General features: G+C 39.4%; 1 protein-coding gene across 5 annotated transcripts; it reads left to right on the forward strand.

Annotated features, from left to right (window-relative positions):
• Window positions 1-34,336: 34,336 nt before the first annotated feature.
• On the forward strand, window positions 34,337-167,077 carry slc20a2 (solute carrier family 20 member 2). 5 transcript variants are annotated; one of them, XM_051928032.1, is made up of 12 exons: window positions 34,342-34,970; window positions 58,784-58,919; window positions 127,678-128,239; window positions 145,877-146,017; window positions 146,463-146,548; window positions 147,335-147,431; window positions 147,793-147,912; window positions 148,714-148,926; window positions 150,414-151,014; window positions 154,811-154,996; window positions 161,960-162,044; window positions 164,991-167,077. In XM_051928032.1, the coding sequence occupies exons 3-12, from the start codon at window positions 127,951-127,953 to the stop codon at window positions 165,153-165,155; spliced, it is 1,983 nt and encodes a 660-aa protein (XP_051783992.1). In that variant the 5' UTR covers window positions 34,342-34,970; window positions 58,784-58,919; window positions 127,678-127,950; the 3' UTR covers window positions 165,156-167,077. The 5 variants fall into 5 exon arrangements, with proteins under 5 accessions (XP_051783990.1, XP_051783992.1, XP_051783989.1 ...); XM_051928030.1 differs by lacking the exons at window positions 58,784-58,919; window positions 161,960-162,044 and adding an exon at window positions 162,960-163,044 and having other exon boundaries at window positions 34,337-34,970; XM_051928029.1 differs by lacking the exon at window positions 58,784-58,919.
• Window positions 167,078-288,358: the final 121,281 nt, after the last annotated feature.

Below are 288,358 nucleotides of genomic sequence, written 5' to 3' on the forward strand. Positions count from 1 at the left end.
ACTGAACACTTTTGGGATAAATTAGAACTTGATTTGAGAGTCAGGTCTTCTCAGTACAGGTTCAGGTTCAGGTTGGGGAGCATGCACTGGTACAGCGTGTTGCTGCACCCACCACATGATGAAACAGCTCAGCATCCTGGTTAGCAACCCCACAGGCAGACACGTGGTCCAGTCCCACCATCCAGAGATGACCTTCTATCTGCCGCAGCCAGGTGTTACGTGGTTGTCCCTTTTGCCTGGTCCAGCCACCTGGGTCCTCAACAATGAGGGTGCTGGGAGTCGGATCGCCCTCAGGAAATCACGTCAAATGGCCATAGTGCCGTAACTGACGCTCCCTCACAAAGCAGGTAATGTGCCTCATTCGGGACTCGGTGAGCAACTGCTCATTCAACACAAAGTCAAACCAGCGGTACCCAAGGATTCTCTGAAGAGACACAATACTGAAAGAGTCCAATCTTCATCTCAGGTCACTGAATAGTGTCCATGTCTCACAACCATATATAGCAGGACAGGAACCCCCAGGACTCTAAAGACTTGGACCTTCGTCCTTTTGCAGAGATATCAGGAGCTTCTCAGTACCTGACCTCACAAATGCTGTTTTTAGCTGAATAGACACAAATCTTCACAGACACACTTCAAAATCTTGTGGAAAGTCTTCCCAGAAGAGTGGAGGCTGTTATATCTGCAAGGGGGTGACAACTCTACATTAATGCCCATGGTTTTGGAATGGGCTGCACAACAAGGTCATATAGGTGTCATGGTCTGGTGTCCACATACTTTTGGAAACATAGTGGATGTATGTAGGTGTGAATGACATAGATGGCTGCATGGAAGGAGATGGACATGGGGTTTGGGACAAGGAGAAGTGTAATACTGTAGGTGTGAAAAGGATCAGAATCGACACACTTGAAAAGGTTTGGGGAAGCCACCCTTATATTATCCCTGGCTGCAATGAGTTGATTTTTGAACAAGAGATGTTTCTGTGTTGGAATACAGAATTGAACTGCCAAAGGTTTGCAAAGATAGTGGCTTTAAAGGATCAAATTGGAAGTGATGTGTAGGAACCGGAAGTGACGTAGGGGAATCAGAAGTGACATTCTTCTGCCGTCAGTCTGTGCGTCAGATCCAGAAGTGACACTCTTCTGGGCGCCGGAACCGGAAGTGACATCATGCTGGGTGCCGGAAGTAATGGCGTCAACGATGAGTCGGACAGGTTTTCTAGCGGCTGGTCTGCAGAGATAACAAGAGAAGGTTTAGTGCACCCCGCCACCCCCTGGCCTGGCATGGAATTACCTTTACTTGGTCCATACAACGTCCTCCTACTCACACGTGCGTGACATAGGGTAACAAACACACGCCAAAATTATATGGAAGAGTGTAACTGCAAAGGGGGGCTAATATGCAGGTTTTATTTATATTATGTTACCAATACTCACATTTGTATTCTGCTTAAGTTTTGAACACATTATATATAATACATCAAAAGATGTGTAACTTTTTCTCCTTTCTGCTCTAGTGCTCTCTTTAATTGGATGGGGTTGCAGATGTATTTTAGTTTTTAGTTTAGTTCAATGTTTCCAACTTTTGTAGTGTCACAACCCAGTTTTTCAGATGCCATTGTGTTTGCCACCCACCTTAATGGTCCCCCTCCCTAGATTTTAATCAAAAGGAGATTAAGAAGAGACTTGATTGAAGTATTTAAAAGTATGATGGGAATTAGTAGATTGAGGCTGTGGCATTAAAATGAGTTCATCAAGAACACGGGGACACAGTTGGAAACTTGTTAAGGGTAAATTTTGCACAAACATTAGGAAGTTTTTCTTTACATAGAGAACCACAGACACATGGAATAAGCTACCAAGTAGTGTCATGGACAATAGGACTTTAGGGACTTTGAAAGTCGACTTATGTTATTTTAAAAGAGTTAAGTGGATAGGACTGGTGAGCTTTGCTGGGCTGAATGGTCTGTTCTCATCTAGATTGTTCTAATATTCTAATGTTCTAATTTAGCATTATCGTCTGAGTGGGGGGAGTGGGGTGGTTCCCCTCAGTGACTCGAGTGTGAACATCAGAATGGGGTTTGGGAAGGTCGTCCAGGATCAGCCGCGAACCACCTTCGATGCTTTAGCTGTGACTCAAGCGCAATCGTTGGAGCATGTGATGGGGGCGAGACAAGATAAAAAGTATAAACAATGGAAGAAAGATGAAAGGGCCAATTCTAACTGTGGTTTTATTCCTTTTATCTATTTAATAGAACTATTCATTTACTCCTTGCGTGGAGTTTGCATGTTCTCCCCGTGTCTGCGTTGGTTTCCTCCCACAGTCCAAAGACATGCAGATTACGTACATTGGCGATCCTCAATTGTCCCTAGTGTGTGCTTGGTGTGTGTGTGTGTGTGCCCTGCGGTGGGTTGGCGCCCTGCCCAGGGTTTGTTTTGTGCCTTGTGCCATGTATTGGCTGGGATTGGCTCCAGCAGACCCCCGTAACCCTGTAGTTAGGATATAGCAGGTTGGATAATGGATGGATGGATGGACTTTTCTCTGCTTTGTTTTGGACATTGTTTGCTTTTCATAAACACACTTTGCACATATTCACCCATACTTCTTGTTGTGTGCACTCATTCACCGTAGCTTATCTCAGTTATGGCTATCAATGCCCTGGGAGACAGAAGGAGACCAGGGATGCAAACACGCAGGGCATTACAGGGCAAAATACATGAAATGTTTTGCTAAAATACTATTAAACAAATACGTCTGGAAAATTCAGTGTGGTGCATGCATACTGGAGCAAGGTTTTGAAGTGAAGACAGAACGTGTGCAGTTAATGAGGAGGAGAGGCAGGTATTTAATTCAAAAGCTTGAATCCTGGGAGCACAGGGCACAAGACAGGAAATGTTCCTCTACAAGGCACCAGTTCATTGCAGAGTTCAGTTACATAACAAATGGACATAATCACAACGCATCAATTTTTGAGATATGGGAAGAAAATCCATTCAAACTTGGGGAGAAGCTGTAAACGCCATACAGATCATAAGATGTGTGCCCAGGATGCTGGATCTGAGAAGCAGTATCCACTGACCATTGAGCCACCCTGCACATTTACAGTTAAAGTTCACTTTCTAGTGTTACACACCAGTAGGATGTAAAACAACACATGTGGGTGTGCTGAGCAGGTTATGGTAGTTTGGGACTCGGTGAGTGTCTCATAATTAGCTTGGGCACACTCCCTGCCTTCATCCATTGTACTGCTTTGTTTTGAAGGCAAATGGTGATCTCATAGTCATCTGCCTAATGACCCTAATACCACAATGCAGCTCAGTCACACCCAGGTTAAACTATTATAAGGCCTAATGTTTTGCTAATAACATGATTGAGTCCCTTTTACTTGTTTTGTTTCTCATTTGGGTTTCACTTGCTCCTCGCAGCAGCAGCAAAACAAATACATGTTGGCAAAATAAATGAATTCCGAGCAGAGCAGATGAAAACAGAAACTCGCAGACTCAAAGGTAACAATTGGTTTTATGTAATAAACAGCCACTTGCTGAATTTTGCAGTTTGCTGTTTTTACTGTTGTGCTTTTATTTTGTTGAAATTCAGTTGGCATGAAATATAAGTGGGTTTGCGGCTATTGTGCAGACCGGTATGAAAATGCAGCCAACTGAAAACAATTAAAGATTAAGGGTACTGTAGTGGTCTGTGCTGCTGCCTCATGGACCCACTGCCCAGGGTTCAAATCCAAAACTGGTTACAGTCTGTGTGAAGATTTTCATCTCTCCCTGGGTCTGTATGGGAACTCCATTTTTCCTGCCCAATAACATGACTGTTTACAGTTAATTAATGATTCTGTACGGTGTGTTAGCTTGAGTGGTCCTGCCATGGGATAGGACCCAGTCCAGCCACAGCTGGTTATTGCATTGTGCCCTGCTCTACCAGGATTAACTCCAGTCTCCACAAACCTGAACTGGATGAAGCTGGTTAGAAAATGTTGTGCTGCTTTTTATAGAAAGTGTAAGAAAATTATCAGGGTGTGGAGTCATTACAGTACAACCAAACTTGTAATTGCCTGCAGCTCTTAATTTCGCCTCATGTTTCTGTATTATACAGTAGAGTTAGATTTAATTTTAAGTCAGCAAGATGTTAAGGAAAGCAGGGTTTTCTCAAATAAACAATATGAGGAAAATATAAATATATACTATTAGAAAAATTTTGACCACAATAGGTAATTTGACCAAACAAAGCTAGTCCATCCAAAATGATATCAAGTCAAGATTTAAAGGTCTCTTTGAAGAACTATTAAGATACCTCTACGCCAATGTTACATTATGTGACATTTTGTCATGGGTATGTCAGATTTGTTGATCGCAGTCCCTGATCTTGTCGATGCACCATGTCGACTAAAAATCTCAGACTGTGTCACATTTACCAACCAAGCACCGATCATCTAGCTAAGAGCCTGACTGAGTCGGTGCCGTTTGAAGTGAGTTCAACAGCAATCTCAGCCCTTTCATTCTTTCTTCCATTCTGTTATGGTATATAAAACACAAGACATTAGACAGACGAGCTTTACTTCTGTTTGTGAGGTACGAAATACGTGAATTCTTACACCTCATTGCTATGCATTGTAAAGAGCCTGCACCTCTGACTAATGAGAGCTTCAAACTTGTTTGATGTTATCCTAGCTAGTCACAGTCTAGATGGTCTCAGTTGTTAGGTATGTCACATTACACAATCGGCTTCTTTGGAACATAATGCCAACTGCCTCTGACTGGCTAAGATCATGTAAATGAAGACTACAACTGAAAATCGTTGGAAAAGTTGTCTAATGTAATGTGGGATTAAAGTCCACATCCAATGTATTCCATATTTTATAGTTATCTGTGTGAAAAAAGATAAACTTTGTGGAGGATTGCCGGCTTCCCAGTCCGGCCCTCACCCCCAGACCGCTAGGAGGAGCCCTCCGGACAGCATATTCGTGCCCCAAGTTCCAGCAGGGCATCATGGACTTTGTAGTGTTGTTACACAGCCTTGCTGGATACCTTGGGGGCCGCCAGGAGTCGCTGTAGGGGGGCTAGTGGGCCCTTACTTGCCCTATAACCCAGGAGTACGTCATCACCACGTGACAGGAAGAAACGACGTGCTCCCGGGCTGAAGAAAGACTGTTTACCCTGATCCGGAAGGGATAAGGACTTGGGGGTTTGGCCAGGAACTACTTCCGGGTCGGGGGCTATAAAAGGACTCTGGGTGAGCCCAGACATTTGAGCTGAGCTGGGAGGTAGGAGGGCGAAGTGTCTGGGAGTGGAGGATTGGTTTATTCAGAGAATTGTGATTTATATGAGTGTGGTGTGGAGAGTGCTTTGTGCACAGTACAGTAAAGAAATAAATAATTATTGTACTTTCACCTGGTCATCAGAGTGGTACCTGAGGGTTCAAGAGGTGGACAAAGGGCTTATTTGCTACAACTTATTAAAATCTCTGAGAAATTTACCCTTCAGTTTCCAAATAACTCATTTTAAAATAACATCTTTGATCATTTGTAGTCACCATTTTCTGAACTGTAATGTAGAAGCGCTACTTAAAAATTGACTACATCTCCCAGTGACCCTGGCGGTATAGCACTATTAGACAGCTTTGGAGGGCGCAGGGGCTGTTGGGAAGAAGACTGAGCAGGAGAACACTTTAAAAAGGAACCGGCAAAATGCCGAAAGAATTTCCATCATCCATCTGCCTGTTCATACATTGTTCACACCCATTTGGATTACCTATTGATTATCTTGGATTACCTTTCCAAACTGGATGTTTGGTCTGTCTTGTGCCTGACTGTTCATGTGAGTTTGTACAGATTGGATACGTCTTCATCAGAGGGTGCGCTCTCAATTACCTCATCCCACATTGTAGCAGGAAACTGGTAAGAAAAACCTTACATTGCTTACAGAGAACCCTTCACAGGATTTTTCACTCGCCCATCCATTACCAACTGCTGCTAAATTGGAGTGTGTTTTGGACATTGTAATTGGTGTTTATTGTTTGAGTTTATTGTTAGGAACTGGGGAGGGCCTGTTGCATATGTGTTTTTTGTTATATTGCATGTTCTTTTTTCTTTCATTTGATTAATATATTTCATTATTATCAATCGATTCATTGGGCCACTAACTGTGTCTCTGTGAGTGATTGTGTGTGTGCCAATTTGGGTATACCTCAGATCTGATTTATTTAGATCATAGACTTATGCCCTCAAGGCCACCAATGGAAATTAAGGGGGATTACAATTAGGCCTGAAGGGAAGAGTTGTGGGACTAACTATCAAGACATGGAGTTGAAGCAGAAACCTTGACAATCTTTAAGAGGAAGGTGGATTAGATATTGGGACAGGTTAGCTATTAGCTAAATAACTGGGCCTGTTCTAAATTGTCTCCTCTCGTTTGTCAAATTTCTTATGTTTTTTAGTCTTTAAGGTTAATTAATGTAATGTTTAAATCAACTATTGTGGCATTTTGGGTCTAATGGAGAAGTGGGCTAAACTTCTTAATGCTCCATGGAATTCATCTGAGGGACTTGAGCTAAATGATTGCTGGGATTTGCTTCAGCTGGCCCACGACCCTGCTCTGGAATTTAAAAAAATGTATCAATAAGTGATCAGATGGAGTGGAAAAAAGTCATGAGGGAGGCTGGAGTGATAAGATACATCATTCTGAATAATGCTTATATTCACCCTCTGGGCACTAAGACTCAGGAACAGAAATGATCCACTCTGTTACCACCTCTCTAATGATGAATCATTCTGAACTTGTGGTGACTTCGACCATGGAACTTTGGAAGAAGCAATGATAAACTTTCATTGGTATGTGTCATGTTCCACATCAGGAAACAGCAAGCTGGACCTGCTATTTAAACTTTAAAAGCCTTTAAATGTAATCTGTGCATCAACTGGGAAGATATGCTTATCATTACACAAGCCACAAGATCTAGATAGATAGATAGATAGATAGATAGATAGATAGATAGATAGATAGATAGATAGATAGATAGATAGATAGATAGATAGATAGATAGATAGATAGATAGATAGATACTTTATTAATCTATTATTTTATCTATTTATTAATCTTGTGTGAGTCTGTAGTAGGCTGTTGTTTGTTGTGATATATCTGTCTGTCTGCCACAGCTCTTTCTTGGCTCAGTTAGACATGGTGCAGGTTTGGTGAAAGCTGATGTGGCAGCAGTGGTATTTGGAGATAAAAAGAAGATGTCCAAAGGCACATGACATAATGACAAAATAAGAGATGACAACAAAGAAGTTAGCAAAACATCATTGGCATTTGGGACTAGTGACAAGTTTGAGCTAGCAGGAAGAAGAACAAAATTTTGTGATTAGTCTGGTGAGGTCAGGTGTAATCAAACTTTATGATAACGCAACCTGAATTTACAGAAAGAATATCCTTAAGAACAGCAGTGATCTGTGGACTGTTTTAATTGATTTTGCTGATAAAGTTGAGGGGATGTATATTGTAGGAAAAAGATAACAATACTAGTTGCAAAAAAGTTCATAATCGAGAGGATGAATGGAGAGTGAGTCGTATTTAGAGCATCTTTGCACTGCACTTGCTAAAATCATCTATGGAAGTTCAGAAGTCATTTAGGGAGAAGACTGAAAGTGTTGTGATTTAAAGGGTGAAAAGTCTTTAAAGCTGAAGACATTACAATAGTGTAAATATTTCTTGTTAACACAGGAGTGTGTATTTGTGACCACAGAAGTGACAGTGTAATACAGATCCGGAAATCAAGACAGAGTCAACTAGTTGAGATAACAAGATAGAATGGCATTCGAAAAGGAGATGCTTCAGTTAATCTCAGTGTAGACTGAACAGATTGAGCAACTCTGATCAAGACACAGGAAACACAGATGCACACAGTGCTGATTGATGGCAGTGATGTGTCTTGTCCTGTACTTCTTGCTTTTTTATTAATTTATTTATTACATTTTTTTTGCTTTCTATCTTCTGTCTAGTAAAAATAACAAAACCTCGGCAGTCCACAATACCTAGTTATGAAAGTGAGTCTTGTTGGACATTGTTTTTTAGACGTCTCATGTTATATCATCCTTTGAAATAACAGCCACTTGTAGGAATCAGGCAACGCTCTGGAGAAGATAACTTGGGTAGAAAGCTCAATGAAAGCTAAGCGCTGATGGTAGGACCTCTTTGAATTCTGCTTGCTGGCTCATTGCAATAGCCTGGCATACGGGGATGTCATCACACTGACTTCTGTCAAAGGAGACAGCAATGCAGCTTTGCATTCCTGAAAACCAAACAGGTTTCTTTAGGTTACAGATTTCCAAAGACCTTGAATCACACCACTTAGTCAACTATAATTTAATTCAGTTTAATTTAATTAATTCAATTAATTTTCCAGTTTTAATCTCCTCTGTTGTCAACTGGCTATAGTTAATCAATTAATTAATGGACATATATTGTTGGTTTCCATTTATGTTTAACACTAGAATTACTAGAGCCAACGAAAAAACTCATAAATCTGGCCCACCTTAAATCCCTTTGCACCTCTCCATCAGTGTCTTTTGTCTTCTAAATGTATTGATAAGCCCAAGCAGCAAGCAGCCAGCTGTACCAAACCCCCCCACTGCCTCAGAACGGGTAAGAAGTTCTCCCTGTTCCTGCCTTGATTGATTATCTGGGAGTGAGCTACCCAGAGTTGTAAGGGGAAACAATTTGATGTATGTTTTGTGTCTACAACAATCTATGTAAACACATTGTTAAAACAAAAACATTTTTCATGTTTTAGTAATAAATGACAAAATGTAGACATGAACTGTATAATGTGTGAAGGCTGATGGCCAAATATCAAATAAACACTTTCACAAAAGGTGCAAGTACAACATGACTGGTACTGTGGTTAGAACTGCCGACTTATAATCCGAAGGTCGAGAGTTCGAAACCAGCTCCCTGGCAAATTTACCGTTTTGATTAGTGAGCTGCTGTTATTGCTAATATTACACAATAAAAACATACATTTGATTTGTGTCTGTAACAGCCGGTGTAATTTATAGTACTTGTAAAAATTAGCGTTTTTTTTTTTTTACTTTTACACTCTCAGTCACGATCACGATACAACACCCACCCCCCACTCCAGATCTGACATGGTTACTTTTTATCTGAAACTGGGAATGACTGTAGATGTGAGTGGTGTTTTGAGACAATGGAACTGGAATTTCTCTGATCTGGTGGGATAAAAGCTCATACACAAACGCTGGTGAATCTGCCTTCTTCGTATCTCACCGTCACTTGAATTTTTTTTTTTATTCAGTTTTATTGAGTGTTCCTGCTCACGCTGAATTAGTATGCACCTTATGGTCCATGATGTCAAAGCCACACTGACAAAAAAAACAGAGACATCGGTATATATGATATTTGGAATAACTAATTTTATGACCTGTATAATACATTTCGGAAAACATTGTGGCACTGATGCAACATTATTCATATTAATTCACACGCCTTCTTGCAGTTGTAATCAGTGTACTTTTTTTTTTTTCGTTTTTGCTCATGCAATCTCATTATTTTGGTGCATGGTGCTGTTTCTTTTTGTACTCCAGGACATGCAGAGGAAAGAATACTATAGAGAGGTCAGTTCCGCGCTATATGCAATCATTAGATTCAAATGTTAACAGTTCCCACACACCCAAGGGCCGTCCTTTCTACGTTTACAACATGTGTACCTGTTGCAATGTATACACTTCTCTCTGTGCTGTGGTTATCTATTACACTAAAGGGGCTGGAGGGAGCGGCAGTCTTGGAACAGAAGCTTGTTGATGTTGCATCCTGTTTTGCTTTATCCATCGCCTTTTCTTGTAAGAAGTGACGATAAAGTTCCTCTGCAAGGTGAGCCATGAACACTCTTCTTTTCTACGAGTATGCCTGTGATGGAGTGGTTCTTCTTAGTTCCAGCCTTATGCTCAGTGAGTTCTGTCCCCTACAGACCTGAAGTGGATCAAATGTGTTTGAGAATGGATGGATGGATGCATGGATGGAAAAATAAAATGGACATATCAACATAATAAGATCAGAGGTCAGCAAGGTACTTACTGTACATAAAGCAAAACCAGTATCAATCCAGTAAAACCCCAGGGCTGATAAAAAGTCTGTCAATCAGACACCAGGTGGCAAGGAAGGGGAGACCCTTCTCTTGTGAAAGAAAATACAAACTTTGTATGTTATACATGCCGGCAATCACTTGGGATTAAATGACAAACTCCAGGCTTCCTGAAGGAGGCAGACTGCGAAAGATAAGCGAGAAAGATTGCTTAGCTAACAAGCTGCACGTACATGGGAGGATGAGTATCAGTTGAGGAAGAGGAGGAGTGAGGAATTTGGGAGCATGCGCTGATAGCAAGTTGCTGCACCCACCACACGACGAACTACCCAGATTGGGACCCGAGTGTAGCTGAGCAACAGGTGACACCACAGCACCACACTGGAACAGGTTATGGTGGCTAGAGAGCCAATCCTGCTACTAACCCCCAAGTTTTCCCTGTAAGTTGGAGGACCTGCCTGCAGGTCTGGAGGCAGGTTATCGTCATGCCCAGGATGAAGCAATTGCAGGTTGAGGGCCTTGCTCAAGGGCCCAATGGAGTAGAGTCACTTCTAGACTTTTACAGGATTCAAACATGAGGCTTTAACTAAATAGATTATTGAATGTGAGGCATGCAGCACACGGCCAGCGCATGAGTTTTGCGGTTTAACAAATCAGTGAAGCATTATACTGTGTGATCAAGGAGCCTTATTTAAGATGTATTCTTTTGAATTATAACTGGTGTAATGAGCGGCTGGGGGCAGTACCCAGTCGGGACGCCTGGAAGAACCAGAAGAGGGATTACGCCTCCTCCGGACCACAAGGGGGCAGCCACCCTGGTTGGTATGGGAACCACGGACCACATGGAAGCTCAACCCTATAGGGGCCCGTGGTCATTGCCAGGGGGCGCCTGGATGTCAGCACTTCTGCCACACCCGGAGGTGCTGACAGAAGGAATACCAGGGACACCCGGAGTGCTTCCAGGTGCTCAGCCGGCACTTCTGCCACCCCAGGAAGTGCCGGCGGAAGTTCATCAGGAGGCACCTGGAGCACATCCAGGTGAACATTAAAGGGGCCTCCTCCCTCCCTTCGATAGCTGGAGTTGGGTGGAAGTGGACGTAGCTCGGAGGAGAGGAGTTGAGGCGGTCAGAGAGAGAGGCATTATTGTGAAAGGCCTGGACTGAGGGTGATTGGTGCAGAGGCACTGGGTTGTGTGCAATTGTAAATAGGAGTATGTACAATAAACGTGTGTTTGGGTTTGAACCATCGGTGTCTGCCTGTCTGTGTCTGGGCTACTTACCACACTGGGATAGGCAAATCTGTTATCTGAGCTAAGTGGGCATAAATAAGACTCTACTTCTGCTCAGGGACGATCCCTCCTGCTTTTCCATTCGCTGCAGAGATGTCCGTTTTCGCAAAAAGAAATAGAGACAGATGACAAGCTTCCTCCTGCCTGGTTCTTCGGGGTGATTATGTACATCGATTCAATTTCTACAACACTCTTCAAACAAGCACTTGATTATAAATAACCAAACATCGGCTTGAAGGCTCCCAGTCCAATGCAGAGCACACAGATTGGATCAGTCAGCAAAACAGAAATCCATGGGTTCAGTAATCAAAAAATCTAGAGAATGTGCAGAAAAAGAGAATTTTTTTTTGATTTTTTTATTTAATTTATTGTATGAAATTGACAAATTTTTTATGACCTTTTAGGGGTCAGTCATTGTACAAAGTCAGTAACAGAACACATCAATCCACTGAAGCAAAGTATGTTGCGCTTTAGAGGTAAAAGCAAACCAGTTGGGAAGTACTGGAATATTCTAGAAAGAAAAAAAACACAGTTAAAAACATAAAGTTGAAAGGCTATTACAAACAGCCAAAAACACACGCTGGAGATAAATGGCAGCCAGGTGCACACTGCATTCTCCCAGCTGGAAGTCACAGTCATAATGGCAAGAATGCAAAGTGTCTTGCTGTTCTATTATACTCAATTCTGTTAGAATGCAAAAGGAAACAAAAATGTCATATCTTATTTAAAAATCAACAGGCTTATTTCTTAACTTAAAATGTCTGCTTCTTTAGTCTGACTGAAAGGTATAACTGGCACAGCTGTTTTATAATACACTTAAATTAAACAATGCTATCAAATGTGATGATAACACATTTAATAATTTATCTGGAAACAGATTGCTTTATCAGGCCACCTTATATTAGATGAAAAAGGTTATGGAAATGGATAGATAACTGACTTTATTTTAAATTACAACTAAAGATATTAATTAGGATAAACAATTCTAGAAGATTCCAGCCTTTTCTAATGGAATAAGAAGTGTATTTGGGACTGGGATAGATAGATAGATAGATAGATAGATAGATAGATAGATAGATAGATAGATAGATAGATAGATAGATAGATAGATAGATAGATAGATAGATAGATACTTTATTAATCTATTATTTTATCTATTTATTAATCTTGTGTGAGTCTGTAGTAGGCTGTTGTTTGTGGTGATATATCTGTCTGTCTGTCTGTCTGCCACAGCTCTTTCTTGGCTCAGTTAGACATGGTGCAGGTTTGGTGAAAGCTGATGTGGCAGCAGTGGTATTTGGAGATAAAAAGAAGATGTCCAAAGGCACATGACATAATGACAAAATAAGAGATGACAACAAAGAAGTTAGCAAAACATCATTGGCATTTGGGACTAGAGACAAGTTTGAGCTAGCAGGAAGAAGAACAAAATTTTGTGATTAGTTTGGTGAGGTCAGGTGTAATCAAACTTTATGATAACGCAACCTAAATTTACAGAAAGAATATCCTTAAGAACAGCAGTGATCTGTGGACTGTTTTAATTGATTTTGCTGATAAAGTTGAGGGGATGTATATTGTAGGAAAAAGATAAAAAAAACTAGTTGCAAAAAAGTTCATAATCGAGAGGATGAATGGAGAGTGAGTCGTATTTAGAGCATCTTTGCACTGCACTTGCTAAAATCATCTATGGAAGTTCAGAAGTCATTTAGAGAGAAGACTGAAAGTGTTGTGATTTAAAGGGTGGAAAGTCTTTAAAGCTGAAGACATTACAGTAGTGTAAATACTTTATTAATCCCAAGGGGAAATTCACATAATCCAGCAGCAGCATACTGATACAAAAAAAAAGCAATTTTAATTTAAAGAGTAATAAAAATGCAGATAAAAACAGACAATAACTTTGTATGATGTTAACGTTTACGCCCCTGGGTGGAATTGAAGAGTTGCATAGTGTGGGGGAGGAACGATCTCCTCAGTCTGTCAGTGGAGCAGGACATTGACAGCAGTCTGTCGCTGAAGCTGCTCTTCTGTCTGGAGATGATCCTGTTCAGTAGATGCAGTGGATTCTCCATGATTGACAGGAGCCTACTGAGCGCCTGTCGCTCTGCCACAGATGTCAAACTGTCCAGCTCCATGCCTACAATAGAGCCTGCCTTCCTTACCAGTTTATCCAGGCATGAGGCGTCCTTCTTCTTTATGCTGCATCCCCAGCACACCACCGCGTAGAAGAGGGCACTTGCCACAACCGTCTGATAGAACATCTGAAGCATCTTATTGCAGATGTTGAAGGACGCCAGTCTTCTAAGGAAGTATAGCTGGCTCTGTCCTCTCTTGCACAGAGCATCAGTATTGGCAGTCCAGTCCAATTTATCATCCAGCTGCACTCCCAGGTATTTATAGGTCTGCACCCTCTGCACACAGTCACCTCTGATGATCACGGGGTCCATGAGGGTTCTGGGCCTCCTAATATCCACCACCAGCTCCTTGGTTTTGCTGATGTTCAGGTGTAGGTGGTTTGAGTCACACCATTTAACAAAGTCCTTGATGAGGTTCCTATACTCCTCCTCCTGCCCACTCCTGATGCAGCCCACGATAGCAGTGTCGTCAGCGAACTTTTGCACATGGCAGGAATCCAAGTTATATAGGCAAGGGAGTGTAGTTCTGTCAGGTCTCATCCCCAGGCTGGGGGTCAAATTCATGTTTTGTGTCTCTTTTTTCATTTTTTATTCTTTCATTTGTATTTGTTATGTACATCATTCTTTAGCTTTGGTTTCATCTACTGTGTGTATATTAGCTGCCTTTGTTATGTTCTGTGTGTTTTGCGGGTGGTCTTGCTCAGAGATGGGGCCGTCGACCAGTCATCACTACTGCCCTCTGCCCTATAAATTCACAGGGTCTCCCACAGTTCCTGGTGGTTCATTTAGTTACTTATGTTTTGTTCTGCTTATTGTTATTACTGCATTTTTCATCTCTTGCTCTATTTCTTTTTTTTTACCTTGTTTCTGGATACTGAATTGGGACCTTGTTCACCTGGATTGGCTTTTGTAGTTGGCAACTCCATTTTGCTTTGTGTTATATGGAGCTTGCTTTCATTTCAGTCCATTTTTGTGAAAATAAACTGTTTATTTTTTTTTGAAGACCCTAATTACAAGCCAAGGTTTGATGGTAACCCATAGCAGTGGGCATTTTTGGAAGTGCTTTAGGATCTTATTGGGAGTTATGTGCTTTGGGACTCCTAGATCATGATAAGAACAGCACAGGGGGAGATCCACATATGGTCCTGACGAGATGAAAGGGACATGTCTCATAGCTATGCAACAATCCAGATACTGCCAGGGAGCAGACTGTGTGGGGTGCATGAGGCTGGGTGTTGAAAGCTCAGTTATTTACACCTGTAAGACAAGAGGCACAAAAAAACATCCATGACCCCGTATAATGAAAATACATCAAAAGAGAAATGATCTATTTACAAAGCGTCTTTTCAGACAGGAGTCTAATGCAGAACTGACTAAAACATGGCTGACCTTCTTGCTCATTTGGGATCCAAGCAGGAAGGGACTGGTCCAGGAGTGTGGACAATGGAAGTGACATCAATAGTGAAATGGCTATCAACCTTCCATTCTGCAGAGGGAGGAAGAAAAAAGGCTTTAATACACAGTTTGAAACCTTGGTTCATCAGGTAACTATCATCACCAGAGCACGTGTGTAACACAGAGTACCTGGGACCTGCTTAGACCTTCTGTCTGCTGTCCTCTGGGATATCTGTAGCCATACCTGCCTCATCAAACAAAGTATTATCTATTATTATTATTATTCTACTCCTTTGGGACCTTGAGCAAGGCCCCTTAACCTTCCCCTTACAGTATTCCAAATTGTTCTTCTTATTATTATTCTTCTTCAAAGCATCCTCTGGGATTGGGCCATTGCTGCTGCCCATTTCTGGCTTAGACCAAAACATAGAGCAGCTTTATGTTATGTATATATGTTTTAGGGAATTGTGTTTGTGATAAGAAATTTCCTCACTTTATGACATGTATTTAAAATAGTTGCTTTTTGTAGTTTTCTGAGGTTTCTCTAATAACCAATTAGCATTTAAATGTGACTAAATAAGCATAAGCAAAGGGAGTTGACCATTAGGACACTGAATGGCTGCTGAAAATGGGGCTTTGCAGTAATCTAGTATGTGAATAATAAACGTTAAAATTAGCAAGTTCAAGCAGTAATAACCATTAATAACACTAGTAACGTCTTGGCTTTATTTTTAAATCATTTTAATGGTATATGCATTAGAAAAACACATCACTTTCTGTTAAAAACATGAACATTTCTGGGTGAACCTTTGAACACTAGTATAATAGTGTATATGCCACTTTACCTATTCAGAGGATGGTGACATATCAACTTTTACAATCATAAAAAGCATAATTATGAAATGAATAAAGCAAATCTCAGAATGGTCCAACACTGAATAGAGAGGTAACACAGTGTAATAACATTTTATTGTTAATAAAAGTGGCTCACCAAAAATGATATATTTCATGAAACCTGAGATTAAAGAGGCTTAGGTCAGATTTCTAAGAAGCACATGTCCTAGTCTATCTATCTATCCATCCATCCATCCATTTTCCAACCCGCTGAATCCTAACTACAGGGTCACGGGGGTCTGCTGGAGCCAATCCCAGCCAACACAGGGCACAAGGCAGGGAACCAATCCCGGGCAGGGTGCCAACCCACCACATCTATCTATCTATCTATCTATCTATCTATCTATCTATCTATCTATCTATCTATCTATCTATCTATCTATCTATCTATCTATCTATCAAACATGTTACAGCTTTGATTTCATTTGAGTTCTGTTTTTTCTTCCATTTTTCATCCATCCTTGAGAATAACTACAATACTGCACTTCTTATACCCTACTTTAAATTTTATTCTCTGTTGTTTGTGAGATGTAAACTTTTCAGTCACTCATATAGTATTTTATGAGATATGGTTTGCTTTGTAAGTTAAGAATGGAATGGGTTTCTTAAAGACACTAATCTTTTTAAAAAGTCTAATACATACTGTCATGCGTGTGTGCATAGGGGACAGCTTAAGGGCTCTGGTGATGGTAATACTCCGCTGCTCCAGGGGTTGGCACTCCTTCTCGTTCTCTCCCTTTGCAGACTGGATGATTGATGGCTTTTCCATCACTGACCTCACTTCTGGTGTCTATCCACCTGGACCGGCCTCTTTCCACTGGAAGTGATCTTAACCAGAAAAACTGCTACCTGCGGTAATCGTATCCAGACTCCCATCTGAAAAGACACAACTTAACATTTTACCTGTGTTTTATTTCTTTTTTTTTTGAGACTTGAATTACATTGATTTTGCCTACAGGTGCCCCAAAACTTCTCATTGTCTTTTCTTTGTTATTACAACACACACACTTGAAAAATGAGAAAATTCTGAAGCAAAAAGATTTGTAACACAGAAAAAAGGAATATTGCACACTCTAAAAAAATAAAAATAATAATTACGTTACACAACTGCAAATCAAAAAACTGACATATGTCTAAACATATAGATGTATTTCAATAAACAAGAAAGTACGAAACAAGCATAAAGAAGAAATATACAAATCCTCAGTATATATACAAATTTCTCCTACGCATTTGACAATAAAAAATCATTATTTCAAGTCCATGGACCTTGTAACAATATGATTGTGGTATCAATTTCATAATCATCAAGGGGTTCAAATAACCCAGTCAGAAGTGCACTCCTTTAGTTAAACAGTTATAAACACAAGAAACCACTGAAAATATATTCTTATGGACACTAACATTGCACACAGTACAAGTAGATATTACCACAAGGACAAGAAACATCACACAACATCAGGGTGTTATCTACTGACACAGACAGACGATACAGTCAGACATCAGGAACAGTCGCTACAACACAAACCAGTAGACACGCACCATATTATAAGTACACACACAGTGTTAGAATTGTGGAACTGTTGTCTCAGTTGGGATGGAAGCTGAATCCTTGCCCATTCCAGAGATCATAATGGAAGGACAATGTAAGAGGGGCCACAGCCAAGATGGTAACTGATTCCAATCCAAGTCTGGAAAAAAGAATAATGGAAGGACTTGGGGGATTTTGAACAGTTCATTCCCTGGTATGAGAGGAGGCAGTGCTCCTCTAGTTTGGCCCCACTCTGGACACCCACAGGGTCACCTGGGACTTATAGTTTCAAAGGTCAACCTTGTCAGGGTCTTCGGGTGCTGTTGGGAATATGCCACCTTGGTGTGGGAGGCTTCAATATTACCCGGAAGTTGTTCTGTTATGCGAGGCCATGCCTCCGGAAGTATTCACAGGTCTATCGTAAAAGGAGGACATCTCGCTTCAAGGGTTTGAGTCACAGTCAAGAGTCAAAGGGCAACACTCAACTGGAGGAGTGGAAGGAGACTTGTATTCGTTGGTGATTGTGGTGTGGACGTTGAATGCTGGAAAAAGAAGATACTGTGAATAAAAAAAAATTATTTGCACCCGGGACTGTCTTGGTGTAATTGTGTTTGGGGTTTAAAGCTTTGTGGCACCCCCTCAAGGTCACACAGAGAAGACATAACACTGGTAGAAAAACAAAATGATTATTATTATTGAAATTATTGTACCAAACAAACACAACTTACAAAACACACACACACAAGTAAAATGCACAAATACACAGAACTGACAGAAGAAATACACCTCTTGTGGAAAATGGACAAATCTACCATTGGCGTCACCCCACATACACTACACAAGAACCTACAGAGATTACATATAAACCAATACACATACAGAAAACTACAAAAAGCAACTATTTTAAATACATGTCATAAAGTGAGGAAATTTCTTATCACAAACACAATTCCCTAAAACATATATACATCACATAAAGCTGCTCTATGTTTTGGTCTAGGCCAGAAATAGGCAGCAGCAATGGCCCAATCCCAGAGGATGCTTAGAAGAAGAAAAATAATAAGAAGAAGAATTTGGAATACTGTAATAATCCCTGAAGGAGAAGGTTAAGGGCCTTGCTCAAGGCCCCAAAGGAGTAGAAGAATAATAATAATAACAGGTATTCAGAAATAGCATTGTGTAGTTGCATTGTTTTTTGAAATAAAGCAATATTCACTTAATGCCTTTAATTTGATAGATAGATAGATAGATAGATAGATAGATAGATAGATAGATAGATAGATAGATAGATAGATAGATAGATAGATAGATAGATAGATAGATAGATAGATAGATAGATAGAACTTTATTTAGAGGAAAATTGTCTTTTTACAGAAGAGCTTTAAAGAAATAAATACATAAGTAGACACTTCTGCTGAATAATTAATTGTTATGTTATTATTGTGCTATTGAAAAAAATAAATAGAGTTAATCTTAAATTTGGAAAGGGGGACATCACAGACATGTAGGCCTCTGCTGGGTCAATGTCTGAAAGCTTTATTTGCAGTAGAAACAAGTTTGTCAATGTCAAGAGAAATACCTGCTCATGTATTACTTGCAAAGGCTACTGACTGTTAAATATTAAACACATTTAATTTGGAAAAAAATCCCTGCAGAATACAAATATAGTGTACCTGCTATTTTGAGCTTCATATCACCAAACCATAATCATCTGCTGGAGGTAGAGCTTAAACAGTGACAACAGAGAGGAGGTATGGGGCTTTCAGTTTTTTGTTTGACATTGATGTTTGGCAAATTGGCAAACTAGGACATGTGCTTCTTAGAAATCTGACCTAAGCCTCTTTAATCTCATGCTTCATGAAATATATCATTTTTGGTGAGCCACTTTTATTAACAATAAAACGTTATTACACTGTGTTACCTCTCTATTCAGTGTTGGACCATTCTGAGATTTGCTTTATTCATTTCATAATTATGCTTTTTATGATTGTAAAAGTTGATATGTCACCATCCTCTGAATAGGTAAAGTGGCATATACACTATTACACTAGTGTTCAAAGGTTCACCCAGAAATGTTCATGTTTTTAACAGAAAGTGATGTGTTTTTCTAATGCATATACCATTAAAATTATTTAAAAATAAGGCTAAGACGTTACTAGTGTTATTAATGGTTATCACTGCTTGAACTTGCTAATTTTAACGTTTATTATTCACATACTAGATTACTGCAAAGCCCCATTTTCAGCAGCCATTCAGTGTCCTAATGGTCAACTCCCTTTGCTTATGCTTCTTTAGTCATGTTTAAATGCTAATTGGTTATTAGAGAAACCTTTGTGATTGCATTAGCACTACTGAGATCTGTTATTTTGTTCACTTGGGTTACAACCTATTGGCATTTCTAAAGTTCAGTGCTCTGTTCGAAAACATCCAAAATGAATCAGCTTTCTCAAAAAAAAAAAAAAGAAAAACATGCCAGTCTGTTGTTTTTGTGCAGTATGAAGATTATTTCATATCACAGACTGCCAGGAAACTGAAGATTTCATACAAAGATTTCTATTACTGCCCTAAAAGAAGAAAGCCAACTGGATCTGACTAGGATAGAAGAAAAAGAAGGGGAAGGCCGTGATGCACAACTGCATAAGAGAATAAGAACATCAGAGTCTGTAGTTTAACAAAGAAATACCTTACAGGTCCCGAGTTGGTTTTTTTCTTAAATACAAGCCAAACACTAGTGACATCTGCACCAGAGAAAAGACAACTCTGTGATGCTGGCCTTAAAGACAGAGGTTCAATGAAAAAGCCATATGTGAAACAGTGGAATAAAAACAAGAGGTTAAATTGGACAAAACACAGACATTGTAGAAGATGACTGGAAATGCATCTTGGAGTCATCTTCTTTCCTTCTATTCTGATTACATCCGGTTTGTCCTCTATTCTGAAGATAGTGATAGATACCTTGTAGGAATTCCATCACTTGGAATAATCATTGTTCTGCAAAAAAAAATAGACTGACACAGAAATCTGGTTCATTTTAGCCATTTGTGAACACAGAACCGAACTTTACGCATGCCAGAACTTTATAACCCAAATGAACAGAATAACAGCTATGCTAATGCCACCATAAAGGTTTCTCTAATAACCAATTAGCATTTAAACTTAACTAATTAAGAATAAACTAAGTGAGTTGACCATTAGGAATGGCTTCTGAAAATGGAGTTTTGCAGTCATATGTGACTCAGCTGGTCACTGCTGGGATCCACTGAGCCCAGCTCCTTTTGTCCTACCACCATTCTTTGGCATCTGTAGTCCCTGTGCTCAACAGAAGCAACCTGCCCCTGAAGTGCAGTTCCCTTTGCTTCACCAGGAGGCATCCTGACCTCCTCTTCTCCTCTCCTCCACACTCCTGTCAATTTTTTCCTCCATTTCATTGCTCCCCTTTCCTTCCTACTTAAACCCTTTTATCCTTAGAGTGTAGGTGCTTTCCTTAATGACTGGTGGAGCATCAATGATGTACTTATCTCTCACACATGAATGATCAGCCAATTTCTCCAGTGTAACACTCCACCAGCACACATCTACACCCACAAGGCCTGAGCCACACTGATTTTTAAACAGACCCCTGATGTGCTGTATCACACTCTGTGCCCTCATGTGTTTGTCTTTGGGTTCTGGGAGGAAACCTGAATCTCCACAAGAAATCCTCACAAAGAGAGTTTTGGTACAAATACACCAGTAAGGTACTGACCAATTTTAGCTTCTGCACCTTTGTCACCAAAAATGAATTGCATGCAGAGAACAGTTTTAGTGAAACATGATATATATAGCTGTATAGCTGTAGTAATTATGAATAATTACATCTTTTCAAATTCTAACTGGATAACCTCTGCTGGAAAGTCAAAAACAAACCGAAATTGCGGTCATGTCACATGAGTGCTCCCTCGGGGTGACACCTGATAGAGGAGTTCTTTTCTGTCTCAGGCAGAAGTGAAAATGAGCTCTGTATTATTTTCAAATAGAAATTCCACTTCTATTTATTTCAGTATAATAAGGCAAAAACTATTGAGCCTGATGAGATTTTAAGTGTAATGTAAAAAAAAATGTAATGAAATCAAATATTTTTAAACATTTAGTAAAGTTATGTCTGCAGTCACCTTGGAGAAAAGCCTAATGCCTGAGAAAGTTAGAAATGCGACTCCACTCCAAAATGTCTCCAGTTTCTAAAAACCAATATGACTTCCCACTAATTTGTGTAAGATAATGAAACCTCTAATTATACGTAAAGGACTATAAAGTGCCTGTCAAATCTGGTGACCCAGTTTAGGTCAGATTATACGTAGTTCATAGAGGAAGTTTCTGCAGGGAGAAGCCTGCTGTTAATAAAGATGAGCACTGCTTAGATTTAAAGTAGAGTAAAGACACCAAGCGATTTTAGATCTGAGATGAACGAGGGAGAGAGTCAAGGTCCAGTGAAACACCAGGTGCTGCCACTGTGGTGCAGTGTGTTTTGAAGTTTGGATGTCTTCCATTGCAATTGCAGTGTTTGCCCTAAGAAGCAAAACAATTATTTCCTTGTCCCAGCCTCTTGTTTCAAACTTCTTCAGGGAGACGCACATTTAACATCCTACATGTTTAGCACTCACATTGTCAAACATCTTTTTTGCAAAATTTGTGGTGGGTAGAGTTTCTGCCAGCCTCGCTCCATCCTGTATGGATATGGGGTATGTCTTTACTGCTAGGATGAAGGAATGCAGAGAATTTTAATGGGAAAGAGTGGGACGTCAGCATGGACCAGCACAACGCCATTAGAAACATGTCAGTAGACTGACATGGCAGTCTTTGTTATGTGCAGATTAGAGACTTGCAGAGCTGGGGGTTGATGCCTAAATAAAAAGAAAAGTCAATCATATAAAGAATATAGCTGGGAATTAAATAAATCAATAAATGACTGGTGGGCGGCACAGTGGCGCAGTGGGTAGCACTGCTGCCTTGCAGTTGGGAGACCTGGGGACCTGGGTTCGTTTCCTGGGTCCTCCCTGCGTGGAGTTTGCATGTTCTCCCTGTGTCTGCGTGGGTTTCCTCCGGGCGCTCCGGTTTCCTCCCACAGTCCAAAGACATGCAGGTTAGGTGGATTGGCGATCCTAAATTGGCCCTAGTGTGTGTTTTTGTGTGTGTTTGTGTGTGTCCTGCGGTGGGTTGGCACCCTACCCGGGATTGGTTCCTGCCTTGTGCCCTGTGTTGGCTGGGATTGGCTCCAGCAGACACCCGTGACCCTGTGTTCAGATTCAGCGGGTTGGAAAATGGATGGATAAATGACTGGTGAATTTTGTTGGGCTGAATGGCCTATTCTTGTCTAGATTGTTCTAATGTTCAAATATACAAGATAACTTACATTAAAGCAATATGTGTAATTACAGTCAGTATGGCCTTAGAATTGGAAGTTCTTGTCATGAATGTGTCACACCTTTTTGATCAGACAAGAAGACTTTCAAAATGACTGGTGCAGTTCTACAGAGGTAAGGATAACAAAAGATTGTGCCACCTTTGTGCCACATGTCACTTTTCAAGTACAGAGCTACAGGACAAGTGTTTATAAATAAGAAACGAGGAGTACAAGAACCTTTTCCATATTTTTAGATTAAAATCTCAAATGTGTTATGTTGATTAATATATAATATTTTATATTTGTTTGTAAATTGTCATTTAAGAATTTATAGTCAGCAACGTTCTTAAAATAATCCATTTGTAATTTCAAACCCTTGAAACTTCTAGAAATGCCATTACTTTTGGTTAAGTGGGTTTGAGATTGTAATTTCGGTCGGGGGGGGTTGGGGGCATGCTTTGAAACAGTTTGGCAAGGGTGACCCTGTTCAGACATTACATGAGCCTTTAAGCCACTCCTGACAGGAAGGCCATAAACTGCCTAGCTGATCTGAAGCAGAGTCTGCAGGACTGAAATGTGGCTCTTTACGATCTGCCATTCTGTACCCCATTGGGACACTCATACCAAAACAAAATTGGGTAAACCAAGGGAGTTGCCCACACCCATTAATAAAGGATTTATGACAGGAATGGTAAAAATTGGTCACTCCACCTTCCTCTCTCACTCTCACTCTCTCTCTTGCCATGAAGAGAAGACCACCTATCCGTCCTGCCATTCCTCCACACTACAAAAAATGAAATCTAAGCAAGTGAGAAGTATTTATATCATGAAATTAAATCTTCTTTTCCTTATTGTAAGAATTACTGACTTATCAAAAGATGTGCATTTACGATTATTTAGCTTACTTTAAGAAACTGTCAATTAATTTTGCTTACCCTATTGATAAGATTTTTTTGCTAAAACTCCCATTTAAATTTTTTTCTGTTTTTTTTGCATGTACATTTTTTGCAGTAAAGAAGACAACGCCGTCTCAGTAACCAAGTTGAAAGAGGCAGTCTGCCTGGGCCTGTGCAGATGATAAGCTGACCAGGAAGAATTGAGTGTAACTGTAAGTTATTATGCCACCTGAAACTACACATCTAGCATTATCAGGTCGCACGGTTTGCTTTGTAAGCAATGCTCACATTGTATTCTACTTCCTTAATGTCTGGGCATATTATCAATGATACAGAATTCAATTTGTAACTTGACTCCCGCCTGTTCTTTTACTCTATCTAATTGCCGGAGGTTGTAGATGTAAAAGAGAAGTGGGGAGGAAGTGCTGAACTGCAGTACCTCGCAGTGTGGTAAGAGTATGGGATTTAAGACATTGTGGTAATGTCTACATATTAAAGTGTATAAAAGGGGAACAGACGGTCAACTAGGACTATTGTTTGTGTGATTAAAACAAATAATGAAGGATGTTTAAGGAAAACTTAATTACAGGAGTTATGAGATGATAACTGTGCACTTGTAGAGGTTATAGCAGAGTCTAAAAAGTCAGCAGTCCATCAAATTATAAAGCTAGTTAAGGAACTTCTCAGATCTGCCTAATGCATTTCAGTAGTGTGAAAAATATCCAATTGTGAATTTGTCTGGTGCATGTTTTAAGTCTTACACACCATAAAAAACAACTGGTGCAAAGGTGTCATGATTTGCTGTGATAGTGGGTCCTTAGACACTGCCATTGGTTAATTCCATTGTTAAGTCCGCTTCTAGCCTTGCTAGGGTGTGGACTATGAGGTTGTTACCCATGCATAATCAATGTGACGAGATCAAAAGATGGTTATGAGTTCCACGGATACCAAATCTCTGAAGTATTCAGAGTTTATCTTTGTGCGATTTCCTCGAGTGTACTTTTGGTTTTGACCCTCTTGGACTCTCAACCACGATTATTGTCTCTCGTATTGGGCTTCAGTTTCATTTCACTTTCTGCCTTTTTTGTGTTTTGTTTTGGTTTTCACTGGCTTCTCCTAGTTTTTGCTCAAAAGGTTTATCTGCCAGTTTTGCTAACAGAACAATAGGTATGAGGGAGATGATTGAATTATGACAGCAATGAAATGCTGTCCAATTTGACTGCCCTTAATGTTTGAAGTTTTGTTTCCCTGTTGTTAGATGTGCTGCATAGCATGTGGGTTCCGATCGCCCATTTAGAGAGTTAGAGATAAGCTCTGGATTTTCATGGGAATAAAAAGCACGCTAAACACATGAGTTCATAGTTCACCACAAAAATACCATTTCTGCCTGAAAAGGTTGTACTGCATTTTTATATTATTAAAGACGTGAGGGTCCAATGTTATGTTGTACCTTGGATATTTCAGATAGTATTGTTATCTATAAATTATTTCAGTGGGAGCTACCACTTTAAAAGGCGTCCAGGGGAATCTTGTATTTCCTGTCTGCCCCACAGCACGTGAACACAGCATAACACAACGGCCACTGGAGAGAGACCGAGAAGGAGAAGGAGTGAGGTACCTGAGCACGACCCACTGCAGCTAGGTGATTTTCCTTTATCTGTAAAAAGTAACGCCAACTGAATCCCATTAGAATATACCAACAGGGGTTTTCTAAAACGAGCTGTTTGCAAAGCGACCAAACCTTACTTCATTTGTGTTTTAAGGCATAGTGTTAAAATGATAAAGCAACCATTGACACATCCATCACTGTGATGCAGACATATTCATAATTGCTTTTGTAAAATGATGAGATAGTGTGAACTCCCGATGGCTTTTTTTCTATAAACAATCATTTTTAATAGAAACTAGATTCCAGTGAATAAACAAAAAAATGTAATCTTACATTTACCTCATGCTGGAAGAGAAATATGCTATAATCGTGAATATGTTATTACTGTAGCCTACCTTTAAGGTTTTTGCCCATCTTGTTTCCGGATGTTTTCAGATTAATGTAGTCCACTTCATGCCAACTGAATTTTGAACTATTTTTAAGTTCATTTCAGTGGAATCTGTTTCTAAGAAACTGCTCAAAATTTCTGAAAAAGAGAAGCAAAGTAATCTGACCTGAGTAAGGTTAGGTACATTTAGCTGTGGACAATGGCTGTCCATTGGGACTCAGTCTTTAGGTACCCCCCTTGTCCCACTCGCACTCATATGAGTGATCGCACTCTCCACTCTGAGCAGGGTTAGGGTTAAAAACCCTAAATTGTTAATCTTTACTTTTTTGTTAGAAATCTTAGTAACTTTTCTCAGCAAAGTTAGGAGCTGGACAGACCAGACTAAATTCCTGAAGAATTTTCAACATATTCCAAACCATCTGAAAGATACAGTAGATACAGAAGGCATTCAAACCCCCTCACTTTTTGCACAATTTGTTGTGTTTTACATTTAATTTTAAATAGTCACCTTTAAACTTTTTAATTCTTCAATCTCCTCTCAATATTGCCTAATGACAAAGTGAAAAGGTGTTTTCAGAAAGGATTACAAATTAATTAAAAATCAAAAATTGAAACCTCTCATTTACAGGTGCTGGTCATAAAATTAGAATATCATGACAAAGTTGATTTATTTCAGTAATTCCATTCAAAAAGTGAAACTTGTATATTAGATTCATTCATTACACACAGACTAATGTATTTCAAATGTTTATTTCTTTTAATGTTGATGATTATAACTGACAAGTAATGAAAGTCCCAAATTCAGTATCTCAATTTAAAATAATATGGCAGAAATCATAAAAACAGGAATGTTTTTGCAAGTTGCTGTCATTAAATTTGTACGTTTGTAAGCTGTACTGACACGATCATCAGTTTCTTGTGTTTGGCCAAGTTGCATGATGCCGATCAAAGGTTCTTACAGCATTCTAGCTGGTCATTTTCCAGTGTCATATAGTTAGATCCGTTTTACTTGGCTAAAAGCCCTCCCTCTCCCTCAAAAACTCCAAGCATTCAGACAGAAAACTCATGTAAGAGTCACCAAAAGCTGTGACATCACTTTTTTTTCCGATCGTGAAAAAGATCCTTCTGTTTTTACTGCAATCCTTTGAAAAACACCTTTAGCAATGGACAAGTTGTCTTCTGCATAGCTGCACAATTATTTGCCTGGTAAAGTTCAAGCACAACTGAAATGATGGAAATCCCCTCCATTTGCCAGGCCCACACATCCCATTCATTTGTCCTGCAAATATTTTTTTCCATCAGTTTATGAGGACCTCCGGTGTCGAACAGCAGCCTTTGCTCATAAATAAGCCAACAGGGCAATGAATAAATGGATTGTCTCAGCACTTCCCTATTTTTTTTTTTTATCCAACCCACAAGATTTAACCTCTGAAATTAAACAACTGAAGGCTTCATGAAATAAAAAATGACTTATTTCATGCCATTTTTACATAGTTTTGGGCAAAAATCAAAACCATTTTTCTCTATCACGTATCATTTTTTTCACAAAACACAGTTTTTGCTGTCAGTTATAGTTTTTTTACTGTTTTCACACTACAAATAATTAAATATCAATATTTTATATTAGGTTAGATTAGATAAACTTTACTAATCCCAAGGTTCAGATGCATACAGTATCAGAAACTTAAAAAAAAGGATACAGACTCACAGGCAAAAGAGTACAGCCAATCCATCAATCTGTCAATCGATTAATAAATAAATAAATAAACAAACTGTACTAGTAAGTTGGGTGGAAGCATTGAATTGTCTAATAGCAAGGGACACAAAAGACCCCCAAAGGTGCTTCTTACCACTCCATGGCGGAAAAAGCCTGCAGCTAAAAGTGCTCCAAGAGAGCGCCTCCTGGAAGAGATGGAGGGAATTTTTCATGATGGCATCCAATTTTGCCACCATCCTCTCTTCCACAGCTTCTAGTGTGTCCAGGGTTCGCCCTGTGATGGAGCAGGCTTTCCTGAGAAGTTTTTCAGACTTTGTGCTTCTTTGTGCTCAGGTTACTTCCTCAGAAGATCACAGCGTGAACACTACACTGGCTACTATGGACATCTTAGAACATCTCAGGCAGCTTACTGCACACATCAAAAGACCCAGGTTTCCTCAGGGAGTCCAGTCTGCTCTGGTCCTCCTTGTACAGAGATACTGTATTGTCAGACTAGTCCAAATACTTGTAGCTCTGCATCACTTCCATGTCCTCCCCCCTGAATAGTGGCTGGTCTCAGAGGCTCCTTGGCACACCTGAAGTCCACCACCTGCTCTCATCTTGTTGATGATGAGTTGCAAGTTGTTGTCCCTGCACCTCACAATGAAGTCCTCCACAATCTCCTTGCATTCTAACTTATCTCAATTTTTAATGCAGCTTATGATGCTGGAGTCCTCTGAACATATCTGTAGATAGCAAGCGCTGGTATTGTGCTGGAAGTCTGCTGTGTCGAGAGTCAACAAGAAAGAAGACAGAACAGTCCCTTGAGGTTCTCGAGTATTACACACCACCATTTCTGACATACAGTCCCTCAGCCTCACAAACTCCTTTCTGTTGGTCAGGTACTTCATGAGCCTGGAGATTGGTAATTTACTTGAATTTAATAAAAAAATTTATGTTAAAAGCAAAACAGTTATTCTATTCCATAATAAGCTCAGAACCTAGCTGAAAGTTCTGTGTATCTTTGGTATGCATTCAGACCATAGTGTGTGTGTATTGTGTATTGTGACGAATGGCCTGGGAAGCTGCCATGGGAGGCTCATTGCGTTCCCCGGAACACTTGGTGGCAGCCCCCCGATTGGTATCGGGGCCACAATCGTGGAACACCGGAGCTCATGCATTTTGGGCTCCGTGGCCACCACCAGGGGGAGCTGAACGACTTACCAAGCCCGTCTGGGCTGTGGTGCAGCCACACCCGAAATTGCAGCCTAATTAGGCTAATTACCACCTGAAGCACTTCCGGGTGGGTTATAAAAGACGCCTGCAGCCACTAATCAAGGAGCCAGAGTCGAAGGAAGGGAGACGAAGCTGCCGAGAGGAGTGGAGGAAAGGAAGAGTGTTTTTCTGGTGGTGTTTTGTTTGTTGTGTCTTTTGGGACTGTGTTGTGCCTGTGGGACACGGGGAAGACGTGCCCCACAGGTGAAGAAAATAAAAAGTTTATTTATTTTACGTGTGCCTCACAGTGTCAGTCTGTGTCGGGTTGGTGCCCATATAGCGCCTTTTCACAGTATATACATTTATTCATCTATCTATTTATGTATTTATTTATTTATTTATTTAAGGAGCTTCTGTAAAAAGCCAAATATCCCCCTGGGGACAAATACAATTCTATCTACCTAAATATCTTACTGGGTTACCAGTTGAGACATACAAAATTACCATGTGTGAGCTGGACAGCACTGGGTTCAGAAGGAATGGCCAGCTAGAAAAGATGCTGCATCTTGGAATTTGGAAGTCAAAATTTCTGAGTTCTCAGTAGGAAGTTTCAACTGGAACCCAAAAGTTGGATATCCTACTCAGAAAGTCAGGAGAGCCTCACCAACCCCAACCTCAAAATCCAAGATGGCTGCACCATGTATCAACAGTAGTTGGAAGCTGTAGTAATGTACTGTTTAGTAACACTTTTGCCTATTTATGTCTCATCAAATCAGTCACACACACACACACCATACTGTCCAACCTCTATCACTGTTTTTTGGATGTGCAAAATACAGTGAAATGCATTGTTCAGTAGTTGTCTGTATTCTGAAAGAGCAAGCCAAACAAGGTTTATCCTGGAGGTGTTCATATTGGTTTTCCACAATGTTTTATTGTAATGCAATCAGCTTGGGGGTGATGTTGTATCTGGGCTCCAACTTTCAACTTCTCGGGTAAATGGAATGCAGCAAAAACTACAGCTTAGTGCCAAAAACATCACCAGACCAAGTGTGGTACTTCCATATGAGGTGTTGCTACCACCACCTCATATTAAGCTTGATTTAATTAGACTGTTTGTCAAAGTCCTTTCAAAAGATAGAGCCCATCTGATGTACCTGTGCCGAAGGTTTCCGGTTTTCTCTAAGGCTTAATTGAAGGAGGGCATTTTGACTGACCTGTGTGGCGGATGGCCAGAACCTATGCCCGGCCAGGACGCCCCTTTGGCACTGAATCTAGGGGAGCAGCCATGGGAGGCTTATTACTTCCCCCAGAACACTTGGCGCCAGCCCCCCTGGGTTGCATCAGGGTCACAGTCAGGTAGCATCAGAGCTCAGCCCTGTTGGGCTCCGTGGCCACCACCAGGGGGAGCTGCATGACTTCCTGAACCCATGTGGGCAGTGATGCAGTTACACCCAGAAGTGCAGCCTGAATTAGGTCAATCATCACCTGGAGCACTTCCAGGTGGGCTATAAGAGGAGCCTGCAGCCACTACTTGAGGTGCCAGAGTCAGGAGGAGGAGGACAAAGCTGTCTGGGAAGAGTGGAGGAAGAAGAGTGTGTTTTGGGGACTGTGTAGGGCCTGTGGGACACGGGAAAGATGTGCCCCACGGCTGAAGAGAATACATTTTTGTTTAATTTTCACATGCCTCTGGTGTCAATCTGTGTCGTTATTCCACACTAGCGGAGTCAGCAGGATTCCTGACCGTCCAAAGGCAGGGACCTGCACCCAATATCTTTTAGTGTGTAATAAGTTGCTATATCAACCTCGTGTGTTGGGGAGCAAGACAGGGACTCACACATCACAACATGTAATGGTCTACTGGGACAAAAGTAAGTCCACACTTGTCCTCAGAAGCTGCTTTTGTCCCTTGTAACAGAAATGATTTCTTCTTGAGGCATGTTGCATAATTCATCACCAGTCTTTGACTCTGTGGAAGTTTTAACGAACTCCTTAATGCAAAGTTCCTTTAGTTGCAAGATGTTTGCGGGTTTTCTTGCATGTCCTGCCTGTTTCAAATCCCCCACAGCATTTCAATGGGATTCAAATCAGGGATTTGATTAGCCAAGTCTATAATTCTCCTTTTCTTCTTCTTGAGCCATACCTTGGTAGATCTGCAAGTGTGCATTCCTGGTTCAACTTCAACTTTTGGACAGATGGACACACATTCTCGTTAAACATACTTTGATATGATGCAGAAGTCACACTTGACTCAATGACTGCAAGCTGGACTATGTCAAGACTGGGTCTTTTCACCACTCCTGTTTGAGGTTTTCATGGACATAATATCAAGGCATAGCCAAGGATGTGAGGATGTCCAGTTGCAGAGGCTAGGGATAATAATGCATTTTATTTAAAGGGGCACTTTACATTAGCAGTAAACAAGGGGGCTCCGCCCCCTGCTCGCTTCGCTTGCCTACCCCCGGGGTTGGGTAACCCGAAATACATTGATGAATGTATGAAATATATTGGAGTGCAAAGGTGTAGATGACGAACAAAGGAAGTAAAGAACCCATAGCATGGCACATTAGAAGGATCTATTGGAATACTTCTTAATACACAACATTTGTAGTAAAATCGTTGATAGATTGCGTCATCTGGATCTAACACGCAGATCTGTGCATATTTGCATTCGTGATTTGGCTCAGGGTGCACTGTTCCAATCCGATGTAATATTTGTCCACATACACAAAAGCAGTATGGGCCATTGCCAGCTGGTGGCCTGATATTTACCCCGGTAGATGCAAAAGCAAATGAACTATTGTAGGATCTAATGCAGTCCATAATGTTTTTACTTTCGGGTACATTGTTAGTTAGAAACATCCGTAGATATTCAGGATATTCATCTAAAGGAGGCTGTCTAACCTGACCCCTTTGATAACAACGTGTAAACTCATTAGTTGTATTGCCAGTTGTTTCTTCAGGGAAGTTAAGTGAATGACAATGACAGCAAATGATATTCATTAATCCTAATAAATGTTCATTAATAGTGGATGCATTACAGAATGCGTTGTCAGCTAATTGGCGGAATTGTTTAGCGGCTGTTTGTCGTTCCTTTCTTTGCCGTTTATCTATTGCCTCTGCTGTTTGAGAGGCGCATTGTAGGCGCCTGTGTTCATTAATTGTATTCAGGCGGGCTTGTTTCTGTATGTCCGTTAGTTGAAAAGTTTCGTTTTGGAGCCGGAGCCGTGACCGTGACTCCATTAGTTATCCGTTGTCTACCGTTAGTAATATGGATAATTGCACTTACAGTTAATACGGAGCATTTTCTGTGGTTGCACTGTTAATAATGCATCAATGTAATGTGATTCACATATGCTATATGGTTTGGACGTGTGAGGATGCCGTACGTTTAATACGGAGAGTTCGTTTATTCTCATTACCCGGACCATGCTGTGTAGTGTGGACGTTTAGTTCAGAAGCGCGTTGTAGGCGCATGCACCTTTCGTACTTTCACGCGCCTTCCGTACTATCTTTGTGGACCTGTGGGGCCTCCATAGCCTCTTCCGTTTGACTCTGGGGTGCAGCGCAGAATCGTCTTTTTTGTGTGGCTGTGTCGTTAGTCGTTAGCTATGGGCGCGTTGTTGCTTCATTTCTCATTCACGTTAGTTGAGCTCTTTCGTTTTTGGGCAGTGACTCCTTCGTTCGCAGTGGATCAGACTTCGCTTGCGGTTTATGAGACACACGCTGTAGGCGCCTGCGCACTATGTCTCATGGTCCCATCGCCGTGTACCTGCATCCATGCCTTCCGGTTTACCATTCTCGGTTAGTAATATGGATAGCATGCTTTGTGCAGATGATGTCGTCCTTTTTGCCTCATCTGTCTATGACCTTTGGCACACACTTGACCAATTCACTAAAGTGTCTGAAACGATTGGATCAGCGCCTCCAAGTCTGGGATTATGCTTCTCTCTCAGAAAAGGGAAGATTACTCTTACCAGGTGAGGATGTAAGAATTGCCCTTAGAGGAGTACAAGTATCTCAAGACCTTGTTTGACAAGTGACAGAAAAAGGAAGAATTAGATCAACAAGTGGATAAGTGTAGCAGCAGCTCTTCTGTGTTCTGTTGTTGTTCATGGTGGTAAAGCCTACGTTTTTCGGTTTACAGGTCAATCTACAACCCTGTCCTCATCTATGATCATGAGCTGTGGACTGCTGCCACTATGACCCTCACCAGGAAGCACAGTTAAGAAGATGAGAAGTATGAGGGGGTCTGATGAGAAGTGATCCTACCTATGAAGGAGTAACTTCAGGTATGTTATTTTTTTTCTTAAGTAGACCAGACCTTGTTTGTAATTTCCAGCAACCATTTCTCCTGCCTGCTATTGCTGAAAAGTTCCTGAAAACGTGTTCCTTGGATTTCTCTTTCATCACAACAGTGCTCCAACACACAGAGCATGCGTGACGGTGGACACATTTCAAGAACACAACTTGGAACTGTTGCTTCACCCTACTTATTCACCAGATTTGGTACCTTCTGATTTCTTTTTCTTTCCTGACATGAAGAAACACCTGCATGGTTGAGATTTTCACACAGATGATGCTGTCATTGATGAGGTGGTGCAGTGGTCTGACTTGCAAGAAGTTTTTCTTTTTTACTTTCCTAAGGGCATCCAGAGGATGGAGAAGTGGATTCACCTTCAGGTGGTCAACATTGAAAAATCCAAAACCCTTCCCAGGAAGTCTCACTTCCCATCAGGCACTCCTCATATGTAAGTCAACGAATGTCTTTGTTTCTCATTGCATATATGTTTAAAATATGAAAGTAACACCAGGCTGCCCTCTGGGATCTTCCATACGACCTCAACCACCTCTAAAAACAGAACTTTTATACATGCGAGCCACTTTCCTGCAGATTAGTGTGCATGTAGAAAAGAAATGAAAATCTCATACTGGCCTTTAAGTATTTTGACACTCTTGTTATCCTTCTGCTGTGAAACATTCTGACCTGTCATTGTTTACATGTCTTAGACAACTTTTATCATACACTGATAATTTCTGTATTATCTACTGTATATCTATTATTTATTACATATCTTACAAATCAATATTGCTGCTGCTTCTTTGTCCTGTCTTTGCACAATGTGGTGTCTTGTTTGTGTTTTAATTTTTAAATTTAAATTTGAATTCTATTTTTAATTTATTATTTGCACATCATGTTGTTACACTGTGGACCCTGAGCTTCGCAATTTCGTCTATCTGTATATATGGTTGACATGACAATAAAGTTCACTTTGACAGACACTTGATGTTAAATTGATTTAAAACAATATTGTAAACATAAGCAAATTGTATAATTTGCTCAATTCTAATTAAATGTCTTTATAATTTTGCATTTAAATGTGACGGAAACATTCCACTTATACTTTTATTTTGTTCATGAATGCAAATAAAATGAATTACTCAATCAAAGCAGTTTTTTAGGACTCTAATTTTACAGACCAGGGATAATGCCCATTTTGAACAATGTAAAATGGCTGATAAGATCAACTCCAGTTCCTCCATTTTTAATCCCCTAACTCTTTCCTAGTTGGAGTCAGTGTCGTTAGGAGACGGATTTAAATAACCATTTGTGATTACACATGAAATATTAGCGCCCCGCGTGTCCAATCCTCGGGACCACCGGGTATTTCCCACCTATAATCGCCCCCTCCTCACTACGCCGCGCTCGTCCATATGCTCAGCGATGACTGTCTGACACCTGAGTGGTGCGCGCGCAGCCAGCCGCGCCTCGCACCGCCCTCTTTCCTCCCTCCCGGTCCCTGCCAGCCTACACGTGCGCGCTTGTTGGAATGCTGGACTCCACGTTTTGGGTGCAACACACCGACTGTGTTTCCCCAGATCCCCACTATCCCGGCTGTTCTAAACATACACTAAACACCATTAACGGAAAGGAGACGCAATGTTTTTAACAGTGAACGGAAATGGCGGAGCAGTTCACAATAAAGAATAGACGATTACAGCTTGGGAATCCTGCTGTCACACCCCCTGCCCGCCCCTCCGCGCCGCTTTTTGCACCTAAATACGAGACGCAGTCATTGGCTGTTTCGCGGGCGGTCAACTGGACTTCTTCACACTTGTCTCGAGCAGTTCGTCGATATTTGACTTTTTTTAAAACAATGTCAGCTCATATTTATTCTTAGGCTAGATTGTACTTGCAAAGAAAAGGGGAAGACAGAACAGCAAAGAGGAAAAGAGGCAGCCAGTCCCTACGCTTTCTGGGAAGCTGGCGTTTGGGGCGGCGCGTGGTGGGCACGCTCTCCTTTCCACACGCTACGGCAGGTTTTCAGAACGTAGTTGGGGTACACCAACAGGAGGATTGAAGTGAAACACGGGTGGACAGTTCAGACATCAAAATCCGCAAAGTCCCGGGACAGGGAGAGCTTCATCACATCGCTACTCGGTGAGTACTCCGACGGTGTCCGGCCGAGTTTTGCCTTCCGTTAGGAATTCCAGGCCTGCTCATGTCGACATAATCATTTTCTTCTCCCAGTGGTAGACAGTTCTTCTTTTACGGCGCTTTAATCTGTAGGGGTAAAGCGACGTCTGACGATCAGTGGTCTCTAAGCAGCAGTGCATTTCACATAGCGCCTTAACAAAGCGATTGATATTGTTTAAGTCACCTGTGGACACCTGGTTTGTGCTACTACACGCAGAAGGTTTGGAGCAGACAGTTAACAGAGGGGAGAAGGGGATGCATCGTGAGGACCCCCTGTTTATCGGTGTGACTGCAGTGCCAATGTATGAACCGGAGTTGCCAGATTTGTAAAGGGCCAACCAGCGCAAATTCTTTAAAACCCCCTACGGAAACAGTCCTAATGTTGCGGTGTTTGGATTATGATTAATCATTTAAACTGTCGTCTGTGATCGTTTACGCATGGAAAGGGCGTGGCTTTATGCAAATATATATGTTTTTTTTAGGGGGAGGTTCTATTGGGGACCTTGCTAAGAAGGGGTGTTCCTTTATGCAAATTAGCGGCAAAGAAGCGCAAATGCAGGTTAATTGATCGTTTTGTTTCTGTTAAAAATAAGCTTGAATGGTGCTGAAATGTTTTCCAAATTAGACCAATAAAACCTCCCAGAGAAACCAATTAAACTGTCAAATCGGCGTCGAGTTAATGTTGGTGCTGCATAGCAATTTATACAGAGCATAAAGGGATGCTGAAGGGCAGGTGAATTCTTGAGGAAGACTTGTAAGGATTTGGCTGCAACCCCCTTAAAAATGCCCTCCACCAAATCCGATTTCTTAATTATTTCACACAGTGAGCAATGTAACAGCCTAAAGAGGTTATTATTATCTAGTATTTAGTTATATCTAATCAGGTACCGTTTATGTTTTAGAAGAAGTGACAAATTAAGGCTGGCTTGATGATACAGTGGCAATATCAGTGTCTGGGTAGGGTTTTCTCTGCAGTCTGAAGTGTCAGTCTATGCAGTAAGACAGGTAGATTATACTTTTCCCAGGTTGTGAGCGAATGGAGAAATATTTCAGACATAGTAAAATAAAAATAAATCTATCAACTGTGTAATAAAATGCTGAGGTAGGTGTGTGTGTGTCTGGACCCTCAGAACAATGTCATTGATCAGTTTTTTCCCTTGTTTGCACAGTAGTAAGAGCGAAGACTTTAGAAGTGCCAAGTTCAATTCCTGATTTTGACTTCATTTATTATGCAGAAAGTGAGCTAAAGTGGAGCATTTTAGTGATAACAAAGCTAATAACTTACCATGCAATGTTGAGTCGTTAAATACTAACAAGGTGCAACCCGAGTTGCCTTCAAAGATGGGAAGTATTTGGAAGAATATGAATAATGTTTTCACAGCAGGTAGTGGGGGACTGTTCACTATTGGTGGTAGTCAAAAAGCAGCCAGGAGACAAGCAAGGCACCTTAAATAGCAGAGCCTTTATGGGACTGCGATGAAGAGTGGAAGTGCTGGGCAAGAGAGGCTGAAACACATGAAGACACTGAGGAGAGGCTCAGGAGGAATGCTTTTTTTAAATTTATTTTATTACTTACCTTTGTCAGGTAACCGATGCTGGTAAATAAATAGCCAAACAAATATATGTATTGTGAAATGTAACAATTAATACATAACTGCATGAAATATCTGTATATATAATTAAATGTCTTGAAATTCATTTTATGTATATTTTTTTTATTTATTTATTTGTGACACCACATGCAACATGAAATAAGTCCTGAAGTTAAAACTGTCACTTTCACTCGACAAACCTTAGAGGGTGGGTCCCAGCAAATACAGTTTTTCTACTTGGTGAGACTACAGTAGAGAGGACATAAACCTTCAACCAGCAAGTGTCACATTTACAGCAGACACTTCAGATATAGACTCCTAATGATGTATTTGGAGTTTCTTGAATTAGAGTAGCCACTTTGTACTGTCATTCTGGGTAACGTTTTATTTCATGCCTGTCCAGTATGCATAGTCACAAATCTGAGCATGCACATGAGTCGCAGGATTCCCAAGTCAAGCAAATTTCATAATGCTACTCCGCGTGACGAATTAAAGTGACAGTTTTCAATGCAGGGTTTATTTCATTTTGTGTGTGGTGTCATAGAAAAAGTTAAATTCATTAAGCAATAAGCAAGGAAGAACTTTTTGTGACACATGTAATCATTCATACATTTCATGTTAGCCATTGTCATATTTCACAGTACTTTTATTAATTTTCATATTTATTTAACTTTCTCCTAGCAGTCAGATGTTGACCTGGTTAGGGTTTGTTCTTGCCATGAACCTAATGAATGGGTGGATGAACTTGTAGTTAATGAGGATAGTGTGCTGCAGAGCAGCAACATGCTACTCATTGGTCAATGCATACTTGTTTGTATATATTTTTATGTATGCATTCTTATGCAGTCTGTTTATGACTGCCAAACCCTCAGCAAGTGCTCATTCTGACAACGGCATATATTGGCAAATAGGTATTTCATATGCATATTGTCTAATGTTCTGTTCACTGTCTGATGTTTTGTATTATGCTACTGTCAGTGGTTTATGGGAGATATGCAAGTAAGAGTCTCATTTTACTGTGTACACATTGCGTTAAAGCTGAACTTGAAATTAGACCAAGACCAAGGGGTATCAGACTAGATTGTATTGCCATTTACAGAATTTGATGCCTGTAAATTGTCTTTCTAACCATTTTTTTTATAAGCATTGGCTCTGTTGCTTTTAAGAAGCTCCTTTTCCTCTGTGTGATTTGTTTCAGTAAGGTGATTATAAAGACACATTGTGTGTGTGTGTGTTTTGTAATAGATTTAATTCATAGATCAGTTTTTCTTTAATAAACATTTTTATTAATTACCTTATGCTAAACACACTGTTAAATTTCAGTGAAAATAAGTAGTTGTTTTGATGTTTTTGAATTTAAACAAAATAACTAGAAATGGAGAAGTAAAAGCACCAAGAGGTCCTTTTGAAAGCATTTAGATTGGAGCAGTAACCTGTAGCCACAGGATTCACCAGGATCAAGTTGCAGAACCATTGCTTGAGGCTTGAGGGACCTTCTTGTCTGCAGTCTTTTATTCCATTCAGTTCCATGATCATTGTCATTCTTGCATTTAATTGTTTTAATTTGTAAATAACTAAATCTAAAAGCCAAGTTGGCATCTAGTTTTCAACTTCTGTGATCCTTTAAAAAAATTGCTCAGAGCTGCCTGGATTTGGAAGATGATATAGCATAAATGCATTGATCAGTTGATTGGATATTTTGCCATTGCAGTATTTAAAACTAATATGACATGACTATCCCATAAAATAGTGCTTTAGACATCCTGTAACTTCCATCCATCCATCCATTTTCCAACCCGCTGAATCCGAACACAGGGTCACGGGGGTCTGCTGGAGCCAATCCCAGCCAACACAGGGCACAAGGCAGGAACCAATCCTGGGCAGGGTGCCAACCCACCGCAGGACACACACACAAACACACCCACACACCAAGCACACACTAGGGCCAATTTAGAATCGCCAATTCACCTAACCTGCAGGTCTTTGGACTGTGGGAGGAAACCGGAGTGCCCGGAGGAAACCCACGCAGACACGGGGAGAACATGTAAACTCCACGCAGGGAGGACCCGGGAAGCGAACCCAGGTCTCCCAACTGCGAGGCAGCAGCGCTACCCACTGCGCCACCGTGCCGCCCCATCCTGTAACTTGTTTCCTATTTTAGTTTGGCAAACTTTGTTCCAGAGATGGAATTGTAGGTTTACCTGACCAGACGGTATACTTGTCTTTTGTGTATTATTTATGAGTGTCCTCATTTTCTGCTTTTTATTTGAAATTTTATCACATTTTCATTCCAGCATTTATCTGTTTCAAAGTTGTGGGGGCCTGGAGCCTAAATATTTGAATAGTCTCGTAAAACAATACACCTGTGCAGGTGCATGCAGTTACCACCAGAGCATAGAGTCTTTTCCATTGCCATAGGCGCACACATAATGTAGGAGAAGTGAACATTTTTATACCCTGCTAAAGCTTCTCATTAATGTGCCTTGACATGTTTACTTGAGCAGTATTTCTCCTCTGTGTTACAGTAATGACCTAATCTAATTTTGCACCAAAGATCTCATTTATTTTTTGCTTTATAGAAGGAGAGAGAGAGGTTAGGAGCATGCGCTGATGCAGTGTATTGCCACACGACAAAACACCTCAGCATCCCAATTTAGGACCGGAGTGCAGTCATGCAATAGGTGACACCTTAGCATCACACTAGTTTGAATGGAATTGAACAGAGTGAATTTTTTTTACGGTGGCTGGAGTGCCAATCCTGCCACCAATCCTCAAGGTTTCCCAGAAGGTTGGATGACCTGCTTGTAGGCCTGCATGCAGATAATGTCATACACAGGACGGAACATCTGCAGGTTAAGGGCCTTGCTCAAGGGACCAATGCAGTGGAATTACTTTATAGAAAAGTGTTAAATTATGTTAAGGAAATGTATGCAGTGGGCAAACGCATTTCGGGTACAAATAATACTGAAGGAGCTTAATGTTTAGCAAATGTTGTCTTGTAACATCTGTCCTTTCATTCAAAGTTGTTGTTTGGCACACTAAAAGAAGACGTGGTTAATCATATAAACTCCATAAAAATTATTTTATTTCACTTGCTGTAGTTAACAGACTCGTGAATTGGTATGTGGCTAAAGGCTGTTTCAGTTCAGTATATCTGCTGTTATCTGTATATAAACAAACAGATAAGGAAATGGAAGGATAAAAATTGTTTCCACCATTGGAAATGTATTTGTTTAACCATATGGAGTGTAAATGTATTTGAGATCTTTTAATCATTGATAAATTCTAAAAACTGTTCATAGGTAGAAAATTTTGCAGAACTGTCCAAGTAAAACGACGAACTGTCCAAGTAAAACGACAAAGACAACAATACAAATATTCCTTATAATGCAGGCATCTTCACCCAAAAACCCAGTCTTTGAAATGCATACACCAGTCCCCTGCTTCTAACTACAAGTTACCCCAATCTTTGCTACTTTAAAATTTGGGCAGGAAGTGCACACCATGATTTAGTCTCATGTAAACTCAAAAAATCGTATATTCCATCAATATATTAGACAATGAGAAATTCCTTTTCAGTTTTAGAAAAACAACAAAGCAGACTAGAACAAGAAAATAAAACATGCACACCAAGTTGTGATGATTTAAACATAGAATTAAACATAGTGTTTAACATAGATGTTACAAATGGCATACACTTAAAAAGTAAACATTTTAGTATTAAGTACTATTTAAAGTTGCCTATTTAGTAATGTTCTAAAAAGGGAAGAAGCTAGAAATTGCCCTGTTACTGAACAGAAAATGTGCAGTGACTATTTTTTATTTAAGCAAAGTCAAAGAATGATTTTGTTTGTTTATTATTTGTTTTATCCAGTATATCTGGCATACAGAAAAGTATCTGTAAGGTGCAGCTCTAAAAGGCTGTCCATTATAGGCTGTAACCCACAGACAGCCATATGTAATTCAGTTATCATAGAATTAAGTGCTGCATTTCATTCAGTTGGGTTAATGTTGATGGGCTTCAGCACAGGCAAATCAAGTAAACGTTGCATTTTCCGCTATTCAGATTGTTAAATGGTTGTTTGCTTTATCTTATCTATGTGCAGTTTTTCTGCATAGTAGTTTTTTTGACCACTCTAAAGTATTTTTTGCTTGCTGCAAAGTAAAGAAATAAATCATAGTGATAATGTGGTGCTGTAAACATTATATGCCATATGTAATTATAGTTATATGGACTGTCACCATTGTTTACCAGAATCAACACTGTGAATTACAGTGTGAATGTAATTGTAGACTATTTTTATTGTCAAGTTTTGTCCAAAAATGAGTAAGAATATTTTGTGAAAGAAAAGCAGGAACTGTCCTGCCATCACTGTATTATGAAATACTACATACATTCATAGTACTGCCCTATATTACATCAGTCAGAAATGGCAAGTGGTTATTCAGATGGAGTTCTAAGCAGCTGTCTTATAAACGTGCACATTCAAAATGTGAAATTCACTTAAAATTGGTGTCCTTTTGTGTACTCATTTGGCCTTTGTTTTATTGTAAGACACAAATTCAAAAGCACATCATTTCATAGGCAGTTGCAATCAGTAGTTATTGATTTAAAAAGTGAGATACATTAGGCTCTTGATGGCATGCTGTTTTTGTAGCAACTGAAGTGAAAAATATGGGTGTACAAAATTAGAGGAGTGACAGATTTCTGAACATGGACAGTGGTGTGTGCATTCTGTGATTGGTCTCTGATTTAGCAATAGTTTGACATGAAGTCCAAAGGTCCCATTGTTTTCATAGGCTCTCTCAGACTAGGTCCTGTAGTGCCAGTGTGCCTTCTGGGTTGTGTTCTAACTAGTGTATTAACTGAAGACAATTTCCTACCCATGATTGGTTTTCCAGATTTTTTTTTTTTTTTATGTCTAGGTCTAATATTTCAAAACAGAAATTTCTGGTTCAATTCCACAGTAAAATAACAAAACTCAAGGATTATTATTTATGTATTTTCCCAGGACCTGTTAAGTTTTTTTCCAGTTTTTTTTTTTTTTTTTGATACAAATTTTCACAGTGTCAGCTATTAAAGCAGCCTCTTGATAATAAATACACAGATGTGAGTGAGTATTAATTAACAGTTATCCTTCTTTGCAAATTCTCAATTGTAAAGCAAAGTATTTAAAAGCATTTTAGGGAATAATCTGTTAACAAGAAAATTATTCCTTCTGCGTTTCCTGAACTTAGTCTAGTTATTGCTTTAAAGCATTTCCCAATAGCAATTTCTCTTAGTTTTAATTTAAAATGTATTTCTTAAATTGGGCTCACACACTGTTTTATAAATTGGTTGCAATGTATAGGATTTAACATCAAATAAGTTGATAATTATTGTGTTGGGTTAACAAAATCTCTTCCTTCAATTTATCAAAATCATTATGAAAAGTTTTGTTTTTCAGGTTAGATGATTTGGTCTAATGCTAGCTAGCCTTGCCCAGTTAAAGTCTGTTTTGTCATATTGTCAATCAGTCATTTTCCAACCTGCAATTATATCCTAACACAGGGTAACAAGGGGGGCTGGTGGAGCCAATCCCAGCCAGCAAAGGGCGCAAGGTAGGAACAAATCCCCGAGCAGGGCGCCAGCCCACCGCAGTTTGTCAGATTGTACCACTGCAAATATGGTGTCAAAGTGTAAGGTTATGCTGCACATCAAAGACCTCTCTCCTGTCAAAAACATTAGAACAATTTCAAAGGGAACTGGACATTCAGCCCAATAAAGCTTGCAACTAGGACTGTCATATATTGATTACAAAATAATAGTTTATCAACTATTGTATTAGTCTAGCATGCAGTTTTTTTCAAATAATTCAAAAAGGCATTTGAATGTATGTTGTATTTGAATGTTTATTGAACAATTTTATATGTAGAATTTGAAAACATCAGGATATAAACAACAACTCAAACTGGTTTGTTACTTTTGTTTAATAATGGACTTATTAACATAACTTGATTTCAGCAGTTCAACTTGAAACAAAACCAAACAGTTAGGCTTTTGGGCTTTTAGACCTTAGTATTTCAATGGATCCACTGTAAGACTCATTTCATGTATTTTTGAAAAATCCATATGCCAAGGTCCAAGGGCATGCAGCCTGGTCACTCTGATGATAGATTCGCACATGAGCAACACAGAGATAATTATGCTTCAGATATCCATCCATCCATCCATCCATCCATCCATCCATTTTCTAACCCGCTGAATCTGAACACAGGGTCACGGGGGTCTGCTGGAGCCAATCCCAGCCAACACAGGGTGCAAGGCAGGGAACCAATCCCAGGCAGGGCGCCAACCCACCGCAGGACACACACACACACACACCAAGCACACACTAGGGCCAATTTAGAATTGCCAATCCACCTAACCTGCATGTCTTTGGACCGTGGGAGGAAACCGGAGCGCCCGGAGGAAACCCACGCAGACACGGGGAGAACATGCAAACTCCACGCAGGGCGGACCCGGGAAGCGAACCCGGGTCTCCTAACTGCGAGGCAGCAGCGCTACAACTGCGCCACCGTGCCACCTGCTTCAGATATGTTTCTATAAATATTTACTTTTCATCATTGTTACCCTATATATGGGGATTTCAGGCCCTTTTCATATGCTTCAAGTGAATAACATTTATAATAATGACAGAGACCATCACTTTGATCTAATGTAGCTTAACAATTCCAATTATTTTTCAACATATTTAATGAATGCATACTTCTTCAGTATTCTGTCCATTTAAATTGAGAAGAATGTGTACTGGCATGTCATAAATTGAGAGAGCTGGACATTAATTGCCTTCATGCCACTATTGAACAGCCTGCTGTGAGTTAGTTAAACTTGGTATTGATTTTGTTATGCTGTTCACTGCAACAGCATTTAGACCTTAGGATCGTCTCCTATTATTACAGTACTACGTAGTCTGGTCTTAATCTGCAACTAGTAGGGTACTATCTTGGGTATACTGCATCTGACCCTCTTTGTTTTGGTTGTGATAAGTTCCTCCTGCGTGAGTGCCAGGAGCACCTCATGAATCCCCATCTGTTTCTGTGAATGACAGAAGTAGAGATTTAAACAATTGGTATAACCAGTAACAACCAGTTAGCTGGTGGTCTCCTTGACTTCTTAATTTTACTTTCGTTGCCTTCTTCAAAAAGACCTCAGTCATCACTGTGTCAAGAAATAATCTTAATGTCTACAGTCCTTTTAGTACTCTCCCAGATTATGATTAATGTTTAGACCCCCTCCTTTTTGCATATTGTCTCAGCTGACAGACCTTAAGATACCATTTACTGTTTATTTCGTACCACCCTGGCAAATCTCTTTAATATAAACTGCTGTGCCAGATTGCTGCGTATAATCTTAAAATGAGCTTTTAAAACTGTTGTACCATCAAAGTTGATCACCATTCTGCTAGATCTTTCATTTCCTGCCACCTTCACTGATAGTCCTGATGTTCTGTGCTAGCTGGGCACCTAAAGAAGCTGAGGCAGCACAGGCACTAGCTACTTTCCAAAGGCGGCTTCAGTATAAAATCCCAAGAAACGTACATTTTGTTTTAATCTGTCATTTTTGGTGGGTGTTTGTAAATGGTGTGTTCCACCAGAAAAAGTTGTTTCTAATTTAGAAATTGGTTAGAACAAAAGTATACAGCACTCCAAGAATATGATTGCCCAACCCTGCCATTTTCACATTCGTTTTTCACAATGTAATTTTGAGGTGCCAGAATTACTCCTTTCCAAAGCCATCTATTGTTTTTGGAGCTGTTGCAAATTTTCTGCAAAAGTTTTGTAATTCTTGAATAGAGGTGAATACTTTGCAAAATTTGAAACTTGAAATTGTACCGTTTGTAACATCTATGGGGTTGTGTCCTTTGAGACTACAACCTGAATCGTGAATAAATGATAAAAAAAACAAATCAACAAATGATGGCTGTCTGTTCATTTCTTAGTAAAGCATACCTGCCTTCTGATTTCCTCATATGCCTGATAGATTGCTGTGTGTTTATTTACGTCTGTCACTTTATAGTATATCCATCAGTATACCTTTGCAGGGTGTTTGTCCATGTTCCTGGGTGTACTTGTTGTGTTATAGGAAGTTACTTTGCAAAGTTTGGTTCAAACAGCTCCAATGGTGTATAAATGCATAAGGAACAAATTGCATATACTGTAGATGACGGTCTTTCTCCCCCTGCTGTACTTTTATTTCTCTGAGTTTTAATTGTAAGTACTTTCTAGAGTGTCTCATCAATTTGACCTTCAAGCAATAGCAGTAGATCTTCAGAATAGGGCTAAAGTCTTTTGCTGAGCTTTTCTTTAGAATATTCTTTATTGAAATCTGGTGATGAAAGAGGTGTGTATTTAGGCGACTATAGCAGTGACGCAAGGACTACATACTGGACTCTCTTTGTAGCTTGGGTTAGTGTTGTGTGTCACAAGTATTGTGAGGAGAGTGCTCATGATTGTGTCCCTGGCCTTCTTGAGGCTAGCATCTGTACCAATGGTTTAAATGCTGGTCTTGAGGATCGGTGGTAAATTTGTTTGGCTAGGAAAGCCCAGGATAAGCCATTCACATATCTGGTTTTTGTTTGAAAATATTAATGAAATGAAGATAATTTCAGTGTGAATAAGATCAATTTAATTATCTTCACTGTTTTCATGTTGCATGTTTTTTTTGTACATTTTATCGATGCTCTTGCAAAGTAGCATATTAATATGTTTTTCTTGTAATTTTAACTATCTTGCAACTAGTTTTACAATGAGCAGTGACAACTTGATTAAAATAAAATTGCTAACATGGCTTGTAACTGTTGCTTAGTTACCTTTTTAAAAGGAAAAAATACAGAGGTGTGTTAATTGACGATTAGGCAGTGATTGTGAATAAATTGAAGACTTGCAAGTATAAAAAGGAGGTATACTGTAATTTTTGGATTGATTTGTGCTTGTATTGTTGCCAGTTTTTTATTGTCTTTAAAATTTCATTATAATGTACATATCAATAAATAATCTGTTAAATAATGGCTCCATCTTATATAATGTAAAAAAAAAAAAAACCCTTAAGAATCATAAAATAACAAAAATGAAAAAGAGGTATTGACATAGCCATAGGTTTGGCGATAATTCAGTGAATTCAGGTGATTGAATATACACTTGGGTGAGGACATGACAAATTTCTTAAGAAAATAAAAACAGCACTGTGGGGAAAATGTGTTCACCAGGCTAGGATTCTTCCAGTTGAGCAAAATGAGATTACTTGTTAGCAGGAAGTTATCATAATAGATTTATTAAGCAGTAGTGGTCCATTGGGTGTTTAAACAAAAGCTGTTAAAGGATTATGGATTAATGCAATCCCTAGATTTTGTTCCAATTAGTTTTAAGTATAGGGCTAACACCCTAAAACCTCTTTCACAAAATGGAAGTTTTTCCAAGTACATTTTAAGTTTTGTGCACAGTTTTGAGTGTAGTTAGACCGTCTTTCACACATATTGAGTTAAAGTACGTTTTACTTAATGGTGACTTTTAATTATAGTCTGAAAATATAAACTAGATCATATTCTCAACTGTGTTTCAGATGTGTAAAGATGCAATGTTTTGCAAGCACTGGAATACTTTTTCAAATACTTCATATGACTGTATTGCCAGTATGTAGAGAATAAATGTTATTTAAAAGATACAATTTATTTTCAGTATGCAGGTCACTGAAGGTGTCAGAGTGTAGTGTTACCTGGCTTCACCCTGGAAATTTCATTAGACAGTAGGCCTCGGTTATTGTGCATTCAGTTAATCCAGTGTATCAGAAGTGCTATGTAATTAGGATCTTTTCTGTATACAATATTTGTATTTTTTTTTTTTAAAACCTAGAGCTAATGTTTTTGGCAGGAAGAATGGTGTAATTTTTAAGGCGTTGGACCTAGGACTTTAAACCTTGAAATTGTGTGTTCAGTTCCTGCTACTGACACTGCATGACCATGAGCAAGGCACTCCACCTACCTGTGGTGCAATTGGAAAAATAAGAGAAATGTAACCAATTGAATCTCAGATGTTTTAAGTTCCCTTGGATAAAGGCATCAGCCAAATAAGAAATAATGAAAGTATTGTCACTGGATCTGCTTATTCTAGAACATGCTATACATAATTGTCCATGAGTTCAATATTCCTACATTAGATTAATTCCTGCTTTTGTGGTGACTGCTTTTTTTGATGGTCATTGCAAAACACGATTTTACAGTGAAGTGTATTCTTTTCAGTTGAAGCAAGTAATCAGTAAGATTTAATGTGAAATTTGCATATACATATCAGATGTTTATGATTGTCATTCACTCAAGTATATCTTTGTGTTTTTCATCAGTTGTATTCTGCCACGCAAACCCACCCTCGCACCAGTCTGCAGTTGTGTGTATGTGTGTGTGTGTGTATATATAATCTATATATATATAATTCACAAAGTCGCCGCCAAAGGGGGAAGACACCCATGAAAGCACGCACACCAAAACAAGACACCCATGAAAGCACGCAGGAAGAGGCGTGGATTCACTAAGCCGCCGACAAGTAGGAAAGAGCCTCGCCCACCAACTCTATGACCATTGGATACAACGACAACTCGCAGAGCCACGCCCACTAACTGGGACGCGACGCCTCGGAAAAAACAGCGTCATTTATGTTCATCTGTTGTACGCTACACATGGACCTCTGAGCCACCTTGAGTTGGGGGCAGCAAGTCTTTGATAGGCTGCAACAAAATGATGAAAGTACGGGCGCATTTTTTCACACAAGCTGTGTGTGTGTGGGTGGGTGTTAGTTAATTTGTTACTCGAAGGATTTCAAGATTTAATATGCACAGGCGGTAACACTGCAAATGCAGCCCAAACGAACCAAAAATCTTCCACAGTCTCCTTACTGTAAAGCAGCAACATTACCACTGCGCTACAAGACAGAGAATGCAGTTAAAGAATGCACCAGGCTCGATTTTACTTTCACTTCTGTTTGGACAACTGTGTCGTTCAGAAAGTGTTCACCCATCAATACATAATTATGCGACATATGATACGCCGTGAGTTGGCAAAGAGCCATGAGTGTTCAGCGGTGTTTCCCAAACTCGGTCCTGCTGAACCCCTGTGGCTGCAGTGTTTTGTTCCAACCAAATTCCTAATCATTAATGCCGGTGAAACTCATCAGGGATAAGTCGGTTTTTCAAACGCAGTCGTGTAGCAGATTAGCTGGATGTAATAATCCGAGATGAATGCGCACCTCCGCGCTGAATGAAAACACAATGTATGCTGTATTGCTGCAACAAAATGATGAAAGAATGGGCGCATTTTTTTCACACAAGCTGAGTGGGTGGGTGGGTGTTAGTTAGTTAATTAGTTACTCAAAAGAATTCAAGATTTAATATGCACAAGCGGTAACACTGCAAAAACAGCCCAAACCAGGAAAGACAGCTGGCAAAAAGTCACCAACAAACTAAACGCGTGTGCATTGTACTTACTGAAAGCAGCGTTACGGATTTTGCAAATGTTCATTTTTTCCCCTCTGCTTAAAAAACATTGAAAAAGCGGCGTATACTATGCCTCGGGTTGGTTTGCAGCGTGTAGAACAGTTTGTTTGTCGCGGATAATTTGCTATCCACACAAGTAGGAACCAGGAAGCGAACCCACAATCTTCCACTGTCTCCTTACTGCAAAGCAGCCGTACTACTACAGCGCCACAAGGCAGTTAAAGAAGTTATATTTATATTTTTTACACATCACACACTAGAAGCTGCTGACGAACCCTTCTCTTCGTTGTCAGTCTGTAGCTGCGAAAAAATAAAAGCAATACGAGTTTTAACAGACATCATTGAAGTGTATCATAAGTTTCTGTAACGTTAATAAAAATGGCCAGGAAGTGTCACTACAGAGGTGAGTGTTAAATGCTTCGATACGATTTCCGACACAATTGCTTCAAACGTGTTGATGCTTCGTGAGGCTTCACTCCGCCTATCACTACTCACAGGTTACTGAACGAGAAATCAGCAGACTAGCATGATGGATGGGGCGTAATGGGCGTCCTTCCCCTCTCCTCCGGATTTTTCAAATGTTAATTTTTTCCCTGTGCTTAAAAATCATTAAAAACCCAGCCTGATTATGCGGCGTATGGTACGCCGCGGGTTGGCTAGTTATATATATTTGCAAAGAATTTAGAAGAGCGGTGTGGGGTTGGTTTGGGGTTTTGGCCTCCCTGTTTAAAGTAAGCAGACATGCATGTAAATGTAAACTGTTTTTGAGGTTGGAGGTAGGGGCCCCCTTTCTATACAAGTCCATATATGTGAATATATATTTAAATGCTGTAGCTTTTAAGGACCCTGTTAAATTTAAACTGACACTGTTTGTCCAGGGGCATTTCCAGGACTGGTATCAGCATCTTAGTCCCTCTGTAATTGTTGCGCGTGATCTTGTATCTATATTAAATTGAATAGTGGGAGATAGGTGGTTCCCTTTTGGCTTTCACACAAATTTATATAATGGTGAAACATTGATCATGTCCTATAATGTATATGATGGGGAAGATTAAGGCTCAAAGCTGAAAATGTAATCAATATCTAGTACACAAAATAAATAGCTCCCATTAATAAGGGATTTGTCATATTGGCAATTAAAGAAACAACATTTACTGCTTTTTTTTCATCCTAGTTAATTGCATAAACATTATACATAGTTAATTCTCTACCACAATAAAATAGTGCTGTTTGGAATAAAATATCCCTTAGAGGCAGTGAAAGGGATTGTTTTATGAATCAGTATTTCTGAGTAGTATTAAAGTCTAAACTAAATAAAAGTAGAGTGTATTCTGTGAAGATACGTGATTTGATATTGTTTTTGGATGGAGTTGAATAACTAGACCACAGTTAAATTCAACAAATCAGTCCTTCTTCAGATTCTTATGTAATCTAAGAAACTGAGTACATAGTCTTGGAGCTCCCTTTTAAATATTCAAAGATCTTGCATTTAATGTTACATGTAAAAAAACATCCTCCCTCAAATACGAAAGACAGATGCTAAAGCTATCCACTAGTCAAGGTTGATGTCATTAAATCAGTTCATTGTATGGAGGCAGTTCTTAATTAAAATGTACAAGGTCAAATTAAGTTCATAGTATAGTAAGTGATCAATCCCAGCATTCAATGCATCATAGCTAATGGGCATAAAAATATGACAGGCAAAAGTTATGTTCAGTAAGACAGAATTATTCAGATTTTCATAATGAGATTCAGCAAGGCCAGTGGTGATCCTGTATTAGTCAGCCATCTTATCGGGGCAGCTGTAGGCATTGTGCCCCAGCATAGACTCTCTGTCTCCAGTAATGTTGTGCAATACCTAAAGTTTCATTTTAGGCTATTCGCCAATAGAGAATTGTGAGCAATACATTACCTGATGGATTCTCTTAAAGGGTTTTTTTTTTTTTTTTTTTAAATAAATAAAAATAATTAACCATTTGTTTTCAGATTGGTTTCTTATGCTTGGAAGAAGTATCCTTCCTATATCCTGTAACTAGATTATTCTTAAGGTTGTGGGGATTTTGAGCTTATCCTGGCTCAAAATGATACAAGCCAGTAATGTTTAAAAAGAACCAATGTTGTATACTCAGAATTATCTTGCTTGTATAAAGTCCATATGTAAGCCGATTAGGGTGGAGGGAGTCCAGATACACATCCTTTAGAGATATATATAATATCGTTATAGGTGTCATAAATTTTAATGTACATTTTGAATATAGTTTAACTGTCAAATTAATATTCTCCAAGACAATGCTTATCTAGTTAAAATTACCTTTTGCCTTTCTTTGAATGAAGAAAAGATTGTGTGTAAATAAACTGCTGCTTTTTTCTGACATCCTCCCTTATGGAGACTGTCGTATGACTTGTTTGTTTTGTAGTTCAGGATGATTTTTTTTTTTTCTCACAAGAATTTACACAGAGGTGTACTTCAGTGCACACACAGACGTGTGTATTAAAGCTAATGGCTTTGGGTGATGAGTTGGTAGATTAGTGCATACTAGTGCAACTAGTATTTGGTGAACAAATTATCATGTTGTGTGAATTTAGTAAAATAAACCTAAAAAGAACATAATAAACAGTTTAGCACAAATAAACTTGTGTTAATTTAAAAATGAAGCGCAAAGCGTGCACATATTCAATTTATTAATTTTTGTGTATCACTTATTACTGAGTAGAAGGTATTAGTTTTACAAATTACATAATGTATACACTGTAAAAAAAATAAAATAAATAATGTTAAATTTATGGTAAAGTACTGGCAGTTGGGTTGCCAGAATTTTTACCTTTTTAAAAAAAAAAAAAAAAAAAAAAAAAAAAAAGTGACAGTATTTTTAGGACTATAAAAAAATTTTATTTTTATGGTAAAAAAACTGGCAGCTGGGTTGCCAAATTTTACCATAATAAGGTGACAATATTTTTAGGTTTACGGTATAACTTTGTAGTAAATAACTGTTTTTTTTCTTTACAACACATTCCAACAGAAGGGAGTGTTTAGCCATAACCAGAAATTCATACAGTGTAATAATTATGCTAATAAATAATCCATTAGAAAGTATTGTCAGAGTCAAATCCCAGTACACAGTTTGCATCAGTAAAGTAACAACCAATAGCAAACATGCACCATTTAATGATACACATTGAAAACAATTCAATATTTAAGGAAGTTATGGCACATTGTGTGGTGGAAAAGTAAAGTTTGCTTTTGTGGTGTATGGTGTCCTACAGGTGTGCCAGCGTATCGAATACAACCCACTATAAATCGGCTTCCATAACCTCAAAAAACCTTCAGCATGGAGGGAAAAATAAGTTTGTTAACTTAGTTTAAGTTTTTTTCCCTACTATTCAAAGGTATGCGGTTGACCAGGCGTGTCCTTATGCAAATATCGTAACTTAGGTGTTACTGAAACAGCGCTTTGCCGTTTTACATTTTACAGTTGTTTACCTTCGCTATTTAACAGTATTAATGTAAAATTAAAAGATTTTTTCAGTGTAATTGTAATGGATCAGCAAACGGTATGTAGCATATTTTAAAGGTAGAAAAATATCAATTTTACAGAACTTGGCTGTAAAAAATAATGAAATGTATTGTTTAAGATATACAGGTAATTTTCAGTAGAACATAAGGCAACTTTCCTTTTTTTCAGAAAAGGTCTTTTACTTGCACCATTTAAAGTATTTTACCGTTAAATGTACTGACTTTTTTTTACAGTGTACATTAAAAAGCTACAGATTAGGTTAATATACAATCTTGAAAAGGACTTGCGTACTAATCAGTTTTAAACAAGGAAATGAATTGAGAAACGAGATGGATAGAATTTGAGTTAAGAGTAGCCAGTAAATCTTGAGATCCAAGTTATGTAAACAACAAACAAACTAAATAACTTTTGTCACTGTTGCTTGCTTCTCCATCCTAATGCAAAATGCTTTTAGTTTAGAAAGGAAATATTTAATACCATAAATTTAGTCTAGTCAGTTTAAAATAGCAATATCCTTTTTCCTCTGCTTCCTCTCCAGAATAGCACATACTATGGTGGTTATGCTTAGAGAGTTAGATTGCACTTGACTCCAGATTTTCAATGGGGAATGTGGTGTGCACTAAATAAAATGCAAATATACATTTGGCTTTCAGATACAATGGTGGTGTGTGTTTTTTGTGCTACTTGGCAAAACTGAAATTGAGTCTTGTAATAATCAGGTAAAAGTATTTTATCTGCTTGTTTTTATAATATTTTTTCAAAGATTTTTGGCTCTAAAGGCATATCTTTTGGCACAGTGTTCCAAATGTGTATTTTGCCAAAATCACTGGAGATTCATCAGTCAGGATTTTTATTGCCAATTCCATTTACAGGCTTTTTTTTTCCCCTTTTGGCCAGATCTGCTTGCCGATTTCAGCCGCGCATTTTCATTTTAAATGTCCTGTGTGTGATTCAAACTGAGCCTTTCAGTCTTTAACATTCTGAAATGTGTTTCATTGCCAAAGACCACATTAAAAAGGTAATTTAGAAATAATGAAACAATATTTGGTAAGTAACAAATTAATTTTTTCCTGAAACATCTAATACAGTATTTAAATTATTGGCCACTTTATTTAAACAGTCTATATTATTTTTAAATTGGATTCCGTCTCTTTCTATTGCTTATGATAAACAGGAATAGTGTATGCGTTCTTTTCAGGACGATTTACTGCTTTGTGCCAAGTAAAGATGTCACAATACCAGTGAAATTTCACAAAACACTCTACCTATTCGATACCATGGGGGGAAAAACACATAAATGATTGTGATTTAATTGCATCTAACATTAAAACATTTAATTATAAAATCCTTAAATCATGAAGTAAATACACGCTGAATCACAAAATTTAATTTTATCATTGTAGGGAAATTTTAACATAGAATTTGTAAAGAACCATGTCATCACAGTCAACCGGATTTATCTTGCATGCACATTCCAGTTTTATTCTCTGAAATTTTCTTATTAACCGAAAAATACTGCTTAAAACCAATATTAAACATAAACATTCAAACATTATTTTATCTGTACTATTGAATTTGTGAATTCTAAAATAATTCTGGATATTTTCATTTAAACAAACTCTTCAAAAGCATGCTGTTACAAACAGTTTAAAGTCTGGTTTATCAGAGAATGCTTCTGTTAGGTTTGTAACATTTGCCATCTTAAGATATATTTTACCAGGTAATGATGCAAATATAAATTTACTAAAAAGTAATATTTAACAGATGAGTCAAATTGATTCAAATTTCAAATGTTTCAAACTCTTCCTGCCCTAATGATCTAAATCTGTCCCTTTTTTTTTTTTTTTTAACGTTTATACCAACTTTAAGGCTTCCTGTATGAAATCAGACTTTTACGTTAATTCGTTATTTAATAACCATATAGGTTGAGAAACACTGGTGTAAGGAAGGTGGTTTAGGATGAATACATAAGAATTGCCCATGTGGAGCATCACCAATCAAAAAAAAAAAATTAAAAGGCCCTCCTAGAGTTGGAAAACAAACAAGACCCTGTAAATAATAATAACAACAAAACATTTATTACCGTGTCTGCTTTTGGCAATGTTTGGAACAGTATTATGCTATTCATTTCTTATGGCCCTCAACTACAAGTCCAAGTTGCCTGAACTCGGTAGACTGTAAATCGCCGCTTGACTGTGTATGTGTGGAAGAACTTTAACGGGCACCCCCCATTGGGTGTCCCAAAAAGGCAGGAAAAATGATTCTTTATTATCTAAGTCTTGCAAGAGGCAACATGGCAAATCTTATTAGGAAGTATTTCAAAGGAAAGGAGTGTCCTCTGTGCTATATTTATACAATTCACTGATTAGATCACAATTCCAAGGAATTCATTACATAATTGGAAAACTTTTAACATGATTGGTTACTCCCAGTTGCTAATGGGACATGGCAAACATTGATACCTTAAATATTCACAATTAATCCCGTCCACTAGGTTGATTGATAGTCCTGTCAGCTTAGGAGTACATAACTTTGAAATGTGTTAAAAGTTCACTCGGCGCAGAGGGTGTACATTCATTTTCCTTCTGAATCATATGCTTCCCAAGTTTGCCATCGACAAGAAACTTAGACCGAGCATAACAATAGAACAATGATTATGTCTTAATAGATGACATTTTCTCTTAAGCTTTGTATATTTTGCTATTATGTCACTAAAAATGCCTTTATCATAGTGAATATAAATAACACCTTAAGCATAAGCTCAGAAGATAAAAATATGAAACTCAAGCACAAACTCGGCAGATAATAAAGTTGGTCTTCTTTTAACAGTTACCTGGTCACCTACTAGGTGCAATTCGACTTCCACTCTTACATATGACATACTGTGTGTGCTTTGACTGCGATAATTGCATTTTAGAGATTGTACTAATGAATGTGTGTTTACCTTTAAAAGCCAAGTGTCTGATACAAATCTAGCACTTGCAGATTTGTCTTCAATATGCTGTTTTGTCTGTATTGCTGTAACTGCATGTCTGTGTGGTGCTTTTCTGTTAACACGATACATGTTGAATTAACTAGAGAGCTGTGCTTTGGGCTTCAAAGCATTGAAACACTCCATTTTATCTTGTTATTCACAAGTTGAGTAAGCTCCTTTTTATTGCTGGTTTAGATACACCAAATGGCAGCTTCACTTGTAACATGTCTAGTGTTTTATTTGCTATAACTGTTGTTAGCACTGCGGCTGTGCAGTTTTCTCCCACATCATACAATGTGTGACCCTGAAGCCATTTAGGAAAAGGGTGGGTGCTCAGATGAATGTCTATAGACAAATCATTAAAGAATCAATTGAAAGCCTCCGTTTCTTTATCAGGATAGTGTGGGATATGGTATTTAAGAAACCTTAATCTTTCCATCTGCAAGTTAAGCAATTATAGTTAGAATCTAATTAGTAATGTCATGCACTCTCAAAGCATCCATAGATGTTTCTGAGCCAATTCTAGTCATGCACTAAAATGTTTATTTCCACACGACTTCTGTCGCTTTTCTGTTTGATATATGTTCATGTGGTCCTGTAGCACTGTGAGGCATTTTACATGTGTTTACTCACACTTGTAATATTGTGCCTTCCAAAGTAATACATCTACTTGCAGTCACTCATCAGTGTGGTACTGACTTTCACTTTGGCATAGATACTGCATAAAGCTAGTACTCTTACATTTTTGGCATTTTGATATTGACATGGTACCAAAAAATTGGTTCTTGCGACATCCCTATGGCCAAGCAATACTGGGACAGTCTCCAGCCCTATGGTCCTGAAATGGAATGAGCAGTATAGTATGTTCTCTGTTTTGACATAAGGTGATTATTACAACAATACAACAATTTTGATGGGTACAAGCCATTCAGCACAACAAAGGATGTAAATCGCTATTCTTCTAATTTTTCCAAAATAAACTGACTCGCATACCCAAGCCTTTAATATTGTATCCAGGATCCAGTTTCCTGTGAAATGATTCTGATAATTTCTAGGTTATGTCCCATTCCACCTAGTTTGTTATCATCTACATGCTCGGCACAGTTCTGCTGAATAAGTGAGTGTTTACAGTGACATTCCCCATTTCTCAAGAGGTGTTTTCCAAAAGATCTCATCATCTCAAACCACTTTTTTTCTGGTGGGGACTGTGGTGGTTTCCAAAAAGGTGTTTTATTGCATGTACACAGTGTTTTAAAGAAAAAAGCTTTTGTTCAGTTAAAGTGTATGTGTGCTGTATGTGTATTCAAGCTCTGCTTGGTTATGGTAATGCATCTGATTTACTGAGCATCAAGGTTTTCCTCTGCCTTTCTTGTTTATCTCAGTAAGTTTGAAAATGTGTGTGTGTTCTGGGGACACAACATCACTGTATGTTTATGTGTGTGTGTGTGTGTGTATTTATTGTATAACAGGTGCATGAACCTAGCAGTTATGCTTTCAAAGCATTATTTTTACAGGATTTGCAGTTACGAATGTGTAAATTGTTTCGAATGAGGTTGAGGAGGACAAGCAATAAAAGAACAACAAAGCCTCCCTAAGATGTTGAAACGGCCAGTGTCCTCATGTTATTGTATAAATGATGTGCTCAAGGGAAACGGAAGATGTGCTGTATTTTTCTTTTTTGTTTGGGATGCAGAACATTAACATTAATTAGCTGACATTTTCCATGTTTTTGTAAGAATTAAGTGGATAGGACTGGTGAGATTTGTTGGGCTGAAAGGCTGGATTGCTGTAAAGTTCTAATGTCTTTTTGCAATATGTGGTCCAAGACATAATCCAATTGTCAAGTTTCTTCTGCCTAATTTGAAAGAGTAATAGTTCAGTTTTAAGTTCTAATTGGTGTTTACCCTAGCAGTGGCTAAACTAATTAGTATTTTATTTGAAATACATGAGGCATGGTACAATTTTTGTAAAACCAAAAAGAATATATAAAACTATACTTTAGGGTGGTAAGTGAAAGGTGACAAGGAAAATTGCAGACTATTTGCATAAGACTTTTGAATATGGGTGGGCATGGTGCCACAATGGTAGAGCTGCTGCCTTGCTGTAAGGAGACCAGGGTTTGTGTCCTGGGTCCTCCATATGCCAAGTTTGTTATGCCTTTGTCGGCATGGGTTTCCTTCCACTGTCCAAAGACATGCAGTTTAGGTGAATTGGCAACACTAAATTGTGTTTTTAGTGTGTGGGTATCCGCCCTGTGATGAACTGGCTCCCTGTCCTGGGTTTGTTCCTGCCCTATTCTAGCTAGGATAGGCTCAAGCACCTCTCTTGACCTTGGTCTGGGTTAAGTGGGCCAGAAAATTACATCACTTTTGAGTATTGAAGGAGTCAAAGTGATTTAAGATTGATTTGAAGCTGCAACCATTTGACTTGTTATACTTTTAGTACAACTTGTAGAAAAACTTGTTAAGGAATCTTGCATAGTTTATTTGAATTCTGCTACTAAGGTTTGTATGTAACCTGCCTAACTCTGACCAACTAGCATTTAAAATGATTAATTAAAGATAAACTAAGGTAGCAGACTATTTGGGCAAAATGGAGCTTTGTACTTACATGTGAGTAATAAATTAAAAAATCAGTCATTTCAAGCAGTAATAACCTTTAGAAGCACTTGCAGTATTATCCAGTAGTATAGAAACAGTATTCACACATTTGAACATAATGGTCCACATCCGACCTTTTAAAACCAAACTATTTCCTGACAACAGACACGGCTCCTTTTTTCGGCAAAAGTTCTTCTGTGTCATCATCTTCAACTTTATCATCTGCTACAGCTTCAGTTTTGGAATGTTCTCTGTCCATTTTCACAGTTCAATACCTCCACTAACGCATGTACTCCGTTGTATGCGTGTTTAGCGGTGCAGCAGTGAAAAGGTCCCTCCTTAAACAGTTTCCCGCTGCGCCACATTCCGAACATTGTTTAGGCTATTTAAACCGGTGTTGCGGTATAAGAAAAATCCATATCATAACAAAAATCAAAAACAGTTTTTGGTATGAACCGGTATACCTCCCAGCACTATTATCAAATATTTGTAATTCTTTTAATGGTTTTTGTTATTAAAAAGTCATATATCATTGTACTTTTATATTCTTAAAAATACCATCATTGGAGTTGACCAACTAAGCATTATACTTTATGTATAATTTGTAGGTGACAAAATGTAATTTGATTTCTAAAAAACATGAAAATATCTGGGTGTGTCCAGACTTTTGACTGGTACTGTACTTGATTGTTTCATAACCTCCAAATTAAGTACAATTGCAAGAGTCTAGTATTCATAATCCAGCTCTTCAGTATTATAAATTTTCACATATGAATAATTAAATAGTCTTATTAGTGCTGTTTAAAAAGTCTAGCATATCTTGCACATTACAGTGCACATGTGCACTGTATTCAAAAATATCTTTAAACAAAAGGCTGAAATAATAGTGTGTTCATATATATTAAATAACTGAATTAATAAAACTGTTTTACTAATAGCTGTCCACTAAATGTATTTATTGTTAAGATATTCTTCTGAGTAATTTGGAAGTTCACTTCTTGTTTTATTGTGAGTTCTCCTTGCCTTCATTGCGGTCTGACGGTGCTTTTCATGTTCTAATAGTTTTGCACTGGGATTTTGTAAAGTCACCTCCCATTACCTGTAGGAGTCTGGAAATTGCAGAGGGTAATTTTATGTTGAACTAGCTAGTGATGGAATGGCTTCTGGAAAATTGCTGGTTCTTGCCAATTTCTAATGGGATATTCTCCTCATCTTGTAATTTTGATCAGGGAAAATGCATATGAAAAATGGCAATGACTGGAATGTATTATGCACAATTAGAAGTCCAGTATATCTAGAATGTTAATCTACAGAATCAGTATTAAAGGCACAAAATTCAGGATTTCCGAAAATCAGTTTTATTAAGGTTTATTTTGCTGAACACTATTGTATTGACCAATTAAGCTCTTAAGTTTTTTCCGTCGTTGTTGTCTAATTTTTACCCAACTTATTCTCCTTTGCTGACAATTGTTTATCTTGAAAAATGTTGACAAAGATAAATGTTCCAGGCAAGCATTGCACTATACCACTTGTAGATGCTGACTGATGTATCATTATGGCTCATTTGGACAGGTGGAAGAGAGCAGCCTATGCATTACTGTCATACCAACACAACAGACCAACTGCTTCTGGGCTTTGGAGCAGCGCTGGGAACCAACAGGATCAAAATACAGGAATACAAATGATGTTTGTGGCGAAGAAATATTTGGTAGGAATGATAAGAAAAATGTGTGACTTTTTTATGAATAAATTAATGCCCTCCTTCATTTAAAATCTAAGTAAGGCTCTTATGCTGTGGTTTTTTTTTTTTGTTTGTTTTTTTTTTATTATTATTTAGAAAGAAGATATAAAATCCTATTTATATAAGATTTAATGTTGTGTTGGATAGAGTTTAGTATAAAATGGTGTGTGTGTGTGTTTTTTTTTTTTTTCTTTTTTCTTTTCTATATTGGCCCATAGACTGGCCCACAGAGACTATTGATATATCAGGCATTTCAATAGTTTGGTTTTGTTTCATTGAATTTTACAAAGTTAATTATTTATTTGGTCTTGCTCTAGTACAAAGAAATTAGTATTTGCTGGTATTTCTCATAAATATTAATTGAACATTGACTTAAGCTTTTATACCATTCATACAAGATTTTTAGGGTTAGGGTCTGAAAGAGTAGCCAGACCCTAGCTCCTCTGTACTAACACATAAAGATTACATGTTTGCAGCATTTATAATTTGTAGTGTATACTTCTTAATTCAGAACTAAATTGACCTGCCAAAATCAGCCAAATTAAATATTGTAATGTCATTACATTTGTATTAAAGTCAAGCAAAATGACCTCTTATTTAATAACTGAGCAGATTACAATATAAAAGGTGTCATTTTGCTTGAATTCTCACTGGCTAACACGGTACAACACCCTACTACCGTACTATGTTTGTTTTGTAGGAGAATCCAATGGCTTTAAAGATTTATTCTCACCAAGTCAGTGTTTTACCACCACCAAATAGCCAATAAGCCACCAATTTCCAATAGCTGCAGGTTTTATTTGTAAATTCTTATGAATGTAAATCTCAAGCTATTTTCTAACTACAGAATAAGAAAATAAAGATCAACTTATTAAACAATGAGATCAGTAAAATAATTGCAAGTAAAATAATTAACTATTTTTAAAAACTAGTTTAAACAAAATCCTGTACCCACAAGGATCCTGAGTGGAAACAACTTCTGTAGAGATTGGATTAAATTTAGCTTTAACTACTCCTCATTAACAATTACACATGAGAATGGCCTATGCAGGGTGGCACGGTGGCGCAGTGGGTAGCGCTGCTGCCTCGCAGTTGGGGGACCTGGGTTCGCTTCCCAGGTCCTCCCTGCATGGAGTTTGCATGTTCTCCCCGTGTCTGCGTGGGTTTCCTCCGGGCACTCCGGTTTCCTCCCACAGTCCAAAGACATGCAGGTTAGGTGGATTGGCGATTCTAAATTGGCCCTAGTGTGTGCTTGGTGTGTGGGTGTGTTTGTGTGTGTCCTGCAGTGGGTTGGCACCCTGCCCAGGATTGGTTCCTGCCTTGCGCCCTGTGTTGGCTGGGATTGGCTCCAGCAGACCCCCGTGACCCTGTGTTCGGATTCAGCGGGTTGGAAAATGGATGGATGGATGGTCTATGCACTTTGGGGAAACAGAATGTTGACATCTGAAATGTATGATATCAATATTCTCAACTTTTGTTCCAAAGAGATTCCTGAGATACTGAATTCAGACATGGTAAATTTTTAAGAAGCATTTCCTATCCGGAAAGAAAATCTGGATACAAAACTCTAATCCAGAATCCAAACAACAGTTGAAATGATAAAAGCATAGTGACACTCCAACGTATGAGCCAGTGCCAGCAAGGCCATGTGCACAATTCTTGATTGATGCTGAGGTTGTAGTCCATATTGAGTACATGTCTTGAAAGGCTGCCATAATTAATCAATACAACATTGTTTTGCTTTGGCATTTGCATCAAGGGAAACTGGCAAGGACAGTCATGACTCAGGACAGGATGTTCAACAGTTCTGCTGAATTTGGTTAAATTCAGCCTATTTTTGTATTGCACTTTTCCTTGAGTGCAAGTTAAAATTCAAATCTAAACAAATTACTAATAGTGAGTTCACATAAAAGCAAAGATTTGTTTAAACAGAGAGGAAAACAAAGTAGTTTGGATATGAGCACATGAATTGTTTATCTGTTGTCAACTGGCTATATAGTTAAAGAGGAAAACAAAAACTCCATTCTGCACATCCCTGGAAAAATTATTGTCTGGAGTGTCTACAGTCAATGATAATACTACTCAGGTTGTAAAGACTGTTGTTCTGTAAAACTGGATTTAAAGAGATGCCATCCATTCTATGCTTCAGACCAGGCCATTCAAGATGAACAACCTGTTCCCCACTCTGAAGGTTCATCTCTTTGAAATGTGCTATGGTAGTGATGGTGGCATCAGGTCAGGTATTGAAAACTGATTGCAAAAGCAAGATGAAACATTTTCTATGAGTGTCACAGAAAAATTCTTACAAAAAAATAAGACTTGTGATAAAGAAATTCAAAACAAAACATTTTTATACACAAGACTAGCTAAAAGTGCTTTCCAAGAAGTACATTAAGTACAATAAAAAAAAGTTACTTGTTAAATACTATATTAAACAGTAGGAATGAGCAACGTAATGGCCAGTATAAAAACAAATGCACTGGTCAGATAGCTAGGAAATAGATAAAAACAAAACCTCCATTAGGAGGCTGTTGGATAAAATAAAACTTCAGAGGTTCCAAGACCAAAAGACTTCCACCTTCTACAGTCCATGAGTGTGTCACCATTAGCCAGATACTCTTGTGGAACTGCAGTCATCTTTCACTATTACAGATGGCTGTGGTGTACTTGGTGCACACAGCACCACCACCAAGTAATGAAACCAAAGAAAACACACACACACACACACAAGTACTGATTAGTGACCACTCTTTAAATCTAGCAAATAACAAATAGTTTACAGTATATCTGTCCTCCTATGAGGGAATGCTAGTTATGCCCATAAATTCTCAAGAGATCTATAAGAAGAAGGGTCTGAGACAGAATATAACATTGGACGAGGTACCAATCAATTTTATGGCACACACCAACTCCCCAGACCAATTTGGATTTGCCAATTAGCCTAACCTGGTCAGTTTTGGGAATGTGGGGGGGGGAAATTGGAATACCTGTAGAAAAGCCCATGTTGACACTGAAATTCCACACTAACAGAGACCAGGTATGGGGTTCAAATCTAGTGCATTGAATCTGTGGGGCAGCAGTGCCAAACATTGTGCCAGTTTTTGGATATACTAGTAACTTTCATTGTTGACCAGCCAAGTAGCTATCTAGATCTTTATATATATATAACGCTACTGTGGCTGTTCGTTTGTCTGTCCAGGATTTTAAATCACCTGTAGCTCACAAACCGTTTGACCTATTGATGTGAAATTTGGTACACATGTACTACGTGACCTCTACTATCAGCTTTCGGGGTAATGATTGACCTCCAAGTTTATTCCTCTTTTTTTATTTTTATTTTATTGTAGAATCAACTCTCGGCACCAGCTGTGCAGCATATGTGTACGAGGGGCCATTCTCATCCCTACCCCTTTCCACGTCACTTCCCTTACCTCTTCATATCTTAAGTCATTTTTCAGGAAGATTGAAGACTTAAGTGTCAGTACATTTTCTTTAATCTTTCACTTAAACTAAATAATTGTAACACAAACACTGACTTAATCAGTTTTAACGCGAAAAGATGCCGATGAAGGAAGAGACGAAGCAGGCTGCTAGGGTGGAGAAAAAAAGATCTTCTCAGGAATCAGCAAGTGCATCAACCTCTGAGCAAATGAATGCTAAACGAACACAGAGATTATGAAAACTGTAAATGCTCAAGTCAAGTGTATCCACTGCATGTTATTGTGCATTGTACCGTTAGTGGTTTCACTATATACAAGTCAAAATTACTCTTTACATATCTAAAATGTAATTTTGACATATTCTGGTTATTCAAATGAAGACATTAAATGTAAACATGGTTTACTATGGAGCTTGCCTTCCATACTCTGATAGAAGGAAAAATATCTAAAGTGCAAACATACACAGAAAATAAAACCGTCATGAGTTGTAGTCTAGAAGTGAACATGTACAGTAGGTTCTAAAAGGAAGAGGTGTTGTAGTTCATCTGAAAAAATAAATCGCAATATATATTTTGACCTGCATTCCTGAAAAACAACCCATTCAATCATTCTTCACCTACTTGTTTAATTGCTATATTTTTCCTTGTCCTATGGCTAGAAAATGAAACATCAGTCACTTATACTCAAAACTAGATTTCAGTGTTGTCACAGCAGAGGATGCTTCTTTCAAGAGCAACCTGGAGTCTACTTAAAAGATGAATATCAGTGGGAAATAAATAGCCGGGAGCTTTCAAGCCAGCTTAATAGATTTTTCAGGGCAATGTTGTCTGATTTAAGCTTTGTCCATCTTGCTTCTGCTGCATTGTTCTTGTGCTGTTCCATCTATCCAATTAATCTACCCTTCAAAGGATCATTCAATAAAGTGCACATGATAATAAAAATGTTTATATACTGTATGTGTGTGTGTGTGTGTGTGTGTGTGTGTGTGTGTAATATATATATATATAATATAAACTTTTTACAGAACTTTTGATGGAAGTTGCTGCAATGAAAAAATGTAGTTCAATTGCATTACTAGCCCAAAAGAAGCTCTTGTAGCCTAAGACTAACTTTCTTTCTAACTTGTTATGATTTGGTCAATATCCTATGCTCAACAGTATGTTGTAAAGCCTTAAAACTGCTATACCGAACACCACTTTTGACAGGAAATGAATTCATGCAAAACTTTATGGAGGGGAAGAATGTGCTGATTGTTCATTATACTGTTTAATGTGTGATATTAGATATCAGATTTTATTAGATTTAAAAAAAAAATAGATTTTTTTGTAAAAATTTGCATTCTCTTTCTTAACTTAATTTCTAGTTTTATCAAGGCTCATTATAGTTGTTTGGATGGATGTTTTATTTCAGTCTCTGATACATTGAGCCCATTTTCTTTACTAAAACAATTTCATGCTCTTATGTACTCCATCTGATACTGATAAACTAAAAGTATGATTCGTAGGGCAGTCTGTTAAAATAGTTTACATTGTTTAGGAAAATAAATATAACTTTGGAAACTGGCATTGTGTTTTATGGTTTATAGTATGAACTCAAGAAAGCAAAAATAAAATATACAATTATAGATTTATAGAGTAATTATTGTCGCATGTACATTGAAATTTTTACCTGCATGTGCTAATTAGCATGCAACCTGTTGCCACTCTCTGGTGCCATGATTAATGAGTATAAATAATGATATAGACCAGAATGTGAAGTACAACAAAACTGATTATTGTTTAACTTCCTTCCATTTTTCCAAACCTGCTATATCCTGAGCAGAGTCACCTTATACGTAATTTGGTACCATTCCTTATTATGTTACATGCTTGTTTAAAAATATTATGTTGGGTTTTCAGAGGTAAAATTTTAGAAACAACATTTGCTAAAGAAACAGCCTTCAGCCATATTTGTGTATATTAGCAAAGGAGACATGTATGTTGCACATGTTGTTGTAAAGGAAGAAGTCTGTTTACAGGCACAATATTTGTTTAAAAACTTTTCAGATTTTACAAATAGTTACATTCTTGTTAGTTTATTTTGTGTTGAGTGCATATCAGTAAACTGAACAGGATTATCTAGTCAAACATGTATAGTTGTATACTAATGCCTGAGTAGTTTAAATTTGTAAACTGTTTGCAAGTTCTGGTTAGGTGTAATTTACTTTAGTTTTTGTTTGATTTGAATATTCAGAAGCTCAACAAACGAGGAATTTAGAGATCCATTTCTTTTTAGTAAGCAGAGCCAAAAAGCAACCAGTATGACAACCATACCTGTCTTGTTTTGTTGAAAAATCCAGAAAACTAAGAAAATGTATACCTGACTATGTTCATCTGAGAAAAAGATCATTCAGCCTTCTAATAACAAAAATGTTGCCAATTCCCATTTCAAAATGATAAAAAATGATATGCATACCAAAGTTATTAGAAGTTGTTCTAGTTCAAAAATCAGCATTATCTATTGAAGTATTCTTTTCGACAGTGTTCTACAAATTAAACTAAAATGCAGGAACTAAACTCTTAACAGCTGTCATCCATTTGTACTGTGTAATATTAGTGTTAGTGCTGCCTTATTACAAAGGCATATTGTAAAGTTTACCAGTGAAACATCAACTGATGTAAATGAAAGACTTAAATGGGATATTTTAAAGGATATGCTAAGATAGGAGGCAGCTTTATTATTTATCTCGGTAGAAGTTACAGTCGCATGCAAATTCTGGCTCCTTGAAAGTCATCATAATTTTCTGTATGACAAAAGATTTGTACACATTTATCCATTCAGTATTTTTAATGTGAACTCTTCTGCTGTATCAATACATTTCCAAAATCAAAATAAACCATTTTCTGTAGCTATTTAACTGAAGAAGAAAAACACAAAAGTTAGTGTTTGCATAAGTATTTAAATCTCTGTGCTTCAGTAGCTCCAGGTTTACACATATGATAATGTAATCACAAAAGACACGATGGGGACAGTCATTTGACCATAAGTAAGTACTTCTTGTGAGTCCTTTATATCTGTCTGGGTGTAAGAAGCCCCCTTTTGTAAGGGCCATAGTCTTTGTTGGACAATCTCTGCAAAAATGAAGACAAAGGAACATTCTGCTGATGTGAGAATCAAAGTCATTGAAATGCATAAGACAGAAAATGACAATAAAAAAAATATTGAAGAGTTTGAATGTCTCATTAAGCATTGTTGGATCTATATAAGAAAGTGGAACGTTCATCTCGGAACCCAGATCCTTACTAGAACAGGCCATCCCTCAAAAGCTAAACATCAGAGCAAGACTTTGACTGAAGAGAGAGGTGACTGAAAATCCAACTGTCACACTTGGACGTCTGCAATGCTGTTTGGCTGAAATTAGAGTGAGAGTGCTTGGGCCAACAATGCCAAGAGCTGTCCATAAAACAGGCCTCGACCGGAGGGTAGCAAGAAGGAAGTAATTTGTTCAGAAGGTCCACATAAAGCCACATTTGTCATTTGCTACAGAGAATGATAGATAGATAGATAGATACTTTATTAATCCCAATGGGAAATTCACAAAAAAGGCCCAGTTAAGATGTGGGAGAAGGTTTAATGGTCAGATAAGATCGAAATAGAACTTTTTGGCCAGACTTCAAATAGGTATATATGGCATAAAACTAATACTGCCCATGCCTCAAACACCATACCTACAGTGAAATATGGTGGTGGTAGTCATGCTATGGGGATTCTTTTCATGTGCTAGGACTGGGAACACTGAGCTGAAGGAATGATGGATGGACACAAATACTGCACAATATTGCAGAAGAACTTTTTCCAGTCTGCTGTGAACCTACAGCTCTGGAGATGATTTATCTTTCAGCATGACAATGGCCCTAAACATAAGAGCAAAGCGACACTGGAATGTCTGAAAAACAGGAAGGTGAATGTTTTGGAATGGCCAAGTCAAAGCCCTGATCATAACTCAACTAAGAATCTGTGGCAGTATTTCAAAACTGCTGTCCAGAAGCCCCATCTCATCAACCTAGATGAGGATCCGTATAAATTCTGCCAAGAAGAATGAGGAAGAGTCGCTCCTGAACAATGTGCAAAACAGGGACAAACTTTCATACCCAAAAGGGTTCTTGACAAAGTATGAATGTGTAGGGGTTGGATACTTGGGCAAACAAGAACCTTGGAGTTTTTCTTCTTCAGTTAAATATTTATAGAGCGTTTAGTTTGAATTTGGAAATATATTGTCACAGCCTAAGAGTTCACATTGACAATTTAATGAATAAATATGTGAACAAATCTTTAGTCATGCTGGAAATTTATGATGACTTTCAAGGGGAGTGAATACTTTTGCATGCAAATGTAGTAATATAAGATAAAAAGAAAATACAGTTGCAGGATTTTCTAAAGCTTAAGACTGCAGGTGAACATTTTTGCCTCCTGTCCTGTCTTAAGCTTTTTTCTTTTTTTTTATGCTACCAGTAATATATAAACAAATAAAATAAGTTTTTATTAATTTCCTGGATTTATAAAGGTGTCTGTTTGCTATAGAGCACTGTGTAATAGTGTACTTGCTAACAATAGATGAGATTATTCATAACAATTGCATATCTATGGTGTCATGTTGAAATGTATTTTTAAGTGACATTTGAAACAAAAAGCTTCTTTAACTGTCCAATAAAGAAATGAAAGCTGTTTTTGTTAGCAGTTTGTGAGACTAGTAAGCAGAAACTCTGTAAAGAATGTTTATATGCGGTGTGGGAAAATCTGAATGTTTAGAAATCCAAATGATGCCCTGAAAGCAGTGATTTTAAGTTGCTCGTACAAAGTGCTTTCTCACCAACTCAGTCTTTATAAAGCCCAATGTGGGCATTGAGTGTCTGTTTTTTGTTTACATCCGGCAGTGAAGGATTAAGTGGAACAAAGCATATTGAAATGGTGCACAGAAGCACTTTAACATTTGAAACGCTTAAGTAATGGTAACATACTGCTCCTTATTCTTAGTGTATTACTAACTTTATTGCCAATGTAAAAATATATGTGAAGTGTTGTCAAACAGGAATAGCACAGAAACACAAAAAGGATACATACAGTAGATGTGTTGCTCCTTTGGAACTTTTGGTAGTTTTCCAAGTACTCATTTATGCATTTCCCCTAATTTTTTTTGGGAAACTGGATTTAAGTGTGGTGTTTTATTCTAGGAAATAAGAGATCTTTCTGGAAAGTGACAGCTGATGTCCTTACCCAGGTGTCCAGTATCTAAGCAGTTGCTTGAATGACCTTAATCAGAGTTACTTCTCCCTCAGCCTGACTCTTTATAAGACAGGTACTTTATCAGGAGGACCTTTTTTATGTTGTGACCTGCGAGTCCCTGTCTTGCATCCCAAAACACGATGCTGAGTCTCAGTACTTTATCCGCTTTATTCCTCTTGAAACAGGAACAGCATGGTTATTGTAGCGGGATCTACTACTCTCCTATACACAGACACAGCAATCAGGCAGGGTTGTGGCCAGGTTTGTGGCAAGTAAAATTGTTCCTTGCATCACCCATCAATGACGGCACTTATAGCACAACTGCGGTTGGCTCGGATTTGCTTTCGTGGCAAGCCACTGCGGTGCTGGGAGCCTGCCAAGGCAAAGGATAAGCTGTCTTCCACAGGCGCGACAATTGTGCTTCGGGACGCTCTTGAGCATGTTGTCCCGTTGGGGAGAGGAGGTCCCTAAAGAGTTTAGAAACCTTACAATGTATCTAGCTAAATCTCTTTTCATAGTTGCCTAATTGGATTTGCTATTACTGTTTGATGCTGTGTTACTTCTTTGCTAAATGTTTTCAAGACCTAGTTTAAAATATACTTTAGCTAGCTAGCTTCCTTTATAATGCAGGAGTTTCTAAAGTGCCTCCCAATACCAATGTCTTCAGTGCTGCCATTATTGCTAATTTAACTGGATTCATAATTATATGCAAGCATGTTTGTTTTGCTCCTTGTGACGTTAAACTTGATAAAGTGAGTTTGAAAATGGATTTAAGAATTAGTTTGTTACCTTTAGGTTAGCTATAATGAAAAGCGAAGTGTGTAAAAAAAAAAAAAAAAAAAAGCTTCAAATTTTTTTTTTTTTTTTTTATTGTTAGTATCAGTCATTTGTGTTTTTTATACTACTACAGATGTATCTTATAGTTTTTTTTGTTACTTTATTTTCATTTGTCTTGTTGATATCTCTTATAAATGTAACTGATAATTATCATGGACTGTTAACAGTTTTGTCCTTTTTACGGCTGCAACAACTAATGTTCATAATCAATAATAATCGATTTTTGTTAACGTTGGAATGATCACTTTCATCAATTAGTTGATTACATCATTAGGCTGACTATGTTGTGCCACACAATTCCACTACTTCATTCAATTCTGGACGCATTTGAAAAAAGGCAGACGATAAGCAAGTGCCAGAAAAGACATTGTGACGTAAGAGTTTAGGAGCACTTTACTCTGAATGCAATATAAATATATTCAGTTCATTTTATGTATAGCTCATTTCAAATTACAAAGCCCATTGCACTGTACACAAAAATATACAAAAATAAAAAAAAAAAATGCCATGAAGACAAAAGCTCAATTTCTGATCAAAAACACCATGGATTATGAACCTTAGATATAAGCAGCAGAAATATATACGTATATAGACTTTTTACAGCTTACACTCAGAATGTGTATAAGTTATGACCATCTAGTAATGGAGAATAGAAAAACGAGTCCTTTCCATGCAGCACTTATCTGTTCTTGATTATTACACAAAGGCACAGGCACATGTTGCTGACTCTGGTGCAAGTACTGTATTTTCTGTTTAGTACCGGGTATGTTTCAAGATATAGGACGCATGAGTTGATTAATAAATTTGTTAACATTTTCAACCTTGTAACAATATTTCTCTGTATATCATTTGTGTCAATTGCTTCTTTTCTCTTCAGCATGAATCATTGAATCCAAGCTTGGCAATAGCTTAGTGCTGTCACATCAAGTTGGCTTTTCAGTTTTAGAGTCTTAACAAAATCAACATATCTGACTGATTGTGTATTACTGTTTTTCTTTTTTTGTTTATTTGTTTTTTTCTTGCTGTTGTCTTTTATGATTCCCTGCCGGAAGTGGAGGAGTTAGGGTATTGTTGGAACTGATGTACTTGCTTTTTAAGTAAGGTATTTCTCCTCTCTGGCAAAGGATGGAAAAATCAAGTTAAGGACTGCCACACCTTGACAAGTTCACTGATGTTCCTTGAAATAGGTTCCTGTCAGACACTATGCTCATGTATTTTCCAATCAGTTTCTAAATTAACAATCATAGTGTTGGTTTTTATTCAATCAATTACAACTGGAGAAAAGTATTTAAATTTTTTTAGTTTATTTTATAGGTTTTTATCAATATCACTTTATTTCATTGGTGTTTCCTTTTTGTTTGTGTAGGGATTGTAAAACATTTAGTACTGCTGTGAAATTTGTTTCAAACTGTTTTTAGGGTACTGTTTTGTAAAAATCAAAATTATAAACACAATGCGATTGAAGCATTATCTAGAAAATTCAGAGGGAATATATGTCTTTCTGATTTAAATATTCCAATAAAATTTAATATTTTTGAGAAATGGCCTCTCCATACTTTTGACCAAACATCTGTTATGGTTTAATGCTTTCCATATGATAACAAATTAAAAAATACTTGTATAAATTATCTGCAAGCAAAATTAATTGTTTTTTCCAGATGGTGAGGCGAGGGACTTCTGGTAATGGACATTTTCAGAATGTCGAGGAAGGTGTACTTTTGTCAATAGGTACTTGACGTGTTTCATCTACTGTTTAAAAAAAAAAAAAAGTATGAATTCTTAGATTCTACTACTGGCTGCAGTCTTTACAGAAGATCTTTCTCTTTTTTATTTAGAATTAATTGATGGTTTTAATGCAATTAATTTTATTAGTTATAAGATTTGGTCTCTGGCTTGTTACCATACATTTTTAATTCATTTTTAAATTAAGCTGAAGAGATGCCGCAGTCAATGCAGACCTGTGGTTCCGCCCATTTCAACTGCCTCTCACATAAGCTCTGAACTTGAGAAATATCACATGGTCAGTGCAGAAGATCTGATGGCTGCCTACATCTATAACATCAGAGACTATAATAGACTCTGAGGAATGTAAACTCGGATGTATTAAACTATCTTATTCATCTGTTGGCACTGTGATCTCCACTGCCTAAAGAGCCCTGTTACATCCTATTGGAAGAGCTGCTCATCCAAAAATGAAAAAGGGCAAAAGGGCAAATGTTTGGAGCAAGGATAAAAGATACAAGATAATCTAGAGGTGTAAGAGGCAACAATCCGGAGCATGGATAAAAGTAAAATGGGAAGGATTCAGACCTGGCCTGACATTGAATAATGAAAAATGTTCGATTTCTTTCAAATAAGTTGTTTGAACTGTTGTATCCCATAGCGAGTTATGAGGAGTTCAGGTACTGTGATGTTTTGGGTACTGAGAAGAACTGACTTATTTCTCTTATTTCAGATGCTATATTATTGCTAGACAGACAGGTTTCCTCTGATTGGAAAAAGCAGGAAAAGTACTAGAGATTTTTATGAATGTGCAATGATGAAAAAGAGCACAGTTCAATTCAAACTAAACTTTGTGATCAAAACGTTGAAATGCAGACTAAATTCATTACATCATCCTGGCTAACTCAGCAACAGAAATGATTTTCTCTGTACCAATATCTTAATGTTGAATCATTCTGAATGCTTGTGACTTCAAGAAATCAAGTGACTATTTGACATGTTCTGTTTGTGTACACTACAAGCTAGACCTGCTCTTTCCAAATACTAAAAACTTTAAATATAAATCTTTGGCACAATCTGAGCAGGTCTGACCTCATCTTACTGTCGTTTACAAGCCTGATATTGACAGCAGCAGCTCTCAGGTTTGGGTTTGGGGGGTGGTGTTTTTATTATATCTGTTTTGTTTTTTTTTGGTGGGGGTGGCAGCTTCTGTAAAATTTTAATTTCTCTTTTGGGGACAAATAAAGTATAATAATTTTCATTCAAGTGTTCAGGCATAGCTCAAAGCAAGCCACTTCTGTCTGTGTTGGATTTAGTACTGCATTCAAAAATGGTCTAAATTTTATGTGAAAAGTTGTAATTATATGTAATTTTTGTGCTGTTCATACTTCTCAATAAAGATCAGATTTGGGTTACTTATTAGTTTTGAAAAGAGGGGAAAAAATTCATTCTTACCTGCAGTGTGATTGTAGCCAAAGTGGCTTTTAAACTGATTGAATACTGGTAGGTAGCCCGTTTTTGATTTTATTTTTATTTTTTTTGTTAAACATATAAATACCTGTTTAGATCAAGGAAACATGTTTTATTTAAAGAGGCACAGCAAAGCCACCCTGGCAACTGATGCCTCTGTGTCTTGACTGGTGCCTGTTCTCCTTTTATGGAATTGTATTAACAGGCTCAGAGTAGTAAGCTGTCTGGTTTTGAAGGCATCATGTATGTTTTGGAAAATGAATGCACCAAATATTTAAAGTGTCATTGTAAGGTCTTTTGCTTCTCTTTGCAGGTTTACATCCATTCTGGACAATATATTTTGAGCTATTTTTGGTGTTAGCAATGCTTGCTTTCTTCATTAATGATTTTTAATTCCTTTAGTAGCATCCTCCTCAATGACAATATAAAAGTGCACTTTTTCTATATTATATAGCATAGCATTATTTTTCAGTTTTCCTAAAATTTTAACTAAAAGATATGGCGAGGATTATGAAATATCTTCAAAAACCATATAGTGTGCTGTTTATATAAGCAATTCTATTGAATCAGTTCCTGCTGAAGTTGAAATGTTTTTATAAAACACGTCACCTTCACTTAGCTGACATTTACAACTAGCTGACATTTATGGCAGTCTGCTATAGCAGTAATAAAGAATATCACTTGAAAAATTACACTGAGTTTTTTGTAACATTTTAAATTATTATTATTTAAGTGGTATTTTTATTGTATTCTGCTATTCAGGTTTAACCTCCTGCAGAATTAAGGAAAGGTTTCCAAGTACATAAGTAGGGACGTACTGCATGTTCAGTTTTGATGTGGTGCAGTAGATCAATATTTCAAATCGCAATGATCCCCAAGGGTTAAAGAGTCATGAAGGACTAATCATAGCCAAACTACTCCTCCTTCCTCCTTAAACATTTCAAAGAGCTTATATGCTTGTGGTAGAACTCTGCAGCTGTTCAGATTCTTTTCTGGTGAAACTTTGGAATTGAGTTAAATAGAAATATTTACCCATTTCGCCCTGTCCAGGGTTTGTTCCTGCCTTGTGCCCTATGCTAGCTGGGATAGGCTCCAGCCCCTCCCGTGACTCTGGACTGGGTAAAGCGGGTTAGAAAATGACATGAGATATTTAGTTATTTCAGTAGTTGATTAGTGAATCAAAACGACTAGTCCTTTTACATATAAATAGCAAAAGCAAGGATTAGAATTTGTTTCCTTATTCAATTTAAGTTTTAAGTCATTAGTTCACATTCATTCCCAGTATGCATCATGTTTCCATGATTAAAACATCTTAGAAATAATATGGTAGTTTGTTACTTTGACTGGACATTGTTTCTGAAATTAAGGTAGTTGGGAAATTTAAACGTTGTTAGAAACAAATTATTAATTAATAACTAATTTAACCAGTCATTTAAATCATTAGTTTGTACAGAATTATGGTTGAATTTTGCATATAGAGAGAGTGCAGAAAAATTATTGGAAATATCAATATTATTATGGTATTGGAATCGACAGTTATCACATGAAAGATAATTAGTTATTAATCCCTATTTTTTTCTTTCTTTCTTAATTGTTAGTATGTGTATGGGCCCTAGCCCCAGTGAGAGTGGGTTTCTGTGTACTTCTGAAGCCATATATACTGTATTAAATGCTGTCTCTGTCTAATTAGTTGATACTGTTGTAGTTTTGCTGCATTTCCACATGGAATTCAGGGTGATGAGGTAAATGCTTACAATATTTAAAAGGGGGTTCACAGTCTGTTATTTACCAAGGAGTCCAGCACAAAAAAGCAAAATAAAATAGAATAAATTGTGGACATTTCTGTTTTCTGTTCTGTTTGTTTTGAATTATGGTCCTTCCTTTCTAGTGGCTACTTTGTCTGCAAGCTCCTTTCTGCAACCCACCATACTTGTTAGGGTGCAGAATTAATTTTCAGTCATGGAATTTGGAAGCACTGCTTGTGTTTGAATTGTTGATACTTTTGACTAAGTTTTGCTCATTTTAGATTTTTGCTTATTTCTTGACAATGCCACTGATTAGTAATTTTGCTGCCTTGTTATTTTTGCTGTTAATAATTACTGTTGCTGTTAGAGATGTGACTGTCACCTTTTTCCAGGGTGATGTCCAAGAATGATATTCAGTATAGTTTACATTCATAAATTATTTTTTTGTTCAGGTTGAAACCGTGATCTTGAGATAGGGACAGAACTGGCACATTTAGCATCTACACCAAACTTCTAGTTTATCTGTCATTCTTGTGACTTTTTTTTTTTTTTTTTTTGGGACTGTAGTTTCTGACTGTACAGAGTGGGACATCAGAATCCGTACATTAATTCTGTTGTGTGATGTACTTCCCCAACCATTGTGACCCTGGTATTGGTACTTTATTATAAAAGAAATGTCAAAAGTCACCTGGAAAGCTATTTTGCTTTAAACAACAATATAGAAATTTTAAATTGTGCTTGTATTGACATTATCTATAGCTCCTTGTATTGCTCCTGCATTACTTCTGGCTTTCTAACAGGAAGTTAATAGAATCTGCCACAGGTGTGTAATAAGTTGATATCTTGAAACTGTAGATGCGCAAAGTATAGTAGATGTTCAAAGATGAAAGAATCATAGACACCGTCTGAAAGCAATTTGATTTTGTTTTGGTTAAATTAGAGTTAGAAATCAAGGTTATTGACGTTGAAGGCCAAAACATTGAAGTTTAATTCTTGTAGGTACTTTTTGGTGGGTTCTGAACTATGTTTTGAATCAATGTTACTGAAGTATCCAGATTCTCTTTAGGATCTGCTTTTCTCAGACTCTCAGGCGTTATCTTCATGGTCTTTGGATATTTAGTTGCATGAATTCTTCCTTCCACCTTCACATCATTACTTGTACCACACAACTCTAAAACATAACAAGGTCTTCTTGTGTTGATTCCATCCATCCATCCATTTTCCAACCCGCCATATTCCTAACTACAGGGTCACGGGGGTCTGCTGGAGCCAATCCCAGCCAACACAGGGCACAAGGCAGGAACCAATCCCGGGCAGGGTGCCAACCCACCGCAGGACAAACACAAACACACCCACACACCAAGCACACACTAGGGCCAATTTAGAATCGCCAATCCACCTAATCTGCATGTCTTTGGACTGTGGGAGGAAACCGGAGCGCCCGGAGGAAACCCATGCAGACACGGGGAGAACATGCAAACTCCACGCAGGGAGGACCCGGGAAGCGAACCTGTGTTGATTCCAAACTGTTAATATCTTCAGTTTTTTTTTTAACCAGCTTTCTTCCATATACAGTCTTCTGTGGTTGTGACCAAAAAGTAAAATTTTTCTTTCATTGGTTATCAATATTTTGTTCCAAAGGTTTTTCAGCTTAACTATTGTTTTACACCTTTAAGAAGAGATTGTGGGAAAATTTTATTTTGATTGAACTTCCATTTAGATATTATATACATTATTATATATAGACATATTTAAATCCTAAATCCATTGCTTAAATGAACCCATGGTGTTTGATTGTTAGAAGAGAATGCAGAATTAGCATCACCAAGCTTAGTTTAAGTCCTAAAACTTCAATAAATGGTTTGAGGTCTTAAAAATAGCATTAACAAATTGAAAGGTTAATGAAAATTTTGCACATGCCGTATTCAGTTTTCTCAGCCCAATAAATAAATATTAATATTATTTGTACATTAAAATGAGCATGAGTATTCTTAAATTATAGTCTTCTTATGTACACTTCTTTTAAGAGAATCAGTGAAACATGCAATTAAGCCTCGAATGCTCAAACATTTCTATGTATCTGTATGGAATGTAATTTAGTAAGGGCATCATAAATTTTATTTAGGAGTAATTGTTCAAAGCCAGATGAATGTGTATTTGGGTTTGCTGTGCAAACATTTGAAACAGAAACACCATTTCTTGGCCCTTTTAAAAGTATAGAGGAACTTGAACTGCAGCACTGGCTTAAATATTGTTGTGCTGCAGACATCACCCCCTAACAACAGATTGTTGCATCATTGCAATGGTTCTATAAAATGGAAATGCCTACGAAATGCAAAATGGAATCACAGTAAATTTCAAAACCATAATAATTAAAATAAGCAAGCCTCGGATAATTCAGAAAAAATGCACAATGGCATCTAATAGACATGAAGTGTAGTTGTATATAGTTTCAAATTAAATATTGTTTAACTTGTTCAGTTTCCTGTTCATTTTATTCTATATTTGTGTATGTAATAAATATGAGTTAATGTGCTTATTGTACTTTACAATAGACTAATCTTCTGTTAAGCGATTTCCTACAATATCATTAAAGTGAAATTTACATGTAATTACTGTATGGACCATTCCATACTGATATTTATTTCCAGTTTCCTCTATTATATTTATCCAAGAAATTAAATTTGCACTGGGACATGGAAAATTAAACCCATACAGTTTTACAATTGATGTTTATTGTTTGTGCACATCTGTGTTACAGACAGTTGTAAATTCTGTCTTATTTAATACTTTCCTGTGCAACAAGAAATACTGCCAGTATTCCTTTAAACCTTAAGCAGAGTTTACTATTATGCTCAGGTTTTGTTTCCATAATCAAGACTATAAAAAATTCCATATCTGATCTAACATCAATGTGTTAATTTTATTTTTAGCAGATGATGATGGTTAGAGGATGTACCCTCGATAAAACAACAGATAGGATGGGTATATAGACTTCTGGATAAGGCAGTGTCTGTGTGGGTTTTGGGAAGAATAATCTGTAATAATTGCACACTATTTATCTAGCCATTTATGTACAGTAAGTTAATTCTTTGGATTTTTATTTCAGCTGAAAACCAGCAGTTAACCAGTACTGTCAAAGTTGGAATCCAAACATCATTCTATCAATTCCAAAGAAACCTATAAATATTCATAATAATTTACAAAATTTCTTTTACAGCAACTGTTTAAACTGCTTTTGTAACTAGACCTGTCAAATCAAGTTTGTCTTCTGGTCATTTTGTCAGTTGTTTTGTCTAAAATGTGCTGTTTGTAGTATTTATGTTTTCACTTGTACATTCAGGATACTTGAACTATGAATAAGACATGATGGAAAATCATGTGACCAAACTTAAGACTACTCCTGAAGACTGAAAAAGAGGATTCCTGGAGTAGAGGCTAATAGAACAGGCTTCATATGTCAGTCTCTCTCAGACTTTTCAGATTGATGCAGTATGCAATATCATGGCATTTTATTGTCTTCAAAAGCTCAAAGAGCAGCGTAAATCTAGCACTTGCTAATTTGTTTTTAGAAGTGAAGTAGACTGTTTTTATAGCAGTCCTCTCAACTACATGTCTATGAGGCTAATCTGCTTCCAGTTTATTTGAGACTATCATTAAGTCAGTCTGCTTCATGCTTCCTTTTAAAGCAGCATTACAATGCAAGATATGCATGTGTCTGGGCAGGGTGTGAGTTTTGAAACACTGACTCAAATTTTATTTTGAAATAAACACCAAGTATGCTGTAGATCATCTCCACTGTAGGTTGGCTAGGGGTACAGATAGCAACTTTATGTGAAATTTGTCTTTGTTTTTACTTCACACAGCTATAGCTTCATTACACTCGGACAGTGAATGTGAACATTGTTTCCCTATTGCAGATATGCACAATGATGCTTATATTAGAGTTTAATCCACTTGTTTGTCATTGCTAATTTCTTTATTCAATCTGACACATCAGCATTGGTAATCTGGGTAGTAAATAGTCCTCCCTCATCTGATTCATATACTTTTTATTTCACAGCTCACCTTGTAATTGGTAAAAACAATAGCTTTTTAAAAATATGAAATATGCAGTATTTAAAATAAAATGTGTAATTCTCACAGTCCTAGACTGAATTTCAAATCCTAAATGTGGATATGTTTCCTGAACTACTTGTCAAGTTGCACTGTAGCACATAAAGACCAATAGTAACATATACTGCCCTTTCCTCTCTCCTTTTAATTATGAAAGAAAATGGGGACGAAAGTCTTGAGCTAACAGTGAGCGAGGTTTTGTTTTTTTATGAAACTATTGACATTTTCAAAATATTCTTGGCAAATGTAATTTCAGCATTTGCCATGGAGTTCATAGCATAGGAAATCAGTGTAGTTATTTTCATTTTTGACACTGAAAATGAGCACTTTGGAGTTTGAATATATATTATTAAAGAAGCAGCAGATCATCCACACAATGCCTGGTAAGTGTTGTGAGCTGATATCTCAAGGGGACGAATCTCTGCTTTTGGCAGTTTCCATCTGTTCCTTTTTTAAATCCTTCCCTTTCTTGTTACTCCCTACGTTTGTTTTTTTTTTTTTAATCTATTTCCTGCTCCATCTGCTCTGTTGGGATTTGCATGGAAACTCTTTTCACTACACTATTTTAATTACACATTTCTTGTTTTGTACAATTACACCCTGTATTCTATATATTTTTAACTTGCATATTTATTTGTGGGATTTTTCTTGTTCCACTGGTAACAGATCACCTGTGTTTAATAAGTCTGTCTTATGACTTGGCGATCCAGTGAACAGCAGCTTTGAAATTTTCCCAACATTCTTGTCACACCATGCAGATTGAGGAGTTGAGTTATAGTTTACCATTTAATCAAAGTTATCACCCATCCCATTCATTTGTTTAACAAGTACTAGAACTAGAGTGTATTATAGTGTTGCTGTCCATTTCTGAAGAACTGTCACTACTGCCACACAATAAATTGCTTTCTTATACAATGACTTTCCATTCAAATAACTCCTACTCTGCTCACCCTGCTGCTGCAAATGCTATATCAACAGTCACACTTTGTCTTCAGTAACCAGTAGCTAGTGACAAACTCAGGGATGACATTGGGCATGAGACCTGTATTTATATATACATTTGATTAATTTGAGGGTCCCAAGCTACAGCCCAGGCCAGCATACATGCATGAATGCAGTCATGCTCTGCATGAGCATGGACCTTGCAAGATCCTTACTTACAATTCCAAATTCAGAAAAAGAATTTTATTTGCCCTCCGTAGCCTTTTTTTTTTTTTTTTTTTGAGTGTTTAATCCAAGTCTGTACATATCCACGTACACACCCTAAATTCTTGCCTCCTTTAGTGGTTATGGGTATCTTTTCTTAAAGTAACTCATGATTGGCCTTCTTAACAGTCAAGGTAATAAATATTATATGTTTTACTTTTATGACATTTTTTGGTAGGTTACTCAAAACGTTTTTCTTTTTGAGCTGCTGAATACATTTTTAAGTTTGATCTGTGATCTCACACCAATAATCAATTTCTTGTTGACAGTTTTCTATAGAGTTCCCACTCTTGCAAATTTGTCGCTATATTCATACTAGTAAGAGAGTTGAAACACATTTCTTTTATTTTTAACATATTAAACATTCTGTTTCTTGGAAAGATACACTGTACTAGAAAGTATATTTGTTTATTGAAATCTCCTAATAATTACCTGTTTGTTAAATTTTTGGTGAGTCCATCTGTTCTTCAAAACTGTCTTTTTCAGTGTGAACAATGTTTTTTAATATAATCACTACCTTTCATCTAATCGTTTACCTTATTTTGGTGTTTTTTTAATTTTAGTTTTTCTTTTTTTGATGCCTGGTAAAAATTGTGTGGATTCTAGTATACATATCAACATCTTTTTAATTCATTTTTTTTTGTATAGCACTTTTTACTGAGTACAGTCTAAACACACAGCTAAACGCATGCAGGTATAATAAAAAAGTGTAATGTTTTTGTAAGTGTAATGTTTAACTTTTACTGTACCTTTGTGTTCTTAAAATCGATGACTTTGCATTTTTCTTGTTTTTGTTAATATGGCCTTTCAGGAATATAGGCAGTTTTTGCATTTATAAAGTTCTGATGGCTTTGCAGTACATATTTGGATTCTTATTTTTGTTTGTACAAAATAGATACACATACATCAAGAAACTGGCTTAGTTTGTGTTTTGTCATTATTTTTTTCCAGTAAATATCCCTTGTTGAGTCAAATCCTAATGAAGGTAAGCATGTTAAATGGTTTTTAAGCGGCCAAGCTATTTGACAAAGATAAGCAGTTTTGTGAGTGTTTTTGATTAAATCTTCTATATGCTAATAGTGCATTTGTGACTTTTAGCCATGTAGGAGATTATGCAACATATTGCATTGATCGACAACCACATAATGCACAAAGACACAAATGCAGAATTTTATTTACATTTTTAAACTAATTGAATATACAGTAATCCCTCGTTGTATCACGCTTCGACATTCGCGGCTTCACTCTATCGCGGATTTTATACGTAAGCATATCTAAATATATAACGCGGATTTTTCGCTGCTTAGCAGGTTTCTGCGGACTATGGGTCTTTTTACTTCTGGTACATGCTTCCTCAGTTGGTTTGCCCAGTTGATTTCATACAAGGGACGCTATTGGGGGATGGTTGAGAAGCTACCCAATCAGAGCACGCAGTTAAGTTCCTGTGTGCTGATTGGCTCAGCGACGGAGCTCCGAATTCGATTCCGCTGCGTTAACCAGGAAGTCTTGTCTCTCACTCATTCAGCATCAACGTGTTTCGCTGTGTAAAGAGTTAACTTTTGTGCTCTTTTTTGTTTATCTTTGTGCATAGTCAAGCCCTTCATTATGTCTCTAAAACGATCTGCTCCTACTACTGCTTCAGGGGCTATGCCCAAGCGCAAATGGAAGATGCTAACGACTGCAGAAAAGGTAAAAGTTTTGAATATGCTGAAGGCAGGGAACAGCTACACTGCTGTAGGATGCCATTACGGCATTAATGAGTCCACGATTCTTTTTATTTAAAAAGGAGGAAAAGCATATAAGATCTACGGCCGCAGTGTCCTTTAACCAGGGCGCAAAACGAGTTGTAAGTGGATGTAATAAGGTGGTAGTCCGGATGGAATCTGCTTTAGGGATTTGGATTGAAGACTGCAGGAAGAAGAACAACGGCGGTGCTACACAGTCGCCTGAAGAGGCTCCTTTAGAAGAGCTGTAACGCTCTCCTTTGTTGTGCAGTAAAATTAAACTCATCGTTATCGGACAAGTCGTCGTGTCATTGTTGGTGAGTAACCATAATTAATTTTCTGTGTACAGTTATTATTACATGTACATAGTTTAGTGTCACTGTACACACATTTTACTGTATACACTTTTTCTTGCATTGTACGAATTTGTCATAACGGCTGTAACATATGTGATATCGGAGACGCTCGATATCTTAGGTTTTACTGTATATAAACAATGTGTTTACATACGTACATAATTTCAATGAATCTTACCTAATATCTGAGAGAATACAAAGGGTTTATGCTGTATAATTGTGCGGGAAATGTTTAATAGTGTGGGAGAGTTTATAAGGGCTTAAAATATATAAAAATAACCATATGATCATATGGTTTTTACTTCGCGGATTTTCACCTTTCTCAGGGGGTTCTGGAACGCAACCCCCGCGATCGAGGAGGGATTACTGTATTACAAAAAATGATTTGGTGAACAGGTATCAGGTTTGTCCAGTTCAGGATGTAGGGTCAAGCCTATCCTGATAACCTCAACTAGAGTACCTGCTGTCACTGGAAAATGGTGGCATGGATGGGGGAGTGCAAACTTTACACAGACACATTAACTCGGACTAGGGCAAAAAGGTTTTAAGTAAAAATTTTGTTTTTGCTAATTTGGCATTTAGTGTTGCAATGTTCTATATATTACAGTCTGAAGTTTTTAAAAAAAAAAAAAATCCCTCTTGATTAAATAAGGAAGATGCTGTACTGGCTAACATATGGCTATGATTTTTTGTATTGTTCACTGAATTGCACAAGGGTGTTGTTCCTGATAATAGCCCCCCAGCCCCCTCCCCCTAAACATTTGTCTTACTGCCTATTTTATTCCTCAGTGGCAAGAAATGAAGTGTAAATGTACACATTAAAGGGTTACTAAAACAAAACATAGTAGAACCTATCAAAAAAAAAGTAATTAACAAAAACTCGGTGATTATAGTTTAAATGATGCATTCATCTATTTTTTCAGAGTCTGCTTTATGAAGGATAGGTTTGTAGAGTATGAGTTAAACCTTTAAGCATACCCCGGCACTGAACCCATTTAACCCAGTACTGTACTTTATGTAGAATGATAAATCTAAACAATAGCATAATGTTTTGAAACCCACTCAAGCCAATTAATGGTTTTAGGTAACTATCAAGCCATGATTAAGCACAAGTTATGAAAATATCATCTTGCCTGCAAGAAATTCAGTGAAAATGAAGATATTTATTGTCAAATTAAATTGCATCAACTGTTAAACTACAAAATAGTAGAAGGTTAGTAGCACAAAAGAAATACCCCAAGCTACTTTATCTTTTGTTGCTAACAGCTCCCATTCTATTATCTTGGTAAGTAAAGCTTTTCCGTGTTTTTCATGTCCAGATTTATAAGGCACTAGAAAAGATAGTCCGTCCTTGCTGAACACTTATGTACCCTACAGAGGCTGTCATCTTTGCTTTTTGTGTGGGTTCAATCCTCTGAAAACTTTACTTCACAAGGGCATTATTACACTGTGGCACACTGCTCAGGCAGTTGTGCCATATTTAGCATAGGAATGTTTTGCCATTGTGACTTTGTTGTAGCAGGAGCCAAACAAAAATCATGGTGGTTTTGCATGATCAATACAGAATGAAAAAGCTTTATCAATGTGGCATATTTTTAGAGCTGGATCAAAAGCAGCTGACCTTATCTTACTCTAATACTTTACATGGAATGGCTTGTATTCGTAGAGCTGTAATTCTGAAACTTTGAATTTGTCACTGTCCACCAAAACAAACTCCACCTGCATGGCACCCAACTTGGTGCTTAGTATTCCACACCTGTCTTGGCTTCTCCTGTAGGGCAATGTCAGAGATTAGACCAGGACCACCCTTTATGAAGAAGTTTGGTGTATGAGTCAGTGCTTTGCAGCAAGGTTATTATAGTTAACGAAAACTAAAATCAAAAGTGAAACTATTATTAAAAATTTTTTTTCGTAAACTGAAATAAAATAATTAACAAAACTGAAATGAAAAACTAAAACTAAACGAAACTATTAAAGTAGCTGCAAAGACTAACTGAAATAAAATAATTTACTAAAATAATTTTAGTTTTCATTTTTGAATGAATATTCTTGCTGTTAGTTTTTAACCCTTATAACGTTTAACTCTAAAACTGAAAGTCATCCACCATGAGCCGCCCGCACATATACAGTGCATCCGGAAAGTATTCACAGCGCATCACTTTTTCCACATTTTGTTATGTTACAGCTTTATTCCAAAATGGATTAAATTCATTTTTTTCCTCAAAATTCTACACACAACACCCCATAATGACAACATGAAAAAAAGTTTACTTGAGGTTTTTGCAAATTTATTAAAAATAAAAAAACTGAGAAATCCCATGTACATAAGTATTCACAGCCTTTGCTCAATACTTTGTCGATGCACCTTTGGCAGCAATTACAGCCTCAAGTCTTGTTGAATATGATGCCACAAGCTTGGCACACCTATCCTTGGCCAGTTTCGCCCATTCCTCTTCGCAGCACCTCTCAAGCTCCATCAGGTTGGATGGGAAGCGTCGGTGCACAGACATTTTAAGATGTCTCCAGAGATGTTCACTCGGATTCAAGTCTGGGCTCTGGCTGGGCCACTCAAGGACATTCACAGAGTTGTCCTGAAGCCACTTCTTTGATATCTTGGCTGTGTGCTTAGGGCCGTTGTCCTGCTGAAGGATAACCGTCGCCCCAATCTGAGGTCAAGAGCGCTCTGGAGCAGGTTTTCATCCAGGATGTCTCTGTACATTGCTGCAGTCATCTTTCCCTTTATCCTGACTAGTCTCCCAGTTCCTGCCTCTGAAAAACATCCCCACAGCATGATGCTACCACCACCATGCTTCACTGTAGGGATGGTATTGGCCCAGTGATGAGCGGTGCCTGATTTCCTCAAACGTGACGCCTGGCATTCACACCAAAGAGTTCAATCTTTGTCTCATCAGACCAGAGAATTTTCTTTCTCATGGTCTGAGAGTCCTTCAGGTGCCTTTTGGCAAACTCCAGGCGGGCTGCCATGTGCCTTTTACTAAGGAGTGGCTTCCGTCTGGCCACTCTACCATACATGCCTTATTGGTGGATTGCTGCAGAGATGGTTGTCCTTCTGGAAGGTTCTCCTCTCTCCACAGAGGACCTCTGGAGCTCTGATAGAGTGACCATCGGGTTCTTGGTCACCTCCCTGACTAAGGCCCTTCTCCCCCCGATCGCTCAGTTTAGATGGCCGGCCAGCTCTAGGAAGAGTCCTGGTGGTTTCGAACTTCTTCCACTTATGGATGATGGAGGCCACTGTGCTCATTGGGACCTTCAAAGCAGCAGAAGCTTTTCTGTAACCTTCCCCAGATTTGTGCCTCGAGACAATCCTGTCTCAGAGGTCTACAGACAATTCCTTTGACTTCATGCTTGGTTTGTGCTCTGACATGAACTGTCAACTGTGGGACCTTTATATAGACAGGTGTGTGCCTTTCCAAATCATGTCCAATCAACTGAATTTACCACAGGTGGACTCCAATGAAGCTGCAGAAACATCTCAAGGATGATCAGGGGAAACAGGATGCACCTGAGCTCAATTTTGAGCTTCATGGCAAAGACTGTGAATACTTATGTACATGTGCTTTCTCAATTTTTTTATTTTTAATAAATTTGCAAAAACCTCAAGTAAACTTTTTTCACGTTGTCATTATGGGGTGTTGTGTGTAGAATTCTGAGGAAAAAAAAAGAATTTAATCCATTTTGGAATAAGGCTGTAACATAACAAAATGTGGAAAAAGTGATGCGCTGTGAATACTTTCTGGATGCACTGTATATTCATCCAGTGAACGGCGGCTGGTGAAGGTGGCCGGGTGTTCACACAGCATTTGCGGTGACAGAGCGAGCTGAATACGTGGATAAAGCATGTGGAATAGAAAGCGATTTACGTGACGCCTTTCTTTGCACTTGTTGTATATCAAGATGTAATTCAAACACTTGAAACTGGAATGTGGTGGTCAACAAAATCTTTACCATATGGACAGAAAAATCACGAGTGAGTAACATTTCAGTTTATTTCTCTAGTACTAGGGTGTTGTACCGTGTTAGCCATTATGAATGTAGAGAAAAGCCAAGCAAAATGACACCTTTTATTGGCTAACTAAAAAGATTACAATATGCAAGCTTTCAAGGCAACTCAGGCCCCTTCTTCAGGCAAGATGTAATCTTTTTTTTTTTTTTCAAGTTTATTTCTCAAATGCCTGCTTTTTGTTGACAGTAAATCACCTGCCACTTCGCATACAAAGTATACAGAAAGTATAGTAATCATCATTCGACCTTGAGATTTTGATGAATTTTGACATTTTAGACCTTCCCGAGTCCGAAAATACAGTTTTTTGGAATTATGTCTGTGTGTGTGTAAACACAATAACTCAAAAACGCAACTAGATAGATTGATGAAATTTGGCATGTGGTTGTTACCACAGAATTGTAGATCTGTATTAACTTTTGGGCCAAATCCATCAACCGGAAATGGTACTTTAATTGAACACATACGGTACTCGATATTTTTTTTTTTTTTCTTTTTCTTTTTCATGCAGGTGCAGAGTCCGATTTAATCAACTTTACTTTTATGATAATTGTTCAATATATTATTACTTTGATTTGATTTGTAATTGATGGTTCTTTAATTTACATAATATAATCATTGTCTTGCGGTTTACTCCTCAAATATCCATCCCCATATCTGAGTACACGAGAAAGTCGAAGGGAGACCACTCCCGATTTTTGAAAATAAAACGGCACAGATCGAGAGACTAACAAGGTCATCATACAAGATCAGCATATTGTTGCTAACCAGTCAATTTTGCTTTAAAAACGTAGTTTAACAATGAAGAGATACAAACCTTGTAAAATTCCAGAGTTGGCATTGTCTCTACTGAACTACAGATAGGTAGGCGAAGAGAGTGCCAAGTGATGAAAAGCTAAACATACTAATTTGTTTTGTTATTTATTCCATATTTATAAATTTATCTTTTTTAGTTCATATTCACAGCTCAAAATACCTGATACTGTGAAAATAATCCAGTAGCAGAATTATGTTTTAAAATATCCATCCATCCATTGTCCAACCCGCTATATCCTAACTACAGGGTCACAGGGGTCTGCTGGAGCCAATCCCAGCCAACACAGGGCGCAAGGCAGGAAAAAAAAAACCCGGGCAGGGCGCACACACACACACACACCAAGCCCTTTAAAATATCTGTCCCCATTTTTTCAGTGTTTCACTCTCTCTCAAAATAGATAGTTGAAATCATCATATTCTTTTTGTTCTGAACATCAGCCATATCATTCATATTGCATACCAAGGATTTTTCCTGCCTTGCATCCAAACCTGCTTGGGTAAGCTCCAGGTTCCTGTGATCCTCCTCTGGATAAACAGGTTTAGATAATGTATATATTGTTCTTAATCTCAGATCCTGTCTCTGTTTTTTGTGCCTGTCCATACTCTTATTACCTGTTCTTGCTCTGCTCATTATGGGTTTACTGTTCTTATGGTGGGCTGTTCAAGTCTCACTGCCCCTAACCTTGACACTATATGCTTGTTTTTCTTTATTTCCCTCAATACAGCTTGGTGGGGTCTGCACACTGATTCAAGCCTAAGACCCCTGTTCTTCCTTAGCCCCTGTGATTTTCATGGTTACACCTGTCAGAACACAGTAGATGTTTTCTAATTTTGGATATCTTTCCAGGCCTGCAGGTGACAAAATTCTGTCTATAAATTGTTTGTGCCTGAGATGGAATCAGAGATGAATATGGCCGGTACGAAAATAACAAAGCCCAGTATTTGAGATTTTTGAATGCAATATTGAAGGCATTCATTATAAGCACTTTGTCATTGGAGCAGGATATGTTGTGTGCTATAGACATTTAGAGTAAAAAAAAAACTCTCACACCTTAAAATTCACCTAAATTTCATTACAGATTGACCCATTCTGGGTAATAAAAGGAAAAGAAAAAAAGTGCCAACAGTCAGCGCAGATTTGTTCAGCACAAATGACATAGAAAATATTTTAAAAATCATAAAATTGTGTAAAATTGTTCATATTCAGTATCTGGTTTTGATTATGCTTGTTTTTATCAGACAAAAACAAAACCAAATAATAAACTGTGTCGTGTAGTGTAGTAAGCTTCCACTAACATTAAACTAATATTATATCCAAACCCATTAAGTGTACACTTCTGTGTTATTGTGACACAAAAACCAAACTCCATAGTAGCTCTTTAACCATACTATAATTACTAAAACTAAAACTGAAACTAATATATATATAAATAAAATAGAAATGACTTTGTAAAATAAAAACTAAACAAAAAATACACTATGAAGGAAAACTAAACTGAATTTCCAAGTAAGGTCAGAAAAAATATAGAAATAAAAACTAATATAAAAATACAAAACTATAATAACCTTGCTTTGCAGACAGGTGATGCAATGCTCAAGAGAGGAATCAACGCTGAATAAAACCCCAGTCCATCTTAAGGCCCACATATATATCTGTAGTGCCAGTATTGTTATTATCCTTACGCATATGTCTTTTGAAAATGGGAGGAAAACCCAAAACGACAAAGGAGAATAAGTACACTCTGAAAATACAACTCCCAAGTGCAGGACCTGAACCTGGAACACTGGATTTGTGAAACAGCAGCACTAACTACTGTGCAACCCAACTAAAATAAATATATGTTGGTTGTAATTTCTGATTAAGCAGAATAGTAAATGAAAGAAAAAAAATATATATATATATTGTAACAGTGGACGCTGTATAGCGCCCGACCCGACACAGATTGGACACGGGAGACATGTGTAAAATAAATAAACTGTTTATTTTTCTTCGTCTGTTGGCTATGCCTTCCCCGTACCCACAGACACAACACAGTCCCAAGTATTAAATACACAAGTACAAGCACAACTCTCTGTAACCACCACTCCTCCCAGGCAACCTTGTCCTCCTCTACCCGACTCTTGCCGCTGAGTGTTGGTCACTGTCTCCTTTTATAGTTCACCCGGAAGTGCTCCAGGTTTTTGATCACCAAGTTCCAGCTATACTTCCAGGTGTGATGCATATGCTGTCCACATTGACTCAGGAGTCCCAAACACAGCACCCCCTGGCGGTGCCTGTGGGACCCAACAGGGCTGCGCCCAACTCCAATTCCCAGGGAGCCCTATGGGAATCTGAGGCAATGCTCCACCCATCTATCGTCCAGGGCTGCTCCCCCTGAATATAATGTGCAGGGGCGTTAGCCGCCTGCCACATTATATATTATAATATTATGTATATATATTATAATATTATATATTTATATATATATTCACGGCATTCGTAGTCTGTGTCACAATCTGATTGTATGGGTGGTTACCTACCAGGTAACGCTTGTGGTTGGCCAGCAAGTCTGCTAACATCCGCCACGGTGCCCTCAGTTGTGAGAAGCAGATCATAGAAAGGTTTAAATAGTTTACTGTCAAATAATGCAAAGAGTACGCGACACATGTTTCGCCCTAATTCTGGGCTCATCAGGCGTACACACTCTACTGCTCTCCCTCTCGGGAATCGAACCTCGGACGTCAGCACCAGAGGCGAAGCCCCTAACGTTGCGCCACGGCGTGTGGTTCGTTTATTTGACAGCATGTAGATCGGGGTAATTACATTCACGGCATTCGTAGTCTGTGTCACAATCTGATTGTATGGATATATATATAACCTTTCAAACCATTGTGGCCCTCCATGAGCAAGGTTGAGCATATTTGGTCTCGATCATCAAATTTTATAAAACACATACCCAATACCTACACGAAATGGAATCGCATCCTTTCTACTTTAGCTACATTTTGAAAACTGTCCTTTTGACTGCTGTATATTTATATTCTTTATCATTATATAAATGAGTGATATATGCTTATTATAAACCCAATTTTATATGTGTAATTATAATACTGAATACAGAAAAAAAAATCGGGTTACAATTACAATTGATTAAATGTGCCCTCTGCAGTGAGGTATTTAATTATTAAGAGTAATATCAACTAACTCAAAGAAAACTTCAGGATTAAACATTAATTGTGTTTTTGGTGTCCTTTGTAAATACTTTCCTGTATCCACTGTTACAGCTATTTATGACTTTTGACGACTGCAGGCACTGGTAGATTTAAATTCATCCATTCTTTACAGATGGCTAACACTGCCACCTGCTGATGGAAGAAATAGCCATTTTCCACATTTTGGGTTTGAGAATTGTTCGTCAGACATTTTTATACCTAAGCTAGGGCATGGATTTAAGAAACCGCTCGTATAGATATTTTTACATTTAACCCTCTTTATCTCTTTTATTTCAAATGTCAGATGCTAATTGATAATACGGATAATGAGAAAAAATATTGTAAAGATTTTTTTTATACATAGTAATTTTGGCTACATTAGTCTGATGTGTTTACTTTATATAGTCAGTGTTTGTCTCCACCCATCAATGCCCCTCTGCCTTTGTTTTTATCTGTGCAAAAACTTGAGATTGGAATTTATTTGCTTTGCACCTGGCAGAGTACTGTGCTATAAATAATTGTCAGTTGTTACTGGAATGCTCCGATCTGTATTTGTTTCCAAGTGTTATTTCTGTTTATATTTCAGGTGACCTGCTCAGTTGCTAGGCAGCAGGTTTTCACTATGGTGGGCTCACCTGTTTTGATTTACTTGTGTAGGTCTTATTGTAGGGAGCCTTCCATGTTTCGTCTTTGCTTAGACTTGAAGCTGCTTTCTTCATTTTCATGACTAGTTTAGTTTTTGACCTTTGCATATTCTATAAATGTGGTATTTGTCTGCTCATTTTGAACTGGCCTTTTTTGGGGGGGTTTGCTTCAACTGTTACCTATATAGCTTTGTCTCAAGCCTTTCTTAGATCTAGCTATGTGCTGATTCCGTGTCCTTTTTACCAAACACTCGAGTCAGCTGTTATTTTCCATTATGTGCTTAAGTGTATTACCTTTATGCTTGACCAATAGTACAGCTGACTGTTCTAGGTAGAAGATCACATGTACAGTAGTAGTGGCCCTTAAACTTTTTCTACTGTGTGCTGCTCCACCGATGAAATCATTGCTTTTTTATTTGACACCAAAACAAAAACTTGCATAATGATTTTTAAGTTCTAGCTTTGTTTGCCCATTCCAAAAACAATGAGGAAGATTTCATATGGGGGGCACAAGCCTTTTTTTTGCGTATTAAATATCTGTTAATGTAAACTGTAATCCTCAATTGTAAAGTCTGATAGTGTGCCATTTTGCTCTTGCCATTTTCTTTTCTTTTTCTTTTTTTTTTAACCATCTCAAGTTAATAGCTGCCATCTTGTGGAAGAGGAGAAAAATGTCAGTAATTCTAATACCAATCTGAGAGGCATCAGTTTATTTTATTTTTTTTTAGCTCAGCTGAAGATAAAAAGAAAAAAGTGGTATGTTGTCAAAAAAAAAAAAACAGTTGTCACATTGTATGAGATGTTGTATGAGATGTTAATACTTAATGTATCAGTAAAAGATTTGTATGCACTGGAGTGTATGCACTGTTTTTGATTTGCAGAAAAATCCTTAGTACTCAAATTGAGACGCAATGGGCATGCCACACATGTTAATTCCACAGCAGTAAGGAGTTCTTTGCAATATTTTGCAATAAAATATAAATGTCTGTTTTTCATTAATATAAACAAATATATGTTGGTTACAAACTGAATACTTAATTTACATTTGTTTAATCATTTTGCAAAGTTTATATCTAGTACTGTATGTTCAGAAATTATTTCCCAGCTGGATTTTCGGATAAAGTGTTAACTTTATTCCCTTGTAATTTAAAACAGATTTACCATGGATTTAGAGGAACATTCTCGATGGAGCCATACCGTAATGCCTTTCTCTAACAGTCAGTAATGAGATTTTATATGTTATGCTGAGAATATTGTTGGAAGAAGATAAATTAAGGTTTGTAGTGTTGCTTACAGATTTGTTATAACGAGTAGTGCAGCCAAACATCTGTGCCTTCACCCTCCCCCCAATTAAATCTTGTAATAGGATTTCATCAGTGTATGTATTTGTACAGAATGAAATTGTTGCCTAATGCCTAATTATAACATTTATACATTTATTTTAGTAATGTTAGGCATCCTGAGATAATATTTTCAAGTTGTTGTGTGAACCCATCATTGACTGAGCCTCCTTCTCCTGCAAGAAAATGAAAGGAGTGAATTGGGGAGTTGCACTGTAAGACTCAACATTCCCAAGGGATGATGACGAAGGCATCTTTGTCACATTAAAGAAATTATATGTTGTTCTTGATTAAAGTTGTAAGGCCCACAGGTTTCAAAAATAATAGAATCAAATTTAAGTCACCCCTGCATATACTGTTCCAGTGTGGTGCTGAGGTTTTGCCCGCTGCACTGTGGTCCCAATGCAGGTGGATTGTCATGTGGTAGTTGTGGCAACATACTATCAGCACATACTCCCAACCTTGCATATATCTAATCTGTCACAGAACCCCAGGCATCGTAATAAATTTAAGACTGAAATTCCCTAGTACTTGGTTAAATGTTTATAAACCCTGAGATTTTCAACTAACATTGAAAATGCCTTTGGTAGGTCTTTGAAATTGACTCCCACAAATGAATATTTTTAGCGGAGGTTGTTAGCATATTTGTTTTGATATTTTTGGCATCATTTCATGCTTTAATTTTATGTTTAAAAGAATGAATGGATACTGTCCATTCCAAGTAGTTTTGTTTTTTTATTTTGTGCTACAATCTTCACTTTGTTTTTAAGTAAGTTATCCTATCAAGGTCTTTGAATATTTATTTGCAGATTGTCTGCAATTTTAATAATGAGCAAGTGTTCTAAGTATTGATTTTCTGTATTGGCAAAGAATGTTTTTGTCTTGATAATGACTTTCACACAGCCTTTACCACAATGTGAAAGTCCTGTTTGTTTACACACTTGGGCTGTGCCGATTGTTGCTGATGTTGTCCATCGGCGATTGGCCAGGGACATCATTAATGTAAATAAATATTGTTGATTGGCACCAAACTTTTGCAGAAACGTAACTTTTTTTTTCTGCACACCTAAGAATAAAGCTGTCAGCCACTTGTATTCACAGCAGCAGGTGTGTGAGGTTCCTCTGCTTCCTCTGATTAGCTATTATAGCAGGGGTGTGCTATAGTTGTCGAATTTTATAAGACAACTTTAATTTTATAAGACAACTAATGTTGTCTTATTTTAATTTCTTTCTTTGTCTTTTATTTTTCTTCATTATGTAAAGCACTTTGAGCTACTTTTTTCTATGAAAATGTGCTATATAAATAAATGTTGTTGTAGTTAAGGGAAGACAGCCTGATCAGTGAATCATGCACAACGTTTGAATGGGAACAGCATATATAATCTATCTCTTCATCCATCCATTTTCCAACCCGCTGAGTCCAAACACAGGGTCACGGGGGTCTGCTGGAGCCAATCCCAGCCAACACAGGGTGCAAGGCAGGGAACCAATCCCGGGCAGGGCGCCAACCCACCGCAGATATATATATATATATAATATAATACTGTATTTGTAGCACTGTGCCACTACTGAACTCAGACTCCAGTGCCCATGGTTTCTCTCTTTTAGGTATCTCACTATCCTTAAAATGATCTTTTACTGTGGCTGCACAAGTTGGAATTTTTTTGCAACTTCAGCAGGTTTGCCTCTTTCAAAGGGTCCCCAGAAGCCACTAATTTGTGTGATGGAATGTCAGCTCATTCTATAGGTGACTGATCTTCAAGCTGATGCAGCTTGCCAGTGGCATTGCAATGTTTTTCATTCACAGTCCGTTTTCTTAACCTGCTTATCCTGGGCAGAGTCACGGGGCACCTGGAGCCTTTCCTTGTGGTGTTACATTTTACATAACTTATGCAATGAGATTTGGGCTCAAGACAAGGGCAGAAGCTTCAAAAGGGACCTCCAACCCTCAATTGAATATTAACGATGCTCATTGAGTCAAGATGACCCCCCAATATCATATACTAATTTACACATGCTCCAAATTTGAAGGGGGGGGGGTCCCATTATACATTGCAAGCTCGCTATACCAATTAGTGTTCGGCTTTATGCACTTTTTATGACATGGCATTTGCATGCATAAGGAAAGGCAAATATACTGTATAGACAATATAATTCATTCTATAATGCATGCTAAGTCGCTTTTTTGTTCAAAAAATGGCAGAAAGAGAACAACTGAAAATGTTGTGTTTTGAACGAGTAAAAGTATTAAATTCTAGTTTACTGTTGGTAGACATTAAAATCCAGTTTATGATGTTGCAGATCTAATTTTAGATTTTTGTGCCAATACGACATCGTGATCAGTAGAAATTTTAAGTGAACTTGCAATGAATCACCTCTGAATCATGATAATAGCATTACCAAATACTACTGTGTGCGCTGAGTTGCAGCAATCTGTGAGACAACAAAACTACTGCTTCCCAAGCTAAAACACCCTACACCATTCACTCACCACAGGAACTGGATTTGACCTTTTTAACATTGAAGTCATGTTTTACTTGGTGCTGAAGCTTTATCATAGGTCTGATTAAGGCTGAAAATATTTAAAAAATGAAATGACAGAATGCCACCAAAACAAATCCAACTGATTGTGATTCATGTTTAAGTAATATTTCTATTCATGTATAGTTATTTCTGAGGACTCGTCTTTGCACATGTAGTTTCTTGCACTGATGAATTTGGACTTTGGTTCAACTACTGCATGTCAGTGGCATCTGTGCTGAATTTACACATTCACCCTCTCTTTGTCTTGGCTTGCTACAAACATGGCAGTTTTACTTCAAGTGTAAGACTTGCTGCCATGTTGTCTGGTGATTCTGAATTGAATGGGGTACGCGTGTGTTCTGCTGTATGAAAGGTGATGAATTTTGCATCTTGTCCATGGTTGTTTCCTGTGTGTGTCCCAAGTGAATTTTAGTGTGTTTTGGGTAATTCCATGTCAAATCATCACACTTTTGGACCTGTGTCACAGATTTTAACAAAACTTAGCAAAATGAATAACCCATGGAACTGAAATTGCATGTGCCTTGAATCAGTATTAAGGGTGATTTAAGCTAACAAAGCTTGAACTTATTTTGCAATTTTGACTGGCTATATCTCCAAATACAACCTACTCTTTTGGGGTTCCCTTTCATATAGTTTTAATAGTTCTTAATAGAAGGAAAACAAGTAATCAGCAAACCAACTGCTTACTTCGATAGCAAAAGCAAACAGAATTTCATGAGACACTGTTATATCTTTGATGTAAATAATTTATTCCAACATTACTTATATACAGTAATCCCTCCTCCATCGCGGGGGTTGCGTTCCAGAGCCACCCGCGAAATAAGAAAATCCGCGAAGTAGAAACCATATGTTTATATGGTTATTTTTATATTGTCGTGCTTGGGTCACAGATTTGCGCAGAAACACAGGAGGTTGTAGAGAGACAGGAACGTTATTCAAACACTGCAAACAAACATTTGTCTCTTTTTCAAAAGTTTAAACTGTGCTCCATGACAAGACAGAGATGACAGTTCTGTCTCACAATTAAAAGAATGCAAACATATCTTCCTCTTCAAAGGAGTGCGTGTCAGGAGCACAGAATGTCACATAGATAGAGAAAACAATCTCTAGCAAACAAATCAATAGTACTGTTTGGCTTTTAAGTATGCGAAGCACCGCCGGTACAAAGCTGTTGAAGGCGGCAGCTCACACCCCCTCCGTCAGGAGCAGAGAGAGAGAGACAGAGGAAAACAAACAGTCAAAAATCAATACGTGCCCTTTGAGCTTTTAAGTATGCGAAGCACCGTGCAGCATGTCGCTTCACGAAGCAGCTGCACACAGAAGGTAGCAACTCTTTCAGCATTTTTAGATGAGCGCCCGTATCGTCTAGGTGTGCGAACAGCCCCCCTGCTCACACCCCCTACGTCAGGATCAGAGAAAGTCAGCGCAAGAGACACAGAGAAAAGTTGGGTAGCTTCTCAGCCATCTGCCAATAGCGTCCCTTGTATGAAATCAACTGGGCAAACCAACTGAGGAAGCATGTACCAGAAATTAAAAGACCCATTGTCCTCAGAAATCCGCGAACCAGCAAAAAATCCGCGATATATATTTAAATATGCTTACATATAAAATCCGCGATAGAGTGAAGCCGCGAAAGGCGAAGCGCGATATAGCGAGGGATCACTGTATAGAGAAAACTATTCCTGAATGGCTGCCAATATGCAACAATGCTGAGGTGTTTATTTTCCATGTTTTAACCATTAAATATTTTTCTTAAGTAAGCTTGAATTCTAAATTACTTTAGACTAAAGAAATATCTCTTGAACAGCTTATAGGTGAAAGGTTTCATTGTTTTAATAAACTGATTTCAGTGGTGTCATCATTGCATTTCTTAAAATGTAATATTTGCCTGACATTTTATTTATTTTTTTAAAGAAACAAAGAAAAAAAACTGCCCTAGTTATTATAACTTTTTTTGATGGAAGATGCTTTTCTTCTGTATGACTTGCAAAATCAGATACGCAATTGGTTTAAGTGCTTGTCAAAACAGTGTAAGGTCAACAATCAACAGAGAACAACAATCTGATAACAAAACAACTAGATGCAAACTGTTTTATTTAGGTTGCTCACATTTCAACATTTAATCTGTACCAGACTGCATTATCACAGTATAACACAATTTTGTAATACATTATTATCCCAGTCACAGAAAAACAAGAAAGGGTCTAAATACTCAAATATTCAAAAACTAACTATCCCAAGTTTTCAGCTGGCATGATTTTTAATGAAGCTGACAAGGAAATGCTTGTTTATTTCAGACACACAAATAATTCTTTTTGTCAAAGACAAAAACAAAAGATCATCTTTTCTGAGTGCACAATGAGTTTTTTCAGATCAGGCTTAGCTGTAATCAGAGGCAGAATGGAAATGGGAAAGGTCTTTCACAAAGAAAATCCAATTTAGTAACAACAACCAAAACACTAATACATAAACCATGTCAATCCAAAGTTAAAATCGAGAATATCAAGCACTAGTTCACTGGTTGAATCCTGTATCTTCAAATATCTCTGACAGAGCTGCTCGTGAAGCTGTACTGCAGCTCCTCTACTTGTATTGGGAGGCAAACCCTATTGACCAGGCAAGAACCCATAGCAATAATGTTAACCTGTCTTGGCTGTCAATGTGGTGATGTAACACAGTTAAAATTGTCTTATAGTGGTTATCAATTGTGAAAACAATACTTGTTGAGTGGCTATTTGTACCCAAGCTATCAAAGGTTCTTTGGATGTACTGTATGACTGGTATGCTGTGACCAGTGAAAGCTTTAATTCTCTGAGCATTTTAGAAATGATACCCTTCTAATTTTTTTACTGTTCAATTTGTTTGTTTGTCTTTGCTGATGCATTTCTGTTATTATCAACACTTTGGATTCCTGACATAATGAACTGGAACCTCTGTTTATAATAGTTAAAAATAATAATAATAATTTGGCCAGTTTTATTACATTTTTTGATGGAAGAATCTTTTTTTCCCTGTATGGCTTAAAAAACAATGTACTGTACAGGTACATAATTGGTTTGAATGTTTGTCAAAACACTGTATGGTCAACAATCAATATGGAATTGAATTGAAAAAGTTGTTCACTAAGAAAATCCAATTCAATAACCAGAACCAATGGATAAAAAATGGGTGGATGGATACTCAGAAGTGACGTACACTTTGAAAGGTTATTTTCCTTAAATACTGTGTGTATTAGACACACACAACTTGTTGAAGAAACTGGAAAATCGATAGTACATATGTAAATTAATTCAAAGTAAAAAATTATTTTATATATCAGTTACTGTTATTTCATATTAAGAATTGTTTTCTCTGCCAAAATGTGTTCTTAACCTAGATGTTCGTATACGTCACAAACGCTATTATAAATCTGATTAAATTGCAGATAGCTGTGAAAATGTAAGTACTTTTTTTATTTACTGAAATCTTTTCAACTGTGATTTGACTTGTATTGCTTGAATAAAACAAATGCCTCGACTTGGCTTGCTTCCATTTCCACAGCCCTGGGTACAATAAGATTCATTTTGTAGTCTTTATGGTAATTCTTTGTTTTTGCCCTTCATGTATACCTTACATAAGAAATATGGGTAACACCCATTCAGTATGTTGACAAGTGAAAAATGTGATTTGGTTGGCTATCTGATGGCAAGAGAATGGTTGCCTCTCATGCTTAACATGTAACAAAGTTTATTTAAGGAATCATGTAACAGTTATAGAAACACATTGTCTTTAGCAGTGTTGCATAAATGAAGAACATATATACTTAATACTATCTTTTTGACTGCAAATTGGGTATATTAGCTTAAAATGATAATTACAGCCAAATAATTGAATATATTCTGGGCATTCAGTGTTTTTAGCTATGATACATTGTGAGTTCTTAATTTATAATCATCATTCTCAGGTTGTTTTTTGTGCATTCTATTAAACTAATAGTAGTATTCTATCTTCCTGCAAAGAACCTCTAATTAAAGTAAATGGAACAATATAGAATTTGGTGGCCCTGGATTGACACACGTTTCAGTGCACTCTTGACACTAGCAATTTTTTTCCAAATAGGAGATATATATGATAATAGTCAGTGACCAGCATTGCTGATGAAACATTTTGTGCTACTTTTGTACAGCTTTCATAGTTGTTGGACTTTACATCTACTATATGTAAATTATAAGTTAATTTCAGAGTGGTGTTACAAAGCTAAACTATTTACAATTTAGTCAGGAAAAAGGGGATTTCTCTACCAACTTGGACCTTACATTTTTTTAACAATTATTTTATTGTTATTAAACAATTTTGGAACGGTCTAAATATTAAGAATGCAGTGCTGCAAGTAATGTGCAGTTTGGAAGTATGAATTGTTTTCAATTTCTGTGAATCATGGAATATCTATAAAAGATGGACATGATTGAAGAAATGATCATTGGGCATATGCTACTTAAACAATTACAAAAATCTGCATACAGTATTAGTTTTTTATGTTAAAAACAAGATAGGCACTGACTCTACAACCGTGAGCTATATAAACAAATTGGAAAATTTAAAAATGAGCATCAAATTGTAAATATGCTATGCTAGCATTCATGCACATTTTTTCAGTGCACTATAGTAAAATAAGAGTGCTGGTCTAACAGTCTCTGTCTAGGTAACTCTGAATGCTGGCATATTACAGATCATTGTTATATAAAGTTAGAATAGGGATTAAAGCTTTCCTGCTCATTTTGAAATCAAACATGAACATCCTCATTTAATATTTCTGTGTGATTATCTGAAAACTATGTGCAGACTTAGTGCATGCAAAAATTTTTTGAATGGAAAAACTAAATTTATTCTTTATTTATATAGGCAAATACTGGGCAGCGCCACAAGGAATAGGAGAAAATTATGAACCTGAGCACCAACCAAGATCGATCAATCATCTTAATTAGTAGTCCTAGTATATTCAGCAGTTTATTTGTGAATTGGTGGATTGTGTATTTTATTTTTTTTTCAGTTTGACTGAATAAAATATAAAAGAATATTCCTGTGTTTTTATTGGCTAGGTCTAGTAAATTCTACAGCCAGTTTTTTTTTTTTTTTGTACTAATATTAATAAATTTGACTAGGCTATATACTTGTGGTCAACAAATGATTCAAATACAAGTACCTAGCATCTCTTTAAAATTTGTTGTTTCCGTAAATGAGTGTGACTGTGGCAAAACTGTTTTGGACACCCACGTAAGGCAAAATATAAATGGTGTAACACTATGCCATTTGTAATCCTCCAAAATTCTTTTATTTACAAAATCTGCAATCAACCATTAAAGATTTCTTTTTGTTAGTTCATTTAAAATAGCTGTTTGAGTAGCACATTAAATCAACCGAGTACTTAGTTATTTTAAATGCACATTCCATGTGCGCAGTGAAGGTCCTCTTTCTTTGTATTCGCATTTAGAGAAATGTAAAGTTTTGCTAATTTGACATATTGTTCTGAAGATGTAGCAGTTATAGAACTTTATTTAATACAATGCAGACATTCTCTTGGACAGTTAATTTCAATATTCATTTCAAAGTCTTGTCAATTAAAGTGTAGTTGAACAATGCTAGTCTCATGTTTGTAATAAATTGTGAGATAGAATTATGCATTTGATAATTTTATTTTCTATTGAAGAAATAATTTGTGTTCAGCACTATTCAGCGGTTATAATGCCTTTCACGTGGCTGCATTGTTGGTGGTGGTTTGCCTGGACTTTGTTAATAAAAAAGGTGTGTTTTTTTTTTTTTTTTTGTTTTTTTTTTGTGCAGCTGTATAGGAAAAGTTTTGATATCAAATATGTCTAGTCATTTGCCAATTAAAAGCTAAAAGATATTTTAAAGTTCTTCCTCTGGTCCACACGTGATGGGATTTAAACAGCATAAATCCAAAGTCATTGCTATATGGAATAAATATGAGAGAGTGGCTCAAGCAAAATATAATCCCTTGCTGGGCGTTCAGCCCAACATTCCACCAGAACAAGTGGCAGCTGCATGTGCACAAGAGAGAAGTAAGCAGACCCATGCGCAACCCATACACACACACACACACACACACACACGCTCACTCAGTCACTCACACTCTCTTTTTCTCTCTCCCACTGCCATAGCACAACTTCTCTTAGCAATGGAGCATCCCATAATTCCCAACCACACATTAGCCGTGTCATGCGCTGCATGCATTGAATAGCATATTGAGTGTGTGTGTGGTTTGGTGGGGGCTGGACTAGAAATGGGGTGGAAAACAAAACAGCAGTGGGGGGTCAAGAAGCCACACGACTCAGCTGGAAGGATCAGTGAACATTTGAACAGCACAGCGCAACTGGAATAACCTAAGAACCATATAAAACTTTGGCTGATACTTGACCAAAGGAAGGAGGAGAAACTGGAAATCCTCAAAAGGTACTTGATCCTTTATTCTGGTTATGCAAACTTGAGAGAGAAATTTACAGTATCTGATTTATTGCTATTAGATATTCAAATAATCTAGTACATATTATTTGTTAAAGAAGTGTTAATGCTTCCCCCCCATTACTATCTTTGTAGTGGTGAGTTACAGAGTTGGTTAATGGATGACAGATGTTTTATAGGTGACATTGCTGTTTTTGGGGTAGTAGTTTCTGACAGCTCCTAAATTTGCTTCAGAGGCAATTTTAAGTTTTCATTCTCTCGTACCAGGACACAATGCGATAAATTCTGGCCAGCTATAATTTTTAAATTAGGGCGGTTGGTCAATCTGCAGCTGTTATGAAGTTCATGTTTACCATTATGTAACCTTGACTAATAAATTAACTGTAGTGTTTTTCTTTATTTTGGAAGCTTGCCAGATTTGGAGATTTTTATCACTCTATTGCTATCTTTAGTATGTCTAATCAAGTTTAGTGAGAGCCTAGAAAGCATTTTCCTCTTATATTTTAAGCTTGGAGTCCAGGACCACAGAAGGACACACAAACATTCTTAGCATTTTGAAATAAGTAACAAACTTTTTTATGCTACTTTTTGATTAGCCAATTGTATTTATCTTGTGATTAGTATGTGCAGTATATGTGATTTTATTTTTCTTTAGATTGCATCAAAAGTGGAAGGATATTTAAATTATCCCAGATAGGCACCAATAAGCATAAAGTCTTACTAAAGTAGTTAGGTTACAGTCCTATTTTTGACCTGTATGATACCGATACTATCGAGCAGAGAGTTGGGTTCTCCTACTTCTTTCTCCCCAAGTTTTGTTGAATGTCATGTTAGTTATCCGCACTTATTTAAGACGCGATAGTTTCTTTTTTTTTTTAAATTGAAAACAATTTGATGTTTTTCTGTAGACTGGACTAAAATACATGATTCTGTCCATTTCTCTTTCACCGTTGCATTCCTTTTGGCCAAATATACTAAACTATACAGTAAGTCCTTTAGTTTTTAATACTGTAATTCCGTATTTGTGTATGTGTGTTTTGTAGATTGAGTTGCGCTTACGGAGACAGGGAAACATCATTCACTAAGAGCTACAGTATGTAAATTTAGGAATGCTTACAATTTCTTGGATCTGGATTGAATGCTGCTGAATTAAATAATCTGATATGTGTCCCTCCATGATCAACCATTTTCATGGGCACTATTAGACCTTTATAATAATGGTTTGGAGTGCTCTGGAAACAGAAGTTATCAAGTTAAAAATTTAAATCTGAATTAATATACTCCCTCAAAGAAGTATCCAACTTGACCTGATCCTGATAGGAACTTGCAAGTGGTTCCCTATCAGTGCGTATTTGATTACTTCAAATTCACCATTGTGTCTTACTTGCATGTGTGCTTTTATAAAATGGGTCACTCTTTGCCCCATCTGTGGTCATATCCTGCCCTCTCATCTGAGAAAGAAATAAATGAACTTGTAACTTTAAATAGATAAAAGTATTTTAATAAGTGTGTCTGTTTTAATATAGAAATACCATGAGATATTAGATATTTAATATAAATAATGTCCATTTTAGAAAGTAAGGTGCATCAATTGATTCTTAATAGCTTATCCTGTGAGAAATACACTCGCTATGTGAATACATCTTTTATATGTGTAGTGATCAAAGAAATTCAAAGATTTTGCTGTGCTGGCAGGTGTGTGATTCATTTGAAGTTTTTACACTACTAACTGAAAGTACCATACTATCTTCTAAGCCCGCTTAGTCCTAAGCTGGGCCACAGGGTCCTGGGAGCCTATCCCAATCAGTCTGTCTCATCAAGTGGTTTTTCAGTATAAAATGTGATCCAGGTCTATGTTTTGGTGTGGGGTACAGTTGATTTGAATAATTTTCTTCTGTGCCGTTGCCTTTTTCAAAATGTGATTAAATTTCTTTAGCTACTTTTCCTTCAGATCTGTATTGAAGTTGAGCTATCATAATCTTTTTTTTTTTTGCCATTTTAAAAAAAACCTGCTTGTTAACAATGATTCAGATCTTTTTTCCCCCATCTAGTGTAAATCAAGCTTTCTGAATTTTGACTTAGTTTTAATGTGCTTTTGTTCTATAAATGTTTGTATCACCAAAAAGCAGACTGAATATGGAACTAACCTTATAAGACTAGTGATAGCATCAGGAATCATTTACTTTTGTGTTGTTTTTTTTGGGGGGGGTTTAAAATTAAAAAATAAAAAAATATGGAGTGTTCACCTTCCAATTATAGCTGACCTGTAGCGAGTTTGTCATGTTTAGCTTCCAGAACATTCCAAATTTGCCAGGACATGAATTTGGCCAGGTGGTGAAGAGACCCACACAGTTGTCTGTTCCTTCATGTGAGCATGAAGAATTCCATCTATAAATGACACCTATTTTAAATTTATAATGTAGCATATGCAGATTGGCTGGCTATGGATTCCTCATGCATTCTAGGTATTGCACATCATCCACAAAATTGAGCAGCTGGGTGGAGATCTGCTACTGAACAAGGCACTGAAGCAATATAAAGTTGTTCTCCTGTTTATAGAGACCCAAAATTTTAAAAATTCTTTTTAGACTGGAAGTGAACCTTTGCACATAGTTTTATGATGGTTAAGAAGTGTGATACAGCATTTAGGGAAGTGTTTTTAGCCAGCATTTGGCATTCTATAGTCAAGTCACCTACATTCAGAGAGTCTACAAATATTGAGAACACACTCCATATCATCAAAAATAACCTGGATTCTGGCCTCAATGCAACCCCCCAATCCCCCACTACTTTTACCATTGCCTTACTCATACTACCTGTAAGGCACTATATGACTTCTTTCCTCAATGCAATTTGTTCAACTGTCAGTGGTTTTGTTTTTGTGACTCTAGTGGGTCACTCCTTTTCAATTGTCCACTCATTAATTTAAGTTGTTTAATTAAATATTAGTTACTTTTTTTTCTTGCTTTTCACTGGGCATTTTTTCTCGTAACGTTTTCGTTTATAACAGTCCTAAAAATGTTTTACTCTGAGATCAGTGAAAGTAAATATATTGATATTGTGCATGAGAAATTCGTCTTTTCAATAATGCTTATAGAATTGTATGTTTATTTTTTTGTTTTCTTTTCCATTCACTAATATTCCAAAAGCTTTGTTTCATTCCCCTTCACTTGGGCCAGGCTTAGATTATACGATTTTCTTGGGACAGTGGGTGCCCTGTCACATTTAATGACTCCCATGTACTGATAGCCATTCAAAGGCAGGTATGCACTATAAGATTTTACATGCTCATGAAGGTTGGAGGCCCAGTCTCATGCAGAACTACATGGCAAGAGCACTGAGTGAGGATCACAGTATGTGTGCAATTTGACACTTTCAAGAATTAATGTTTTACTTATTGCCGTCTCCCTTTTTACAATAGGCTAACAGTAACTAGTCTTGCTATCAAGATTTATTAAGGTAGCCTGTATCTTATGATTCGTGGATTATGTTACATACAGTGCATCCGGAAAGTATTCACAGCGCATCACTTTTTCCACATTTTGTTATGTTACAGCCTTACTCCAAAATGGATTAAATTCATTTTTTTCCTCAGAATTCTATACACAAAACCCCATAATGACAGCATGAAAAAAGTTTACTTGAGGTTTTTGCAAATTTATTAAAAATAAAAAAAATGAGAAAGCACATGTACATAAGTATTCACAGCCTTTGCCATGAAGCTCAAAATTGAGCTCAGGTGCATCCTGTTTCCCCTGATCAACCTTGAGATGTTTCTGTAGCTTAATTGGAGTCCACCTGTGGTAAATTCAGTTGATTGGACATGATTTGGAAAGGCACACACCTGTCTATATAAGGTCCCACAGTTGACAGTTCATGTCAGAGCACAAACCAAGCATGGAGTCAAAGGAATTGTCTGTAGACCTCCGAGACAGGATTGTCTCGAGGCACAAATCTGGGGAAGGTTACAGAAAATTGTGAATTTCCCCTTGGAATTAATAAAGTATCTTATCTATCTGTCTAGAAAAATTTCTGCTGCTTTGATGGTCCCAATGAGCACAGTGGCCTCCATCATCCGTAAGTGGAAGAAGTTCGAAACCACCAGGACTCTTCCTAGAGCTGGCCGCTCATCTAAACTGAGCGATCGGGGAAGAAGGGCCTTAGTCAGGGAGGTGACCAAGAACCCGATGGTCACTCTGTCAGAGCTCCAGAGGTCCTCTGTGGAGATAGGAGAACCTTCCAGAAGGACAACCATCTCTGCAGCAACCAACCAATCAGGCCTGTATGGTAGAGTGGCCAGACGGAAGCCATTCCTTAGTAAAAGGCACATGGCAGCCCGCCTGGATTTTGCCAAAAGGCACCTGAAGGACTCTCAAACCATGAGAAAGAAAATTCTCTGGTCTGATGAGACAAAGATTGAACTCTTTGGTGTGAATGCCAGGCATCACGTTTGGAGGAAACCAGGCACCTCTCATCACCAGGCCAATACCATCCCTACAGTGAAGCATGGTGGTGGCAGCATCATGCTGTGGGGATGTTTTTCAGCGGCAGGGACTGGGAGACTAGTCAGGATAAAGGGAAAGATGACTGCAGCAATGTACAGAGACTTCATGGATGAAAACCTGCTCTAAAGCGCTCTTGACCTCAGACTGGGGTGACGGTTCATCTTTCAGCAGGACAACGACCCTAAGCACACAGCCAAGATATCAAAGGAGTGGCTTCAGGACAACTCTGTGAATGTCCTTGAGTGGCCCAGCCAGAGCCCAGACTTGAATCCGATTGAACATCTCTGGAGAGATCTTAAAATGGCTGTGCACCGACACTTCCCATCCAACCTGATGGAGCTTGAGAGGTGCTGCAAAGAGGAATGGGCGAAACTGGCCAAGGATAGGTGTGCCAAGCTTGTGGCATCATATTCAAAAAGACTTGAGGCTGTAATTGCTGCCAACGGTGCATCGACAAAGTATTGAGCAAAGGGTGTGAATACTTATGTACATGTGATTTCTCAGTTTTTTTTATTTTTAATAAATTTGCAAAAACCTCAAGTAAACTTTTTTCACATTGTCCTTATGGGGTGTTGTGTGTAGAATTCTGAGGAAAAAAATGAATTTAATCCATTTTGGAATAAGGCTGTAACATAACAAAATGTGGAAAAAGTGATGCGCTGTGAATACTTTCCGGATGCACTGTATGTTAATATGTTAAAAAAACAAACATGCAGTGCTGCCACATTCAATGACTTTAAGATTTGTACCTTTTTGAAAAAAATGCTTGGGAGTTTGTTGCAGGCTACAATCAAATGATATACTACCATCATTAGATGTTTTAATACTTTTTACAGTAATATACTGTTTTGTTTTTTTTTTTTTTGTTTGTTTTTTATATAAATAATGTTGTGAACACTATGGCAATTGCAGACCCTGAAACTCCAGACACAATTGCTGTGACTCAGTAACAAGTTCAAATTGAGGTTCTTTTTACAGGCTTTTGCAGTGAACATATACAGAATACAGTCCTTCCTTCACTTGTACTCTGCTCTATTTAGGCAAGTGTTGACCTTTTCCTGCAGCGCCACCTGGCAGTCCCTAAGAAACTCAACAGGGCTTACCTCCTGAACTACAAGTCCCATGTATCCCCGTGAGAGTCCAAACTGGAGTAAGACCAGAGTTGCACTGCCGTCTATTGTACTGGGAGAATGACTGCTCCTGGCAGGCAGCTGTCCTAAGTCCATCCACTACACTTTCTCACCAACCAGGAAAGATAACAGGATTCATATCAGCAGGGATGTACACCTTCCTGCGTTGTCCTTCCCTAATGATCGACTGACCAATTAAAGGACGACCACCCTTCATCCAAGTCGGGATGCTAGTCCATCCATTATGGCTATCGCAGTGTTTAAGGTTTTAGCAGATAGAATGTCCTGTTGTTGCATACGGAATTCTAAAGTATGCTGTTTTGAATCTTGTCTTTTGTTATGTTGGCCTAGTAACATATGATTGGTGGTCATGGGGAACAGTGATAATAAACAAGACTATAGACATTGTATTATGCAAGTCCAGGTTGTGTAAGTGTTTTAACTTATTTGCCAAACTTTCTTTTTCAGCCACTTGCAGCAGAGAGATTAAGTTGTGCTTGGTCATACATGTCCTCTTAGAAGACCAAAAGGCATATCTATAGGTTTTTTTTTTTTGGACTGCTTCTAAAAATGGAGAATGTCAAAATGAAGGACTCCAAAAGGCAGCTCTGCATGATGGCTTCATGACTTTTAAAAGACCTGTGAAGATGGAATATAAAAGCTCCCAGTTGAATTACAGTAACAGGAAAAGGGCTAAAAGAAAGCTGAAAGTGTAAACAAGAGAGTGTCTGCATTCTGAGGAAAAGGCATTATCCATCCCAATTTTAGAGACAAATCACTTTAGACAATACAGTATTTACTGCAGGAGTAAATGCTGCTGCTTGTTGGCACCAAAGCACTGGTGTCAAATCACCATCGTGTGCCAAATTGCAAGTTCTTCCTATATTTCATGTGATTATCTTTTTGATCCAGCTTTTATCCCACATCCTAAGCACATTCCTGTAGTTTGATCTGGTGTAAGGCAATGTATATGTGAAAGCGAGTATACCCTGCAGCAGACTGGTATCTCATCTATGGCTGTACATTTTATTGCCAAAGTAGTCCTTGTCCTCTTTTAATAAGTTAGTTTGAAAATAGATCTAAGAGTAATATCTAACTATTAACGTGTGTAAACAGATTTATTTTAGTAATTTCTTATCCATTTTTAAGGTAAGTGCTCTGACAGACTAATCACAACAGTATTTCCCAGTAAGCACACTGGCACCGGGTTGATACAGCCCCATATCACCACATTTTGTGATTTGTAAAGATTCTAAGAGATTTTTTTTGTTTTTTTTTTTTTTAACCAAGCACTCACCTCAAGCAAGCACACCAAACCCCATCACTTCCATAATAAATGTCTCATAAATCTTGCGGTAATGCCTCTCTACCAGTTAGATCCATTTCACCTCTACTCCTCTTTTGCAATGAATGAGTGGATTTTTGGCATCACTACATAAGTTTGTCTTTGTTGATGTTCACAAGGGAGAAATGTTTCAAGGATGTTATGCATGATGTGAGCCACCAGCTACAAATGAGTCTCCTTCTACTCCTTTCATAGCACCTTGCTTGCATATCTCTGCAGAGGTTGCGACCCTATTGACTCTAGCTTCTGACATTTGCACATGGCTTTGGCAAGAATTCATCTTTCCTCTTATTGACCTTTTCTGAGTGTTCCTTTGACTTATGGTTATGAACACAAGAGTTCCCAAAGCACATAAAAACTTCCAAACATGCCCATTACAGGGTCATCAAACCCAGCTAGTGACAAGGACAAACACATACTTTATAAATAAAAACATTTACTCCTCACAAATAACAAGAAGCAGCATAGTGGATCACAAAAAGCAAAAAGGAATTGTATGAAAAGGAAATGGCAATTCAAGGTGAGTAGGTCCAAATCACAAGTCCATAGAATTATTGAAATACACAGCGCAGAGGTCCAAAATCCAGTAATACACAAAGCACAAGACGTCACCATTCAAGTGAACCACTTGGGACTGTGGTTAGTACTGAGGCTTTCCATTGCTGTTATAGGGTAACACAAGTATAAAGAACAATGCAAATAATAAACGAACATAACATTAACTTAAAGACTTGCTGAGCAAAAAGAACATTAAACAAGAATTTAAATCCCAGCCAAGGGTTGAAAGCTGAAATCTAATACACCTCCTAACATGTCCACTTACTGATTAAAGTGTTTCAGCAGGTCAGAACGCAGTGCACCTCCCACGAATGGGGAAATATTACAACATTACACTTCTGGCACTTTTATTTCCTAGGAAAAATATTTGTCTATAGTTAGCCGTTAATTTATGCTGTTTATATTCATTGGTTTTTTTTTTGTTTTTTTTTTTAGCAAGAAGAAGATGAATGCACAATGCCATTCATTCAGCCATAACACATATAAAAATATATATATAATTTTTTTTTTTTTTTAAACTTGCAGTTACTGTATACCTTCATCTTTGGTCCTTGTTTGAAAGTTGTTTTTTGCATACTGGACAATTCAAATGTATATTTTTATGCTGTCTATATACATCATCTGTAAATTAACTGATGTATTGGCTTATATCTCTAAATACTACATTTTTGTGTGTGTGTGAGAAATTCTAGGTGTACATTTGGGCATGATTAGTCAAGTGTTCATTCTGTTGTCTCTGTCTAGCGCTTAGTTAAGACTGAACTGCAGAAGTACTTTACTTGCCTTGTCATCACATTACAAACAAAAGCTCAGCTGGAGTGTATTCTTAAAATGTACAGTTTCATTTACTTCTGAATGGATTGTACTAGTTTGTCTCATAAACTCATATTTTCCAATGGAATTCCTTGGGTAATTCCTGTTTACGTATTAAGGAGAAAGTGGATGTGATCTGCTATTTGAGCAGTAACGCAATGTATAAAAATGATACTAGGTAAGGTCTGGAGTAGAAAGTGGTTAGATAGCTCTGTAATTGAGACATAAGCACAGGTTCCTAGAGCACAACTTCAAAACAACAGCACGAGACAGCTATGTTTCCAGTAACTTACAAAGCCAGGATATTACAGCTATAACCCACACCTTGTTTGTATGTTAACTTTGAGATATGCTTTTTGACCTACCCCTTGTGTGTCTCCTGTATAATTTTTATGTCTGTGATGTTATATTGATTTTTTTTGTTGCAGCTAAATTTGTAGGACTTTTAAAAGAGGTTTTAGTTTTTCCTGGTTATAAAGTTCAACACAATTAGAAACAACTTTTCAAAAGCAAAGGGCATAATGATGATCTAAATAATGTGCCACATTACATGCACGAGGATATAAAAAAGAGAGACACATACTGTAAAGCATTACACAAAACCTTGTAGGTGTACATAACCAAATTGTTCTGAGTTGTAAACATATGGCTAGATGGATTTTAGTTTTTCCTAAAATGCCTCACTTGACACACTTTTCATATGGGTGTATTAACTCGTCTTGATTGGCAGCACTTCCCCAAAGATTCAGCAAAAAAAGCTGATCCATGTGAAGACAGGATACAGTGCAATTGTCAAATGTATGACTTTTGAGATGCTGAAAGTGGCATCCCACTTACAGACTACAGGGGTTGGACATGCTGCCAGTTCAGATCTATAAAAATGATCTGTATGCATGTAATTAATTATATACATCTAACAATAAGTTAGTTTTTCAAGTGTTACTAAATTAGACTAGAGCAACACAGTTAATGGTTAGGGCTGTGGTGTCACACTTACAGAGCACTGCATTTACACTCTGGCCTGAGTAGAGTCTGTTCATTGTTTGGATGTTCTTTCGATATTGGAGAGGTTTTTCTTTCAGATACTCTGTTTTTCCTCTCTTCACCCAAAGACTGTGCGAGTGTTTTTGTGAGTATGTCTTGTGATTGACTGTTGCTCCATCTTCAGTTGGTTCTGACCTTGTGCCTAGCGTTGCTAAGAATAACATCTAAACCCCACGACTCTGAACTCAATAAATGGGTTGGAAAATAGATAGATGGATTGATGGGTAATTTATGGAAATCTATCCATCCATTCATCGATGGAATGAAGGAAACAAGTTTAAGATGTAGCTTTTCAGTTTATTTTCTGATATAGTTTTTTTACTTTCAATCTAGCGTTAAAAATACTTGGTAATTCCACTGGACTATAACCACCAATAACCAGACATGAAAGTTTGCCGAGTTATTGTGATGTGGGAAAGTAACATCCTTTTTCAGTTGTATGCTTTACATATCTGGACAAAATTAACATCTTGCAGTACTCTTCAAATCCTTAGTTTGTCTAAGTAAATCCAACCTTTAATGAAAATTGATGTATATATTTTAATTTTTCACTATTTATGAAACAATGCCATTGTCACATTAGACTATTTTTTCAGCAATTTTTGGTTGTATACTTCTTTACATAATCTTAGCCAGTCAGTGGTGCCGTCCTCTGAAGCTGTTCACCTAATGTAGCATACCCAACCCTTCATACAGGCATGGCCAAATGTTTTGAAGTATCACTAATTCCGGATAGTCAAGAAGGTTCACCAGTAATACTCTTTTAAATGTCTTCTACAGTTCCAAGAAGGAGTCCATACACATTGACTGCATGCTACCCTGGTACAGCATCTGCTCAGCCCAGGTGTATAAAGCACTGCTAAGGCAGGAACAGATGGAACAAAATTTAACCATGCTAGTGTCACATGACAATAAAAAAAAAAAAACGTTGACGTTTAGCTGCAATTGGAAGAATCAAACTAGATATCAAAATCACAGACACCTTCACTCATGATTAAAGTGAACAGTCATTTGTTTAACACAATATATGCTCGTGTAGCACTGTCCAGTGGTGCTGCACACAGGGTAAGGCCTAAATGACCAGGAAGCTCAGTAGCTAAGAGGCAGGTCTTGTGTGCAGTAATTGAGGATATTCTTCTCTCCTGCTCAGATGCAGCTCCTTTAACGCTTTGAGCATGTTTTGTAACCTAAAAGATGTATGTTTGTGGCTGGCTACAGTACAAATGTCCAGACTGTAACAGCTGGCTTCTGTATGATGGATTTTTTTGGGGTTTTTTTGTGGTAAAATACAGTATATAATATCAAAATGAAATCTGTTTTATGACTTGGTGGGTATTAAATGATTTCCAGCTAGATCATCTCATGTAAAACCATCAAACCAACTGTAATACTGTGTGTAGTTCTGGAGAAAGTCCACATATTAGTTACCAGGCTAAATCTGAGACTGCAGAACAAGACCACTGGCATATAGACTGGATATACAGTGGTGTGAAAAACGTTTTGCCCCCTTCCTGATTTCTTATTCTTTTGCATGTTTGTCACACAAAATGTTTCTGATCATCAAACACATTTAACCATTAGTCAAATATAACACAAGTAAACACAAAATGCAGTTTGTAAATGGTGGTTTTTATTATTTAGGGAGAAAAAAAAATCCAAACCTACATGGCCCTGTGTGAAAAAGTAATTGCCCCCTGAACCTAATAACTGGTTGGGCCACCCTTAGCAGCAATAACTGCAATCAAGCGTTTGCGATAACTTGCAATGAGTCTTTTACAGCGCTCTGGAGGAATTTTGGCCCACTCATCTTTGCAAAATTGTTGTAATTCAGCTTTATTTGAGGGTTTTCTAGCATGAACCGCCTTTTTAAGGTCATGCCATAGCATCTCAATTGGATTCAGGTCAGGACTTTGACTAGGCCACTCCAAAGTCTTCATTTTGTTTTTCTTCAGCCATTCAGAGGTGGATTTGCTGGTGTGTTTTGGGTCATTGTCCTGTTGCAGCACCCAAGATCGCTTCAGCTTGAGTTGACGAACAGATGGCCGGACATTCTCCTTCAGGATTTTTTGGTAGACAGTAGAATTCATGGTTCCATCTATCACAGCAAGCCTTCCAGGTCCTGAAGCAGCAAAACAACCCCAGACCATCACACTACCACCACCATATTTTACTGTTGGTATGATGTTCTTTTTCTGAAATGCTGTGTTCCTTTTACGCCAGATGTAACGGGACATTTGCCTTCCAAAAAGTTCAACTTTTGACTCATCAGTCCACAAGGTATTTTCCCAAAAGTCTTGGCAATCATTGAGATGTTTCTTAGCAAAATTGAGACGAGCCCTAATGTTCTTTTTGCTTAACAGTGGTTTGCGTCTTGGAAATCTGCCATGCAGGCCGTTTTTGCCCAGTCTCTTTCTTATGGTGGAGTCGTGAACACTGACCTTAATTGAGGCAAGTGAGGCCTGCAGTTCTTTAGACGTTGTCCTGGGGTCTTTTGTGACCTCTCGGATGAGTCGTCTCTGCGCTCTTGGGGTAATTTTGGTCGGCCGGCCACTCCTGGGAAGGTTCACCACTGTTCCATGTTTTTGCCATTTGTGGATAATGGCTCTCACTGTGGTTCGCTGGAGTCCCAAAGCTTTAGAAATGGCTTTATAACCTTTACCAGACTGATAGATCTCAATTACTTCTGTTCTCATTTGTTCCTGAATTTCTTTGGATCTTGGCATGATGTCTAGCTTTTGAGGTGCTTTTGGTCTACTTCTCTGTGTCAGGCAGCTCCTATTTAAGTGATTTCTTGATTGAAACAGGTGTGGCAGTAATCAGGCCTGGGGGTGGCTACGGAAATTGAACTCAGGTGTGATACACCACAGTTAGGTTATTTTTTAACAAGGGGGCAATTACTTTTTCACACAGGGCCATGTAGGTTTGGATTTTTTTTCTCCCTAAATAATAAAAACCATCATTTAAAAACTGCCTTTTGTGTTTGCTTGTGTTATATTTGACTAATGGTTAAATGTGTTTGATGATCAGAAACATTTTGTGTGACAAACATGCAAAAGAATAAGAAATCAGGAAGGAGGCAAATAGTTTTTCACACCACTGTACCTTAAAAGGAGAAGAAGCAGGTCAGAGCCTGTCTCTGGAGCAAGACCTTTGAAACAAGCTTTTTTTTGCAAACAAACCATTGCCACTTTAGTTTCCGTTATGTTTCTTCAGCTAACCCCCACAACACCAAGAGTTCCTGGAATCAACAATAAAATTTCATCTATCTGTCCTGACCTGTGAATGCGTCAACACAGTTGGCTTGTATGGCCGTCATAGATTGGTTTACTGCCTGTTCCGTTGCGCAGATGAACAATTTGTGCTCAAAGTATTTGTTACTGCTTGCTACTTAAAACCTCTTACTTGCTTGTGTGGATTTCCTTTGATTTGTGACTTCAGTTTAGGTTTCCTTTACAGTTCTTGCTTTCAATGGAAAGGCAGGTAGAGCTAGATCACTGGCCTCATTATTGTTACTGGTTATATTGGAAAAGTGGTTAAACTGACTAAAGTGATCCTCCTATACAATAAGCAATTCATTTTCATTTTCCAGGGTCAGTCCCCACCACATTAAAATAATAATTAGAAGCATGGAATGGGCCTAAATGTTATGTCACTGGGTAGAATTTAATGTATAAGTGGAAGTGCATTAGCCTATACAGACTAAGACGATATGATTGAAATATGGAAATTTTTTTTAAAGGGAAGAATTTGAGTTTGAGCCAGTGACCTTTCACTTCTCTGCTCAGTGCTGTATTTAGAAACATCCTATGAATAGAAACTGAGTGGTTATTCTGAGAACAGAGTATATATATATGCCACTGTCATTTTTATATTTTACTATGTGCGTCAGTTTTCAAGCTGTGTACTATGTTGACCAGTTCAGTGTTACCTACACGTAAAACAACTGCATATTTTTAATTTGTCCGGTTATTCAGCAGTGATTTAAAAAGTACTTTGAGGAACTAGAATGATAAGAACAGTGTTTTTTTTTAATAAAAAAAAAATATTTTTAATGTTCTGTAAAAATGCATATTTAAAAGTAGTAGGACATCCACAGTGTATGTTATAGACTGGTAATGTATTTGTAGTTCCTGGAAAAATTATCCCATGCCTAGCCTGGTAAACATTTTGCCTGCTTTAAGACTTAGTCTTTCTTAGAAGCTATTATTGTTGGATTCTTGCAAATAATGATTTGTATCCTTCATCAGTAGTGTAGCAGACTAATAAACTTAGTGTGGCTTTTTAAATTCATGTCTTCATTGCTATATAATTTGTACCCTATCAGTATTGTGTCTGTGAGTCATCTGTTGACACAGCCATGAAGAAGTAAGTGAAACTTCTACCATCTTATTTGTTGCTTGAATATTACAGTGAAAGACTTCTGACTATCTTCCGTCACCTCCTCTGTTACCCAAGGCAGATATGTATATAAATATAGAATACAGATAATTTTCCACAACAGTCAAGATTAAAGCGGCTTCATACAGAAATTCTGTTTGGGGGCCAGTGTCGAATTGCATGATTTAATAGAATGTCATTCAAAAACATGTATTTTATGTACTCTACTATTACATGCAGTTCAATTCTATCATTACCATTATTTCTGAATATAACTCATTGTTATAATATATTTAATACAGAAATTAAGCTAAAAAAATTACAAATACTCCCATCTTTCAAAACAAAGTCCTCAAATGCATCTAAATGTTATGCAATACATACATTTTCTAATTTGTGTAGTAAGTAGGAGGTTCGAACACTGTTGTTTGTTTTGCATTGTGAATTATTGAGAAGGGGGAAAGAATTGCTGGGACATATTTGCTTTTGGGTTAAAGGGCGATAAGATTATTGTCTAAAGCAGATGTGTAGCTCAGAACAACTTGTGGTGAGTTTTAGATGGAAGACATTACATTTAAGATTGTGGTTGCTGTAATCTCAACACTGCCCAATCGCTGGAGCTGGAAGTAGTAGTACATGACTAATTAAAAGATTTTTTCATAAGTTTTCTCCCTGACACTGGAGTAAGAACAGGAGATTTGTGTGAAAGTAAGCATATAAATACAATGAACTACTTGGTGGCAGTGTGCCTCTTTCACAAATCCATACTGATTTATTAATGAGTAAGTGCCTTTGGATTACTTGGTGGACTGCCCACTAATTTCATTGTGAGGGGAACTATGGTAATGCTGTACTTACTAGATGTCAATATATGGACCTAATCCAGTTTCATACCATCAGTATGTTTTAAACATAGTAAAGTTTTCCATATCATTTTTTTTGTTTTTTTATTTTTCACCTGTTATGTGCATTATTGCCTAAGAATGTGTTAAAGTTACTGTTTTACAAATGGAATAGCAGAGCATCAATGAGTTTACACCTAAATTAGAAATTATATTTGTATAAGCCAATTATGAAAAAGTTCACCGCTTATGCTATAGATGATCATAAAGCTATGAATCTGAACCTGAAAGGGGTATTCTGAAGTATTGATTTTGTACATGGCCATAGATTACCTCCTTGTTTCAGAACTGAATCAACATGGGTGACAAATTAAATAGTCTGCTAAAATAGAGTTTCTAATGCTAAGAAACAGTAGGCCTCTTTTTTTTTTTTTTTTTTTTTTTTTTTTTTTTTTCCTCCCAGTTCGTGATTGCCCAGTCAGAATGTGCCGGGACCACCTTCAAATACCATAGTCGTAAATGGGCTGTAGAATTTCATTATGGCAGAATATCTCTGAAAGATTAGCCAGTGTCTACCCAAACTTCAACATCGACAACAGAAGGAAACTATTGTCACTGTGGAGCTTACAGTACTAGAGAATCAAAATATAATGGTGTGTGAGATAGTAGACACTGTAGAGATATTCAGGGCATTCTTCATGAACATTTAAACAAGTTAGATTCCTACACAGTTGACTCTTGAAAGAAAGCATCTACTGTGTTCAGGGCTCCAAAGAGAATCACAAGCTAATGTATTCAGAGAGAAATTTAAGATGCATTTCTCAAATAGAGGCAAATCCTGGATACCTCACTTTGACCCAGATAACAAGCAATGATCTAAATGAAATCGAGAGATTCTACAAGGGCAAAAAATGTTATAAACAAATACCAGTAGGGTCATGTGCACAGGTTTTTGTGTTGCTAATAAGTATAGGTTATTATACCTTGGAAGGTCCATGTAACTAGTCGGTTAAGCACTGATTAGCTTTGGTATTTGCAGTAGTCAATCAAAGATAATTATCAAGAAAACCTGTGACCCTCTTCAATTTCACAGCAATGCCTGTGCTCACACTATATGGAATGCAGAGGCTGCTTTACAAAACTGTAGATTCAATTCATACACTCCATAGTCTTCATATCTGGCCATCTGAGACTACAAATTGTTGCCCATTGTGGATAACTGCTGCCATGGCATGTTCTAGAGAAATCAACTAGAGGAGAGTTTTTGCAGATGCAGGACAAAACTAGTTTCTCTGAGGAATAGAAAAACCTTCATAAATGTTATTAACAAAAAAAACAAAAACATGAATTATGTTGAAAAATGATCTATAAGAAAGTGCCTAATAACACTGGCTTTGAATAGATATTAATCAATCAATTATAGCTGATAGTGATTTTCTGTTTTAATTCAACCTAATCTTATATGCTCACACAGAGAAGAAAAGGTTTTTCATGATGTAAGATACTGTATCTGCCAAATTATTGAAGACAAGCTTAGCCAAAGTCATTTCAGTAAATGCACAAATCCAGTGAAATTCAGATAAAGTAGCTTTTACAAGCAGCTTTCAGCTTTCTCTTCCACTATATAAAATGGTGGGTATCCCCAAAATACTTTTACAAGGATTGTTAAAAAATGTTTTCACTTAAGGAAATTTGGCTTTTTAGAAAAAATAAGTACATTTATTTTGCCAATGAAAATAGCATAAATATCAGCTGTTCTGTAAATTATCACAAAAATCCTCAAGCTCCCTTTTGCATTGAAAGTTTTAAAGATTTAACCAATACAAACTATGGGTGATGTTTTATTTGTGTTGTTTCAAAATAAATTTAACTTCTTAAAAAAATCCAGAAGTGTATGTATGTTTATTTTAGATAGATAGATAGATAGATAGATAGATATTTTATTAATCCCAAGGGGAAATTCACATTCTCCAGCAGCAGCATACTGATACAAAAAACAATGTTACATTAAAGATTGATAATAATGCAGGTAAAAAACAGACAATAACTTTGTATAATGTTAACGTTTACCACCATCCATCCCCCCCCCCCCCCCCCCCCCCCGGGTGGAATTGAAGAGTCGCATAGTTTGGGGGAGGAACGATCTCCTCAGTCTGTCAGTGGAGCAGGACAGTGACAGCAGTCTGTCACTGAAGCTGCTCTTCTGCCTGTTGATGACACTGTTTAGTGGATGCAGTGGATTCTCCATAATTGATAGGAGCCTGCTGAGCGCCCGTCGCTCTGCCACAGATGTTAAACTGTCCAGCTCCATGCCAACAATAGAGCCTGCCTTCCTCACCGGTTTGTCCAGGCGTGAGGCGTCTTTCTTCTTAATGCTGCCTCCCCAGCACACCACCGCGTAGAAGAGGGCACTCGCCACAACCGTCTGATAGAACATCTGCAGCATCTTATTGCAGATGTTGAAGGACTACACAACTTCCTTCTAAGGAAGTATAACCGGCTCTGTCCTTTCTTACACAGAGCATCAGTATTGGCAGTCCAGTCTAATTTATCATCCAGCTGCACTCCCAGGTATTTATAGGTCTGCGCACAGTCACCTCTGATGATCACGGGGTCCATGAGGGGTCAAAAATATTTTATTTTTATAAATATATTTATTTTATATATATTATTCATATTTTATTTTATGCAGTGTTTTCACAGTAAATAGTATACTTGGATTTTTCATGGGACATTTCTAGATTTACATCATTAAAAAAACATGAACTGGGGTTGAACATTGAGTACTTGCTGTGATTGGTGATTTCTTTATGATGTTTAAGAATTTACACTGTACTAGTCATGGTACCTACTTGAAGACGGGTAATAGTGCAAGAGATTGCAAATAATTTTCTAAATTATTCTATGTGTACCTTCAGCACATTTTCTCTCTTCTTTGTTTCCATTTGTGAACATCTCTTGACCGGTGCACCCTCTCTCAAGCATGTTCCCATAAAGCCTTCTTATCAGACTCTCTTATTATTTTTGCAGTACTTTTCTCCCCTACTGTCTCGTTTTATACTTGTCGTCTTTGAAGGTGAATCTCTCTGCATGCCTCATACGCCTTTACTACTCCTTGTGCATCTCACACTCTCTCTTTCATCATGTCGCCAAATTCAAACTGACCATTTAGATTCCTCCAAGGGACTGGACACACAGAACCTAGTGTTTTACTATATACTAGATAGATTTATTAATTTAGGAAACATCACACTAATGTTCTTTGGGGAATGCAGATTCTTTCACCAATCCATAATCACAGTCATTTTCTACTGTGTTAATATTTGAGGACTATCATTTGCTTCAGTAATGCTGGTGCAGTGTACTTCTGATGCAAAGGCTTAAGCTAAAAAGAGGTGGCTGACATGAGGTATGTGAGGCTACTCCAATTTTATGAAGTTAATATTAAGACTTCTTTGGTTATGGGCTGTTATTCATGTAACAGTAAGCAGTAGCCTAAAGCCTTTGATTTGCTCTCAGAAACTGTAATTCAATGTATGAGCTCAATATGGATGTTGGGTCATTTGATTAATCTGCATTCTTCCCACAATCCACACACATTCATTTAATTAGATTTCTGATTATAAATTATGCTATGAGTATGAGGTTGTGTGGTTGCTGGTATATTCGGGAAGAACTGGCTTTTTGTTTAGTTACCACCTTCTTTGACCCTATTGGTGCTGGAAAGGGCTCCAATTTGCCCTGGCCCTTCACTGAAAAAGGTGGCCTAGTAATTGGATGAACAGATGGACTCATTATGTAATTATACAGTACATACACTGAACTTGCTAAGGTGGCTATTTTCTTTAGTATCCTTTAAGTGTGTGTAGAACAATTGGTCACATAAGCATAATATTGTCAAATCCTTTTCATGGAATTCAGGGTTCAGTAATACATGGCAAGAAACAGCCCAAAAAAGGGGGATAGTCCATCACAGAGCCCACTCATGGACATATGCATACAAGGTGGTAGGGAATAGTCATGGAATCTAACCAGCATATCTTTGTGGATGTAAGAAGAAAAGTAGTACTTGGAGGAAAACTTGCACAGACATTGGGAGAAGTTGTATACTCCACATAGACAACAGCCAGGTACATGATTTAAACCCTGGACGCAGTGTGTGGGAGGCAGCAGTGGTAACCACAGTGCTAGTGTGACTCCCTCAGGCAAATGCATTTATAGTCCCTGCCACTGAATGCCATCTTGACACTAACAAACTGTAGTTTAGTTATAAACCTCAGGTCATAAATTTTTTGGTATGAAATACATTCCTTAGTTGAAATCAGTAAAACCACTGAGTAGTGTCTTACATTCTAGATGCAAAATTTAGAAAGAGACCAGACCAATGCCATTGTGTTGTTGTGTGTGTGTTCCCCCCCACCCCGATATTCCAGTGATACCATTTGTAAGTTATTTATTGTGATTCTTTTAGGAAATTTGTATTTTTCAAATTATCTTTATTATACTGTGCATGTCTGAATATGAGCAGCTTTCAAAAGCACTAATTTTGTTTTTCAGATATGGTGGTCAGTAAGAGCAGTCTGTCCAAAAGACATTAAAAATGTTTGATTTTGTCCTTAGTTTATTTTCATTTGAAATAGTGCCCTGTGTTAATTATATGTTTGATATATCTATGTGTGTGTGTGTCTCCTCTTGCCCCCAATTCAAATAAGTTGAGAAAGTTAACCACTTGTTTTTTTTTATGTATAATTTTCAGAAACCACCCAGTGGGGGAGGGAAAAAGAATGGAAATCATGTGAGAAAGATAACCATAGTTTACACATTTGTTATAATCAGGGGGTTATTTAGAAAATTACATTGTGAGCACTTCTAATCAAGCATATGCTTGTTATGTCCATACTCTCACTTTGTGGTGGATTTTGCCAGTACTTGTGCAATAAGGTAAACCTTCATTCCCTGCATCCCTCCTCCTGCAGTGTCTGTGTGCGTACAGTAATGTGTGTGTGACATAGAGACAAGCAAGAGAGAGAGAGAGAACGCAGTTTTATTGGTTAGTCACTCAGTGATGCTCTGAAGTGCTACTCCCTCTTTGCCCACCTCACTGCAGGGCTTTTCCTTTAAGAGGCAGTGCAGGGCTCCTTTCTAATTAATCAATTTCAGTGCTTGTTCTACCATAAGGAAGCTCTTTGCTTCTTTTTTCTTTCAGCCTTTTTTGTATGTCTTTTTGAATGCTTGGCTTTGGTGCATAGATAGAATGAAAGCTTTTCCTTTATAATTCTCCTGATTTGGGTTTGCACTTTGGAAGATTGAAGAAGTCCTTCAGGTCTATAAAGGATACAGGCTAAGGTCTGACAGAGGCTACTTTTGATTGAGCTTCTTAAATAAGCTCTGATGGTTCATACATTATAGGGGATTTCATAACACTAATCACAGGTAATTCTCTATTGTTTTTTCCTTGGATAACTTTATAATTCTGATTATTTTCCTAGTTTTTCTTGCATGTCTCAGTGTGAGTCAGAATCAACAAAATCTGCCTTGCTTATACATTAGCATTAAATATATTAGTGTTCAATTTGCCTTGGATACATTTTATGCCTTATTCTGGTAGAGCTCTGTTATACTGGGTTCATTTGTATTGTAACAGTTATATTTTGGTTCAGGTCAACCATGACATTTTAAACTATGCAGATGATATTGTAAGACTTTTTTAATGAGTTAATTATCAGATCATCTCTTCTGTCTCCTTAGGCATAGTTATTTTGTTTCAGTTTGTCTCAAGCAACTTGTTTTGTTAATTAGATTGTCAGGTTGAAAGCACTGCTGCGTGCTGAAATTAAAATTAGACAAAGGAAACTAACGCTTGACATGCACCACTTTTGAGTAATGAAATGGGAAAGCCTTTCAGTCAATTAGATTTTTGTTCATTGAATGCAAATACCTTCCTTGAAAATTTTAAAAACCTCAGTCGAATGAAAGTTATCCCTAAGATTGTTCAAGTGTATAATCAGAAAGATGCCAAGCTCCGTGACGTACGCTAAAAGAGTTAAGATGTAGATTTTGAAAGGGGCTCTGTAAAACGTACTTTGTAAATCTAATACCGTATGTTCTTTCTGAGTTGGAATGAGTTATTTTGAAATATGTATTGCTTTAGATTAAGTACTCTGATTTTAAAGTTTAGAGCACCTATAAGAAATATAATGGATTATTTGTTCTAAATGCATGTTGTAGTAATTACTTATTTAACATAGCATCACCTGGATAATATAATTATAGAATGTAATATAGTAATGTTTAATTCTCAGTTAAACTTTCAAATGAGTGTTCAAAATGCAGGTTTGAAAAGTGTTAAGTAGATGCTGATGGTAGAAAATGCTTCTGAGAATTGATTGTCTTCATAGTTACTTATGAGGGGAACTGTTTTTATTTTTAATAGTAGTAGTGCATTTTAGAGAATAAAAAATTAATGTCTAAGCTAATTTTGTTAAGGATTTACTGTAAGTAGAACAACTAAGATATGAAAACACCTTATTCTTTATAGTTTAATACTTATATTGTCCAAGAATGTACTAGTGATAAGATGGAATGTACAAAGATGCAGAGCACCAACAGTTCTATGGTGAACAATGTCATAGCATGGTAAAGAAGGAGGAGCCTATAACAACTGGAAAAGCTGGCAAGATCATTGCAAGAAAACATGTAAACTCACAGAAATCTGGCTTAGGCAGGCGTGACCTTGACTGTTTCACTTCATTGATATACTGTACATGTTTATGGTGATTTTAGTGAATGTAGTAGTTACCTTTGTTACCTCCAAAAACTGAAACAACTGGAGACTTGGCTTTAAAAATTCACAGTGCTCATGTACAGTACTGTACATAATATATTCATTCACAAAGCTAAGTTTGAACTGTGTGATAATTTTAAATAAAAATTCTGTAGAGGTGGCCCAGTGGTAGTAGTGCTACTGTCTCACAATAAGGAAACTGAAGTTCATGTCCCAGGTGTTCTCAGCATGTAGTTTGCATGTTCTTGCTGTGTCCATGAGGTCTTCCTCCCACAATTCAAATACATGCAGGTTAGTTAAATTGCAGTTGCTAAACTGGCCCTAGTTTGTGAATGGTTGTTCATTCTATGATGAACTAACTGGTGCCCTGTCCAGGGATTGTTCTTGCATTGTGCCCAAGGCTTTCTGGCTTGGACTTCGGTTTTCCCATGATCGTGCCCGGGTTAAAAGAGTTGACAACTTGAATGTACAGTAATATTAAGACTGAAGAAGTCCGTGACATGTCTGTAAAAGATAACAGGTCAAAATTTGACAAAAATATTTCTTGGTGAACTTCTGAAATGATCTGTCAGCTGTGTTGTTTTCTTTGATTTATTTTATAGTTAAGCCCATAGATGTCAATTATGAGTTACCCTTATTAGCTCTAGTTAGTTGTACAAGTGTTCAAAAAGTTTCTCTTAGCTGTGATAATGGTAATCTACACAAAAAGGATAGTAATTAATATTTTTAGTATTACAGTTACTGTGAAACAAGTATATTCTACTGTAATGTCACATAAAGTGGGGTGGAGGTTTGGTACTAACTACATTTATATGTACTACTTGTTTCACATCTTTGTTAGATGGACAAAGCATATTCCTGATGTAGCATTTGGAATGATTGTATAAATCGGAGGAACTGTGTAGGGACTTTGACCGAATCTGAGAAACACTTTTCACTTTATGTAGGTCTGTCACAAGTAGAGAATGAATGAATTTAAATTGTTTTATCAAATGTTTCCTCAGAATGTCATCTCAAATGTCCTAACTAATTTCTCTTTAATCCAAATTTTATTTCAAATAATGTTCTCTTTCTAGGTATCAGTATGGCTCCATTACTGCTAGTGGAATGCTTTAAAATGATCATAAGTGTTAATACTGCTAGTTTATGACATCTAATAGACATTCAAAAGTCTACAAATAAATTAATTCATTAGATTGTACAATAAGCTTAAAAAATTCTGTACACTATTATATCTGTACGTTAGGAAAAAATTGCCAAATTAAAGACATGCTGTGCGTGGGTTTTTAATCCTATATAACTTTTACATTTTGTTACATTTCAAAGTAATTAAAGTTAACAAACAGTTATGTAGCATCTTATGAGGTGGGCATTGTAAAGAATTAGCCCGAATATTTACAGTAACTTTGTAGTTCAGTTTAATTTCTACGGCTTCTATCTGCATAGTAGCTCTTTTTAGGGGTCTGATATGTTTACCTCTTTTATACAGACTCCTTCTAAATATGCTATGGGTTTTTGCTTTTGTCCTGTTGGGTTAGAATCCTTACCTTAACTTACAATCAATGTCATATCATTTAAAATTCATTGACATTAAAAGACTTGATTGTGTAGCTGTTGCTACCCTAACCAATTTATCATCCTTTCTGCCAACAAAGTGCTGCTTGCTGTACATTTCAGGATGATTAATTCTGGGTAATACACGCTTTTTTTTTTTCTGCTGTGCAGTCAGTGTTTTTGTGTTATTTTTTTTTTTCTTTCAATGCTGTCTTTGTCATCAACATCAGCATCATTAGATGACTCATCGCATTGAAGATTCCGTGTTTTAGTTTTCTTATAATAAAGTGAAAGAACTCTTTGAAAGTAACTTTTTGGTAGAATTGCTGCCAATATTTGCTGCAGTTTATTGGATTTTATTTTCTGTTTTGGATCTCAGACTGAAATTTTTTGGCAAAACAGTTTGGTTTGTAGAATCTGATGGGTTAGGGAATCAAAGCCAAACAATTTGTAGATTGTAAAACTCTTTTCTGTTGGTAAAGAGTAGGCATTGTTTGTAAAGCTCTATAGAATGAATAACTAATGGACTGTAGCTAATGGTGCCTTGTAAGGAAGGTTCACATATTGCAAAGAAAGTTAAATACTGCAGCTTAAATAGACAGATTTATGTTGTGTTTATATATAGTGACCTGAAGAAGTATTCAGCCCTTCCCTTTTTCTTTTGTTTCTAATGAAGATTATTACCGCAACCTGGGTTTTTAGTCTAACTGGGGAATTTTTACAGGTAAATCAATCTTTTTCACTGTTTTGGCCAAAATAGAAAAATATTATAAAACATAAAAAATCCTAAAACTGAAATATGAACAAATTTTAAGTATTGATTGCCTCTCGTCAGTAGTTTCTTGACCCACCTTTTGCAAGTAGTCTTTGTAAAGATCTTGATTAATTTTGCACAATGTGATGGAGGAAGATGCATATTTGCTTAAGCTGTGCCAGGTTAGTTGGGAAGCTGTGGTGAACATCAACCTTTTAGGTCACAGCTCAGATGTTTTGCAGAGTTAAGGACTGGAATCTGACTAGGCCAGTCAGGTTTCTCTATGTCAGGCCACTCCATTGTTGTTCTAGTAGTGTATTTTGGGTCAATTTCCTGTTGGAACGCATATTTCCACAGTTTAGGCTTTCTAACAGAGGGGACCAGGTTTACTCCATAATCTGTGCAGCTTTCATCTTCCTATCAGACATGACCAGATAACCAGTCTCTGTTGTGAAAAGCATCCTCACAATATGAAGCTGCTGCCACCACACTAAATTTTACAATTCAGGTTGTGTTACCTGGCTGACTTGCAGTGCTAGATTTACATCACACATACAGCCAAAATTTTCCAGTTTAGTCTCATCAGACCGCAAGATTTTTTGCCACATCTTTGCAGTATCTTCCAAGTTAGTTTTTTACAAATTCTTTACAGGTAAGAACATTTTTCCCCTGCCAGATGGTCTTCCTTGCCACTTCTAAATAAAAGCCGGTTTTTTTGTGCAATGCCTGGGATGCTGAACCTCCTTTCCAAACAGTCAATGACTTCTGCATCTCAGTCAGAGTGACAGTTGGCATCACATTAGCCTCTCTGACAAGTGCCTGACCTAGGCAGTGTAGCTATAGTTTACTTTTTTTCCACTTCTGTATGATGGACGGCACTGAGCTCTGAAGTATGTTCAGTGTTTTTGTAGTGGTGTTGTGCCCTTCCCCAGATCTGTGCTTTTGTATAATTATATCCCTGCATGGCTTTGAATACAGTAATCCCTCCTCCATCGCGGGGGTTGCGTTCCAGAGCCACCCGCGAAATAAGAAAATCCGCGAAGTAGAAACCATATGTTTATATGGTTATTTTTATATTGTCATGCTTGGGTCACAGATTTGCGCAGAAACACAGGAGGTTGTAGAGAGACAGGAACGTTATTCAAACACTGCAAACAAACATTTTGTCTCTTTTTCAAAAGTTTAAACTGTGCTCCATGACAAGACAGAGATGACAGTTCCGTCTCACAATTAAAAGAATGCAAACATATCTTCCTCTTCAAAGGAGTGCGTGTCAGGAGCAGTGACTGTCACAGAGATAGAGAGAAAAGCAAACAAATCAATAGGGCTGTTTGGCTTAAGTATGCGAAGCACTGCGGCACAAAGCTGTTGAAGGCGGCAGCTCACACCCCCTCCGTCAGGAGCAGACAAAGAGAGAGAGAGAGAGATAGAGAGAGACAGAGTTTGTTTTTCAAGCACAAATCAATACGTGCCCTTCGAGCTTTTAAGTATGCGAAGCACTGTGCAGCATGTCGTTTCAGGAAGCAGCTGCACAAAAGATAGCAACGTGAAGATAATCTTTCAGCATTTTTAGACGAGCGTCCGTATCGTCTAGGTGTGCGAACAGCCCCCCTGCTCAATCCCCCTACGTCAGGATCAGAGAAAGTCAGTGCAAGAGAAAGAGAAAAGAAAGCTGGGTAGCTTCTCAGCCATCTGCCAATAGTGTCCCTTGTATGAAATCAACTGGGCAAACCAACTGAGGAAGCATGTACCAGAAATTAAAAGACCCATTGTCCTCAGAAACCCGCGAACCAGCGAAAAATCCACGATATATATTTAAATATGCTTACATATAAAATCCGCGATGGAGTGAAGCCGCGAAGTGCGATATAGCGAGGGATTACTGTACTCTGTTGTCTTCATTTTGGCTTTCTTTATGGAAAACCTCTGACAGTCTTTTGGACGTCAGTGAAAGGGAGGGATTTATCCTCATAAATTAATTGAGAACAGACAATTCACACATTTCTTTCACAGGTGAGGACAATTGACAAATTGGGTGTGTTGGTAAGGTAATGCACTGTATCTGTGCATTATAAAGGGTAAAAATACTTTTGAAATCTCAATGTTTATTTTTGCTTTTTAACAAATTATTAAAAGATTATTATTATTTACAGTATGTGTGTTTAATATTTCATTAGAGAAAACATTTTTGAGTTTATTACTTTAATTGCTTTATGTAATTTGGTTGCATGTTACCTGCTGTTAGTCAACATTCTAGTGGATTGTAATTTTGACTTCTGTAACTTTATTAGCACTTGAATAATGAAAGGGAAAGCAAGACAACATCACCTTGTTTAAACCTCCCAAGGCAGGGGAACACTCTCTTCACCAGCCATAAGATCTCAATTGAATCCCAAATCTGCCTTCTCTATTTAACCAGCAACTTTTACAGCCAGACTCACTCTAAGTTTTTAATAATCCACTGAAATATCTTGTGTATGGTCAGACACTGTATAACTTGTTGTCTCAAAATATTACTTGTGCCCATAAAGTCTGATTTGCATAAGTTTAAAAAAGACACTGCTTTTTTGGACTTAGGTGGTTCTTTAGAAGAAGAGGAAAAAAGCTTATCGCAACATGCTGCTTTAAATTTCTAAGGAAAATTCTTGAAAGAAGAGATTTTTTTTTAGGTGCTTGCAAACACAGATGACACTGCATTATAAATGAATCGCCTTTGCATTTAACAATTTTGGACTTCGTGCTCAAATACAATCTTGCGGAGAATGCACATGCAGTTTCTAGACTTTAACAATTAGCGGGAAGGATGGGAGTAACCTATCAAATGAGTGGTTGAAGATATACTTGGTGTTTTTTATTTCTGAGTAGTCTATCATATTCTATTGCCTTTGTCTGACAAGTGATGAAGTATAACCTAAGTTAACAACACACCTGATGATAGGTCTATTTCATGAATTTATAATAGTTTGGTCTGTGCAACATCTAACAATAACTTTTTGGGAAATGCAACAAAGTAAACATTATGCTGTTTGACTTAAAAATGTAGTGGGATAAAAGTTAAAATTGCTCTGAATACAATTTACTCAAGTACACTACAAATGGCTGAAAAGTGTATTCAAGTAACAAAATAGTTGTAAATGGCTGCTCTGGTTTGACATAAGCAAAGAAATATCATAAAAGTCCGAGCAAAGACCTCATCAACCACTAGAAGTTTATTAAAGATACAAGGGAAAACAGACATGCACCCCTGGATCAATGAACTGTGGATGTCATATTGACACAGGAGTCTTGCTAAGCAGGAGGCTTGTTAAGAACTTACTAGAGAGGGGTACACTGGAATGGTTGTGGTGCATAAACCCCACATTATATAGATATAGATATATATAGAAAGTGGGAAAGTGTCATTAGCTGAGTCTGCCCTCTTTTTCAAAAAGTGCATGAGTATATTTTGTCCTATGCAAAAAGAAGTTCAAAGACTTAAATGCTTGTGTGCCCCATTGAGTGATTGGTGACTGCTTTTTCTTTTTGCAAGGTACACTTTCCTGGCATTGTTTAATCCATAGGTTCCCTTGAAGGATAATGTAGATGCCCATTAGCTATTCTGTGTTACATTCATTCCATAATGTTTGTTCTGATGTCAGTGGAATCTTCCAGGATGACATCGTGTTAAGTAGTTAGTGAACGATTTGAAGAGCGTGACAACAATGTAAACAATGTATAGCTGTCTATCTAGTGACCAGATCTCAACTAGGCTAAGCACTTTTGTAAAGTTTTAGAGAACCAACTGGATCCATTTTCTAATAGCATCATCCATTTTTTTTTTTTTTTAAATTAAAAAGTGGTGTCACATGCCTTGAATGCAATTGCAGACACATGTAAGGTACGCTAAAACTGTCCGGCTCATCGTGAAGCTCATCGTGAAGGGGACTGACAGTGGAGTTTCCTTTATTTTTTTCAGTTACCTACCTGTATGTGTCTCCATTTTAGTGAGTATTGTTTGAAATGTCTCATTATGGTGATACAACATTTTTGCAAGTTCACAACAGTGTTCATTATTAAAAAAATAATATATCTTAAGCAAAAACACATTGCAGGCACTTATTTTGTTTTTTCTTCTTTTTCTTTTAGGAAGGAGACATTTTGGTCATAACATTTTGGGAGCAAACTATGGAACTCCTCTTGCCCCTTGCCACATTTGAAACGAACTTCTGTGACAGTTTGCTGAAAACTATCAGTTAGCAGCCTCTTCCCTCCCCTTGAACACTACAGAGCACTTTGTTAAATCGGGGGAAGAAGAATAAATCCTTGTTTACACATACCAGTCATCTTAAATCATTAAGCTAGATATCTTATTTTTTCATTAATTGATTATTTATTTCCTGTTTAATTTTGCACTTCAAGATGGAGATGGATCATTATTTGTGGATGGTAATCCTGGGCTTCATCATTGCCTTTGTTCTGGCCTTTTCAGTGGGTGCTAATGATGTGGCTAATTCATTTGGGACAGCTGTGGGCTCAGGGGTAGTTACTCTACGTCAGGCTTGCATCCTAGCTTCAATATTTGAGACCCTTGGTTCAGTGCTGCTAGGCGCCAAGGTGGGAGAGACGATACGAAAAGGCATTATAGATGTCAACCTTTACAACAACTCTGTAGAAGTTTTAATGGCCGGAGAAGTCAGTGCAATGGTTGGTAAGTAAATGATCTTTTCTTTAGATTGAAATGGTACAAGTAATTTTATTTGCAGTATTGTTATTTTTCAGTAAAGGTATGCTATAGTGAACAGTTCTAAATATATAAAGCTCATATTTGATCATTTGTTAGTATTTGTAATTATTTAGAAACCAAGAACTTGTAGGCAAATGCTAAAAGGTACTTTGGACCCTTAGACTTGATCTTTCACAAAACTGAATGCAAAAATCACCAATTTAAAATTTAAATTTGTAGATAAGCAAAACTGAACACAACATATTTTTACAGATCAGAGCAAAAAATAAAAAAAGCATGTTATGTAATGAGAAAATAAGGAAGCTAAAGTCAATGGAAATAAAGACTACATACTAAAGTAGGTGAAATTTAAAAAAAGAAAAAATTGATAGGCTTTTTTTTTTTGTTCTTTACTTTTTTATTTTTGTTGTTGTTTCAGTACACCAATTGCTGACATACTTTTGCAGTGTATTATTGGCTAGATTTCCCTTTGAGGTGCCCATATGTGCAGATGCACACAACTTAAATTTCAGCTCACAACATTTTCCAGTAGAACACAAAAATTAGTTTGTCTTCTCCCCACACATTGCAAATATTATTTGTGCACAGTTTAGTGTTCTTTTGCTTTAAAGTTGTTTTGGTTTGTAAATTAAACTGAAGTAAAGCTTAAACACCAAATATTATGAGAAATACACTAACCCCAGTTCGAAAAAGAAAGCAATAATATCTGATCTGAGCTAAATCTGTTGAATCAGTAGTGTCCCAGAGATTGCAGGACACATTGGGTACAACATAATTAGTGTTGGTAGTAGCAGAAGAGAATGCAGGTAGGAGTGGTTTATACTTATCCAAAAGCCTGGGCTTTTGCCCATAGACTGCGTAGAGCCATAGTCAGGAGGGTCTTTCTCATGCAGGACACATTTGTACGAATGGCAGGTGGAGAAGAGGAAATCACGCAGAGAATGGACTGAAAAAGTGGTCAGATATGTTGTGGAGAGACAGTTACGTTTATGGGTGTGCAGTTAAATCATCAAGTTTACAAAATTTGTATCAACAAGAATATTCTGAAAATTCATTCTTTTGACCACAATAATATGCGAATGACTTGAAGACTGCATAGCAAGAAAAGCTGCTTTCTGGAAAAAACAAATATGCAGTGTGGATGTGCAAAGACATGTATGCAGTGTGGATTTTGCTGGATTACAGAGATGAAGTCAATCGTTGTCTCCAATCCCCACTCATCAGATTCCATTTAAAGTACAACTAAACACTTTCTTCTCTATGCTCTTTGTAGGTAGATAAAAGCATTTGGTCAGTTTTTACAGTTTTTTTTTTCTTGTATTATTTTTGTCATTTTTGAGAACCAACTTTTTTGGTTCTGGTTTTATTTCTGCCTTGGCCATAATTTTGTCGGATTTGGCTGTGATAGAATATGCAGATTAGATCATAAAGGAATGGATGATTCAAACATTAATTGTTATAAAAATAAAATACATTTCTGGCTGGTAGTCATTTTTGCAAGTACAAAATCTGTTTAAACTTGCCACTTTGTGTAATCTGTAATGCATAAAAATTATAGATTATATATGAATGGATAATTGTATAAGAATAAGTAGTGCTCACAGCGTAATGTAGCTGAAATTTTTTACTCTTTTTACTCAAGCATAAATTGTTTTGCTCACGCTAAACAAGTTCTTAAAGGGAACACTCCTTTTGACTGTAGCTCTTTGTTCACTAAGCCATTAAGCACTATATGGTTATGTAGCCTAATGAGTATAGTTGTTGTCAGATGCTTAGACAGAATATGTTTTTGAACGTGGACAGACAACAAAGAATTGTCTGGGAGTACTTGAAGTACAACTCTGGCAATAATAGCAAGTGCGTAAAATTAGCTGTGTGGCAGTCAGGTTTATGGACCTCACTTAAAGGAAAAGAACAAGACAAATTTCAAAACACACTTAAACTGGATCCATAAAGATCTCTATGAAGAGGCCGAGGACTATGATATGCTGGAAAAACACAAATCTACCAAAGAAAGTAAAATGATAAGCCTCTTTGGTGAACAGATTTTCAGTTTGGCTCTGCATAAAGATCAATAGACATATACTCTCCAGAGTAGGAAAATAAAATTATTGGTATCCCTGTGGTCTACATCTATTTGATGCTTCTTTTATTTTTATTTATAATATATACAGTAATCCCTCCTCGATCATGGGGGTTGCGTTCCAGAACCTCCCACGAAAGGTGAAAATCCGCAAAGTAGGAACCATATGTTTATTTTTATATTGTCATGCTTGGGTCACAGATTTGCACAGAAACACAGGAGGTTGTAGAGAGACAGGAACTTTATTCAAACACTGCAAAGAAACATTTGTCTCTTTTTCAAAAGTTTAAACTGTGCTCCATGACAAGACAGAGATGACAGTTCTGTCTCACAATTAAAAGAATGCAAACATATCTTCCTCTTCAAAGGAGTACGCGTCAGGAGCAGAGAATGTCAGAGAGAGAAAAGCAAACAATCAAAAATCAATAGGGCTGTTTGGCTTTTAAGTGTGCAAAGCACTGCCGCACAAAGCAGTTGCAAGGAATGCAGCCGCTCACACCCCCTCCATCAGGAGCAGAGAATGTCAGAGAGAAAATCAATACGTGCCCTTCGAGCTTTTAAGTATGTGAAGCACCGTGCGGGAAGCCTGTCGCTTCACGAAGCAGCTGCACAGAAGGGAGCAACGTGAAGGTAATCTTTCAGCATTTTTAGACGAGCATCCGTATCGTCTAGGTGTGCGAACAGCCCCCCTGCTCACACCCCCTCCGTCGGGAGCAGAGAATGTCGGAGCAAGAGAGAGAGAAAAGTAAAAATCAATACGTGCTGTTTGATCTTTTAAGTATGTGAAGCACCGTGCAGGAAGCATATCGCTTGATAAAGCAGCCATATGTAAGCCCAGCAAAGAAGAGAGCAATGTGAAGGTAATCTTTCAGCGTTTTTTGAGGAGCGGCTGTATCCTCTAGGGGTGCGAAGAGCCCCCATGCTCACAATATATTTGAGGAGTTTTATTTAATACGTAATACGCGCTCTAGTTGGGTAGCTTCTCAGCCATCTGCCAATAGCGTCCCTTGTATGAAATCAACAGGGCCAACCAACTGAGGAGGCATGTACCAGAAATTAAAAGACCCATTGTCCGCAGAAATCCGTGAACCAGCAAAAAATCAGCGATATATATTTAAATATGCTTACATATAAAATCCGTGATAGAGTGAAGCCGCGAAAGTCGAAGCACGATATAGAGAGGGATTACTGTATAAATACTTTTTTTTCTGTTTATTCAGTATTTATGTACACTAAAATTAATTTTAGAGGTAGATCTGACAGTGATAGAGAAACAGGTGTCCAGTATTGTACAACTGTGGTTCCTTTCATTGGGCCTTGGCATGGGTCTGTCAATTTGCATATGAGCCAACTGATTTTGATAAAAACTCCATATTCTTAGTCTATTAACATATTGGTGTCCACATGTATCCAGGAAATTCTGAAACTTTAGTTTAATGAAAGAATTGACTTTCTCTAAAACACTGTATGTGGCATACAGATAATCACTACGATAGCATTACTTGGGGCATATTTTAACATAGCTGTTTGTAAGGTTTGGGCAGGGGTCCGTGGCCCACTACCGGGCCACAGCCGTCTGACAGCCGGCCCGCTAGAGAATTGCCGGCAACGGAGACTCACTCAGACTTTTCAGAACACTTGGCGGGCGGGGCTTTGCAGCGGCGCAGAGAGAGGAGAGAGACCGAGGTGAGAGAGTATTACAACTAAGTTATTTTTATGGTCCCGACAGTTTTCCCATATGACACGAGTCTATAGAAATCACGTTACTACGAAGTACATTCAGCAGATGATTTCATTACAATGAAGTGACCTTGAAATGCCTGAACGAATCGTCCACAGAGCAGTTAGATCTGTGGTCACAGCTCAGTTGTGCACGTTTGCACGACGATCCCCAAACAGAAACAATGTAAAAAAAAATCTTTCTTCGAACTTACCTCGTACTGTTTTATTTTTTTTTTTGCTGTTTTTGTTTTCTTTGGTTTTCAGTGATACCTTTTGCTTATTGCTTGTCAACATTTGAAAAACATCCATTGGAATTTAACTCATTGTCACCCTCCTATAGAAACGGCAGACACGAAAAAAAGATAGCAGTGTTAATGTTTGTGATGTGCAATCTGTTGTAATGGCAAATGCAAAGCATATGTCTTTGTTATATGCAAAAAAAGAAGAAAAATCTTGGGTTGCAAACGTATGCGAACTGCTTAGTAATAATAGAAATGTTATATATATTGTGTATAAAAAAGTGGTCCTTGCTGTCAAAAATGTTGGGGACCACTGGGTTAGGGCATATTGGATGATTATTCAGAAGAAAAGAAAATAATATTAACCTGTTAATCAAATGAAAATTTGAACATGTTTATTGTGAATTCATCTATCTTTGCAAGAAAACTGAAGTTTGTAATTTTAATGTATTTTTATTATTTGTCTTGATTGCTGTTAAAATTTGGCAGTAATGCAGGAAGTTATTTACCTGTTTGACATTGGGTTTAAATACAGTCAATTTTCCTTTTCTGTGTTGTAAAAGGCAATCAAATGATGGGCATCAAGAAAGGTATCTGGTCTTAAAATTGTCTGCTCCGGTAACTCCAATGAAGAATGATAGAAAGCCTAGGTTTACTCTCCATAGTACCTGGTGGGTTCCCCCACTTGCCTGCCTCAGGCTATAACAGGGAACCTGGCTGAAATGCAGTTCATGAATGTCTGATTCATGACTTCATGCACATTTTATGGTAAGGCAAGCAAAAGAGTATCTGCAACTAAGAGGTGTTAAGAAGACAGCATAAGGATTGCAACTTGGAATACAGTATTAAGTAGCATGATGGCAAAATCTCTTGAAATGGTAGAGTTGCTAAACAGAAGGCGCATAGATGTGTGCAGGGTACAGAAAATGAGATGGAAATGTAAAGGTGCAGTAATGCTTAGTGGGAGTAGGACAGTAGGTTTTAGGACTTTTAATAGTATCGTTAGGGTGGGTGGGTGTGTGTATCAGAAAAATGCTGGCAAAGTGATGGAGGTGAAGAGGTTGAGTAGATTTTAGTTGTTTAGAAGATTAATGATAAACAATAGATGAATATAGTCCCTGAATATTCTTTACATGCTGTTATAAGTGACAAAAAGAAAAAGGAGTTTTAGGGCAAGTTGATGGAAGTGACAACTCAGAGGAGAAGAGGTGCTGGGGTTGTTGTATTTGTGTCTGAATAATAGGCAAAGTGACTAACATGAATGAGCAAGTTAGAGTTGTTTAAGTGATTGTTGATGAACAGCAGATGAGTATAGTTTCAGTATATGCTCAGTAGGGTGGCAAAGGTGTAGTTTGTATTAAGTTGATATTGATGACAACTGGGGTGCCCCTGGGGAAGTGATTGTACTGTTTGGAAACCTAAATAGATGGAATAAATCTAGTGCTCATGATTATGAGGGAGTCCGTGGGTAATTTAGCTTCAGTACTCGGAATGATAAGAGTAAGAGGAGTTTGATGATGTAATGGAAATGGTTATATGCAATATCATGTTTAAAAAGGAAGAACACAATTTGGTAACTTTTGTATCCAGTGGTGTAAGAAGCATGTAGAAAATTTCTTGGTGATCAGGCATGGTGGAAAATGTGAAGATGATCACTGGGATAACTGAGCATAATAGAATCGGTTGTAACAGATTTTTTTAAACAAAAGTAAGAGGAAGCATGTACCAGGATTGAATATCTAGGCACTGAAAGAGGAGAGTGTGAGAAGTAAATTTGCTTAGATATTGGTAGCAAGAGGAAGTGAGGTTTTAGAAGCATCATGTGTGTTGTTGGCAAGTAGACAATGATGAAGAAATTGTCGGGGTTAGAGGACTGTAGATGATGTCAGCAATTTGATAGATTTGCTGTAGAGACACAGGTTAACCTGGTGGTGATTGAATGCTTAGTTAGAAATAGAAATTGAGGATATGAGATGCTATAAGGAGTGTCAGAAAGCAAAAGCATTAGGTGACTAAGCAATCAATAAGGAGACTGAGACTGAGGAATGGAATACGATTCTGTTCAGGATGAAAAAGCAGATGGCAAAAGGTGTGTACTTTTTGAGAAATGCTGACAAGAACTTAATAATTGATAGTACTGGGATTAAGAATATCTGGAATAAGTACATGTAAATGATACTGCAACATGATTGTGTGTGTGTGTGTGTGTGTGTGCTGGGAAGGTTTCTTGAAGACTGGAAAGTGTGCTCATTTCTGAATCCAGAGTAAAAGTTGATCCATTGGATTGTGGGTCACACTAATTAAGCAAGCTTTTGGAGCAGGTAATAAAAGTGGTGAAAGACTGTTAGAGAAAAGAATCAAGATGTCAGGTGCAGGTTAGCAAGAAACAACTTTGTTTCAATTATGGGAGAGGGAATATAGATGCAGTTTTCATGCAGTTTGTATGTTCTTAAGCAAATACAGGTAAAGCATTAGGTGAATGGAAAGAAAGTGCACTATGCATTTGTAAATGTGGAGAAGGTGTTTGACAGGGTATAAGAGTGGAGGTGCTGTAGGTGTGAATGAATGGTTAGTGTTTGTGGTATTGTCAATGTATAAGGAAGCTTAACTGGCAGTCAGGACAGCAGGTGGGAAAGGTGAAAATTTTGAAGTTACGTTGGGGCTGCACTAAGGGATCAGTTTGAAGTCTCTTTCTTTTCACTATACACACTTCTCTAGTAAGCACCTCCATTGTTAAAGGATTGCCATGGGAGCTGTTGTACACAGATGATCTGGAATTTTTAGCAACAGATCAAAGTGGATTTGGAAGCAGAAAGATTCAAGGAAAATACCAAGCTGATGGACAGAGGTTAAGGTAGGAAGTGTAGATTACCTGGGTATATGGCCATGTTGTGAGAATCACAGTTCAAGACACAGGTGGTTTTAAGTAGGTGCATAAAAGATGTGCTGTGAAGGGTACTCTGTAGGCAGCAAGTGCAACAATTATTTGAAGAACATGTACGAGTAGTTCTAGTGTTCGTAAGATTAAATTTGCATATCATCAATGGAGTGGTTTTGGAAAAGAAGGGAAATTATGCCACTTAGGTATCATGGAAGTGTGGGCATGGCAGTGATAGCAAGGGTGAGAGGGGCATGGAAGAAAATTCTATGGGTCATTCCTCATTCTAAAGAAGTTTATTTGGCATAGAAAGGAAATATTAATGAAAGCTGTAGGGAAATAATAATAGGGAGTAGCCTGCTTTATGGGAGTGAGTTGTAGTTGGAGAGCATGAATCAAAATGGAAAGAAAGATTAGAATGATCAGGTGGATGCATGGAGTAAATCCGGATAAATGGCCTTTAACCTGATGATAATGAGTAAATAGGAAGTTAGAATTTCAAAACAAGTAATACTCATGTTACAACATAAGCAAATCTTGATTAAGCTTTGTTTTTGTGTGCCTTTCATAATTTACCTTCTTCATAATTATATGTATTATGAGCAGTATTTTAACTTGACTTGTCTATTGCCTTGATGATTCTGGATGACAGAAACTAGCTAGGTAGCAGCTTAATAGCACAGAATATTCTTGATAAAACCAGGAAGAGGGTAATACATAAACCCTTTCATCCTTTTCCTAGCCTGCTTATTCTGTTTATGGTCCTGGCAACACTGGGTAAAAGGTGGGAACCAACCCCAAATGGAGCAGAAGTCCATTGCACCCACAAACTACTAAGGAGCCAGTTTATAATCATCACTTACCCTAGCATGCACGTCTTTAAGATGGAGAAACTGGAGTGATAGATAGATAGATACTTTATTAATCCCAAGGGGAAATTCACAGAGTGATCAAAGAAACTCCCAACAAACAGTGTTTGCGTCATGTTTCAAATTTGGAATTTTCCCAATATATCAATTACATAATTCCTCCTAGCCCATATCTTACAAATGTTGAAAAATGCATAGAGAAACTGTGTTAATTTGTATGGATTTTAGCCTCTCAAAGGGAAATGATAGTGCTTCTGTTACTCCTTTCCGTTTGTCAGAAGTTAAGCATTGAATATTGTATACATTATAACCAACTGCTCACAATCTAACGACAAGGATATAATATTATAGTATTTTGATGATTATCCTATAATTTTAAATACATTTTTCATTTTATTTTATTCATCAAGTGCCTCAAATTTTTCTCTATTAAAATTTCTATGCATATATGAACCTTTAATTAACAAATAAGAAAAACATTAAGTAATAAGGGAAAATTACAAAATGACAGTACTGTCCTTTTTATGAAGAATATAGTGTACCACGCAGAATATAGTATGGAACACAATATACAGCATAACAATATACCGTCCGCTATAGACTTTGGCTAAGACCATAGCCTTTCCCTTCTAATGACACTTGCCTCTAACTGCACACTTTGTTGCACAGCAAGAGTAACTATGCAGCTTTTACCTGGAAGGATCTACTATATAATAAAACGCTAAGATCTATGTTCCTTCGTTCAGTCTGATTGGCCAGCTCGGCTTTGGTCTGATTGGCCAGTTTGGCTTTGGGGCCGTGATCGAAAAAGAACTTGCGAGTGTAAGGCACACAGTCACCTTCAAAGACAGGATGTATAAAAAATATACAGGAGGTGAGCAAGGACAGGGAACACCGGTCAAGACAAGCTCAGGCACATGAGGATACCAAGGAAAGGCATTGAAGGTACATACACTTAAGCCAAGAGTATCAAATTTTTTAAAATTTACTTTATTACCTGTCTTCAACAGTTAACATAGCTAGGAGTGCATAAATGGGAAACACCTCCATAATATTTTGCGAATTTTGAGTTTTAATTGGTTGTTTTGCAAATTTCTGCCTTACCTGTTCAATGCAATAGTGAATTTTTATTATTATTTTAACGTCAAACTCAAAACATCAAATATGCACAAAACATTCAGGGAAGAATCTGGTGTTCAGAGACTAGTGAGGAAATGGACAATGGTTGCAAGCACCCAAGTATAGTTTGATGTGTGCCTGCAGGTTTTTAATCCAACTAATTTCACAATCTTGTTTTTGATTGATCTCAAGTTTTAAAGGGTGGTCTTTTTTTTTTTTTTTATTCCCTTATTGTAAGAAATTCTAAAATATTTGTATCACCGCCAACACATAACTTTAGTTATCCTATAATTATGTGAGTAAACTCTGTACAGAGTGAATTAAAAATAAACAGTGGGATCATTTAAAAGTAAAAGTAGCACACTGATTTTGAAATTGATTGAAATCAAAACCAGTAGCCTTGGGGTTTCCCCCAGGACTGATCTTGACAACCACTGGTATAAAGGTTTACGCTTTGCTTTTGATGAAAGAGAGCCTTTTGATACCCATGCCAAAAAAGATGGTTGTATCAAAAAAATGTCAAGAACTTCTTATAATTAGACACATAACTGCGTTTACACTTGCAGAGTATAAACAGTTACATTTTAGTTTTATTTACCCTTCGGACACAAAAACTTCACATGCAACAATGATTAAAGGGCAGCACATGTATGTTATATCTATGGAAGAGAACAAGATGGAGAAAAGTCCTTGTTAAATGGGGGAATTCCTTGTTCATCAAAAAAAGTTACATAGGTGATTCATTCAAAAGTATTTGTATTGCTTTGTAGGAAAAAGAACCCTGTTTCTGACTGTTTTCTTTGATAACAATGTACAGTATTTGTATATCATTTTCCCACTGAATTTTTTTTTTTTTTTTTTAACAAATATCAAATGTTTTACTGACTAATGTAATGCTTAATAAAGACAGGAATGCCTCTTATCTATCAAAACACCCATTAATGCTCTGTTAACCAACCAGATTTAACTGCAATTGTTCTACTCTGAACCAATAAAAGTACAGCTTCATTCACTCTGTCTTGCTCGCTCACTTGCTTGTGCCACCGCTGCCAAGCAAACACAGCACAAAATGGTCCTTTCATGTCTTCACCTCCTTTGTATTCACTCGCCAATCAAATTAAACCACACAGCACTCTGGGTAGATCTTTTAAAGAGGCAAGTTCACCTATTACGCATGGTTCACATAAAGATAAGACCATTATGTATGGACTTTTAAGACAGTAATGCACTGACACAAAACCACATTTCTTGTTTTCTTTTGCATGCACCTTTTGTGTTTTATGTGTGTGTGTACTTTGTAGGGTACTTGAACAAGGCCCTTAACCTGCAATTGCTTCGTCCTGGGTATGATGTTAATCTGCATCCAGCCCTGTAAGCAGGTCCTCCAACTTACAAGGAAAATTTGAATTTTTAAAATTAAAAAAAAGGAAAAAACTCACACGCTAATATCTCTCTCTCTCAACATGAGTGATTACATTTTTTGCTTAGTAGTCACTACCAAACACTTGGGGCACACTAAGGCATGGATAGTAATTTCAAAGATATGCTTATAATTAGGGAGTGCACAACCTGCAATATCCAGAACTAGATGATGATTTAGAACACCCATTAACAATATGCCATCGACTGACAGTACCTAGCACCAACATGGAAAAACCTCTGGTCATTAAACACACAGATTGTATGCAGTCCGGTGCTATTCAGGGTGACTGGTGTCTATAATCGCACTCCAGCTGAAATTATAGTATATAATGTCATTTTTCTCTTTAATGGTATGTTAAATCACAAATTTTCAACTTTTTAATATTGAAGAATATTTCCAAGTTATTTTTTTACAATCCTAGTTTTTAATTACAGCAAAGAAGCTAGAATGGGGTTTAACTCCAGTCTTAATTGAGTCATCTGAAAAGTTTTTGCCACAGTGATTTGTAATATTTAGCAGTATCTTTGCAGTGAGAAATTGATATATTTAATGAGTGAATGAAACATGCAACAAGGATATGCAACAGGATATTTTGCTTTATAAAAAATATTTCAAATGATTAATGGCTTCGCAAAATTTAATACGTCTGCTAGGACCCCTGTATTATCAAATACCCTCCAATGTCTCACACGTTTTAAGTAGTAAATTCTTTGGAACACTAAATGTAAAATGTAACTTTTGCTTTGCTTGTCCATTAAAGCATTGTTACTAGTTGTGACAGACAGAGAGAGAAAGGCCATCTTTAATTTTTTGTTTATTTCTAACTGATGTTTAGATTTCCTTCCCTTAATAATAATACATTTTATTTATATAGCACCTTTCCCATGTCCTTTTGTTTTTCCCCCAAAGAAGTAACTAGTGCTTCTTTTATATATATATATATATATATATATATATGTGTGTGTGTGTGTATATATACAGTGTATGTATATATATATATATATATATATATATATATATATATATATATTCACGGCATTCGAAGTCTGTGTCACAATCTGATTGTATGGGTGGTTACCTACCAGGTAATGCTTGTGGTTGGCCAGCGATCTGCTAACATCCGCCACGGTGCCCTCAGTTTGTGAAGAGCAGATCATAGAATGGTTGAAATAGTTTACTGTCATATATATATATATATATATATATATATAAAATATATATATATATATATATATAAAAATATATATATATATATAAAATATATATATATATATATATATATAAAATATATATATATATATAATATATATATATATATATATATAAGAATAGTGTTTGCAAATGTCAATATTTAGTTTAAGAGAATTGTAAATGACTGCATATTTGCATCTGTTTCATTTACATAGTATGTGTGTAATGCACAGTACATCAGTACAAGAACATAAAACATGTAAAATAGAATACAGAAAGCAAATATGAATTTGGCCAAGAAAGTTTAACTATACTGGCTATAAAATACTGCATTCACTTTGAGTTATATACAAGAGATATAAAAGCTGTGGCAATACATAAAACTATGCAGCCATGTTATAAAATGTTTACAAGTTCTACTTGTGAGTAGTTATTTATATGGAAGTATCTACCAACAAGCAGTGAAACAGCAAATGGTCTAGAAATGTGAAGTATAGAAAAGGCAGAAAAGTGTGGTGATTGCCTTAAAAAGCAGCAGATCAATTTATTTCAAAACTCTACTTGTCCCCCGTTTTACAGATGTTTTGCTCCACCCTTTTCACATAGTCATGTTATAAATATTGAAAAAAGTCTAGGATAGATGAACAAGTAAACAAATAGCAGTACAAAGGCAAATGAACCAGTAATTCTTTTATATAAATGAAGAATTACATGGAAGTCATTTTTTTATATATTTTTTCTAGCTTAATTTCAGTAATTTGTTTAACTGTTATTTTTGTTAGTTGGAGATGTGACAATGAATTGACTGGTGATAATAACTGGACAGTCTTGACACATAATTGATCATGCGTAACCCACCTTTCTCCCTATATTACGTTAAATATATGAAAGTATCCGTTTTCTGCCTGTTTTGTAAAGACTAATTGCATAAATACACAGAATACATCATACACAATGTAATGCAAGCAGGTAAATTATCACCTGTTGGTACATGCAATAGTGGGGTTAAGAAGCTAGTGTGATTATGACATTCAAAAATACATTGCAAACATAGATGCATTTAGGGTCTGTGAATGTGCTGCTTTCCCTTTAGTACAATTAACTCTGCCTTCAAATATTTAACATGCAGTTACCATTGGAGTCCTTATATTATATACAGATGCTCAGCAAGTGTCCAAGGTAAACAGCCTTGAGCGCTTTTAAAGATGAGCACCTTCTTCAGAGAGAACCAACAGATTACGTTGTTTGCTGTTGCTGCACATTTCAGCATCAGCAGTGGATCTGCACATGCCATAGTGCGTGATGTACCCCAACAGCTTATTGAGTTGCACAAGCCAGCATCCATCAGTGAGTTCCAACAGGTTTCTCTTCCTCTGCCCAAAGAAATCTCGCTTTAAACATGTTGTTCATCAATGGTGCAATCCCACAGCAGAGTGTCTATCTTCATTTGACCCTCACTTCAACTAGAATAATGCTGCACTGTAGGTATTTGAACTAACCTTAAGCCATCACAGATGTGTTGTATTTCGTCAGCTTCTATCTATAGCGGTTACTGCATAATTTTCAATTGCTTTTAATTTTTGATTTACCCTTGTAGTACATTGTGTTCTTAAGCATTGGAGATTGTGATTTCATTGCAAGGAGAAACTGCTCGACCAAAGGATAAAGTAACACCCACTCTTCTTCTTCTTTCGGCTGCTCCCGTTAGGGGTTGCCACGGCGGAACATCTTCTTCCATATCTTTCTGTCCTCTGCATCTTGTTCTGTTACACCCATCACCTTCATGTCCTCTCTCACCACATCCATAAACCTTCTCTTAGGCCTTCCTATTTTCCTCTTCCTTGACAGCTCTATCCTTAGCATCGTTCTCCCAATATACCCAACATCTTTCTTCTGCACATGTCCAAACCAACGCAATCTCGCCTCTCTGAATTTGTCTCCCAACCATCCAACTTGAGCTGACCCTCTAATGTACTCATTTCTAATCCTATCCATCCTCGTCACACCCAGTGCAAATCTTAGCATCTTTAACTCTGCTACTTCCAGCTCTGTCTCCTGCTTTCTGGTCAGTGCCACCGTCTCCAGTCCATATAACGGTGCATATACACTAACAACATTCATCATCACATCTCCAATTTCCAGCTTCATAATCATTACTCTGCCTGACTCTCTTTTCACCTCCAAAACACTCTTGACATACTGTTCCTTCAGAATAACTCCTACCCCATTTCTCCTCCCATCCACACCATGATAGAACAATTTGTATACTCCTCCAATCCACCTGGCCTTACTCCCCTTCCATTTATTCTCTTGCACGCACAATATATCAACCTTCCTTCTCTCCATCATATCTGCTAACTCTCTCCCCTTACCAGTCATAATGCCAACATTCAAAGTTCCTACCCTCAGTTCCACTCTTTACTTTCCTCCTCTTCTCTCCTGCCTCCAGACACGTCTCCCCCCTCTTCTTTTCCTTCTTCGGCCAACAGTAGCCCGATTTCCGCCAACACCCTGTTGGCTAACAATACTGGTGGCGGTTTTTGTTATCTTGGGGCTCGACCGATCCAGTATGGAAATTTGTAATGTTGTCCGCATATTGATTTGGCAGAATTTTACACCAGATGTCCTTCCTGACATAACCCTCCCCATTTATCCGGAATTGGGATCGGCACAAAAAAATACACTGGTTTGTGCATGTCCTGTGGCTGGGTTTAAAGTAATACCCACTGTTTCTTTAAAAAAAAAAAAAAAAAAAAAAAAAAGGGGGGGGGGTGGGAATTACCTTTTTCTCTGTCCTATTTTTGATGAACAACAAGCACAATGTATTATTGCTAAAATAAAAAGTTTTGGCTCTGTATAACTAAAAGCTCTGAATTACGTGACCACCTGTGCCTTGTTATTACTGTTTTTTCTTTATTGCATTAAGATTAAATCATTTCAACAAGATAAAGTGGTGCTAAATCATTCACAGCTTTGTACATTACAAATGTACCCTAAGTTCTTGTCTATAAGCCGCGGCTTATCTAAGGAAAAAAGTTGTGAAAATGAAAAAATAGAATATCGGCTTATACATAAATCCGGTTTATACAGTAATCCCTCCTCCATCGCGGGGGTTGCGTTCCAGAGCCACCCGCGAAATAAGAAAATCTGCGAAGTAGAAACCATATGTTTATATGGTTATTTTTATATTGTCATGCTTGGGTCACAGATTTGCGCAGAAACACAGGAGGTTGTAGAGAGACAGGAACGTTATTCAAACACTGCAAACAAACATTTGTCTCTTTTTCAAAAGTTTAAACTGTGCTCCATGACAAGACAGAGATGACAGTTCTGTCTCACAATTAAAAGAATGCAAACATATCTTCATCTTCAAAGGAGTGCGTGTCAGGAGCACAGGCTGTCAGAAACAGAGAGCAAAGCAAACAAATCAATAGGGCTGTTTGGCTTAAGTATGCGAAGCACTGCGGCACAAAGCTGTTGAAGGCGGCAGCTCACACCCCCTCCGTCAGGAGCAGACAAAGAGAGAGAGAGACAGATAAAAACAAAGAGTGAAAAATCAATACGTGCCCTTTGAGCTTTTAAGTATATGAAGCTCCGTGCAGCATGTCGCTTCACTAAGCAGCTGCACACAGAAGGTAGCAACGTGAAGATAATCTTTCAGCATTTTTAGACGAGCGTCCGTATCGTCTAGGTGTGCGAACAGCCCCCCTGCTCACACCCCCTACGTCAGGATCAGAGAAAGTCAGTGCAAGAGACACAGAGAAAAGTAAGTTGGGTAGCTTCTCAGCCATCTGCCAATAGCGTCCCTTGTATGAAATCAACTGGGCAAACCAACTGAGGAAGCATGTACCAGAAATTAAAAGACCCATTGTCCTCAGAAATCCGCGAACCAGCAAAAAATCCGCGATATATATTTAAATATGCTTACATATAAAATCACAATTTAAATGACCGCTACGCGCGCGTGTTGACTCGGCGACGCCCAGAGCAGAAAGAACGTGCTCCGGCCGCTCCAACCGCGCCATGCGGGGAGTGAGGGAGATGCCAATATCTCACACTCTCTCCCCCCTTAAAGAAATTAAATGGGTGCGAGTGAGACCACTGACCTCCCTCCCTTCTATTAGTTATAGGTTATAGTACGTTCGGCTTATCTATGAGTCCGGCTTATCTATGATAAGATTTTATTTTAAAAATTCGTATGATTTTTGGTCTCCGGCTTATACACGAGTCCGGCTTATAGACAAGAACCTAGGGTACAAATGTTAATTTAATTTAAAATTTTATTTTGTAGCTGTTCATTTTCCCCAAATTGTCTCTCAATTCAAAACACAGAGTTGTTGTCCAGAAGCCTGCAGTGCAATGCTTAGGCTTTAAGGAGACATCAAAATTATAGAACATAACAGAAAGAAACCTATAAGGGATTGAGCCACTTGGTGGGAGCCTTGTTAATAAGACTTGTGACTGTCATGTGGTGTGTAGGTGAGCTTTAAACTAAATTAAATAGATTTTATTTGATTTATTAACTACAATTGGAGAGTTAAAATGTTTCAACTTTACACACCTACTTGCTTTTTTCTATTAAGTAATCTTGCAAGTATAGCCTTAATACTGATTTAACTTAACTAAAGAAGTTTTTTTTGTACGTACTTTTCTCAACACGTGTAATGGAATAAACTAATTGTCTTTCAGTTTTTATGAGGGTACCTCTTTGTAAACTTTGGATGTTAACTTTACCAAATATTAAATTGCTAGTGAATGTTATAATTAAAATTATTAAAACTATCCAATCTTCAGAACAAAAAATAATTCATTCATAAGAGAAAGGGTGCCTCTTTTTTTTTTTTTTTGGACGAAGTTTGTTTTATGTTCTCATTTATACAATAAGTATCATATGCTATATTCTAGATATTGTCTTTTATATTTGCTTCATACTTTTTGTTTACTTATAATTATCATGATTATTGTCTGTTACCATGTTATCATTTATTAATGACAAACAATTTGAGGTATAATTAGGGGGCTCCATGATTTAGGATTAGAAGTTTGAACTGCTTATTGAATTGTAATGCCTTGTTATTGGTGGGGTCTTTTTACCAAGTCTCACTTGCTACATTAATGAGAGTAATTACTCCAAAGTGAGATAAAAGCTGAAGAATTACAAGACAGGAATTTAACATGGTATTTTGATATACTTTTCAGTCTTTGGATCTTTGCATGTTTGTTTATTTTATATTTTAGCAGTTCATTTGCACCATTTTTAAAACTTGCTCATACTCGGAATCTTATTACTAAGACAGTTTCTGTTGTAAACAGGTTAAGAATGTTTGATAGTATATGCAAAAAAGTCCCAGTTTTGCATCTCTAATATATCAGAATGCTACGTAGTTTTCAATTATTTTAAATTGTGCACCAGCAGTCATAATGCACTTTGTACATTTGTGTAATATAATGACTACCACAAATTGACAGGAAAGGCAAGTCACCATGCAGCATATAAAGCTGCTCTTTTACCCACATACCGGTATTTTTTTTTCGTTGTTGTTTAATAACACTATTAATCTATTTGTAGTAAATGAAACACAATTAATGTTAACACCAGAGGAGCCTAACTAATCAGACCTATAGAGAGATTTCTAAACAGTAGGCGTTATCCAAGGTAAATGACCAACAAAGAAGCATTTCATGTTTAGACCTTGTAATAGCAAGAAGGAATTAAGAACATCTTGGGTATGTGAGAGGCTGATGCAGTACAAGAAAGTGAAGACATGTTAAGTCCAGAGTCATTAAGGCTCTAGTTATGATACCAACTTGGTATTCTAAAAGCCATAAGCCAGTGTTTTGAAATGAAACGATTAGTGAGGGAGTCACAATTCAGGACCCTGTTAGAACCATTCTGGTAAATTTGTATGTGTGGTTGAATATTGGGATAGGCATCTCAAATTTTGACAAGTTGCAAATTCCAAACAATATAATAGTTTTGCTAAAACATTTCTACAGTTTTTTCTTAAAAAAATGATGTGACATCAATTAGTCTTCTCCTTTTTTTTTTTTTTTTTTTTTCTTCTTCTTGTAAACAGGTTCTGCTGTATGGCAGCTCATTGCTTCCTTCTTAAAGCTGCCTATTTCTGGAACACACTGCATTGTGGGCTCTACCATTGGGTTTTCCCTGGTTGCTATTGGTACACAGGGTGTTCAGTGGATGCAGCTGGTCAAGATTGGTAATTACCCTCTTCTTTTATGTATCAAGTTATGTGCAATAAATACTTTGCAGATTTTATACCATTACAAAAATACAGCTCTTCTTTGTTTTTTTCTGTGACATTGTTCATACCGTACCATTTTCCTTTCATTTCCTGTTTTGTTCATAGTATAGTTAAATGTATTTAAAAATATGTAATTTAATTATGATTTAGTCTTTTTCTGTTTTTGTCTGCTAGTAGTACAATTTTAATGAAGTAAGGTTTTGTGATCCATATGTTTTAGAGTGCATGTATTTCTAATTTTTTTTTTAATTTTATTGATTTTTTTTAAGCTTTCACTCTATTTTCCACATTAATCTGGTATTCTAATATTTTGACTAATTTTTATTTTAAAGGGGTATAGATTACAGTGTTTACCTTTTTTTTTTTTTTTTTATTCAACATTTTGTGTTTATTCATCCAGTTGCCTCTTGGTTCATTTCTCCTCTGCTGTCTGGTCTGATGTCTGGGTTGCTTTTTCTTCTTATTAGATTCTTCATATTGAACAAGGTAAGATGCATCTCTTTGATGTTCAGTACAACCAACTGTGCATCACTTCATTTCACATAGAAATAAATTATTGCCATCAGTAAAGAATTATTTCTCCAGAATTTTCCGCTGGTTATGCTTTTTGCTGGCAGTGCATTCGTCTTTAGTGTTGTAATTTGTTGTCCTCCATTTTCTGTCTTTTTCACTGTCTTACTGCAGCAGAAGTTCTGATTAAAAATATGTATTTGGATTTTCCTGTATATGGAATATATATATATATATATATATATATAAATATATATATAATATAATATAGATAATATAGATATATATATATATAATATAGATAAATCTTTTGGAAGTTAAGTAACAGTACATTTGTCACTTTTTTATAAGTGATGCAGTTACTAAGACCAATCAAATTAACCATGTCCGTCTACAAAATTAAGCATAAACTTTCATTAATTATTTGCAAGTTAGTATTCTATTATAATATATTATAATATTAGGGTTATTACTTAGTGCAAATAACTATTTTAACAATTGTTTATTTAACTTTTTATGATTGTATAAACACAATTTGTTAACTGAAGATAAATAATCATACAAGTGAATACATAAATGTAGCTGTTTTATTCAGTAGACTATTTCAGATTAAAGCCAAAGAAGCTTGCATTATGGGCATTTAGAGCTATCAACACACATGCAGTAGTTTACAAACAAATTATGCTGTAGTTTTCCATAATTCATGTATAGGTACTTCAGTTTCTATGTTTTTTTTTCTCCGATTCTTATGCCTGCTGTTAGGATGACCCAGTTCCAAACGGACTCCGTGCACTTCCTTTATTTTATGCTGCTACTGTAGGAATTAACACCTTCTCAATCATGTATACCGGGGCCCCATGTAAGTACTCCACAGTCCTCTTTTCATCTGCTACCGCTGTTGTTTTTCTAAAGCTGCTTTGAAAAGTGTTCTAGTACAAATAGTGTCAGACAGGCTGGCACAAAGTAATGAAACTTAATTCTTGCAAGACTAAAAAAGAAATTGCTTACTCATGTAAGTAGCTCATGTGCATTGTTAATGACTGAGGATTTGGAAATTTCCATACCTTTTCATAACCTTGTGATTTTCTTTAAAGTATAAGCACAAGTAGGTATAAATCACTTCATCCCTTATATTATACAGGAAATCTTAGCTTTCCATTGTATTTCTTCTACATCAAAATTGTATAAATGATCCCATCCTTAATCTCTCTTTTGTGTAGTGCTTGGACTGGACACTCTTCCAATTTGGTCAATAGCGCTGATAACATTAGCTGGTGCCCTTATTTGTGCTGCTATAGTGTGGTTTTGTGTGTGTCCCTGGATGAAAAGAAAAATTGCAAGTAAGTCTGCTACAGTAGGTTTTTTTAAGTAATATTAAGCAGCATTTGTTTATATTGAAACATTTAGAAGACGCCTCTAAATTAACTTAATGTTCACTGTAAAAACTAAGACTTGGTTTTTTCGTCCACTGTTAAGCTATGCTTGAAACTGTTGTGCTGTAAGGTGCCTGTCTCACAAGCTGGTGAGCCTCGGAAACTTGTCTTCTGATTGGGTTGTGACTTTGGGTTTGCCAGGTCTCTTCCTTTCAGAGTTTCTTCCAATTGTGTAGGACACTTGTACTCACTGACATTTAGATTTTTTCTCTAAATGAAAAGCCTACAATTCTAAGGGTGGTAATGCTCTGTCTCATTTCATTTATTAATTGCCATTTTATTGCCATTATCACTGGAATATTGTCCAAGTAGTACTTCAGAGGGTGTAGTAATACAGTCTGTTCCATCTCTACTTTAAGACAGACAGAGGGTTTTTAAGTACTCAACAGAATCTGTAACACCTATGCAAGCTGTTTGCTTCAACTTGCAAGACTTACTTTACTTTAATAGCCGCAGAGCATCGGTAGGTTGTATCGTATTAGTTATTCCCTGAAGAAAGTCCACTTGTAATACTCTATTTCCTTTTTTCAGTTTTTACCAACCTAAACTTTTTAAATTTAAGCTTTTTCATCATTTTAGGTCATTCACTACATTTCAACTGCTTAAATTTGAAGAAAAACCGAGGTGTTCTAAAACTTGTGACTGGTAGTGTATGCAGAGTGTAAAGCACTGTATCTTTTAGTAGTAACCCTTGTCTGTGCTTGTCAGGTCGATTAAAGAAAGAACATGCCCTCTCAAGAATATCAGATGAAAGTTTAGACAAAATACCAGAGGAGGATGCCCCTGTTTTTAAGGAGTTACCAGGAGCAAAAAATGCAGATGAATCTGTTGTCCCCCTCACCAGTGGTGCTACTGAATCAACTGTAGAAAATGAGGCACTTTCCAATGGGAGTACAGTTTTTCCTAAAGGAAGAGTGTATGGTATGTATATAAGCTGCATGACATATTCTTGTTTTCCCTAATCTAACACTATCTGACTATTATTGGAATCTGTCTAAACTTCCAATAACACTAGGGAGAGTACTCTTTGAGGTCAAAGGTTAAACAATAAACAACAATTTAACATTTCCAAAAATAAAACACAATTTCTGCTTTGCAACCAATCCTGCCAGAACAGTCTGTGGCTCCTCATGAACCAAATATTTTATTAATCTTTTTTCAGTAAATGGATGAGTAAATGAAAATCATTAAGTATAACAAAAATATAGACTAAGTGGCAGAATAAAACAGTAACAGGATTAGCTAATTCACTTTTTATTATAATTAAGCAGTTATTTTCAATATAGTTCCTAGAAACCCAATTTGGCAGGGTGTCTTTTTTTTCCAGTTATTGGTAACACTTTAGTTTAGATGCTGCAAAAATGCATCTGTTACTAATATATTGTCATGTAAAAAGAGTTTAACAAAGGTTTATTTGGATTTTAATAACATTTAGTAAACATCAGTAAAGTGGTTATTTATCTCTATGTAGTGTGGCATATTAGGTTGGTAAAATTACTTTGAACATGTGAACATAAAGGATTCACAGATCTTGTATTAAAATCTGCAATATCAAAAGACATTTCTTACTTAAGTCACCTCTGACTATTCCAAATTCAAGTTATTTTAGTAGGTCACATTGCAGATATGATTAACCACTTCACTGGTTCTTTGTAAGACCAACAGAACCCTTTTTTAAGGTCTTGTTCTGTAAAATTATAGGAGTAATAGTTGCATTTTTGCGATATTTTAAGTGCAGTAATCCCTTGCAATTTGCTGGGGTTAATGGTGCGGGACACCCAAGAATCTGAAAAATCCACAAATCCATTTTGGACCTGTGGTTACTGTATATTGTAATTTTATTACACTAAATAAGTTGCAAAAAGTTGAGAGAAAGATAGAATAGAATGATCACTGCGCAATCAAATCACATGTGTAAGAGTGGCTGCCGAGACAAAGATGTGTGGCACCCCAAAACCAAGACTTCTTATAATGTTTGTGTGTATATTTATGATGGCAAACAACAAAAATGTTTAATATTACTGATAAAAAAAGAAACTCTAAGGACAAAACAATAAATACTCATCACAGTCCAGTTTCACAGATGCAGAACTTAAACGATCTGCTGCTAACTTCTTAGTGCCAGATACCACAGGACACCTTCAGAGGTTTTGTGGAATCTGTGCCTGCACAAGAGGGACCTACATAATGTTAGATAAGTTGTTTTAATGTTGTGGCTTATCAGTTTATATTTATAAATGTACATTTGTAAACATGTTACATATTACAACAGTGCTTTGAAATGAAAAGTAGTAGCCATGTACTCTCAAAGGCAATAATTGCCATCCAATAGAATTGAGAGAACATGGGAGTATTACAAAGTATGTAAATGTTTTTGTGGAAATTAAGACAAATAACTATTTTTTTAGGGAGAACATCTTCCATGACCAATGGATGTCTCAAATCACCTCTGTCCAATGGATCTTTCAGCTTTGATGGCCACATGCGAAGCGATGGCCACGTGTACCATACAGTTCACAAAGACTCTGGTCTTTACAAAGATCTTCTACATAAAATTCACTTAGGTCGCATGGAAGATGACCGTACTCCTCCAGTACCTGACAACTCTTATCGCTTGCTTCGTCGCAACAACAGCTATACATGCTATACTGCAGCAATCTGTGGCATGCCTGTTCAGCCAGCTTTCAGATCATTTGAGCCGACTGCTCCCGAGGACAGTGAGAAGTTGGTGGGAGATTCTGTGTCATACTCCAAGAAACGCGTTCGCTATGACAGTTACTCAAGTTACTGCAATGCAGTTGCAGAGGCAGAGATTGAAGCTGAAGAGGGTGGGGTAGAGATGAAATTATCTGCAGATGTAAGGCAGACACCTCAACCACTCTCCCAGGATGATGCTATTGAAGAGGAGAAGGAAGAAAAGGACAAGCCTCAGGTGTTCCTGCTGTTTCATTTCTTACAGATTCTCACAGCTTGCTTTGGTTCTTTTGCACATGGTGGCAATGATGTCAGGTAAGCTAGCTACTTTTGTTTTTACCAATTAAATCTAACATTTTTTAGGAAATATATTTGAGATAGATGATGATAACAAAAATGCAGCATTGTGTAAATAAATTAACAGTATATTCTTTCTGAGTAAAACATAACAAAGTTTTAAGGTTTGGATAAAATGTTTTAGTATGGATCAGTCTGATATGGGCTGTAAAGCTAGCACAGTGGTTAGAGCTGCTACTGTGAAGATCCAGTGTACTATATTCATCCCATACCCAGATGTTGTCTGTATGGAGTTTACATGTTCTCCCCATGTTCATATGACTTTTTTTGGCAGATATTCCAGTTTTTGTCTCACGTCCCCAAAAACATGTATGTTTAGTTAACTGCCAATTCTAATATGCTCCTCTGTTCATGAACATTTGAATGTGTACATGAGTGGCCCTGCAAGCAGAGAGTTTCTCCTGCCTTGTGCCTAGTGGTGCAGGGATAGGCTCTGGTCCTCCTACGACTCTTAATTGGATTAAGTCGGTTTCGGTCAGTTCAGTTCTGAGCAATTCACAAATTGCATATACAGTAGTACCTTGTCAGGTGAATACTGCTCCAGAAATGTTTTTTGGTTGACAGAATTTATGAAACATCACTTATAACAGGCATATCTCTAGAGCATGTTATATGTGTATAAGCCCTTTGAATTAGGTGCCTACCAGTAGTACAGTTATGAGTTGTTTAATATATAGAGTTGTCAGCAACCAGATCCTTTACTAACAGAAATCCACACTGGTTGGTATGTTTGTCCATCCTAGCCTACATTCCAGGACATAAAGCACACACACACTTTGTCATGCTGTAATAATTTAAGAGCCCTAAACAATATATTTTGAACTATGGGAGAGCTCCCAGGCTTGCATTATGACCACCAGTTAACACAAATGAGTAAAGGAGTTTGCTCATAATTTTAAATAATGTAACTTTTCTGAAAGTTTTGTTATCTAATGTAAATTTTTTTTTTTTTACTCAAATTAATACAATTGACATGATAAAAAATAAGTAAAGCATAAAATATATGTCAGTTTACTTGCTAAAATTAAATTTTGAAAAAAGTTAAATAATTTAGCATGAAAGTGGGATCTGTGTAGGATTTTATTTTCTCAGGTTTTAAAAAAAGTAATGGAAATGACTACATTTTCTGAACACAAATGTCGAAACAACACAAAGCATAGTGGAGCAACACATTACAAATTAGTTAACATTATATATATATATATATATATATATATATATATATATATATATATATATATATATATATATATATATAAGTGCTGTCAAGCGATCGAAAATTTTAATTGTAATTAATCACATGACTTTGTGTAATTAATCATGATTATTCTCAAATTTATTCTTTTTTTAATGTTGAAATTTTACCGCAAAGATTTTTAAGCGCAATCAGACCATATTAAGAAGAATGGACACAATATAAAGGCATATAAATGTACTTCCAGTATTCAGGTAACTGGAACAAGAGGAAAAAAGGCAAAACTTCAACTGTGAGGAGGCTTTATTCACTCATACTCCAGGGCTGTGCGATGCTGAACATAGCAAACAAACAATTTAGCTTATATTGTAAAACAGATGATGGTGAAGGTTTGCTTGAACTTTATTATATAGGCTGGGTCATCCTCTGAACTCTCCATCACCTGAGACAGATGGCATAAAGCGGGCAGCACCACTGAACATGAAACAAACTTCTCTCCTCCAAGGTGTTCAGTAAAGTATCTCCTGAAATCAATTCAATATCAATTAAATTGTGAGGGCTTTGTATGCATTTGTATTCATTTATACATAAAAAGCAATACCAAAACAGCTGTAAGATAGACTTGAGGATTACATAGAGGCAGTCACACTTAACTAAAACTGGACTTTATTAGGTCTGCACAGTGTGACAGTTTTTTTTTTTTTTTTTTTTTTTATCAAATTTGCAATTAAAAAAACATTCTTTGTGGATGTACTGTAATGTAATATCACAACATTCACAGGAGAGCATAGGCAGTGAGTAGAGGATGGCAAGCCCCCCTCCCAATTCAACTTAAACTCTGCGCTATTACTGTTGCGTCATGTGAGGAGGCGGCCCCTGTCACTAAATGTCTCATTATCTGACACAAAAAACATACCAGTTTAACGCACAGTGACTAAAAGATTCCCCAGTCTTTTTTTATGATCAATCCAATGTTTTGCAGGTACTGATAAGCATTGAGAGAAATGTTGGCAGGCACAATGCCATACATTACTGGAAACCCGATTTTAAAATGGAATAACGTATAAGCATAGCCTTTCAGAAAACAAAGTAAATAAAAAACCCACATGGCATGTCATCATCTGTGACCGCTGCTAATGACACACAAAAAAATAAAAGTTAATGAGGAGGTTCTTAAAATCAAAGTAAACATTGGGTACTGTATCGCAAAAGACAAACATCCCTTCACAAAATTTGGCCCACTCATATTTACTACATTAAAATGGCATAAGTATCAATCCGACTTATGACAAACCATATGCTAAAGGACTGGTCAAATATCCAACAGTATGAAAAAAGAACTTGCCGCTAAAGTAAGATACTCCACACTCCCACTATGTGTATTTAATGACCGATGGGGAGACACATTTTTCAATGACAGCGTGCGAGATTGCTAGAAGATGATAAAAAAAAAAAAAAAACGGGCTCGAGCAATTCCTCCAGCTTCTGAAGTTTCTCCAGCTCGGCATTTGTTGGCATAACCACGTTAGTTTTATATAGGGCTAGTGCATCTCTTAGTGGTTGTTAGTTTCTTCGCTCACGTGCAAAGCGCTTTTTGTTATGACCAAATAACTCCATTTTTGTCTCATTAGTCCAAATCACTTTGTTCCAAAATGAATCTGACTCGTCTAAAAGAGCATTTGCATACAACAAGCGACTCTGTTTGTGGTGTGAGTGCAGAAAGGGCTTCTTTCTCATCACCCGGCCATAGAGATGTTCTTTGTGCAAATTGCGCTGAAATGTAGAATGATGTACAGATGCACCATCTGCAGCAAGATGTTCTTACAGGTCTTTGGAGGTGAGCTGTGGGTTGTCTGTAACCATTCTCACAATCCTGCGCATATGCCGCTCCAAGAACTGTGCCTGTGGCCTTCCATTTCTTGATTCCATTCCTTACAGTTGAAACTGACAGTTTAAACCTCTGAGATAGCTTTTTGTAGCTTTCCCCTAAACCACGAGACTGAACAATCTTTGTTTTCAGATCTTTTGAGAGTTGTTTTGAGGATCCCATGCTGTCACTCTTCAGAGGAGAGTCAAAGGGAAGCACAACTTGCAATTGACCACCTTAAATACCTTTTATATCTCATGATTGGACACACCTGTCTATGAAGTTCAAGGATTAACGAGCTAATCCAACCAATTTGGTGTTGCAAGTAATCAGTATTGAGCAATGACATGCATTCAAATCAGTAAAATTACAAGGATACCCAAATTTTTGCACAGCCAGTTTTTCACATTTGATTTAATGTCATACAACTAAATACTGCTTCACTAAAAATCTTTGTTCGGAAAACACCCCAGTAGTCAGATGTTCCTAGGAAATGAAAGACATACCACTGTTATCTTTTTTTATTGAAAGTAAATTATTATGCAGGCAGAGAGGGGTTCACAAACTTTTTCATATGACTGTGTGTTTATGTGTGTATATGTATATGTGTGTATATAATATAATATGAATAGTTTGCACTCATGCTATTAATAAAATATACAATGGGTAAAGTGATATTATTTCCTCCACAGTAATGCTATTGGCCCACTGGTTGCACTTTGGATGATTTACAAGCAGGGCGGCGTAATGCAGGATGCCGCAACTCCCATCTGGTTGCTTTTTTATGGAGGTGTAGGCATTTGTGCAGGCCTATGGGTTTGGGGTCGAAGAGTCATCCAAACGATGGGCAAAGATCTGACGCCAATCACTCCTTCCAGGTAATTAAGTGTATATATGCTGCATGCTGAAGCCTATTGTTAACATTTTTTTAAAATTATAATATTCTGTAAGATATGAATGTGGCTTGAATTTTAATTATGACCATGAAAATATGCTGTTATGTGATTATATGTACAACATATGTACAGTTTAAAAAAATACCTTTTGATCAACTTAACAGAATTGGACTGAATATACAAAAAATAATTCAAAACAAGCTACATTTCAAATGTATTTTCAATCTTCATACCCTGATGCTATTTAGATTTTTGGAACTCTAAATATTTTTGTTTTTCTCCTTAATTTTGAACAAAACATATTAGTATGAAGGATATATAATTTTAATTCCCCTGCTTCTTGAATTTTGAAAATGCTTCAACAGAAGTACGTACATAACAGGGTATTGTCTAGTATTAACAGATTTGTTTGAACATTCTGGATTATTTCACTTCTGATAGGATCTCTTCTCAACCTTCCCTGCCTGTTATCAGTAGATATTTGCAAAGGGACTGCAGAGGCTCCATCCCACAGGATATTTTTTTTCTTTTAGAATTTTAAAGTTTCATGCAAAATATTGTTTATTTTTGAAAAAAAATCATCTGTAGACATTTACCTTTATTTGGAGAGAGCTGCTGTAACGGTTATAGCTTTCAGTACTAAAGTAAAATTTAGTTGCTAAAATTATTATAATCAATTTTCAGTTGAATTATTAATGAGTATTTATACAGCAAACATTTGTAGAGTATGCGTTTATTTTAAAATGATGGAGGTTTGGAATTTAACCTATTCCCTAAGTAGAATGAAACGCTTTCATGTTTATGTAACAGAATGTATGATAACAGAGTAAATGCCTTTTCAGTGCACAAAGCAGCATGATTAAATTGGCTTCTCTATTTTTGTGTGTATTTGGTGTTGGTTGAACAATTATCACCTTGTTTTTAAAGGATAATTTACACCTGTCCTGTTTACTAAGTGTCAATTGAGGGTTTATATAGAGTATATCATGTTTATATATTGAAAGCATAGGGATAATCTTAAGTCAACAAGTGCAATTTGTATATTTTTGTAAAGTACTTTTATTACTATTAGGTTTGTTGTTATTTTCTCTCTTCTTGTCTTTTTAACTCTTTTTCCTCACACTGAGTCGAGTGCACCTTCAGTTTCGTTGTTCCTTTGTAAAAGTGACAATGACAATAAAGGTCGATCTATCTATCAAATGTTTTAAATCATGTCTGTTAATCTTTGATTTATCCAGTAAAGACGCATTGGGTCAAGGTGCATATGTTTTATTTTTAACATTTAAGATCTGGTAAATCCAGAATAGTAGAGGTCCTGCATAGCTACAGTAGCTGCATATTTTGTTTTCTGCAAATCAGAACAATAGAAGCTAACATACACCTGGGCGTTAATGCCTAGTTTAACTAACTACGTGTTTAGTGATTAAAAGCATTTGTAAATTTAAATTTAAGAGACCAAAAACTAACCAGTTATATAAATTATATACGTGCTGTATGCGGTGAAATGTTTTAGAACACTCCCATTTTTCCAGTTTATACTCAAATTTAAGCAGTTCAAGTCCAGTGAATAACCTTAAATGATGCAAAGGAAAGCAGTAAACTGCCAGAGGGAAAAACAAAGTTTAGGTTATCAAAAAGCTGAAAAATAATGTAATTTTCAGTTATACAACATTTTTTTTCTATGAACAAGTAATGGATCAACAATTTAAAGCTTTTATGCAGTAATGGAAGTTAAGCCTTTAAGTCAGCGGTTCTCAAACTGTGGGGCGCACCCCTAGAAGTAACAATAAAAGGGGGCGCAAATGTTGCCATATGTGGCGTAATTTCACTATTCGTAGGAAAGTTTTAAACTTGTAGCGGTTTATCAGCAGCAAAAAATATAGGAATAAATTTTATTAGTGTTTCAAAAAAAACGTTAGGGGGTGCAATTTTAAAACTGTTATGAAAACTTGGGTCTGAAATACTTAAAGGTTGAGAAACGCGGCTTTAAGTTAATGTAAGCAGTTCCTACAGGTGTCCCAGCTTGTGTTGATCATTTAAACACCCTCTGTTGATTTAAAATAAATAAATAATAATAAAAAAGAAAAAAAAGAAAGCAACGTTGGAACAATCTTCGTTGCTACACCCTTAAGCATTATCTGGGTAATACTGAACTGCAGGAAGTAATATGCTGCTATCATAGTGGCATCAAAAAGACAATCAACATACAGACCATTACATATGTTTGCAAAGGCTATCTTTCCTTTACAGAAACTTCAAAAAAATCCAAGGTGTTTCCTACATCATCAAAAGGAACTTGGAAACTGGAAGAAATTCTGACAGGAACAGGTCTGACAGACCCGAAATCACAACAGAATCTGACAATTTCTGAAAGTCAACAGCTTGCATGATGGGCACCTCACAAGATAACAGCTTCAAGCACAGCTTAACAACTGAGCAATATCAATATACCCAATTGTTTATTTATTCTGCACTGTAATTTCAGAGTACACAGAGACTGGCAATAGTTTCTGTCATTGCCAGTTTTTTTTCTTATTTTACAGTTTTAGCAATGATTTTTTTTTTTTACTACCAGTTGACCTATCCAACCTGCAGTTCGAAGTCATCTCATCATAGTTGAAAATGACACATGTTCACTTTTGCTACTGTCCGGTGAGGTGCCTAACATGCGAACTGTACACTCTGAGAAACTTGTCTTCTGATGCTGTTGTCTTTCAGTCTGGCAGACCTGCTGAGGTCAGTCTCCTCCAGTTGTGAAGTTCCTGTTGATGTAGGAATCTTTACTCACTTTCACCTTGGCTTTGTTTTCACTTTCTCTAAAGGAAAGAACAGTACTTTTAAAGATTATAGTGATCTGTCTGTCTTTTGTTGTTGACTGTCTTTTTCTTGCTGTTATGATAGCAATATATAGTGCAATATTGTACAAATATTGCTTCAAGAGGGTGTATTGCTTTTAATATAGACAGATGGTTTTTAAATCATCAACAAGCAGGACACCTGTAGGAATTGTTTGCTTCAACTTTCAAGGCTTAATTAACTTTCAATGATGTAGAAAAGTTAAGTTGTTGACCTATTGCTATTTCCCTGAAACGGGTCTATTTTTTTTTTTTTTTTTTTTTTTTTTTTTTTTTAACTTATTGTACAACTTCAGGTGATTCTCTGGACTGGAGCGGCTTACATTTCAATGCAAACTGGTATTTGGCACTGAAAACCAACATTATCTATAGCCCTCCAAGACTGACTTTGTTCATTCTAGGCTCCTAGAACTTTTTCATAATGCTAGTAAATTTGGCGCAGAATATGTTTGCCAATATTTCCTCACAGACTATAAATGCTAATTATTTCCTTGATAAAATTAATTTTGGCATTGTACAATTAGAACTGCAGAAAAATGCTTAGCACCTCTTAGAAACAAGCTATTTTAAATTTCCTGCTCCAGCATACTTTATACTTTTCATGAACCCAAAACAAAAAATTGGATCTCTTAAATTTTCTTCACAAGGAGCAGCTTTAACTTTGATTCATGCAATGTTTTATTTAATCACATTTATCCCAGGCACTCATAAAATGTACATTACGATTAGATGATTATAATTTGGCAGTACAGAAAGATGACCAAACTGGATCTCAACAGTATGAAATAAAGTTTCCTATGCTGTTTTCTTACTATTGATTCTCATGATGATTGCAGAAGACAAAAAGATGCACATGACTGCATAATGAGAAACCAAGATTCACTTGGAAAGAGCTCGGAGGTCATTGAATCTTGGGGCTTATCAATTAAAAAAGTTTCAAAGACCCAGTGAGAACATAATTATTTCACTATATTATGATTTTTTGTATCATTGCACTTTGAATTTAATTGTGTCATAAAAAGATCACCCTCTAATATTTATTTCTTATATCCAGTACAGTATATTGGCAAATGTAACTTAATGCCAAAGTATTAAATAAGCAAGTATTAAAAGAAAATTCAGCCACTGTGTGAGTATTTATATGTTAATTTAAAAATATTGTAGAATTAAGTTACAGGAGAAACAAAGTTGTAAAAATTGGGGAAAAAATTCTTGTTTGAGAACATTACTGTTCAGGACTGTACTGATGAATGCTCTATAATGGGTAGCCAACTCCAATCCTAGAGAGCCACAGTGGCTACAGGTTTTAATTCTATTTTCTTAATTAGCAACTAGTTTTTTACTAACTCAGTTTAAATAAGGGCTGAGCAACGTCAGTCCTGGAGAGCCGAAGTGGCTTCTTGTTTTTGTTCCAACCCAATTGCTTCTTGAGAAATCATTCATTGCTGATGAAGCATGTATTGCACAATTTACATTTAATTGCTTCATTTTAGTGGTCCCTCTTGTTAAGATTTTGAACCCTTAATTGCTTATTTTAGTCTTAAAAACAGCTGTATTCATTGTTTTACCCACTCCTTATTAGCAATAAGATGCGCCAGTAGTTCTCCATCCAGCTGGTCTCCATTTTCACCCGTGTGTATTCATCATTCACTATTTGGTTTAATTAAGAACTCATAAGGAAACTGAAAAGAAAGTAAGGAACTGAAAATTACTCCTCTGTTTTAGGCTTCAAATCACTTGGATGACACAGGTATCATTAGAAAGAAAAAAAAAACTGTGATTTAAGAATGAACTGACATGGTAGAGTGAAAACACTAAAAAACATGAAATTTTAAGAAGATCTGTTATTGGTGAGGATTGGCTTCTAATTAAGCAGGGTCAGAACAAACATCTACAGCCACTGCGGCTCTCCAGGATTGGAGTTGGCCACCCCTGTTCTATAAGATGGAGGGGGTAGAGTTTGTATGATATTTTGACTAAAACCTCACCACATTATATTAATGGGATTTTGACAGACATTTACATGTCTGTTTTACCTGCCATAATAAAGCAAATAGTTGTTAATTATTTGCTCCACTTCTTCATTGTGGCATTCTTAATAAATAAGCCAATGCAAGCTCAATCAGAATTTGAAAATATTAAAAGTTGTCTGTCAGTCTTGTGAAGACTTCTATCAGTATACAAATATACCACCTACACTTCACCACAGGTAATCCGCCTGAAACTAAAAGTATGTTTGGACCTGGCCAGTACTGATGGGAGACCAACCAGGAGAGCTAGGGTTGCTGCTGGAAGAGGTGTTGGTAAGGCCAGCAGGAGGTATTTACCCTGTGGTCTGCGTGTGGATCACAATGCCCCAGTGCAGTGACAGGGACAGGGACACTGTGCTGTAAAAATGGCACCGTTCTTCAGAGGAGACGTAAAATCAAGGTGCTGATTCTCTGTGATCATAAAAGATCGCTGGGTATCTTTCAAAAAGAGTAGGGTATTTCTCAATATTCTGGCTAAATTGTTCATTATGGCCATGTTCATTCTGGCCATATAATCATACATAGCCTCTAATTGGCTAACCATCTCTCGCACTCCTTCACCACCTAATTGCTAATGTGTGGTGAGCGTACTGGCACAATAATGGCTGCTGTCACATCATCCAGGTGGATGAAGCACATTAGTGGTGTTGGAAATGACTCCCTACTGTCTATGTAAAGCACTTTGAGTAGCCAGAAATGTGCTATATAAATGTAATTCATTATTTTATTATTTTTAAACTGAAAAAAAATATATAATTTTGTATGAGTTGTTCGTTTCTTTCTCATTGTCAATTTCATGGCCCACTACCTTTTTCATAACGATCATTTGACTTAAGTTTAGGCAATATGCTTAGGACCAGTGATACTCAAAGGTCCAAGGAGGGTCACAGGCAGACTCTTCACTTTTTTTTGAATTATTTGAATGCAATTTATACTTTTTCATAGTAGACAACCTAACAGAGACCAAATTACATTTTATCTTTTATTTCTATAACTGATGACTCTCATCCAAAGCAACTCTGAAAATACAATTGTATAGTACAGTCATCGACACATTTCAACATGAAGACTACTTGCATGCTATGTTTACTTGTTGTTTGTCACAAAGTGAGAAAATGATGGGAGTTTAACTGCCCGCTTTGCCTTTACAAACAGGTTTGCTTGTTAATGCCTTTTTTTATGTCAAAAGAAGTAATTAATGGTGGCCACTTTGGATCAGCAGACATTGTTACTAATGACTGTTCTTCACTATTATTTACACTTGTCCCTTTTCATAGACTAAATGCAGGTTACAAATGGACATTTATTTGGGTAATAACTTAATATCCATACTTTGAACTCTATTGTGATTAAAAGGTTAGTTAGAATGAATGTGTAAAGCCAGTTTGAATGCCCAGTGCCATGGATGTGTTGCATCTGAGGACTCATAACACAGAATTCAGTTCTTTTGATTCAGGACTTTAAGTGGAGATTTCTCAAATGTAACATTTTCAATTTTTGATGTCTTAATTTTCATTATATGGCTAAAATTTTCAATTCCCTTAAGCAAAACGAATCACATGTACTATCTTGTTTAACATTTTAGAAGTTTAGGTCACTAAATCCTACCCTGCCCAAAGATTTGTGTGAATTTAGTACTTGCGTATATTTAAGTGCATTTACTCTTTAGTTAATTTGCATATATTCTTTGATTTATAAGGAAATGCAGTATAGGGCTAATATATACTGTATTTTTATGCTGTACTTGAAAACTTGTTTACTTTTTTTTTTATAATTTGAATGATTACTTGGTCATTTAAGTAAATATACCCTTATAGTGGAGAAATGTGCTTTGAAAAAAGGCTGACTGAAAGATGATATGGGAACCTAATCTTATTTCTTTTTGATGGCTTATATACATAGCTAGCTATATTTTTGTGGCATTACAAGTATGGATTAATGTCTGAAATGTAAAGGTATAAGGTAAGAAGTCTGAACTTACACATGTGTGCTCGAAGAAGGCTGCCGCAAAGCACAACAAAAAATGACTGTGAGGTATTGTTTCTTTGTGCCCCCCGCAGTGGATTCACTATTGAGTTGGCTTCAGCGGTTACTGTTGTCTTTGCCTCCAATATTGGACTCCCTATCAGTACCACACATTGCAAGGTATGCCTTTGCCTGATGACTGCAGTCCCCTGCAGTATGGCCTCCTCTGCTCATGGCAGCTCAGATCAGTTTATTGTGGCATAGCCTCTTGAAATAAAAAGGCAATGATCTTATTTTTCACATTGAAAAGGTTATTTTTATGAGAATTGCTTTATTGCAAAAGTATAAATATTAATTAATGAAGTTAAAAATGGAAAATAACATTTTTAAAGTGGCTTACAGATTAAAAAGTTGCAAACCTCTAAGAATTCATATGTAATACTTTATATTGTGATATACAGTATACTGTACACACATGCTTGTAGTGTGTATTATACACTTTCTATTAAAATTGGTATATTTAAATGCTTTATTAGATTATACACAAACATACTACTTTAGAATGTTTATTTTCAATAATAAAAATAATAAGTGAACTGATGTGTGTTGTTGAGAGCTTCTGTGTCATCTCACATAAGGAATTAGGAAGTTATTTTTCTCTTTCATTAAATAACATCAATAGGCCTTGTAAAGTGTTGGAAATTACAGTTTTCAACAGCTTAGTTGAACTTAATTATTCCAAAAAATACTGATTTCACAGTTTATATACAGTATAGTAAGAATAGTAAATTTATATATGTCAGTAAATCAAAACACTGGAATGTATTTTTACATATCTTTCTCTGAATAAATATTCATTACACAGTTGTACTGTTGAAAGTGTATTATTGAGTGTTAAATGATGACTTCGTAGCCAATGAACTCAATTAAAATATAAGCCATCAGTGACTGATCTGACGAAGCCATAATGAGTGAAACTGATTCCAATTTTTCCTTCCCTCCTTCCTTTACTCATTGCATGTTGTGGTATGTGGGATACTTTCCAATTGTCTTGTTGTACTAAATCCTCTCACTGTGTTTATTATTTCTTTTCAGTGGATTTTGCATTGAAATAACGAGTGCACTAACTGTACTCGTTGCCTCAAATGTGGGCATTCCAATAAGCTCCACTCATTGCAAGGTATTGGAGTGTGCAGTGATGGTCACAATCAAACTGCTAATAAAAGAAGAGAAAAACTACTTTCTAAATTCATTTTAGAGTATATTTATTCTTTCATTTTGCCTTTAAACTTCATTTTAAAATGACATGCATATTTGTATGTGCAGTGAAGATGTGTACATTTTGATTAATGTTTAATAAAAACTGTAAGAAAAATGTAATCAAATATTAAGAGAACTTTGTATCTTAGTGGTGAGAGTTGGACCCGTGTCTCAAAATGGTTGCAGGTTCAGAGTAGATTTCTCCTGGTAAGAATATGTATGTTTTGGGACTGTCATCTGCAGGTGTATTGTGTAGAATATTATTTGGTGAGAAATACATAGATGATTACTAATCTGAAGTGTGGAACATGAAAATGCAAAATTGTTTATTTTTCTTACTATTCAGCTTTGGTAAAAAGCTGTTTCAGTTTTAGGTGTACACCAATACTGTTAATTGAACACGTTATTTAGTCATCGAGTGCCACTTTTACAGCATATGCTCCAGATGCAGACTCCTGAGAGGATGTTGAATTCAGAGCTTTATGAATTAAAATAGCCAGTATGAACAGTTATTCTTTGTCACTTTTTCTTGCAGTCTGGTGCTCTCACAGTCAGAAGTGTAAATGTTCTCCATTGTTATATTCAATAGTCGTGGTGAAAGATTGGCAACATGTTACATTTTGATTAGCACATACAAGTAACAATTTGATTGAACTCTACACATGACAGTGACCCTATAAACATATTTTATAATGTTTTGTACTCTTAAGTATAGAGTTAAGTCTTGCTTCTTGCTATTTTTTCCATGTTAATTAATTCCCCTTTGCAGGAAGTTTTTCAATGCAGTTATCCATAGCAAGAAAACAGGCATTTCAGTTCTTTGCACCTAAGTGTGAGATTTTACCACACACTGTTGGATGTGCAGGAGCAGATTTATTTTACAGGAATCTTTAATGAGTTTTTGTTAGGTTGACATACTGTAGCATTTCACAGGTTGCTCATATAATAGTTACGATCAAGTGAAAATGTTAATTTTAATCGTGTTTAAAGGCAAAAATAAAATTCTAGAAATAGCAACATTAAACAATAGCTTTCTTATTTCTTATTTTCTCTTCCATTTTTTCTTTTATTTTAATCATTTCACTTATGCTTTCTTTAATCCAATAAATTTAACAAGTAACATTTCAATTTTAAATTTGCTTTGTAAGACAAATTGGTTTGCTAATATCATAATGCCATGGTTTGTTCAGTTTTTTCTTGGTATCTACAAAATGTAGTTTTGCCAATGTAAATATATTCTTTTTTTTTTTTTTTTTTTTTTTTTTTTTTGGTGCCAGTGTTTAATCTGAATCGGTTTAAAAATATAGTGCTGTACTGAGCACTGTAGATTTGAATAGAAGAGTAATCCCTATGTTTCCCCCTTGGTTTTTTACTTCATAAGTTCCTTTGAAATGATTAATTTTTGTATTAAAAGCAAAAGCTTCAGGGGTGAATAATAATTTAATACATTGTTTCCATGCCAAAAAATCATACGTACTGTATCTACTAATTGTCCTGGATTTAATCTGAAAGTTTAGTCAATTTTGTGATGCTAGCTTCACATGAGAATAGATTCAGAAAAAAAAAACAGTTTATTAATCATCCTGGACTCCCCAAAAATACTACTTTTGCACAGATGTATATATTTTATACTGCACCAAGTTTAACTACAGTCTGGGGAAAACAATAAAATAATTACAACTTAAAGTGACTTTTTAAATTCGTAGTCCAAACTGAGTTCATCAATGAAACATTATTGTATCCTGTATCAAAGAAAGACCTGGATAAACTGTGGCATGTCTGGTATCAGCGGTTTCTATTGCTTTGTACTTGATTGTATGTTTCCTCAAATGCTGTAACATAACTATTTATTCATCACACTTGCAGGTTGGCTCTGTGGTGGCTGTAGGATGGATCCGATCCAGGAAAGCTGTGGACTGGCGTCTTTTTAGAAATATCTTTTTAGCGTGGTTTGTGACCGTTCCAGTAGCAGGATTATTTAGTGCTGCTGTTATGGCTCTCTTTGTCTATGGCATACTTCCATTTGTCTGAGCATCTCATCATTATCCTCTCCGTCACTCCATGGCACAGAAAAAGACAAGCAACCTATACATTTTGGGTAGAGCTGGAATGAAAAGTGATTAGGGCAGGAGGCCAACATTTTGTCTAAACCATCCACAAAAAGCAAATAAGGACTGATTTTTATTTTTTCCACTTTTAGCTTAATGTACATAACACTGTGTATTTTTGCTGACATGGTGGTATATAACTTGTATGTGGTGCAGTTTAAAAATATACATATATATATATATATATATATATATATACATACACATACACACACATAACTATTAAAATGTTATTAGTTAAAATTATCACGTCATTTTGCAAAATGGGTGGGTAGGTATAACAAGAATGTTTCCCTTTCTTTGTTCTTATAAGCAAATGTATATATTGTACATCAGTTGCAGAGGTTCTTTGTTTTGTTTTTTTTGCTTTTAACACAGAAGAAACATGTGGTGAATCAAATGTTGCTTGTCATTATGACATGTTTTAAAACGAGGTACTCAATAATCCACACTACTGATGGTAGAGGAAGGGAGAGCGGCCACACCATGATTTTTTTTTTTTTTTTCTTTTTTAATAATAACGCCATAATCTGAATTTGATGGCAGTGAACTGATTCAAATAAAATGTAATGTGTATTTTAAAATTGACTTAACATTTTTAATATTGTATTATAATGTAATTTCTACTGTAAATACTTTTTAAACATAAAGTATTAGTTGCCATTATTTTTCCTTCCTTTTTTATTGAGGTGCATTTCCATAATACCCGTTTTAAATAAGAAAGAACTGAATGTACCAAAGATATAGAAGAATATAAATTGAAGCAGTATTTTAAAATATTTTTCTAATCGATGACAGTTTTCCAGTGTCCAAGAGTTAAAGCGATTTTATTTTCCCGTTTAACTTAGCTTAGGTTTCCCATTTTTCTTTTCTTTTTTATTTGCACATGCAAGTTTTGTTTGAGTTTCCCTTATCCAGTATATCTTTATATCTTACTTTCTTTATTAGACTAGAATTCCTGTTTTCAAATTAAATAACTTTAGTAAAACTTAAGTCATAGTCATTAAGAGAGATGTTCAGCAATTGTTGCCAATTTTTCAGCCCAGGCTTAAGTTATTAAATGTGGAGTAAATCTAATTGCCAATGATAGATTTGAAGGTATAAAATTTTCAACATAAAGTATTTTTTTAATCTCTCATAATTATATACAAGACATACATATCTAGAGAGAGAGAGAGAGACTTGAGCTTTGTAATTTTGTTTCCCAGATTTTTTTTTTTTTTTTTTTAACCCACATTTAATAATTTACTCCCAAATTATTTCAAGAGCATCATGGGTTAAGAAAATATTTTAGTCCTATAGGATAAAAATCCCATAGAAATAATTACAGTTTGTGTATAAATATACCTACATAAAACAAACAATAATCAAAGGTGTCAAAATATCAGTCTGGAAGGAGCGGAGGCCACAATGTCACATACTTTAAAGCAGATTTTGTGATATTGCCAAGTTGGTTGTCTCAATCAAATATTGCCAGGGCTAGTCCTTGCTCTGATATATACTATATTAGAAATTAATTACCCATCATTTATTTTCTTGGGTCACAAATAAAAATATACAAATGCACAAAAAGATCTGGGAATTGGTGTCACACTTCAGTAAAATTTAAACCAAAATATGCTTTATTTTGGATTTAGCTCATAATCACTAAGAATAAATTTTGGAAGACTCTATTTCCTAAAAAATGCCATTTACTTTATGTTCTCTGATAATTTTTTGTTTAAATGACACATTTTTTTCATTCTATATTTTATACTGTACTGTAACTTGGATATATATCTTTCACTTCTGCCAAAAGTGACCATCTTGCATACCTTTAATGGGAATTAAAATTACAAAGACACATTTGAAAGTGTTGTTGTTTTTATTTAGTGTTTGTTTCTTCATTCTGTTTTTATTTAAAGTAACAGTAGTATGTATAATAGTAAAAAGTCCATGAGATTTCTTATTAGACAACTGTTTGTGTTTGTTGTCCAACCTCCCCTGCCATCCCATGTTTTTTCTTGCAACAAAAACCTTGAGTGGGGACTGCTGTACTGTAAATCTAAAAACACTACCTGAACAGGAAGTGGTCACTAGGCAGTACTTAGTTTGGTACAACTGAGATTGATATAATTGTTTTATGTGTGATGTGTTAGTGGCCATGTTGAATTCTTTTCTACAACATTTATTTTTATTGCCACCCCTACATAAAAGGAAACAGCATAAAGTTTATGTGAAAAGTCAGTTGAGTTCCCTTAAGTATTCAACAAGGCTTGTGAATACTTTTTTTATTGTACACTGGTATTGCATGTAGTTTTCTTTTATCGTAGTTAATGCTTGTTGTTTTTATTTGACTGTGCAAGGAAACCTTTGCTTAGGTTTGGTCCTTGCTTTAAGTGGACCTTTAAGAATCAGGCAGACTATAGTTTCCTAAGTGCCTAGAGAAAGTCATTATACCCTTTGAAAATGGTTACTTTGTCATACAGCCTGAAATCAAAAACTTTGATCAAAAGAAGATTTTACCAGCCTTATTTACAAAGGTTGCCTTGCAACATCAAATTATTGAAAAGAAAGTGACCAGCTCAGAAAATTAAAAAAAATGAAAAACAAGAATGTTTAGGGAAAAGTCATCAATCCCCTGTTTTAATACTTAGCAGAGGCACCCTTTTCTGTAATTACAGCCATCAATCTTTTTGGATACGTCTGTACCAGCTTTGCTCACCTAGATTGGTAAATGTTTGCCCGTTCTTCCTTGCAGAATTGTTTGAGTTCAGTCAAATTCAGTGGTGAGCAGCAATGGTCTGTTCTCCAAGTCCATCCACAGATTTTCTACTGGATTTACATCAGGGCTCTGACGTAACCACTCAAGGACATTCACCTTCCTATCCTTAAGCCACTGTGGTGTTCTTTTGAGTGTATGTTTAGGATCGTTGTCATGTTGGAAGATGAATGACCTTCCCACCTTCAGCTGTTTACCAGAGGGATGCAGGCGTTTCTCCAGATTTTCAGTGTACTTGGCAGCATCCATTTTCCCTTCAATCCTGGCCAATCACCCAGTCCCTGTTGAAGAGAAACATACCCACATAATACTGCCACTAGCATGCTTCACAGTGGGTGTGGTGTGTTTTGGATGGTGTGCTGTGTTTGCTTTTCACCAAGCATAGTACTTGGAGTTCAATCAAAACGGTCAATTTTGTTTCATCTGACCATGGGCACATTTTCCACAAGGCAGCAGTATCTCCCAGATGTGTTTTTGCATGGAGCAAACAAGATAGTTTCCTTGTTGCCACCCTGCCATACCGGCCAGCTTTGTATAAAGCATGAAAGATTGTTGTCACATGCACAGATCAACCAGTCATGTGGCCTTGTGAGTCCCTCAAATTTGCCTTTGGCTTCTTGGTAGCCTCTCTGATCAGTTCCTATCCAGCTTGGTCATCCAGTTTGGATGGATGGCCTGATCTAGGCAATGTTTGATGGTGCCATATGCCTTATACTTGTTAATGATGCTCTGAATGGTACTCGGAGGGATTGCTAAAACCTTTTAAATATTTTGTAGCCTTCTTCTAATTTTTGCAATTTTAAATTTAGGCATTTTGACAGCACTTTTCCAGCCATGTTGGTTTCTTTTTCGGAACCTTGCACTACTAGTAAAGAAATCTTCAAGAGACAGCTGGTTTTATTCTAAGATTGCCAATGTCACTACAAATGATGTCTGATAGAGCAATTAGCAGAGTATTTGATGTTTTAGCTGACTGGTTAGGTTTAGTATGGCACATTCTATGGGTACGATCACTTTACTAAACCAGGTATTTTACTAATTGATTTTTAATAATTGTCCAGAGTGTTTTCAAATGCTATTTTTACATTGACAAAGAGGGGTATACTGTGTACATAAAGCTAAAGAAATTGGCATTAATTTATTTTATTTTCCTGGATGTAATGTGACAAAAAGTATAGATTTTCACAGGGTATGAAAACTTTCTGTAAGCACTGTATTTAATATTTGATGTGCAATATATTTTATTTTTACTGTTTAGTTAGGTGCAGTTAATTTGGTAAAATATTTTATTTAAAGGAAAAGGAGTTCATCGGAACCAGATAGATTTTCTTAATGTGCCTCTCAGTGTAACTCTAAAATGGGCCTCTTTTTGTTAAAGAAACGAATTTTAAATCTTCTTTGCAGACCCCAAAGATGTTGTTTTTGGGGAATAAATTATTTAGATGCACATCTTATTTATAATTACATACACATGAAGTGTAATTATTAGTCTCAGGAATTTAGAAATAGGAAACTGAGAAATCTATGTTAGGGAATTTCATATCAGTTATATTATTTGGTAGGGTTATGCATTTTCAGTTTAAAGAATTGAAACTCAAATATGTCAAAGTATCTGCAGCTTTCTCAACTTGAGATTCACAAATGGATGTTTGACACTCATCTTAAGAAAAGACAATATGTTAGCAACTTGTGTAAAATTGGCAATAGTGCTGTGATCACCATTTGTTGAATGCAGAAGCAATATTTGAACTTGCATAGTATCTAGTACTTAACTGTAGTGTTAACTGGATTTAGAGAGTTTGGTACGGAATTAATGGATGGATGGCCAGATTTAGCTAGAATAAAATTCATTCATAGTGGTCAGCTGTGGACTGCAGTTTAGTTTCTTGAAGTATTCGTCAAGTTGGACTTTATTTTATGTAGTGCAATGAATATTGCAATGCCACTGTACTAAATAATTAAAAGATTGTATAATATCTTAGGAATTTAGTCCTTTGGCTCTGTTAGTCAAAGCTGTTACGTATCCTTATAGTGAGATTTTTAATTATTTATAATTTGTGAGTCACAAATGTAATTGGGGTGTGTTGATTTAATTAAACCACTACAGCAAAACCACATCTGGGCAACAATACAAAGGCCAGGTTTAATGATTGACTCTACACAACTTAGTTTAGAACACAAGGACATGGTTCAAAACTTGAGAGCAGATTTTGCACAGATGTTAGTTTTTCTTCATACACAGAACCTATTAAAGTATTCACTCCCTTTTCACGTTTTATTATACAACTTTAAAACCCAGTGCATTTAGTTTGGCTTTTTTTTCCTTTCTTCAATTACAACTTCAAGTCTGTATGCATAAGCTTCTATCGGCTTTGCACATCTCGACACTGCCATTTTTCCCTATTCCTCTTTGTAAAACTGCTCATGCTTGGCCAGGCTACTTGGAGATTGTGATTGAACAGCTGTTTTCAAGTCCTAAATTGAGATCTACAAGCACATCTGACCACTACAAGACATTAACATTGCTATGTGGCTTTGGCTTTAATCTTGAGCTCTTTATCTTTCTGAAAAACAAAACTACCAAGGCACAGGTTTCATTCAGTTTTCATCAGGTTATCCTTCAGGAACTCCCTACATTTTACTGCATTCATTTTGTTCTATTTACTCACAAGCCTTCCAGGGTCTGCTGCCACCACGATGCTTCATGGTTGCAGTGGTGTGTTTCTGATTATGTGCAGTGTTAGGCTTATATCTTATTAGATAATTAGATTATTAGATCTTATCTTTGAATGCAGAAAAAGCATTTGTTATGGTTGAACAGGACTACCTGTTTACTACATTGCACAATTATGGCTTTGGCCCGAACATATGTGCATGGGTGAAACTACAATATACCAGTCCAGAAGGTTCAATTTGTATTAAAAACATTATTTCAGACTACTTCAAACTTGAATGCGGTACTAGACAAGGATGCCCCCTATCGCCATTGCTATTTGCAATTGCCATTCGCAGTTCACTTTTGAATTGCTTCTGTGATAAAGGGGATCATCAGAGAAGGACTTGAACAGAAACCATCACTACATGCAGATGATATGATACTGTATATATCGGATCCACAAAATACTGTGCCTGCAGTCCTTACTGCACTAACAGGATTTCAACACAGTATCTGGACTCAGAATTAATTTGAGTAAAAGTGTTTTGGTTTTTTTTTTTCTCCAGTGAACACACTAGCACACAATATTAGATTGGACACCTTCCCTTTTATCTTAGCAGATCAGTTTAAATACCTGGGGGTAAACCTCACAAGTAAACATAAAGCTCTTTATCAACCAACTTTTGCTGTCTGCATGGAAAAACTTAAACAAGACTTGTATAGATGGTCTACCCTTAATCTCCCTTTAGCTGGAAGAATTAACATTGTCAAGATGAATATCCTTCCAAAGCTTCTTTTTCTATTTCAAAGCATCCTTGTATACATTAAAAAAAATCATTTTTTAAGAAATTATGCTCAATCATATCTTCATTTATTTGGAATTCAAAACATCCATATATCCAACGGCCAACCCTACACCGAGCTAAAGTAGAAGGTGGCATGGCTGTACCTAACTTTCAGTTTTATTAACGTGTGGCAAATATACAAGCTATAAAAACCTGGACATTGACACAAATAAATCAACATACACAGGCTTGGTCTGCCATAGAAGGAAAATCCTGCAGTACTTCATTATATTATTTGCTTTTTACCCCAGTAAATACAAGTTATTGCCAATATACTAACAACCAAATTGTGCTTCATTCACTCGGAATATGGAACCAACGTAGGAAGCACTTCAAGAGGGAGCTTTTATCTGTGACACCTCTACATGATGATCACCTTTTTCCACCCTCCCAAACTTAGTTTTTAATGTTTGGAACATATGGGATAAAAATCCCTGCGAGGTTTGTACTTACAGTGCATCCTGAAAGTATTCACAGCGCATCACTTTTTCCACATTTTGTTATGTTACAGCCTTATTCCAAAATGGATTAAATTCATTTTTTTCCTCAGATTTCTACACACAACACCCCATAATGACAACGTGAAAAACGTTTACTTGAGGTTTTTGTAAATTTATTAAAAGTAAAAAAAACTGAGAAATCACATGTACATAAGTATTCACAGCCTTTGCTCAATACTTTGTCAATGCACCTTTGGCAGCAATTACAGCCTCAAGTCTTTTTGAATATGATGCCACAAGCTTGGCACATCTATCCTTGGCCAGTTTCGCCCATTCCTGTTTGCAGCGCCTCTCAAGCTCCATCAGGTTGGATGAGAAGCGTCGGTGCACAGCCATTTTAAGATCTCTCCAGAGATGTTCAATCGGATTCAAGTCTGGGCTCTTTCTGGGCCACTCAAGGACATTCACAGAGTTGTCCTGAAGCCACTCTTTTGATATCTTGGCTTTGTGTTTAGGTCTGTTGTCCTGCTGAAAGATGAACCGTCGCCCCAGTCTGAGGTCAAGAGCGCTCTGGAGCAGGTTTTCATTCAGGATGTCTCTGTACATTGCTGCAGTCATCTTTCCCTTTATCCTGACTAGTCTCCCAGTCCCTGCCGCTGAAAAACATCCCCACAGCATGATGCTGCCACCACCATGCTTCACTGTAGGGATGGTATTGGCCTGGTGATGAGCGGTGCTTGGTTTCCTCCAAACGTGACGCCTGGCATTCACACCAAAGAGTTCAATCTTTGTCTCATCAGACCAGAGAATTTTCTTTGTCATGGTCTGAAAGTCCTTCAGGTGCCTTTGGGCAAACTCCAGGTGGGCTGCCATGTGACTTTTACTAAAGAGTGGCTTCCATCTGGCCACTCTACCATACAGGCCTGATTGGTGGATTGCTGCAGAGATGGTTGTCCTTCTGGAAGGTTCTTCTCTCTCCACAGAGGACCTCTGGAGCTCTGACAGAGTGACCATCGGGTTCTTGGTCACCTCCCTGTCCTCTTATTCTGAGCCTTCACATCCGAGTCAAATTGATTCAACAAGTGTTGTATGTTGCAATCAAAGGAAATGCCTGATGAGATCTGAAAAAAGAAAGCTGTTGATGTGTTTTAGTCTGGAAAGCCATTTTTAGGGGACTGAGACTCTGCTGTATCACAATGGGATCCATAATTTCTAATTAGAAGACACTTGTACAGTAATGAGTCTCCTCAGGAGTGACCAACCTGCCACAGTTACTTAGAAGCAAGGTGTAAAATCAGGCAGAAAGTCGAGGAAAGTTTAAAAAAAAAAATTAAAAATAAAAGCTGTAGGCCTCTGTTGCCTCAGCAAAGGTCAGCAGTGATGACCTGACAATCAGAAAGACACCAGGCAAAAATGGGCTTCATTGAAGAGTTGGTGGAAACCATCGCTAACCAAGAAGAGAGTAAATGCTCACCTCCCTTTTAAAAGGTTACTTCTGAGTTAATCTCAGGCCTTTTTGTGAGAATAATATATGGATAGATGGGATAAAAGTGGAACAATCTGGTCAACACCACCCCAGAGTATTTGCCATTTGACAGTAAGAACATTATAGCAGCAGTCGGACATGGTGGTGGTGGTGTGGAGAGGGCTTTGCTGCCACAGGACTTGGATCTCAGGTCTTGCAGTAGCTGAAAGGACTTTGAATTCTGTTTATGATGAGGAGACTTTTAAGAAGTATGCCTCAAAATCTGTCTGTGAGCTGATCGTGCAGCAAGACATTCAGCAAATACTCAGAAGAAAGTCCATGGCTGAGAAAGAAGCCAGTTGAGTTTAGGACTGGCTTTGTCCAACTCCAAACCTAAAGCCAATGAATCTTTTCATGCTCAAAACCCACCAGCATTTCAGAATTTAAAGTGGCTCTGCAAAGAAGTGAGAGTTTAAATGATGTGAAAGACTGAGATTGAGTTATAGGAAGCATCTGGTGGCAGCCATTGCAGCTTGAGGGTGGTGTTACAGGATAAGATTACAAAATTGAACATGAAGTGAAGAGCTCAGAATAAAACCCAAGTGAGTTACAATTCCTAAGTTACAAAACCTCAAAGGGCGGCACGGTGGCGCAGTGGTAGCCCTGCTGCCTTGCAGTTAGGAGACCTGGGTTTGCTTCCCGGGTCCTCCCTGCGTGGAGTTTGCATGTTCTCCCCGTGTCTCTGTGGGTTTCCTCCCACAATCCAAAGACATGCAGGTTAGGTGCATTGGCGATCCTAAATTGTCCCTGGTGTGTGGGTGTGTGTGTGTGCCCTGTGGTGGGCTGGTGCCCTGCCCGGGGTTTGTCTCCTGCCTTGCACCCTGTGTTGGCTGGGATTGGCTCCAGCAGACCCCCGTGACCCTGTAGTTAGAATATAGTAGGTTGGGTAATGGATGGATGGAAAACCTCTCAAATCAGTTGGACAGAAGGCACCAAACAAGAGTCTTGAAAAGCTTCTTAATCTCCAAAGGCAGAGTCACAAATTCAAATGGATGTGAGCAGCTTCTTCTACCAGCCAGGAGCTACACATGGTACATGGAGGTGGCATCACCAGACCTGAGTGGTCAAGGAACAGCACAGGAGCTAAGGGCGAGTGTCTCCATGTATGTAACAGCAGGGCAATGGCAAGCACCAAGGATTTGAACTCATACCAGCTACTGCATGAAGTCATTGTAGTGATCTGAAAAGAGGAGTGACATGTGTCCGCCTTGGTCTGTTAGCCATCAGATGTACTCAGCAGTGGCTTGGTGATGCATGCTGGTCACTCCTGCCAGCAGAGTCAGTAGTCCAGACATGACAAGACTAAGGCCCAGACCAGAGGTTGCATTGCATGCTCTGTCCGATACGGTCTGATCTCGATGATGCTCTATAGTGTGAATCTGAACGATGGGGAGACTGTAGCAACAAGGACTCTGAAGGAAAGCTGGTTAGCCATCAAAACCCAAAGGTTGCTCACCAACTTGGTGGGTGTCAATGATAGTGAGACAAGTTGAACAGAGATGGGACAACAAGAAGGTCCATCTTTCTTAGGCCAAGTTGGAGAGGGTGTGCCTTCATGCAGTGAGACGTGTAGATTCAGGGTGGATATTACATGGTCTTCTTGAGGGAACGAGAGATATAGCTGGGTATTACTAGTGTAGCAGCGATATGAAAAACAGTGGAACGTGATGATAGGACCTTGTGAGTTGGAGAGCAGAGAGAAGAGGAGAGGGCCCAGCGCCAATCTCTGGGGCAGCCTTGCCATCTTTCCCGGTAGGATGGCCTGAAACCCATTGATGCCAAGGTCAGAGAGGATAGTTAGGAGGCTGACTGTGTCATAGGCAGAGGAGAGAGAGAGATCTTGCAGGATGTGCACAGAAGACGTTTGGCAGCTCTGGACGACCGTAATGGGTTGTCAACAGCGGGTAGACCTGTCTCGGTGGAATGGCCCATCGTGACTGATTAGGATCAAGTGTAAGGGGCAATTACTTTTTCACACAGTACAGACTGAGGCTGTATGACTTTATTTATTCAGTAAGTAACATGCGTGTTCGGTCAGGAGGCTTCATCCAACATTTCGACGAAAACAGTTTAGTGTAAAAAGAGGTGAAGTAAAGTAAGAAAAGGAGAGTCGGCTTGTGATAAATTGTTTCTCATGGCGCTGCAGTTCAGGTTTGCATGCTCTCCTAGTGTCTCAGTTTCTTCTTTTAGACCAAAAACACAGTCATGGTCAGGTTAGATGCCATTGCTTCTGCGTGTCCATCTCTCCACAGAGTGCTGGGCCGTCCATCATCAGGGGGGAATTACAGCTGAATGCACAGTGCGGCGCCCAGCAGTTGTGTGGCTCCAGAGTTGGGAGCATCCTATCGATTTTTCCACACTGCTGCCCTTTGTCCGGAGAGTCGGCTGAATTTGTGCGGACACAACGCGGCTTATTCTGGAGAGCCCTCTGACAATGGGTGGCTGTTGTTTGGCCGTGCCATTCAGGAACGGAGAGACAAACAAGGATTGTGTGAATGTGCTGAAGCTGTCACTATGTAAAAATAGGATGGAAAATGTCACTTGCTACTGAGCATGTGATGGCGGAGCATTCAAAGGGCTCTGTGTGTGTGTGTGTGTGTGTGTGTGTGTCTGCTTGAATTGAGGCTTTACTAGTAGAGTCGTCTCTTCTGTTTGTAGAATACTTTATAATAAAAAACACAAAAAAAATTCCTTCTGCCCGGCAGTCGCAATTCTGATGGGTCCTCACAGATGGATCTCAGGGCTCGACTTTTTTTCATTTGCAGTGACCGTTTCTGGTTGTGTGGTGCTTTTCAGGTCAGCGACGTGGCGTCCATTGACAGCCATATGTGAAAATGCACATGCCAGCTCTAAAACCACATCAGACTGACCAGAGGTGGGAGGGGAAGCCACAGGATGGCACCTTGTGAGGCCTTTCAGCAGACTTGTCAGGTTGTTCACAATTTGGGTCCGTGACCCTCACTTATTTTTTTTTTTTGGTGCACGTCTGTTAAGTTCTGTCAAACAGAGAAAGTTATTGACTACAGTAAGTAGTGACAGGCCTAGTAGCCATAAATAACTTTTAAAATGGTTCAAATGAAGCCACTTCTACAGTAAGAGGATTTCAAATGGCTTTAATAGTCGGGGCAGTTATCACTTGAAATGAGGTGAAGTAGGACGGGTTTTTGTTTTTTAATTCATTGTGACCAGACGCACGCCAGTCGTGACGGCCTGTGCCGAGGATCTCAGCCTCATCATTGCTGGAGAGCCATCGTCACTGCAACAGATTTCTTAAATTAGAAGCCAGTGCTTCCCATCCTATCAGCAGTAAATTCTCAGATCGGACATCTCGGAGGGCTTCATGGAGATTCTTTATTGCAGTTGTGGCTTTTAGAGTCTGAAGTCCTGTGCACTTTTTGTTTCTTTGTGTCTGTGTTCTGCAGTGCTTTGCTTTGTGGTGACAACTCCATCTGTGTGTGTTTGTGTGACATCAGAGGTCAGCTTTTATATCGAAGTACGTATCCCATAATGTGAATCGTGTGTACACCAAGACATTCAAACCGCTGACTGGTGAAGTGAATGACGCCGATGGTCTCGTTACAATGGCGCCTGTCAAAGAGTGGGGTATATTAGGCAGCATGTGAACAGTCAGTGCGTGAAGGTGACATGTTGAAAGAAACACAAATGGACAACTGTAAGGGTCTGAGCGACTTTGACAAGGGCCAGACAGCTGGGTCAGAGGAGGAGGAGGAAGTTGTGATCTTGAGCTGATATCGTGTTTCCGCACCCACCACACCACAAACCACCTGGATTGAGGACAGCGGGTGAAACCTCAGCACCACACGGGGACAGGGTGAGGTTTTTAACAGTGGCTGGAGTGCCAATCCTGCCACCAGCCCCCAAGTTTTCCTTGTAAGTTGAAGGACCCGCTTGTAGGGCTGGATGCTGTCTAGGTTAATGCCTACCAAAAGTGGGCCAAGGAAGGACAACTGGCAAACTGACAACAGGCTCGTGGGCATACAAGGCTTATTTGTGCGCGTCAGGAGCCAAGGTTAGCCCATCTGGTCCAATTCCACAGAAGAGCCACTATAGCACAAATTGTCAAAAAACGTAATGCTGGCCGTGAGAGAAACACCCAGTGCAGTGCGCCACGGCTGGCTGGGTAGGCACAGACCAGACACAATGCCCATGTTAACCCCCGTCCAACACAAAAAGTACCTACAGTGGGCAGGTGAGCATCAAAACTGGAAAACAAAATCCACTATTATACCAACCTTAAACGGTGCCCTCCATAATGTTTGGGACAAAGACACCATTTTCTTGATTTACCCCTCTGCTCGACATTTTAAATTACAAATCACACAATTCAGACTCAATTCCACATTGCAGACTTTCATTTAAAGATATTTGCATACATTTCAGTTACGTCATGTAGAAATGACACCACTTTTTCTACAGGGTCCCCCACTTCAGGGCACCATGACGTCTGGGACACAGCAATGGCTGGTCTGTTAAAGCAGTTATATATTTGGTACTTTGTTACATATCCCTTTCATGCAGTGACTGCTTGATTCACAGATGTCACCAGGTGCCAAGGGTCTTCTCTGGTGATGCTCTGCCAGGCCTCTAATGCAGCCATCTTCAGCTCCTGCTTGTCCTCATAAGTCGTCTCTTCAGTAGGCCTGCTCAATTGAATTTAAATCAGGTGACTGGCTTGGTGATTCAAGAATTTTCCATTTTGTAGCTTTGAAAAACTCCTCTGTTGGCTTAGCAGCATGTTTGAGATCATGTTGTTGTAGGATGGGAGCCATCCAGTGAGTTTGGAGGCATCTACTGGAACTCGAGCAGATCAGATGTTTCTACACACCTCAGAATCCAATGAGCCACTGCCCTCAGCAGTTCCATCATAAATGAAGAGAAGTGTGTCAGGACCTGTGGCGGCCATACATGCCCAAGCCATAACACCCCAAACAACACTTGACAGACGAGGTGGTCTGCTTTGGATGGAGGGCAGTTCCTTTTCATCTCCACACTTTGCTCTCACCATCACTCTGATGTAGGTTCATCTTTGTCTCGTCTGTCCACACACCTTTTTATCAGAATTCTGCAGGCTCTTCTAAGTACAGGTAGTCCACCATTTGACTTAGGACTGCTACTGAATCTCACAGGCAAACAACAGGTTCATGGAGGTGCCACCTCATAACTTACAGAACTTAAAGGATCTGGTGCCCTGGCACCACATACCACAGGACACCTTCAGAATTCTTGGGGCTTACAGCTGTCTTGGTGGCACAAGGGGGACCTACGCATTCCTAAAATATTAGGCAGCTGGTTTAAATGCTGTGGCTGACTGGTGTATAGCCATGTTATGTGGCAAATGAAATTTAATATGAGGACATGTGAAGGATTAGACAGAGCAAATAGAAATGTTAGATCTGAATACGCAGTGGGAGGTCTTTATAAGAAGGACCTGGAAAGCATTGGGGTCTAAGCACTGTCTACGTCCAGACAGTGTGCTGACGCGATCGAGAAGTCTGTTACGTGTCGCGATGTGTGGAGTCCAAGTCGAGGGAGGTCCAGCTGAAGTCCTATAGCACTGGTGAGGCCTCAGCTGCAGTACTGGGGTCAGTTTTGGACTGAAGTGTGGACTATGAGGAGAGACTGAAGGAGTTGAACCTTTTTGGTTGAGAATAATACAGGACATGATTGAAGTGTTTAAAATGAATTAGTACAGTAGACCCCAGCAATGAAAAGCTCAACAGGAAGTAGGAGACACTGACGGAAACTTCTTAAGGGTTCATTGGACACAATTCATGCAGAGAAACCTTGGGAGACCTTCGAAACTCAACTGTGAATGGGATTGATGAGCTTTCTGGGCTCAATGCCCTGTTCTTACCCACTTTATCTATTACCGTTTATATTTATTTATGGTATGTAATGATAAAGTAAAGCCTGTTTACAGAAAGGAATGCAAATGTATTAAAAATGAAAACCTGAAAGGTCTCATTCCTATACGTACTCAGACCCCCTGCTGCATCACTCTGAATTGTGCCCCGGTCTCCTTGAGATGTGTCGAGGACTTGATTGCTGTCCACCTGTGGTCAGTTTCATTGATTGGACATCGTTTAGTAAGACACACCCCTCTGAGTAGGAGGGCACAATTCACACTGCCTACACCAACCAAACAAAAACCAAGAAATGAAGTCCAAGGACGTCTCTGTAGGCCTCTGTGATCAAACTGTGGTGAGGCAACAATCAGACCGAGGGGATCAAACCGTTACTAAAGCACAATGGCCTCAATTATTGTAAAATGGAAGACGTTTGGATCCACCAAACTGACTAAGCAGAGAATGACCATCTCAGCGGCGCTCTATCAAGCAGGTGTTAATGGTAGTGTAACTGAATACCTGTGTGGATTTTCTTTGGCTGGAACACCAAGCACCGTATCCGATAAAGAGCAGGCTCTGCTCATCTCCTGCCTGATAACATCTCCACGGTGAACCCTGGTGCTGGTGACCGCATCATGATATGGGGGGCTTCTCAGCAGCTGGGAAAGGGAGACTGGTGAGAATTGAGAGAAGGATCAAAGCAATCAAATGCAGGGAGGTCTTTAAGAAAACCTCGTCCAGAATGCATGTGAGCCCAGACTGGGGTGAGAGTTCACCTCTCAGAAGGACAATGACCTGAAGAATACAGGCAAGGCAATCCTGGAGTGGCTTCAGGGAGAGTGTCCGACTGCCTTTCAGTGTTCCCCAACAAAGCCCTGACTTAAACCTCAAAGATAAAAAGAAAATGTGTGGCGCGACCACAAGATGGCAGTTTACCGACATTTCTCATCCAATCTAATGGAGCTTGAGAGGATGTGCCAGGAAGACGACTCAAAGCTATAACTGCTGCCAAAGGGGCTTCTACAAAGTACTGAATTAGGCGTCTGGATACAGTATTTATATGAAAGAGAGATTTCAGTTTGTGATGCACCATCTGTTGGAATGACTGAGACAGAACATCTGGATGGACACCCAGAAGGAGAAGATAAAAACCTAAGATTAAATTAATACTTTTATACAGGGGGATTCTGGTGCTCAGCCTGGGGACCTGCTCACAAAAAGGCCTTTGCATGTGCCCGAAAAAATAACAGGAAAACAGACCCCCACAGCAAAATGCTGTCTGGCATCCACCACCGTCCCACTTCGATCATCACGATTATAAACCTGTCTGATTAGTTTTAAAGAAAAAACTTTTAAAACAAACATGTGAGTGGATTTAGCGTGGTCCGAGCAGGTGTCCAACAAGTCACTTACATGAGATCAGACGTGTGATGTGCTGCTGGGCCACAAAAGAGAAACTGGACGGTCATTCAAAGCGATTGCCAGTGGTGCAACAAAAGGAACAAATTAAAGAGAGATCTTGAGGATAACAACGTCAGCTGAAGTTCGGTTTGTGGACTCTTCAGGTTCACCGCTTCAGATGGTAAGTTCAGTGGTTTAACAGTTGCCTTTATACTTCTATTTATTACATTTATATTTACACTAATATTTATTTATGGTATCACACATCAGCCTAGTGCAGTTTTCCTTTAGATATTTTATTCCAGCAGCATGCAGAGCTCGGCCAAACTGTTTGGTTTTTACGTGTTTTGTTTTGTTGTATTGTATGATCTCCCGTTGCACTGTGCTGTATATTGGCGGCTCTTTCTTGCTTTTCCGTATGTGTGCTGGCGGCACAACCTGCCATTGTCGTCTCGTATTCGGCACGACTGAGGTCGGCTTGCATTCGTCTTTGTTGCTTATGCACCTTTATTTGTACTGTAATCCTGCAATGGCCCCTGTGAAAATCCAGCATCCCACCTACTCAATCCACTGGGGTGCCGACCCTGTGATGAACCAAAAATAAATGACTAGTTATAAAGTTTTGGAGGTTTGTTTTCCCCACTTCAGTGATTGTACCTGATTTTTTTTTTTATTGACATATGTGATGTTCATATTGGGGGGGTTGGAGAGTGGCCTTTTGAGTTTGGACCCCTTGGGGCTTGGAGGTCTTTATCCAGCTTTGCCATTAAAAATGTTAAAATGGCACAACTTGTGCTATTTTTGTATTTGACATGAAATTCATGCAGTAGGCACACCTTCTTCTTCTTCTACTTCTTGGCAAACCTGACAAGGACCGTACTAGTTGGTCTCAGGAACAGGCCTCACCTCAGACAGCCCGGCCCCAAACTCATGCCTTCACAACCTCTACTATGTTTGCATTTAACACAATATACATTCAGTAGGCACACCTTTGTCTTCTTCTTTCGGCTGCTCCCATTTAGGGGTCGCCACAGTGGATTATTCATCTCCATCTATCCCCGTCCACCATCTTCTACATCATTTTCTGCCGCACCAACTGCCTTCATATCCTCCCTCACCACAGCAGATACCCAAGTGAGCAGAAGAATGTTTCAATAATGGAATACATAGTTGGCAAAAGGGCGACCAGGCCTCAGAATAAACAAAAAAGCTGACAAGGACTGCACTAGTCGGTCTCAGGAACAGGCCTCACCTCAGACAGCCCGGCCCCAAACTCAGGCCTTCACAACCTCTAATATGTTTGCATTCAACACAATATACGTTTAGTAGGCACACCTTCTTCTTCTTCTTTCGGCTGCATCCATTTAGGGCTCACCACAGTGGATCATCCTTCTCCATCTATCCCTGTCTTTTGCATCATTTTCTACCACACCGATTGCCTTCATGGCCTCCCTTACCGCATCCATAAACCTCTTCTTTGGCTTTTCTCTTTTCCTCTTGCCTGGTGGTTCCATCTTCAACATTCTTTTCCCGATGTAACCCTCATCTCTTCTCTGCGTGTATCCAAACCATCTCAGTCCAGCTTCTCTCACTTGGTCACCAAACTGTTGTACGTGTGTTGACCTTCTAATATACTCATTCCTATTCCTGTCAACACTCATTATTCTGAGCGAAAATCATAGCATCTACAACTCCACCACTTCCAGTTCTGCCGCCTGTCTTTTCGTCAGTGTCACCATCTCCAAAACATACAACATAGCTGGTCTCACTACCATTTTATAGAGATTCCGTTTCACTTTTGCAGGTACTCTTCTATCACAAATCACTCCTGTCACATTCTCCTCCAAGTCCGCCCTGCCTGCACTCTCTTCTTCACCTCTCTGCCACACTCTCTGTGGCTTTGGACTGCTAACCCAAGTATTTAAATTTGTCTACTTTCACCACCTCTTCTCCTTGCAGTCCAATTCTTCCACCGCCTTCCCTTTCATTCACGCACATGTACTCCATCTCACTCCTACTGACTTCTCTCCAGTGCGTACCTCCACCTCTCCAGGTGTGTCTCGACCTGCTGTCTGCTATCACCACAGATCACAATGTCATCTGTGAACATCATAGTCCATGGAAACTCCTGTCTGAGCTCATCTGTCAACCTGTCCATCACCATTGCAAACAGGAATAGGCTCCGAGCCGATCCTTGAGCAGGCACACCTGCCGCCATATTGAATCAGGGAGTCCTTATACTTTGATACTTGAAGTCTATTTTCACCCCAGTATTTCTTACTTTAACTTAAGTAGACAACTCCACGGGGTACTTTAACTTTTACTGGAGTATATTTTTGCTTGTGTGTTTGTACTTTTATTTAAGTAAATTGTTTGAGAATTTTCTCCACCTCTGCTCCAATTTTTGCCCCTAATAAGTTGAGCTCACCAACCATTCCTTGGCCTAGCAGTCTGCCACGTGTTAGAGATGGCACCCCAACTACAAATAATCTCGTGTTTTAACTGTCTCTGGAGTTTTTAAAAAAACATTCTGTGCCTACCACCTTGATGGCTGCCCCTTTCTGAGAGTGCCCACTGCCACTGACCTGTGAACTGAAGCGCCCGGGCAGCATGGCACCAGACTTTCTCACTGGGCGTCATTAAGCGCTTGGAAGGGAGGCTTATCTCTATCAAGAGCTGTCCTGATACCTTCATATGACATCCAGTTATTACCTAGAATGTTTTTTGATGTTACTACCTGTGACAGATAGGGGGCACTATCGCTCCCTTGAACCCTCGGACCAGACGCCAGACACCAGATAAAAGTCCCAGATAAGTGCACCAAGCATCCTCCACTCCACAATACACATAAATATCCATCCATCCATCCATCCATTTTCCAACCCGCTGAATCCGAACACAGGGTCACGGGGGTCTGCTGGAGCCAATCCCAGCCAACACAGGGCACAAGGCAGGAACCAATCCCGGGCAGAGTGCCAACCCACCGCAGACACATAAATATACACAGTAAAAATAATCAATACAATAATCCTCCACTCCCAGACGCGTTGCCACCCTTCCTCCCGACTCAGCTCGCCTGTCTAGGATTTCCCACAGTCCTTTATAGTCCTTGACCCGGAAGTGCTTCTGATCCCTCAGTCCATGTGATTATCCAGCACTTCTGGGTCAGGTGAAAACTCTCCTTCTTCATCCCAGAAGTACGTCATTTCCTCTGTCGCTGTGACTAAGACGTACTTCCGGCTTATAGGGAAAATACAAGTCCTTGAGCCTCCCTATAGCGTCCTCTGGCGGCCCCCACGGTATCCAGCAGGGTTGTGAATAGAAACTCCATTGTCCATGATTTCCTGCTGGCATTCGGGGCACCTCCATGCTGCAGGGAGGGCTCCATCTGGCAGCCTAAGGGTATTGGCCAGGATGAATGGCCGGCCATATCCCACACACCACAATCTCATACAGTCCAGATCAACTATTGTTATTTGTCTTCATGTCAGAAACGCACAATATAAAAATGTAAAAAGGCGCAATATAAAAATCAAAACCATCCACTTCTGCTTGGGAACCTCCCGGTGCTCCACTTGTAAGCAAACACGGACTTGTGAAGCGTTTTACCTGAGCTCTGTGGTGGGCCAACCTGAAACGGTGGGAGAGACTTAGGCAGGAGGATTTGTTAAGTGGGGGGGGGCCATAAACTTCAAAGGAGAAGCCCCCCACTTCCCTCGATCACGTGGGTATTGAATGGGGGCACTCTAATTGTGTCCGAATAAATCACAGCACACTTTTTTCAAAGCCCACCGGCCATAAGCCCCCCCAGCTGACTGCGGTACATCCCTAACAAAAAAAAAAAAAAATTCTTCCATGTCTCCATCAATAAAACAGTTTGTTGAAAGGCACTATATAACATAACTGCATGGGGGGAAGCAAATGAAGGTAACGCCGCTGCTTTACAAAGCAACAGTCGTGACTGAACTGTCTGTCGGTTATCACGTGGATTCACAAACGGCACCTGAAGTTAAGGTGACCATCCATCCCCATTTTCCGGGGACAGTCCCCTTTTTCGGACAACTGTCCCCACTCAGAAACATGTCCCCGTTTTGTCCCCGGTTTCAGCTGGTTCACTTTTGTTGAATGTATCTCATCACCACGATAATTTGAACTCGGCGCGCGTGCGCAGTGTTTTGACGGAGGTTATGCTTTACCGCATCCTGCAACTTTGGAGAGAAATCACGTGATAAGCTTTCTCTTTGTAGTCTACGCTCCTCTAGGACCCAAACCCCCCCCACAACCAAGTCCCCAGATTGGCCCAAAAATTCTGGTCAGCTTACTGAAGTGTAAAGCGCTAGGAGACGCCACAGGAGTTTGGTCTCCTCTGCTGTTTGAAAGTGGAGTGAAGTCGTCATGTGCGGCCCCTGCAGACCGATGACCATTCTAATAATTGCTTTGGCAGGAAGGACTGACACTGGTGACCTAATGTTCAAATCGTGTGTCGATATCAAGTTTAACACTTAAACTCTGGACGAGCGCCCGAGTGCTAAAAAAAAATACCCTGCTGCCTCTCCAAAGGCTCTGGACTGCGGTGGGCCGCCTCGCTCGGAGTCGCAGATTGGGGGGGACACCTCAACGTGCTGTTACTGAGCTTCATTGTCAGATGGCTTTAGAAACGAAAAGAAGTGGGCACTCAGGGTGCAGTCTGCAGCTGGGTACAAAACTGGCTCCGACACAGGGAGCAGAGGGTAAGGGTGAGGGGAACGTCTTCAGAATTAAGTGGTGTTAAAAGTCGGGTCCCTCAGTGGGCACCACTGGGGCTGCTGCTCATTTTGATAAACATAAATGATCTACATGGGAATATAATCAGGAAATCTGCAGAGGACACCAAAATAATTGGAAGGGCAGAAGATGAAGGAGAGATTTGGATAAAATACCAGCCTGGGCAGATTTGTGGCAGATGAAGTTTAATGTCAGTAAATGTGAAGGATTACACAGAGAGAGTGAAAATGTGAGGTTTGAATACGCAATGGGGGGAGAGTCCACCTTATGAGACGGATTGAGGAGTCATAGTGGACTCTAAGCTATCGACTTCCCGACAGTGTTCAGAAGCCATTAAGAAGACAAACAGAATGTCAGGTTATATAGCGCCCTGATGTGTGGAGTACAAGTCACAGGAGGTTACACTTTATAACACACTGGTGAGGCCTCATCTGGAGTACTGGGTGCAGTTTGGGTCTACAAAGGACATAGCAGCGCTAGAAAAGGTCCAGAGAAGAGCGACTGGGCTGAGTCGAGGGCTACAGGGGATGAATTATGGAGAAAGATTAAAAGAGCTGAGCCTTCACAGTTTAAGATTAAGAGGAGACCTGACTGAAGTGTTTTTAAATTATGAAGGGAATCACTGCAGTGGATCGAGACTGTGACTCTAAAATGAGTTCATCGAGAACACGGGGACACAGAGGGAAACGTAAGGGAAGATTTAACACAATGTTAGAAAATGAATTGTGTTGTGTTTGCTCAGTGAAGTGAGGCGCTCAGAAGTGGGGTCCATTAACACACATCTTCAGATGAGAATCTTTAAGAAGGACCCCACCTTCCAGTTTTCTCTGTTGCGGCACACAGAGTGCCATTTGCTTTGTGAAGTGCCGCAGCGACTTTTCCCTGAGTGGTGTAAGAGGGAACCCCTCACCACTTTATGGAGACCAGTGACCCGTGCAGCTCTGAATGATAATCCCCAGTCAGGACCCAACACAAGAAGGAATTAACATGCGGAGCACCTCGACCACCACAGTGACCTTCCTCAGCAATGACTGAGTGATAGACGAGTAACGCATGCCAAAGGGGTCAAAGTGTTCAGTGAAAACGTCCACTTCCACAGTCCCCTCGCGTTTATCGTCCAGATGTCACTTATTAACTAATGAGTGAATCCATCCATCCATTTTCCAACCCACTGAATCCAAACTACAGGGTCACAGGGGTCTGCTGGAGCCAATCCCAGCCAACACAGGGCACAAGGCAGGAACCAATCCCGGGCAGGGTGCCAGCCCACCGCAGGGCGCACACACACACACACCAGGGCCAATTTAGAATCGGCAATCCATCTAACCTGCATGTCTTTGGACTGTGGGAGGAAACCCACGCAGACACGGGGAGAACATGCAAACTCCACGCAGGGAGGACCCAGGAAGCGAACCCCGGTCTCCTAACTGCGATGCTAATCCTGCACATTTTATTTCTGAGGGATGTCTTCATCAAGTCCTAAACGACACGAGCAGCTGCCCTCCATCTTCAAGGCGTTTGGCACCAAAACGGCTCGTCTATTTATACCGTGTCGTCTCAGACTTTGTTGCTTTGCTGCCACGTGTTGTGTGTTCCTCCATTACATAATGTGAGCCCCCGGAGACCCCTGGAGTTCCACTCGCTGTCTCTCTGCCGTTCGCCTGGCTGCTTAACAGCACTTTTCCTATCGACGTCCAGTGATATTTCAATTCTGATGTTAATCGTACTTTTAGTTTATATTTTATTTTATAAAATTAATGTTTATTTTTATTTTGTTCTATTTTTCAGTGGAGTCAAACATTTTTATTCTTATTTAGTTCTGTGTTTAAAATTTTTGTTTTTATTTTATTTAGTTCTGTACTTGTTCATTAGTACAATTTTAGTTTTTTTTCTGTTGCAAGACCACAAATACTGGCCTACACATATTTTTCAATGCAAGTTATGTTTCGGTCAACAAAATACACTCCCAGTTCCTAATGGTGTTAAACACAGCTTGACTATCGATGATCAGACAGATGAAGTGGCTTCATGAGCGTAGCCAGCAAAATCAAGAACCAGTCTGTGTACGCACGTTGCTGTTAAGCTTTAAACGAGCACGCATTTCGAGAGATTTGCTCACAACATCCATTGCTCAGATAGCCACACAGTGAAAATATTCACATGACGAGTGCCTGTGATGCATCTCCACAGACGAGGTCCTCAGCCACTGGCGCCAGCAGACTGTATGGTGACGATTTCTGCTGCCAAGAGCAGTCGTGGTGCCCAACAAGTGCTGGAATTCCTCTAAGTTCTGATCCAGACGCCGAGACCTACGCTTACCATTTTCTCTTTCTCTTCTCAGCTTTAGTTTTGTTTTCTTCATCTAATGCTCTTAAACTCGTTGGTTGATGTCGAGCTACATGAGCCCTCAGAATCGTAGTATTCTTCCCACTAACTAAAAACCCACACTCTTTTTCTTCTTCCCTGCTGTTATCATCTGCGCCCTAATTAAAGTTTTTCCACATGTTACTTTCTCACTTTCTACCTACAAACATCTGTGCAAAACTCGCCATCGTCAACCACAAGTGCTTACTGCTTCAACCCGACGAGCCAAACGACGGTCCTTTACGGAAGTCGCGCCACATGACTACAGCAGGTCCAAGTTACAAGATCACCGTATAGTGAACAGCGCAACGTAACTGAAGGCTCAGGGCGACCTACAAACAACCGCTCTGCACCACTGAACCGCACTGAACGAAAATGCTATTGCCGTTTTTTTTTCGCTTTTACTCAGCTTTCGTTCTTGTTTTAGTTTGTAAACATTTTATTTTTATTTAGTTTTAGTTTCTCTGTTTGTCTTAATTTTAGTTCTCATGCTTGTAAAATGAAAAACAATATTTTTAGTTCTCGTTTTCATTATTTTTCATTTATTACTAGACAAAGAGCCCGTTTCGACAACGTAAGATGAAACGGGCACGAGTGGAATAGTAAGTAATAAGTATTAGCACCACAAACCTGATTTAGGTGTATTGAATGAATGCGTAATTAGGCCTGGAGCTGTAGTCGAAATCGCCTTTCAGGCCTCTAGAGCTTTAATCGAAGTCGCCTTTCTCTTTGAATTTTCGCGGCCATAAATCCGCCGCCTGCCACGATGCCGGTCTCGTAAGGTTTTTTGGGCAGCTGCGCAGAAGGCGACTGCGCATTCGGCTTCGGACAGACGTGAATGAGTGAGTGAGTGAGTAGGCTGGCGAATTATATAAAAGATCACTGTTGATGTCAATCCACATTTAGTTATGCACAACAGATGGAAAGTTGTACTGAAATGATGAGGAAGGAAGAATATTTGTCCTCTTGTATTGTACCATTTAATTTGTGTGATATGAGACCCTGTGTTTGGATTCATCGGGTTGGAAAATGGATGGATGGATGGAGAATGTTGTCATATTTCAGCCAGAGTTCCTCCCCGGGCTGAAGTTCAAATGTCGCATTTTTGGTTTATTTTGTTCATTGCTTACATTGTTGGACTGATGAATTTCTTTATTTTTTTCCCATGTTCCATGTGTCTTGTGGGTGGTCCCTCAAGAGGCGGGGCTGCCTGCCTGTCACCATCAAGAGTCCGCCCTCGGCCCTGTAAAGGCGGGGACGACCCACCTTGGTAGAGTTTGTAAACTAAATCTTTTACGTCAAAAGAACAAGTTAAGGGTTGATCATTTTGGAGACTATCTCTTGATTTGTTAACAAAAAATTATTTTTCATTTATAAAGATTCTTCATTCCCCTCTTTTGTAACTAGCCAGGGTTTCACAGTATTTCTCCCTCTAATGGGCATTTTTGGGATGAATGTCACATAATGAAACACTCGCTTGACGCAAGGTGGCATCAGGCGTGAAGTCAGCAACAACAAAGAAAAAAGAGTGTCACTGATAAACATAAAAGAGAACCTAAAACGGCAACATAAAACGTAAAAGAAATAACGTTCAGCAAATTCTTTCTTCTTCTTCTTCTTCTTCTTCTTTCATCTGCTCCTGTTAGGGGTTGCTACAGTGGATCATCTTCTTCCATATCTTTCTGACTTCTGCATCTTATTCTGTTACACCCATCACCTGCACTGCATTTTTAAGCACTATTTATTTGAATGAGTTTAATAAAAGCACAGTTTACTTTTCACCTACCCCTTGTCTGGATGTATGTGTCCTCATTTGCCAGGCTCATCTAGTTTACGACTATCGACCATCAGGGATCAAGAAGCTCTTGAGAGGAACAGGTAGCATGGAGCTGACCCGAACCTTCACACAGCGGTAGAGAAAGTCCAGAGGACAGCCACTAGAGTGACTCCAGGACTGCAAGGTATAAGCTATAAGGAAAGACTGATGGGGTTGAATCTTTTCAGTTTAAGCAAATGAAGAATTAGGTTTATACTTCATGCGACGCAATGCATGCTGCAGCGGACGCTCCTGCTACGCAAGCGTTTTACTGTTTATACTTGCGCGCATACTTTATGGAAATCTGGAAGAATCCACCAGGTGGCAGTGCGAGATATCATCACAGTGAGAACTAGTTCAGCTTTGCTGTGTTATGAATTGCCTGGAACACCCATTAAATTCTGATGACACCTTACCGCAATATCTCTGAAAAGGATGTTTAATGATTAAATCCATCAATCCAGGAATGTGTCTATTCCAGCTAACATTGGGCACAAGGCAGAAACAATCCTTGGACGGGGCCTCCTCTCATCGCAAGGTGAATACAAGCACTCACAAACACTGGCGTCATTTTTGTGTAACCTTCTTCTTCTTCTGCTCCCGTTAGGGGTTGCCACAGCGGATCATCTTGGTCCACATCTTTCTGTCCTCTGCATCTTGTTCTGTTACACCCATCACCTGCATGTCCTCTCTCACCACATCCATAAATCTTCTCTTAGGCCTTCCTCTTTTCCTCTGTCCTGGCAGCTCTATCCTTAGCATCCTTCTCCCAATATACCCAGCATCTCTCCTCAGCACATGTCCAAACCAATGCAATCTCGCCTCTCTGACTCCAAACCGTCCAACTTGAGCTGACCCTCTAATGTCCTCATTTCTAATCCTATCCATCCTCGTCACACCCAGTGCAAATCTTAACATCTTTAACTCTGCTACCTTCAGCTCTGTCTCCTGCTTTCTGGTCAGTGCCACCGTCTCCAACCCATATAACATAGCTGGTCTCACTACTGTCCTGTAGACCTTCCCTTTCACTCTTGCTGATACCCGTCTGTCACAAATCACTCCTGACACTCTTCTCCACCCATTCCACCCTGCCTGCACTCTCTTTTTCACTTCTCTTCCACAATCTCCATTACTCTGTACTGTTGATCCCAAGTATTTAAACTCATCCGCTCTCTTCATCCTCACCATTCCACTGACCTCCCTCTCATTTACACACATGTATTCTGTCTTGTTCCTACTCACCTTCATTCCTCTCCTCTCTAGAGCATATCTCCACCTCTCCAGGGTCTCCTCAACCTGCTCCCTACTATTACTACAGATCACAATGTCATCAGCAAACATCATAGTCCACGGGGACATCCCAAAAGGAGCAGCACAGTTAAACAAACCCAGAAGTTTCCTAACAATGCCAAGGTGCTTTCCATGTGCTGAGGTCTCGTATTGGTGGATTTAAATAAACTTTTTTACAATTGGACTATGCGCTGTCTCAGAACAAAAGAGACCAAGAAACATGACGTAGTCAAAAAACACGCTAGGATTGTAAGCAGGAAATCTTTCAGAGGAACCAAAAACTGAATTAAAAAGGAACTAACAAAATGGGGGATTGGGAATTCGAGAAATGCTAAATTGCCTTTGGGGATTTGTCGGTAAACTCGGATAGAAAATGACTGAATAAAATAACCCTTTAAAGCCGTCTTCATAATTGGCATTGAGGTCGTGACCTACATGACCACACCCATAACAACCAACTAGCATCATAGCGACACAGTCCAAAAATGACGTCAAAACACACAGTTGTAAAATTCTGGCTCAAAAATTTAATCACTATATCCTGGGAGTCTAGAAACTCTAAGTGTCTTTGAGAAAGCAGAGAGATGAATTCATAAGATGAAGAAAAATGAAAGAATGATGGCAAATCCCATCACTCACAAGCAGACAGCCTGGCTGAACGCCCCTTTGGCTCCGCAGGCCACGCTTGGTGACGATGGCAGGGCAGCTCGTGGTTGGTCACGGTCCTGCCAGCCTTACACAGAAAAGGCCACAAAGTTTAAAGGGATCAGCGAGAGAAGAAATGGAAAACAAGCAGAGAATCGAAATGGAAGATCAGTCCTGTCGGACATCTGCAGGCAAATTTCAAGAGCAGAATCCTGGAAAGAGACATCAAAGCAAAAGTCAGGGAGCGTGAAATCTTAACATTCTACGCATGCTGATGGATTTTTATTTGGGTTTATGCAAACTCAGATAGAGACACGTCTGACGCATCAATTATTTGATAACGTCACCTACATAACTTCTGGGACTGCATGGCACAGCAGCCATCGTGGCATCATGACGACGGAGCCCAAAGAAATACAAAATGGTAACAAATACAAAGCAAAACATTTTGTAATCACTGAAAACAATATCTAAAATAAAAATAAATGCCTCACACAAAACAAAATGGGAAACCATTCACTAAAAAAGGCTTAACACAGCATACAAGAATCTGCTAAAATGCAGAATCGTAACAAGTGTCTGTCCCAGGACACCCACAGAGGACGGCAATAATTAAGGAACCCTGCAGTGTCCAGGGGGCTTCAGCACACCATGAGCATCAAGCCAGCCATCACACAGGGGCCCACAAGCACCACAAAGACGAGCTTCTGTGAGGGGGTGCTGGGTCGACTACTGGCTGGTGAAGGTCACCTGGCAGGACTCTCTACGCACGCACATGGCAGTTTATTATAAGACGTGGTAACTCAACTCCTCAGGACGCCTGCTGACGTAAAGGGCACAGCTGCATTCACGTTGGCACCACAGCACATGACACTTCACTGCGGCACTCAGCCATATCTGCTCTCAGTAAACGGGGGGGTCCGGGGTCTGGTCTCACAAGGGGGGGGGGGGTCCAGGGTCTGGTCTCACAAAGGCTGTTGCAGGTCAGCACACTTTATGGTACTTGCCAATGTTCTTAAGATCATTCATAGTTGGTTTAAATTTGCTACAAATCCCGACGGTGTACTGCATTGGCATCAAACTCTAAAATTCAATGTCCCACTTCATAAAATGGATTTGAATAAATGTCTGCCAATGAGAAATAGTAAAAGTCTGCAGAGGTAATAATAATAATAATAATAATTAATTACATTTATATATGGAGAGAGGATTAATGCGCTCTGCTTCCCCTTGGCCTGGTGTGGAATTATCTTCTTTTGAGCCCTTTAGCTGCCTCCCATGTGCACGTGTGTGACAGTATATATTGTGGCGGGCGGCTGGGACCCATGCCCGGCCAGGACGCCCCTTTGGCACTGGAAAACTTGGTGGCAGCCCTCCTGGGTTGCAGCGGGGCCACAGTTATGTTACACTGGAGCTCATCTCTGTTGGGCTGCGTGGCCACCAGTGGGAGGAGCTGCACTGCTTAATGAGCCCATGTGGGCGGGAACGCAGCCAAATTAGGCCAATTACCACCCGGAGCACTTCTGGGTGGGCTATAAAAGAAGCCTGCAGCCACTAATCAAGGCGCCAGAGTTGGGAGGAGGAAGACGAAGCTGCCTGCCTGCCAGGAGTGGAGGAAGAACTTGAGTATTTTGGTGCTTTGATTTTGGGTTTGTGTGCTTGTGCAGGACTGTGTTGTGCCAGTGGGACACGGGGAAGACGTGCATCACAGGTGAAGAAAAATAAATCACTTTGTGTTCATTTTATATGAGCCTCCGTTGTCAGTCTGTGTCAGGTCGGGCGCCTATATAGCGCCTTTCACACTATATATAATATATATAGAACAATTTTGTGCAACGATTTTATGTCACGCTTTAAATCAGGCTTATTTTAAAACCTACATATATATGTTTGGTATCATTCTTTTCAGAATTTATCAAACTTTAATGTAATGTTGTTAGATTTTCAGTTTCTTATTCCATATTTAAATTATAAACTAAAAAAAAAATATCGAGAAGTCACATCCTGCGAGATGAGACTTAACCAAGAGTGCCAAGAGATTTAACCAGGCCTGGGGCCGGAAATAAAAGACAAAGAGTAGGAAAGCTGCTGTGCAGGCTCTTAAAAGTTTGAAGTGCGGTGTGAGATGCAGCTGATCGAGCGAACAGGAGGTAAAAAAACCCCAAAACTCTGTTTGTTTCCCATCGTATCACCGTTTAAGCGGGGGTCTGCAACTGGGGGTTGGGTGCCAAATGCTTGCCCCCCTAGTATATATCTATCTTATATATCAGCGTTTCTCAACCTTTTAAGTATTTGCGACCTGAGTTTTCATAACAGTTTTATTGTGCCCCCCCTAATGTTTTTTTGAAAGGAGCCCACTAATACCAATTTGTTCTTTTTTTAATTAATGATATATCATAGATGCATAATTTATTATACCTACTTAACTTTAATCAACATTTATCTAACTCTATATTTATTTTTCTAGTATCAGAATGCAGTTTAAGTTAATTTGTTTTGGTTTCAATAGATGTATTTATCATATTTTCGTATCTTGTTTTCTTTTTTTCATATCTTCGCCCCCCCCCCCCCCCCCCCAGGCGGCCCACCCCACAGTTATATATAAAGCAGACTGTAACAGTCTTGTGCTCTTGTATGTTTGTTATCATCCAGTTGACGCTCAGAGTGTTTCTGCTGTGCTCCGTAAAAGCAACCGACAGTTTGGTCGTGAAAAACCCGAAGTATTATTTGTTTGTCGTTTAATGTTGGTTTTTGTTAACTATATTTTCATCTTGCATTATTCTTATTGTAATAATGTTGTAGGGGTAATAGAATAAAATTAACTTAATAATAATAAGAATTCATTCACAATTCACAATTCATTTTCTGCATGTGAAAACTTATTACTACCCCATAAAACAAAAATGAGTCTGTCAGAAAACCTTAGAAAGGGTTCTCTTTTCCCATAACTTGAACGTATTCTACGATTATATTTTAATATACAGTACAGTATATATATTTATATAAGACTCAATGATGCCAATTTAAACGATCGCTCGGTTCAATTTCAAATTGCTGTGTAAGAGTAGCACTGTTGGCTCCGTGGCCCATGAGTAAGGCACCGCCACAGTGATGTCGAGGGGCAGCAGCCAGTCTTGGGACCCCCACAGACTGGAGGGAAGACCCCACAGTGACAGCGACTCAGTTCAGTTCATTTTTATGAAGCGCTCATGACAGCTCAGCACTGTGACGAGGTCTCTGGTAGATAACACAAACTTTACAAATGGCTAATTATATAAAGACAGACATTTCTTTACGCAGACAGGAAACTAAGCGGCTTGAAAGTGATGAACACAAACGGACCCGACAACCTCCGTCCGTCACTTAACTGCTGAAGGACAAGGGCCAGGTGACAGTGGAGGTGATGTGCTGAGGAGTTCCAAGATTCGCCGAGCGAGCGTCGGACCAAACTCCGAGCGGCAGCAGTGCATTCGTATCTCCGTTCCACATTTTATCCTTTTATTTATCCTTTCAGCTCTGAGCAGATGGCAGCACACCATCATAGAGGGGCTGCCACTTCAGTGCTGGGCATGGTCACAATGAGCCAGTTTTGAGTTACCTGCATGTCCTGGGGATATTGGAGGCAAACCAAAGCACTTGGAGAAAAGCCCCCATTTACTGTGACTAAGGCCCTAACTGAACCTGGGACCCCCGGAGTGACCGACACCTACACCAGTCAGTAACAGTAACAGGCGGAAGGTGAGAGCCAAGTCCAGTTTAGTCACCAATAACCGCACACATGTTTGGAAAGACCCCCTCAGACACCGAGTCTGTGCCGCTAGCCCACCCGTCACGGTATCCGTCAATAAGGGCGCGCACATAAAGGCGACCTTCAAAAGGGCGACCTCAATTGGGCGCGGCGAATAAAAGCGCACATAAATAAAAGCGACCTTCAAAAGGGTGACGTCAATTGGGCGCAGCGAATAAAGGCAAACGCAACAAAATTATTACAGAAAATTTATTACATAAAGGCAATGACTGAATGTATAAAAAGGTGAAAGCAAGTTACACTTGAAGCTGCAGATTATGTGCAATGCCACGTAGATATTCGAGATGCGGTCTATTAGCATAATCAAGGTGTGACACCCCGTGTAGTGGGAATCAAATCACCAGTCTACACTCTGGATGTCTAGTAAATGGGACCGAGCGTGACCTAGGATGATAATGGATGACAGGGAGACACGGACACAAAAAGGGTTGGGATTTTAAAAATAAAGTGAAGTTTTATTTACAGGTGCACTTAACAAAAATATTGTCCTGCGGAATTTATATATTAAAACACAGTTCAATACCGCAAAAGACACACAAAAACAGTAAATAAATGATGTTCAAAAATAGTGACTATATACAAAAATAAACAGTGCACCAAAACCCATAACCCAAATAAATACCTCCACCAAAAAGTATTCCAGAGATATTTTTACAAAAACAAATATTTACAAAAACAATGCACAAGCCGTCATGTCTGGTAAATCCGAACTGTCCTACCGAGTACCTTTCTCTTAGAGGGTCTAATTAAAAAAGCACCATGTTCTGGGGCAATGCGTTCCTTTTATAATCGGTGCCCTTGTACCGACCAATTAAACTGTCCATTGTCATCCCTCTACAACCGCGCGATGACGAGAATTCGTCGGCGAGAAGTGGCGTCTCTTGCCTTGCAAAAATGCTATATTAAATCGAGCAGCCGGCGCGCGCGCGCACAGCTGTGCCGGCTTTTGAGACGCAACTGCGCTTCTGCCTTAAGTTACAGTAAGCACTTTTAACTTTTTACGTCCTTCCCCTGAGCTACTGCCCAGAAAACTTCACACATGGGATCCCTTTTCTAAACCGCGGTAAACTAATATTATGACGCTTCACCCTTTCTTTTACACTTTTACAGTTATGGGGTCGCAGGAGGCACACGCAAGAGTGGAAAACCGTTAATGCCATCCCGGCCGGTTAATGGCAAGGCTGTCTCTCCATACTGCACGAGACCTACCGCGACACTCTCCAAAAGGCGCTAATAAGGTCAGTGAAGATGTCCATCTGCATTCTATACAAAAGGAAAAGGCAAGTTTCCTTTCTTTATACTTTGATTTTTTCCCCAAACAAATGCCTCTCAACACTGCAGAGGACACTTGACAAATTTTATTTACTTATAGGTAATGCCAGTAAGGCACATTACCACACAAGGACAATTAATTTAATTCGCTCCGAAGGTCATCCTTTTGAAGCGCTCCTTTATTTACGCGCGCCTTTATTCGGCGCTCAATTGAGGTCGCCCTTTTGAAGATCGCTTTTATTTATGTGCGCTTTTATTCTCCGCGCCCAATTGAGGTCGCCCTTTTGAAGGTCGCCTTTTTGTGCGCGCCCTTATTGAATAGAACCCCTGTCACTGCTATGAGGGTCACTTGACATGTTTCTTAGGGCGTTTCTGTTGTTAGCGATCCTCCTCCTCCTCCTCCGCCTGGCAGCCTTGACATTTCCATCTCATGATTGTTGTGGTTTGTTTTTTTCGGAGCGCCAGAGGGCTTTGCCACAGAAGACCTGAGTGAGTCACATCCATGGCAGTGCCCAGGACACGGCGTTATGTAAGGGTACAGCCATTTGCACTCCAGATGTGCGTTGGCCTGTGTCCGCCGTCCCAGTCGTGTGTGTGTGTGTGTGTGTGTGCTGCACCCTCCGGTGGGCACAAAGGTCAGAGCCCCCCAGTCAGTGCATTGATTCAAATGACTTTGGGGTGCTGCTTGGCTGTGGTGGGCACTGCACAAGAGTGGCTGAAAGCTTTGTGAGGCGGCGACTCGTCTTGTCCTAAATCTGCGGTGGGCTGCGTTACTTTCACCTCTTAGACATTCTTACTTTGACTCCATTTCTAATGGCTTATTTTTGCAGCAGCAGTCTTTGACTTTTGGGCAGTTTTTGTATTTTAAGCACAGAGGCAAAGAAAACAAAAGAAGAAGAAGTGGCAAACAGGATCAAAGTGCGAAGAAAGGATAGCAAGAAAAGCAAACGACAAGGCGCAGAAGGGCGAGAAGTTGACGTGAATTCGGTGTTTGGACATTTCTTGAAATGCGGCGTGTGGTTCTCCAAATGTCAAAGACACGGAGGAGCACCGCATTACCGTAAAGTTTGTGTGTTACAATCATCCATCCATCCATTTTCCAACCCGCTGAATCCGAACACAGGGTCACGGGGGTCTGCTGGAGCCAATCCCAGCCAACACAGGGCACAAGGCAGGAACCAATCCCGGGCAGGGTGCCAACCCACCGCAGGACACACACAAACACACCCACACACCAAGCACACACTAGGGCCAATTTAGAATCGCCAATCCACCTAACCTGCATGTCTTTGGACTGTGGGAGGAAACCGGAGCGCCGGAGGAAACCCACGCAGACATGGGGAGAACATGCAAACTCCACGCAGGGAGGACCCGGGAATCGAACCCAGGTCCCCAGATCTCCCAACTGCGAGGCAGCAGCGCTACCCACTGCGCCACCGTGCCGCCCTGTGTTACAATCATCACCCCTTAAATGAGGAGCCTTTGGACAGACAGACAGACTCTGCCAGGGCCCTCGGCGTCGCTCCACGCAGCAGGCTGACTCTCGTATCGCTCCTCTGTGAGCTGTCATGCTGGGTCAGAGCGGTGAAGGAGAAGAAGAGCAGAAGGAAAGGACGCTGTGGCCTGCTGACCGGTCTGAGCTTAAGGAAACGACTCTGATGACGATCACGAGGTCAACCCATGACCCACCTGGCACATGCTGATGGACCACCAGTGCTCCGGTTTAATACCATCAGTCGTCACACATCAAGTGACCAGCGTTTGTCATGGAAAGTGTAAAGAAGATGGCGGCACCCGTGAAAATGTCAAACGTTGTCTTCATTGTAGCATTTCAACATGTTTTATTTAATGTGCCCCTTTGGCAAACCCATGTGCTACCCAATCATAAATGATCAAGTCCAGTCCAGCTCTAAACGTATCCACTTTTAAAGACAGGCCACTTTTAACAAGAGTGGATTTGGAAGACACAAAGCTGTGGGACGTTTTTATTTGAATTGTAGTAAATATTTAAATACAGTAAGTGCAGCCTTTGCTGAGAGCCGTCCTGCTGGGCTCTTGCCAGTTGCAGACCCCAGTGTCTCCTCTTGTGAGTGTCCGCTGTCAGGCAGAGGCTCGTCTACGCCTGGATGTTCTCTGAAGGCGACTGCCTGAAGGCCGTAATGTCGAGAGAGTCCAATCAGCTCTGACATTACGGAGGATTGGCTTGAGGGGTCTGCCTTCTGTCAAAGTGCCAAGCTATGGTGCAACGTACTTGCTCATATAACAATATCACTGGTCATACTGCTTATTATCCTCGATTCACAACAGCAGATTACTTTGTTTTCTCACAGATAGCCAAAAAAAAAATCCATCATAATAAAAGGACAAGTGTCTGAATGTCTGTCCGCTTGCTATGTATTGTTCAATCCAGCAGATGGCGCATCACAATCATTTGTAGTAATAAAATGCATTACTGTACATTTGTCATTCTAACAAATGGCACATTGGATTAGATAGATACTTTATTAACCCCAAGGGGAAAGTCACATACTCCAGCAGCAGCATACTGATACAAAAAACAATATTAAATTAAAGAATGATAACAATGAAGGTAAAAACAGACAATAACTTTATATAATGTTAACGTTTACCCCCCCAGGTAGAATTGAAGAGTTGCATAGTTTGGGGGAGGAACGATCTCCTCAGTCTGTCAGTGGAGCAGGACAGTGACAGCAGTCTATCGCTGAAGCTGCTCTTCTGTCTGGAGATGACACTGTTTAGTGGATGCAGTGGATTCTCCATGATTGACAGGAGTCTGCTCAGCGCCCGTCGCTCTGCCACAGATGTCAAACTGTCCAGCTCCATGCCAACAATAGAGCCTGCCTTCCTCACCAGTTTGTCCAGGCGTGAGGCGTTCCTCTTCTTTATGCTGCCTCCCAGCACACCACCGCATAGAAGAGGGCGCTCACCACAACCACCTGATAGAACATCTGCAGCATCTTATTGCAGATGTTGAAGGATGCCAGCCTTCTAAGGAAGTATAGTCGGCTCTGTCCTTTCTTGCACAGCGCATCAATATTGGCAGTCCAGTCTAATTTATTATCCAGCTGCACTCCCAGGTATTTATAGGTCTGCACCCTCTGCACACAGTCACCTCTGATGATCACGGGGTCCGTAAGGGGCCTGGGCCTCCTAAAATCCATCACCAGCTCCTTGGTTTTGCTGGTGTTCAGGTGTAGGTGGTTTGAGTCGCACCATTTAACAAAGTCCTTGATTAGGTCCCTATACTCCTCCTCCAGCCCACTCCTGATGCAGCCCACGATAGCAGTGTCATCAGCAAACTTTTGCACGTGGCAGGACTCCGAGTTGTATTGGAAGTCCGATGTATATAGGCTGAACAGGACCGGAGAAAGTACAGTCCCCTGTGGCGCTCCTGTGTTGCTGACCACAATGTCAGACGTGCAGTTCCCGAGACTCACATACTGAGGTCTGTCTGTAAGATAGTCCACGATCCATACCACCAGGTATGAATCTACTCCCATCTCTGTCAGATTGTCCCTAAGGAGCAGAGGTTGGATTGTGTTGAAGGCGCTAGAGAAGTCCAGAAATATAATTCTTACTGCACCACTGCCTCTGTCCAAGTGAGAGAGGGATTGGTGTAGCATATAGATGATGGCATCCTCCGCTCCCACCTTCTCCTGGTATGCAAACTGCAGAGGGTCAAGGGCATGGCGGACCTCACCAACCTTAACACTTCTTGTACAAATCACATACCAAATGGCAGACAACAGAGACATAAGCATCACAAACACTTGTAGCAAAGCATTTTATTGTTATAAATATTTGGAATGCACCATTTGTTGGAATGACCAATGCAATACATTTTATCACATCCATTACAAAATACATTCCTAAACATTAGCGCTGAGGTCTTTGTCGATTATTTAGATTTCAGTCCATTTTAGTCGGTTAGTAATAAACGTAACACTTAGTCCCAAAATGGCCTAACAGATCATGAAAACCTTTCAATGGAATGTTGCATATTAAAGGTCAGGCCCTGTGTGTTGTGAATTGTTTTCATCACTAATTTGTTACACAAATCTCATCACATTTCATCAAAGTTTTTTGCATCTCACTGAAGTTTTGAGTAATTTACTGTATGTACAGTATATCGATGTGTGAGAGGTAGCCAAACACCATCAGACAGACACCAGTACTGCTACAAAACACACGTTTATTGTCCACAATGTCCCCAACAAGGTCCCGCACCAGTCACCCTCACACAGGCCGCCTTTCTTCCTCTCGCTGGAGCTTCGTCCTCCTCCAGCCCCCGACTCCGGCTCTCTGACTGTATCCTTTAATATTCACCCAGATGTGCTCCAGGTGCTCGCTGATGTCCTGGTGTGGCAGAAGTGCAGATATCCCGGGGTCTATGAGTCTTGGGGTGCCCCCTGGTGGCAGCCACGGGCTCCAATGGGGTTGAGCCTCCACGCTCCGTCCCCGTGGTCCCCACACTATCCAGGGCGGTTGCCCCCTCGTGGCCCGGGGGATGTATAATCCGCCTCCCGGTCCTTCCAGGCATCCCAGCTGGGTCTGGCCCCCAGCCTCCTGCCACAAATGCTTGTTCATACTGCCTTAAATTTATTTTGTGCAGTTTTTAAAGTCATGTTTTTTTGCCATTGATGGTTGTTTTGTCCCTTTGGTTACAACCCTACGTCGTGAGTGATGTCACTTAAGTGACACGGTAAGATGTCACAGATACTGATAGCCTAAGGCTCTGCTGTTCAGTTCCCTGGTTGAAGACACTTGGCTGCGTTATTCTGTGGCTTTGACTTGTGGTTAACGTGGCTCACTCGTTTGCGCTCTCAGGTTTGACCTCCGCTACGTCTCTTCTTGTGCCCTGCTGATTGAGCCCAACAGGGTGGCACTGTGAGCCGTTTGAGGTTCAGGCCACTCAGCCACCCAGTGGCTCATTTAGTATGACATCGTCTAACTCACTGTACCCAGTTTAGGGAGCCCACCTCTACAGCACTGGGGTGACGGGGGGCACCTGTCTATTGGAAGGCCCCCACATTCTCGGTCACACAGACAAAAACTGAAGTTAGTAAATGAGATGACACACTTGAGGAAAATGGCACACGGATACAGGAAGAACATTCAAACTCGGCAAGAATCAAAGCTGAGACGCTGGACCCCACTGTGGCACTGGTGACGCCAAGCCCAGCTGGTTTTCTGTGCCATTCCTCGTTAAATAAACGTAAGTGGTGGGCTCTTTCCTGTTCTGTTTCAGGGGCTGACGTCTTTCTGCCCCGTCAGGATGAGCTGGACTTTGGTTTTGATTTTTATTCCGCCTTCAGTTTTTTCACAGCCTTTTCCTAATGGTGGTGTCGATTTGGGGGCTTTAGAGGTGAGGACAGGTAATGGCCTGAGATGTTTTTGAAGACGTTCATTTTCCAATCCCCTTCCTCCGGTGCTTTTTTATTTTTTGTGCTGTTTTTAATCCCACGTTGCCAGCACTGGATTTTATTAAAGGGTGGGCCCAAGTTTGTCATAAGTGACCCTAATGTTATTTTTATTACTGTTAAATATGCAGCCATTTAAAAAAAATATACAAGTCCAGCCATTCCAACGTAAACGACTTTGACTTTGCACATCTAGTTGGCGTTAGCAGCGAACGTTCACTGATAGCGCATTGCTGTGCCCGCCACACGACAAACCAGCTGGAATAACTGAAATGCGCCATTCACAAATGGTGAAGGTAAGTGGACTGTCCTTTGCTGAGATGGGAGACGGGGGACGATCTGAGCAGCACTGCGTCACTCGGGTGTTTATGGTAGGGGGCTACACAGACACTTGGAGTTGGCGCATGAGGATAAAGATTCTCTGGTCTGATGAGGCAAAAATGGAACTGTCTGGGCAGCTTTGTCAGGTGAAGACCATGGACTGCTCATTACCGGCCCAGCACCATCAATACGGTGGAGGCAACGTCAAGCTATGGGTGTCATTGACAGGCAGCCTGCTCATTGAGGGGAGGATGAATGCAGCCAAACAGATGAAGAGAACCTGCTCCAGAGGGCACTCGACCGCAGGCTGGGGTGACCTTCCAGCACCACAATGACCTGAAGCAACGCCAGAGTGGCACTGGGACAAGGCTCTGACTGTCCTTGAGAGTCCTGGCCAAACCAAAGCCCTGAAGATGGCAGCTTACAGACGCTTCCCATCCAATGTAATGGAGTTTGAGGAGACGGGCCAGGAAGAAGGGGGATAAACTGCCCAACTGCAGGTGTGCCAAACTTGTAGAGGCGTACCCAGGGAGCCGTGAAGATGCCAAAGGGGCTTCTGCACAGCACTGCATTAAGGGGCTGAATACTTTTATGAATGAGAGATCTCATAAATTTAAATCAATTTGTATACTTTTCTGCCAACATGTGATGCCTTTTCTAAATTGTCCCTGGTGTGTGCTTGCTGTGTGGGTGTGTGTGCCCAGTGGTGGGCTGGCGCCCTGCCCGGGGGTTTGTTTCCTGCCTTGTGCCCTGTGTTGGCTGGGATTGGCTCCAGCAGACCCCCGTGACCCTGTAGTTAGGGTATAGCGGGTTGGATGATGGATGGATGTTACGCCTTTGACATTATGGGTTACTGAGTGTAGATTGATGGGATGGCAAGTTGAATAATTTAAAATTAAAGTGTTTAAAAAGTGAAGGAGTTTAAATATTTTCTGAATCCACTAGACAGTACAAAGCAAGCGCAGTCTCTCTGGAGTGGCGTCCAGCTCTGATTTTTACCCTCATTGCAATGTGAACTTCATCTTGGGTTAACCGCCTTCGTTCCACCATTCCTCCACAGACGCTGGCATTAGACTATGCCCAGCTATACACTGCCATTGGCACCTGATGCTGCTGGGATGGCATCTGGCTTGCAGTTCCTTGGCGATGAAGAAAGCCCGTTCAGCAAAAGGTCAAGTCAAGGAATGGCTGACTGTTTGAAAGCCCAGCCCGTCACTTCGCTCAGAGAAAACGAAGCCGCAGGCAGGTGACATGGAAGTCTCGGTGACTTTGCCATCCTTTGTCTGCTTTCCTGCAATCAGGGCACTAGTTGTGGTTTGTGGTCACCTGCCGTTATGAGATACAGATGAGGGACGTGTCTCCTTTTATTTATTTTTAATAAAAATCACCCAGAAGGGCCAAGCAAGTGTTCCGTGTATGGGCCAGAATGGCTCCCGGTGCTCATTACATGACTCATGTGGTGCGGCCTCTTCCTATTGTCAGTGTTTAGCTCTGGAAATGGAATTTCATGGTGTGTGGATCCAACCCAAGAAAGGTAATGGACTTGGCATGTGCCCATGGTGGCGCTCACTTCAGTGTCCACGCTGGCACTATAAAGTTCTGGATTTGGCCTCTGGCCTTGAAGAAATTACCTCAATTAAGTTGCTTCTTCAATCAGCTATGAAGGAACATTTTCTTTCTTTGAGAACAATTTTTCATTAATGTAATTAAAAAAAAATACTATAGAATATGTAACAGTAGTAATGATTTGTATTATATCTGTCTACTACAGTATATAATAAAACACTAAGGTTTGTGAGGGTCCAGTCCCTAAGAGCAATCTGATTGGTCAGTTCGGCTTTGGTGACCCACATGACAGATCTCGGTGGCGGCAAACTCTGAGAAGCTATGGCGGCTCGTGTCTCTCTTATGACAAACTACTTGACAGGGTGACGTGGCAGAAAGGAAACAAGCAGCAGTGACATCTGCTGAGCATGAATCATATTGCTGAGCCACTCATAGGAAGAAGAAGAGCAGCAGCTCCATTGGCTTAGCATCCAGAACACGTGCACGACAAGGACAGGCAAATGCCTGAACGATCTGACCGGTGCTCCTGGATTCACATCACAGCCACCATTAGGATTGTGAAATACAGCACCGCACACCATGATGGTACAAACAAGAACTCCGATAGCGACAAATCCTGAGAGGAAAGCTAAAGAGTTTGTGCTTCAGTGTGTAGCGGCCGACCCCTTACCCAGACCAGCCACTACACTACCAGGACTCTTCCTTGGATCACCTGAGGCTTCTCGTTTCTCGCTTGTACTCCTTACAAGTTTGTTCCCCACATGACGACATAACCAGAAAACAATTGACAGGAATGTAAAATCAAACACTGATATACCGTGAGTGATAGAAATAAATATTCAATAATGTAGATATGAGAGCGCAAAACACCACTACCCCAAAAACATCCAACCCACTATATCCTAACACAGGGTCACGGTGGTCTGCTGGAGCCAATCCCAGCCAGCACAGGGCGCAAGGCAGGGAACAAACCTGGGCAGGGCGCCAACCCACCGCAGGGCACACGCACGCACACACAAACACACCAAGCACACACCAGGGGCAATTTAGGATCGCCAATGCGCCTAACCTGCATGTCTTTGGACTGTGGGATGAAACCCACGCAGACACGGGAAGCGAACCCTGGTCTCCTAACTGCAAGGCAGCAGCGCCACTCACTGTGCCACCGTGCCGCCCACCCTGAATACCATGAGGACTGATTGAGGTCATTTATGTTAGGTAGAATGCCTAGAGGGGGCTGGGTGGTCTTGTGGCCTCGGGACCCCTGCAGATTTTGTTTTTTTCTCCAGCCGTCTGGAGTTTTTTTGTTCTTTCTGTCCTCCCTTTACTTATATTCTACCAGTAACGGCGCACCACCATAACGTGCAGTGAATACACTTGACTTGAGTATTCCTAGTTCTCATCTTCTCTCTCTGTACGTTTACAATTCGTTTGCTCAGAGGTTGATGTGCTTGATGCTTCCTGAGCAGATCTTCTTTTCTCACCCTAGCGGCCCGCTTCTTCTCTTCTTTCGTCGGCATCTTTTCGCTTTAAAACTGATTAAGTCAGTGTTTGCGTTGTACTTACTTAGTACGTTTTCTTTAATTTTTCACTTAAGCTGGCACTTAAGTCTCCAATCTGCCTGAAGAATGATTAGCGAAGGTGGTAGGGAATGAGAACGGCACCCGTATGCATGCGCCACACGGCCACCCTGCTGCACGCTGCCGAGAGTTGATTCTACAATAAAATAAAATAAAAATAAAAAGAGTAATAAAATCATCACCCTGAAAGCGGATAGAAGACGTCGCATCGCGTAGTTTATGTGTACCAAATTTCAAGTCAATAGGTGGACCGGTTTGCGAGCCACAGGTGATTTAAAATCCTGGACAGACAAACTAACAGCCACGGTAGCGTATTATAGAAGAAGATTTTAATTAGTCTGCGGTGGGCTGGCACCCTGCCCGGGTTTGGTTCCTGCCTTGTGCCCTGTGTTGGCTGGGATTGGCTCCAGCAGACCCCCGTGACCCTGTGTTCGGATTCAGTGGGTTGGAAAATGGATGGATGGATGGATTTTAATTAGTGTTCCCTAATTTTATTTTTTATTTATTTTGTCTTTTTTTTTGTTCTCTTTCTTCATCCTGTAAAGCACTTTGAGCTAAATCATTTGTATGAAAACGTGCTACAGAAATAAATGTTGTTGTTGTTGTGGGCATATCCGTCCTTCCATTCATTAAACAAAAGTGCTTAGGGTTATGGGGGTCCATGGGTCTGTCAACCACAAAGCCATTAACTGTAACAACAATTTAGATTCATCAATCAACCAAACGTGTCTGTGTGTGTCTTTGTGTCTTCAAACTCCACACAGGTAGTGATGCCCAGGGTTGGGCCACTGTGCTGCCCATGTTTAGGTATATCCATCCATTTTCCAACCCGCTGAATCCGAACACAGGGTCACGGGGGTCTGCTGGAGCCAATCCCAGCCAACACAGGGCACAAGGCAGGAACCAATCCCGGGCAGGGTGCCAACCCACCGCAGGACACACACAAACACACCAAGCACACACACGGGCCAATTTAGAATCGCCAATCCACCTAACCTGCATGTCTTTGGACTGTGGGAGGAAACCGGAGCGCCCGGAGGAAACCCACACAGACACGGGGAGAACATGCAAACTCCACGCAGGGAAGACCTGGGAAGCGAACCCAGGTCCCCAGGTCTCCTTACTGCCAAGCAGCAGCGCTACCCACTGCGCCACCGTGCCGCCCCATGTTTAGGTATATACATATATATATTTTTAAATGTGGCTCACTGACTCCGTCAGAGTCCTACTGTAAGACAGTAATGGGGCTTGAGCAGACCACCTTGTTGTTTAAAGGCTTTGACCTCTGGGTGGTAAACTGTCTGGCCGAGTTCACATCTTTAATACTACAGAGCCAGAAAACAAGCGTGAAGTCCGTTATGTGTAGATGTCAAACTACTTAAACGTCAGCCCTCTTACCTCTAAGACCGAAGAGCCGGCTGGCAGACATTAATTAGACAGGAGAGCAGTGCAAATTCAGAGTTACACATTTCAGAAAAAATGGCGTTGAGCTCCATTCGGCCGCACTGGCAGCTCTGCAGGCAGCTCTGGGAAAATCCATCATGGAGTGCGTCAGACAAACATAAATATGAAGAATACGCTGAGCGCAGCTGGAGGCCCAAATCCGAGCCACAGGAGGCCGGGCATAAAGCAGATGGGAAGAGACAACCCCTTGAGGAGAAGCTTTCATTTCTGAATGAGGCACAGTGACGGCGGCCCTTGAAATTTCAAAGCTATTTTCATTCTAGGAGGAAATATAATAAATGTACATTTTCATTCTTTTATCTCAGTGAGTAAGCATTTTTAGCCCTTCTGTTCTCTCGGCTTTTTGAAAGTGAAAGACATTTTCCAGTGAGGCGGGCGAATGTCTCTATTAGTCAAGTCGTTTCAATTGTCAGTCACAGCACAGAGGAGCCTTCCTGCTTATTCCTTTGTTAGATGCAATATTGGGCAAGTGGCACCAAGCGCATGGCATTCAGTGTCTCTTCCCAGATTTCAAATGGTTTTTGGGGAGTTGGGCAATCAGCCTTAGTAAGTGAGTTATACAGACATTGGGTCTGATCCCCCAATAATGCTAAAGAAACGTCACAGAGTTGACATCTCCATGCTGGAAGGGTTTGAATCGACACATCGACATTAAAGGCTTCTTCTCAGGGTCCATCTGTGCTTGTCCTGCCAGCCTAACAGGCAGCTTATACATTGATGGTGACCACATAATCGTAATCTTAGCAAATCAGTTTAATAAACCATAGACATACGGTGATCAGCCACAATCTGAAGTGGTTGCCTGGTCCGCAATAGAAATAAAATCCTGCAGCGCTTCTTTATATTCTTTGCTTTGCACCCCAATTAATACAAGTCATCGCCCAAATACTCACAACCCAGTTGTGCTTCACTCATTCAGAATATGGGACCAATGTAGGAAGCACTTCAAGTCAGAGAATCTTTAATCGGTGGCACCTCTGCACGAGTACCACCTTTTTCACCCTCTTGAATGTACGCAGCTTTCAATGTCTGGAAAACATCTGGGATTAAATCACTTAGAGATCTGTACATAGACAACGTCTTTACATCCTACGAACAATTACATTCTAAATGTAACTTTCCAGCAACACATTTCTTTCACTACCTTCAAATTAGAAACTTTGTTAAACAGAACCTGCCCGGTTTTCTTCACCTCCCACCTTCCTCTATTCCAGAAGAGATGTCGTTCAGTTTCGAGGACTTAGACAGCATCTCTGCAATATATAAAACCATTTTACAGTCCCTCCCTTTCAAAGCTCCCAGAGGACAATGGAAAAGGATCTCTCACTCAACATCTCAGAAAAAGAGATGGAAGGTAGCAATGCAGAGAATTCACTCGAGCTCCATATGCACAAAGCATACAATCATTCAACTCAAAATTATATATCGAGCACATCTGTCTCGTTTAAAACTGTTCAAAATGTTTCCAGGGCAAGATCCAACCTGAGAACTTTGCAATCGAGCTCCAGCCTCACTGGGTCACACGTTCTGGGCCTGCACCAAATTAACATCATTCTGGACCAAAATCTTCAAGTGCCTTCCAGACAGCCTTGGTGTCACAATCCCTCCTAACCCATTAACCGTTGTGTGTGGTGGGCTCACAGAGGAGGACAAACAAACTGTGATGGCCTTCATTACTCTATTGGCACGCAGATGTATTTTACTCAACTGGAAGACTCCTAACTCTCCTCATTTAAGTCAATGGGTAACTGATGTTTTATATTATTTGAAACTGGAAAAAGGGGCGGCACGGTGGCGCAGTGGGTAGCGCTGCTGCCTTGCAGTTAGGAGATCTGGGTTTACTTCCCGGGTCCTCCCTGCGTGGAGTTTGCATGTTCTCCCCGTGTCCGTGTCCCCACAGTCCAAAGACATGCAGGTTAGGTGGATTGGCGATTCTAAATTGGCCCTAGTGTGTGCTTGGTGTGTTTGTGTGTGTCCTGTGGTGGGATGGCACCCTGCCCGGGATTGGTTCCTGCCTTGTGCCCTGTGTTGGCTGGGATTGGCTCCAGCAGACCCCTGTGTTCGGATTCAGCGGGTTGAAAAATGGATGGATGGATGAAACTGGAAAAAATTGAATTCTCACTTAGAGGATCTGTGCAGAACTTTTTTAAAAACCTGGCAGGTTCTAATTAATAATATTTTAGAACTAAGGGGCTTTGCCTCCTGCTCACTTTGCTCGCCCACCCCCTTCACCCCCCAGGGGGGCACACAACGCACTTACCACTTCATGTCTCTGTCTCTCGCGCTGTGAAGAAGGGGGCTGAACGCACGCTAAGGAGATGCGGTCGCTCCTCCGAAACCCCCTCTTGAACGGCGATACAATGGGAAACACGTACAGTTGTTTTTACCTCCTCTTTGCTCGATCAGCTGGCTTGTTGCTGCTGCTTATGCCGTGATGTGTGATCTGCATGTCACGCAGCGCTTCAAACATTTAAAAGCCTGTACAGCAGCTGTCCTCCTTGTCTCGCAGGACGTTAAAGTCTCGACCCAAGATTATTTTTTATCGATTATCTCATTAACATGGCACCTGCCAAGGGGTGGGATATTTTACGCAGTAAGTGAACCATCAGTTCTTGAAGGTGATAAGTTAGAAAAAAGAAAAATGGGCAAGTGTAAGGATCTAAACGACTTTGACAAGTGCCAGATTGTGATGGCTAGATGATTGGGTCACAGCAAGTCTAAAACAGCAAGTCTTATGGGGTCTTCCCTGTATGCCTACCAAAAATAATCCAACACAGAACAACTGGTGAGCCAGTGTCAGGATCATGGGCACCCAAGGCTCATTGGTGCATATGAGGAGCGAAAGTTAGGCTGTCTGTCCCACAGAAGAGCCACTGTGGCACAAATTGCTGAAACACTTAGTGCTGTCCATGAGAGACACACACAGAGCACCACAGCAGACTGGTCATAGTGCCCATGCTGACCCCTGTCCACCACCAAGGCACCTACAATGGGCATATGAGTGTTAGAACTGAACTATGGAGCAATGGAAGATGGTGGCCTGGTCTGATGAATCACATTTCCTTTAAGATCATATGGATGGCTGGGTGTGTGGAAAGAGATGGCAGCAGGACACACTATGGGAAGAAGACAAATCTGTGGAGGCCATGTGATGCTCTGGGCGATGACCTGCTGGAAAACCTTGGCTTCTGACATTGATGTGGATGTCACTTTGAAACGTACCACCTACCTAAAGATTGTTGCAGGCCACGTAAACCCCTTCATGGCAACGGTATTCCTGATGGGATAATGAGGGCTGGGGTATTACTTTAGTTTAGAAACCACAAAGATGCATCACTAGTCCTCATTTACGTGTATGTAAGAAGCACACGTCACTTACGGAGCATCACTAAGGTGTTTATTCATCTCTGCAATGTGACCTACTGACAAAATGTCACTTTGGAGTGCTCTGAGGCAGCGTAGCAGACATTTCTCCTGATGTTCCATATTTAGTATAAGACCTGTGAATCCTTCATATTAACAAGTCATTTCACCATCATGTCAATGTGCCAACTGCCCAGAGTGCTATGAAGACCAAAGAAGTGTTTGCTAAGGTCTTGCTGCATAAGAACATGCTCAGCACATCATCACCGGTTCTTCAAAGTAGAGTCAGACCAGTTCAGGTGCTCTGGGAATGTTGTAAAGGATGCCCCTCGCTGGGTGCCATGCCCTTTGAGCCGCTCTGGGCTCGATCTCACTGAGTAGGACGTGCTGGAGGGATTATATGTCTCAGCTGGCTTGGGAACCCCTGGGAATTCCCAGTAAGAGCTGCAATCTGTGGCTGGGGACACTGAAGTCTGGGCTGACCTGCTTGGCCTGCTGCCATCGTCACCCTCACCACGTTTCCGATGATGGGATGAGATTCCAAAACGTCCGTTACATTGCATATTAAAGACCAGGTTAAGTGCTTCATGTGCAGGTGAATAAAAGAATTATTACAGTCTGCTGCCGTCCAGCACATGTGCACAGTGTGGCTGTTTTACAGACGTCTGCTCCGTCACCAACCACTACAGTATGTGCTGCTGAAGAAACATCCCAAGGTTACCGCTTCCACTTCAAAAATGTCATCAAGACTAATTTCAGTGGGAAAAAATACATGTTTTACTAAGTCCTAAAGCTGACACCCTCTTCTCCTAAAATAACACCAATTTTCAAATTTTGCAGTGGGGAGTGGGGGGTTTGGGGGGGAGAGAGAGAAAGAAAAGTCAAACAAGAAAAAGCGTTGAGTTCTTTGAGCTCCAGTTCTGTTTGCTTCTCTTCCAATGCAACTGGAGGATGAAATAGCCAAGTAGATAGATAGATAGATAGATAGATAGATAGATAGATAGATAGATAGATAGATAGATAGATAGATAGATAGATAGATAGTGTAGGAGGCACACAGGATGGAGGAGCACCCCAACCATGAGTCCAGAAGATCCTTTACCTGGAAGAGGACAGGGAAGGATTGTCTCTAGGGAATGTTTATTCCCTCCAGGCACTAGATAGCAACAGCCCTCCTTATCAGAGCCCATTTGGGAACCAGCAGGGAATGCTGGGAGTTGTAATTCGGCAACACAGCCTTTTTTTCTGTATTGGCCAGGGAGGTTATGAAGTCCATGTCTGGTCGGGACACCTGTCCATTTATTTGGTGCTTCCCGCCTAGGTAAGGAACCGTTCACTCTGGCCAGGATGTCTGTCCACCCATGAAGGCTGCCTAGTCCAGGTGTGATCCCCTTCCCCTTCTTTGCCGGGATGCCTTTATGTTCCCATGGGGCCTCCCATCCAGGTAAGGGATCTTCTGGATTCCTGTTCAGGGAGCTTGTCTAATCCTGCGTTCCTCCTACAATAGATAAATAGACAGATACTACTTTTTTTGTCCCAGTGGGATATTTAGCTCTTAGAGAAGCTCAAGAAATATAGAAGATAGATAGATAGATACTTTATTAATCCCAAGGGGAAATTCACATACTCCAGCAGCACCGTACTGATACAAAAAACAATATTAAATTAAAGATTGATAATAAAATAATGCAGGTAAACACAGACAATAACTTTGTATAATGTTAACGTTTACGCCCCCGGGTGAAATTGAAGAGTCGCATAGTTTGGGGGAGGAACGATCTCCTCAGTCTGTCAGTGGAGCAGGACAATGACAGCAGTCTGTCGCTGAAGCTGCTCCTCTGTCTGGAGATGATCCTGTTCAGTGGATGCAGTGGATTCTCCATAATTGATAGGAGCCTGCTGAGCGCCCGTCGCTCTGCCACAGATGTCAAACTGTCCAGCTCTGTGCCTACAACAGAGCCTGCCTTCCTCACCAGTTTGTCCAGGCGTGAGGCGTCCCTCTTCTTTATGCTGCCTCCCCAGCACACCACCGCGTAGAAGAGGGCGCTCGCCACAACCGTCTGATAGAACATCTGCAGCATCTTATTGCAGATGTTGAAGGATGCCAGCCTTCTAAGGAAATACAGTATAATAAATATAATATAAAGTACAATATAAGAAATACAGTATTATGGTAATAACAGCAACCCCCCTGAAATGCATTCAGTTTTGTCTCCTTCGCTGCCACCTCCATCAGATGAGAGTTCGTCCAGTAAATGATCTCACCTTCTTAACCATCATAGTGATTTGGTGGGCCTCTCTTGAAGTGATGTTACAGCCCAGCCCATCATAGCAACACGTAAAGGGTGTCACTACCTACATTAAAGAATTAAAAGAGTCTGCTGTGCCTTATTTTCTTCTTTTGCTCGTTTGTGTTATGAGACCAGAGCAGCCTGTGTCTTGTGAAAGCCTTCAGCTGAACTGTGGTATCTGCTAGCAGACAAGGTTTCAGAGTGAGCAAGAAAAAGGTCAAAACTGGGAGTTAAAAAAGAATGTGTGACAAAGCCAAAACAAAAATGGAGGTCAAAAACAAGAGCAAAAATCAAAATACTTGAGTAGAAAGGAATTGAATAAGAATTTGACAATTAGCTATTGAATCCTAGGCTCGAGTAATAAAGTGTTCTCACGATGATCTTTTATCCTGTTACATTGTAAAAAAGAAAAGGTCACGACCTCGGAGGACACGCCCCTAAATACTGCTGGGTTTGTCCTAGCAGTCGGAGACCAAAATGGCAGGGACTGCTAAAACTGAGACTGCCAAACAAAAAAGTCCAAAACATACGTCACAATCAAACTGAAAAGGAAACGTTAGAATTAGCTTCAGTGAACCGAAAACAACCGAAAATGAATTTAAAATGACAGGATTTGACAAAATCAGAAAAAGATAGATAGATAGATAGATAGATAGATAGATAGATAGATAGATAGATATGAAAGGCACTATATGATAGATAGATAGATAGATATGAAAGGCACTATATGATAGATAGATAGATAGATAGATAGATAGATAGATAGATAGATATGAAAGGCACTATATGATAGATAGATAGATAGATAGATATGAAAGGCACTATATGATAGATAGATAGATAGATAGATAGATAGATAGATAGATAGATAGATATGAAAGGCACTATATGATAGATAGATAGATAGATAGATAGATAGATAGATAGATAGATAGATAGATAGATAGATAGATAGATAGATAGATAGATAGATAGATAGATAGAAAAAAAAAGGGGAAATTCACAAAAAAGGAATGAATTTGTGACGCTAGTGTTTGGTCTTCTGGACGTTTTGTCCGCCTGTTTGCATTCCATTTTTGTATTTGATTGCCTCACATTACGCTTTGTGATTTTGTTCTGGTTAACCTCTGCGTTTTGGATTTTGGACTTTATGTTTTACCTGGACTAATCTTTGGCTTGTCAAGATCTAAATACCAGCCAAGGTCCATGCTGTGAGCCGTGCTTGATGGGGCAGCACACTCTGCTGGAGCTTGGCACCAAGGGGCATCTCTCTGCATGGGCTTTTCTCTGTTGGTGTGATAAGCTTCTATGCAGCTGATGGTACGAATTTAAAATAACAAATTGATGTAAGCTGCACAAAATGACTCGGCTTGATGTCATTTTGGAGGAATAAAGTAAATAGGACTGGCGAGCTTTGTTGGGCTGAATGGCCTGTTCTCGTCCAGATTGTTCTAATGTGCTAATATGGTGGGGACTGGGGGGACAAATGCATTCAAACATGAGGGGACATCTCACACTCAGTGAGCAGAGCCAGGAGTTGAACCGAAGCCTCTGGCGCCATCAGGCCGATTGTATTGCTTTCAATGTAACCTTCACATTCATTCCACCGCCTTACATCTGAGCCGAATGGTGGCATAGTGGTTAGCACTACTGCTGGCTGACGTGCTTCAGGTTCTGCATGTTTCCGACTCTTCAGTTGCTCCCCTCTCCTCTCACATCCCAGTGGGTAACATTTTAGATCGAGCAGCGTCTCTAAATGTGAAAGCTGATGTGTGTGAATGTGCCTGGTGTGCGGGTTTGGCTCCTGGTTTACTGCCCACGTTTCTCAGATACCGTTTCCTTCCCTGTGACCCTTTAATGGACAGAGATGACTTTTATCTTCCACCAGAAGTGTGCAATTTCGTTCATCCATGCTTCTGTTTTTCAAACCTACTTAAATTCAGTTCACGTTGACGGTGGACTGTAGCCCATCACACCAGCGCTGCCGTGTTCAAGACAAGAAGAAGCCCTGGGCAGAAGGCCAGTCCATCAGCGTGAAAGCAAACACTCATGCAGGGCCATTTAGAGGAGGTAGATAACGTCTTTGGGAATTTGGTTGGAAGTCCACATGGAGTACAAACAGACATATCAACCTCTGTGGTAAGGCTTGAAATGGAGCCAAATTATTGGTGGTACTCTGTTTATGGGCAACATTTGATTGCAAGCCAGGGAGTGAGGTTGGTCCCCTGTGAAGCTCTGAGTGTCCCTGTGGTATGCCATTACTTACTGATAAGCTACTGACAAAATGTCACTTTGGAGTGGTCTGAGGTGGCATAATTATAATTAGTATAAGAGCAGCTGATAGTCTAGGTAGGCCCTTCATCGTGACACATCAACATTCGATCAAAGGGAGGGGGCCACGTGTCCCATGAGGCATTGAGCGTCATGGTGGTATGCTAACAAAAGTTGACCGTACTCATCGGTACACTACGTGGGGGGTCGGTAACGGTGAGTTCCGGTCAGGTTTAAGCACTGCTCTGGGGCATTTTGCTTACTCCTGCACCAGCTACATTTAAGTGCATGGTTATTACCCTGTAGACACATGCCTGGCTGGGACGCCCCTGCAACATATGTATCAGGGGGACAAGGATGGGAAACCCAGCATCTCCCCCTGGACGCTAGATGGCCGCCCCCCTGGGTTGCAGCGGTGCCTCGGACTCCCCCAGGGCTTCATGGGGGTTGGAGTTCTCCACAGGCGCCGCCAGGGGGTGCTGCAGCAGGAGCTGTTGGCCCCTTTTTGGGCACTGGTTTCACCACACCTGGAAGTGCAGCCGGATGTCGGCAATCAAGCACCTGGAGCACTTCCGGGTGCCCAATAAAACGAGCCAACGACCACCACTCAGCGGCCAGAGTCGGGTGGAGGAGGACGAGGTTGCCTGGGAGGAGTGGTGGTGCCAGAAAGAAGCGTTTAGTGCTTGTGTTGGTACTTTGGGACTGTGTTGTGGCTGGGGGACACGGGGAAGACGTGCCCTCCAGCTGAAGAAAAATAAGTAGTTCATTTATTTTACGAGTGCCCCTGTGTCCAGTCTGTGTCGGGCCGGCCCATATATAGCGCCTTTCTTACAACACAAAGTACAACGAGTTTCTTACTTGCATGTTTTCCCTCACACAACAAAAGATGACGAATGGCTGACACTCGATAGAAGAAGCTTCAAGTGCATCACACAGTGGACATCAGGAGAGTAGCCAGAGGACCAGCGGTAGCTGAATCTACGGGTGCAGGAGCTGACGGTCCTGAGCAGATGAGTGACAGATGTGGCAGTGCCGCCACTAATCACATGGTGTGCCTGCCTCAGATTAGTCAGAGTCTTTCTCTCTTCTAATTTAAGGCTCTGACTTCTGTTCTCTTTTTCTTTTGCCTCCCTCACTTTCACACTTTGATCAGTCCTCTCAGCCAAAAGTAGACGTGTAAGTAATTTGTTTCAGGCTAATGTGATTCCTCACCAGTAGTGTCACTTTTAACTGTGACAAACACGGCAACCGAAGGAAGTAAACATTAAAATATGAATAAATAAATAAATCGCAAACAGTTCGTTGAGAGCAATTTCTGGTTTTACAATCTGGCCTAGCACCTTTCATCCAATTTTAATCTGACTTTGTTTCTCAGTAGAGGTGAATGGCTTGTGCCATATGTGTCCACCCTGGTGCCCATGTGCCCTCATGTCCGGCTGTGCCTAGTAAGTGATGGCGTTTGATTATTGTGAACCCAGAGGAGATGTTTTAAGATTCGAGAGATTTTGGCATAAAATAAATTTGTGATGTCGTTACATGTTGCTATTAACAGTGGCAGGGCACTGCAGAGACACTCTTGGGGTGTCGATGTTGAGAAATGTGATGCCATTCTTTAGTATTTTTACATATCTAACAGGGCGGCACGGTGGCGCAGTGGGTAGCGCTGCTGCCTCGCAGTTGGGTGATCTGGGGACCTGGGTTCACTTCCCGGGTCCTCCCTGCGTGGAGTTTGCATGTTCTCCCCGTGTCTGCGTGGGTTTCCTCCGGGCGCTCCGGTTTCCTCCCACAGTCCAAAGACATGCAGGTTAGGTGGATTGGCGATTCTAGATTGGCCCGTGTGTGTGCTTGGTGTGTGGGTGTGTTTGTGTGTGTCCTGCGGTGGGTTGGCACCCTGCCCGGGATTGGTTCCTGCCTTGTGCCCTGTGTTGGCTGGGATTGGCTCCAGCAGACCCCCGTGACCCTGTGTTCGGATTCAGCAGGTTGGAAAATGGATGGATGGATGGACATATCTAACAATTCTGGGATCGATTCTAACGTTGTAGCTGATGCTGCCGGGTTAGGCTTCAGCTCAGATAACCCTGAAGTGGACTGAGTGAGCGGGATACAAATTCACACACAAGAAATTACGCTAAGAAGTAACTTGGTAGCTCTGTCTGTTCACTCTGGGGCTTCTGGGAGAAGGAGCTGGATTTTAAAAGGAAGCTGTATGAAGGAGATCATTTTGTGTGTCTGTTAGTATATCACGTTCATGGCCGCTGCAGACCTGTTCGTTTGGATTATAATTGCCACTACTCTACAGTTTTTCTTTCTGGATTTGTCTTCTGTGTCCTGTGCCTGGCCTGTTGGTGTGGTTCTGTTTGGCTTGGAAGTTGTCGTCTGAGTGCTAAGTAAGTGACGTCAACTGCTTTCTGAAAATACGCATCCCCTGAATACAGAGGCCCGGTTGCGTATGTCTTTATGTGTGTGTATATTGTGGACTATGGCCGGCAGCTTATCCCGGCCAGTACCCCCAAGCCACCAGGTGGAGCCCTTCCTGCAGTGTGGAGATGCCCCGAATTCCAGCAGGGCATCATGGACCTTGGAGTTTTCCTTCACAGCCCTGCTGGATACCATGGGGGCCACCAGAGGACGCTGCAGGGAGGCTCAAGGACGTGTATTATCCATATAGCCCGGAAGTACTTCCCTGTCACGGGGACGGAAGAAATAAAATACTTCTGGGCTAAAGAAGAAGAGTTTTCACCTGACTGGGAAGTGCTGGGTAATCACATGGACTGAAGGATCAGAAGCACTTCCGGGTCAAGGACTATAAAAGACTGTGGGAGACACCAGAGCGTTGAGCCGAGTTGGGAGGAAGGGTAACTGAGCTGCTGGGAGGTGTGGAGGATTATTGAGAATTGTATTGATTATTGTTATTAGTATCGATTTATTATTAAGTATAGTGGAGGTGGAGGTGCTTGTGCACATTTATTATTACAATAAAATAAGTTATTGGACTTTTATCTGGTGTCTGGAGTCTGATCTGAGGGTTCAAGGGGACGACAGGTCCCCCTATCTGTCACAATATGTATTTGCTTCTCTCAACTGAGAGGATGTGGTGGATGTTTGCATATTGGCTGACCAACCACAAATGTTACCTGGTAGGTAACCACCTAATAATCAGATTGTGATTCAGACTTAAAAAAGAATGAAATACTCCGATCTTCACCCTGCCAGCCACCTGACATCCAAGGTTCGATCCCCATAGGGGGGATACAAAAGTGCGTACACCTGACGAGCCCCAATAAGGCAGATACACGTGTCGTGTACTCTTTGTATTATTGGGCAGGTGCTGTCTCACATATTTGGGAGCTGCTTCTCGCAACTGAGAGGACGTGGTGGATGTTTGCATATTGGCTGACCAACCATAAATGTTACCTGGTAGGTAACCACCTAATAATCAGATTGAGATTCACATTAATAAAGAATTTATATATATATATATATATATATACACAAGGATGTGGTAAATGCCAGAGAGGGCAGATGGGATCCAGCCTGGGATAAGGACAGAGTTCATACCTGAACTGAATACCATAATGGAGGGACCACAGGATCGGCGTCACAGCCCAGCCTGATCGCACTGTAATCCTGGTTCCATTCGGGAAGCCATTGGAATGGAAGTACAGAGGCAGACTGCTTCACAAAGCCAAGTATTCCTCCAGTACACTGGGTGGCAGCATCCCTTGGCTACAACTCCTCTTTCAACATCCGCAGGGCTGCATAGGAGTTGTAGTTGTGGTGGGCAACCCTGTTGGAGTCTGTGGGTTTTGCTAGAGAGAGCTCCCCTAACAGGTGGAGATTCTTCCTGACCCAGAAGGGCTTCCATGAGGGCAATTGTATTACACTGGAGACCATCTCGGGCTCAGGTTAAAACAGAGCACTTCACTGTCCCCAGAGTCAGGAACAAAGTCAGGCAATGGCAGAGGACTGGATGAGATAACGCACACACACACATTCACATACACACGCACACACACGCACACACACACGCATACACACACACACACACGCACACGCACACACACACCCACAACAACACACACAGACCCACACACGTATTTTAAATAACCTTATTTTCTGCAGTCATCTTAACAGTACATTTCTAAACATGATTTTAATGTCCAATCCAGGCTCCCACCCACAAAACACAAACAGCTGATACCTTGATACCAAATAATCAACACATAAAACAATAGTAACAAAAAATACATAAATACAGTAAATACCTGAAAATAATACTTCACAATAAACAAAGAAGACATCTTCATCTCCATGACATCCTGCACTTCACCTTTTGTTTATTGCCGGGGGAACCAAGGGAGAGAGCATGCACAAGGCATCACCTCCCCCCGAGTGCTAGATGACAGCCCCCTGGGTTGCAGTGGTGTCTTGAATTCCCACAGGGCATTAGGGGAGATGGAGGTCGGCACAGCCCTGTTGGGTTCTGTGGGTGCCACCAGGGGGTGCTGCAGGGACTGTGGGGCCCTACTTTGTTGAAGTGCTTCCGGACCAGAATAATGGACCACCGGAAGTGCTCCCAGGTGTTGCCACTGCTCCGGGAGGCAGAGTCGAGAGGAAGAGGGACGAAGCTTGCTGGAGGAGGAGTGGAGGTGGTAGGACAGAGACAGACAGACAGAGAGAGAAAGGAGAAGAAAGAAGAAAAGACATTGCTTTGTGATGTTTTATTATTGTACTTTGGTACTGTGCTGTGGGAAACGGTGGAAAAGCGTTTCCCACTGAACAAGGCCAGTGTTTTGCTTGTGAATTTGTGTCTGTGTCTGTTTTGTGTCGGGTTTGGGGAGCTGGTGCACCTCCTGCAGGCCACAACTGTAACATGGTTTGCTTGCACTTTGTTGCATGTTACTATTTGTTACACCGGGACTCATGGACATACGCTGTCTCATCTCACTATGTACGTGTATGCAGTTGCTAATGACAGTAAAGTAACCTGGCCCTTGACACCATGGCTAATTTTGTATTTATGCCTGTTTTGTTCCTTGTTTATGTTAGGCATTGTTGATGATTTAGTTTATATTTGGGCATCTTTTATTATGAGCCAAGTGTTTTGTGGGTGGTTCCCCAAGAGGCGGGGCCACCTGTCCATCACCGTCTAGGGACTGCCCTCAGCCCTATAAAGTGCCTTGTTGTGGTGGTGAGTTTTCTTATTGTGCTTTTTTGTGATTTGTTGGATGTTTTTGAGCCTGTGCTCTCTTTTTGACTTTGCCTCTTGGATATCAGAATGAGACTTTGTTTGCTGTTAGGATTATCTATTGTGCTCTTCAGAATTTATTTATGCCACAAAGTATTGTTCTGAATATATATATATATATATATATATATATATATATATATATTATTTACAAAGATTCTACTTGACATTTTTCATTACCACCCGGGGTTTGATGGTAATTTTCCCCCTGTAGTAGGCATTTGGAGCCATTGTTTGAGAATTTTTGAACTCTTTAAGGGTTTGGTTTTGGGAAGGGAGTGCTGGCATAGAATTGTTATTTTATTTTATATAAAATGTGCTTTTCTCTTCTCTAAGATGTTGTCTTTTTGTGTCTTTCTGTAAAGATTATAGAAGTTGTGACCCTTAAGGTCTGTGCTGTGGCCACGCCCCCAGGGGGCGGGGCTCTCCATGTATGATTTAGTAAATCGAGTTCACTTGATGGCAGCCACAGGCTGAAAAACAACAGAAATATAAAAGTCCCTAAAATGTCAGCTTAGCTGTTATCAGCATCTCGTTCTGCAAGAAATCAACTTTTAAATTAAATGTATTTGCCATTAAATTTGTCCAAGGCTGGTTGCTTCCACAATCAGCGTCTGCACCTTAGCCTTTGTAAGTCTACTAAATGTGAAATGTAAAGTCCAATTATTGAACCGCTGTCAGTGCAGACATTAAAGAGCAACAAATGAAATAAGAGCTTCTGCTCGACGGATCAATCAATGTGCCCATTTAGCACTAACACAATAAATTGCCTGCAGCACTCGCTGTTATGGTGACAGTTTTATGCTTATGAATATTATCATATCAGCAGCCCTATCAGTTGCCCACCTCTCGGCTTCTTCCTCTTTTATTTGATTCGCGTAATTCTCCCGACTGCCTGGGGACTCCTGTCAAGGCCAATGCCGTCTCTTCACTGTGTGACAGGATTGTCCCCCTGGTGCCCTTTGCTTATGAACAAGCTGGTTTTCACTAAGGCAGGCCAGCAGGCTGGCAATCTCAGGTGGATGCCGAGCTGCTGGTGGCTGCTTATTGAGCGAGGAGCCCCTCTGACCCTGATATTTCTAACCCTTCGATGCCCGGAGAGCCACATCCACTCGGCTCTGTGACATTTGCACCCTGCAGGAGAGATGGCATGACATTTATAGTAGAAGCTAAAGTGCCTCAGCTATGCCACATCTTCCTAGTACTGAGAAATGTAGCTGTTTTAGCTGAGTGGTGGCCAGCTCACTTCAGGATGGCAGGTGGGTCGAGGTGTCACTTGATTCTGTTTGGGACGGGCATAGTGACACACTGCTTTGTGCTGCTGCCTCATATCTCCAGTTCCTAGAATGATTGCTGTCCATGGAGTCTGCATGTTCTCCCCATGACTCTGATACTCTGGTTTTCCTGCTACCCATCTTAAAAGACCCGCAGATGTGACCAAGCACAAGTCTAAATTGTCAAAGGTCATGTGAGCATGCTCTTCAAAAGCCTGGCTCTGCTTTGTACCTGGTGCTTTTGCCATAGACTTCTAGTTCCCATTATACCATAACAGAAAAAATATGCAAACAAAATGAATGGATGGAACGACCAAGTCAGGCTTCAGGGAGGGCCCTTCCACCGAGACCACTTTGCTTACCATTGTCAATGTGTTACAGCAAACTAGAGCTACCAACATGTCATCTGTCCTCATCTTGCTAGATCTCTCCACTGCCCTCAACATGGTCAACCACTCGTTCCTCCTTGTCACCATCTCTGACCTTAGCATCACTGGGACTGCCCTCAGTTGGTTTGAGTCCTACCTCTTGAGCAGATCCTACCATGTCTTCTGGTGAAGAGAGATGTCAAGGGTGCCCCAAGGATCGGTGCTGGGCCCTCTCTTCTTCTCTCTATGCACCACCTCACTAGGCCCTATCATCATGTCCCGCGGTTTCTCTTATCAGTGTTATACCAATGATATTGTGGAAGAAAAAGAGAGAGCCACATTAGACCATTACCAAATGGGAGCTCTTTCATAATTTTACATCAAGTTGATACGACCTCAAATTAACTGGTACGCTTCGAGTTATCAATTTAATGAAGAGATCGCGCTTGGGCACAATACAGAACAGAGGTGCCTAGTATGAGTACACACTGAGTCACTTGTATTTTGTTCTCAGCTTTGGACTTGTGATGATCCATTTTGTGACCCTGTCCTGTGCCACTTGTTCCCAAAGAGCCCCCTAGACTAATGTTTACTCAGTTATGTTGACCTCTTCTGTAAGTCGCTTTGGATAAACGCATCTGCTAAGCCAAAATAAATGTAAAGGACCCGACCTCCACACCACACCTGCAGTATGTAAATGATAATAATAATTAATAATAATAAAAATGATGATTGCTTCAGGCCCCCCTGTACTCCCACCCTTCTTCAATGTCCCCTCTTTAACTGATGTGCCTCATTTTGCAATGAACTCATTATATTGCTCCAGTTTTATCACAGCCCAGCTGAAAGGCCGATACAAATCGCACCCCCCCCCCCCCCGCCTGCACCCCCCCAGGTCGTAAGCACAGACCATCCCGGCCTTCACAGCAGCTATTTCTAGTCAGCCAGCACAGCGCACAGGCACATCACCCTCAAGACTGAGAAACAGCTGGCGCACCTATAAATAGGAATAAACGCTGCAGGAGTCGGCCTCCTGAATTTTAATGTGCTTTTAATCATTCAACAGGTCCGGTTCTACATTTCTGTTGTACTGGAATCTTGAGGGCACTCGCAACGTTTCTTCGACTTGGCACTTTGTTTAAGATGTCAAGCATGACTGGCACTGCTTTTAGCTGACATTTTGCTTTGTAAAATACAGTTCTGAATGTTTGGCAAAGGTATGTGGAAGGGTACAAAAGGGACACAAAACAGGGAAGGACCCACACTGTTGGAGAGAGGAGACGGAGTCCAATAGGGGGCACCAAGTGATGCAAATATGCTGGCTGCCCTAACAGGGGATATACTGGTTGTACCAACAAAGAACACTAAGGTTAGCAGGCTTTGGTTTTATTCCGCAAGACATTAAACAGAAACAAGCGCTTCCCAAGAAGAAAATGGGGGCTGTGCCCGTGAATGGTGCTGGGTAGGCTTCACCCTTTAAATTCAACACAAGGCTCAGACGTGCGGCCACCGGGGGGCACACTGCCGAGATGGGCTCTGGGCTTTGTGGGGCATCTCTGTACTCCAGAGTTTAACCACATAATTCAATCTAAGGGGTCACATTATGCTAGGGGGTCTGAAGTAATGAGGGATAAAGACTTGCTGTTAGCACCTGTTTGTAATATTATTTATCAGGTGAGGAAGACCAAAATGTCAATGTGAAGTAGCAGGCCCGGTCTTAGGTATTATGGGGCCCTAGGCGAAAGGGGGGTCCAGGGGCCCCCTGCAAGCTCTGTGAAATGCGTGAAAATTAGACCAAGGAGTCGATCCGGGGTCCCCCGGACGCCGGGGCCCTAGGCGGTCGCCTACTTTGCCTAAGGCCGGGCCTGATTGGGACAAATAATGCTGTAGTATATTTAAGTATATATGACAATTGCTCACTCGGACAATTTGTTTTGGGGGCCCCCAAGAAGGCGGGGGCCCTAAGCTATAGCTTGTATAGCTTATACGTAAATCCTGCACTGTGAAGTAGTTATGCTTCCGAATCATGGTGACGGAGACGGGTGATGCGTTGTATGTTGATTAGCACATGCAAATAAGAACATCACTGGACTCTGTGCATGCGACAATGCTGAGCTTCTGAACCAAAAATACTATAAAGACAGAAAAAAGGAAAAAGAACAAATTCACGGAACTCAGGGGCTTTGTGAGCCATTCAAGGAGAGCAAATGGCACCAGCTGGCCTGTCTTTACAATGACACATTACAGACCTGGCAGCACTGGATAGCTGTCCCTGTGGTCATCACTACCTTGTTTTTTTTTTGCAAAATAACTACTTTTAAATATTTTTTTCTCTATATTAAGTCACTATTTTAGAGTTAAGGGACACACACAATTATTGACAAATATTCTTCATCTTCACAGGTGGTGATTTGTTAAAATAGTTAGTTAGCACTTTTAGGAAATATTATAGGTGTAAATACGTACAAGGGTCACTGTGTCCAGAGCTGCCCACCCAGCACTGCTGAAACTGGCCTCAGAACTGGACTAAGGGGACCCAGGGGATAGATAGATAGATAGATAGATAGATAGATAGATAGATAGATAGATAGATAGATAGATAGATAGATAGATAGATAGATAGATAGATAGATAGATAGATATGAAAGGCACTATATAATAGACAGATTAGATAGATAGATATGAAAGGTGCTATATAATAGATAGATGATGGATACAAAAGGCACTAAATAAGAGATAGATACTATATGACTTTGACAGAGTAATGTGAAAGGCACTATATAAGAAAGAAAGAGAAAGAAAGATTGATACCATATACTGTATATTTGACAGCTTGATATGAAAGGAACTATATTCAACAGCAAGAAAAACATAATAGTGGTCAATGTGAAGGACATTATATGAAACTAGATGTATAGATAGACAGAGAGGCAGAAAATAAAGTATATAAGAAATTGACACATATAATATAACTGACAAATAGATGTAAAAGGCACTATATTGCACAACAAGAAAAGCATAATAGTACTTAATGTGAAAGGCGCTATATGAAACTAAGATGATACGACGCCACTTCTTCCTTTTCCACTGTTGAACTGGAGGACCTCTACTGGATTCAACTGATTCAAGATGTGATCCTCTAATGGACTGACATCCCTTCTGCACATCTGGCTCCTGATTCATGGCTGTCATTGCCAGAGTAGACTTTACCCCACCCCTCATCACCTACAACTCCAAAATTAGATGGGTAACAACTGCCATGTTTTACAAATACGAGGGTGCTGGTGGTCTTATTTAAAGTTCAAGAGTTAATTTCAATCATCCTTCCAAATTTCAGATTTCATTCCTTTGGCCCAGTGTTGGTAACCTTCAGGCAACAAGTCAGAACATTACATAGTTCTTACACTTTTCCCAGGCCAATCCATCATCCACTTTCTGAACCTGCTTTTTCCATTTGGAAAATGACCCCATAAGCATCGGGTGAAAAGCTAGAATCCACCCAGGATGGGATGCCTGGCCACAGAAGGACACATTCACACAAATACTTGGTGAAGCAATTCAAAGCTGGCAATTAACCCACCACGTGACATGTGAGAGAAATCTGGTGTGCCTGGAAAAAGCCCCATAGACCTGCTGAGACCTTGCAAGCCCCACACAGACAGTGACTGAGCCAGGAAAGGAACCCGTGGCCCTACAGCAGCGTTAAGGACTGAGCCATCCTGTTACAATCATACTGGAAGAGAAAAGAAATAAAGATCAGCCACATTCCTCCTTAAAGATTTGGCACAATTATACGGATCACAGAAATCCCCCCCCACACACACACACACACACTCTCTCTCTCTCCCTCAGCCTAAAGTGTGAATTCACTGGAGCGTTGTAGATGGGACTTGGCTTCCCGCTTTATTCCCACAGTCTGCGGCGCTGCAGAGGGGGCGCTTATGAAGAGACACAGCACCTCAGACTGGGATTAAGAGGAGTAGGAGTGATGCCAGTCTGCTCCACGTCTTGTGCTGGCAGGCTGAACGTTCGGCATTGGCTGCACATTCGGCCCTTGACAAATAATAAACAAAAGCAATAAAGAAAAGCCATCTGAGAAATGAAACTCCTTGTAATTTAAGGGAAGAAAACACACTCCATTTACTCTTGAGCTCTTGGCATCAGTCCTGAAAAACGAATGATTTCACACAGGCCTGTACTGACGACTTAGTCAAAATAATGCTTTAGTAAAAAAAAAAAAATGTATAATTGTATCCTGTGGGACTAAAGGTAATAAAATCAAATTGAAACTGAAATGTATAACAGACATGGCTGGAGGAGGAGGCTGTAGATAACTGGAAATGTCATTTACATTAACGGTGGATTCAAAGTTCATTAGAAGGCAATGCCTCTGTGCGCCATCACAGCCTCCAAGGGTACTTGTCAGACACTTTGAATAAAAGCAGCAGCTCCGCTAATGTGCTCAGCAGATAATGTGTCCCTGAGAGGTGAGATGGCTTCTTCTTCTTCTTCCTCCTCCCCTTGTCTCATTAAGGGTTGGGTCATCTTACTGCTGCTCTTCACGTCTCTCTATTTCTTGCTAAGTGCCATCCATCTCTTCCTTGGTATTCCTTTTTCTTTCCCCTTTCTGTGTCCCCCCTCCATTCTTTGCACATGCCACTGGTTTCTAATGGTCCTAATTCTCATCTTCTGTCTGATTACTTCATCACGCCTTACCCCCAGATTACTCTTTGGCATTTCATCTCCATAACCTCAGCCTTTTTTCTTTTTTTTGTAATCTGTTGCTTTTTCATAGCCTGTACATTAGAGAGGGCCTAACCGTTGTTTCACTTAAGTGGGATCTGTTTGGCTCAGACCGCTCCTGTGATCTTTTCATCGTATTTGTTTCTCTTGCTAGTTCCAAGATACAGTGGATTCAAAAAGTATGCAGACCCTTCACTGTTCACGTTTTCTTATGTTGCAGCCTTGTGCTAAAATCTCTTGAATTAATTTTTTCCCCTCATCAAACAAAACTAAATACCCAAGACAATGCAGAAACGGGATTTTAGATGTTTTTGAAAGTCTGTTCACAATAACAACCTACACAAGTATTCAGATCCTTTCTTCAGTAGTTCATTGAAGCATCTATGGCAGCGATTCCAGCATGGAGACCTCTTGGGTAAGATGTGACAAACTTCATACACAAAGATTTGGGGATTTTTGGCTTTTCTTTTCTGAAGATCCCCTCAAGCTCTGTCAGGTTGGATGGCGACCATCGGTGGACAGCTATCTTCAGTTTTTCTCCAGAGATGGTCAATTGGATTGAAGTTTTGACTCTGGCAGGGCCACACAAGAACATTCCCAGAGTTGTCGCTAAGCCACTCCTGTATTATTTTTGCTTTGTGCTTAGGGTCATTGTCCTCTTGGAGGTCAAGAGCACTCAAGGATACCTCTCTACTTTCCACCCTTTAGCTTTCCCACAACCCTGTCTAGTCTCTCAATTCCACAGCATGATGCTGCCACCACCATACTTCACTGTTGGAATGGCATTGCACTGGTTTTCAGCAGGTACTTTAAGTTGAGGCCAAACAGTTCAATCTTGGTTTCATCAGACCAGAGAATCTTGTTTCTCATAGTGTGATAGTCCATTCGGTGCCTTGTCTGACTGGGCTTCCATGTTTCATCTAACCACTCTACCACTCAGATTAGTGGAGCTTTGTAGTGGTGACTGTCATGGAAGTTTCTCCTATCTCCATACAGGTTCACTGGAGCTCGGCCAAAGTGACTATCATGTTCTTAGTTGCCTCTCTTACCAAGGACCTTCTTTCACAATTACTCAGTTTGGCCTGGTCGGCAGCTCTAGGAAGAGTCCCAGTTGTTTCATACTTCTTCCATTCATTTAAGAATTATGGAGGCTGCTGTGCACTTGAGAACCTTCAGTACTGCAGGAATTTTTTGTAGCGGTCCCCAGATCTTGAGCCTTGACACAATCCTGTCTCTAAGCTCTGCAGGCAATTCCTTCGACCTCATGGCATGATTTTTGACCAGATACACATTGTCAACTGTTTGACTTTCATAGACAAGACTGTGCCTTTCCTATTCTTGTGCAGTTAATTGAACTGACCACAGTTGGGCTCCAAAACGTGTGTAGAAACATCTGAGCGATGATCAACAGAATGGAATACAGTACACCTAAGCCAAATTTCAAGTGTCGTAGTAAAGAGTCTCAACATTTGTGTCAGTGTAATATTTCAGGTTTTTTTCCCCTCTAAATTCCCGCTTTCACTTCGCCATTGTGGAGCATTGCGTGTTGTTTGATGAAGTGAAAAAATACATTTAAATAATTTTAGCATAAGGCCACGACTTATCAAAATGTGAGTCTGAAATTCACCTTCTGAAGGTGCTGTATTAAAAAGAGTTCTCCTGCCTTCATTCTCTGCCAGCTACTTCCACTTTCAGTCTTTTCTGCTTGCCATCAGCTGCTGCTACCAAGAGCTCTGTTTTGTCCTTATTCACCTCATGCACATTCCATGGACCTGTAACATTTGATTTTATTCCTTTACCGCCTCCAGCAAGTCCCTTCTTAATGCAATGCCATCTACATACAGTTACCTTCACTCCTCACTTCACCTCCACCATTCTAGTGACGGCTGGATTGACTTGCTACTGTCTTAGTAAGAGGCCGCAAGTCAGTCACTTAATCTGCCGAGATGCTCACTGCAGACAGATGGAAACAATCGCACCTTTTAAAGTTTGTAGGTTGCTTTGGATAAACATAAGATAGAACAAGCCATCCAATCCAAGTTTAGGACCACAAAGACCAAAGTTCACACTGGCAACTTTAGAAACAAAAGTGAACCCAATGCAGAGGGGCTAATCAGCCAAACGTGTGGCGCACTCACCCACACAAACCCATTTTGGGCCTTTCTAGACTTCCCAATGACCCTCACATGCACACAAATCTTTGGAAGGTACAATGAGAACATCAAAAATGACCAAGCAGGGACTTGGATCCGAGTAGCCAGAGCTGTGATGTAGCAGTGCAAACCACTGTGCCATCCAGCGGCCTTAAATAAATAAAATATCCATGTGCTTTTGACTTCTTCAGCTACATTATGGGCTGATTGGGTTAGACCCAGATAGTCCAAATCTTTCTGCACTGGTATCTCGTTAATCTCGGTAATCCCATTACTGCCAGAAAGCATCCCATGAGCAAGACCCTCAGCCTGAAAATTGCTCCTGGGGTGCTGACCCCCAGAGGTCATGCGAAAAGACAAAAATCCAAAATCTTTCCAATGCTCAAGAATTTATATTAGTTATGATTATTTTATTTGTATTTTGCACAAATCATTATGATGTTGTGTTCCACCAGCCAGGACCATCTTGTTGTTTTCAATGACGTCTGGTTTTGTTACAATTTAATCTCACAAGTGGTCAAAATAGTTGTGAGGCCTTCAAAAACACTCAGCGAAGAAGGCATGAAACCTACTAGACTGCCCAAGAAAAGGTGCAGACAAAGGGCAGCTTCGCTTTCACTTGGGTGGCTGGCCTAGGCCTTCATGTGGCCAAAATGCGCTTCACTCTTAAAGTTAAAAAAAATACAAGTCCATAGACACTCCAAAAATGCCCCACAAGGGACACGATCATTATCAACTGGGGCTAGTAAAGAGGAAGACCACGAAAATTTGTATAAAAGCAGGATTTACTGGCAGAAATAGGAATGTTCTGCCTCACAGAAGAGATGTTTGTGGTTCAAAGGAATATTAGCATAACCTTATGAATATTCATGTAAATTGGTGTAAGGAAGCGGAAATAGAATTACAGGAAGTCAATAGTTAGACAGCAAGTTTCACGATTAGTCAGTGGTTGTTAGGCCCATCGAAGCAAAGCCTGCATTATTTTATATCAGTTAGATAAGTACTGTATATAGTGAAGTTATATTGTTTATTTCAAATCTTCTATTCAGTTTCACTCTAACTTTGTAAAATCAAAATAAAATTGAAGCAAGGCGCTATCTCCTGGCTCTATGAATCTTTTGTGAAGTAGAGTTTGGCTGCTGTTTAGATTCTGGTTCAAACACCACAGAGATGAGAACAGCACAAGGAATATACAACATAAAGGACAAAACAAAAACATATAAAAGAAAAAGGACTTACCCAAAAAAGAATCCTAAACGCTTACAAGAATCAAATTGAAATCTTCCAGAATAATCCAAGAAGCAGTAGCAAAGATTCAAGAATCAGAGCAAAAATGAAAGAAATTACAATACTCACGAGAACCGCTTAAATCCAGCAGAGCACATTTGAAAGGACTGCACTGGACTTCAATTCCCAACCAATTTGCAAGTCGAGATTATCCTTCAGTTGGATAACAAAAGAAACTCAACAAACCTTTGGTGTTAGTTGGCTCCTCCTCTGAGTTCATCGAGCCTGAGGTTCATTTTGGTCTTCACCTGTTTTTTGAACTTGACTTTGATTTTTGGTTTTCCCCAGAGCTTTGGTTAGTCGCCAGTTTGCTTTTCCTTCCTGTCAAAGTATACACTGATTTTTGCAGATTTCATTGTTCGGAACGACTGTTATTTATTTAATGTTTCCCGTTTATGGTTTATGTGGTTCAAATTGCTGGTCATGTGACCATGATTAGTTCGTTCTTCTTCTAAGTGCGCTAAGTGCTAGGTTTGTTTTTTCTGAACTTGACTTTGATTTTTGGTTTGTCCCAGGGCTGTGGTTGCTCAGTATAATTTTTGATCTCCTATTTCATCTCCTGTTGATGACCTTCGCCTAGCGCTAACTGTGTTTTTGGCTTGTTATTACCTGTTGGTCCTAGTCACTCAAAATAAATCTGTAAATTTTGATTCACTAACCTTCTGGTGTAACAACCCTTTAGCCCAACAGAGTCTTGCTGCAGACCTCCAGAGTTCTGTTCTGTTGACTAGCCAATCAAATCACACACATCCAATGATATGGATTAGCATTTGCATTACATATTCATCTCAAGGTGTACCTCAGACTTTGTGCTTATAAAACATCCTGACACCATGATTAAGAGTAGGGCTGTGTGAAGGTTATCTTACTCGGGAGTGAGGACGACTATGGGAAGCAGCCTTATAAAAGCCTCCTCAGCTGGACAAGCCAGGAGTCCGGAGAGGAGCAGAAGAAGGAGCTCAGCTGGCAAAGCAAAGTGGAGACCAGTAGATTGAGAAGGCAGATGGCTGACAAATGGAATGAAACATTCTGCACTGCACTTTGTTAGCAAGTCTGACTGTGTTTAAGCAGGCCCAGAGATTGCTTAGTCTTTGTTCTTTTGTTTACTTCACTCACTCATTGTTACTTTTATAGTCTTATTTTGACTTATAAATTATTTTTTCAGCCCTGTGGTGGACTTTCTGGTGCCTTTCTGGGTAAGCAGGACTTGGGGTGTATAAATGGATTCTCCAGTCCTTGTTTGTTTGTTTTTCTTTAGTGAAGCTGCAGCAGTAAAATTTCCCACTACTGGATCTGGTGAGTAAATTCCTAGAAAGTCTTATTGTTGGTTTTCTTAAATCTCCTGTTCCTAAAAAGTGTCGACATTCTTAAAGTGATTTGTAATTAATGCTTGAGCACACTTAATTAAAGGATTTCTAATCATCATGAGGCTGAGTTGAACTAAACGATTCTCACCACACTTGAATTGCATAATTAAGTCATTTAGACATGCCTTTGTATGAAGACATAAGTCTCTTGATAATCACCATTCCCTCGACTCCATCTTGGATTAGCTAGGAATTTCCAAAAAATGTTTTCCGTCTTCTGTGCTCTTCGGCTAAAGTGTGAGGAGACCTGCAACCCCAGTGTAGCGTAGGGGGCCGTGGACACGTCACGTGTCTACAAGAAGACGACTTTGGGAGTTGAGTTGAATTTCAGTATAAAACATGACTGGTAATTTAGTCATTTAATAAGACTTTCATTACTGAAACATTCAAAAGACGAACCATTTTATAAATCTGCATATTCTGTTTTGCAATGATAATAATTTTATTTATGTGTTTTATTAACATTATATTAGTGACTTAATACTATCGCCCTTTTGTACTCTTGTTTTCAAACAAATGCAACCATTCTACAGCTTTTGGTCACTATGATGAATTTCCTTGTTAAAATTATATTTTATCTATCTCTTGTATAGTTTTCTTTCTTTCTTTCTTTCTTTCTTTCTTTCTTTCTTTCTTTCTTTCTTTCTTTCTTTCTTTCTTTCTTTCTTTCTGTTTACTATAGTGCCTTTCAGATCTCCTTGGCAAATATATATGGTTCCTTTCTTATCTCAGTGTCAAAGTTATTTGGTATCTATCTATCTATCTATCTATCTATCTATCTATCTATCTATCTATCTATCTATCTATCTATCTATCTATCTATCTATCTATCTATCTATCTATCTATCATATAGTGCCTTTCCTATCTATCTATCTATCTATCTATCTATCTATCTATCTATCTATCTATCTATCTATCTATCTATCTATCTATCTATCTATCTATCTATCTATCTATCTAGCTATCATGTAGTGCCTTTCCTATCTATCTATCTATCTATCTATCTATCTATCTATCTATCTATCTATCTATCTATCTATCTATCTATCTATCTATCATATAGTGCCTTTCCTATCTATCTATCTATCTATCTATCTATCTATCTATCTATCTATCTATCTATCTATCTATCTATCTATCTATCTATCTATCTATCTATCTATCTATCTATCTATCATATAGTGCCTTTCCTATCTATCTATCTATCTATCTATCTATCTATCTATCTATCTATCTATCTATCTATCTATCTATCTATCTATCTATCTATCTATCTATCTATCTATCTATCTATCTATCATATAGTGCTTTTCCTATCTATCTATCTATCTATCTATCTATCTATCTATCTATCTATCTATCTATCTATCTATCTATCTATCTATCTATCTATCTATCTATCTATCTATCTATCTATCTATCTAAAGTAGGTTCAGAAAGTATTCAGACCTTTTACTGTTTTTAAATTTTGTTATGTTGCAGTCTTATACTTAAATCATTTTTTCACTCATCAAACAACACTCAATACTCCAAAATGACAAAGCAAAAACAGGATTTTAGGAATTTTTGCCAATTTAATATTAATTAAAATCTGAAATATCACATTGACACAAGTATTCAGACTATAACAATTGAAGGTTCTGAAGAACACAGTGGTCTTCATAATTCTTAAATGGAAGAATTCTGCAACAACCACAACTCTTCCTAGAGCTGACCACCTGCACAAACTGAGAAAATCATGACGGAGAAGGGATTTGGTAATTGAGATGACCAAAAACCTGATTATCACTCTGGCTGAAGTGCAGAAAACCTTTGTGGAGATGGGAGAAACTTCCAGAAGGACAACTATCACTGTAACACTCCACTGCTCTGGGCTTTATGACTGAGTGGCCAGACCGAAGCTTCTCCTCAGTAAAAGACTCATGGAAGCCCGCTTGGTGTTTGTAAAAAGGTACCTAAAGGCCTTTCAGATTCAGAAACATAATTCTCTGGTCTGAAGAAACCATGATTAGCGTCAAATCTGGAGGAAACCAGGCACCGCTCACCACCTGTACATGCACCATTATAGCAGTGAAGCATGGTGATAGCAACATCGTACTGCCAAGTTGTCTTTCAGAGACAAGACTGGTTGATGGAAAGCTGCACAGAGTAAAGGACAGAGATATCCTTAATGAAAACCAGCATCGGTGTGGGCTTCACACGGCCAAAGATTCCCCTTCCAACACAACAATGATCTGATGCACAAAGGGTCTGAATACTTCTATGAATGAGAGATTTCAGTGTTTGACCTTTAATAAATTTGCCAACCTTTGTGAAAACATGTTTCTGCTTTGTCATTCCGGGTTATTGAGTGTAGATTGACGGGTAACAATGGCAAATGAATCCATGTACAATTAAATCTACAACGTAATAAAGGGTGCAGAAAATGAAGCGGTCTAAAAACTTTCTGAATCTTGTGAATAATGCATGTATGAGGAATAAGGAAGGCAGGTGTTTTGGACCATCGGTCTGATGTCTTGTGTTTCACATACCACAACAGAATAGAAAGGAAAGCGCAGAGATTGCGACTGAACCTTCTGTGTGTGTAAACCCTTCACACGGACGCTGGCTTCATCAGGCAAAATGTTATTGGCTGTCAAAGAAAGAGATAAGCCGGCAATACTCTGGAAATGTCAATCACCCAAATGCATAGCTTGGCATACCCTGCGTTATTATTCATCTAATCTGACATACTCAGGCAGTGAGCTCAGAAATGGCAGTCATCAAGTTGGAGATCCCCTTTGTCTAGAAGTCATGTAGTGTGACATTGACGTTAGTCAAAGGGTGATGCCTCTTTAGCAACATCAGTTACTGCTTTCTCCCTGGCACCCTGGGAGTTTATCTCTTTTTCTTAGGACACCATTTTGTTTCTCTGGTTCTTTCAGGTGCGTTGCTTTCTACGGCACCTAAAATGGATATAATGCTTAAATAAACTAACAGATAGAATGTTTATTGGAACATTATATTGTTTAGCATTTCTAAAACTCAATAAAACAAATTCAAATAACCAGCACATTTAATCTGCAATCATGTTTAACTACAAGAAAGCCCCAAGTGTTCACGCTGCACTACGGTGACTCCTTGAGCCGAATGTTGCCCGCAGTAAATAATGGCTGCCAAGATCAATTACACTGCTGACCAATATGTCTCTTTCTTGCGCTGCTAAGTTAACTTGTGACCATGAAGCAGCATAAGTGCGTTACACACCAAGCAAATAATTAAGTAATCAATCAGTCAATGAATTAATGAGCTGGTGAGCGCTCCCTCATTTCTGTGCAACTCTGCATGGTAATGGCGTGATGTTCTCGGAGAAGTCTGAACTAATCAATAGGATAAGGCTCCCCGATGGGACTTTGTTCTTCCCGTATCTGGCGAATGTTAAACACTTGGCAAACCCCTCGCTCAGCGTTACATAATCTTTTGTCCTGTCATGAATATCAATGAGGTAATCAACGCTCAGACATCATTTTGATGTGTCCTGTTTGGAAAGAGAGAGTTCAGAAGAAATTGAATGAGGTCGGCTAGGCTGTAAGACAACTCCCCGCATCTGAGTCACTTTCAAATTCAATTACTGTATCACGTCTTCTGTAACAATTTTCAGCAATTTTTACTTGTCTTAAACTGATTGCTTTTTTTAACACTTGAGCATACAGATAAAAATTGCATTTTACTCTGCCATTATTCTCCTGGTAAGAAATGAAATAGAGAAATTGAAGCTTATAATGGCAGCAAATTAGCAATTCACCCTAAATGGGACAGCAGGCCAGCATGGGGCAGTTTTGTTCAGCCATATCTTATGAGTGGGTATGCGTTCTGATTCTGGGGTTGGTCCTTAAATCATAAGTAAAGCTGCCGGGTACGACTCCAGCCCCTAAGACTCTGAACTGGATAATCAATGGATGATTTCATGTAAATGAGGGTTCCCTGCGATGGCCTGGTGCCCTGTGCCAAAGTTGCTTTGTGCCCAATGCCTTCAGGTCTGCCCAGTGTGATTCCCTGTCATCCTGCTGACGCTTTGCTCTTCCACTTTTCTCCAAGATGTTTTTCTATTTTTCTCCCTCATTTCATCTCAACTTCTTTTCTTAGGACTGCCCACTATACGCACAGTTTGGGGGATTCTGCAGTATCTTTTGGCACATTTGACATCCATCTGTAAAAGGAAACATTAACGTAAAGGGTTGGGGTCCACCAGGTCACTTTTTTCTTTGCTTAAAGGGCATAAATCAATAAATCAATGAATATGTTATTTAAAAAAGCACATTTAAACTCAACAAATGTTGACCAAAGTGCTGTCCACAAACATAGGATAAAAGAATTAAATCAATAAATACATGAAACATAGAAAAATGTCACAAAACATTAAAATAAAACCCAATCAAAAATCAAATGAAGACATTAAAAAGTCATACGATGACAATACAACACTACTACCTTTAAACATCTCTATCTGCCAATGAGAAAAGAAAAGATTTTAACTGAGATTTAAAAATATCAATAATGTTTAAAGACTAAATGTAAAAAAGCTGCCTATTCCAGCCAAAACACGATTACCCATAGACTTCAGCCGAGACCGCCGTTTTTGATCAGACGATCTCAAAGGTGTAGAGGTGGATTTGGGGTGAAAGAGGCCTGAGATGTAATGTGGTTTCATAGCACTAAGTGCTTTAAAGACAAATACAAAAACTTTAAACTGTATTCTGTATTTTACTGGTACCCAGTGAAGAAAGGCCAGCACTGGAGAAATGTGTTCTGCCCTCTTTGTACCAGTCAGAAGACAAGTGGCTGCGTTAGATGAAGATGACAAACTAGCAGGTGCAAATTAAGACAGCTGAGCAACTGTCTGGTCAGCAAATGACAGTAGGCTTTAGACATGGAGATATTTCAGAGTCATGGCAGCAGAAGAAGTGGAGCTAGAAGAGGAGTCAGGGGTTGTCCTCTGGTTCAGTAGAACATACAGGAGCTGACTGTAACCACAAAATCATTCCGCAGTGTACCCTCTCTGATACCTTATTTTGGTTTTTTTTTTTGGCTTTTTGTTGGAATTTACACAAAAACCATATGAGTAAACAAGAAGTTTAAAACCCGAGGAATTCATTTTTAACGTTTCCTTTCATTCCAAGTTTTTTTTAACATGTTAAAAATGAATCACATTCTCCTATGATGCCATTTTGTTTTTCTTACGGGCACCTTCATTCTCTGATTCCACTGCCATGACCAGATGGCGATGATATTTAAGCTGGCTCTGAACCTTATTGTGATCATTTTGTTCTTGTTTTGGATGTTGTGCTTCACAAATTACTGCCACGCTTTCTGACTGTGATTTAAGTTTGGTGTTTTGTCTCTGGTTACTTGTCTACTGATTTTCTGGTTACGGTTCACAGCTTGGTTTAACCTTGATTAATCTCCTGATATCTTGATCAAATTTTACTGCCTCATCCTTTGTAGTTAGTAAACTGACACATCTAATTTGTCATTCCTATTTTGACGTTATTGTGGCACAGCCGCCTGTCTCACTCCTCACTTCAAACAAATGGTGGAGGGCCACTGGAACTCACACAGGTAAAGTTAGGTGTAGTTTCTGTGAAAAGGTCATAAGGCTGCTGAAATGTCGATCATAAAAAATCAGATATTACAACATAACAAACAGTGTGTATAAATAGATAGTACTTACAAATATATATAATCTATATATAAAATCCAACATCTGTCTGTCTGTCCGCTTTTCACGACACAACTACTTAACAGATTTAGATCGGGTTTTTTTCTAAAATTTGCTTGAACATTCCAGTTGATTTTGCGACTTTTCTCATCGTGCTATGCATCATTGTTCGCTTGCAGGAGTGATATATTCGCGCTAATCTGAGACAGAAGTTGCTGGGCCAAGGGGAGGGGGAAGCATGACATCAGGAGTGGGGAGCCGGGCAGGGCCCAACTCACTGTCCTGTTTCACTAATACACGGGTGGAGCCGCGGGGGACGGCTAGTAAATAGGTAAAATGAAGACATGGTAAGAAAACGGGGCTCAGAAGACTGCTGAAGACAGACTCCTGTTACCTCATCTGGAATTCTTTGAGGATTTTTGTTGAGACATTGTTAAGCATGTGTGAAGGACAGCCGGGTCCCATGCCCGGCAGGGACGCCCCTACTGCATCTGTTCCGGGGGAGCTACCATGGACAGCTCAATACCTCCCCCGGGACGCTTGGTGGCAGCCTCCCTGGCAGACGATGATTCCCCAACCGGGCACATGGCTCCATGGGAGATGGAGTCCTCCACAGCCTGGTTGGGGGCTCGGATGGCCGCCAGGGGGAGCTGCATGGACTTTGCAGCCTGGCTGGTCAATTCCTCAGCCCCACCCGGAAATACAATTAGGCCCAGGTGATCAAGCACCTGGACTACTTCTGGGTGGGGTATAAAAAAGGCCAGCCACCACCACTCGAGAGAGCCAGAGTCGGGAGGAGGAGGACTAAACCTGAGGAGGAGTGGTGGTAAAGAAAGAAAGGAAGAGAAGAGTGTTGTGGTTAGTGGGTGTTTTGGGACTGTGTTGGGCCTGTGGGACACGGGGAAGGCATGCCCCACGGCTGAAGAAAAATAAAGGAGTGTGCTTTATTTAAGTACGTGCCTCTGTCTGAGTCTGTGCCGGGTCGGGCGCTATATAGCGCCGTTCACACATGCTAACCACCATTCTTCTCCCCTTCCTTTTTTTAGTTAAATTTATTAAAGGCAAGTAACATTACATAAGCAAGTCAAACTTGACAAAACTAAATTCAATTCTCTCATCATTCTAAGAATCATAGTTTGCTTGCAGGAGCGATATATTCACGCTCATCCGAGACAGAGGGTGTGGGCAGAGGGGAGGAGGAAGCATGACGTCAGGAGTGGGGAGCCGGGCAGGACCCTCCTTAGTGTCCTGTTTCACTACTACGTGGGCAGAGCCTCAGGGGACGGTTAATATGTAACATACTGTATAGTAGTACCTCATATAGTAAAAAGTGACAAGATGAAAGAGAAAGAGTTAGGGATTCAGAGGGACACCCCATACAATGTCCTGTGCAGAAAAAAAGATGAAAAAATAATGAATAAAGCAATTCTGCTCAGAGATCACTGTGACGTTGTATGCTTGGATCTCCATGCTCATGCAAGACAGTACCAACAATCAACAGTGATTCAGCTCTTTAGTTATGTAGCAAACCAGATGATGATCCCATCAGATGTGTCATTACATCTCCCTCCAGGAGCTCCTCATCTATTCTAGTGGAAACAGAATTTATGTTAATAATGGTGTAGCACTCTGTTCTTTCCCCTGACAGAAACCAGGACTCGCCCCTGTGAGACATTGCATGTGTGACTATACTGAAAACAACGGGAAAAATAAGTAGTGAACCCGTCCAGTTTATTACACATAGCTTAATTTATAGACTTATTTGTTTTAATTTCTTTGTATGTGTGGATTACTTGTGTTGTTACCGATCAGTGGTGAAATTTTCATGTTAATAGCCCCCATTAGAAATATATTTACTGAGAAAAACATTGACGCGTTCGATACTTATTTCCCCGCTGTATAACTTGACTCAGTCATGCTGGGATGATTTAGAGTCCCCAGTTAACTTACCTTCTACGTGATTTGTTTTTAAATCAATTTTTTATAAATAATCATATATCAAATACAAGAATATATCCAAGAACTGGTGTGAAAATAAAAGCAGAACATTTGTTAATAATTGAAAAGAATTTTGGGAAAAGTCTCCAGCCTAACTGGAAGGGACATTTTGTTTTATTCCCAAAAAAATACCCAAAATTGCCTTGCTACCTGATCTGAGCACCATTCAGGCTGCAGCTTCGTGATCTTAAAAGACAGGCTGTTTTTTATCCAACATATTATTGTTCTGTAGCTGCTACCCACAATCCCTGTTGTGGGGTGTGTTATACATTTAGTCACGGAACAAAACCCAAGTCAATGAATAGCAAATGTAGAATTAGACCCAGAGTTAAAATCAGATCCATCACCAGGGCAACATTGTATTAGTAAGTTAAATCAAAGTAAAACAGACAGCATAATTCCAGCTCCAAAACATTTTGTAGTTTAAAATGCTGTTTAATAAACGTGTGTCTTCTTGGAAAAACAGCTGCTTTGGTAAATGATATATTAAATATAAAATCTGATTAGCGTCTCCTTACTTTACTAACCTGGCTTAGTAAATCTGACAGCATTCCTTTAGCTGAGACAACACCAAACGGCTTTACATCCCTTCATAAATCTAGAGCTGCTGTTCGAGGAGGAGGTGATCTTGGTGTCCAACTTCAAATTGCTTCTAAACATTTAGGTGAATTTGCATCCTTTGATGCTCTCATAATAGAAATTAAAACAGATTCCAGCACAACTGTAGTGCTAGTCTAAAGACTACCAGGACCATATCCATCGTTTATAACTAAATTTGGCTGCCATTTATCTGATTGAATTACATATTATTATCATATCATGGTGATGGGGGATTTCAAGTTCGATACAAATTTAGAAACTAAAGCTTCTAGAAAATGTTTTATTGATCCGTTACACACAGTAGGGTTTTATCAAACTGTCAAAGGCTCAACTCGCTTTCATAATCATGCTTTAGAATTAGCTATCACAGTCTTAGAGGAAATATTTGGATAGGACTTGCAAGCTTTGCTGAGCTGAATGGCCCGTTTTTGTCTAATTGCTCTAATATTATCACTTACAAAATTAGTCGGCAAAGAGCTCTAAGCAAAAATAAACTGAATTGAATTGAAGTGAATATCACAGTAAGCTTGTGGATGGAATTAAAACTATGAAAAATATGAAATACCCACCCATCGGCACCAACTCCACACTAAACAAACCTAACCCAGGGCTGTAAGGGAAAACCTAAAGAAAGACAAGGGGTTAGAGGCCCTATCACAAAAGTTTAACTTTTTAAAAATATATTTTTTAACTTTTAATAAAAAAAATATAAAAAAACCATATATATACATATAATTTTTAAAATATATTTTATAACTTTTTAAGTATATAAACTGTGTACTTCATCTTCTTTGCATATTCATAGTTAGTACATGCCTTTTATTCCTGAGTAGGTGAAATATTTTTCTACCTTTTCAATAGGATTTGTTATCATCCTTCTTCAAAATTTTCAACTGCATTCAAGCGACATTAACTATTTATCAGGTAATTGGCCAGATGGAATAACATGACTGCGGTGGGTTGGCACCCTGCCCGGGATTGGTTCCCTGCCTTGTGCCCTGTGTTGGCTGGGATTGGCTTCAGCAGACCCCCGTGACCCTGTGTTCGGATTCAGCGGGTTGGAAAATGGATGGATGGATGGATGGAATAACATGTCTGCTTAGCACACTCCGTCCATCTTCAGTCTCCTGTACTTAATGAAGGTATACATTGTGAAGGATTGCCGGCTTTCTACTCCGGCCCTCACCCCCAGGCCGACAGGAGGAGCTCTCCCGACAGCATGAACGTGCCCTGAATTCCAGCAGGGCATCATGGACTCTGTAGTTTATATGCACAGCCCTGCTGGATACCATGGGGGCCTCCAGGAGTCGCTGTAGGGAGGTTGTCGGACTCTTATGTGCCCTATAACCCGGAGGTGCGTCATGATCACATGACAGGAAGAAACGACGTGCCTCCGGGGTGAAGAAGAGTTTTTATATGACCCGGAAGTGTTCCTAGTCACGTGGACAGAGAGGGCGAAACACTTCCGGATCAGGACTATAAAAGGACTATGGGAAATCCCAGACGTCGAGCTGAGCTGGGTGGAAGGGTGGCAACGCGTCTGGGAGTGTGGAGGATTATTGTTTATTGTTATTATTATTATTATTGAGTATTGTGGAGAAGAGGGTGCTTTGTGCACAATTATTATTATTAATAAATCATTATTTGGACTTTTACCTGGTGTCTGACGTCTAATCTGAGGGTTCAAGGGGTCACGGAGACCTCAAACTATCACAACATATAGTGTATTGTGTTCACCTCTGTCACATGAGCAGTGGAGTTTGTTTAGCATTTATAATTTTGGACCTTGGAGCATCCATTATGACTAGGGGCCTTACATCTGCTTGTACCATTGAGATTGTCCTCAAATGTGAGGGTCCCCCAGCTGGGGGTGCCAAGCTGACCCGACTCCTATCCATGGTCCTGTCTGCATGGAGTACATTCTCCCTGGGTCTACAAAAGTTCATTCTCTTGGTACTTCAATTTTTCTCTCACTTCCCAAAAATGTTTTTTAGTTGTTATCTGATTTTCATTAGAAAGTAGATAATGGAATATGAACCAAAAATCATAAACAGAACCCTTCCCCATACAGCAACACACAGCCCTTTGAATAAGACAGAGGGAGAAAAAGTCACTGGGCCACAGTCATGGTGGCTGACCACTCATTCAAAGTGGCACTGGATGTCCTGCAAATTGGGGACACCGATAATGCCAATGATGCCAGGTACATACCATCTCCTCGCTACCTTAAACCGAATAAGTGAATTAGAAAATAAATAAACAGAAAAACATGGAATTGTGGGTGTTCTCCCGTCTCCAAAATGCTTTTGCTCTGACTGCCCAAGTTTCCATCCCACAGTCTCAAGCGGAACTTATTTGTGGCTCTGAGGCTAGAGATCTGCACTGGCAATCAGAAGGTTGTCGGTTCGAATCCCATAAATGCCAATAGGGACTCTGCTCTTTTGGGCCCTTGAACAAGACCCTTAACCTGCAATAGCTGAGCGCTCTGAGTAGTGAGAAAAGTGCTATATAAATGCAAAGAATTATTATTTGCACAGAAATAAAATGAGCGCTGGGAAGTGTGACTTTCACCCCATTTTGATGAAGGAGGTTTAACCTGAACATTCCATTGCATGCTGATATGATCCAAACAAAGAACAAGTCTACAGCAGAGTGCAAAAGGACACGTAGGAAGTTGTTTCTAAATGGCAAAAATTGCTCAAAAATGCACAGTCCTGGAATTCAGTGGTCCTTTATTAAATGTGATTTATAGATGTGTCAGGAAAGTACATTACCCTCATCATGGACTGGTGATGTGGAACGACTGCATAAAGGAGAAGAAATGGGAAACACAAGGTAGGAACAGGGAGGTGCGTATGATGCATTTCAAAGACAAGTGCGGTTTGAAATTAAAAAATATATTGTTTATATATCTCAAGTGTATTCATAGTAAGCAGTTCAGCAAATGGGTGAATGGATGGATCAATTTACATTGAGATAAATAAACTAGCTGAAGTAGCCATTCTTGGCACAAGACTTTTTAAAATTGAACTGAAATAAAGTTTAAAGAAATATTATCCAGCTAAGCATTTGGCTTTGGACAATAGGAGCACAGCTTGTCTTGGTCTGATGTGTACGTTAATTAATGTTTTAAAGAATTTTTAAAATCAAGGGCTGCACAGATCTGTGGAGACTGAAAGAGTCGAGTAGTATCTCGGGGCCAACAAGGCCTCTTATGTCCACACACTGTAACTGAAGAAGGACAGACCACTTTGAACCTAACTACCTCAAACTTGGACCCCCTGTTGGTGCAATACGCTGTATTCAACATCCATTTGTTACTATAACCCACTATAAAGTAGTCATTATAATTCAGACTTTTTATTTTTATTACCACTACCAGTGTAGGATTTCTGCTTACCCTCATGGAGTTACTGAGTCCCATCTCAGTCCTGTACCAGCCTTTAATGCCCGGCCACGTCTTGTACATCTGAATATTCATTAGACCATTCCTTATTTAGGAGCCCTCTGTACTCGCATTAAGTGTGTGCTTGTGCAACGACAATACCTGTAAAAAGTGTTTGCCCCCTTGGATGTTTTCGCATTTTATTGTTATACAGGGTTGAGCCCACAGTAAATGCAATGTTGCAACTTGATCAACAGTAAAATACTCTTTAATGTCAAAGTGAGAACAGATTTCTACAAAGTGCTCTAAATTAATTATAAATACAAAACACAAACTACTCGATGGCATTAAGTATTCACTACCTTTAATATGACGCAAATAAACTATTCCCAGTACTGCCATCTGGTTTTAGAAGTCAAATAATGACTTCAATGATAGACCACCTGTCTGGGGTTTCATTTGATTGTAGTGAAACACACGTGTATGTGGAAGAGCCAACTTGAGGTGGTCAATATGGTGGTCTAACCAACACAATGAAGACAAAGGAACACTCCAAGCAACTCCATAAGATGGGGATGTTGAAAAGCACCAGTCAAGGGATGGAGATGAGAAAATATCCAAGTCACTAAATATCCAGTTAAATCAGTCCTTAAGACATGGGAAGAGTATGACACAGCAGTAAATCTGCTAGAGCAGGCCATCCACAAAAACTGAGTGATCACACAATAAGAAGACAAGTCAAGGAGGCCACCAAGAGACCTGTGAGAACACTAAAGAATTTACAGGCTACAGTGGTTGAGATTAAAGAGACTGTGCAAAGAACTGTTGCTTGGGTTTAAGGGTGAATGGCAAAGAGAAGACATCTCAGCTAAAGATTGTGAGAAGTCACATGGAGGACTCTGAAGTCAGCTGGAAAACTCAACACATTTGAACAGTCTGAGCAATGCACATTATCACTGTGAAGCAAGTTGGTGGCAGCATCAGGCTGTGAGAATACTCCTCTGTGTCAGGCCCTAGAAGGCTTGTGAGGGCCAACATATGGGGAAATCCTGGAGGAAGACCTGATAACGTCTGCAAGAAGCTTGTGCCTTTGCTATCCAGGAAGACAACAAACCCACATATAAAGCCAAAGCTGCAAAGGAATCAAGGCTGGATCTACCATCAGGGTGTTCTGGGTGCATGCCCAGTGTCCTGTGTCTGTAAGCGGCCTTATCACAAAAAACACTCATTAAAACAATCAAGTATCCGCAAGTCGACATGATTAAATGGGACCACCCGTATGATGAAATGATAAGGTATCTGCCAGTCGAATGAAGGAATCAAGTTTGGTATTGAATTCATAAGTGCCACATACTGCACAACATTAACTGATCCAGCATTGTCATCTGAAGCATTGTCACATTGTCTATGGGGGTCTTAATCCAGCCTTGACATCAATGTTAAAGTCCTGGAGTGGCTGAGACAACGTGAGATATGTGGCTGGACTTGAAGAAGGCTTTTCACTCTCACAATACCGTTGACACCTGACAGACCTCCCATTTGTCAAATGCTGCAGCAAAATGCAAGGTCATGATCATCACACCTTGTTCTACCCTGACCCTGATTAGCACCATTGACTCTTTATAATAAAGCCTATGACATCAGTAACCCCGCAAGTGAAAATAATAAAATCCATCCATCCATCCATCCATTTTCCAACCCGCTGAATCCGAACACAGGGTCACGGGGGTCTGCTGGAGCCAATCCCAGCCAACACAGGGCACAAGGCAGGAATCAATCCCGGGCAGGGTGCCAACCCACCGCAGATAATAAAATCTAATTATTTAATTAAAGAAGACAGCTATTAGACAGTCTTGCCATCTTCTTGTTCTTCTTGACATTTTTCCGTATGGTCAGCCTATGCTAGTATATGCACTTCGAATATATTGAGCATCCTGTATGATGTCCAGGTTTCTGGTACAGATGGCGAAAAATGGCAACGTCCAAATGTACAAAAATGATGGATAGACAGAGACCCGGGCACACAGACTTAAATGCTGTTATACCTGACAAAGGTGCATCTACTAAATACTGACTTGAAGGTGGTGAAGACTTATGTGATCAATTATTTTTGTGTTTTACATTTGTAGTTAATTTAGACCACTTTGCAGAGATCTGGTTTCACTTTGACATTGAAGTTTTTCTGTTGATCAGTGTCAAAAAGCCAATTTAAATCCACTGTGATTCAGTATTACATAAGAATAAATTGTGAAAACTTCCAAAGACGTGAATACTTTTGAATGCTTTATAATAGTTCTGAGCACAGAACCCCTATAATAATTTATTATACCACATATATCCATTGTAGACTTCTAAAGTGTATAAAAATGGAAGATACCAGCTACCCATTGACCAATTTTGCAAATCTACTATATAATAAATCACTAAGGTCTGTGTGTCCAGTCTCTCTGAACAATCTGATTGGTCAGTTTGACTTTGGTGATGCAACAAAAAAGGAAGTGCGATTGTGAGATGTACGTGGAGTTATAAAGGCGTATGAAACACAGAGACAGAGTCACCTACAAAGACAGCAAGTATAGAAGCGGACAGGATGCAAGAAAGGCGCCTCAAAAATAATGACTGCGTTTGACAAGCAGGCTTTACAGGAACACACTCAAGAAAGGGAGTGCCGGTGAAGAGAAGTTCACACACACACAGATACAGAGGAAAGGCGCTGAAGGTACATGTAGCAAGTATTTTTTAATTATTCTATTACCTGTTTGAGACGGCTCCTGTGGCTATTTTTCAAATAAACCTGATATTTCCATTTTGCTATAAATTTGTATAGTCAATTGCTTTTAAAATTCCAGGTGTTTAGTAACATGACTCCCACCTTCTTTACATGAAAAGTTGTCTGCAACAAACCACCAAGTCATGCAGCTGAAGCAGAAACCTTTAAACCTTTAAGAAGAGTCTGGATGACATATTGGGACAGATTAGCTATTAGCTAAACAAACGAGCTTGATGGACTCGTTTGTCAAATTTCTTACATTCTTATGTGTGCTTCATGCTGGAGTGAGGTCCCATCCAATACTGGTTTGATGGAGTTCGCCCAAGTTAGCAAGCAGAAAAGAAATGCATCTATCAAGTGGTACTGTAAAATATCAAGCTCATATTATGCATATTTGCATTTTCCAGTTGGCTCCACCTTCACTTTGGTATTCAGTGACTCATTTCTTGTTATAACTTGTTGAAGCGGTCGGTCAGTTCTGAGTGCAATAGCACTTGCAAACAATGCTGTCTTACTTTCTGAGGTGGAAATGTAAGGGAAATTTTGTAAAAACAAAATAAGCCCCCAAAATTGTTTATCTATTAGTGAATATCGATTTAATTACATTTCACAAAGATGCATGCAAACCAGTTGAATAATGAAGAGCGCCAAGTGCTTTGCTTGTACTGCCATAATAGTTACCTTTAACAGAACACAAAAAGATTTATTGGTTAAGACTGTCACTCTGCTACCCAATCATACAATGAGGGAGGTGGTGATGGAGTTTCTTTGAACTCTGTGGTCCCGTCCCAGCATGTAGATTTGAGCCATGCTGTGCTCCATCAGGAGAGTTCTTGATTTCCTTGTTGTTAATTTTATTGGCTACTTTCAGATGTGTTCCCTGACATCACCCCAGTACACATTGGCACCATGGCTGGCAGTAAGTATCATAGGCTTTGCTTCTGTGCAGTATGTGTGAGTGAACATTAGAATCCCAAGACATTCACCTGCTGATCATCAGATTTAGTCAGCGGCAGTGCTGTGGCCAGGATATCTCTTTGGAATGAGGGGTTGCAGCCCACCATGGTGTTCATAACACTGTTTAGGTTGGAAGGGTGTGGAGGAACAGCAGGTTGTCTGGCGTGACTTGTGTAAAATTACGGTAAGTTCATCAAAGGAAGCACCAACGACAGGGGTCCCCAACTCCGGTCCTGGAGGGCCCCAGTGGCTCCAGGTTTTCATTCTAACCCTTTTCTTAATTAGTGACCTGTTTTAGCTCCTAATTAACTTCTTTTGAATTAATTTTATTTGACTTGCTCTTGAAAACTCAGGCCCCTTAATTATTTCTTTTTCCTTAATTACCAGTCAAACAATAATGAGACACAAAATGAACCAAAACACGACCATCATACAATATCTGAAAATAAAGAAAGATGAAGTTCTCAGGAACGTTGATCTGCTCAGGTCCCCAAAACATTTTAACATTACTCTTAGAAAAGAGAAAATCAAGGACTGGAGTTGGGGACCCCTGACCTACGATATCATTCCTGCCCCCACAGAATCTTAGTCGTTGGGTAGGTATGGAGTCAGACTGTGATTTACATGGTGGTTTAGCTTCATTTAAGCTTTGGATGTGAAGTGAGTTTAACTCAATGGAGGTATACATGAGGACTTAATGAAGCATTATAATTGTAGGCATTGGTAACGGAAATAAATGGTATCGAGGTTAATACTCTTCCAGTGAGTCAGATAAACAATGTGAATCCCTTTGTGTAGGATCGGAAGAGTGTTACATGCCAGACACGTAGCTGAAATGAAGTACAGCACGAGACTGGAAGTTGCTACCAGACATGGAGAAGCAGCTTCAGGTCCCTCAGTGAACTGCAACTATGGTGTTGAGACCTGATCTCGTATTGTACCCTGAGGGGGTATTTTACTGAATTGAGTCTACCCTTTAAAGATGTAATTGAGGATGCATTTGTGAGGAAAAAACTGAAACATGGTGAGTTGATTGCTGAGGTGGGAAATTGTGGTTGGCAGGCTTTTATTAGAACTGTATAAGTAAGAGAGTTTGTTGCTAAATTGACTAAGTCACTATTGTTGGGATATGGTATTAGGTTTTGTTGAGAACAGCACTTAAAGAATTATCACAGACAGCAGAGAGGGTCATCCAATGTCTGTGGATTAACAGGCTACAGAATGTTTGGAAGAAGGAGACCTAAACTTGATGATACTTAGCATTATTGTTATCAGTTGTGAGGGACAGTCTGTGTCCTTACCCAGCCGGGACACCCTTGGAACGGAAGGACCAGGCACAGGGCATTACTCCCAGAGAGCTTGATAGTAGCCCCACAGGGCAGTATGGGACATGGTGTTCCTCAGCTCAGCCCTTTTGAATTCCGTGGGTGCTGCTAGGGGGTGCTGCAGGGACTACAGAGCCCTACTTCAAGGGATTTCACATCTGGAAGTGCTTTTGGACCACATGTGCAGAAGACAGGAAGTACCCGCGGGAGGGAGATAAAAGGAGCTACATTCCTCACAAAGATGAGCCAGAGGTGGACAACACTTGCAAGGATTAGCAGAGAAGGCAGTGAGAGTGAGAGAAAGGAAGACAAAGAATTGTGTGCTATACAGTGCTTTATTGTACTTGTGGCTGTGATGTTGGGAAACACTTCCTGAGAAGAGTTTTCCAACAATAAAAGACTCTTTGTGCTTTTATCTCGTGTCCGTCCCTGTTTGTGATGGTTGCTTGGGGAGCTGGAGCAGCCCCTGGTGTCCTCACAGTATAATTATTAAATGGGACCAGTGTGACTTTGAACAGTCTGAGCCACCGGGATGATACTGTAAACATGGAGGGGAGTGGGTCTGGGATGGCAGACTTCTAGAAACTTCTAGAGGGATCGTGAGCTTAATTCAACAAAACACTCATGAAGGAAGATCCCCCCTTGTAAATGCTGCAGCAAAATGCAGAACCACTCTAAGATGGAGGTGTGGGTATGCAGGGTGATTAGATGAGAGGGTCAGGTGATGAGTTGGTGGGGCTAGTGGTTTGTGCACAGCTCCATGATATCAGCACAAGGGATGTAACATGTTACCCTGTGCATTATTGTATGTAAAGCGCTCTGGCCTGGAAGATCATAGTAAGAGCAGAACTCAAGGAGTCACTGTCCATTTTCACTCAAGGGTCATGATCAGCACACCCTGCCCTACCCTGACCCTGATTAGCACCACTGACTCTTCATAATAAAGCCTATGACACCAGTAACCCTGCAAGTGAAAATAATAAAATGTAATTAGTTATTTAAAGATGACAGCTGTTAGATAGCCTTGCCATCTTCTTGTTCTTCTTGACCTTTCTCCATATGGTCAGCCTACGCTAGAAAACGCACTTCGAATATATTGAGTATCCTGTATGCTGACCACGTTTCTGGTACCACACACACCGTCCTCCATGTGTCAGGCCATTTAGCTGCCACCTTCACTGCCTGCTCTTAAGGAACTCAAACTTAATCAATAATCATTTGTAGTCCATGCAGGCTGAAACGTGGAGGTGGCATATTTTTGATGTGACTCGCTTCTACAGTACAGTAAGTGCAGCTATGTGATGTTTGTTTTATGATATTCACTTAGCCTATTGAACTGTGTTGGGCCTCTAAACTAAAAAAAGAATGAATCCATTATTCTGTCTAATTAAAAAATGTTATTGTCAGAATTGCAGCACGACTACTAACTGCTGTGATGTTTTTGCTTTGTTTGCCAAGTGAAGACTCACATTTGAAACTCTCATTTATACAGCCAGATTTTATATAAATCATGGAGATCACGTTAATACCACATCCTGAAATAGCTCTTCGGATGTAATTATTTTCATCATTTTGCTCCCAAGTGGTAATTTGTTTTTAATTAAATACTCAGTCATCTCTTCTTCAATCACAACAATGTTTTGTGATAATGGAAGGGGTCACTGATTAAAGCACGGAAGGTGAGTGATGAGCTTTCTATAAAATTTTATGGCATAATGTAAGTGCCAGAGACAGAGGGCCAGGCGTCTTCTCCGTGTTGTATTTTTGCAAGCCGTGGTCTTGATTGTGCTGTTTGTTTTCTCTTCATATTCAGTTGTTCTTAGTGAGTCTAAGACAAAGAGCACATTAATAACTTGGCCAGCTCCTCTGCAGGGTAGCAGAAGCCTCTTTGACTCCTCTTAGCCCTACAACTTGGTGCCTTCCGGTCATGTCGTTAGTTTTAGCAGATATCAAGGGCTTAGCCCCCCTCTGATTATCATGTGAGTCATACAGTACATTGGATTGTAGCGCTGTCACAAGAGTCGTACATGAACATGAATTCAAACAGATGGATCTACTTAAAGATCAAAATCTAGACACCAGAGATCAAGGGCTTAAGCCTCAGACCTCCAACATCACCACTGATGCCTTTTGTGCCATAGGCACAGCTAGTCAATGTCATGAATTTCAACCTCAGAAAAAGAGTAAAAAGTAATGTGGCTCAGGAGAAACATATTATACATTGTACCCATTAAAATTATACTTCTTTCCTGCACCCATCCAAAAACAGACATCTATTATCTGTTTATAATGAAACAAAGTGATTGGTGGGTCCTTATATTTTTGCTTTGTAGTGTGGAACCTGATCACAGTTGGTATTGCAGGCAGGAAAAAGAGGCATGACCTTAACAAGGCCCTACGAGTAATAAAGAAAAAATGCACTAGCTATAGAACATACGAAATGTGACGAATGAAAGGAGATCATTCAGTCCATCAAGTAAATGTGTTTAGCTAATAGCTAAGCTCTCCCAATGTCTCATCCAGGTTTTTCTTAAAGGTTGTCAAGGTTTCTGATTCAACTTCGTGTCTTGGTAGACAACTTTCCCACAACTCTCTGAGTAAAATTTCCCCTTGTGATTAATAAAGTATCTATCTATCTATCTATCTATCTATCTATCTATCTATCTATCTATCTATCTATCTATCTATCTATCTATCTATCTATCTATCTATCTATCTATCTATCTATCTATCTATCAAAATTGAGCACTTCTGCTCAATTTCTACTGGTGTCCTCGATTAGGTGATTCACTGTTAAGCTGAAAGAACTTTGCTGGATCAGCTTTATTAATGCCTTAGAGCAGGGGTCACCAATTCCAGCCCTGGAGGACCACCGTGGGTGCAGGTTTTCATTCTAAGCTTTTCTGAATGAGTGACCTGTTTGTGCTGCTAATTAACTTCTTTTGAACTAATTTCAATTGACTCACTCTTAAAGACTCAGACCCATTAAATGTACTTTTTCCTTAATTAGCAGCCAAACAACAATGAGATACAAAATGTGCCAAAACAACTGGTGTCCATCGTACAATATCTGAAAATAAAGAAAGACGAAGGTCTCAGAAATGTTGATCTGCTCAGCTCCACAAAACATTTGAACAGTGCTCTTAGAAAAGAGAAAATCAGCAGTTTCGGAAATGTCTGCTATTACACAATGAGAGTAGCAACAAGCAATGGAATTAAAGAACGGGTCTAATTAACAACAAGAATCAGAGCCTAATTAAGCAACTGCTTGGAGTGAAATTGGTTGGAGTTTGAGGCCCTGACTTAGTTGGTCTTCTGTTGGCTCACTCACTTCACATTTCATATCTGTTTGGGTGCCATTTAAAGAAAGAAATTCAGGGGAACAAATCTTAAAAAACAAGTCAATTAAAATGAATTCACAAGAAGTTAATTAGCAGCACACACAGGGCACTCATTAAAAAAAGGGATAGAATGAAAACTTGCAGCCACGGTGGTCCTCCAGGACCGGAGTTGGTGACCCCTGCCTTAGAGGATTCTGAAGACCTGGATTAGGTTAGCACAGGGGTGGGCAGATTCGGTCCTGGAGGGCCGCAGTGGTTGCAGGTTTTTGTTCCAACCCAGTTGCTTAATTAAAAACCAATCCTTGTCAATTATTTAATTGCATGGCTTGCTAGTGCTTTAACTCTGCCATGTCAGGTCATTCTCATATCCTAGATTTATTTTCCTTTCTAAGGATATCATCCACATGATTTGAGGTCTAAAACAGATGAGTAATTCTCAGTGCTTCACTGTTTTCTCTTCACTTTCCTTCCAAGCATTTAATTAAACCAAATAGTGCATGATAGATACACACAGGTGTAAATGAAAACAAGCTAAATGGAGAAATGCTGGTCTTTTTTGTCATTTGCATGGTATTGCTAATTAGGAGCAATTAAAAACCAAGAATACAGCTGTTTAAGACTAAAATAAGCAATAAGGGTTCAAAATCTTAATGAGCGAGACAACTAAAGTGAAGCAGAAGTGTTACTTGTGCAATAAGGGCTTCTTATTAAGCAATTGGGTCGGAGCAAAAACCTGCAGCCACTGCGGCCCTCCAGGACTGAATCTGCCCACCCCTGGGTTAGCACATACAGGTGGTCTCTTCTGTTTGAGACTAAAAAGTTTTAATTCTCTGAGTCTGTCTTGTCCTCAAGTCCTGGGATGCTCATGGTTGCTCTCCTCTGCACAGCTTCAAGTGCTGCTATGTCTTTCTTGTGCAGTGGTGACCAGAATTGCACACAAAACTCCAAATATGGTCTCACTATAGTTTGAGCATAATTATAGTTTGAGCATAATGTCCCTTGACTTATTTATATTTAATAGTTCTTATGATATATCCACCTGTTTAATTGCTTCTGCACATTGCATAGACAATGAAAATGTTATGTCAATGTAAACCCCTAAATCCTTTTCAGAGGTTACTTCCTTTATGCCAGTGTCTCCCATCTTGAATTTATAACTCCTGTTCCTTTATCCCAAGTGTAGCATTTAACAATTTTCTACAGTAAACAGCATTTTCTAAGTGTTTGCCCCTTTCAGAAACTTGCCCAGGGCTTCTTGAATTGTTTCTCCTGCCTTCTCAGTGTCTGACATTACTCCAGTTTTAGTTTTATCTGTGAATTTTGCAAGTATCTATGTCATTAATATAACTCAGAAAGAGTAATGGTCTCAGAACACATCCATGAGGGATGCCACTAATAACTTTACTCCACATGGAGTGTTTACTGATTCTCTACACTCCTTGCCTACAGCCGGATAATCAACTTGAGATCCAGTGTTAGAGGTTACCTCTGATAAGCACAGCTTCTAGTTTCAAAATTAATCTTCAGAGTTGGATCGAGACCTAAATAAATTCTGTGGTATACTTTGTTTTTGTTAACTTGTAGCGGTCCGGTGCCACTAAGTTTCACACTGTCGAAGAGACGGTGATTTATTTCATTCTTTGGTGGAGATTCCAGGGATGCACCCAGCCTTGGCCTGACCTGCACACACTCACAAGCAGAGACACAAAATCAATGAATGAATAAATAATATATTAAATGAAAATCTAGTACACAACAACAACAATCAAAGAAACTCCCCTTTCCCCTACGGCGATACAGTTGTAACATAACAATGAACCACAACAATAAACACTCATGACAATGTCCTTATACACTCTAATACAGCGAAAACAGGTGAAATGGTTTGGAGTGAAGAGGAGACTCCCGAGCACAGCTTCTGTAGAAAATGAGTGAAACAGTAGTAGTAGTAGGTAGTCCTGAGCGGTGAGGAGTAAGATTTCCAAAAGTGCTCCTTTTGAAGGCGCATGACAATTAACCCACCGACAGGCAGGTATGAGACAGTCCATTCATCCTAACGGGAAACGATCCAGGACGCAATTAACTTTTCAGACAACACGTTGGACAGGGTACACAAAAACACCGATCTCCTGTTGCTCTGTCAGGCCCCCCTTTTCAACTTTCCAGCTGGCTTCTTTCGTCCCCAGCAGCCCCTACTTCCGTTTCAGTCAGTCCCTTGGGCTGCTGGGAAATGAAGTTCTTCCCACGGTAGCACTGCTACAAATTAATCTAGTAGCCTACTCAAAAAAATGTAATAGATTGGTTTGGCAAGATCTTCCTCTCATGAACTTATACAGGCTGTTATTTAATATACTATTCGTAAAGGTAATTTTGTAATTTATTTCTTATTATAGTTTCCTTAATTTTGCATGATACAGAAGTAAGGCTTATTGGTCTGTAATTACCAGGATCCATTTTGTCACACTGGCAACTTTCCAGTCTGCTAGTACTTCTCCTTTCCCAAGTGACTGCTCACCTAAAGTTTTATAAATGTCATCTTTCATTTCTTTCAGTATAAGAGGTAAAATCCTATCAGGTCTGGGGGTCTTGTTAGTCTTCAAAATATCAAGAGCTTGAAGAACAATTGTAGTTCTTGTATTTTAAAATATATCAACTCAGAACTTGTTTTTACTTTTGCATGGGGCTTTCTATTTGTTTCTTCCTTTACAAATATTTGTTTGGTATTTCCATCTCTTTTTCAATGATTTCTCCTTTTGTGTCCCTGAGGTTTCTTAAGTTCTCTTTTATTGTTTTAATGTGAAAGGTAGCACACCAGTAATAGACAACAGACAACATCCTCTGAGCGTGTGTGTGCTCTGTGTCCTAGACGTGATACCAGCATTACCATAAGGAAAGGATAGGCGTCCTGCACGCAAAATATGTGCCTAGACCTGGCCAGGGCTTTGTCCCTGATATTTGTTACATTTTGTTTTTACTGTATTCATTATTTTACTGCAGTCTTCCGTACTTGTTACCGTTTTACAATTTAATAATTTTTTTGTAATTCTTGTATTAGTAGTTTTGTTATTATTACAGGTTTTGCTTATTTATGAGCTTAATTTTGTACTAATTTTCATTATAATTTTTTGTATTACAACATTACAAATTTTTCACATTAATTTTAATAACGTTTTCATCTCCATTTTCTTTACAGTTTCTGGTGTCATGGCCACGTGTGACCTGTTTTGGTATTTTGTTGTTGGCATAGGCAGCCCAGCTGCTATCACGTTTTTCCTGCAAGACCAATGTGTGATGTCATTGCGTCTCAATTATAAAAGATGGCAGCAGCCTCTTGTACATATCCAAGTGTCTGTCATGATCAGGACTTTGTTTTACATTTGTCAGCCTTTTCCTTGGCCACTAAAAATAATGGAGATATCATTCTGGAGGTTTTAGAAGTCAAGGAATTAAATGATCTGATATTTTTTTATTCAGAATGCTTTTGAAGGCATTATTTTTAATATACATTTACCCATGACACCATTTTATATTTATTGTGGATGCCACCATTGTGTGCTGTTTGTGATGCAGGGTTGCAGGCTGTTGCTAAGCAAGATGGCCTGTGTGACGTGTGATGGTATTAAGGTCGGAGCCATAAACTGTCCCAGTTTATACAGAAATCAGAACAAACAAAAAACAAAACTTATTATTATTATGAAGATATTTCTGGTTACGACTTCTGTTCTTTAACTTTCATTTACATCTTGTGATTTCGCTTAGGGAATGTGAAATATGCTGGTTACTGACTTTTTCACTTTTTTGTCGATATTTGATTTTCTCTTATGCCTTAACCTTTATTTATTTAATTCCTGCCCCTTCTGGGTAAGGGCTCTGCCTCCGAGGAAACAGAAAACTTGTTTAGCCGCTAATAACACAAGCAGAGCCAGCACATCAGCAAAACGAAACCTCAGAAGAAAGGCAAAGTCACATAGCCGCTAACATCGGCAAATCGGTATCCCTTTTACTTCTCCTCCTGCCCGTAATACACAAGCGAGGCGAACACGTCAGTAACTCGAAACCTCCTAGGAGAGAGATGCCTAGAGAAGTTCCTTTCAATTTAATTACTTGACATCTCTACATTTCAATATTTTTTCTGACAATTTCAATAGTTTCTAGGACCCCGGGCTTTTTACAGCACGGGGTTACACAGCTAGTACAGTATATAAATAACACAAGAGGAAAAAAACTTTTGACAACAGACAACACACAATTTCCACTCAGTTCTGTCGCTTCTTAAATTTTATCTCTCTTTTTTGCAGAGTCTCCAGAATGAGCTTTACCGGAACAAAAAAGATTGTTTACAGCTCACTCAGTCTTGACCATCTTGACTGTCCTGTCCGTTTATTTCTGTAGCATGTCAGCCAATAAAGTCTTCAAGGAGTTCACTTCCAATCTGGAAAAGGGCTTTGACCTCTAAAGTGAGGCAATCTTCTGTCTGGCCTTGGATTGTCAACACCTCCACCCTCCACCACAAAGCTTGTGTTCAACATTGTTCTTCTTTTTTCCCTTTTCACACAACTCTTTAACAGTAGATTAGTTACCATGGCAAAGGTCCCTCACTAGGGTCCTCCTTATTGCTGTCTGCTTCATGTGCCTGTTTTTTTTTTCCTTCCACTTTTATATGTGTGTTTAGGCAGAAACTGGGTTTACATTGAGATCAACACAGTGAAACAAAAGACAGACCATAAAATACATTATGTGGCAGCGCTTCAACATGATCCACACCTGGAGCACCACATATATAATGAAAATTAAATATAAAATAGATATTTTTAATCAATTCAAATCACAAAACAGGCATCAGAATGAAATTTTATATGTAAAAATCTTAACCAACACAAAAATATGCTTACAAAAGTGTGTGTGTATTATAGCAAGCGTCGTATCAAAACCAAGAAGTCTGACATGTGTCTGTACCTGCTGTAGCCCAGAAGTTTCAGTAACCCTGATTTGACTTCACCCACCAGTACCTCCATAAAGGAAAGTCCAAGAAACTGGAAGACAACATGCTGAGCGGGGAGGAAGAAGGGCCAGACTCCTCAATACGACCAAGAAAAATAGCCGAGATAATGTAGTGTCTGCCTGTGTGTGCTGACTCAGACAGTAAGAGGAGATCACCCAAGAAAATTTAAATGCGGGTTTTTTCCCTTGGACCCTAACCCTTTGTCTTATTATCTGTGTTTATTTTCATCTGTATATATTACAGATTGTGTGGTACAGTTTGTAGAGGCATATTTTATATATGAAAATAAGGAGTAATGGAATGAAATAGAATAGAATAAATTGAATTGATTTTAAACACATTAGGCAGCTGCAGAAAATAACACAGGTAAACAAAGCTTTAAGGAACAACACTCATGGTTTTACACCCAAATAAACATTGACAATGGCAAGTAAGTTTGTGGGTTTCACGTTTTGCGATTGCAGAATCACCTGTAAAATTAATTTTAGCATCAGTTTTGCAAAATAGTATGTGAATTGAAACTGGCTGTTTCGCTCATCAGTAGTCGATGCTAACCCCTAACCCTAATCCTAACTAGAAGCAGAGCGGGTGCTACCAGGTACCAGTTCTACAACAGGTTTGACTCATTCTTGCCAGTCCAGCCTTCTCACAATACTACTAGCCACTGTGTGCAGGCTGAAAAGGTTCCAGAATCCCAACAGCCGTTTCTAACTTTCATAACCTTCCCCCTACAGTGAGATCACATCTGTGGTCCACAGCCCCCTTCCACTTCCTGGACTGTGTGTCTCTGCTGACCAAGTGAGAAGAGGGCTTGTGAAACTCTGCATAAACAAGGCTGCAGGGCCGGATTGAATGAAGCCCAGAGTGCTGAAAACGTGATCCAGTTAGCTCTGTGGGGTTCTTCGGCACCTGTTCTCCCTTCCCTTGAGTTTGCAGAAGGCTCAGTTGTGGAAAACATCCTGTGTGGTCCCAGTGCCAAAAAAGTGCATTTGAGTGATCCCAAGGACTTCTGACCTGTTGCTCTTACTTGATACGTTATAAAGATCTTTGAGAGGCTGGTTCTAAAATGGCTACAAGCCCTGGTTTCAGAACATCTGGATCATCTACAGTCTGCCTCTTAGGCATATATAGGTGTGGAGGTTGTTCTCATCTACAAGCTTCACAGAACCTACTCCAACTTGGACAAAAGCTGGGTTCACAGCCAGGATAATGTTCTTTGGCTTTTCCAGAGCCTTTAACACTGTTCTGCCTCATCAACTGGGGAAAAACCTTTGGGTTTGTTCTTGATGGTCCCACAGTCTCATGGATCATGGACTACCTGACCAACAGGCAGCAGTTTGTGAGGCCGAGGGACTGTGTGTCAGAAATGGTGGTGTGTAATACTGGAACACCTCAGGGAACTGTCCTGTCTAACTTTCTGTTTACTCCTCAACACAACAGACTTCCAGATGACTCCTCCATCATAGGCTGCACTAATAAATGGAGGAATACAGTAGGACAACAAACTGCAAGTCAACATCAACAAGACAAAAGAGCCTGTGTTGGGATTCTGACATGCCAAAGAGCCTATGAGACCAGTCACCTTCCAGGGGGAGGAAGTGAAAGTGGTGCAGAGCTACAAGAACCTGGGGGTTCATATGAACAACCAACTGGACTGGTCTGACAACACAGTAGTGCTGTACAAGAAGGGCCTGAGCAAACTGGACTTGCTAAGGAGACTCCGGTCTTTTGATGTGTGCATCAAGCAGCTGGAAATGTTCTATCAGTCCATAGTAGCCAGTGTGGTGGTCTACACTGCCGTGTCCTGGAGAAGCAAATTAAGCTCAAAAGAAGCACAATGTCTGAACAAACTTATCAGGAAAGCCTGCCCATCACAGGGTGAACCCTCTGAACACACTGAAAGCTGTTTTGGAAAAACAGATTGTGGCAAAATTGGATGCTTTCATGAAAAGTCCCCTCCATCTCCTCCAGGAGGCAGCTCTTGGAGAACTTTTAGCCATAGGCTCATTCCTCCATGGTGGGCTAAGAAGCACCTCTGGGGGTCTTTTCTGCCCACTGCTATCAGGCAATTAAGTGCTTCCTCCCAACATCCCAGACTAAACACCAATACTCCTTAAGTTCTTTTTGCAGTTTTTGCACAATATATATATTTACTAATTTATGTATCTGGACTCCAGGTGCCCAACAACTTCTTCCAGCCACACTTCCAGGTGTGGCGGAAGTGTGGCCAAATAAGGCCCTGGAAATGTCCATGCACACCCTGGCGGTGGCCATGGGCTCCAGCAGGGATGGACTCCCATTGAACTCCCATGCTCATGACCCATGGCCCCACTGGAAACCAAGACGGCTACCCTCTGTCATTCCAAGGGAGAAACTGTCCTAAAAATACTCTCCCCACCCCGGTCCTTCCACACTCAGGGCGACCAGGCCGAGTAAGGGCTCCGACCGCCCGCCACAATTGTTATACAAAAAAAAAAAGTTTGTTTATTATTTGTTTTCATTGTTTTATTCAGGCCTACCAAAAAGTCTAGGGATATATAACTAGGCCACACACAAGTGAGAGAGAGAGAGGGAGACAAAACACAAAAAAACTAAACCAACTAAATAAAAACAGGCTCCATTTATTGTCAAAAAAAACACAACTCACAAAATATGGAGGAAATTACACAAAACAAATAAGGCAAGAGAACCACACTAACATAGCTGTCTAACTTCACAAAGTTTTATAGCTAGATATAAACTGTATTTATTACTTAGATGGATAGCTTACAATTACAAGTCTTTAATAAGCAACCCAAAGCCAGACCATCCGACCATCCAACCCTCACCCTCACCCTCACCCTCACCCTCACCCTCACCCTCACCCTCACCCTCACCCTCACCCTCACCCTCTGTCTCTCTGACCTAAAACCCAAAGAAGCTTAATTTATAAGCCTACACCCCACCTATAACCCAGGTGAGTTAATTAACAAGCAACTTAAGTGGGTAATTAGAGCAGGACTCAATTAAGGTAAACACCAAATTAGAGTATTAAAACAAAAGTCTAGAGTAGGTCGTAACAGTTTAAGTTTATTTTATTTTTTATTTATTTTTTTATTTTATTTCATCATTTTATTTATTTTATTGTTTGTAAACTGTCCTGCATTATGGATAAAGGGTTGATATTTTTGAACCTATGGGATTAAAATGAAGCACATTTAATGATACTGCAGTCAAGTATAATTATAATAACCAGATTCAAACTGCACTGGATTACAATTAAATTTAGATTTTAGCGTGATAGTTATGTAGCTGAAGCCTTGATATCTATAATATTGTAGTGACCCACCATTAAAACCGCACTGGACAGTAGCATGCCTCCTGTGTTTTTAGAGCTAGACAGAAGTTTACATACACTCAGGTTGAATTCTTTAAACTTGCATTGTGATATAGTCAATAAAAAGTGAAATAATCTCTATGTGAACATTGTGGGAAAAAATTACTTTTGCCCTGCACAAAGTAGATGTCTTAAACGATATGGTAGATTTTTTAGTATAAAATCTGTGGAGGGGTTATAAAGTGAGTTTTCAAGAATTCACAGTAAGTGTATGTAAACTTCTGACTTCAACTGTATACATGAAAACAAGGAAAGCAACTGAAACCGAGAAATATTAAAAAAGGGTAGAAAAGATAAAAATAAAAAATCCACCTGGTAATACAAACAAAGAAGATCATTAGAACAGTTTGTTCACCTAGGCATCCTCTCTGTGCTTCATTATGCTTTCCTAGCAAGTGCCCAGAGTTCCTGGAACAGCCAAACACCACAAAACGTTATAAAGTATTTATTTCTCATATGAGTCACTCGTGTGAGGACGTGCAATCAAAATCCTTATTTGATCTCATTACAGCTGAAGAGCAGCTTGACAGCCAGACCTGACACTCACAGATTTGAACACATCATGGTCTGCCATTATCTGCACTGACATGTGCTTAGTTTAACACGTTTTCACAGGTCCTTCCCTTAAAATATCTTTTTTTTTTAAATTGCTTGCCTGACTTCTGCATTGACAGGATTTTCTATCTGTCCCTTGGTTTCTGCTGCTTCTTCAAGTATAAAAAAGAACTGTGGCCACTTTGTGACATGGTGATTTGTACCGGTACCATAATCAGGGTTAGACTGAGCTGAAATGGTATTCTGGTTCTTTGGGATGACTGGAAACTGACAGTAATGCAAGCTTGTAATGGAACTCGAAACTTCAAGGAGCACTGAGGCTGCCACACTGAAAATCGAACAGGGCAGGATTCTTCTCAATTCAAGTAAGCGAGTACTCCAGGAGACAAATGCTTAAATCTGAAAGCTGACAAACGGGCTGAGGCGTTGGCTTTTTCTCGTTTATCTTTAGATTTCCTTGTGTTCTGGATTATTGTATTGTTAATGATTCTTCTGGTTTTTGGTCTTCCTACTCTGGTTTAGAAGTTTGATTTTTGTTTTCCGTTTGGACTCCTTGTGGATTGCATTTTTAAGCAATATCGTTTTGATCTTTTAGATTCATGTATTTTGGATTCTTGTTTTTTTTTAAATTATTATAGATTCTTGTTTTTTTTCTCGTTTTTGAATAAGCTATTAGCATATGATTTTTTTTTTCTTTTTTTCTTGTTTAGGACATGGAGCTTTAGGGTTCCCCTCTTCCTCTTTAAATATATAAGCTTGGCCTTTGTTTAAGTTTGTGCAGGCCACAAGCCTAAATTTGTGTTTCAGGCCTATGTTTTTAAGTGAAGCCTCTGTTTTGAGTTTTGTGGAACCTGTCATCATAACAGTGTTGGAGTTAGAAGGAAAAACTGCAGCCACTGTGGCCCTTCAGGACTGCAGTTGGGGACCCCATATTCTAGGAGATGCAGCTGTTTTCAACTTATTCTTGAAAGGATGTCATAAGATTACCAATATAACAAAGGTGTTTAAAAATGGCTTCTGTCTAGCTGCTTTAAAGTATGCAAACAATTCTCTTGGAAGCAGCCTCTCACTTTGAGTCTCAGCATGAAGAAAATATTCTGTTTTTTCATGTCTAGTTCATCCTACTTTACCTTTTTAAGTAACTCTTCCTATAATTTGCATGCAATCAGCTATATGATAAAGATCCCATGTACAGTATATTCACAACTGTAAAAGCTTTGTCTGAGCAAAGAATTGTTGGCATATCCGTAATTACTGTGCAGGACTAACATTTTTCATGGTATGTTTCTGAGGCATCTTTGTTAAATACATTTCTTATATGCTTGCTGGAGTCCTGAAAGCCTTTATATACAACTAATATATACTGATATTACTGAACTGGTGATATTGCTTAGAATCTGCCAGTAAAGCATGGAACATGACGTCACTGGGAAGACCCCACTGTATAGTTGGTGACTGCATTTCCACATCATCCAAGATTAGATTAAATATAGTGCAGGTCTGCAAATCTTTCCCTGGTAAGAGAAATTATTTTTGGCATTAGGGACTTTGATTTTCTGGGAATGTTTTGAACTTAATGACAACTTTTTTGACTTCACCTCTTCTGATCCATTTCATTAGAAATCTTTCTGCTTCTTCAGTTCAGTCTATCCTTTTCGGTATTATGTCAACTTTTATTTCCTAAAGATCCCAATAACTGCAAACACTGAGCTACAAAACCTTCTCTTTCTATTTTGGAACGTCTTTTTAAAGTTTGCCCTGAGACTCCATGACCTTGCACTACACATATTTCACTCAGTGATGGCATTCTGTAATTTTCTTTGCTACTGTATGCATGTAATTAATATGTTAGTACACTAGGGACACTGAATGTGAAGTTTTACCATAGAAATACCACCATTTAACACCCACAGTAACATGTTACTAGGAACACTAGAAACAGAATAGCAGATCCTGAAGCTTCTTGCCAATTAATAACTGGGCAGTGATTTGTTTCTGATTCATTTATTCTTTCTATTCTTCATTTCACAGTGTCAAATGTGCAAATAAACATTCAGAGATAAGCAAATATTGGGCTAAAGTGATTAGCCTAATCAGAAAAAACAAGCACAAAGCCTGCTGGTTAAAAGTTGGGGTTATGCCACTGAAATGTTGCTGGGTGTTTTATTATTGAAAATATTGAGTCTAGTGATTTGATGAGGCTGTTTTTTTATTAGTTTAGCACAGTTTCAGATTTTGGGGCTGTTTTATGTTTTTGTAACATTTGTTATAAATAAAAAATGAAATAATTAATAAGTCTGTCACAACCAATTAAACAGGATAAGCAGTTGTAAAATTTTAAATATTTTCTTGTGATTTCTAATTATGTACTTAAACAACATAGCCCAGAGCATGTACTGCATACCAAATATGGCCTGAATGCTTTCTGTGTGAGCATCTTGATTAAAATACAGTGTTTTCTGCTAAAACTTTCTTTTTGGTAGTCACAAAGGGGCTAGGTAGTACTTTTTCCAGCTTTTTTTCCATTTAGAGGGTTTTTTTCCTATTTTTTTTTAACAATCTAGGAGCAAGGGCAAGCTGTGAGTGAAGAGCTGTTTGCATCTCAGCAGAGCATGTGGGCGACAAGTAGTGGTGGTGTCAGCAGCTCAGAAGTAGGGCGGTAAGTAAAGAATAAGACGACTTCATATCTGTTAACTATAAATAAGTGAGTTGGTTTCCCAGTATGGAAGGAAATAATAATCAGGTGGGGATATGTAGCGGTGCCACATAGAGGGGTTCATTTGTTTATAGATGTGTCCTGTTTGGCAACAGGTGCAAGTACTCTTGTACTTAACAAGTCTAAATGTCAAGATAGTATTTTTACAGGAGACTCACTTATGAAGCAAGGACCAGTTTCGGTTGCAAAAAGAGTGGTCTGGCCAAAATTTTTACATGGAAAACCAGGGGTGTGGGAATCTTAATACACAGAACAATCCCATTTGTAGTGTGAGATGCATTATCTGATTCTGAAGGGCGATATAGCATGGTGACAGGCAATTTATCTAATACTAAAATGATTTAGATTAATATCTATGCACCTAACACGGATGATAGAGCTTTCTTCTGAAATGAAAATATGCAGTCTACATCTTTAAACAGGTTTGCAAGGATGTGGAGGGGCTTGTGGAATTTGTAGGTTGGGGTTTGCAGGCACTGTATTCATAAAGCCAGAAGAGAAGGATGTGGACTTTTTTGATTTATCCATTTCCCCATCGATTTCATCTTATGCAGCACCTAAACCCCTTTATCAACTGGACATTCATAGTGGGAAAGGATTGTGCGTGGCCACCAGATTTAGGGACGGCAGTGGGTTCTTTTTTCCCCAATCCAGTCCTCTGATGCTCTTTGTGAAGAGGCCCGCCTCAGAAGAGCATTTATCTTCTGGACTCTAGTGATAGGACTGTGTCCTCTATCTTTCTTCCGGGATGCAGTTCAATAAAGAGGAGTATTCTGCCACATTTTTCCATCTGTTAACCGGTTATTGCAGTTCAAGATATACCTTCATCACTTACTGTAAATACTTTTCCAGGACTGTAAATATTGTCATGGGGTTTGTTCATGTTGTTTGATTTTTTACTTTTTGTCATTAACTTTCTTTGCCGGCGTATAGTAAATAATGAATATACATTATTTGTTTGCTGAGTATATTTAATCTATTTCGCAATTTTTTTGGCAGGTTGTTAATATTCTGGTGTCAGGGTGGGAATACTCTACCGTACGGCTTAGGAGTTGGCCTGATTCTATCTATACCTCCATTTTATAAACATAGTGGTTTCTTCGCTACGCAAATTTGGTGCCAACTTCTGCGATCTTCTAGGAGTCGGGGGTTTGTTACACATTGACACTACAAAAAAAAGTCCATCCATTGTGTCAGAAAGGAGAACCTTTGTAACGGGTAGCATATTTTCATCATTCTGTAATCAACTTGTTCCAGGATTGTTAATTTTTCTCTCTTTGCATACTGATCCTGCTCCTGACTTTTTTGTTCATCACAAAGAAAGCTCTTTGAAACTGAAACAGGACAGTATCCGCACATGACACAACTACCCACGCGGATATTATTAGATGGAGCAGAGACTCAGGATTTGGCTATACTTGTATGATGTCGCGCCTACACTCTCGCCAAGACTGCCTGAGACCAGGAGTTTCTCAACAGAATGTCTCTTTATTTAGCCTAACAAGAAAGAGACGGCCTGTTACAGGTTTACAGAGACTCGGTGAAAGTGTAGGCATAACATTAAGTATTGTTTGCATCACATTATTATCTTTGCTGGCCATTTTTGGTTGAAAAATCATTTGTTATACTTAGATGTACATTTATTTAAAAAAACAAAATTTGTTAAACATGACGTTGTATGGATGTTTGTCTGGACCAGCAAAAAAATATTCACTATTCTGAAAATTTAATTACATTGGTATTTGCTATAATGAGATTTGACCTGTATTTGTTCTTTAATAAAATACTTTATTTTTACAAAATATTGTTGTTGCCTTTTTGTCTACAAGGCAGAGTTGTAACAGCTTCTCCTCTCTAACAGAAAGTGAAATGATAATATCTAGTACACAGGGGTGGGCAAAAGTAGGTTTACAGTGGTGAGCATGTGACACATATTCTTGTATTATTATTTATTTATTAATTATTGTATTATTTATTTGTATTATTTGCCTTCTTCTTATTATTATTATTGTTATTAGCAAGTAGACTACAAGAATAACCTGCATGTCTTTTTCCATACGAGTATGAACAATTGTAAAACCTACTTTTGCCCAACCCTGTATATGATGATGATTATTTATTAAATTCCCTTTATTGAATAAGTTTGAGCCATATTTTTGAATAAATCTGAAGGCTCTGCATTGATCATGGCTGTAGCCGACTGCACAACAGTGCTTTGTTATAACCTGCAAAATCTCCTTCTTTGATACTCTATGACATCCGAAGTGAGGATTTACTTGTACAGGTGGAATTTCTGAGCCTCCAGATGGAAGACATGTTTTAGAAGCATAAACACCACTTTGCCAAGGAAGACATCCTTTGGGAATACATGCAGTCAGGATAAAAGACTAGGGATGAAGTGGAGGCTGAGCTGTGTCTGACAGGAAACTCGTGCAATACACCCCACTGGTGCAAGAGGATTGTTAAGGACTAGAGGATGAACTCTTAATTTGAGGGCTGGGGGAGCGGATCAGTGTTTTTGTTATCACAATCATTGAGTGGGTCTTGCTGTGTTTCTTTCCATCCAAAGGAATTCCATCCACTTTCGACCAGAAACCAATCATCGTTATTAAGACAGAGAGCCATCTGATAGCTTAAGCAACCAAGATGAACTCTTTATTATCCCGGTTGTACTGGTATTATTGTCACTCTCATTCTACTTTGCTTATATTTTTGGGCACAGCTTTTTTTGGGCACAACTTCTCTCTTGCCTGTTACTGTGCTCAAATTGCATAGAGTTAAAAAATGCAAAAGGATGGGGGAAGTACTGAAGTACAATAGAAGTCATTCCTGCTACTGGTGGGGCTCATAACAGTAAATATACATGAGCTATAGGTGGGATTTGGGGCATTCAGTTAAGGTCTACATAGTAAAGAATCTGAAAGGGAAAACAGAGTCATCATAGGATCCTACCATAATGTCCCGTATAAGCTCTCTCCCCTGGTTCTTCCACTATCGAGGCGTTCCGGCCAGGTAGGGGGCCTGGCAGTCCGCCACAATAACTGCTAATAACCCTAATTGCTTCTTAAATACTTTGAGGGGGTCAACTGTTCGCATGGAGGTGGGCAGCAGGTTCCAGCAACTAGTACACAAGAAGAGGTTTTGGCCCTTTTCTGTTGCTTGTGTTTTCCCTCTGTCATTTCTGAAATCTAGTTAGTTAATTGACATAACCATTAGTACGATAGAATTTTAAAACTATTGTGACAAGAACCACTCAAGCCAACAATTTCGTCCATCCAATTCTTATACAGTAGATTGTACAAAATAGCATCAAGGAGAGATTTGAAGGACCTACTCTCCATTACATTACTTGGTAATTTACTCCACGTGCCTGTGGTTCTTTGCATGAAGAAAAGCTTTCTAGCGTTTGTGCATTGTCTGCCCTTAATACGTTTCCAACTGTGTCCCCATGTTCTTGTTGAAGAATTTATTTTAAAGTGTCAGCTGGAATTCCCTTCATAATTTTGAACACTTCAGTCATGTCACCCCTTAATTTATATTTGATTAAACTGAAAAGGTTCATCTCCTTCAGTTTCTCCTAATGGCTCCTACCTCTCAGTCTTGGATTCAGCCCGATCGCTCTTCTCTGGACTTTCTCTAGTGCTGCTATGTCTTTTTTTGTAATATTGTAGTGACCTCAATATGTCAGGTTCGAAAAAGGAAGAAATATAGAAAGACAAAGAAAGGATCGGAGAACAGTTTACTGGTACAGTCAAAAAAAAAGACTTACATGATTGTACAAGCAAAACAAACATCTTTGGACTTGAACTATTTAGAAATGTCTATGAATCATTGTTTTAACCCTGGGAGATGCCGTTAAGCAACCAAAAAAAACAAAACTGCTGATTTCACATGCATCTCCCCCTTCATGTCTTCCAGCCCACCAAAATCCCTGCTTTCGTCCCCCGCCCCTCCGTTCAGGGTACCGCCCCTTTTCTCCCTTTCCTGTCAATCATATTCCTGATGTCAGTCCTCTGTGCCATTCTCCCTCCACCCTCCCTCGATCGACCCACCAGTCACAAGGGCTTCAACCTGGCCTGGACGCTACAATATGAAGACCAAAACTGAACACAGTCCTCCACATGAGGCCTCCCAAGTGGGTATTATAAGCAGTTAGATCACCTATTCATTCATTCCATCATTTTCCACCACTTACCTGAAGTCGGGTTGCTTACAGCCACACCGGTGTGAATGAGCCCGATCTCGTCTACCTAAAGAGACCTTATTTACGATCGCTCTGTGGACAGAGGGTAATTTATTCAGTTGCATGATTTCTGCTAAATTCATCTTGTTTATTTAAAACAATTCTGATTTAAGTGTCACCTTACAGCCTCTTCATTCCAAGAAAAATATTGCAAGTAACACAAGAGCATCTTCTGTGGGAAAAGGTGTAGTTTTCACTATTATTTGCAAAAAAACCCCACAAATGTACCTCAGCCAAAGATATTTGAATAGAAGATCAATCATGTTGTTTTTTTAAATTCTCCTCAGAACAGCCACTGGAAACTGCATATGGTATACAAGTGGTGCTTCTGCATTTGTGCAGCTATTTCTGTTTGTATGTGAATATGGCAGCCTGAGGTCGTGGCTTTGTCTATTTAAAGATCTGCACTTCAGCCACCTGCAGAGAGGAGCTGGGCTTTCGTTTAAGGGTTGATTGTTGATATGGAAGCAACCTCACAAACCAAAACAAGACAATAATTGAGGTGAACACTGAATGTACACTTCCTTAAGACTCTGCTTTTTATAATCTAAATAAAAGCACTGGTCTTTCTATTTCATAAAACATACCTAAGAAATCCAGAACTTTTAGCATGCTCTCATATATGTATTATTGAACAATTTATTCCAATTCAAGGTAAGAATTAGCTATTCGAGCTGCATCAGGCACAAGAACAAGACCAGCTAATTGTAGAGGATGCACACCCAAATGGCGATAATTTAGAGACCTCAATTAACTAGTAAGTCTACTCTACTCTTACTAGTAGGTAAGTAAATGAAGTACCTCGAGAAAAACTCACACTGGAGGGCACATAAACTCCACACATCCAGTTCCTGCACCAGCAATTTAAGGCAGCATTGCTAACACCAAGGAGCATCATTTTGCATTCATTTATTCAATCATTTATTTTCTGTATCCACTTGTATTGGTTTTGAAATAATCAAATGAAGAAAAAATGTTCAAACTCACAAACAATTATGAACTAAATCAGCGTTTCTCAACCTTTAAGTATTTGCAACCCGAGTTTTCATAACAGTTTTAATCGCATCCCCCTAACGTTTTTTTTGAAAGGAGACCACTAATACCAATTTGTTCTTTTTTAATTAATGATATACTGTATCATAGATGCATATTTTATTATACCTACTTAACTTTTATCGACATTTATCTAACTCTGTATTTATTTTGGGCGGCACGGTGGCGCAGTGGGTAGCGCATGTTCTCCCCGTGTCTGCGTGGGTTTCCTCCGGGCGCTCCGGTTTCCGTCCAAAGACATGCAGGTTAGGTGGATTGGCGATTCTAAATTGAACCTTGGGTGTGTTTATGTGTGTCCTGTGGTGGGTTGGCACCCTGCCCGGGATTGGTTCCTGCCTTGTGCTCTGTGTTGGCTGGGATTGGCTCCAGCAGACCCCTGTGTTCAGATTCAGCAGGTTGGAAGATGGATGGATGGATGTATTTATTTTTCTAGTACTGTATCAGAATGTAGTTTAAGTTAATTTGTTTTGGTTTCAGTAGATGTATTTTTCATATTTTCGATTCTTGTTTTCTATTTTTCATATCTTTGCGCACCCCTTTTTGATACTTCACGCCCCCTTAGGGGGGCCTGCCCCACAGTTTGAGAACCACTGAATTAAACAATGTATAAAATATTAACCTGTAACAAGTCAAAATCTGAATCATGTTGAGCTAACAGTCCCCACTCTGGGCACCTGAAATTTAACCTTTTCTCAAACACAGCATATTTGAAGTAAACTGCCATAAATACCACATTGATCTACAGACTGCCGACTCTTAAGTCACAAAGCATACTTTGACACCTAAACAAGCCATAATTTTACCTGTTGAAATCTTTATTTGATATTTTGTATATTTTAATTAATATTCTTCAAGTCAAATGAAATTAAGGAGAAAGAAGTCTATTCAATGGCAGCCGTAACTAACTACTAATAAAGAAAGCATCTGGAATGAAAACTTGCAGCCATACCAGTCTGCCAGGATCGGAGATGAACACCAACGGGTTAAACAGTGAACTGTAAGCACCATAGAACAAGTGCTGTTAAATGTGGGCCAGTTTTCTGACAATGAATTACTGAGGATTTGTTGTTTCGTCTTCTTTTTGCTCTCTAATGACAAGTGAGACGTGTACATTCACGCACCATTCATTTCATGAAAAATCTATCAAACAATAGGACCTTGGTCTTAATTGACATCAAATCATTGTAACACCGTCCGACACCATCAACATCCAACAAAGTACAACAATACAGAGCACTCCTAAAAAGAAAAAAATCAAAGCCTCTCCAAATGTTCATTCACTCCCAGCACCTTTACACGTCTCATTAGTTTCCCATCAAATTTGGTTCCTAAAAGCTTTTGGCATTCAGGGTTTTTTTGGGGGGATTTTGGTTTGTTTTCCTTAGGCTTGCATTTCAGGAATCACCTTTTTTGGCTCTTTTTGTTTTTAAATTTTAATATTATTTGTAAATAAATATTAGAGAACATTGCTTTTGTAGTAATTAATAAATTAATGCTGGATGCCCCATTGGACCATATGCCTTGACACACTCACAGACAGCAACTTGCACAGCCAAACACATCAACCCCTTTTTGCCAATTACTCACTTCTATTGTACAACCCATTTTTCTTGGAGAGAACCAGACACGCATGGCAGACCACTACTCATCGTTATTTTATGGACCCCTTGGCATATGACACAGCTATTTGGAGGACAGCACTCATACAGGGGTGAACTCTGTTGGTGCCTGAAGTATGTATTATCTCTTACAAAGGTCAGTCACTTTCAAACCCACTTAGTCCTGAACAGGGTCATGGGGGTCTGCTGGGGACTATCCCAGCTAGCACTGGGCACAAGGCAGACACAATCCTTGGACAGGGCACCAGTCCGTCACAGGGCAAACATACACACACACAAATACACACTTCTTCTTCTTCTTCTTTCATCTGCTCCCGTTAGGGGTTGCCACAGCAGATCAACATTTTCTATATCTTTCTGTCCTCTGCATCTTGTTCTGTTACACCCATCACCTGCATGTCCTCTCTCACCACATCCATAAACCTTGGCTTAGGCCTTCCTCTTTTCCTCTTCCCTGGCAGCTCTATCCTTAGCATCTTTCTCCCAATATACCCAGCATCTATCCTCTGCACATGTCCAACACAGCGCAATCTCGCCTCTCTGACTTTGTCTCCCAACCATCCAACTTGAGCTGACCCTCTAATGTCCTCATTTCTAATCCTATCCATCCTCGTCACACCCAGTGCAAATCTTAGCATCTTTAACTCTGTTATCTCCAGCTCTGTCTCCTGCTTTCTGGTCAGTGCCACCGTCTCCAACCCATATAACATAGCTGGTCTCACTGCCATCCTGTAGACCTTCCCTTTCACTCTTGCTGATACCCGTCTGTCACAAATTACTTGTGACACTCTTCTCCACCAGTTACACCCTGCCTGCACTCTCTTTTTCATTTCTCTTCCACAATCCCCATTACTCTGTACTGTTGATCCCAAACTCATCCACCTTCGCTAACTCTACTCCCTGCATCCTCACCATTCCACTGACCTCCCTCTCATTTACGCACATGTATTCTGTCTTGTTCCTAATGACCTTCATTCCTCTCCTCTCTAGAGCATATCTCCACCTCTCCAGGGTCTCCTCAACCTGCTCCCTACTATCGCTGCAGATCACAATGTCATCGGCAAACATCATAGTCCATGGGGACTCTTGTCTAATCTCGTTTGTCAACCTGTCCATCACCATTGTAAATAAGAAAGGGCTCAGAGCCAGTCCCTGATGTAATCCCACTTCCACCTTGAATGCATCCGTCACTCCTACTGCAGACCTCACCACTGTCACACTTCCCTCGTACATATCCTGTACAACTCTTACATACTTCTCTGCCACTACTGACTTCCTCATACAATACCACAGCTCCCCTCGAGGCACCATCATATGCTTTCTCCAGATCCACAAAGACACAATGAAATTCCTTCTGGCCTTCTCTATACTTCTCCATCAACACCCTCAGAGTAATCATTACATCTGTGGAGCTCTTTCTTGGCATGAAACCATACTGCTGCTCACTAATCATCACCCCACTTCTTAACCTAGCTTTCACTACTCTTTTCCATAACTTCATGCTGGGGCTCATCAATTGTATTCCCCTGTAGTTACTGCAGACCTGCACATCCCCCTTATTCTTAAATACTGGCACCAGTACACTTGTTGTCCACTCCTCAGGCATCCTGTCACTTTCCAAGATTCCATTAAACAATCTGGTTAAAAACTCCACTGCCATCTCATCTAAACACCTCCATGCTTCCACAGGCATGTTATCTGGACCAACGGCCTTTCCATTCTTCATCCTCTTCAAAGCTGTCCTTACTTTCTCCTTGCTAATCCGTTGCACTTCCTGATTCACTATCTCCACATCATCCAACCTCTTCTCTCATTCTCTTCATACTTCATATTTACTACATCTGCTGTAGTTTCCCAGCTGTCTGGTAACTCTTCACTGCCACCCAGTGCCTGTCTCACCTCCTCCCTAAACTCAACCTTGCAGTCTTCCTTTTTCAACTTCCACCATTTGATCCTTGGCTTTGCCCTCACTCTCTTCCTCTTCTCGATCTCCAATGTCATCCTACAGACCACCATCCTATGCTGCTTAACTACACTTTCCCCTGCCACCACTTTGCAGTCTTCAGTCTCCTTCAGATTAACTCTTCTGCATAGGATGTAATCTACCTGTGTGCATCTTCCTCCACTCTTGTACATAACCCTATGTTCCTCCCTCTTCTTAAAACACGTATTCACCACAGTCATGTCCATCCTTTTGGCAAAATTCACTATCCTCTGACCTTCTTCATTCCTCTCCATGACACCATATACAGTATACCCATCACCTCCTTGTCTCCTCTGTTCCCTTCACCAACATGTCCATTGAAATCTGCTCCAATCACCACTTTCTGCCCCTTGGGTACACTGTTCATCACTTCATCCAACTCACTCCAAAAATCTTCTTTCTCACCCATTGCACACCAAACTTGCGGTGCATATGCACTGACAACATTCATCATCACACCTCCAATTTCCAGCTTCATAATCATTACTCTGTCTGACACTCTTTTCACCTCCAAAACACTCTTGACATACTGTTCCTTCAGAATAACTCCTACCCCATTTCTCCTCCCATCCACACCATGATAGAACAATTGGAATCCTTCTCCAATCCACCTGGCCTTACTCCCCTTCCATTTACTCTCTTGCACGCACAATATATCAACCTTCCTTCTCTCCATCACATCTGCTAACTCTTTCCCCTTACCAGTCATACTGCCAACAATCCAAAGTTCCTACCCTCAGTTCCACTCTTTACCTTTCTCCTCTTCTCCTGCCTCCGGACACGTCTCCCCCCTCTTCTTCTCCTTCTTCTTCGGCCAACAGTAGCCCAATTTCCACCAATACCCTGTTGGCTAACAGTACTGGTGGCGGTCATTGTTAACCCGGGGCTCGACTGATCTGGTATGGAAATTTGTATTGTTGACTGCATATTGATGTGGCAAAAGTTTTACACTGGATGCCCTTCCTGACATAACCCTCCCCATTTATCCAGGCTTGGGACCGGCACAAAGAAACACACTGGTTTGTGCATCCCCTGTGGCTGGGTTACACACAAACACACACACTAGGGTAAATTTAGCATTGCCAATCCACCTCACCTGCATTTCTTTGGATTGTGGGAGGACACTGAAAAGCACACTTTTTTTGTCCAGTGAGCTTATGCATGGTTATATAAAGCGACCCATAGTGAATAGCTGAACAGACCAAGGAAACCAGAAGAAAGGTTGGGGTGCCACCCAGGCAACCCCTGTTTAGTTGTATGTCCAAACATAAAGAAATTTACTACTATTGATACTCAAAGTATAACGGCTTACAGCAGCCAAAAGGTACAGCAGTTCTGTGGGAGGTCTGTCACCATTTTAATGGCATCCTGGGTGGAAGAAACGTTTAGCACCAGCACCCACTCTTGTCCCTAAATGGGATCACAAATTAAAGGAACACTTTTTAATCAGAGTATAGAATCAAGTCAATGAAACTTCTGGGCTATTGATCTGGTCAGTTAAGTAGCAGAGGAGGTTGTTATTCAGTTTCAGCTGCTTTGGCATTAATGAAATTAACAACAGGTGCACTAGAGGGGCAACAATGAGAAGACCACCAAAACAGGAATGGTTTAACAGGTGGAGGCCACTGACATTGTTCCCTCCTCATCTGTTTTTTCACTAGTTTTCCATTTGGCTACGGTCAGTGTCACTACTGGTAGCATGAGGTGATACCTGGACCCTACAGAGGTTGCACAGGTAGTCCAACTTCTCCAGGATGGCACATCAATACATGCCACTGCCAGAAGGTTTGCTGTGTCTCACAGCACAGTCTCAAGGGCATGGAGGAGATTCCAGGAGACAGGCAGTTACTCTAGGAGAGCTGGACAGGGCCACAGATGGTCCTTAACCCATCAGCAGGACCGGTATCTGCTCCTTTGGGCAAGGAGGAACAGGATAAGCACTGTCAGAGCCTACAAAATGACCTCCAGCAGGCCACTGGTGTGAATGTTTCTGACCAAACAATCAGAAACAGACTTCATGAGGGTGGCCTCCGATATCCTCTAGTGGGCCCTGTGCTCACGGCCCGGTACCATGGAGCTCAACTGGCATTTGCCATAGCATACCAGAATTGGCAGTTCCACCAGTGGCACCCTGTGCTTTTCACAGATGAGAGCAGGTTCTCCCTGAGCACATGTGACAGACATGAAAGGGTCTGGAGAAGCTGTGAAGAATGTTATGCTGCCTGAAATATCGTTCAGCATGACCGGTTTGGTGGTTGGTCAGTGATGGTCTGGGGAGGCATATCCATGGAGGGACTTACAGACCTCTACAGGCTAGACAACGACACCTTGACTGTCATTAGGTATCGGATGAAATCCTTGGACCCATTGTTAAACCCTATGCTGTTGCAGTGGGTCCTGGGCTCCTCCTAGTGCACGACAATGCCCGGCCTCATATGGCGAGAGTATGTAGGCAGTTCCTGGATGATGAAGGAATTGATACCATTGATTGGCCCCCATGCTCACTTGCCTGACCTAAATCCAATAGGACACATCTGGGACATTATGTTTCGGTCCATCTGACACCACCAGGTTGCACCTCAGACTGTTCAGAATCTCAGTGATGCCCTGGTCCAGATCTCGGAGGAGATCCCCCAGGACGCCATCTGTCGTCTCATTAGGAGCAGGCATGCATGCAGACATGTGGGGGCCATACAAACTACTGAGTACGATTTCGAGTTGCTGCAATGAAATTTCGGCAAAATGGACTAGCCTGCCACATTTGATTTTCGGGGTGTATTTGAATTCAACCCTCTGTAGGTTGATAATTTTCATTTCCATCAAACGATGTGGCATCCTTTCATTCCTAACACATTACACCATCCATATCACTAGAAATATCCAGCAGGAGTTTTTTTCCCATTGAGATCTGATGGGTTTTTAAAGTGTTAATTTTTTTGAGTAGTTTATATATATATTAATTTATTGCTAGTTTGTGGCCATTTGTTGTATTTTGTTTGCGGTTCTTGTTCCACCTGCGTCTTTTGCTGTTTGAGGGTGGTGCAATGGTTAGCAGATTGTCCAGCTCAGAGAATGAATAAACGCCGAAGGCATTTCTTCTGCCCCACAGCTTTTACAGTTTCTTAGAGAAAAAAAAAAACTTGCAGGACATCTTCCCTAAATGAAGATTTGGCTTTCAGGCTTTACCTGACGTGCCAGTTGTATACAATTTTTCTCCAAGCTCAAATCCACAATGGGACAGGAAAGACCCAGAGTTATTTGAATGTGATGTCAACTGAGAGTGAACTGGTTCGGAAACTGTATTTTTGTGATCTGATCAAGGACACTGCTGCAAAGAAATCCAGAAAAGTACAATTTTGAAAAGTGAGCATTTGTCTGTGTTGACATACAGAATGGCCCGTGCAGTATCTGACATTCCTGCTTTTGTAAGAATTTGCAATAAGGTTCTATAGCTGAATTTTCAAACCTTGGTATGTGATGGTTACTTGTCACCTGTGCAGGAATGGCTTTGATACAGCATACTTTGTCTCTCATCATTTCAGAGGGTAAGCCCATATTTTTTTCTGTTCTTCAGATTTTTGCTGAATCGTTTTAAAGCTAAGACTCGTTATTTACTTTACTCTGTGTGACTCTGAGATCTTCCAAGTTGATGCGTATAACACTCATAATATTTTGTAAGACCCCAAAAATGTCTCCAGCCCAGGGACTACCCACCCTCCTTAGCCCTGCCCTACCTTGCCTGGTTTCCATCAGCCTTCATGTTCTCTCTGTGGTCCTGTACTTTTAACTCATTTTGTCCTTCCCATATACCACAATGCTAAGTTAATCGACCCAATCGAATATATGAATATATGACTCAGGCGCCGCCGAGAGTGTCAGCCTTTTCAGCAGCTCCGTGTACGACTTTATATTTCTACCTTTTTTCTCTTTTTTTATTATTTTTTATTGATCACTCCTATCATGTGAATTTCCCCTTGGGATTAATTAAGTATCTATCTATCTATCTATCTATCTATCTATCTATCTATCTATCTATCTATCTATCTATCTATCTATCTATCTATCTATCTATCTATCTATCTATCTATCTATCTATCTATCTATCTGCTTGAAGGTGCTTTTTGTTGGCATGGTGTCCCTTCCAGGTTTGTTCCCTACCTTGGTGCTGGGTGAGGCAGCCATGTAATGGACAAAGCAGCTTCAGAAACCAAATAGACGTGAGAGCCAGTTCTTTTTAAAATAGGAAGCTTAAATTCCCAGAGCACAGATGGAATATGAAACTGTGCAGTGTACCCTGGGATATGCACTTACAGAACTCCACCATCCGATTTATAGTGGGCAACTGCAAAGACAGAAAGCAGTTTAAAGGATGTCAGTAAGCCCCTGGAAGCTGTGCTTTATGTCATTTTCGGCTTAATTAACCAAACCGCATCATTGCAGGATTGTGCTGCCATTACCATGGAAAAAAATTCTCTTTTTTTGGAAAAATGTAATGAAACACATTCGTTCAAATCACATGCTGTTAAAAGCTGGAGGACAACAATTAGAGAAGCTCAGAAGTTAATGCCAGTGAAACAAGTCTTGCCAGAAATTCTTAATCCCGTAATAACTGGAGGTGGCATTTAAAGGCACCAGAGAAAATCGATAGCTTGATAGATTTGAAGAAATCCAAGAAGCTGCTGTGTGTGTTGTTTATCTGCTCATGGGGTGGGAGAGGACTAATTAAAATAGGAGCGACTGCCGAGGCAGAAATGGAAGTGTGGACTTCAAAGCAAACCTGATACAGCTGCGCTCCATGTAAACACGTGTTGTATTTACGAGGTCTCAGCAGTTTCCAGTAAAAGACTGGCTGGGGTCTGCTGCAAAAGATCTACGTGATGACAGCTTTGTCGATCACACCTACTGTTACTTGGGGATTTAGTTATGGTTCAGCTCTCATCTGAAGTGCTTAGGGACATAGTTTCAAATCAGCAGCGAGGTGTACTTGGCCCAACTTTGTGGCCTTTCCCATCATCCGTTGATTTCTTCTAAATCTGCACTTGCCAGTGCAGCAACACACTGGCTTGTGTCCCTTGGTATCATTGTCTGAGCTGCTATGGGTTAGGCTGGAAGCCAAAATGAACTTTCGTGAGTTCAGTCCAGACAGGTCGAAAAGCAGTGCCTATTGTCAGCCTGCATTGTCGATTACCTCAAGAGATATTAAGTGCCCGGTCTGGGGGATACGCTCTCCTTGTTCCAAGCATAAAGGTAACAGATCTGGAGGCAGTGGTGACCTTAGGGCCCCTTAAGCTTCTCCCCGCAGTTCCAGACCTCAGGGACAGGCACCTGGTGAAGACATTTTAAGAGATTTCATTACTGAGGTAGGCATACTACCCTTGTCATCCTGTGCTTGACGTCCCTAACCCTGCCTTCAGTGAAACCCCTAGCTTGATGTTAGCAAAACTTACAGGTCTTGTTTACAACAATGTTAAAGCATACAAGTACAAAGTAAAATACAATAAAATTATCTGGACTCCCTGTTTTCACATTTTTGTTATTTTGCAGCCTTGTGCTAAATCGTTTAAATTCATTGTTTTCCCTCATACACCATAATGACAACAGGATTTTAGAATTATTTACAAATTTATTATATTATCCCATTGACACAAGTACTCAGACCCTATGCTATAACACTTGATTACACTGCACAACAAAGTTTTTGCTTCTTGAACACTGTTGGGTGTTTCTTATAGAATTGTGGGTGCTGATCATGAATATCATATCAATTTACCCGTCATGTGCCGTTTCAGAGAAATCTTCAGTTTTGTCATGATTTTTTCTTATATTTGTATCGCTCCCGTAAGTGACTTATCAACAACGGTTTGTGCGGCTTGGGCATGTCCCGGCATGGAATCAGGGCAGGTTGGAAGCTGTTTTGTGGAAGTTGACATCCTGGGCAGGTCTGAACGAGCTTGACGCTGTCTCAGCATGCTATAAAGGTGGCTTGCATACACCGATCCTGCTCATTTGGTTAATATAGATAGTCAGTGTGTATGTAGAGTATCAGTATAGTAAAGTATAGTATCTGTAGCAATATAACAGTAAGTAAGCTTGATGCTATAGACGTTTTGGTGTCGGGCGATATGTCTCATCAATGTTGTAACAGCCGCAACACATTCTGCTGTATCTGTGGCGAATATACACTTGCGCCTCAGAGACGTTGGATGACTGCTCTTGTGAAGAAAGCTTATCATCTGTATTTTGGTTGCAAAATTGTTAAGACAAGGAATGGGCGCCTCACATTTGCTGCATGACATGTGCTGTCAGTCTGAGAGCCTGGCTCAGAGGCACTCGAAAGACGATGCTGTTTGCAGTTCCGTTGATATGGTGAGAACAGACCATGTGACGGACCGTTACTTCTGTTTGACTAATGTGCCTGGTTTCTCTGCCAAAAACAAGAAGTCAATTGAATATCCTAATATGCCTTCAGCAATGAGACCTGTGCCACATGACTACAGTCTTTCAATTGTGAAACCACTAGAGGATTGGACCTTAGACGAACCAGATGAAGAAACTGCAATGCAGGGTACTGACAGTGACATTCACTCGGATTTTGAACCGTGCTCATCAGGTGATCCACATCTGATAACACAGTCCGAATTGAACGATTTAGTCAGAGATTTGGGTCTGCCAAAAGCAAAATCCAAGCTGCTGGGTTCAAGACTGCAGGAATGGTGTTTGCTGTCACCAGGTACGAAAATTTCTGTGTTTCGAGGCCGACATCATGATATAACCAAATTTTTTGCACAAGTCGACAGTCTCTGTTTCTGTTGTGACATTGAAGGATTGTTCTCGGCCTTGGGTTGTGATCACAACCCGGAAGAGTGGCGTCTCATCATTGATTCATCAATGTTAAGCTTGAAAGCTGTTCTGATACACAATGGCAACATTTATCCTTCAGTACCTGTTGGCTATGCAGAACACTTGAAAGAAACATATGAGAATATGGAACTGTTGCTGAAGCACGTCCAGTATAGCAGGTACAACTGGAATATCTGTGGAGATCTTAAAGTCGTTACTCTGTTACTAGGACTGCAGCTTGGCTATACAAAGTACTGTTGTTTCATCTGTGAATGGAACAGCCGTGCCAAAGAGTCGCACTATTCTCGACAGAACTGGTCACTCCATAAAAAGTTAGTTCCAGGGCAGAAAAATGTGGCACATGAATCGCTACTTAGTGCAATGACAGAAGTCGCAAAATCAATTGGAATGTTCAAGCAAATTATAGAAAAAAACCTGATCTAAATCCGTTAAGTAGTTCTCTTATGAAAAGACAGACAGACATACAGACAGACATTGGACTTTATATATATAGAGATGATGTCATTTGTTTCAGGCATTTCTTTTAGTATTGAACTTAGCATTTTACTCTGGTTTATTCTTTCTTTATTCTATTTAATGCTTTTTATATATCTTGTGTTTATTTGTTTATTATCCTATGCAGAATCTATTTGTATCATTTTTGTTTTAAGAGCCTTGAGCATGGGAAAGGCACTATATAAATCCATCCATCCATTTTCCAACCCGCTGAATCCGAACACAGGGTCACGGGGGTCTGCTGGAGCCAATCCCAGCCAACATAGGGCACAAGGCAGGAAACAATCCTGGGCAGGGTGCCAACCCACCGCAGGACACTATATAAATAAAATGTATTATTATTATAACAGAAACACTCATCAACTCAATTCTATTCCAGCGGTGAGGCATGGTGGTGGCAGTATAATGCTATGGAATTGTTTTTCAAATCAAATCAAATTAAATTTATTTATAAAGCACATTTAAAACAGCAAACAGCTGCAAGAAAAGTGCAGTACAAGGTAAAACAAGATAAATAAAAGACTTTGAATGAAACTATAAAAACAAAGACAATTCAATTTTGTCTCCAAATATTATGACTTTGAAGCCATAACAAAGCAAAAACATTATTCAATTTCTTCAAAAGGCAGAGGTAAAAGATGCCTCTTTAAATGGGATTTAGATGTCAGGACCGTGGAAGCAGTTCTGACAAATAAAGGAAACTCATTCCAGAGTTTTGGAGCAGCCACTGAGAAAAGTTCAGTCACTTTTCTTTATGAGGCAAGAACACAGATTATTTAGTACTTTATAAATAAAAAGAAGCATTTTAAAATTATCCTCAACCTGACGGGCAGCCAAATGAAGAGAGGCCAAGACAAGAGTAATATGCTGTCCCTTTTAACACCCTAGCAGCTGTATTTTGAACCAGCTGAAGATGAGATAGAGAAGCCTGACTTACACAAAGACAAAGTGAATTGCAATAATCCAACCTACTGAAGACAAAGGCGTGGGTGACAGTCTCCAGGTCTTTGGCAGATAAGAAGGGCTTCATTTTGGCTATGTTTCTGAAATCACAGGAACTATCCTTGACCACAGCATTTATCTGTTTGACAAAACAAATGGAAGAATCAAAAATCACCCCCAGGTTATTTACATGTGCCTTAATATGGGTAGGCAGAGGACAAAAGTTTTTTGGCAAGGCTACTGATGGAAACAGGAAGGCCAAAAAGCAGCACTTCAGTTAAATGAGAATACGACAGAAGTAAGTTGTTAGCCATCCATGATTTACCGTTCTTAAGGCAGTTGAGCAGATTGGCTATTGAACCCTTAATCACTTGGCTTCAGGGACAGATACTACTGTGTATCATCAGCATGCAATACTACATTGAATAACTGATCCCAGAGGAAGCATATAAAGGGCAAAGAGTGTTGAGGCCAAAATGGACCCTTGGGGAACTTCACGAGAGATAGTAGAAGAGAAGGAAAATGTGTTGATGGAGACACTTGCTCTTAAAATAAGATTTGAACCAGGCTAGACCTGTGCTCTTAATGCCTACCAAATGCTCCAAATGATTCAGCAGAACAGTATGAAAAGCAGCACTTATATCAAGCAAAGTCACATAAGCACAGTTCCCAGCATCAGTTATACGCCACTGGGAAACTAGACAGGGTTGAGGAAGAGCTGAACAGACGAAAGTACAAAAATATCCATAATGAAAACCTGCTCCAGAGTGCTCTGGACATCAGACTGGGCCGAAGGTTCACCTTCTAGCAGGATAGTGACACTAAGACAACACAGGAGTGGCACAGGTACAACTCTGGAAACATCCTGGAGGGGTCCAGCCAGAGCGTGGGCTTGGAGAAACCTGAAAACAGCTGCCCACTGACAGGCTCCATCCAACCAGACAGAGCTTGAGAAGACAGGCAGAGAAGAATGGAAAGAAATCCCCAAATCCAGGCTTGTGAAGCCTGTCATGTCAAATTCAAGAAGACTCCAGGCTATCAGAGGTGCTTCAACAAAGTACTGAGTAAAGGGTCTGAACACTTGTGCGAATGGGATATTTCTGTATTTTATTTTTAATAAATTTGCAAAAATGTCTGACAACGTGAGTTGGCTTTGTCATTCTGTGGTACTGAGCGTTGGTTGATGTGGAGAAAAACATGAAAAGAAATAATTTCAGCACAGGACTGCAGCATCACAAAAGGTGTCAAAAGTGAAGGGGTCTGAATACTTCCTGTATAGCCTCTATAAGACATTTAAAGTAAGAGTAATAAAGGAATAAAATTCTTTCATTCCAGTGAGCTGCTTTTCTATCTGCAAAAATGGGCCGTACACTTCATTCGATCCTCAAGCCATTTTGTATTCACACCTTGGACAAATGAGTTTGTTTTTTCTTCTGGATTTAGTCTTAGTAGGACATTCTGTTTTTCATGTAATTAGGCATTCATCTTTAGAACTTTTTCCTTATCCTCAATTTAACAGATAAAAAATACACTAATACAGCCACTTTATTAGGTTCACCTCTTCAACTGCTTGTTAGCTCAAATATCTAATCATCCAATCACATGGCAACAACTCAATGCATTTTGGCATATAGACATTGTCAAGACGACCCGCTGAAGTTCAAACCATACATCAGAATGCGGAACAGAGAGGACTTAAGTGACTTTGAAAGTGGTGTGGTTGTTGGTGCTAAATGGGCTGGTTTGTGTATTTCAGAAACTGCTGATCTCCCGAGAGTTTCATGTACAACCATTTCTTGGGTTTACAGAACATGGTCTGAAAAAAGGAAAATATCCAGTGAGCGTCAGTGAAAATGCCTTGTTGATGCCAGAGGTCAGAGGAGAATGGCCATACTGGATCGAGCTGACAGAAGGCAACAGTAACTCAAGTAATCACTCGTTACAACCAAGGTATGCAGAAGAACATCTCTGAACAACACATCAAACCTTGAGGCAGATGGACTACAGCAGCAGGAGACCACACCGGGTGCCAGTCCTGTCAGGTTAGAACAGGCAACTGAGGCTACAATGTGCATGGGCTCACCAAAATTGGACAACAGAAGATTGGAGAAACGTTGCCTGGTCTGATGAGTCTCAATTTCTACTGCAACATTTGGACAGTAGGGTCAGAATTTGACGGCATCAACATTATAGCATGGATCAATCCTGTCTTGTATTAATGGTTCAGGCTGGTAGTGATGGTGTAATGGTGTGGGGATATTTTTTGGCACACTTTGGACCCCTTAGTACCAATTAAGCATCATTCAAATTCTCCAGCCTACCTGCTGAGTATTGCTGCTGACCGTGTTTTCTCTTCATGACCACAGTGTACCCATCTTCTGGCTACTCCCAGCAGGATAACGTGCCATGTCACAAAGCTCAAATCATCTCAAACTAGTTTCTTAAACATGACAATGAGTTCACTGGACTCAAATGGCCTCCACAGTCACCAGATCTCAATCCAGCAGAGCACCTTTGGGATGTGGTGGAACGGGAGATTCACATCGTTGATGTGCAGCCGACAAATCTGAAGCAACTGCTTGATGCTATTATGTCAATATGGACCAAAATCCATGAGGAAGGTTTACAGCACCTTGTTGAATTAATGCCATGAAGAATTACGGCAGTTCTGAAAGGAAAAGGTGGTCCAACCTGGTACTAGCAAGGTGTACCTAACAAAATGGCCAGTGAGTGTATTTAAAATACTATTTTGTGTTATTACATTTTTAATTGCATTTAATTGTTTACTATTTTAAGTTTAGCTACAACAGCCAAAGATATCAAGCTTACTCTTTAATTACTTTGAAGAACTTTGCCCTATTGTCTAATTGGATATTTCAGAGCAGAAAGCCTTAGTCAAGACACCTCTCAGGTCAGGAGGTCACTTAAACTATAGACTACAAATGAGGGACTTATTCCTGCAGTTTGCCACATTTTGTCCAGGCTAACTGTTCTTACTCAGCTGGCTGTCATTTAATTTAAAAATTTTCTGATCGAACTATCAAAGATTCACATAAAATTGAATTTTCAGTGCAATGCAGCATTTTGCTTTTCAAAAAAATCAGCAGAATAAATTGTGTTTTGCTATCAGCTAAATGCGTGCCATTCACACGAGAAGAAAGGCGTTTAGTTCCAGTCTGGTTTTCATGCATTGATTCCGCACATGTCTACCTGCCACTTAGTGTTTAAATAAAGGTTTTTATTTGGATAAAAAATATCACCAGAAGTGTGCATATCCTCAGCTAGGATAAGGCAGATATTAGGGTTGTGGTCTTTGGCTGTGGTGAGTTTTCCTGTGGAGGAAACAGGCATGTGCATGATAGTGTGTTTTACACAGCATGTCACATTTTAAAATGATTCAGTAATTCAAACAAATAGAGTTCATTATACTGGTGTGTGACAGATTATATATGTTATAGAATTACAGAAAAGAACACAAGCAAACACAAAACTGTGAACAAGGCTTTAGAGGCCAATATTCCTTCTAAACCTTTAAAAAATCTCTTTTTATTGAGTTTTGTGTTTCACAACTGCAAAATCGCCTGCAATTTTAGTGTCAGGGTCATGAACCAGTTAAAAGTGAGCTGTTTTGCTCATCACTAATTCTCATCTCCTTTACAGGAAATGCCTGTTTTCTATGGATCCATTTCTATGTGTCTGAAGATGGCTGTTGTGACAGTTACATGACGCACAGATTTTATTTCACAATTTTTTTCCAACTGCCACAACCCAGACTGAAGATCTCCTAAGAGGTAAAGATAGAAGTGGTCTTGGTTAGTCTTACAGGGCCAGATGTGATTCTCGAATGAGAAGAAACCCCATTAAAAATGGTGTCGTGAATAGCAGTGAAATCCAAAGGCTACACCCACAGGGCTTCTTCCTAAAACACCCACCCTTCATTTCTCCAGTCCGTGTGTTTTAAACCACTGCCTGGGTATCAGGGAGAGAGCAAAAGAAACTGAACAAGCGACTTGACGCTGAGAGAAAATAAAAAAGCTAAAATTGCTGTTATCCAGTCAGGAGCTCAGCAGCACAAGGTAACTAAAGCTTAATAATTCATTTGTATGTTGTAATGAGTGCTGCAACAGCGAAGACTGACAGACACACTGCAGATACTGGGCTCCACACGTCTGAGAAGTGCCTCTGTCTGCTATAATATCTTTCTGTCATTTTAACTATCCCATCACTATATGACGTAACAACAGCAAATAGACTTTAAATAAGCATCATGGTCTAAGGATATACAGCATGTTAAAATGCTGCTGCTATTTTGTCATGGCATGTTTGCATTTCCACTTAGACAGTAATGTTACATCTCTTTAGCCAATTTGTTTAGGTGTGCAGTCAGAAGGTGGATGCTGTAAAACCTCCTCCCTGATTTTCCTGGTGTTGTTACACTGATTTGTTCATTCGGGTGTTCTGAACACTGAAATCTGCATCTCCTGTGACTTTTCTTTATCAGCTCTCTTAATCTCCTTAGCGTTAGCCCCAAGTGTCACTCAGGCAATGGTACAGACACATTTTACGTAAGACCTTAGAACTACTCAGGCTTTAAAAGTGGCAACAGTGCTAGTGCCAAGCATTACTCGGGCAATGGCATAGGTGTGTCTTACGTAAGCGTCAGGCCTGAGAGTTACCCGGGCAATGGTGTAGACATGTCTTCTCCTAGCCTCATAATGGCGTCTCGTAAGAAATGCCTCTCATCAGCAGTGATGACAAGTGAATCTGTCTTCAGGTGGTGAAATTGAAATGGTCAGGGAAACTGAAAGGAATTCTGGGAATCCGAAACTGATGCATGCATCACTCACACATGTGCAGTGTGCTGTTCATATTATTATTATTTTTCATCATTAATATTAGCATTTGTATCATCAAGACACTTTTTACATGTTTATTTGAGAAAAAAATGTAACCCTAAGGAGGTTAACAGCAGTCCTTTTAATGGAGTGACACACTGTTCACTTCAAATGCATATTTTGGAGGTCACATTTTCACAAGCATAGCTGCCAATTCTTTAAAGCTTACATCAACTCTTCTTCTTCTTTTGGCTGCTCCTGTTAGGGGTTGCCACAGCGGATCATCTTGTCTGCAACTCTCTTGTTATCATTATAATGCTGAACAACAAAGAGCACACATAGCACTTGTGGCATCATTTTGTTCACGTTTACCATTCGTCCATTGATGCCATCTAATGCTATTGTATAATTTGATGCTACAGAAAGGTTTTTCCTTTGCATCAGGCTAGGATTATTTTTAAAGTGTGTAATGTGCTCTATGCACAAATGACATTCATTTTAATCTCTAATATAGTTTTTTAGACCTTTTGACTGTAGATGGTTCATCGTAAACAGAAGCTTGCTGTCTGTCAGGCCAGGTTGAGGAGAGCACCTCTGATATCTGCAGTTCAAAATCAGCACCACTAGTCTGAGCTCAGCCTTCATGAGGCGTTGGATTGGTTTAGAAATGTGACACTCGGTGAGCCGTCTAATCATTCCCTCTTAGTTTTAAGCACAATTCACTCAGGCTTATCTCCAGATGTATATATATTGCCACACACGTGCACATGAGAGGCAGCTACAGGGCTTGAATGAGGGTAATTTCGAGCCAGACCGGGATGTAGCAGAGTGCACTGACTCTTTTTCTCGCTTTTCTACAGACCGTTCACGGGAAATCACGCTTGGTCCTGATGACGTCAAGCCTGCTTCTGACCCCTTTGATGTCACTTCCGGGCCCGAGCCTATGGAAGAAGCTGACCCCCAAAGGATATAATTTCCTATATTGGCCTTTAAAAGCTACCATTTTTCCCCTATCCCCCTATTTTGGACTCAGAATCGTGCACTTCAGTGCTATCATTTTTCTCAATTTTGCAGCCAGGAAACAATATACGGGTGGCTGCCCCAAACCTTGCTATGGCTCTTAGTCAATGTCTGGCTTCAGCAAGCCTAAGTTCTTGTCAGAACTCTGGCAGCGACATTTTGTAGCAACTGAAGTTTATTTAGGCCCCCAGTGGAGCACCCGATCAGCAGTGCATTACAGCAATGAAGTCTAAAAGAAATAAAAGCATACACTCGTTTCTTAGCATCATTGGTCTTAGCCATATTGCATTGATGAATGAAGGCAGTTTTACAGATCTGAAGTATACTGGGCTTAAGCGACAGGTTTGAATCAAAGATAGCACTAAAGTTTTTATCAGTATTATTTAAACAGAAAGTTTGTTACCATCCAAGTCTTAATATCAATTATCTATCTTACTAAACCACAGTTAATATATGCATGGCGGACGCACCGACACGCATGCGCACTGCGGCCTTGGCGCCCGCCCCAGAGTCCAGAGTCAAACGCAGCGGCTTTCCAAAACGCAGCGGCTTCCCAGAGTCAGTAGGTGGCGCCCGAACAACACAACCTCTGAGTGCCCAAACATCACAACCTGTACAGTCAAACGCAGCGGCTTCCCAAAACGCAGCAGTTCCCCAGAGTCAGTAGGTGGCACCCAAACAACACAACCCGTAAACTAGACTTGTTCTAATCCACTGTGCCAGTAATGTAAATCACATAACGGTCATTCAGTTTGGCGCCTGCCCCAGAGTCCAGAGTCAAACGCAGCGGCGTCCCAAAATACAGCGGCGCCCGCCCCAGACTCAAACGCAGCGACTTCCCAAAACGCGGCGGCTTCCCAGAGTCAGTAGGTGGCGCCCAAATAACACAACGTAATGCGCTGTGGCGCCCGCCCCAGAGTCAAACGCAGCGGCTTCCCAGAGTCAGTAGGTGGCGCCCAAACAACACAACCTGTGAGTTACACTTGCTCTAATCCACTGTGCCAGTAATATAGATCACATAACGGTCACAGACTCTAACCCAGCGGCTTCCCAGACTCAGTGGCTGGCACATGAACACCACAACCTGTACACTAAACTTGTTGTGCTCCACGCTGCCAGCAGTCGGTGTCAGCAAAGGCAACGGAATCACGTCTCCACAAAACGAAACCGCTTTAGTACAGATGTGCTTATGTAATTAAATGCCATTTCCCCAGACGCACCCACCCTCCATGATATGTCATCCATCCAGATATCGGACAGAACAGAAACTGATTGCCATTCTTGGATTTTTGATTCGCTAACGAATCGCGGGCTTACTTGTACTCTTGCTACTATGTGAAAATAAAAGAATGTCCATCAGGATTAACAGGAAGGTAAAGCTGTTTATCATCCGCAGAGCAATGAAATTGTACACCTCGCTCAAAGAGTTAGCTGAATAGCAGTTAGGAAGCACTTAGCATTTATTCCACAGGGCAAATCATTATAATACATTTAATAATAAATTATAAAAGGGCACTAGGAGCTTACAGAGTATCAAGGTCCAGCACTGAGCCAACTACAGGGTCTCATGACTTGTAGTTGAGAGTTAGCCAGGAGGTCGAATGCCTGGCCAGCCTGTTTTCTTGTATTTTTTTACCAGTTGTTTGAAATTCTCCAGCCAAGTCCTGAAGGTCAACATACTGTACTTTTGTTATTTTGACAGAGTGCCATAGTGGGTATGATTTTAACCGTTTTCAATTGCACACCACCCCTGCCCCCATTGTAGAACTGTCCAACAAGCTGCTATCCTAAACATGATACTGATACAACAGCACACAAACAGCCTCTCTTTTTATAGGGCACTCTTGTGTAATAAACACCTTCCTAAAACACTTCATAAAAAAAAGAGCTTAAGTACATTTTAATGCGGAGAAAAAAATTAAATCACTGTGAACAACCTATAAGACCAAGAATTATAGCATAGAACGCATCCTAATAGCACACACATTATGGAAGGCATTCAGCTGCTTCATTCCATTTTTGGGGTCTGAGGTAAGCGTTGCCGGGATTTGGTTTCAATTCCCAGCCGGGGCCCTGGCTGCACACGTTTTGCATTCTGCAGAGTTTAAATGGTGGTGCTGTGGTTAGTGCTGTGGCCTCACAACCCCAGGAATCAGGTC

This window comes from Erpetoichthys calabaricus, chromosome 5, assembly GCF_900747795.2.
Source record: "Erpetoichthys calabaricus chromosome 5, fErpCal1.3, whole genome shotgun sequence".
In the NCBI taxonomy this organism is placed as follows: domain Eukaryota; kingdom Metazoa; phylum Chordata; class Cladistia; order Polypteriformes; family Polypteridae; genus Erpetoichthys; species Erpetoichthys calabaricus.

Excerpts from the sequence above, each read along its gene's own strand:
- slc20a2 (XM_051928030.1), top strand. The coding sequence starts at position 127,951 with ATGGAGATGGATCATTATTTGTGGATGGTAATCCTGGGCTTCATCATT. Across the intron at positions 147,913-148,713 it reads GATGAAAAGAAAAATTGCAA|GTCGATTAAAGAAAGAACAT; the intron begins GTAAGTCTGCTA and ends TGTGCTTGTCAG. Across the intron at positions 163,045-164,990 it reads TAAGCTCCACTCATTGCAAG|GTTGGCTCTGTGGTGGCTGT; the intron begins GTATTGGAGTGT and ends TCACACTTGCAG.